The sequence below is a fragment of the Ambystoma mexicanum genome, chromosome 9 (genome assembly GCF_040938575.1).
Source record: "Ambystoma mexicanum isolate Mex_15411 chromosome 9, UKY_AmexF1_1, whole genome shotgun sequence".
Classification (NCBI taxonomy): domain Eukaryota; kingdom Metazoa; phylum Chordata; class Amphibia; order Caudata; family Ambystomatidae; genus Ambystoma; species Ambystoma mexicanum.
In genome coordinates, this window is record NC_090931.1 from 146,403,775 (window position 1) to 146,692,132 (window position 288,358).

The 288,358-nt window shown below is 46.6% G+C and overlaps 1 long non-coding RNA gene across 1 annotated transcript; it reads right to left on the reverse strand.

Moving 5' to 3' along the window:
- Nucleotides 1-17,109: 17,109 nt before the first annotated feature.
- LOC138487769 (uncharacterized) lies at nucleotides 17,110-224,289 on the reverse strand. Its single transcript, XR_011274542.1, has 3 exons — nucleotides 223,886-224,289; nucleotides 174,184-174,242; nucleotides 17,110-17,354 (listed from the first exon to the last, which is right to left on the reverse strand). It is a non-coding gene; the product is annotated as an uncharacterized lncRNA (long non-coding RNA).
- Nucleotides 224,290-288,358: the final 64,069 nt, after the last annotated feature.

Genomic DNA, 288,358 nt, shown 5'->3' on the forward strand with positions numbered 1-288,358 from the left:
GTGAAGAAACTGGTTACGGCACCCTGCCCCGAGGCAGATGGAGAGCTCGGCGTTCACTTACCTAAGACATCTTACTCTTCGAGTCAGACATACAGTGCACAGAGGTCCAGCCCAAAGAGCCAACCGTGTGTTACACATCACCTTTGAAGATACGGCATTCACCCAGTCAAGACCGGCGCCTCTGCGGGAATCAGGTGAGCGGTACAGACACCATCACCACCATAGTGGATCTAATACATGAAGACTTGGTCAGCCTGATCAACATCCGCACCGCCATCCCCCCTCTGCTGAAGGTGGTGTCTGTGCTCCACTTCCTGGCCACAGGCACCTACCAGCACACAGTGGGACAACTGCAGGGCATCTCACAACCATGTTTCTCCGGTGTGCTAAACCAAGTGCTGGATGCACTCCTAAAGCATGCAATGGCCCACATATTCCTACCACGGACAGAACAGAAGGTGAATGACACCAAAAAAGCATTTCATGCACTGGCAGGCATGCCCAATTTCATTGGTGCCCTCAACTGCACCCACGTGGAGTTGGTAGTCCTGCATGCCGTGGAGGTGGTGTACCGCAATTGGAAGCTATACCACTCCATCAATGTGCAGATGGTGTCTGACCCCAGCAAGATGATAACACATTGCTGTGCCAGATACCCAGGATCCACGCATGATGCCATGGTGCTGCGGAACTCCTCGCTACCCCGCTATATGGAATGAGATGCTGCATGACGTGCCTGGTTGCTGGGTGAGTCTGCCTTCTGGGCCATGGGAGTGTATCGTGGGGGGAGGACATGCATATGCAACCTGTCTGCCCACTGGGCCAGAGGAGTGTATTCTGGGGGGGCATGCATATGCAACCTGTCTGCCCACTGAGCCATGGGAGTGTATCGTGGGGGGGGGCATGCATATGCAACCTGTCTGACCACTGGGCCATGGGAGTGTCCTCAATGGTGTATCTGGACTAAGTCCAAGCTGGCAAACAACGTGCCCATAATCATACAAATGAAATGCATGACACAGAAAATGGAGGCTGACATATTTGGCCTGCACACCAATGTGGAAAAGTCAGACTCACAATCAGCGCACACCCCTGAATCTGTCCACTGGACATCACCTGCCCGTACACACAGCACCACAATGCACCATCATGCAGTCACAAAGCTGAATATACATGGCCGCAATGAAGCACCTTGCAGGTCATGCTTCCATGAGTGCGCAGTATGATTTCCCCCTCAGGGAAATCCCCTGTCACTGCCCCTCCCCGACAGTAACACTGCATAACACCATGGCAACATGTGCAGATGAAAACAAATGCGAAAACACATGTGACAAGGATGCCTCAAATTGGAACCATTAAGTATTTAACAACACCTACATGGGTGCGAATGGTGGGGGAATCACCCAGAGCACATGAGTACCAGCATGCAAGTCGATACCCTGCAACATCCTAGGAACACATCCCTACACTGGGGGACCCGACCAACATTCATATTGTGCCATTGTGACTGGTGTGAAGATGTCGAGGGACACGTGCATGGCGTCAACAATTATCCATAAGCATGATAGACTAAACAAGCTGTGTTGCGTTGTGCATTAGAAAAATGCCTCATACATTGCCCAACATGCATTTGATCTCATCCCCTGCCACACATACCTCACATGTGACTACATCATGGACCTTGTCACTCCATCTGGGTGGTTGGTGATTCCAATGTCAAGGCCCCTAAGTCGTGTATGTCACCCAAGACCAGCACCATGGAGTGCCAAGTTGTGTACAGGGCAGATAGTTGCGCAGATGTGAAGTCAATAGCTGCCATTCACGATATACTGCATATGAGCATGAACGATGTACAGGCTAAGCACAAATGGAACAGAAGAAATACCCTTACACATACCTTATTGTGCTCCCATGCAGGTGATGCTGGCTATCCCCTGAAGCTGAGGCTCCTCACCCCTGTCAGGAATTCGCTGAACAGGCACGAAGAAGACTACAATTGTGCCCATACACGCACGCATGTGGTCATAGAGCAGACCTTTGGCCTGCTGAAGGCACGGTTTCGCTGCCTCAGCAGGTCGGGTGGCGCACTCATTTACGCTCCTGAGAAGGTGGGCAAGATCATCATGGTATGTGCCATGCTGCACAACATGTGCATCCGGCGGAACTTTCCTCTGCCACCTGACATGGAGCAGCCACCACCAGGTGAAGAAGAAGATGAGGAAGGAGAATATGTTGCACATCGACCAGGCCGTGATGCACATGAGGGTTGTGCTGTGCGCCAATCATTCATAAACCATAGTTTCTAATGCACTGGGATGCAGAGGGTGACATGGATGTGGGACCCTGGGCACTGTGACAGGGGGAATATGGGCACTATGTTTGGGGATGAATTTGCACTGTACACTGTCATTCAATAAATTGACACATGCTGAAGAAGCAATGTCCAGTCATGTGATTTGTTTAACACAACAGGTGTATTGTGCAGATGGTATTTACAACGTGACTGAACCCTCCACCCCCAAAACACCCCCACATACACCCTCCATCCTCCCCCCTCCCCTCTACCCCCCAAAACCCCCACACACACTCTCCCCTTTGTCCTCCCCCAACACCCCCACACATCAGGTGCACAACAATTGTCAAGATGCACTGCCATTGAACACGTGCAGGGTACCCCTGCTACTGCCGCCCCCTCTTCGGAGGAGTGGGTTGTGTGTCAGTGCACCACATGCTGCACACGGACCTGCGCACAGGGGTGGTCTGTGTGGAGATGGCAGGAGTGGCAGTGAATGAGGGTGATGGCTGTGGCTCAGATACCACTGGACGCCGCTGCTCCATAGTGTTGGCCATTCTTGCAAGGATCTGTGCCACGGTAGCAAAGCCCTCATGGAACCGCTTGGAGTTTCTGTTAACGGCCTTGATGATGGCCACAGTGTTGTCCCTCATGGCACGGCGTGTTGCCTCCCCATCAGCAACATATTGCTTCACGAGTTTGTGCATTTCCTGTTGGTGGCACTCCATCCTTGACAAACGTCCCTCGAGGTCCCGTATTGCGGTTGAGGTGGATGGTTCATTGGCTGGTGTTGATGTGGCCAATACGGGGATGGCCTCTGATGGTGCCCACTCTTCATGAATGCCCTCGCCATCAGGCTCTTGCTGAGACGTGGCCTGTGGGGTGAGCTGTAGGGTGTCCTGCGGGCTGGGCGTTCGTACAACATCCCCCCACAAGATGCTTCCTTCATGGCCATCGTCCTCATCGGCACTATGTGGTGCGCATGCAGCTGCCTCCCCAACAGAACTAGTGGCTGTTGAATGTGAGCTGTCATGCTGCGTCTCCCCAGATGTAGGCTCATCCTGTGAGACATGTGTCTCCAGGTGTGCAGGGGCAGGTGTTTGCTGATCATGTGTTGGAGACTGTGCAGCTGGTTGTGCACTGGTGTGTGCCTTGCATGGCACTTTGATCAACCTTGAGCCCCTGGATGTGGACGGCCTGGTGCCATCGTCCTGACCCCTAGATGTTTTGGCTGGTGTCCTCGGCTATGCACCAGCATCATGCCCATTGCTGTCTTCATCCGTGCCTGTGGGGGACAGAGAGAGGCAGGGCATCAGTGATGGGAGTACTTGCATCATGCATGCATTGGTGTTTGTGCAGCGTGTGCCATGTGGATCGTGGCATGCTTGCTATTGTGGCAGACAGGGTGCGTGAAATATTGGGGGGGGGTAGCATTGGCATCCCTCAGGTGTTGAGATGTTTAGCATGGTGTCTGCTGTGTGGCCTCCAGGTGTGTTGTGGCTTGCGTGCTGTGTGACATGTGCTGTTATTTTGTATATCGGGTGTGTATTAGACATAGGAGCGGCATGCAGCATGCATTTTGATGTGAAAGTGGTGGGGCCAGCATCTAGACAGGGATATGTGAATCTGTGTATGATGGGCCATGTAGTGGCTCTCATCAGATTCACATTTGTTGGACAACATTGTACTTTGGGCATCAGGTATTTGTGGGGACTTGTGTTGTGCGCAAAGGTCACTCACCTTCATCAGCCGATGATGGCACTCCATACTCCGCTCCGCCTACTCCTTCGATGGCCTCCATATCAATGGTCGTGCTGCAGGTCTCTTCCCACCTTGTTAACTTTATGGGAGAGTGTGCACCGCCGCCTGTTGCCAGCCCCTGGCTGCGATTGGCTGACAAAATGTTGCGTACTCGCAGGCGCAGGTCGTCCCACCACTTCTTGCAGTCCTTGACAGTGCGTGCGGTGGTGCCAACCTCTCTCACTTTTCTTGCTACATCTGTTACGCTCACCTGGTATCCACAGGGACGCCACCCAGCCGGGTTACTCGCTGGTATACTTCTCAGCTTTGCCCTGATGTGGTCTGTGGGGAAGTTTTCTGCCTGGAAATACAAGAGGACTGTGTTCAAGACTGACCGACTGGGGTAAGTATCCTTCCTCCACCCCCATATGATTTCAGTCCCTCTGGCCCCCACTCCTCACCTTGTGGTAGAATTAGGCGTGCTCTCCGTCCTGCCTTCTTTGCAGAGGCACGTTGTCTTTCATGGGTGAGTGCGGTCCATTTACTTCACTGACGCCGGCCCGCTTGATATTGTTCAGGTAGGTCTTATTGCTGTTCTTTAGTTTTGTTGATATCCTGCATGCCTTTCTTTGTTTAAAATGTCTATTTTTTTTCCCTTAGGTATGCGGAGCTTCAGTGCGGCGAACTGGCTTGGTTGAGTCCCGCTGGTAAATGATGGAGCATTAAGAGCGCTATGATGCGGTAAGTAAGCGCTATGCGCAGCGCTGCAAAGTCTTGCCTTTGCTAACCTGTGTTTTCCTTCCTTGTTTGTCGCGTTGTTCTTCAGCACGAGTGGAATGTCCGGAGTGGTGCCAGCCGAGAGGCGACCAGCCAGGTAAGCCTTTTGAGCAGTTTGTAATTTGTAAATGTCTCTACAGCTTTCTTTAATGTTGACTCTATCTTCCTCTTTCAGGTCGTTCTGTCCGGGAGGCGTGCAGATTCGAGGAAGCTGTTCTCAGTAGCTGCAAGTGTTTAAAGATGAAGACTCAGGTAAGATGCTGCTGCTAATGATGTTCCTTTTGTCTCCTTGCAGGTTCTGCTTCTCCGAGGTTTGAGGGAATAGCTGGACACGGTGAGCATCACGTTGCAAGCTGCAAAGTAACGCAAAGCGTGCTGTCTTGCTCGGGTGTGGTTTAAATAGCCCCAACAAAATAGTCCAGGTAAAGTAGTCCCTAGGCTACCACACCCAAAACACTAGACCGCATAGCTTGGTTCTTAGGAACCAAGCTATGTGGATGCCTCCATGTTGGCTGACAATACAATAAAGTAGTTCCCAAGCACATTGTTTTTCATGGGGTATGAGCCTGGCGCCATCGGCGCCAGGACTGGCCCCATGAGGACTTTTGAAGAGGATGCCAGGCTCTAGAGGCCCGAGTCCTGACTCCACCTGGCCAATGGGTTTGCCAGAAGGGGTTTTGGGCGAGGGTCGTGACAACATCCTCCCATATCTGTTTTTTTTCATAGCTGTGCTGGATGCCTCAGAGCATAAAAGACTATGTCGGCCTGCTCCACCAGCGTGCCGGCTAACAGATTTAGCTCCTCATCGCTAAATCTCAGTTTACGCAAGTGAACTGCGGCTTTCTGGGTAGCGTTGGACATCTTCTTCCAGGAGTGTTTGGGATTTTGCCTGCACAAGTCCTGTCTGCAGAGGATTTCAATGAATTGTGTTTTTTAAGATGGCCGCCAGTGCATTTCCAGTTCCTGCGCGATGAAGTTATTTCCGGTTCCAGTAATGACGGAGCCGCTAATAACGCTAATGGTATTAGCGGTATCCGTTTTTTAGGGAATGTCGATGGAGGAAGAGGGATCAGCGCATTTCATGATGCTGCTATCAGGGGGTTTGTGGGATGTTACCGGCATGGCGGTACTTCCGTTCCCGGCATGCCGGTACACGCGTGCACGATGACTCGTAATCAGACGCTCTTTACGGCATCAAGGCTACTCGGACACGTTCATACCAGCATGCCGGTAATGACAGATTTTTACCTCCCAACTCGTAATGAGGCCCTATGTCTATAGTTCATCATGCACAATAAATTGCCACAACTATTTTGCCACAATATGTACCTGACCGTACCCCATAGAAGAGACTGGGAGAGAGACACAGAGAGACAAAAGGCTAACCATAATTAGATTTAATGAATGAGATGGAGATATGTAGAGAAAATAAGTGTAATAATAAAAGCTACAAATATGAAGCATCTTGTTTTTAAAACCTGCACAAGGTCTGCATACAAGTCTGCACAGGGACTGTTGCTGGAGGTTTCAGTTCTTGACTGCTGCTGTGCCAGAACTTGAGCATGCAGTCTAACTGCCTCACTTCCAAAAGAACCAAGAGGGATCCATTTTAATGTTATGTAATAAGGAATTCTTCAATCATCTGAGTCTTCAATGCAGCACCCCCACTATGTCAACAACAATTGTTAATATTAGTATTTTCACCCTTGCTGCCACACACGTTGCCACACTATTCCACATGAATATTTCTATTTGGAAATGGACGCCCATCCCCCTCTACCAAGTCCTGCCAAATCCAGCCTCTGAACACCCTCCAACCCCCCCTCTCCTTACCTGAAAAAGGCTCCTCTGCCCGGGCCACCCCTGTCCGCTGGTGTCCAGACATTTGGTCGACCTAAAACTGGTCGAATGACATTTGGTCGACGCAATTTGGTCAAAAACCAAATGGTCGAATTTTTTTTTTAATTATATATTTATTTTTCGGGTTTTCGTTTTTTACAAAAATGGGTTTTTAGAAAAAAAAGGGGGTTGGGGGGCCCCCTCCCAAAAAAAAAGGGGTGAAAATAAAAAAAATAAAAATTCGACCATTTGGTTTTCGACCAAATTGGTTCGACCATTTGTCTGGTCGACCAATTTTTTTCGACCAGATGTCTGGTAACCCTGTCCGCTTGGCATCCTGTTCAAGCCATGGAAATGGAAGAGGGGAGCCCTGCCTTCCATTTCCATGGCAATCCTGACTCTCCCCGGCCGCTGCTGTGAACTAAGCAGCGCAGCCAGGTTTTTTTTCAATTACTATGGGCACCTCAAGGGTTTACCTCAGGGTGCTAAGAGCAATAAAAACATGATCTGCAGGCTTCACTGGCCCAGTACCGTCACTGGGGTTCAGCTTCTTTAAGACCTTTAATTTGTGCCCCATGCCGTTACTGGCCGGTGAAGCCCACAGAACAAGTTATTATTGTTTAATTAAACTCAGTTACTTTGTTCCCATTTGAAGAGTCTTGTGCCCCCCTCCAATACATCTTCCCGTCTGCCTAGTGGGAAGACCACTGTATACATAAAATGTGGTTTCTGAGCTAAATTACCTCTGTACTATAAACATTACAAGACCACAATGCCACTCCCAGAATCCGTGCTAGAGTGGGCAGCCCCATATTTTTACAGCCTTGAAAGTGAACAAGGCAGCACATAGCACAGCTTTAGAACACAAATATCTCAGAGTCATAGCAGACGTGCACAGAGGAGACCCTTACAATAGAAGACATAATCGCACTCTCTGTGCAACCCTAGGCTCTCCCCTACCGCGGTTAGCCATACTTTGTGTTTGTGCCCCTTCTCAAGGCCCCCCTCATCTGCGTTGTCTATTGTACTGTGATCTGTATTCCTTAGGCTCTCTCCCACTCTCTAGGTCACCCCTCAACCGTGGTTACTGTTGTACTGTGATCTGGGTCCCACCAGGCACCCTCCTTCTTTCTATGTCCCCCTTCTTCTTCATTACTGTTGTTCTGTGAACTGTGTCCCATTAGGCTCTCTCCCACTCCCTAGGGTCTCATCCACTGTGGTTACTGTTGTACTGTGAACTGACCGTACTAGGCTCTTTCTCACTTTATAGGACCCCACCCCGGGGGTACTGTTTGTACAGTTCAGTGTACCCCTCTGCCCCTTCTGTGTGTTCCCTACTTTGTGACCCCCACCCTCTGTGCATCCTTTGTTGTGCGGTGCTGGGCTTTGCATCTCTTTTCTCTCTTTCTCTCTCTCCTCCTCCTACTTCCTCCTCGTACCGTCTATGGTGCTTTCTGCCTTCCCTATCTTCTCCAACTGCTACTCTAGCTTCTATCCTATCCCTCTAACTAAGTCAGGAAGCAAGAAGTTCAAGAGGGACATCGTGATCTCCAACCCAGGCCACCCTATCGATGATACCTACATCAGTGTTTCTTCCGGACCGACTCTTACTGACATCCTCTTTGTCCAGACCTATGGACCCCTCATATGGTCTCTGTTCTGTCTTCTTTTTCCTCCTCTCCGATTAATGGTGGCACTCAGTGTGAGGTTCTCTTGGCTCCTTCCACTCCTCCAAGACCATCATTAATGTCTACCTGAATGGAACTTCTTGGTCCAGGGCCCTCAGCCTCATCTACTCTTTTACGATAGACGTCACCCACCTCTTCATTACTTTTCCTGCTATTCCTACCAGCACCTCTCTGGCTCCACCAGCACCTCCTTCTTACGCAGCTTTTCTGGCACTCTCCTCCTCCTCCATGGCTACTTTGCCACCTTCTTCTACCACCTCTGCCTACTGTTGTGCCCCTCTACCACTTCCGCAGGGCATATCGCAAGCCTGTACCCCTCCACGTAAGTCTTCAAATGTGGCAACCTCTTCCACCTTGCTACTCTCAACTCTTGCTCTGCTGTCAAACACTTCAGTGACATCTGCCACCTCCTCACAGAACTTGACCTGGATGTCCCCACTCTCACCGAGACATGGTCCACAGCTAGCTCTGTTCACGAGTGTTGACACTCTCCTCCATGATGACTACAAGATCCTCTCTGAACCCAGAACCAACCATTCCGGAGGTGGAGTTGCTCTGATCTTTCCGGAGTGGGTCACTGCTTCTGTCATTCCTATGCAGGCCTACTCCTCCTTTACATGCCTGGTGTGCAAGCTCTCTGTCTCTCCTGACCTCTCTCTGACTGTGGCCACCATCTACAGGCCACCTGGCCAGGTCGCCCTCTTCCTCTTAGAGTGGGCTCACCTCTCCCCTTCTCTACTTGCCTCTACTTCCAACTTCTCATCCTCGGGGACCTCAACATCGACCTGGTTGCTTCTAATCCCTTTGCAGGGCTCTTCTGCAACCTCTGCGACACTCTCTCTCCTTCTATTTTACCCTCTGTTCTGACACACTCCCCCGGGCATACCTTGGATGTTCTCATCTCCTAAAGCATCCCCCTGTCGAACGGTCTCACCACTTCTCTCTCTTGGACTGACTACTTTCTGCTCTCCTCTCACCTGAAATTCTGTCCTACAGCAAAGCCTACCCCAGCACTGCCACCTACATCTTGGTCATTCAGCCCATGAAGCGTGTGTCAGTGGATGCCTTTGCCTCTACTTTCTCTGCTCCTCCTTCTCCTGCGGCTGACTCACACTCTGACACAGCCCTCTCTTACCTGCATCTTTCTATCTCCAACTCTCTGGATATCCTTGCCCCCGTCATGAGAATCCATCTGAAGCCTACCTCCAAGTGCAACTCTTGGTATAACTTCGACCTCGCCACCCTGAAACGCAAGTGTAGGGTGGCTGAGAGGAATTGCAGTGCATCAGGTGCATCCTCTGACAAACTGGCCTGCCGCCTGCTCCAAAGGCAATACAGACTCTCTGTCCTGTCCAAGGAGAAAGCCCACATCCAAGCCTGTGTCTCTGCAGTCTCTAACAACATGGCCAAACTCTTTAAAATCTGCAAGGAGTGGCAAATCATTCTGCAGTCTCCTCCTTTCCTGTTCCCTCCCAGAATATCTGTACGGCTCTGGCTTCCCACTTCATCACTAAAACTCAGGACATCCTGTCCTCTGTCTCCTCTTCCTCTGCCTCTACCTCTCCCAGTCCCCCGCTGACCACCTCTCCCTCTCTTCCTCCTTTCTCCTCTTTCTCTCCGACTATACCTGACAATGTTTCTAGGTAAGTCTGATCTATGAAAGTGTCATCCAAACAGGTGCTGTCTGCTCCTCCAGAACCATCAAGGACCACATTGACACCCTCGCTCTAGCCCTGGCTGATTTCTGTAATCACCCTTTTGCCACTGAACTTTCCCCTCTCTCCTCAAGCACTCCCTTGTGCACCCACTCCTTAAAAAGCCTTTTGCTGATCCTACTTGTCTGGCAAACTATCACCTGATCTCTATCACTTCTTTCCTGTGCAAACTGCTGGAAAAGCTGGCCATGTCCCAGCATACTCTCCACACTGAATTTGTTGGCTGTCTCCAGAACCATCAGTGTGGCTTCTGTGGGTAGGTGAGAAAGGGGAAAATACCTCTAAGGAGGTGCAGCTGGAAATGGGCCTTTCTAGCAAGGTTTTTTGCCACACAAGAGGGTGAGGGCAGAGGGCTCAGGGAGGCCGGCCAGAGTAAGGACAGAAAAGCAGGATCAGGAGTCCCAATTAGAAGGATCTCAGTCTTACTGGCATTAAGGCAGTGATCATTAGAGGCGCACCATGCCTGAATAGTGGATTGACATCCACATAACACTGTTATAGAAGGTAGTGATAAGGTGGGCCAAAGGAGCCAAGTAGATATTGAAGAGCCAGGGTGAGAGGTTAAAGCCCTGAGAAACAATGCATGTGGAGAGAGAGGTGGTGGAGAGAAAGGATCCAAGTTTGACCTGGGAGGGTCGGTCCAGGAGGAAGGAGGTCAACCACTCCAGGGCCTGATCCGTGATGCCCAGGGTATTGCAGAGACGAGTGATCAGGATGTTGTGGTTGACTGTGTCAAAAGCAGAGGATAGGGTGAGAAGAATGAGGACGGATGAAGAGCTAGAGTCAAGGTTAGAGAGCAGATCTTCACAGGTGTTCAGGAGAGAAGTTTCTGTGCCTCTGGCTGCTCTGAAGTCAGACTGATGGTCGTGGAGACACCCAACAAATTTGGTATGGATGGTTAGTTAGGAGATAGCCAACTTCTCTAGGGGTTTGCCCAGGTTTGCCCAGGAAAGGAGTGATAGAGATCGGGCGATAGTTTGCCGGAATGGAGGGGTCGGCACAAGGTTTTTTTAGCAGGGGGTGCACATGGGAGTAGGAAGGTTGGAGCAAGAGAACCAATGTTGTCCTTAATGGTTCTGGAGAAGTAGGGTTCATCTGTTTGGATGAGACTTTCATAGACCGGACTTGTCTGCATTCATCATCAGGTGTGACAGGAGAGAGGGAGGAGAGAAGGAGAGGAGGGGCCAATGCCAAAGCCTGAGAGAGATAGATGGCGAGAGAGGAGAAGAGGCAGAGGGTATGGACAAGATGTCCTGGGTTTTAGTGGGGAAATGAGAGGCCAGGGCCATGCAGAGGACCTGGGTAGGTGTAGAATAGGAAGATACTGCAGTAGGATTGGCCAGCTCCTTGCAGATTTTGTATGGATCAGCTGTGTTGTTAGAGGCCGCATAGATGCGGGCTTGAATGTGGACACTCTTTTTAAAGAGGATGGAGTCTGTATTGCCTTTGGAATAGGCGGCAGGCAAGTTTGTCAGATGGTGCACCCGAAGCTCCCCATTTCCGTTCAGCTGCTCTGCACTTGCATTTCAGAGCGGCCAGATCAGAGTCGTTCCAAGAGTTGCACTTTTTGCTAGACTTCATGCAGATCCTCATGACAGGGCAAGAATGTCCAGAGTGTTAGAGATAGAAAGGTGAAGTTTGAAAAGGGATGTGTCAGGATGAGAGTCAACCGCAGGAGTAGGTGGTGGAGAGAAAGTGGAGGCAAAGGCAGCCACTGACACTTGCTTCATAGGTCAAATGACAGCAAAGGAAGGTGGCAGTGCTGGGTGGGGCTTTGCCAAGGGGACAGGATGCTTCAAGTGAGAAGAAAGAAGAGAGTGGTCAGTCAAGGAGAGACGAGTAGTGAGAGGATTTGAGAGGGGGATGTCTGAAGAGATGACTGCATCCAAACGGTCCCCGGCAAAGTGGGTCAAACCAGAGGGTAGAATGGAAATTGACAGAGAGTTGCATATGTTGCTGAAGAGCCCAGAGGAGTCTCGAGAGTCCAGGTGGATGTTGAGATCCTCAGGGAGGAGAAGCTGGGAGGTAAAGGAAAGGAGAGAGGAAATGAGGTCAGCCCATTCAGGGAGGAAGAGGGTAAGCTGGCCAGGTGGCCTGTAGAAGGTAACCAAGGTCAGAGAGAACCCAGGAGAGATAAAGAGCCTGCGGACTAGGCATTCAAAGAAGGAGCAGGTTTGAGTGGGGATGATGGAGGAAGGAATCCACTCAGGAAAGATCAGGACCACTGCGCCTATGGGCCTGTTGGGCCTAGACTTGGAGAGGATTTTGTAGCCCTCAGGGAGGAGTGTGTCAAAACATGTGACAGAGCTGGCCTTAAACCATGTCTCGGTATGAGCGAGTACATTGAGGTCCAGGACTTCAAGGAGGTGGCCGATGTCAGAGGAGTGTTTGACAGCAGAGCGTGAGTTGAGAGGAGCAATGTGGAGCAGGTTGACACTTTTGAAAAACTTCTGTGGAGGGGTACGGAGAAGAGAGATACCCATTGGAAGTGGCAGAGGAGCCTGAGAGGTCAAGGGAGGAGGAGGCAGAGGAGCCAAAGAGGCAGTGGATGCCAAGGGAGCCAGAGAGGTGGAGGCCAAAGGTGGCAAGAGAGCCAACAGAGAGATAGTTGGCAAAGGGGCAAGAGAGGTGGTGGAAGGAGATGGCAAGGAAGCCATTGGAGAGGCAAATGCCAAGGGTACCAGAGAGGTGTAGGATGGAAGTGGACGGGGACAGAGAGGTGGTAGATGGCATAGGAGCAGAGTGGTAGAGGAAGAAGGCAGAGGAGGAGCCAGAGAAGTGCTAGCAGGTGAAGGAAGGAAGTTGATGAGGCAAGGGAGGCACCTATCAAATAGTAGGTGGTTGGGCTAAGAACCCTGACCATGATGGTACCATTTAGATCAGAGGTCTTCAATCTGTGGGGCGCGCCCCCCTTGGGGGCCTCGCCACTATGCCAGGAGGGGCGCGTGATGCCTGGTGCAGAAGAAGAGTAACGCTTTTTTTTTCCCCTGCTGCACTGAACTGAGCATGTGCAATGGGGAGCCACTGGCTCCCATGCACATGCTCAGCCAGTGCGATGGGCTGGGGGCGTGGCCATGAAACAGGAAATAAACGCAGCCTGGACGCGCGCTTTCCTGCATTTGGATCGCGCATCCAGGCTGCGTTGTGGTGTCCTGTGTTCCTTGCTCCTGCCGCCCTTGAGAGGTAAGTGACCCCTTTATTTACAACGCGGCTCCCCCGTGGCAATCTGCCATGGGGGAGCCGCGTTATTAATACAGTACTGGTCCCCCCTTCCCCCCTCTCCCCCTGCGTCCCTGGGCTCCAGCAATCTGCCATGGGGGAGCTGTGTTGTAAACAACACCGGCAGAGCAGTTCCGGTCCCCTGCTTGCCTCCTCTCCTCCATGTCCCATGCCCCATGGAGAAGAGGCGAGCAGGGGACTGAAACTGCCCTGCCGGTGTTTTATACAACGCGGCTCCCCATGGCAGATTGCTGGAGCCCAGCAATCTGCCATAGGGGAGCCGCGTTATTAATGCAGCACCGGTCCCACCTGCGCCCCTCTCCCTCTGGAACCCCCCACATTAGGGGGCATGGAGGAGAAGAGGCGAGCGGGGGACCAAAACTGCTCTGCCGGTGCTGTATTAATAACGCAGCTCCCCCATGGCAGATTGCTGGGCTCCAGCAATCTGCCATGGGGGAGCCGCGTTGTAAACAACACCGGCAGAGCAGTTTCGGTTCCCTGCTATATATTTCATTGAAATTTATCATATTGTGATGACCGTTACCCTCTCTGCTCTAATGATCCTTACCTCTTTTGAGAATGTACTTTGAAGAAGTATCCTAGTGTGCAGGGGACGGGAATATCTTTTACTCTTGGAGACCATTTCTTGTGACTTTTTTGTATTTACAATTTTTGTGCCAGGGTTGTTGTCTTCTCCCCTGCACCTTTATACTTCTAAAATGTCTTCACCACCTTAAACAATACTTTCTTTTTTTCTTAACAAGTGGCGTGCAATTTAGACAACTCATTTTTTGCAGCTTCACTCCCCCACCCCATGCCCCATGGAGGAGAAGAGACGAGCTGGGGACTGAAACTGCCCTGCCGGTGTTTTTTTACAATGCGGCTCCCCCATGGCAGATTGCTGGAGCGCCTCTGCCTGTATTAACCTCGCCTCTGCCTGTGTTACGCTTGCCTCTGCAAAATCGGAATGCTTTGTTCACAAATATTTGTCCTCTAATCTGATTTGAATAATTGCAAGCAATGATTTTGAAACAACGTGGTGTTTGGCATTCACTCCTTCGTTAGGGGCACCATTCTACTCCAGCGCACGAAAACCGTTCGCAACCGAGTACAATTTTGGAGTCCATGTTTATAGGGGGGGCCTGGGCCGGAGACATTTTTCTTAGGGGGGCTCGGGTTCAAAAGGTTTGAAGACCACTGATTTAGATAGACATTAATGATGACTCAGGAGGACTGGAAGGAGGCCAAGAGGACCTACCATGGAGTACCTCCATTAATGGGTGAAGAGGAAGAAGGAGAGAGAAGAGCGCCCATATGGAGGGTCCATAGGTCGGGTGAGGAAACGATAAAGAGTCTGTCAGTGAGAGTCTGTCTAGAGGAAGCATTGACATAGGTGTCAGCAATGGGAAGGCCTATATTGGAGACCAGGGTGTCCTTCTTAAGCTTCTTCCTATCAGTCTTAGTGAGAAGACTAGGATAGGAGATCGAAAAACAGTTAGAGAATATGGGGGAAATAGAGAGCACCATTGTGGCTGTGATAAGGGGAGGAGTGAGCAGGCGAGAGAGGGAGAAGCGAAAGGAATGCTGCACAGAGCTACACCTCACAGGGTGCACAGGAAGGGGATATGGAGGGAGAGGGTGTTGGAGACAAAAGGGAAAAGCAACATGCTACAACAGAGTGCAGAGAACAAGTAAACAAGGCAGCAGCAGGCAATGAGAAACAGTGGTGGGAACCAGCTCAGATCACCCTAAGGAGGAAGGAAGGACTGGAGGGCAAGAGTAGTGAAGCACAGAGAAGAGGGGAACCTAAAGAAGAGGAGAAGACCTAGTGGACAAAGCATACCATGTGAAACACTGCCAGGTACAATTGCCTACATAAAAAAATGCCGGGGTAAACGAAAAACAGAGACAGCGGCCAATGCATTCACCTAGAGGGAGAAATGCAGTAATTGCAGGGGAAATGTAGAAACAGTGAAGGGGCAACAATGTTCACCTAGAAGGGAAAATATGCAGAGAAATACAAAGAAACAGTTCAAAGGTGCAGAAAAACAGAGTACGGCTACCCAGGAGAGGGACAACCTAATGGATGCATAGAGACAGTGCAGGGTTAGAAACACATTGAAAAGGAAGTACACGTGAGGTAGGATATTTTAGTAGGACACAGTAATGGCTGCGCCCCCACTCACTCCTTTTTTACCTTGTGGTATCTGCTGGTCAACAGCTGTGCTGTATGCTCGCACTCTTCATTCCAACCGCATCCGACCTCTTTATCGCTAAACACCTGCATCGCTCAATGCTGTGGCCTTGTCCTGCAAGAGCTTTGTTGCAGAGGGTGCGATCCTCAGTTCTTAAAAGATTGGTGCACCTCAAACAATTTTTGCCTAAATGCCAGTAAAATGGAGATCTTTCTCATTGGTACCCCTGCTCCCGTTTTCCCTCTCTCACTCTGGCTGCCCTCCTTGTGTGCCCTACCCTCGCCTTCCTGTGAGACAATAAACCTTGATGTCATCTTTGACTTCACTCTCACCTTCTCTCCTCATATCACAGATCTTGCCACAAAGGCCCACTCCCAGCTACACCCCCTCTGTGGTATTCTACCTTTTCTCACTTTCCCCCAGAAGCTCACTGTCTCCAGAGCCCTGTTTCTCTCTAGGCTGGACTACTGCAAAAGCCTCTTTCTCAATCTGCCTACCTCTATTCTTTGCCCCGTGCAACTAATCCAGAACAGGACTGCAAGGCTTATCCTTGGTCTCCAGACCAGGCACTGAATCTCTCCAGCCCTGAAATCTCTTCACTGGCTCCCGGTAGCTGCAAGGATCAAGTTCAAGACCCTCAGCATCATCCACAAGGCTTTCTGGGGCCGGGACCCGCACTACATCCAACTCTCTCTCTTTCGAAATACATTCCTTCTAGAGACCTTCACTCGGCTACCTCCAACTCTCTGAGGGACAGACTCTTCTCTGGGCAGAGACTGGGTGGGTAGATCTCTCTCCTCTGCAGGTGCCTCCCTCTGGACCAGCCTCCCTGCCCCTCCCTGACTTGAGCCGGACCACTTGAAGTTCCTGAAGCAGCTTGAGACCCTCCTTTTCTCCTCAGCTTCCTTGCTAACGTACCTGTCTGCTGAGCCGCCTGGTTGCTTGGTACCCTCAGAGTCTCACTGGGTACCAGGCTCATCCATGACTGGTCTTCCTTGCACTGCCTCCTGGCCTACTGCGCACTTAGGGGCTGTAACTGTAACCCCAAAAGCCCCCCTGCCTCCTTTCCCAGAGCCGCGCTGCCCTGGCTGCACTTACCCAGAGCCATGCGGCCCTGACAACACTTCCCCCTACCCTTTCCCTTGCACTTTCACCCTTTCCCTTCCCCCTGCACTTCGTGTTGTCACACTTGCGCGATCGGCCTAGTAAGATTGTTTGTCTTCCCTGTCTTTCCTCCCTTGTCTTGTGGCGCCTAGAAACACTTGTGTGCAGGCATGTTATGAATGCCATATCATATCCCCTGCCCTTTACTTATGTGGCTAACAATCAAATGTGAACATCTTTTGTGTTGGTTTATTCTGTGCCTTACCTATTGAAATGTCATCGCAGCCATTAGTACTTGCTGTGTTTTATGCAGATTTGGACAAATTTGGTTGTGTGATTGTAGTGTTGCCATTTTGTTGAGAAACGTGACACTTTGTTGCTGGTTGCCACCATATGTGTGTACGTATGTATGCATGCCTGTCCTCCCTTTTTTCTGCCATACACATTGGCATACTGACTGACATAATTATGTTTCAATACTAATCTTGTGGGTGGACGATTTGGTAATTTAATCATGTTGCCCAAACAAATGTCAAACGTTTCTTTTTGTAGTTCCTTGCTTTATTCTTAGGGATGTTCTTCATTTGAGATGCTCGTAACTCAGCCCTTCCGAACTATACATGTATTAGATGCTCAGGTAAAGTGTCCCAGGGTTCCCCCTGTACTTCACACACGTACATTCCTTAGATATTTAGTTGGCGACCTTCGTGGATAATGAATGCAATACTCCAGTTGATGTGTTGAAATTGAAATCCTTGCAGCTTTTCTTCATCCTTCAATTTATCTACATGATGATGAGTGGGGAGAGTGAAACTCACAATTATTAGTTACTAAAAATCAAAGTTATTTCCTGATTTCCAGTTGTTCAGACAAACATGCTAATAATAAAATCATGTAGAAAAAATAAATTGGTTGACAAACATACTCATTTTATAAAAGTATTTGATCATTGGGGAGCAGAGAATTCCTACATCATATACTTTGGATATAATAGCAATGTAGTAATTAATCATTACTGGAAGCATTGAGCCATTATGGCATAAATATACTAACATCACTTGCCACAACAAGGTGTGTTTACAAACCATCAAATACGTTCAGTTAAAAGAAGTTCATGGTTTCTTAATGGTTTCTTATTTATAAGAAGGTTATAAAGTTAAAAGGTAGGTGGCAGGGTCCACATGAGTGTGCCTTATACATGTTGTGTATTCATTCGTTCGTTCATGTACAGACACCCAGGAATCGCTTCTGGTAACATTATTGTACATCCATTATCACTGACCTTTAAAATACCTATCTTTCAACAATCTTGCTGCCATGGACCTTAAACTCTAGCCTACATGCCTCCTCCCTTTGTCATTCCATGGAGCACAACTTTGAATATAGGGTAAATTCCAAGCAGCAAAAACGTACATTTTTATTTCCAATGCAAAATCAATGACATGACCATATTCCAAAGAACAAAACAAAGTATCTCCTTATTAGATCACAGACGTAGGCTCCAAAAATCAAAATTTTTACTGAGATTTTGTATCATGTAACTGATGCCTCTTCCATTTACTGAAACGAAGGCCGAGTGTTTGATAGATCTATTGCAGTCACTTACTCCACAGACATCTTCTGTCCTGGAGTAATTGGAAATAAGCAGCTAATGATCTGTTCGCAAGACCCATTTAATGAACAGAAGCTTGTATAACAATTTTAAAAATTGCCTAACAAACAAACATAATCTTGTTATGCTTTTTAAGGATGACACATGGTTGATCATAAACTTGCTTTGAAGTCGAATAGGATCAGTTTGCAATTGGTTTGCATATATTGGCACCATTGACATCACATTTTGAAATGTGCAGAGTAAGATAGGATATTCAAATGGTGGCGGTAAATGCTGTGCACATGTTTCTTTCCCCGCTGTAAATAGATGCTCTGACAGTATGCCTACTAACGAAGCCCTCAAGCATCTAATGCCCGCATTCTACAAGGATCTATTAACTAATATATAGCTGGCAAAAAAGCCACAATGCTGAATGAATGTTGGCTAATTCCAGCAGAAGTGTGGTAAGTCAAACAAGAAAGAAGAGAAAACAAATCGATGGGGTTAGGTGTAAGGGATGAAAAAATGGATAGGGTGAAAAGCAGCAACTGGAGCAGGGGGGCATATACCCAGTATGTGGCCAGCAAATGAGAGCGAAGAAATGTGAGGAAAAGATAGAGATAAAGAAGCAGAAGTGTGAAAAAGTGGTGAAGCAAAGGGAATAGAAATGCAAGGAAGCAAAACGGTGGAAAACGGTGTTTAAGGCGAACACCTGAACATACCAAAAATATGCTGAATATTTTGGTAAATGGAACCATAGTGAAATGCAATGTGCATACCTGCATTTTTTTTAAATATTCGTCATAATTTACATATTTGTAATGGTATACATTATTAAGAAGAAAAAAAAACATACATAAATAGGCAATGATACAGAACCAATAAGCTCCCTAAACTAAAAGGTAATTATACACAGACTGTTTGCATTTGCATCATTTTGCCCCTGCATTATTCTTACCCTGGTTCTTGGGAATGTGAAATGTGCATGTTTTTTGCGTTTCATGTGCACCTCTTTCATCACACAGGATTCCAGCCACACTAAACAAGTTCGGTCGATGGTCTTTTTGTGATTGATAACAATTTGCGAGCTGAGCTCTTAGTTGTGAAAAACTTGCATGAAGTACAGACACATGACTCTACACAAGCAAGTCGAGTCTGATTCAGAAACAAGCGTGTATCTTAATCTAGTGAGTGATGTCTCAGGGATTTCACTACAGAATAAGACATCATTACAAGTCAGGCGTTAAGGGTTTAACGGCGCCGTCGGCGCCGTTAACCCTTACCGCCTGATTCACACTTTAACGCCTGCTTTTTGCAGGCGTTAAAGTCCAAGGCGCTAAGCGACCTTGATGCTAATTACGGCACCGTAATTTACGGTGCCGTAATTAGCGCCTTCTCCATCCCCATTATGCCCTATGGGGCAAAAATGGGAATGGGGAAGGGCAAATGGTGAATGGGGAATTACTGCCCCACTCACCTTGGAATGGGGCGGTAATTCCGCCATCCACCATGGCGGAATCCGGCATGGACCATGGTGCTAATAGCACCATGGTCCACCGCCTGCCTTGTAATGAGGGCCCATGTCAGCAATCAGCAAGGGGTGTTAATATGTGATAGGAGTTGTTTCTCAGTACACTGATGGATATTAAGCAGTCATGCAACAACAAACACAGAGTTCCAAATGCAATACTATCAGTGCACACATAGTTTCTGATGCAAGTATGATAATCTCACAATGGTAAAGATTAATTTCGCACCAAACATATACAGAATATAAATGTATTTCCACATGCATGCATATCCAAATGCTGTATGCTTTGACATGTTCATGATAGTCATGACAACGATCCTTGGAGGATATGCCAGATGGCTAGTTTCAGATATGTTCTACTCCCTCCAATTGTTGGCGTAGCGGGTCTTGGACATTTACAGAACTATAGGGACAAACCCAGTTGAATCCTGTTACACAGTGGCACTGAGGATTATTATAATTAGTAATGAAATCTAAGCATGCATATAGTGCCCTCTGTAGGCAACTGGGTGGCTGGGATTGATGGACACATGGAGCACATTGAAAATCTTACTATGCAATAATCAATATCTCAACACTGCACTGGTTTTCAGCATCATTTTTCAAATGTGAATTCTACCTTTTTGGGGAGGGAGAGATTATGTTACTGGTTGGTTGGGTGCCCTTCGATTCACGAGGGCGCGGCATGATGCAGAGATAAAAGGTATTTTGAGATAAAGAGGGGGATTGACAGCGCGACTATTCCGTAATCTGAAATGACATGTTAGGTGCATCCACAGTCCCCATGACGGTCCAGCTGCTGGCTGTGTGTTCAAGCAATTCGGAAGATGTTACACAATATTGTGACGCTTGTGGCAGACAGTCAGGTTCCAAGAACTGGATAATAGGCAATGTTGCGGCTTATTTGATAACTCAAATAAAGGTGTTCTGGGGTTGGTAGGTTGCCTGGCAATGCGTTCTAGTGTTTCAAAGACAAAGCCTTCCCCCATAATATGGGAAAGATCCAGGAATTGTTACTGTGCTTGGCACAAAGGACAAATATGATGCTTTTCATTTTGTCTCAAGATGTCACTTGTGCTAAGTAACATCGAAGTGAGCTCAGTCAAAGCAGATGCGAAGATGATTTTACAGTGTCTACTGAAACTTTCTCACTTGCAGCTGTTATCAAAAATATTTGAACACTGTTAAAATCTCCAATTCTGGCTTCCGATGAACAGGAGAGAACACACTTACCGGCAGCATCAATGCCTAATGTGTCTTCTTGTCATTATGACCATCCAGACTCTATGTGGTAGGGAGGTTGATCCTTATGCTATGTTACGTGAATAGTTTAAGTGGACTATTGCAATAGTTTGGCCTTTGGGGGCTGAGGTTGTGGGGTATCTCATTAGTTTGGATGTGCAGCATTGCTATGTAACAAAGAGGCAATGCTCCAGTACCCTACCACATGGAAAATGAAGCTCGTGCTTTCTCTTTGCTGGCCATCAGTGACTGTGGATTGTGCAGAATTCTCTTAGTTTTACTATGCATCCTGAAAATAAGCAACCACTTCTATATAAAATAATAATGCAAACAAGAAAAACACATATGCTCGCTCAATCCCACTGCTGTTTGTATAATCATAGCTGGCACCTACTTCCCATTTTGCATATATTAGCAGGGTGTGACTGACTCCAGTCAAAGGGGGCAAACTGTATTTATGTTTTCTTTATTTTCATTAGCTGGATAAGCACAGGCATTTCACATGCCCCTGCATGCTGCGTTGGCACACAGAAGTATGGGACATGATTTGCCATTAAAGTCAACCGTCTCTGGCGAGGTGGTGTGGTGCGCCATCCATGATACATGTGCAGTCGGTCCATACATGCACTGTATCCCCTGAGATGAGTTGATTGGCTGTTCTCTGGCCTGGAGGTATTCGATACATAAGGCATTAGGGTACATTAAGCATCTTTTGGGGAGAAGGGAATCTTGGTTACGTGTCTCTATAAAAGCACAAAGTGATTTGGCGGCTTGTGTGAAGAATGTTCCTTATAACAGTGTATCTCCATGATGAGTCCCCCCCCGCCCCTTCTGATGAGTCTGCATGCTCACTGATCATGCTCACTGACTGTCCAAAACTAAAGACATCAAGGCCAGGGTAAATTCATGCCAGTTACTTTGTTGCTCGGTGTTGTTTCAGTTTCATTTTTAGTTTGTTTCTGAAAGATAAGTGCTACCTGGTGAGGAAAAAGTATTAGCATATAGAAATACTCATTAGTGTATGGCTCACCTTCTATGATGTATGCATTTACCATACTGTGACCTTCGAGTCCTAAGATTGTACCTTTAGTGCTGTGATACCTCCGGGTCTGAATGCTACCAACAAAAACAATAAATAAATAAATAAAATAGCATAAGGTAGGACAGGAAGGAAACAAGAATGAAGATCTCAGAGACAATCTCAGGCACATCCAAAGAAGTTCCATTTTGTTTGTCTCAGGAAGATAGCTAAGGGGTAACATGCTCGCCTTGAAAGCAAGATGCCGTGGAGTAACACAGATTCGATCCCGGGTCCGTGCTTAGAAACCTCTGAGTATTAAGAGTGTTATTAATAACCAAATATATATATATTCTGGCTAGTCGATGGCCCCTTAGCTGCACAAATAATTCTGGGCTAGAAATGGTGATTTAGCGCCACACTTTTTGGGCCTGCGACTCTCCAGATAATTTGGACTGTGATTTGCATGATCCCTCACCAGTGACTAAGCTGTCTAGGGCTTAATGGAATTGTCCTCCGAAACATCGGGAGAACCAAAGTTTGCAGACCCCTTAGTTTTGACTCAGAAGTTAAGCTTCAGCTTCACAAATAACTTTGGCTCATCGACGGCACTTTAGGTCCAAAATGTGTTTAGATCCACATGTGGCGCTTTATTGACCTATGTCGTTTATGTACCTGTGGTTCATGGATCGCTCTTTAGAACCACAATTAGCTTTGGCTCATATATGGTGTTTTAGAACCTCAATTTGTTTTTGGCTTATCAATACTGATTGAGCTCCAAAATCAGTTTGGACTCATAGATGGCACTTTAGCACCACAATTCGCTTGGGCTAATAGATAGCATATTTGACACTTTAGGTTCACCGTTAGTTTTGGCTCATCTATGGTGCCCTAGCACCACAATTAATTTTGCCTCATGTGTGGTGCTTCAGTAATTAGTTTTGGCTCATAGATGTCACTTTAGCTCCACAATCAGGATCATGGGGGGCACCATGTTGACATACCTAGTTGTCGCTCACAGTTATCTTTCGTTAATAGATGGTCCTTTGTTTTATGGACTGCAGGGTGCTTTGACGTCACAGTTATTTTCAGTTCATACATGGCATGCCAGAATTCGTTTAGGCTGATTGGTTGTGAGGGAACATAGCTTTGGGTTGCTATTGCACCATCTATAGAATATTTCATGTTAGAACCACCCATTGTAGCTTTATAGGTTTAGGACATAGGAGGCGATTTAGGACCACAGTTTGTTTTGATCCGAGTGGTGCCTTAGCACCAAAGGATGTGAACGATAGTGTTATAGGTAGCATGCAACAGACAATGCACACTGAATATCAATGGTGCAGAGAGTGGCCCGGGAATGTCTGGTGATATTGGACTCCTGTCCCCTGGTACAGATCATTTAGCCATTAAGGCACATTGCTGGTCTCTCTGTGTGGGAAGTTCCCTCAAACCGTTGGCTTTGCCTATGCTTGTACTCAGCATTCGTGTATTTTTGCTTTTGAAAGTAGTCCACTGATCGCATGAACAACTGGGTGATGTGTTTCAGATAAAGTGGATTAGGTACATTTTAACTCTGCGGACTAGGTTAGCAGTCTTTATAGTCAAGCAAAGGAGATTGGATCCTCCTGGCCAAGCTCTCCCTCAATGTCAACCACCAGCCTTGGAAACCTGTACCATTGCAGTCCCAATGAGTCTTTACTTGGCTGATGTATCCTCCACTTACCTTATGAATTGGCCTTAAGTACCAGGGAGTCATCTGCATGAGGACAACTCCATCCACCATAAGTGAGCCACTGTCTTGTGTGTTGAGAAATATATACCGCTGTCCCATTTAGTAAAAGATTGAGTTTATAGCAAATACAAATCAAGGAAGGGCTCAAACTTTCCGCTCCATACATACATTTCCAGGTGAGGAAGAAAACAGGAGCCCTTTATACAAACAGGTTATCAACAATAGTATCAAGATTGTGAGACACTTTTTAGTTGGTCAACCTATCTTCTAAATATTTCACTTTTAATTTAAAATACATATTTCTTACTAGCAATGAAAATGGAAATTTGCAAGAAATGACCCTTGTGGTGATGCAGACATTTGAATCATTGCTTGAAGAAATACATACACAAATCAGTGACCGCATTTTCAATGGATTTAAATATGAACTGCTAAAACATGAAAAATTGATTTCCGGGATGTCAAAATTGAAAACAATAGGCTTAAAGTAAAAAGTAAAGTTTGAAAGATAGCAATTTGGTAATGACACATTGTCGGTCAAGAAAAAGCTAAGAGTAGAGGTGCACACTTTGAAATTCAAAAATAGAGCAATTTCAACAAGTACAATTGTAAATTCAACACAATTCCAGGTGCTCCCTAGTAGATCTGTGCTACCAGACCATAGAAAGTATGCAAAGAAAGGTATCTCGAAACAACAGGGTACAACCAGGGGCACACACAATAACTAACAAGTTATACACTTTAATTCGACAATTATGTCTGTGGTAATATTCAAAGAACCATTTTCCACTTAAATATATCATTTTTGTTCAGACATTACATCACACAAAGTTGGTGCGGATCTGTCTTCAAATCTGCACCAACTTTGTGTGATGTAATGTCTGAACAAAAATGATATATTGAAGTGGAAAATTGTTCTTTGAATATTACCGCAGACATAATTGTCAAATTAAAGTGTATAACTAGTTAGTTATTGTGTGTGCTCCTGGGTGTACGCTGTTGTTTCGAGGTACCTTTCTTTGCATACGTTGTCGGTCAAGATCATTTGGCTGAGCTATAGATATGTTTTGAAAGATGGTAGTTTTGAAAAGAAATGTGGATGTGAAAGTCTATTAAGTGGGGAACCCTACAAATATGTACCTTATAGGACCAGGTAGAGAAATGGACCCAAAGGAAAAGCTTGCAGATGGTTTTGGTAGTAGAAGTTTTAAAAGTTAACATTCAAATGAGAGACTGATAAAGGTAGACCGGGCAAAAGCCAGAATGGCAAAAATCACTAAAGTCCAAAGTCGACACAAAAAGAAATAATTAGAGTTATGGCAAGTTCTCACATTAGAAAAGGGTTCTGTTACATTTGGCTCTTCGGATGTTTTGGACTACAACTTCCTTCAGCCTAGCCAATAGTGAGGCATCCTGGGAGACATTGGGCCTCATTACGAGTGTGGAGGAAGCCATGCCGCTTTTAGCGGTTACCGGGTACCGGCTTCCAGGAATGAGGAATTACCGGGCCATTCCAACCTTGGAGGGCCCGGTAATTCCCTTTCCTGGGACCCGGTACATCCCCCTTCCCATTTCAGCCCCCATAGGGCTTAAAGGGAATGGGGAGGATGCTAACAACGGGCCCGTTAATGACGGGCCCATTGTTAGCATCCTGGTCTGCTAGCGTGTCCCGCTAAGGACGCCTGGTTTTACCAGACGTCCTTAGCGGGACCCACGAGCAGACCGTGTAATGAGGCGGTAGAGGGTAAACGGCACCGGCAGCTCTACCGGCGCTGTTAATCCTCTACCGCCTTTTCTCGTTATGAGACCCATATAGTCCAAAACATCTGGAGAGACACATGGCCTGATTCACAAAAGCATTTTGTCCCATTCAAAAACGTATTGTAAATCAGGCTCACAGGTTGTAGACCCTTGCATTAGAAGGAAATATAACCTTAGGGGAAAGGGCACTAAGGGAGAAAGACGAACCCTCTCTCTCCCATCATTTAAAAAAGAGTCTACCTTTTTAAATCAACCCTTACATTAATGTAATAATACAAATAGAACGTTGTCCCTGGGAAGGTCGACTTTTTGCCGTCTCACGTGAGATCAAATCTCTTTTGGATGACAATCTTGCAACAATGGCACAGAATAATTATTTGCAGAAGGCAATGGTTAGTTTAATGTAGATAGTGACAAGCCACCATCAATTAAGTGCTGAATACTTTGGAGTTACTTTATCCGCTTATTGAGATTATAATCATGTTTATATTTGTTTTTAAGATTCTTCAGTTTCGCAGAACACATAACATATATGTCAGCACACTTGTTCAATGTTTGCAACCTGTCAGTACTGGTGTACCTAAGGATGGATGCAATATTGATTTACCATCAACAAAAATAAATTCATCTGGGTCCTGTTCTGTCCGGCAACTGCTCTGAAGGTCAGCCAGGTTGATTCAAAATAGCCCATAATTTCAGGGGGGAGTGCTGAAGCCCAGTCAGTTCAATGGTGCTAAGCCACTACTTGTGTTTAACGCCTTGATTACTTACTGCTAATTGTCATTACTCCGAGCCCTATTCTTCCTCGTCCTTGTACTTGTGAATGAGGCAGTACTTGTGAATGAGGCAATCTGCCTCATACATAAGTACTGGGGTGAGGTAGAGGTACATGGAGGTAATGCCTGACTTAGCTGCCTGTAATCTTCATTACTCGTAGTCCCACTCTTCCTCATCTCAGTACTTACCTATGAGGCAAGGAGTCTCCTACGTAAACTCTGGGACAAGCAAGAGTGACGTGAAGGTAATTCTGGGCCAAGGAGCTGATTTTGGAGGTTGGAGTATGGCGTGGGAGGCAGAGGGGATTTGTGGGGGGCAGGATTTTGCGATAAATCATAATGGTTGTCTATGTCCAGACCAAGCAGGCATGATATGTGGTATTAGTGGCTAGAGAGGCATTTTGGTGCAGCCAGTCTGGTCATTCCTCAGTTTAGTATGACTGTTTTTTAACTGTGCATTTCTGATAAAGCAGTGCTGCTAAGTGTAATTACCTGGCTAGACTGGCATTTGGGTGCTGCCAATCTAGCCGTTTCTTACTGCAGCATTGTATATTTTTCTGTGTATCTGTGGTAAAATCATATGATATAAGTCATTTCTAGCACGCCTGTACACAAGTGTTTCTAGGCACGACAAGGCAAGGGAGGGAAGACAGAGGGAGGACAAGACAAATTATCTTACTAGGCCTTGTGCCATTCAGATCGTGCAAGTGTGAGAACGAGAAGTGCAAGGGAGAGGGGAGGGGAAAACAGGGCAGTAATACTCTGAGTAAGTTCAGCCAGGGCAGTGCGGCTCTGGGTAGTGCAAGGAGAACAAGGGACTGTAGGGTTACAGTTACAGTCCCTGAGTGCGTGATAGGCCCTGAGTCAGTGCAAGGGTCACTGATCAAGAAAGAGCCTGCACTCAGTGAGACTCTGAGCGTAGCCAAGCAACCAGTCAGTACAGAAGACAGGTAGGTCAACAGGGGAGGGAGATAGAGAAACCAGAGGAGAAGAGGAAAGTTTTGAGCTGCTTCCAGAACTTCAGGTGGTCCGCTCACGTTTGAGAGGGGCAGAGATGCCATTCCAGAGGGAGGCACCTGCAGAGGAGAGAGATCTACCCCCCACTCTCTGCCTGGAGAAGCGTCTAACCCTTAGAGGTAGCTGGGGGAAGGGCTCGAGAAGGAAGGTATTTTGGAAGAGAGCGTTGGATGTTGTGTGGGCCCCGACCCCGGAAAGCCTTGTGGACAATGTAAAGGGTCTTGAACTTGATCCTGTCAGCCGCCGGGAGCCAGTGGAGAGATTTCAGGTCTGGAATAATATGATCCCTGAGCTTGAAGCCAAGGATAAGTCTCACAGTCCTGTTCTGGATTACTTGCAGAGTGTGGAGAGTAGAGGAAGGCAGATTAAGGAAGAGTCTGTTGCAGTAGTCCAGCCTAGAGAGAAACAGGGCTCTGGAGACAGTGAGCTTCTGGGGGAAAGTGAGAAAGGGAAGAGTCACTTTGAGGAGGTGCAGTAGATAGTGGGAATTTTTGGCGACGTCCAAGATGTGAGGAGAGAAAGAGAGTGTAGTCGAAGATGACACCAAGGTTTTTTGCCTCGCAGGAAGGTGAAGGACGAGGGCCCAATGTGGGCGGCCAGGATGAGAGAGCGAAAGCAGGGGCAGGAGAGTCCCAATGAGAAGGATCTCTCTCTTATTGGCATTAAGGCAGAGATCATTGGAGGCCAATCCTGAATCGTGGCTAGACGGTCAGGAATGAGCGAGAGGAGAGGAGCCTGAAGGAAAGATAAGTGTCATCTGCATAACCCTGAAAGTTAGAGAAGGAACCAGTTACTTACCTGTAACTGTTGTTCTCCAGCATGGGTCTGGCATGGATTCACATGCTCATGAATATTCCCCGTCGTCAGGCTGGGAATCCTCGGTAAAGAAAAAAACAGTATCAGTTTCGTTTCTGATCTGTCTTTCGTAGTAGTAACCAATCACTGGTCTCTGTGTCATACTGACCACAGCCAATGACTGCCCTCTACCTAAGCACCGCCTCTGGCAACCATCTTCAGATTTGGAAGCACGTGAAGTGGCAGTATGACCAAATGAAGAGCCGCAGAGGGGTAGGCGGGAGGGTTCGCATGTGAATCCATGCCAGACCCATGCTGGAGAACAACAGTTACAGGTAAGTAACTTGTTCCTTCTCCAGCATGGGGTCTGGCATGGATTCACATGCTCATGAATAAAGAATACATAGCAGTACACACATGCACAACCACGGGAGGTGGCAAAGGCTCAACATTAAGCATCACATCAAACTCAACATTAAGCATCTTACCTCCTCACCAGGCTCACCTTAGGCGAACAGGTTGCGCAGCACTGCTTGGTCGACCCTGGACTCCTCCCTGGAATCCCGATCGACGCAGTAGAATTTCGTGAAGGTGTGCGTCGACCTCCACGTAGCAGCCCTACATATGTCCAGCAGGGGCACACCAGAAAGGAACGCCGTGGTAGCTGCGATCGCTCTGGTGGAATGGGCTCTCGGACGGCCAGGCAGCGGTCGGTTTGCCAACCGATGACAGTACATGATACAGCCGGAGAGCCATCTGGAAATGGAAGCCTTCGAGAGAGCCTTCCCCTGATTGACAGGTCCAAAGTTCACAAAGAGTTGTGACGTCTTCCGAAAACACTTCGTGCGGTCCACGTAGAACTTCAGCGCTCTAGCCACATCCAGCGAGTGCAAAGTCCTCTCAGCCGGCGACGAAGGCGACGGGAAGAACACAGGCAACACCAAGGGTTCGTTGAGATGGAAGTCCGACGGCACCTTGGGCATGAAGGAGGGGTGCGTCCTGAGCACTACCCTCATGTCGTGAAAAGTCAAGTACGGGGCCTTGCAGGAAAGGGCCTGGATCTCTCCCACCCGTCGTGCGGAGGTGATGGCCACAAGAAACGCTGCTTTCCACGACAGGAACTTCAACGGGGCCGAGTGCAGAGGCTCGAACGGAGGTCCCATGAGCTTGGTCAGCACCACGTTGAGCTCCCACGCCGGGGCCGGAGCCTTCACCGGCGGGAACGATCTGAACAGCCCCTTCATGAACTCTTTCACCAGACGATGAGACCACAAGGACGTCCGCCCCGAGGTTCTGGTGTATCGGGAGATCGCAGCAAGATGAATCTTGATGGACGCGTGTGCCAGACCAGCTTTGGCCAGCGTCAGCAGGTACGGCAGTACCTGAGGAGCCGTAATCCGTAGAGGGTTCATCTTCTGTGCGTGGCACCAGACAGAGAACCTCTTCCATTTGTGTCCATAGCATTTAAGAGTCGAGGACGCCCTGGCCTTTGCAAGAACCTCTCTGCAGTCGGCCGGTATGTCGTATCCTCCAAACTCTAGCGCTGCAGGAGCCAGGCCTGCAAGTTCAGCGATTTCGGGTCGTGGTGGAGGATGGCGCCTCCTTCCCTGGAGAGTAGATCCGCGTCCACCGGCAGCTTGATTGGCGGGGACGCTGACAAGTCCAGAAGGTCCGGGAACCATATCTGCCTCGGCCACGCAGGTGCAACGAGGATCATCCTGCACCGTGACCTCTTGAGCTGGTTGACGAGCCGGATTAGCAGTGGCAAAGGAGGGAACGCGTAGAGGAACAGGCCCTCCCAGGGGAACGAGAAAGCATCGCCCATGCTCCTCGCCTGGGGAAACCTGCTGGCGAACCTCCGGCACTTGGAGTTCGTCGCCGTCGCGAACAGGTCGATCTGGGGTGTGCCCCACCGTCGGAAGAGGCGATCCACTAGATCCTGCCGTAGTTCCCACTCGTGGCACGAGCGCAGCTCCCTGCTGAGTGAGTCGGCGATGGTGTTTTTTATCCCTGCCAGATGAAACGGCACCAGAAACATCCTTTGGGCGACGGCCCAATGCCACAGGTCCTGCGCCTCCTTGGACAGTGCTGGGGACCTGGCTCCGCCCTGTTTTCTGATGTAAAACATGGTGGTGGTGTTGTCGGTGAAGATCCTCACCACCTTGCCCTTGAGGGACGGAAGGAAGGACCTGAGGGCCCAGAACACTGCACGGAGCTCCAGGACGTTGCTCTGGAGGGACTTCTCCGTCGGGAGCCAAAGGCCTCTCGCGTGCAGATTTTCGGTGTGCGCTCCCCACCCTTCCAGGGAGCCATCCGTGGTCACTGTCTCCTGGTGGTCTGGGGTCTGGAAGTCCATGCCCGCCGTCAGATGCGCGCGGGTGCCCCACCACCGGACCGCTCGGCGGAAACTCTCGTCGAGTGTGATCCTCTCCTCGAAGCCGCCCGTCGTTTGGATCCAGCGCGCGTCCAGGAACCCCTGCAACGGGCGCATCCAGAGCCTGCACATGGGAATGAGGTAGATGCAAGAAGACATCATTCCGAGGAGGGACTTGATGGACCTCACCTTGGCCGCGTCGGAAGCCAACATCCGCTGTACCTTGCCCAGGATGGACCTGGTCCTTTCCTCCGACGGGGAGGCCAGAAGGGACACTGTGTCGAGCTTCACTCCCAGAAACAGTGCGTTTTGTGCGGGTACCAGGTGGGACTTGGTGTAGTTCACGGAGAATCCCAGGTCCGTGAGAAGTTGGACGGTCCTTGCCGTGTGCTCCACGGCGAGCTCCCTCGTCTTGGCTCGGATGAGCCAGTCGTCCAGGTAGGGGTAGACGTGGATCCCCTCGCGGCGCAGCTGCGCCACCACCGGTGCAAGGCACTTGGTGAATACCCTGGGCGCCGACCGTAGTCCGAAGGGGAGGGCTTTGAACTGGTAGTGACGCCCTTGGACCACAAACCTGAGGAATTTTCGGTGCCCCTTTAGGATGGGAATATGGAAGTAGGCATCCTCCAAATCCAACGACGACAGGAAGTCTCCTTCCTCCAGCTGACCCAGGACGTGCTGGAGGGTGACCATCCGGAACTTCTGCGCCTTGATGAATTTGTTCAGACGTTGCAGGTCTAGGATGGGGCGCCATCCTCCCGTCTTCTTCTTCATGAGGAAGTATCTCGAGTAAACTCCGGAGCCCCGAAGCCTCTTTGGGACGAGTTCGATGGCGCCCTTCCTGAGCATCGCCCTTACCTCCAGGAGAAGCTGAGGGACGTGAAGTTCTTTCCTGGCCACGGGGGGGACGCGCGGGCACCTTCTTTGAAACTCGAGCGCGTGGCCCCGGGCTAAGGCGTCCAGCACCCAACGGTCGGTGGAGATGGACTCCCACACGCTGACGAAGCTCGCCAGCCGGCCTCCCACCGGGGTGCATCGGTGGGGGCCCGACCCCACGGTCGGTTCAATCCTGTTTCGACGAGGCTTTGCCGCCTTGACCTCCTTGGTGACGAGGGCGGGGTCCGCCAAACTTGCCTCGTCCTCTGTAGGCCTCCTGAGACGACGAGCGGGCCGCTTGACGGTAGGTGGAGAAACCGCCGCCGGAACCTTTGGAGGCGCCCTTGCCTCCGCTGCTCTGAAAGGGCGTCCGTCGTTGCTGCAGGACCCCAAGGGCCCGGGCCGTCTCAGTGTCCGCTTTAATGGCCTGAAGGGAATCGTCCACTGTTTTCCCAAACAGGTTGTTCCCATCGAACGGCATGTCCAGGACTCTGGTCTGTACGTCTTGACGGAAGTCCGTAGCCTTGAGCCATCCACGCCGCCTAAGGCACACGCTGTTGCCCAACTGGCGAAACCCAGTGTCGGCGATGTCCGTCGCAATCGTGATGGCGTGGTCCGACGCCACCTCACCTTCCAGTAGGATCTCCAGGGCCTCCGCCCTCTTGTCGTCCGGTAGGAAGTCCAGCAGGGGAGCCAGTTTGTACCATAGCTCCCTGTCGTAGCGGGCCACGATAGCCAAGGCGTTGGCCGCTTTAATCGTCGTCGCTGCAGACAAGATGACCCTGCGTCCCATAGAGTCCAATTTCTTTCCCTCGCCGTCCGGTGGGGAAGTCGATGTGGAGGCCGCACCCCCCCCGCTTTCTTCCTGGCCGCCGCGGAGACGACGGAGTCCGGGGTAGGCTGCGCCCAGAGGCACAGGGGGGCCGCGTCCGGGACCCGGTACTTCTTCTCGTACCGGTCTCTTCTAGCTGGCGTAGTGGAAGGGTTCTTGAGGAGGGCGAGGCCCTCATCCCAATGTCATCCAGTAGAGGCACCGCGAGGACCGTCTTCCTCTTGGCCTCGCGCCGTTGATAAAGGAATCCTTCCTTTTTCTTCTCCTCAGGGCAGAGTTGGAAAAGCTCGGATGCCCTGGCGATCATGGAGTGGAACGAACCAATCTCGTCGGGCGGAGAAGCCCTGGTGGGAGGTGACGACGGTAGATCCTCGTCGTATACCTCGTCGTCCGTACCCGTCGCTGCCGTGTCAGTCCCTGTATCATCCCCTCGGGTGGACAGGGAGGAGGGCTGGACGGTGCGCGACGGCTGAAAAGGAGGTGGAGGGTGAATCCTTCTTTTCTTGGGCGGGGGAACACCAGAAGGTCCCGGCTCAGGATCCCCCGATGGGAGAGGTTCCTCCGTCGCCAACGGCAGTCTCGTCCTTATCTCTGAGCATAAGGACTGTATAGCCAACAAAATGGCAGCCGAGTTGTCTTGCGGCGCTGGCAGAGGGGAATCCGACGGGCGATCAGGGGCCCCGTCGGCACCCTCGACGATGTCATCGTCACCAGCGTCGGGATCCATCCCGACGGGCCGGTCTTCTTCCACGCCAAGGCCGTGGCTTAAGACCTCGAACAGCTCTTCCTCCGAGGTTGAAGCCGAATCTACGACGACGCCCTGCCCCCCCTTTTTCTTCGACGCCGGGGATTTCACGGGGGTCCCATCGATGGGCACAAAAGAGGACTCCCTCCGAGGTGGCAGGGAGACTCTGAGTCCCGGGGTCGCCACCACTGGTGTAGCCTCCACAGGCTGAGCCAGGGCCGCCGCGACAGTATCGATAGAGGGCTTGGCCGGATGGATTAAGGCCTTCACCGCCTTATCCTTGAGGGGGGGACACTGCCTCGCTCCCCCTTCGATGGGGCCTTCGAGCTCGACCGGGGCCTCTCCAGGAGCTTCGCCGGGTGCTCGCCCTTCCTCTTACCTGACCCAGAGCGTTGGCTCGTGGCTGAAGGTGCCGGGGAGGGTGCGCCCTGCCTGGCGCCCGTAGAGCCCGACCGTTCGGCGCTCCCGGTGCCAGCGGACTCGCGGTGCTTGGCCTTGTGTTGGACCCCCGTCGCCGGGGCGTCCTCAAAGGTCTTAGAAGACCGCTCGGATTTCTTCCTCTTCTTCTCGCCTGACGGGCTCTTCCCTTCCAGCCAGTTGGCGAGACGTTGATGGCGGTCCTTCATGGTCCGCTCCGACATATTGCCGCAAAACGCACAGTCCTTCTCCACGTGCGTCTTGTCCTCATGTAAGCAGTAGAGACAAAAGGAGTGTTCGTCCTCCTTAAAGACGTTCTGTAGCTGGCATCCAGGGCAGACCCTGAACAACTTTCCGGGCGTCGAGCTTCCCTACTCCTGGGCCATGTCCGGGCCTGAGAAGCTTCTGGAGTCCTCCAAAAGCGTAGCTCGACGAAATCTTCACCCTTGAGGGGCGCAGACGAATCCGACACAGGTCCCCGTTGATCGGATGGAGAGTCGGTGAGCTTGAGGCTCTTTTGACCGAAAAAACGAAGTTTTTGAGCAAAAAACGTGAAAAAATAGCACTAACGCTCGAGAGCAATAGCACGAGGATCCCAACACATGAACGTGCGGTAAAAATCTGAAGATGGCTGCCAGAGGCGGTGCTTAGATAGAGGGCAGTCATTGGCTGTGGTCAGTATGACGCAGAGACCAGTGATTGGTTACTACTACGAAAGACAGATCAGAAACGAAACTGATACTGGTTTTTTCTTTACCGAGGATTCCCAGCCTGACGACGGGGAATATTCATGAGCATGTGAATCCATGCCAGACCCCATGCTGGAGAAGGTAGAGATCAGGTGGGCCAAAAGGGCCAAGTAGAGGATGAAAAACCAGGGTGAGAGGAGAGAGCCCTGTGGAAAGCCACGGGTATAGAGAGAGGTGGCAGAGAGAAAGGGACCAAGTTGGACCTGGGAGGGCCATCCAAGAGGAAGGAGATCAGCCACTCCAGGGCCTGATCCGTGATGCCCAGGTTCTCACGCAGTCGATTGATCAGGATGGCATGGTTGACTGTGTTAAAAGTAGAGGAGAGATCAAGGAGGATTAGGACAGAAGGAATGCTGGAATCAAGGCTAGAGAGCGGATCTTCAAGGGTGTTCAGGAGAGCAGTTTCCATGCCTCTGGCAGCTCTGAAGCCAGACTGATGGTCATGGAGACAACAGATTCAGTGTGGAGAGTAGGCTGGGAGATGGCCAGCTTTTTCAAGAGTTTGCCCAGGAAAGGTGATGCAGATTGGGCGATAGTTTGCCGAGCAGGTAGGATCGGCACACGGCTTCTTGAGGAAAGGGTGCACAAGGGAGTGCTAAATGGGAAGAGGGTAACATTCATGAAGGGGAAAGAGTGATTACAGAAATCGGCCAAGGCTGGAGTAAGGGTGCCAATATGGTCCTTGATGGTTCTGGAGGATCAGGGGAGCACCTGTTTGGACGAAACATTCATAGATTGGACTTCTCTAGAAACCTTGTCCAGTGTCTTCAGAGAGAAAGAGAAAGGAGGAGGCGAGGTAGAGATGGCCAAAGGGGGGGGGGGGCGAGAGAGGAAGAGGGAGAGGAGACAGAGGACAGGATGGCCTGAGTTTTAGCGCAGAAGTGAGAGGCCAGAGCCATACAGAGGAAAACAGGAGAGGTAGAGACTGCAACAGGATTGACAAGTTCCTTGCAGATTTTAAAGAGTTTTGGCCGTGTTGTTAGAGGCCGAAGAGACCTGGGCTTGAATGTGTGCTCCCTTCTTGATGAGTGTTATTGCTTCGACTGGCATTTTGGTGCAACCAGTCTACGTATGTCTAAATCTGGCCTGGCATGCTTTACTGTAATGTTATTACATGTCTACACTGGTCTACATTGTGCAGCCAGTGGGACATGTTTTCAATGTGGCATGGCATTTTTAATAGCAAAGCATTCATGTTCCTGTGCACTGTTGGTGACTTGCATGTATTGAATTGGTGTTACCCTACAAAACAATTGCAAACACTCTGGCTTTTTAGGCAATTTTTCTCAGAAACTATGCAGTATATTCCATTAAAACACATATTTATATCTTTCTCCTAGTATAATGTGCAGCATACCCCTTGAGCAGCATGTTTGTGCGTATTGCGCAAGCGTGATAATCTAGGCCGGCCAAGAGTGTGGCACGACCTGTGATTTGTTGCCGAGATGGGGGGGGGGGCCTTCAGCATGGCTCACAAGGGGGTCCCCACATTTTGTTTTACACCACTGAACAGATCCGTTATTTAAGCAGTATAGACCGAGGATAGAGGCATTATAGGCTGTTCAGGGCCCCTGGCCCCAAATTAGAGCCTCCCTTTGAGGTGTATACAGTTATTAGCACTGCAGGCAGGCAGGCATGCTAAAAGCTGCGCTTTTTAAAGGAAATTCAGATTTGCATCCAGCCCACTCTCTAAATTCTCTTAAGAAACAGTATAAAAAAATATTGCCTCCATTAATATAGACACAAAGTCCATTTTCTATAACCAGGCTAGCAGCGGTGGGCAACGTGTGAACCGATTGCCAGGTGGTTTGGAGTTGGTGGGTTGGAGTTATGGGGGAGGTGTTTGACTGGGGGTGTGAGAGGAAAGGGGAAGCATCTGGGGGGCTTAGGGGTGGCAAAAGCTAGTAAGGGGGCTGGGGGGTACCCAGCCATTTTACCAAAAATAAATCAGAGTGGTATGTTTTACCGAAAGCAAAAATACCAAAAAAATACTGAAAATGTTAATTAAATATATATATGGTAGTGGGGTTTGGGGTTAAAATGGGTGGGGATGGTGTTGGAGTGGGGTTAAAAGGATAGAAAAACAGGGGGTTGGGGGGACCCCCCAAATTAAAAAAAGGCAATTCGGTATTTTTTGGGTATTTTGACCACTCTGAAATTTACCACTCTGATGGCAGTCTGGAGGAGAGGAGCCGGTGAACTGCATGTAACACAAGCATCACCTGACTAGCCGGCCCCTCTCGACTGGGGACTAGTAGCATTTAAACATACAAGCTGGTATTTAGGATGCCAGTAACCATGGTATCAGCTATAGTAAGGCACATGGTCATGATGTAAGACTGTGTACGTAGGGAATTTATAAAGCACAACCTTGCAAGGTAGCAAAAGGGGTTCTGCACATACAGGGCACATGTGGGGGCTTATAGGTAGGGTAATGGAAGTAGAGGAGGAGGAACGCTCTGGAGTGGACAAAACAGGGCTAAGTGGAGTGATCAGCAACTGGCGAGACGTTTGCTGGAGAGTGGGGTCTTCAGGTCCGTCCAGAGGTATAGGATGCAGGGGGCCTCACCAGGACTATCTGCAGTGATATCTTGTTCCAGACACATGGTGCATAGCAGGAAAAGGCATGTTTCCTGTTATCCCGTCTCGCAGTTCCTTTCTTCCAATCTCGCGATGTTGTGAGCTCTAGTGATGCATTGCCCTCTAAGCACAGTGGAATTCTCAGCCTGTTTGGGAGATTTTACGCTGTCAAAGATGACCATCGAGCCTCAAGTACGACAAATAAGTGCCCAGGTTTGTTTGTTTTTTAGAGTTGATTGCTTGTACGAAGAAGTTAGTTTATTGCTAACGACAGGTCAATCTTTGTGCGTGCAAGTCAGTCCCAGTGGTAAAAGAAATATAACGTTTTTTTATAGTGTTTCATGACAGATTTCTCCCACTTCTAAACACTATAGCCACGAGTGTGATTATTATCCAATAGAATGATATTAGTGCATCCATTTTGGCAGCATCAAAGGTTGAGTGGACACTGAAGGATTTCGAGCTTGGTTGCAAGTTGACACAGATTTTGGAAGCAAGAGCTTAACCCTTGAGCTGTCTATGAAAATGCAAAATAGCATGAGGCAATGTGTGTCATATATTGGTTATGCCTTTGCATAATTCAGTTAGTCTTACCATCACTTTATCCATATTTTAATAACAAAGACAACCTATCATCATATCACATTTTGGCCACCGTCCGCCACGCTCATTAGGTCAACGCTCCTTCTCAAGACCTCTGGATTCTATTCCTTCCCCCCTCATTGCTAACATGTTTGCTATCCTATTCCCATATCTGGCTTCTCTTTTGTAATATGTCACTGTCTTCTGCAACCTTCCCAGCTGACATTACAATTGCTGTTATTATCCCACTCCTGAAAAAAACCGTCTCTAGACACATCTTTAGCTTCAAGATATCAGCCCATCTTTCTTCTTCCTTTTCTCTCTAGAATTCTAGGACGTGTAGAATACACCCAAGTCACCTCTTATCTTGACCTTTATTTCCTTTTCCTTCACACACAATCTGGCTTTTGCCCTCTCCATTCCACCAACACTGCCCTCCTCGGTTTCTAATTCTATTCCGTCCGCACGCCATTCTAAGCTCTCTTCTATTGCTATCAAACTTGACCTGTCTGCTGCTTTTGATACGGTCGACTTGACCCTTTACATTATAATCTTTGGATTTTTTAAGGTACTGCTCTTCACTGGTTTAAATCTTATCTAGCCGACCACTCCTTTACTGCTTCTTGGTTTGGCTTAGTCTTCTACTTTCCCACTGTCTCATGGCCTTCCCCAAGGCTAGCTCCTGGGCCTTGTTCTCTTTTCCATCTACACTTCCCTCTTCTCCTCTTTTGTTTCATCCTTTGGCCTCTGCACATGTCTATGCTGACAGCTCTCAGCTCTGTGTCTCCTTCTCCTCTTTCACTGATACCCTTAACGCAACTGCCTCTGACTGTCTTCTTGCCATCCAATCCTAGATGAATTCCCAATTGCTACATTTTAATGATTAAAATCCTGTTCTTTCTGGCTTCTGCCATCCTACTCCTCTTCCTCCTTCATCCATTCTGCACCCCCTAACTCTCTTCCCTTGTTTACATCTGCCAGGAACATGGGTATCCTTTTTGTTTCCTCGCTCTCCTTTTGACTACACATCTCTAACATTTCCCCGTTTGTGCAGTTGCCAACTCCTCAAGATTCGCCAAGCCCGTCCTTTTCTCATGCTCCATGCCACTAAACTCTTTATCGCTGCTTTCATTTTCTCTCGCCTCGACTATTGCTTTTGCCTTCTTGTTGGTCTTCCTGCTTCTCGTCTGACCCCTGTTCGTTCAGTCTTTAATTCTGCTATTCACACTCCATGCAGAATCTTTCATCGTATGCATTCAATTGTTTTGCTGTTTTCAATTAGGTGAGTGGCCATTGGTAAACCAGGACTCCCACACACCTTCAATGTCAGGGCCAGTCAGAGAACCCTTTTCATACGATTTGTATGAATGCTCCCAATTAGTGGGCATCTCAATTACTGAGATGTTATGAACCCCTTTATTTATCCATTGACTTTTCCTTTACTATGTCTAGGGTGGTGGGCAGCTGGGACAAGGCCTTTTCGTTGGTTGACCTCATTGTGTGTGAGACTATGGGCCTCATTACACGGTAGGCGGTAAGGGATTACCGGCACTGGTAAGGGCACCGGTGCCGGTAATCCCTTACCGCCCTACTACGAGGTCCCTTCCTTAACGCCTGGTTTTACCAGGCGTTAAGGATGGGACCCGCTAAGGGACTTCAGAGCTAATAACGGTACCGCAAATTGCGGTACCGTTATTAGCTCCATCCCCATTGAGCTCTATGGGGGCTCGAATGGGAATGGGGAATAGTTCCCAGAATGGGGATTTACCGGGTCCTCCAAGGTTGGAATGACCCGGTATGTCCCTATTCCAGGAACACGGACCGGGAATGCGGTAGCATGGTTACCTCCTACCGTGTAATGAGGCCCTATCTCTGTGCCTACAGATCCTGTCTATGCCTAATACTTGGCATTGGAAAAAGGCCACACAAGCTGTCTCCCTCTTAATAAAAGCTAGGTCTACATTTCCCCATGTCCTGCACCAACTCCAACCTTTACTATGACAAATTCTTCTTAAAATGAAGTTCTCATCATTTCTTGTTGTGTATCCCTTAATACTGCTCGGAATCCTGCAACATACCTGTGCCTAATTTTCGTTTTTCAGTCTAATTTTGGCATCACTACTCACTCAAAAGAAAAAAATGCCCTAACCCGCTACTGTAATAACTTATTACAGTTGAATTCGATTTTCACAGTTCAACTGCCCGAGCCAGTGTAGATCAGAATTCCAGCTGCCCCTACAGCATTCAATTAAAGCTCTGCCCAGCTTTTGCAATGTCTTTTATTTGAACTGTATGTGGCAACACAGAGGGATTAGTTTAAAGTTATCCTATGCTCATGAGTGCAACTTCTGGAGGTTGTGTCTGTAAAGGTGTCAACTATCTGTATGTTACCAATTATTTAACCCATAACGTGGATTGGAAATACAGTTTACTAAACCTGCTTATAATAGTTGTTTGCAACATATTAAAAACTGTGTTCTGGTATTTTTGCCAACCTCTATATATTCTCGATGTGATCTTATGAACATCTGGAAGCTGCCCTGCAACAGTGTGTGTACAATACCAGGCATTAACAGCGATGTTAAAATTCACAACATAATTGTGCGAAATTGTTTATCTATTTTGTTGTGGAATTTCACATTGACTTATAAAATCTTTTGTAACTTTCTAACGTTAGCTAGTGTATCATTCTCTCTCTCTCTCTCTCTCTCGCTCCGGTGCGGGAACACTACCAACCAGTCAGTGGCCATTAAGGAAAATCATTTCGCCTCATTATACGTTTGCTGGTCCGAGAACTACGGTACCGGTAAGCTTGCCGGTAACGTAGTTCCCGGACCAGCAAACTACGAGTTGTGCTCGCAGGTGCCTTTCTGCCCGCCAGGTCTGACCTGGCGGGCAGAGTGGCACCCGCGAGCACAGCATGTCGGATGCACCGGCACCGTTTATGATGTGCCGGTGCATCCGGCTTCCCCATTCCCATTGAGCCCTGCGGGGCTCAAAGGGAATGGGGAAGAATACATTCCGGCGCCCAGGAATGGGCAATTACCAGGTCCGGCAAGGCCATAATGACTCGTTAATTGCCTATTCCTGGCCACCGGAAAAAAAATAATACCGGCGGCAGCCGTGCCTGGATTACAGGCAAGGCTACCGCCAGACTCCTAATGAGGCCCATTGTCTTCATGCTCAGAGAAGAAACAGTTCATTGATTTTAATCTGAGCACAACCCAAAGAATTTGGAAGACAAAATGGAGGTGTATTCTTGCAAAAGAAACTTCTGGAAAGGGAGATTATTTCAATGTACTTACGTTGTTCTTTTCTAATGATCGCTTCCAGTGTATACTGTAGTCACAATATGACTGTTACACTTGCCTTATTGAGCAGAGCACATTTCCCTAACTTAGGATAAGCACATGCATTATTGTGTATAGGTTACCATTGCAGGGTGTGCAGTCTGGTACACTCCTTATTACGTCTTTTGAAATACTCCCTATGAGAAAGCACAGGGAGATGCGCTGTGGGCTTGCTGCTCGTTTATTTTTTACAACAAGCACTCGAACATTAAAGTGTTTTTAACCGCAAATTATATGTACTCCCTCGGACAACCCCAGAATTTTGATGTAAGGATAAAATGGCTGCAACGTTACGTCTGTCATTACATTGGGGTTTGAAGGCTGGTTTTGGGGGCGTCTCAGAATGTTAGAGGAGAAGAGGGTAGAATTCAGGGTAAGGATGTCTATGCATATAATTCCGCACATGCGCTGTCACCAAAGCACCGACATCCTTAGAGAATGAAGAGGTGCTTTATCCAATAGCATTTTGTTATTGCAAGAGAGCTGTGATGTGACATCCTGCTTGTTATAAGAACATCCCAGGTCTTTGCTGAGTGGAGACAGCACAATGCCCTCAGCACAGCTCGATCAGAAGGCCGGAAGCCATCATCGCCCACTGAAGGAGGGCCAGAGATGGTACTTGCCGCTGCCGGACAGTTTGCACAAGAGAAGCGGGTTCTGCAGTTTAGTGCAGTTGAGGATAAATAGCTGGATTACAAAAAGCCAGAAAGTAAAATCAAGGAAGAAAAACGACTAACATTGGAACCAGAAAAGATCTAGACCAGAGAGACAAAAAGGTGAGAGAGGGAAATTGATGCAAAAATAAAAGAAATGCCGACCAAAGGCAAATCTATAAGACAGATAAAGTACTGAAACAATGCATAGGGCAATTAAAGAGGTAAAGGAATGTGGGCAGAACAGGGAAAAGAATAGGAAAAGATTGAATGGACGAGGAGTTGAAAGTAAAACATTTGCAGAGGGAAAAAGAAAAAGAAATGTATAGTGTCACATATGGAACAGTGTTAGAAACAAAAAAGCATACCAGTAAGAACAAACTGTATAGAACATGGGTCTGCAACCTTTGGCGCTCCAGATGATTCGAACTACAATTCCCATGATATCTGTCTATTAAATATGCTGCTTAGCGATGATGGGAGTTGTAGTGCAAAACATGTGGAGAGCCACAGGTTTGCGGAAATATGGAATCGAAGTTGACAAAAACTATAGAAACTGAAAAACAGCTAGGAATTTTTTTTAAATAAATAAAATAACAACAGAGATTTGATGGTCAAAAAGCCTGCTGCTGCTGTATTGTGAGGAATAAAATACCCACAATATTATGTAAAAAGTTCGGGGTGCTTTGTTCTTTTTTTATCCCCTGTAGTTTATGTTCAGAGTATTGCAATTCACCTGGCAGTTTGATAACCATAGAAATGGCACTCGGCCTGCAAAATTGTGCCTCTATATAGTCACCACTTCCATTTGAGAGTTGCAATATCCTTGTCACGCACTTTTTGGGAACTTTACCCCATATCTTATGGCCCTCAGACATGCTTAGGACAGCTCCTGACTCTCTTTGTTGCCCCAAAGCACTGCTGATGTTCTCCAACCCTTAACCATGGTGATGGGGGACTTGGATATATTGACAAAACGACTTAGAATGAGGAGTAACTTTAAAAATATTCATCTTCAATTAAATGAATATTTTAGTGAGAGTGCATTATCTAAGGTAACATTCTTCAATGGTGACACCAGAAACGTTGCACACGCCACAGAAGGGAGACGGCCTCTGTGAAGTTATCATTTCCAGATGCTTGTGTTGCAATTATTTACAAACAACATAATTGGCGCTACCTGAGAACAATAAGCAGGTTCTGTGTGCATAGTGTTTTTATCTGATTCATAATTTATGTTCCTAATCCTAAAATCCAGGACATTGCAGGATATTCACTCAAAAGCAAGATAGCTGCATTTCGGTTGAAGTTCAGTTTGTTGTGTAATTAAGAATCATCCCCAATTTACCGAAAGATTCCATTAACAAAAATATAAAAAGAAACCAAAAAAAGAGAATTTTTGGGGAAAACACAATTGTATTAATCGTTAATTACGAATTTGTGTACAAAAATAATCGGATTCATTACAAAGATTTGAATATTTTAAAAGAGAGAAATGATTCGCTTTTCACTACTTTGTGTCAGAAATATTTCTGTAATTTCCTTTGTTGCAAAAGAGCTCATGTTTCAGAATTTCCCAAAAGATTGAAATGTACTATTCACATAACATTTTTTAAAGTTTACACTTCGGAATAAAGAAAACAATAGCTATCAACACGCACTGAAATTAATTGCACATTCAGTTCGGGGTAAAACATGATGCCAGTTTCAGGAGAACATCAAACCACAAGGATCAGGGTGGAAACTGAAGCGGATGTATTGAGGTCTATAATGTGCGCCTCTTTTCTTGCTTTGATGAGAGGGCTAGAGAGAGAAGCGGTCCCTGGTGTTTGGAACTTGTTAAAATTAGAGGGTGGAGAATCAGAGTGTGCAACTTCCTCTACTGTGAAATTAGCTTCACTGCGTAAAGTTTACATCAGCGAGGAAGGCATTCAGGGCTGCAAAGGAAAGGCGCATTATGACAATGGCTTCGGCTGGTTGGATCCTTCGCTGGTGCTAATTAGCGCTTATGGCCTGGATTGGGAAATGAAGCGCAGTCTCTTGGGTAAGCTCCCATTGGGCTGCTCTTTTGTGCAGAACTGGAAGAATTTAGCACTGTTTACAATTCATCACTCCTACGCCGCACCCCCATCTCCCATGAACGCCCTGCCATCTTATCCCATTCCCCTTTCAGTTCTTTGGAGCAAACCAGGAATCGGGGGGGGGGGGGCGGGGAGGGTGCGGGCAGAACTCGTTAGGTTAGCCGCAGCTCAGGCCGAGCCAGTGCTCAATTGAAGTGCCATTTTGTCGGCCCGATTCGCCATTGGTAAGGGGTCCAGATTTGGCATCCATAGAGATATCCTGGGCAGTGGCCCTCCAGCTAGCTGCCTAAAATATCACTGTTGAAGAACAGGTCCTGGGAGCAGGCGCAGTGCAGGATTCCTCACACTGCTCGGCCAAACAGAACTTTGCTTGCAAGGAGGCCCTTAAGAGTGTACAGTACCGTTTCAGCCATTTTCTTTTATAGCCCATGGCACCTCTTGCAGCAGTACGTGAATGGGTGCCAAATAGCATAAACTGTGTTGGTGTATTTTGTGGTGGGACTACCGACCGCAAAGAATCCAAACCAGACTCCAAAAACGGTATGTTTGTGGTCTAGGCCTGCCACAGAACAGCTGACCTATCCTAGTAACGTTCCACCAACCTGTGGAACGTCCCATGTCCACCTACCTGAAGGTTGGAATTCCCCGCTTTTGTAAACATGAGGATATTGCTCGTACTGCTAATTTGTTCAATTGGTTCATGCTTTCTCCTACAGGATAGTATTTTAGGGAGGAGATGTGGTCTTGAAAAGGTTTTATCAAATACAGAGTGTGGGTGTTAAGCAGCGTTGGTGAAGGTTGTGGTGGATCGCCTGGCGGGTCTACATTTCTGATTTAAAAGTGGTAACAGTGCCAAGAAAATTGACCATGGATGTCGTGGGTTTTGATACTTTCAATCGTGGGCTATAGAATTAAATCTAGGCATGTCAAAGCCATATGTGAGAAACCCTTGTGAAGTCACTAAGCTGTTAGTGCTGAAAGAGGGGCACTCGCCCCCTTATCCCGGATTCCACCTTCAGCATATCAGTGTCAATTTGCAAGTGAATTCTGGCACTTGTGTCTGGTGAGTGTGCACACACATAACACAAAATGCAACCTTCAGCAGATTGGGTGGTGGTTCACAAAAGTGAGCCTCACTGCTCAAATGCCTCTGCGCTGTCTGATTCCTCATGCTCTGGGGAATTGTGTAATGATGGGGGCCTTATGAGTCGCTGAAGCCTTCACGAAATCATCCCTGGTTCAGGAAGGGATGCACTCTAGGAACAGTGATCCCTGAATCTGCCTGCCCAGGTTCTAGTCTCACCCGTTACATGCCCAGCGCCATGGAAAGCATTCCGTAGACGGTAGACTTTACAAACCACTGCCTGCCTTCCACAGCCTCATCTGGAAATGTTCTTGCAAGCATGGGCATTTCTATTGTCTTTTGTAATATGCTGTGAGGGGTAGTTAAAGGCCATTCACTACAAATGTGCACCAAGCAGCTATGTAGGTGGTGGGTTGTCCCCACTCCTCGACCTTCATGGGTGCTAGTGCCAAATGCTTATGTGGGTGCTGGCCAAATGCCTAGTGCTTTTATGGGTTGGCTCTAGATTTCTGGAACCTGCAAGCCTGCCCCTTCGGGTGCACTGATCCCGCTCTGGGAATCAGCACACTTGCATGTGCGGAATATCACACTTTGCCCCTCACATTCTGTACCCACCTCTCTGTGAATTGGCCAGTTGTGTGAATCTTATCTGTGTCTTAATTCAATGAACTGCGAGAAACTGTGTGTTCTTGGAATGTAGAATAATGTAAGCTTCAAGCACAATAATTAAACTGGACCTTTGCTGAAGGACATCTGGATATTAGGGGCACACACCTATTAAAATGAAGTGTCTGAATAACACAATGTTCTATACAATTTCCACTGACATGCCAAACATTATCATCGTAACAGGCTTTCATGCAGATATATCACTGCATAAATAGCACAACAATTAAAAAAACATTGATCTAAGAAATATATGTGGGTCTCTATAATCTCTACACTACCTTTCCATTTTATTAGAAAATCAAGAAGTACAAGTGTTAGTGGCCTGAAACTTCTTAAGTTTAAGAAACAAATGCTTGACTGTTAGGTAAATTGCAGGTCGTATAGTCTTACAAACAGACAGGAAAATAAATCGTTCACAATTCTGAATTTTGGGAAAAATGTGAGGGCCAAGCAAGTGAATCATAAATACTGTTTATAACATTTTAATTAACAAATTCAACTTTGTACATTTCAATTCGAAATTCTAATTAATAACTTTTATATTTTTTTGAATTATCAATACCACATTGTTCAAATGTTTAAATAGCTTTTGTAATGCTTGTAAAGGTTAGATTTATGTAATGAATACTGTTAAAATAACTTTCATATGTTGATCACGTTTGGAATGCTTGTCAAAAACTCCTGATTTCGTGAAACATTTCTTTTGTTATCAAAAAAGGACTATTTCGTAAGAATAAAATTACATTTTGTAAGGAATACCCATTTTCTCATTTCCCCACTGTCACTAATTGATTCTCATGCTCAGAGTTTTTCATCTGGAAAATAATGCGCACATCTAACATTCTAAAACATTTCTCATGTTATTCATATATTTGTCATTTATTTTTTTGCCTTTGGAATGAGTTGCAATTGATGGGGTTGGGTTATATAAAAACAACTTTATAAAACTATCAAGTTGATTTTTTTGGATGGATCGTGAGTTAATAATTAAGTTTAAAGAAAAGTAATTGTCCACATGAAAAAGTGTTCTTGCATTGTTTTAATTGGTAAACAAATGTCTTCGTGAAAAGTGTTTGTGTCGGTTGTTAATACAAGTTAGACATTTGTGCCAGTAGCCAATTAATATCAATTAAAGCAGAACTGTACTCAAGGTTGCCTACTGAGGACTCTTTCGCCCCAGCACACACTGAGATCATTAATTGGCTGCCAAGAAGCCAAGATGAGTCTCTGAATTGCGTCCGATACAGCTGAGGATCTTGTGATGCTCAGAAACGCTGTGCGTAATTGAACGACAATGGGAAATTTGCACGCAACATTAGAGCAGTTATAAGTCACAACTTTTTCTCATGAGAACGTATTGATGCAATTAATTGATTCATTAGACGGCTTGGATTCCCTTCAGGAAAAAAAAGGCTTAGCAGGCGCTGTAGGATGTTGTGCAGAACGTTCGTAAAGTTGAAGGGTGCGCTATGTGAACCCCCATGTGAACAACACCAGGTTTTCAGGAAGAGTTCAATATGAAAAGCCTGACACTTATTAAACCACATTTTTTATTACATGTACCAAATAGACAAATGAACAAATGAACATCTGAACAGTGTCAAATATAGTGTGTAAAGAAGGAAACATATGTGTTTAGTAAGCAATGAGAAGCAAGTAGGACAATACTAAAACAGTTTGAGCAACCTTTTCAGGCTATCTCCTCCCAAGAACACAAACCTATATGGCAGTAACAACATACAGGTAACACTCGGCCATGCTGGAGGAACACATGTAGATAAGCAACTCAGGAAATGTGGGGAAAAGATGGAGGCTTGGAAGTACCCAACACAGCAGGCACGCGTGCAATCTATGCTTCTGTTTCATGGCAAGCTGACACATCTCTATCACTACATGGACCACATTTCTTATAGCTTTTGGAAGGTGAGCATATTCCATCTTCTCAAGACCATAAAGGGTTCTCATGTTGACTTGCCAGTCTTCTTTCTATGGGATTTCCTGTGGATTTCCCTAGACACTCTTACCTACTGAGATGCCCATAGGGTGAAATCCTTTAAACCCCTCCCAGTTCTGCCCATTGTATGATGTGCGCTTAGGAGGACGAGAGCCCTGTAGGAGTGTAGACCGTTCCCACAGCTAAGTACACCCTAGTGCAGAGGTCTGCAAGATTTGGCTCTCCAGATGTTTTGGACTACAAATCACACCAGTCCTACCCAGCATGGTCAATGAAGAGGGATCATGGGATTCGCAGTCCAGAGCATTTGGCCAGTTGCAGGCCCCTGCCCTAGTGAATACCTGAGCCCAGGATGCATGCACTCGCCTGCAGTCCCAAACATAGGAGAAAGGCTTCCTTGCTGGATCTTTCAAACCCAGCATGAATCGTCTAACTTTAGAAGCAGCCTTGCACATTTTGGGTGTTGACTGTTGCCGTCAACGCTTCTTAACACTTTTGGTGCAATAAACAGACGTTATGGTCCATTTTTTACTAAAATATGTGAGAAGTTATCGCTGCACCTTCATTGCTAGAGATATCATGACTTCGTTCCTCTGACCATTTGGTCTTGATGTCTTCATGGCCCATCAGCCTCGTAATTTGGTCAGTGTTTTTTGCAAGTTAGAGGCTATCATCACTACTCAGATATGAAACCCATCATTGGGGGGCATGGGCGGTCCACACGCAAAATGGATATGTATGAATATAAAATGTTGTAGCGAAGAGTCAAAAAAGAGGCGGGAGTGCACTACAATTTCCCTTCTGTTTCTATTTTGTCTTTGCTTTATGGATTTTGTCAAGGCTGGGCTCACACCAGGACTCAGTTCTGAAGTTGAGTGTCAGATATTAAGACACTGGGGCCACTAAGACATGCACGGTGACTACTTGGAATGCAAACACTGGTAGAGAGGATACATTACAAGGCTGCATAAGACAGCCAGAACTATGTCAACCAGGCGTCAAGATGGGAACCTTAATGCGTGATTGGCTGCCTCGGGTTTGGAGTTTACAGGGCATGCTACAAATGTTCCCCAATGACTGATAGGAAGACAGGGAGTAAGATTGCTTGCAGTGTTAGGTAGAAGGGGTGAATAGTTGAGTTGTGGGAACGTCCGGGGCAAGTTCACCCAAGTGCTCGTCCTGGGGGAAGAGTCGATGTACATTAGTCTCCTGCCTGATTCCTGGTGTAAGGAATGAGAAGTGGGCACACAGAGCTGATCAGCAGAGCGCCCCTAAATACACAGTCGGGTGTCTGTCCCTTCTAAAGATGACTTGCCTCTTCATATCACACACTGATGTATTAAACTCGCAATGTGTGTTTAAAGGTAGTTGCACAGAAGGACAAAGTAAAAATAAATCCACAAAATAAATAAGACTGAAAATAAAGAGGTAACATATATTTTGCTGAAAATAACTAAGCTAAAATTGAAGAAAGCAAAAATAAACAAACGTAATATTGAATAACAAATAAGAAAATAGATAAAATAATTCTGCTTTGGAGCAGTATGGTGCACAGCAAGTGAGGTGGACAGGCAATAGATGTATTCGTTATTAGTGATGTGAAGATTTAACTCCAGACATACAACATTTCAGGGGTGTACAACTGTAGTTCAAAAAAGAGGTGGGGATTTCAGCTGGATACGACATGTAGAAATACAGCAGAAGAGATGTCTAAAACAAAATACGTATACTAGGATGCAAGTTACGCACAATACATAGTTGGTTCCATGTTATTAATGACATGTGTGCATGTTTACTAGTTGGCTTACTGTTAATATTTCAATACAAGTGTCTTATGCTTACCTCTTCTTTTTTCTTCATAAAACCTATACATCCCCATTCAGGCAGCGTGGGAATCAGCTGTTCAACTCTTTTTTAGAACTGACAGTGACATAATTTCATCTACATCACAGTGGCAGTAAAGGTGACGTCACGCCACAAACCCCAAAGACACACGCAGGAGTGACAGCACTTCTCCTTAGAACATGACAACGCGTCATCATTCTTTCTTTACACCATCTTTATTGTGATCATGTGCCTGAAGCATGCATGTAAACAGTTACTGCAAACAAACACAAACTTAAAAAAGCAAACAAAGGGAAAAAGCATACTTATTATTTAAGGAGAAACGGTTTCATCGGTTAAGTTGATGGGGCTGCAAAGCAGTGCACAGTGCTTGGACGCATAAACATTGTCACAGAAGTTGCTACTCCAAGTTACGACGAATGGAAACCTTTAAGTACTTACAACCAGAAGTAAGGACAGATGGTAGACTTGGACTCTGCTGCTGCTGGAAGGAAAGAACCAGAAGACATGCCTCCTGTCTATGCCCCAATACTCTGGAACCTTCTCACCATCAACACCAGACACACCCCCTCACTTCCACATTTCTGGAAAGAGCCCAGGCCCCTCCATCTCTAGGAATGGCTCATCCCTAACACTTAGGTCCCTGCACCCACCACTCCCGACCCAACATGAGAGTGGGTGATCTATTCCCCCTGTTCCTCCTGTAGTTGCTTGTAGATGCCTTGCTGCCAAATTGCCCATGCCCCTCCCCCTGTTGTTTGCTCCCAGCCCCCTTGCATCTTTGCTTTACTCAACTTTCCTCCTTCCCTCTATTATTTGTAAAGTGCTACATTGCTTAAGTGCTTCCAAGGCCAGGTCCATGCTTAATAAATTCCCTAAGAACAATACTAATAATTACAAGGCAATTTTAGAAGTCTGAACCCTGTACATGTGTCTATGTACCTCCCTTAAGGCCTGGCTTAATTAGACAGGACAATTTAAATCTAACAATAACTCTGAAACATGTAAACCTATGATTTGCAAAGGAAAGGCACATGGGTGCAATGTGCTATGCTTATTTCAAGGTTTGAAGTACAGATCCATAGGTGACCAATAATCCAGCACATTTAATCATTTAGTTAAAGGAAGGTTCCACCACGTGCTGGCCCAATCCCTTAATACCCACAACTGCTGATGTGAATAACACTATGTGGTATAACTTACAGTAATATATAGAGGTTGTGCAGAACAGAAGATTTCGAAAGTCCACAGATATTTTCACCAAATGTCAATATCACATTAACTAGGAAGATATAATCAGCTGTGCACAACATATCCTTCCCCAAAAATATAACAATACAAAAGGATTTGCATATTTGAATATCTGATATGATGGGTAGACTATGTTTGCAATGGGTCAGCACATTTAAGCATACAGTTAAAGGTACGCATGACTTTGCATAAGGTCTTGGCTAAACTCCCCGGAGCTATTTGCTCCGATATCAGATAGAAAGGGCAGATGAAAAGCTCTCTTGGACATGATTTCTACATGCCAAACATGATACAGTCAGTGCACACCACAATAGTCATTGGACATGCCATGATTGTATAGAAAGGCAAACGGTGTTGCAATATGAGTGAAATTACAGAAGGAAAGATGAGGATTATTGCAACACAGAGCAAAACTATTGCAATATTCACAGGTCGACATACGTAAGACAGCAAATTTTCCACTTGACATTTGTTCCCTGTAGTGAATGTGGTTTTGGGTTATTTTCTTGAAATATCATTTCCAAAATCACATTTGCTTGAAATCATTTGGAACAAGTAATAGCCGTACACATCAACCATTTGTTTTACTGTACACTTTGGTGAAAGATTTTAACTTGAAAACAGTTGATGCAAAAATGTCCTTATCTTTTACCATCAATTTTGTAGAACTGGATAAAAAAGGTTTTTCAAAAATAGAAAGACTATTCTAAATGTAGTCTTAGAATATGTCGGGTATGGCGCTCATCACAAAATTTGGGAACAATACCAATTTAACACCACGTCGTTCTTCCACAACAACAAAATTTGAACTTTTTTTTAAAAGTTCACATTATCAATCCCTAACAATGTCTCAAACTAATTATTTCACACACTAGTTTAAGTTGTACCCAGACAATCAAAGTTGAAAACAAAGCAGGCTTTATTATAAGGAACACCACTTCTCAGTATTCTCCATTCAAATTATATATAGATCCACGGTGAGCAATCTGTAGAGACGATTAACATGGATACACGTAGGAACAAACAAAGGACGGGATAGATGCATGGAATCATGGATGATGCATGGAATCATGGATGGGTCGATGCATGGAACGTGCATGGAATCATCACTAGATTGATGCATGGAACATGTATGTAATCACAGATGGATCGATGCATGGAATCATGCATGGAATCATGGATGGATGGATCAATGCATGGAATCATGGATGGATCGATGCATGGAACATGCATGGAATTGTGGATGGATCGATGCATGGAACATGTATGTAATCATGGATGGATCGATGCATGGAATCATGGATGGATCGATGCATGGAACATGCATGGAATTGTGGATGGATCGATGCATGGCACATGTATGTAATCATGGCTGGATCGATGCATGGTTGAATGAATTTGTCTATAGTAAAAGACATTTGATTTCCCTGAGAGTGAGTTCTGCACAGTTCCTGGACTGATTTCCAAAGTTTTACAAATGTATTGTTGTAATGTGAAATTTCACATCTCTAAGCATGTCTTCCTAGTTTCTGAAATTAAAGCAAGCCTAAACCTATACATCTGTGCAGTCACAATTTTGATTTTTTTTCTATTTGATATTATTATTATTATTATTATTATTATTATTATTATTATTATTATCAGGATATTTATTGAGTGGGGACCTATCTTTAGGAAGCAATAGCGCTTAAGATCCATAAGAGCACTTTACATAGAACTTGGTATTTGTGCGGCAATAGGCATCTGAGGTTGGAGGTGGAGGGGACAATCGCCAAATAATGTATATATAAATAGGCTCGTAAGAAGTGTGATGACATAAAAATAATGTTTTATAGACTTTTTCTTCTCTTAGATCAACATTATTTTACCAGAAGTAATTTCAACAACGTTTATTCTTTCTGAGCCACAGGACCTAGGCCCATATTCATGGAAATATTTGCATGGAAAATTGGGGATATGCACACCACTCTGCGTGCAAAACCCTGTTCGTTCATTCATGGAATCGACTGTGCAGCACTTTTTCCTAACTTGCATAGACTCCACGCAGGCTTGGCACATTTCTGCGAGCGGACGAGCGCCTTACGCGAGACACCACGCAGAGCTTTTTGGAGGCCTGCGCAGAGGACGGAGTAGGGGGCGGAACCCGGAAAATGAGGAAGAACAAGGGAAAAAGTGGGCGTTACAAGGGACGGGAAGCAGGCAGTCCACAGCACGCCCGCAAAAGCGCTAGACAATGCATATTCATGGGTGTGACAGAGGGAACCTCCCGCCTGCGAAATGCCCATGCAAATCCCTACATATCTCCGCCAGCCGAAGGCAGGAGTAAGTACACTTGCGCATAGCAAGCGCAGCACAGTGGTGGGTTTTCATGTCGAATTTAGGGGTGCATGTATGCAGCCGGGGATCCGATCGGACTTAGGTGCGTGCGTACACAGTGTAGTGTGGAGCAGGAATGGTTTAAGGGGGTTCACACAAAGATTTTCTGAATTTTACCTAAGTTACGATACATTGTACGCATGTTGTCGGGATGCCGGTAACAGTTATGGGGGAACCCGTACAGGGTCCGCAAACATAGCTGAACCGGCTGTTTTTGCTTTGCGTCGGTGCGTGTCAGGGGCGTTCACTCTGCAACTTTTGTATACGGTTACTTTGCCCAGAAAATTCCATGCAGAGTGTGCATTTTTTATTCTGCACATAGGCAGTGTCATTCAAGGCGTTCAGCCCTTGCAGGATTAATGCGCTCTTTTCCATGAATCGGCCCCTATAGTATAACTTACTTTTCAAAACCCTATGAAACTTGTGTGTTTAAATTTTTTTTTATATTTTTAGGAAGTTTTTAGGAAGTCTGTTGGATTGACCTGTCATTTGTCGCTTCTGCATTCACTGCAGTAACTAGACCTTGAAAAACAGTTTTTCTTTGCAGTGCAAATCTGCGTGGAATAGCCACCACTTACGCAGACATGCACGCAAATAATGGTTGCTGGTATAAAGATAAAATTACAAAAAAGAAAAAATCAGGTGAGCGTGTATTTCTTTCTTTAAAAGTTCGAGATTTCAAATGAGGCTGTTGCTCTTGTCATAAGGACACTTCTAAGGAGATGGCATTTCTGGGGAGACTTGCAAATATGAAAAAAACAATCTATCACTCTCTTATACTTTTGTTGCCATGTAAGAATATTTTTAGAATTAGTCTGTTGTCCCTCCCCTTCTGACATCAAGTGGAGGAAAAGCACTGCAGTTACTGCTGCTGAATCATCGCCGACTGTGGAACCTGGAGAGGGCTGCTTTTCAGGCTTGACCAAGCTGGGCCAACCAGTTGATCTTCCTGTGCCTCAATTCCTTATCTGCTAGAATCGGGAGCTCTTAATACCAGATTCAGCCTTTTAGTGAAAGCAAATGCAAAGAGAATCCAGGACTAAAAATGTAAGTTAAGAGAAGAGAGGATGAGGCCCGCCAGGACAACACACTACAGCAGTTCCTTAAATAGCCATGCAGATGCTGCATTTTAGTGCCAGAAGAAAGTATGTCCTTCAGTGGTACCAGGAAAGATTATACGTCACTGACAGCACAGAAACTACCCTTGGTGATAGCACAAGAGCTGTTCAGCAGTCCGCTACCTAAATTACTCTTCAGTGGTAGCATGAGGACTGATCTTTCGGTGGCACTACATGGGTTGCCATTTAAATAGCAGGTGATTGCCTTTGGAGGCAATACAGTAGCTGCCATTCACTGGCAGCACAGAGGGTTTGCTTTAGTGGGAGCACACTAGCTGCCATTAACTGGCAGTATAGATGCTGTGCTTTAGTGGCAGCACAGTTGCTGCCATTGGTTCGCAGCATATATGCTGTGCGCTAGTGGTAGCTCACTTGCTGCCATTTACTGGCAGCAGAGAGGCTGTGATTTAGTGGCAGCACATTTGCTAACATTGGCTTGCAGCATATATGCTGTGCTCTAGTGGTAGCTCACTAGCTGCCATTTACTGGCAGTATAGATGCTGTGCTTTAGTGGCTGCACAGTAGCTGGCATTGGCTCGCAGCACATATGCTGTGCGCTAGTGATAGCTCACTAGATGCCATTTACTGGCAGTTTAGATGCTGTGCTTTAGTGGCAGCACAGTTGCTGGCATTGACTTGCAGCATATATGCTGTGCGCTAGTGGTAGCTCACTTGCTGCCATTTACTGGCAGCAGAGAGGCTGTGCTTTTGTAGCAGCACATTTGCTGCCATTGGCTTGCAGCATATATGCTGTGTGCTAGTGGTAGCTCACTAGCTGCCATTTACTGGCAGTATAGATGCTGTGCTTTAGTGGCAGCACAATTGCTGCCATTGGTTCGCAGCATATATGCTGTGTGCTGGTGGTAGCTAACTCGCTGCTATTTACTGGCAGCAGAGAGACTGTCCTTTAGTGGTAGCACGGGGCTGCCACTGACTGACGGCAAAACTGCCATTGATTGGCAGAACAGATGTGCTTTAGTGGCAGCACAGGGGCAGCCAAACGCTGGCAGCATAGATGCTGCACGTTAGTGACAGTACAGGAAATGCCAGTCAGTGGAAGCAGAAGAGGCTGGCTATTCGCGTCAATAGAAGGGCTATCCTTCAGTTGCAACACAACCGCTGGCATCCAATAGCAACATGGCAACTGAGATGTAATGAAAGCACAAGGACTGCATTTTAGCGGTAGCAAAAGGGTGATCTTTCAAAGGCAGCAGATAGGCAATGCTTAGTAAACAGTGCAGCGTTTCTTTCCAGTAACAGCACAGCGACTAGATTTAAGTAGTACAGCTGCTGTCTTACCTGGCATTGCAGAGTGTTTGTTGCCCTTCACTCGCACTAACATCAAGCACGTTCCCTAAGTATTCTAGTACTATTGTTTAGAATAGTAAATAACACCGGTCCTTGAATATGCTTGGGAAGGCTTTTCCGTTGAGTGACAGCCACAGGCCAGTCCTTTACTACCAGCCATTGGCTGAACTTGTGCATCAACCATGTGGTCGGTTGCCCATCTGGCAGCATAAGACTTCTTTTCAGTGGTAGGATGTGAATGGTAGTCGATGTCCAGAGCACAGAGACCTCATAGGGTATAGGTTCACTATGTAAATATACTAAATGAACGGACCAATCAATCACGTTGATGGCCGCATTAGGACTGGTTATTACTGCTATGGCTCGGGCTACTTGCCAGTGGCAACAAAATGGAAGGTATTCATTTTCAGCACAAAGGCTGCCTTTCATTCACAGCACAGGGCCTGTAATACAGTATCAGCAGAGGGGCTGCTCATCAGGGTAGCACATGAATTGTCTTAAGTGGCAGTGTGGCTGTTTCCCTTCAGTGGCGGCACAGGGGCCACCCTTCTCTGGCAGCACAGGGACTGCTCATCAGGGTAGCACATGAATTGTCTTAAGTGGTGGTGTGGCTGCTTCCTCTCGGTGGCAGCACATGGGCCATAGCTTCTCTGGCAGCATAGGGACCACTCATCAGGGTAGCACACGAATTGTCTTAAGTGGCAGTGTGGCTGCTTCTCTTCAGTGGCAGCACAGGGGCCACCCTTCTCTGGCAGCACAGGGACCGCTCATCAGGGTAGCACACAAATTGTCTTAAGTAGCAGTGTGGCTGTTTCCCTTCAATGGCTGCACAGGGGCCACCCTTCTCTGGCAGCACAGAGACCGCTCATCAGGGTAGCACATGAATTGTCTTAAGTGGCAGTGTGGCTGTTTCCCTTCAATGGCAGCACAGGGGCCACCCTTCTCTGGCAGCACAGAGACTGCTCATCAGGGTAGCACATGAATTGTCTTAAGTGGCAGTGTGGTTGCTTCTCTTCATTGGCAGCACAGGGGCCACCCTTCTCTGGCAGCACAGGGACTTCTCATCAAGGTAGCACATGAATTGTCTTAAGTAGCAGTGTGGCTGTTTCCCTTCAATGGCTGCACAGGGGCCACCCTTCTCTGGCAGCACAGAGACTGCTCATCAGGGTAGCACATTAATTGTCTTAAGTGGCAGTGTGGTTGCTTCTCTTCATTGGCAGCACCGGGGCCACCCTTCTCTGGCAGCACAGGGACTGCTCATCAGGGTAGCACATGAATTGTCTTAAGTGGCTGTGTGGCTGTTTCCCTTCAGTGGCCGCACAGGGGCCACCCTTCTCTGGCAGCACAGGGACTGCTCATCAGGGTCGCACATGAATTGTCTTAAGTGGCAGTGTGGCTGCTTCCCTTCAGTGGCAGCACAGGGGGCACCATTCTCTGGCAGCACAGGGACTGCTCATCAGGGTAGCACACAAATTGTCTTAAGTGGCAGTGTGGCTGCTTCCCTTCAGTGGCAGCACAGGGACCACCCTTCTCTGGCAGCACAGGGACTGCTCATCAGGGTAGCACATGAATTGTCTTAAGTGGCAGTGTGTCCCTTCAGTGGCCGCACACAGGCCACCCTTCTCTGGCAGCACATGGACTGCTCATCAGGGTATCACATGAATTGTCTTAAGTGGCGGTGTGGCTGTTTCCTTTCGGTGGCAGCACAGGGGCCACAGCTTCTCTGGCAGCACAGGGACTGCTCATCGGGGTAGCACATGAATTGCCTTAAGTGGCAGTGTGGCTGCTTCCCTTCAGTGGCAGCACAGGGGGCACCCTTCTCTGGCAGCACAGGGACTGCTCATCAGGGTAGCACATGAATTGTTTAAGTGGCAGTGTGGCTGCTTCCCTTCAGTGGCAGCACAGGGGCCACCCTTCTCTGGCAGCACAGGGACTGCTCATCACGGTAGCACATGAATTGCCTTAAGTGGCAGTGTGCCCTTCAGTGGCTGCACAGGGGCCACCCTTCTCTGGCAGCATAGGGACTGCTCATCAGGGTATCACATGAATTGTTTTAAGTGGCGATGTGGCTGCTTCCTTTTGGTGGCAGCACAGGGGCCACAGCTTCTCTGGCAGCACAGGGACTGCTCATCAGGGTAGCACATGAATTTCCTTAAGTGGCAGTGTGGCTGTATCCCTTCAGTCAGAGATCAGGACATAATGCACTTCACTTTGAATAGATTTTTTGTTTGTGCTATTGGGTGGCACGTAAGCACAACCTACAAGTGCCATTATATCACTGCCTAGCAAAAGCATATCCCATACCTACACATGAGGCAAAATATTAAGCTTTGCCAATGCTTGTTCTGATAGCATCTGCCTCCATCTATGCAGAATGCAAGCTTGCATTCTTTTAAATGTTTGCTGGCTGCTGGTTGGCCGGTGAAGAGTATTTAAGTCACTGTGGATGGTGCACTCAAGCTTCTGTAAGCATGGTTGGACATGACTTATGGACAGAATGGTTTCTCTTAACCCATCCAGGAATCTTATCTACAAGCTCAGACTGGCATTTAGGGCCAATGAGCATTGCCCAAAGTGCAGGCCACACAAGCTAGTATAGGCAAGTTTGTATGATCAATGTGGCACACTTTTTGGCCATAACTGCAAAGTAGGCCCTTTTGCTGTGCAACGGGCAGTTGAGACCAGTGTTAATAAACAAAAGATGTATTAAAATGCAGAATTTGCAACATATTTACCAAAGAAACTCCTCTGTGGGTACTACTCAAACAGGCTGCCCGAAAAGGAATGGATTGTCAATGGCGAATGTGGACCCCTTTTCCATTGCTTCCAGAGACACTTTTACGCCCCAGCTCATTGTTTCTCATCTACCCAACGTCTTACTGTTCCAGACTCCAGGCTGTAGACAGGAGTGCACTGCAGGGTGTTGGCTCTCCCGTGCGGGACACTACATCCGGAACATTCTGCCGCGTGGTCTCAGAGCCACCAGGCACCCCCTTCATTGTGTCCGGGGAAAGCGAAATTTGTGTCTGCCATGACGTGGGTCTCATTCGCAAACAGTACATCAGATCATTTGCAATTGGGCACTCGAAATGTGTGCAATTGCAATTTGCACCCACAAAGATATGCTTTCAAATGGGAGCACACCTCCAATAACACCTACCTTGCCGATGTGAAATGGGCATGTCTGGGCGAGTGGCAATAGCAGGGTAAGGTAATGGAGGGCACATGAGTGCAGCACCAAGATACAAACCACAAACGAGTATGGCAATTGTGCCTGACACAATTTGTCCTAGTTTTAACCCCGTGCATACCAGAATGCAGGAATTCATGTTTTTTTTTCCTTTTTCCTCCAAAGATGGGGTTTGCTTCCTTTTCAGTTTGTCACCACTTTTCATGTTAAAATAGTGCCAGCGGGTTTTTTTCACGTTTTGCCTTACCCTGTTAGGTTAAAGTTCCAGGATCACGCATTGGGTGGTTTGCTCTTGCTTCGTAAATCAGGTCATTTTGCTTGCGCAAAGTGAGATCGGCAGAAACTGCATCTGGTGCACAAGGAATTATGAGATTCTGGGCCTGATTAACGAAAGTGTATAACTATAGTGCAAAAGCAGACCCTCTCGCCATGCATGTGCAATTTGCATGTGCTCACAAGTCTTCATTGATCCTACTGCACTTTGCATGTGCGAATGCATTTCTTTGTGGGTCTGTGTCGCGGTTCTTCCACCACTAAAGAGTTTTTGCATGGCCTAGGAACTTCCCAGGAACCCGTGGTTATTATCCAGTGCCTAGAAGCGAACTACAGAGCTGACATTAAGCTTCAGAAAGGATGACACAATAACATGACAAAGTAATCAAGAGAAAATGTGGTTTACACCAAACACGCCACGATAATGCACATAGGCTGGGGGTTGGTGAAATGGAATAGCAAAATCAGAAGAAACCATGAAACAGATATGAAATATGAAAAAGGGAACGTTCAATGCTTTACATTCCATTTCACAATTCTTTAATTTGAATAAAAAAGAAAAAGACCATTCAAAGTACTTTCGGGTAACTATTATTGCAAAACCTGTACATGTATGTGCACACATGCACACACAATCTCTCTTTCCTGATTTCACGCCCACCTTTACATATGCATACAGCACAGGTGAGCCCAAAACCCATTACAAAAAACAGGGAATTAGAACGGGAAAGGATGGAGAAATGTTGATGCAGTGATAGATGGTACACAAAGGAGCAAGACAACGGAGACTAGTCGCTGTAACAGGGTTAATTGCCACATGGTCTCTTCCGTCACTGCCCTGGAAGTGTTCATCTCACAGTCTGGAACAGGCAACCACTCTTGGGATGCACATGTGTGAGAAGTGATAGCCACTTTCTTTTTAACACGAGTTCCAGGCAATGGACTGAAGAAATGTCATACTGTAGGGAAGGGCTGTGTTGCGTGTAGATGTATTCGTGTAGTAGTAGCCCAGCTGAGAATCCATCAGACGTGCCAAATGAAAGCAACATCTGAATACCGTAATTGTACTTATATTGCTTGAGTGTCGTGGTCCCAAAGCATCGGAAAGCCAGCGTGTCCCCACTAGCCAATGAACAAATAAATAAATAAATACCTGCGTACATTCTGAGCTGGTGCTGGTATGAAAGTGACTAGAGAGATGGAGGGTTGGGGGGTCGGAGAGGTGTGTTGCAGTGTCTCAATTATTGACTTTGGATGCTGGCAACTAAATTATAAGCTACTTGACCACCCCACCCCCGTGATCGTGGGTCAGTCAATCACTGTGCCTCAGCTGCCTTGCCTACATTAATTACCTCAAAGCCCTGTCAATGTGTGGCACATTTCACCCCAAAACCCTATAAAACTGTAAATGTGGCAGCCAGACCCCTGCTTCTCCTTCCTGCCCTCCTGCGTTTGGTACCCGTTCCTGCATGTACTTTTCTACCCTCCTCAGCCCAGGGCTCTGGCGATGCCGGTTGAGACGGGGTGGGGAGTGGGGAGCCAGGAGTCACCGGCTCTGGCCTGATCCACTCCCACTTTTCAAGACAGCCTGTAATTGATGAGCCGGGCCTAAGTCTAGACTGCAAGTGACTGAGCCAGCAGCCAATTATCGTCTTCATTTCACCGAGCTCTGGTGAGGCGCTCTGCGGGGGAGGGGCCGGCAGAGGAGAGACCTGTCGCTGCAGAACCACGAAGCGGCCAATGGGATTGGCACCAGACCATGTCCCGCGCAGCTAGCCAGCCCATTTTTCCCCCCTTTTTTAAGTATCCCTTTTTGTATTTTAGTATACCTTGTGCGGGCACGTACACCCATGAAGGGGTGCGTTTAGGATGGCGAGAGTGTGGGAGATAAGAAGGGGCCGCATGCGGCTATGCGAGGCATCGCGATCTCTCCATAGGGGTCTATGGGGTGATCATGGTGTGGCCAGTGCCGGGTTGCCGTGGCAATCGGGAAGGACTCCAGTGATAGCCAGCGTACCGCTTCCACGGGGCCACTGGGAAGGTCCACTGCCGTGTGAAGCCCACCGCATCAGGCATCGTTCTCATTTAACGACGTTTTAATGTCACCAAATAAATCACCCCTTTCGTATTGGTCGGGGCTGTTACCTTGTCATGCAACATTTCGTTCAATTACTTCCCGCCGCAACTAATTGCGGAATTCATTTGACCACAAATTACATACATAATGATCTCAATTACGTCGAATAATCAACAGATCTGAGTCGGGGGCTGGAGCTAATGCTAACATCGCGGGCAAGATTCATTGCACATTTCAGACGCTGCCGAACAAAGGTTTCACGGTGAGCACCCCCCCTCCCCAGCCCCCAAGAAGGTGTATATTGCAAAGACACACAATAAACACAATCGAAGAATTTGGAGCTATGCAGGCAAAAAAGGCAAAGCAATTGTTAAAAATCAAAAACTGCCCCCGTTTCATTGAATAGTGCCCCTGACACATAAACAGCTACAGTAGATGGGGAGTGCAATGATGCACGCATGCACTGTGCACAGCATAGCATAGGGCGTTATCAGCAGATAAGGACCTACACATCACGTGCATATAACGGTACAGAGATGCTGTAGCTAGGGAGACATGCATGCAGCTTTCTTGAAAGAGGGAGTGGGTGTTTTAGATGTCATAGTGAAAGAAAGAAAGAAAGGAAGGAAGGAAGGAAGGAAGGAAGGAAGGAAGGAAGGAAGGAAGGAAGGAAGGAAGGAAGGAAGGAAGGAAGGAAGGAAGGAAGGAAGGAAGGAAGGAAGGAAGGAAGGAAGGAAGGAAGGAAGGAAGGAAGGAAGGAAGGAAGGAAGGAAGGAAGGAAGGAAGGAAGGAAGGAAGGAAGGAAGGAAGGAAGGAAGGAAGGAAGGAAGGGAGGAAGAAAGGAAGGAAGGAAGGAAGGAAGGGAAGAGAGGGAGGGAGGGGGAGGGATTGAAGGAATAAAGGACGGGAGGGAGGGAAGCAGGAGGAAGGAAGGGGGGAGGGAGGGAGGTAAGGAGGGGGGAGGTAGGGAGGTAAGGACGGAGGGAGGGAGGGAGGACGAAAGAAAGATATACTGGCTATCAGTGTAGTATTCCATCAATGGCATTAGAATCAACTACGGGGCTGAAGAAATCTGGTCCAATAATGTCTTGTCGGTGTTCTGGTCAAATATAGGGAGCGCAAGGGGGCGGGGGGGGGGGGGGGTTATTATCATGTCCCTTGAAACCCTGGATGACATTAAAGGGCCTTAATGCACGGTCACTGCTTGTGTGTCGTCCGAAGGCATCCATAGAGGGTAAAGCCATTCCTGCCCGTGTGTACTAGAGGGGGGAGGGGATGCTGCGGGCGGGCGGGGGGGGGGGCGTGGCAAATACATTTTCCATACATTGAAGAGCTTATGTACTAATGGTGATTTGTGTGGTCGCTTGTATGTCATAAATGCCATTGCCCTTTAATAGAATAGACTATATTTACCCTATATATCAATGTTTTTAAGAATTACTGTTTCTTTTTAAAAATTGAACATTTCACCCACCATACCCTCGTCTGTACCCTTTAACACATCTTCCCTTCTCCTCCTTTTAGAACCCTTTTCCCCTTTTTATAACTTATTCCTTCTTCCATATATATTCCCTTTGTCAACTTTCTTTTTCTCCCTAGCTGGGTCAAATTGCTGGATTCTCAATGGAATTTTCAAATGGGCGACTGCACTTTTTGCGACTACATCTTAGACCCTGCGATGTGAGAACCCGGGAAAGGCTGAAAGAGGCCATGATGTCCCGGCCATCTTGAAGCAGCTCTGAGCTACATTTCAGAGAGCAGGTTTCTGACTCTCCGGTGGAACTGATTCATAATACTACGGGCTTGATTCTCAAAAGAGTTAAGTTTTGCCCAATTCACTAAAAGCATGTGCACATTTAGATGCCATTGTCCCCCCCCAACACCCCCATTGTGTGCCATTTCAGAAAGCAGGGCCTTAAGGTGTTGTTTCTGCGCATATCGAGGGACAAACCAAATCCAGAAATGAGATGCACTTATTTTAAACAGGCGCACAGAGATGTGCAATGTAGAAGAGGGTGATTTCTGACCCTTTCATCTTTTTTAAGTGGAATAACTGTTGTATTAACTGCTGCAGCAGCTGCTGTCCCATTTGCATTTCTAGCCCTCAAACAAGGGTAGAAGTGTTGTTTTGTCTTTTTTAGCATTTAACATGATTTAAGGGCCTATTGCTGTGAAATGTGCTTGTGCTGGGATCCAATCATACATAAGTGTCTAATTTCTTAAAAGCACACTTTAAAAAAAGTGTACCCCATGCTGTTTTTATTCACACAATTTTACTAGAAATGCAACTTGTGCATTTTGTCATTATCACAATGAAATAAAATGATCCAAGTGTGCCATTACCACGGCTGTCCTTGTACAGCAGCCCTGGGTAGTAGGATACATATTTCCAACATATACACAAAATTCTCCATAAAATCTACATCTTTGCAGATGCTGATCAAATTTGTTTTGGAAAGATGATCACCTTAAAAATGTTATATATTACTTTAGGCATTTCCTTCCAGTTCACAGAAATTGTCCAGCGCCATTACCCTTGACATTTTGTTTGTGGTGTTGACAGTTCAGAACCCATGCTCTGTTAGAGTCAGATAAGCTGCACCTGGAGCCCAAACTATTTTTGAAGGCATGCATTCATTCTATAGAGTGGAATGATTGCTCAAGCTTGTCATGCGGGTGTGCTGCAGACTATACCACCATTCACACGAGGTGGGCATAGGAGGGCAATTCTTTTTTTATTGCCAGACCAGCCTAGAAAGTTATATATATTGTACTTTCTGTAGGGAACTGACAATGTACTCTCTCTCTCTCTCTCTCTCTCTCTCTCTCTATATATATATATATATATATATATATATATATATATATATATATATATATATATGTATATATATATAAATATATATTACAGGGTCTAGGGTCTGCAGTAGCGGCCCTGGTCCAGTTGCACAACCCATAGGAAAAGAAGTTTTTGGGCGGCTTATAAGTTTGGGCCTTTTGACGAATCCTCACCAAACTTTGCCAAAAAAGTATATAGCCCACTCCAAATGATTATTTGAAGTTTGGTGTGGTTTCTAAATATATTTATATATACTGTACATATATAAATCTATAACCGTAACAGGGAAAATACATTGTCAGTTCCCTGCAGAAAGTACAATATAACTTTCTGTTATATATAGAGTACATTTTCAATTCCTAGGGGCATTTGAAGAGAGGACTCTGGCATTCCTTTGACTTGGCAGCTTTAACCGACTGCTCAACACACAGAGCATTTCACCTTTACAAGGAGCTGAAGTGTAGAATTAGATAGTGATCAGCATCTCAAAAAGTAGCTTTCCTCGGAAGAAGGGTCACCTATGGAGATGATATTACTGCATCAATGATGGTATACATGCCCCTATGGAGATGATATTACTGCATCAATGATGGTATACATGCCCCTATGGAGATGATATTACTGCATCAATGATGGTATACATGCCCCTATGGAGATGATATTACTGCATCAATTATAGTATACACGCCCCTATGGAGATGATATTACTGCATCAATGATGGTATACATGCCCCTATGGAGATGATATTACTGCATCAATGATGGTATACATGCCCCTATGGAGATGATATTACTGCATCAATTATGGTATAAATGCATATGTGAAACACAACACAACTTCCAGTTTTCTTCCTTGTTGTAATGGAGCACACACATATATTGCAGAGTTGTGTGAGTCCTTGTGCGTCACTCGCAGTATAAATACATTGACACAGCCGCCGATCCAGAGAAAAACTGACATGGCGCGCAAAACCCTTCAACAAATGCTGAATTTGGATCATCTTTCCTCTGTCAATGAGGACTACGTCCTAGACATGCGCGAGCTTGGTGGGTGCTGTACTCAGGCGGCCATTTGCAAAAATTGCACACGGGTGCAATTTTCCGCCAGGTGACCATTCTCTCAACCAGACCTGCAACACCCAACGTGGCCTCTGCTACTCTGGAGAGATGTTGAAGCAACACATTAAGGCCATTCAGTGAAGTTGAGAGCACTGGCTTTAGTGATCTGCAGAAAACCTGCAGTTCACCGGTTTGAACGCCGGCAACGCTGACTCAGCATTGCATCCTTCCAAGGACAATACATTCATGCGATTTGATGGGGTGACAAAAACCACCCTTTATTAAAGTGCTTGGAGACCATTTCTGAAACTTGTGTGTTCTATTTAACCTATTGAGTGGAAAAAGATTTCAATAAAACCCCTTAGGCTACTACTGGGTTGGGTTATAACGCTCCCTATTAATAAAGTTGGAAGATAGAATAAAATTTGAGGAAAGTGATGCATACATGATCAAGGATAATACATTGCAATGTACATGTGGCAAGTAATAGCAGATATAGATAACCGTTCTCCACTGAACAGCCCCTCCCCCACAAATACACAAGTCACATGCTTACGGTAAAAATGTATCTACAAAGCCATTTTAACATCGACCTCCTTTTCCCTAGTTGAAAAGATGCGAGGGCGCCCCTCCCAGATCCCAAGAGCCCAACCCGTGGATTTAAACAGTAAACATCACAAGTTAGGGTCTCAGGGATTGAGAGGGGCGCGCGGACACAGTCTTGATTCGATAAGCGACTGCGTATTGAGGCCCGACATCCAGAGTCCCCGTCCGGGGGGCTGGCGAGCCAGAGGTAGATCGGTGCAAGAAATGTCTACGGAACAGGCCAACATTAAACTGGCAGCACAGACTCTGGGTTCTTCGAAGAGCATGTGTTCGAATCGCATGACGGCAAGCTTGCAGTGTTAATGGTCCTGAAGAAGGGACCTTTGTGGCCTTGAAACTCTTGCCGTACCATCATTGTATTAACTTTGTCGATCCAACAAAAGTCATGTATAAGTACACCATACTGAAGGTAACACTGTTCTCTGGAATCAAAAGTGGTATGTCATAACTACACGCATTACTCTGGTCCAACAAGAGGTTTCCCTATATACAACATACAGAATGCTTACTCAGACTGAAAAGACTGCCGCCAACCTTTCGACAAGCATGCTTCACCAACTGTGTTTTGGCCACATGTTAAGACATATTTAACCCACACGGCTCTGGCTGTGATATCATTGGCTGAAATTGTAGCTTCCGTCAAGTGGATGTGTCTAGTGCACATGGGAGAAAGCATGTTGGTTTCCAAGCGACTGGCCGTACACACCATGCTTGAGCGGCAACAGCGGTAAGGATAATTAAGACAGGGTTCATATCAAGAGACTTCCAAACTCACCATCGAGGTCTTCGGCAATGACGGGACCCAACTGGATAGTGCAGAGTTTGCCCCGCACCACTGAGGGAGGCAGAGCAGGCAAAGGGAAGGCAGGCACTCCACGCCACCAGTGTGCGGCCGGGAAGTGCACTCTGGGGTGGCGCACCTCAGTCCAATTGTGATGTCATCAGCATAGCAAGAGCGCCAATTTAAGGTTCCTTTGCCCCTAACAATGGGATTTGCAATGGTCTAGACGTAGCAATACCCAAAGAATGACCCATAAGCATTTGCCTGAGACATATGGCCCTCTGAAAGACCCTAGTTAACCGGATACATACAAACATACCACTTAAAATCGAATTCACTTATATATTCTCAAATATATATATATGTATATATATGTATATATATATATATATATATATATATATATATATATATATATATATTACGCACAGCCACACACACTTGAAGCAAATGTAATCCCAGTTATCTCAATATAAACATTTAAATAAATATTTAGGTATACCTCTCTACTTAATTAAAACATGAGGTTTGTACTTCATTAAAACATCCCATATATACATATCATATATATATATACACACACTCTGTTTAACACCTTGTCCTCCCTTCCCTTATTCATGGCATGCACACACCTTTCTTCCTTCCTTTCTTTAGTACTCGCTATCCAGCAGCCCAGGCCCTGGGCATCTCCGGTGGGAACTGCACCTGGAAGCCAAGGTCATGTGTCACTGTGGGCACACGGGGTGCCGAGGGAGACCGGCAAAGCGTTCACACCAGACCCAGCTCCAGGCTACTTTTCCTGGGACCGAAATGAAGAAACTGGTTCGTGCCGGCATCTGAGTTTTTACCCCTGAATTTTTTTTTATCGGATATTTTAAACTGTTCAGTTTGCCTCTTTTTGCGCCGGTTTCTTCTTGCCCGTGAGTCAGGTCGCAGTAACACTTCCAGTGGAATAACCAGTCGCACGTTCGACATTGAGTACCGGCAAGACCCCCCTCTCCCCGGAACAAATGCAAAGGATCACACACAAAAGAGGGGGGAAGCCGCCCTCCGCGGGGGCACCCGGGGTAAAAATGAGAATTCTCGTCCATTTCGGTGCAGCATTCAAAGCTCGGGGCGACGGGAGTCTCCTGGAAGGGGGAGGCAGGCGCCAGAGCCGCGGAAAGGAGCACTTTCGGGGTTTTCCCCCTCTGTGCATGAACAAGTCTGGGGGTTTCTCACCTCTGTCGGCGGCGTCTTCTCCCGCAGGGCGCCCCGTCCGCGGACCGCCGTCCAGCACCGCGGAGCAGGCCAGACTCCTCCAATTCTTTTTCTTCCTTTCTCCGGCCTTTGACGCCCATCCTTCTCCACTCTCCCTTTCTCCTTTTCACTCTCCCTTTCCTCTTTCCCCCCCTCTCCTGCTCCTCTTCGCCCCGGCTCCTTCGTCCACTCCCTCTAACGCCCTCCCTGCCTCGTCCTCCCTCTCTCCCAGAAAGAGGGCCCCCGTAGACATAGCAGCGTGAAGCGACTGCCTTTACAAAGCACATTTAATCTCGACTGGCTCCCCTAGGCTTCAGCAAGGCAAAGAAAAAAAAAAAGAGTCTGCTCGCGGGTATTTCCGACACGCGGCAAGAAAGGGGCGCGAATCAGCGCCAGGAGGGCCCCTGCGAGGCCACGGTGCCCCCTTCCTTGCCTTCTCCCCTCCCTCGACCCCTCCCTGTCTCTCTCTCTCTCTCTCTTTTTTCTCTCTCTCTCTCCACTCCTGGAAAGCTCTCAGTGTCTGGTTTCAGAGCCCCCCAGCCTATATACTCTTGTCAGCCATCACAGGGATTCCTAACGTGCCAGCTAAATCCGGAGCAGAATTGAAAAAAATCGACGCCCCCGCTAGTTAAAAAGCAATGCACTCTTTCCCATGGCGCTTTCTGGTTTCTGTCTGGGTGGGTGCCTTCAGCACTGGGGCCTGGCGGCATCAGTGCGCCCTCGCCCCGGCTCTCACCCCTGAGCCTGTCTGCAGAGCTGAGCCCGGGTATCCGGATGCACCAGGCTTTCTGCTGTCCGTGAACTCCCCGGCAAACACATCCGCAAATACACCGCAGAGGTCAAGCGCCGAGCCAGACGGCACCCACCAGTCCGCGCGAGAGGCCCAGACAGCCAGACAGTGAGTCGGATCAGGTATCACATCCTCTGTCAAAGGGAAGGTCGCCGCCGTCCTCCCTGCCCAATAAAGTGGCCCCGCACAGACGCGCAATACAACGAAACGGGTATATCGCTGTCCCAGTGGCTCTGACTCGGAGTGCCAGGAAACCGCAAGCGCCGAGAAGCACCTACGCTTTGGCGTGATGCTATATGCAAATAGCATTTGCAGTCACCTCGTTCATGTTTATAAATGCAGGCGCATCAAGAAGCGTGGTGTGCGAAAATGCGTGTTTCCCTGCAATCGCATAAACATGCTTTAACAAAACTAGTATTATGGGTTTCTTTTAATTTAAAAGTGTGCTACAGTCAAAAAGAAAACTTTCCACGCTATAAAAAAATGCAATCCAAAATAGTGATACATATCTAATACGCCAATCCAATTGTCATAAAAACTCACTGATGAAGAACTCACTGTGAATTAGCAGGTAACTAGGTCGCGCAATGTTGCATTAGTACTTTCAGTTAGTCTGTTCAGAACGTGCAAACCGTTGGAGTTTGAAGGGTTAAGGCAGATGGAAACAGGGGACTGTGGTGGCTCAAACGAACTGGGAGTCTTTCCCCATAAGGCATACAACCTTTCACTTGGATGTGCACATGCTCTCAACGTGCCATGCCCCTTTCGCCTCGAGGCACCCAGGTTCTCCTGTGCTATGCACCATTCACCTCGCGGTGCACAGGATCACACGGTGCTATGAGGCCTTCAATTTAAGGTGGGCCCTATCTCACGGTGCTATGTGCCAATCACATGCAGCTACACAGGATATCATCTTGCTGTGCTGCGCGCCTTTCGCCTCCTGGTCCACAGGTTCTCATTGCGCTATCTGCCTTTCACCTCAAGGTACACAGCATCTCCCTTTTCAATGAGCCTTTCAAAATGTGGGACAGATGATCTCACTGTGATATGTCCAATACCTCAAAATGCACAACATCTCTTTGCGCTATGTCTTTTTACCACAAAGTACATATAATCCCACAGCGCTATGCTGCTTTCAATTGGAGCTACACAGGATCGCACTGCGCTATGTACCTTTCACCTTTACATTCACATAATTTCGCTGCACTATGAGCCTTTCATCTGTAGGTTTACATGACAGTGGCTTTGAGCCTTTCGCCTCGCTATACACATACTCTCACTGTGATATGAGCCTTTCACATGGATCTAATTGTGTTATGTGTCTTTCTCATCAGGACACACAAGTTCTCCCTGTGCCACGAGCCTTTCACCTCTAGTTGCAGAGGATATCTTTGTGCTACAAGCCCGTTATCACATGGTGCACAGGATCTCACTGTGTTGTGAACCTTTCACATGTAGATGCACTGGTTCTCACTGTCCTCTTAGACTTTCACTTGTGGGTTCATAGCATGTTACTCTTTATAACATTTCCCCACAATCCCAATTTGCTATGAGCCTTTCACCTCAAGTTGCACAAGATGCCACTGTGCTGTAAGACTTTTTCATCAAGATACAAAGGTACTCGCTGTGCTGCGTGCCTGCCACCTCAAGGTGCAAAGGGACTCACTGTGGCTATGAACCTTTCACATAATTCACTGGTTCTCCTTCTCCAAGCCTTTCACTTCGGTGTGCACGGGATCTCTTTGTGCCACAAGCCTGTCATCTCAAGGTGCACCAGAGCCCGCTGGGGTATGAGCCTTTTCACCAGGCGATCAACAGCACCCCACTAGGGTAAGGACCTTTCACCTGCAGGAACACAGGCTTCACTTCGGCTATGAGCCGCAGACTTGAAGGTTCCAAGAATCCTTCCATGCTACGAGCCTTTCCCCTGTAGGCGCATGTGATCCCAATCTGCTATGAGACTTTCACACGAAGGCTGACCCTCGATGGGCTCACGTCGAGAGTACACGCAGGCGGACGGAGACCCCCCACTTTTTTACAGAGGCACCCACCCCCACTTTTTCTAGAGGGCACCTTGATATGCTAATTTCTGCTGACACCACATTCAGTTGGTCGCCCCGCTTTTTTTTCTTCGTTTCTGGACCCCCTTCTGTGTAATTATGTCAAATGCCCTTGCTGGTCTGAGCCCAAACGCCCTCCAGTTGCGCTTGCTTAGTTTGGGTACGCGGTGGTATATAGTTCCCTTTTGCAAACATCACCCCAAAAAGTTCGGGCATCCTGGACGAATATTGCAATGGAGGGGTTCTGACAAATGCTCTCGTCAATTCTGCATTGTAAACTTGTCAACCCGCTTGTAAAGTTCGGTGCGCCCCCCTCTTCCCCAAAATAAAGCCAGCATTGCAAGCTGTGGCCTGTGCACTAGTCCCCCCCTCTACCCCCCGCTTCCCGCAGACCTTTTGCTATCTCTTAACTCGTCAGTGAAAGCGCTTCCCCTGCAGCTCGCAGCAGGCAGCACTCACATCAAGGGCGCGCGGCTCTCACCTGACACCGCACGCATGCGTGGCCGCGAGCCGCAGGGTCATCAGCAGCGCGGTGGCACCTGCTCCTGAGGCGCCTCCTTGATATTTCATCCTCTGGGGCAGGGAGGGGTGCTGGCAGTGGTCGAGGTGCACGTAAAGAAGTAGTGGAGCTATGCTCCTTACTGGACTGCCCCTGCTCCACACAAACCCTATTTCCACGTCTCCTCCCACGCACAATGCAAACCCCCAAACAAACACACCTGCTCTTTAAGGGAATATTCAGTGCAGTGCACCGAAAGTACAAGTTTCAACTTCCTCCTACGCTTTAATTGCAAAACGAGACCATTCCAAAATGGTTTCTTTTTCAAATAAAAGTATAGGAACAGTAAAACTTAATTAAAAAAAAGTAGAGGAGCACCGCTCCTAAGCGCTCCTGCCCACTTGGCCACTGGTTCTCGTAGCTCCCGAAAACACAGGTATCGGAACAATTGCCCTTTCTCAAGAGCCCTCCAAGGAGATATCAGGGACATGAGATTCGAGTTGTACACAAAGGAGGAGAAATCCTGCGTGTAAATTATCTATAAAGAACAGCACGAATGTAGCGCCTTGTAGACGTGCTGCCAGTCATTAGGCGCATGGTAAACCACGTGTAGTATGACAATACATGCCAACCTTCTCCATTGCAATAGGCAGATGATACTCCAGTTCTATTATTTACATGGGATTTTGGAACTTGCAGTCTTAGATTTCTCTATTATATAACTCCAGGGCTACAAGTCCCAGAATGCTCGACTGCTATCTTATGAATTGAATGGCACATTTGAGCACATATAGCATAAAATCTACTATTAATAAATGTACTGTCTTTGAATAAAATGCAGGTTTGTATGTGATTTATTCACAAATATTCTACCTAATGGAGATTTGACTGAATCTACTTCACTGAAAAACAAAATTAACTTTTTACCTTTTCTATTTTTTAAGACCCCCCCGCAGCTCCGCTTCACCCCTCCTACCCTAACTTATACCCTTACCCCTCACCCCACCTATTATGCACTATTCATATACCACTTTACCTATCATTTATGGATGAAATAAATTTGGTGAAATCTCCTTAGGTAAAATTATATTTGGTGAAATGTAGGTATACGAAAATGCAGCCACCCCCCTGTAATTCAAAATTGTGACCTTCAGATCACAATATGTTTCACGCAGCAGGCACATTAGTCATCTACGCTACATTACTGCCGTTGTGCTGTGTCAGCTTTGCTTTACTTGTGGGGATTGGTTCCACAGGGCCTTTGAGGAACAGAAGCACAATTTAATGTGTGTCATATTGTGGAAACATCACCATCTAGAGAAGGGCAGCCGACAAGCGGCTCGCCATATGTTTTCGGACTACAAATTCCATGAGCCTTCTCCATTTACTATACTGCCGAGGGCTGACGGGAGTTGTTGACCAAAATAGAGATTTGGAGAGCCACAGTTTGTCCACCACTGATCTAGAGGAGGCAGGATCCACTGGTGGAGTCGGGAGATTGGACACCATTTCCCGGGAGGAAAAAAAGAGTGAGGTGGTTCGATTGGTTAGGAGAGTGCCCAACGATCTTAATTTGGTGGGCACAGATTAGCGAGCACCTGCAGAGAGCATCTACTCCATCCCAGAGTTTGTTAATATATAGAATTGCAAATAGATAAGACAATACGTGTACTGGTTGCATCAGTTGCAAAGTTCCTAGTTAGTGCAGCAATATGGTAATTAGCAACACATATCTGGGACATAACGCGTTGGTAACAGCTGATCAATAAACCCGGCAGCCTTAATTGATAGAATGCAATCTGTGAGGGCAAAAAGCCTGATTTTGTTATTTTTAGTAATAAAAATTATAAACATGATGTAAGTAATTCTGTTTTTGAAAGTGAGATCTGCTAATCAGGCCCCACTTTCATGCCTTTCTGTGACCGTCTCCTAACATGGCCAGCAGTTGTCCAGCAGTGGCTGTATGGCAGGCTCAAAGGTCAGACATACATTTCCTGAACACATCTTCTGGAAAACTAAGTTCCGACAGACAGAGGTGGCTTTTCAAATGTATTAATCTCCTGTTTGATACATTATCATTTTATATCTAAGCAGCCTGGTGGCAGAATACTATCTGAACATAGACCATGCTAGCTTTGACATGGTGGCTAGCTACTGAGATTACACAATTACATTGCCACAAGCATTTGATGTCATTTATTGCCAGCTCAGTAAAGAGTGACCAATTCATGACAGTGCATTGATCTGTCTTGGTTTGGTGTAGCCACAACAACCCTGATAGGTTCAGCCAAGAAATATCACTCTTTGATCCTCTTGAATCAGGTTGACACCTTCCTCTAGTAAACAGGGGCACTCCCTGGGAGGTCAGCAGGGGACCAGTGCTTCATAGACAGTCCTGTCAATGCAATGGCCACCTCACACCAAGGTGCCGATTACTTAATACCTTTTAATGTATGCAGACAAAGGAAGGGGTGGACCTAAAATAGACCAGCTGAGAGCTTTAATCCACAGAGGGGTCTCACCACCTTCCAAAACTTCCTGTTCCCCTCCCCACTTCCTGCAGGCAAGGCACCCTGCTATGATGTCAACAGGCAACAGACACTTGTTGCAGCAGCCTGGATTTGACCCCAAACACCATGCTTGGTCTGGATCAATCCATTGTAACAGACCCTCCCCTCAGTTGATTCATTTGTGCAATACATTTGAAGAAGAATTAACTGGAAACTGATTGGAAGTACATCGTAATCCAAAATCCTCTGCCAGAGAGTTGAAGAAAGAATTTCAAGGAAGAGAACAATTCTTCTCCTTAACAATCTCAAAGGCCTATTTTGGATGACCGGGCCAGCTAGTCAAGGCCGTCTAAAATGGTGACACTGGAACCCAGGACCTGGATCACTCGGGGTGAGTGACTGTGCATATGCGCTCTACAAACCTTCCTGGTTGAGAAGGGCAGAAGAAAGGACTCACCTTGCCCTTCAGATGCTAAACTGGGTCTACCAGAAACCACAGAACCAGAAAGTGATCCTTGGCTCTCCCTGTAACTCCGTATCAGCTTGACGCTGGTTTGGGCACCTTCAACGCAATCCAAGCTGCTGTAAGGGAACTGGCGGAGTCATCACTGTCCTCGGCACGCAAGTGCCTTGCATCTGGAGTTTCTCTAGGCACTGACCCCAAAGCTCTGCCGTCTCCAGATTTGAGACATGCTGAGTCTTCTGGCATCCCCAACTGCACACTGCCTGCCTGGTACCACCTCCTTCAGGCTCTATGCCATTGCTACTCCAATGCCAGAATGCCGAATTGAGCCTGTCAAGCCCGCTTGCTGCCGAAGAAGCTCTGGGACACCCAGTTCGATGCTGAAAAACCGTAATTGCAAAATATGAAATATATTTAAAGGGACCCAGTCCCCCTGCTCTGCCTTAAATGACCCTAATGACTTTTAAGCCCCCTTCTCTACCTTTCATAAGACACATTCAATAATTCTGAAATGTTGCTGCTGAAATCTTTCTCTAAGCACCCCTGTGCACAAACCCAGACTGAACCTTTTTTCCAAATCCTGTTACCCCTCTGTCTTCCCTTACAGGGTTGGGCCAGTAGTGTTTATATTAGTTGTATGCACTTTCCTGTTCGTTTAATTCATTATCCTATTTTTATAGAACCTTGGTTGGACTTCCTTTTATTTTGGCACCACAATACTAGTGTTATTTGCATCATTTCTGTACCAGTTCCCACCCCTCCTTACGAGTGTAGCCTACCCTTGTCCAACGCTAACCAAAGTGGCAAAGGCGGACCTGTCGGGCTGTGCCTGTTTCACTTTTATAATTCTGCTTGCTGCTGGTTTAGTGGTGGTGTGGGGCTGAGTAGGCCATTTAGCTACTAGCTATCCCTTTACTCCTGCTGAGAAGTAGTAATTTCATAACACTTGGGTTTGACTCCTGCACACCCTGCGAAGTGACTGATCGCCCGTATCCTGATTTACATGTGGCATTCTGTGATTGCAGGGGTTCTCGGCTGGGAAAAAAGGGAACTGTCAGGTAGCAGTATCTTACCTGCACCCACCCACTTGCTCAGTTTTTCCTTCCTGGGGCCAGAGTCCATGTGCAGGTTGAGAAATATTAGAATTTGGATGAGGGAGGAGTCAAGACTCACCCTAGCTAAGGAGCTGGCAGGTTGAAGGAAGACTGGGTAGTAAAATGGTAGCATCCACAGGAATGGGACTAGGTGGGAGCAGTGAAACATTCTTTCTAGGCTAGGGGTCTCCAACCTTTGGCTCTCAAGATGTTTTGGACTACAACTCACAGTGGCACTAGCCAACACAGTCTATGGGAGGGATCATAGGAGTCTTAGCCCAAAATAACTGTAAAATCGCAGGTTGCCGACCCCTGATTTAGGCCCACATGCTATCTATCCTCCTCGGAGAGAGGTTTCAACCAACACTAGCACTCAATAAAGTACTAGGAACGAGCTAAGTTGCAAAATGTAGAAAAAAGCCAAAGTGGGCATCTTGAAATTGGCCCAGCACTAGCGTAACCTGCCTAAATCAAATGTTAAGAGAGTTGGGGCCAAATTATGCAGCAACCTTTTTGAAAAGTGGTGAAAACCTTATGGCAGGAGCAATCATATGATGAAATGAAAACATCAGCCATCTTGCAGTGGGCATTAAAGGACATGTCATAGTGGAGGCCATCTTTCTTGAGGGAGAATTTCAAAGCAGAAGTGGCATATAGAAATAACTATGCCTTTTTCGATTTCGAGTGGATGTGCACTGCCAGCAGCAATGCACACGTGGCGTGTCATAACTAACAGTAGCCATAAAATGACCCCAGACAGTACAAACACAAAAGGCCGATGGGTATCCACGTTTGGAGAGTGCAGTGGATCCAATCCCTTCAAATGTCTGTAATTCCCGCTAGACTTGTAACCACCATCACACACTTGAACACCCAGCTATCAAGGTGTGGTGGAGGTGTCTGCTTTGATCATGGATGTCAGATGCAGGAATCAAAGTAATGCCAGGGTAGGCAAGTTCTGGCAAAACCCCATTATTTGCTGCCCGTGATACACCAAGCAAACAAACAGGCCTTATAAGATTCCTAAAAATAGCTCAACAGAACAAATGAGAGCGTATTGGGACTTTGGGTACAGCGCCAAAAAGTAATAACAATTTACATGACACACAGATACTTATTGAATACGTATACGTTTGAAGAAGGATTTTTGTAAGACCTCATAAGATTCTGAAAAGATCATTATAGGAGAATCAACAAGAAATGTTCATATGAGAAAGGCACTTATGCCAAGATGGGCGAAGATGATCTTCGGTCAACAAAGCAAGCACATAGCAATAGGTATGCAAGTTTATGATAGGGGTATCCGTAGAAAAAAAATCGAATGCGAAAATACCTAAGAAGAAATGCCCGCATTTTTTTGGACAAATTTGTTAGGGATTTTTGCACGTTTTTATTAATAAATAGGTGTGAGTTGGGGTTAGGGTATAAGTTAAGGTAGAGGGAAGTGGATGGGTGCGGGGGGTCTCCTGCTGCATTATTAAAAAGCGGGTTAAAAAACCCCAAAGTAATTTTCGTTTTTAGATCCCAAAAATTGTGGTCATTTCTTTCTAATTAGGTATTTTTCTTTTCGGGTATTTCATGGACAACCTATGAAAGGCACACGTAGGATAGATATTACACAAGGTAATTTGTTGCTAGGCTGTGAATGTTGATGTCTTACTGTGAATGTGATCAATACTCCAAGGAAGAAGCAATACCGCAATGCCTCCTCAAAGGGTTTTATGTATCCGTCTCTAAGAAGCCATGCATTCAAGGAAAGAGTGCCTGTGGCTGATATGTTTACCATGATGCTAAAGCGTCATGTCCCAGGGAACGTCCAATCAAGTTACGTCACTACTCAAACATGGACTTGTAGAGTGCAACTTCACCCTGACATCACAATGCAAAAGAATGAGAAGTGGTCCATCTCCCTTTATGGATTAATGCAACTTTAACATTGTTAAATGACACTGCACATTGATGACATAGGTCGGCCAGTGGTGGATCATCACAGGGGACTTGCCGTACATCCCGAACCCCAAAAGAAGGAAGAGACGGAAAACCTGCTGGAGCAAGACATCCCTAAGCCTGCCTAAGGAACTATCGCATGGCTGCCACCCATCATTACAATGCCGAAGAAGGATTAATGGGAAAATCCACTTCTGTGTGGATTGGAGACCATCGAACATGCAAATCTAAAGGGAACCACACCCTGACCCCCACATTAATGAAATGATCAATTGACTCAACCGAGTCAGGGTATTCTCAAAATTATATCAATGAAAAGGGTTACAATCAGTTAACACAGCTCTCGGTGCTCACACATTAGTGCATTCCCAACACACCTGGGAGTTTACAGGTGCAAGCTTCTCATTTCAAGTATTTGATCAGCAGCTAAAAGCATTCAGGAATGCATATGGTAAGGAAATCAGTATGTGCACTTTAGCTTCCATTACAGTGATGCTATCTTAGTTTCCAGGACACACCAGAGGAACACATTGCAGCGCTGAACATAGTGTGCCAACCTTTGCGCGCGGTCCACTCACAATGAAGTCAGACAAGTGTGAATGTCAGGAACCGTGAAGTTACACTACACCGCCACAGCCTTCTGAAACAGGAATGCAACAGAATCCTGAATATGTTCTACCCTTGTGGAAACCCTCCTGCCAGGAGATGTCATGGATCTCGGGTCCTTTCTAGGCAGTGCCAGTTAACATGCCAGGCATATCTGAAACTATGCCACCATTATCGCACTCTTACGGCAACTGATTGAACAGGGGGTGATGTCCAGGCAGTCACTGGCGCCTGCCAAGGCATTTGGTAATATAGAACAGCAGATATGATGATTACAGAATGCCATTGTGACTCTGCACTCTGCATAGAAATAACCTTGGTTGCGGGCCCAGTAGGCCAGGTTGCTTTCTTGACTCAACACAAACCGGGGAGGGCTTCGCCATTGAAGATTATGGCTTATGGTATCTTATTTTATACTGACATTAATTGTATGTGAGCATGCAGCTTGTGCCCCAATAGCCATGTCAGAGTGCATAGACGTATTCATCAATTTAGAAAGATTGCTCTATGATCGCACAGAGCAGCCTTTCTAAATTGTACTGTTATGCCCCTGCCACACACGATTGTGTGCTGGGGCTGACAGGCACATCGGGACCAGGAAGAGCCATTGCGGGAGAACAGGTTTATGTGTGTGTGTTGGTGAGTGTAGGGGTTAGGGGTATGCTTGGGTGGAGAGGGAGGCAGGGGCAGCTGAGGAGGGAGTTTCTGGGGTGAAACCCCCCTGATTATACAGACATCCCGTGAGTGTGTTGGTAGGGGGGGAAATGGGCAGTCATATTTTCACTTTTTGCAGGCCTCTGAAAATCAGCCAGACAAAATCAGTCTTTTTGGTAGGCGACCAACAAAAGGGAAAATATGACATAGAACCAATCTGACATTTAGAGAGATGGACTTCCAGAGAGTTATGCACAACCAGACAAGGAGAGTATGGTAGCTACATGGATATGTGAACCCTCTCCCGTGTTCATATGTGGGAATCCTTCACCATAGGGGTGGACCATCAGGCACTGGTGATGATGCGTTACAAAGCCAAACCCAGGATGTCTCCATACACTCTAAGGTGGGTGCACGGGCTAGAAGAATATAACTTCAAAATCATTCACAAGCCTCGGAAGGAATACTGAAGAGTGGACTTCATATGAATGCACCTAGTGAAGACTTGATGCACTTCTTACTTTTTTGCTGGGTGTAAAAGACTTGAGGCGGTATCTGTACTAGAGCACCCCAGTAAGGCTCTCAATTGGTAAGGGTGGACGAGAAACCAAGGTTTAAACTCTCAGTAGGTGATGAAGGCTGGTTCTTAAGTACAGTGAATCCCCAAGCCCCCACAAAGGAATGTCCACACACTATGTTATGTGATATCTTCCCTCACAAAAAATTAAATCATATACCGAAATATGTTGAAAAGTATCCCAGTATTCAATTTAGAACAGATATAATGAGATTAAGATTTAACTTGGTTCCGGTTAGGGAAGTGGAGTATAAATGGAACTTGATTAAAAGTAATACCTGCAGATATTGTCTAACCCAATAAATTGAGACATTGAGACATATCATGTTGGAGTGTGAGAATCTTAGCACTATCAGGATTGGACATTTTGGCAAATTCTTTAAAGAATATAAGATAATTAATCTAGATATATTGTGGTCAAAGATGTGTCAGCCTGGAACTGAATCCTTGAATATTGCAATAATTTGCTACTTCAGTAAAGTGGGCATATTATAAGTCAAAAAGAAATATTGAAATATAATACCAATATCCTAGTAGTCAAGAAATATCAATGGTATTAGAAGTTTATTTGTGATTTTTATATACTTGAAATTGATGCTATGCTATGTTTTATATGGATGTGAAAAACGTCAATTATACTAGAGTGTATTTTAGATAGACTGGAGCAATGCTTATTTTAAGATGATTACTATTTTAAGTGTTTCAAATAGCCTTTTAAGTGACTGCACTGTATTATTTGGAAACAATATTGTTTTAAAAATAATTTGGAAAGTTGTATGCCAGCTAAATCAAATAAAATAAAAAAAATACAAAAAATATGTGATAAAACAGTCTTTTACTACGATCAAGATAAGGTTTGTGGGGTACATTTACCAGCCCTAACAGAAATTCCCTTCACCAGAAACTGCATTAAACAAGGCCACAACAACAGTTGTGCTTTTTGTTTGCTTGGCACATGTGTGGCAAGATTCAAACACTGCCACCCCAGAGAATAGCTGCATTAGTTTCGCTTCAAATCAAGCACAAGAAAATGACCTGCATTCAAGACGGCATTGCAATTTGTTCCTCCTTTCATTTTAAAGAACACAAAGTTTTGCTCCATTAAACACAGCCCTGCTGTGTATTTCCTCTGATTGCCATGCAGTATCTCTTTGTGTTCATGAACCTACATTCTAATGAAAAAGCCCTCCCGAAGGTGAATCAAAAAGTAACTGTGTGCGGCAGAAACTGTATTTGTAACTTGACATAAAAGAAAAATGAACCCACCGGTAAAACAGTGCTTTTGCAACTCAGGAGAATGCCATTTGAAAGTGAAATGCAATTACAGCATGTGCACACACAGAAATGGTATTGAATATGTGGTGATGGGGGTTTCTGCTATAAAATGTGTATGATCTTTATTCCCAAAAAGTCTTGGTTTCTGTTGAAAGAAAGAAAAAAAATCTTTGAAACCAGCAGAACAAGTTTTTGGCCCAGGCATTTACTTCAAAGGTGCCCTGCCTCCCATGGGAAAATAATTACCTCCACAAGTGAACCAGCCCCCATGGGCATATGAAAGGACCAAAGTGTGGAAGCTTGCAGGCTCTTCAGACTGACTGGCATCCCTACAGAAAGGAGCAAAGCACCAAAGAGGTGTGATTTCCTTTTACACCCATTCCCAGTCCCAACTGCATGGCTTCAAAGGGTGTCATGAAAACCCTTTGTTCAGGCTGACCCAGGGGAAGACAATTTGGTTGTGGGGGTGGCAAGACCGCCCACACAGTGGCTAATCCAGCCCATTGAATTTAAAATAACTATTGTACATTAAGAAATGTGTTTCAGCACCCTTAATAAGCAATAATTCGATATTATGCCAGTATGTCATGTGATTATTAAACAAGCAAAATGAGACCCAGTGCATGTTGCTAGTACCTGGGGAACTGGGAAAATGCATTTCTGGGTGAAGTATAAATGACACAGATATAAAACAGTGAAAATATACAAAATAGTAGTGGGCATATGTGTAGTTAATGATAGAATGTTAAATATGATGCTTCTCCTAAAAATGGCAAAATTGTGCCCAAAAGTGATGCTACCTTGCACAGAGTTGGCGACCGGACTGTCCAGTTCCCTGTGACGTACGGAATCTGCATATCTGCTTTGTATGATGGTGACTAGTACAGATTAGAAGTTTTGCTCCATAACTCATTTTGTAAAGAAATAGGCTTTGTGAGACAAAGGAAGTCATAAATGCACACATAAAATGGTATAATTTCCCCTGAACCAATCAACTCAGAGGCGGGAGGGAACACCAGTAGCCTGGCCTATCCCAGCGGAAGAGTAACTCCAGCGTAATTCCCCCCAGATTATAAAATTCTATGATTTCACTCTGGCCATCTGACCAGGAGACATAGAAACACAAGGGATATTCAAAAACCCAAAAACCAGACCCAGAGGCAGCTGATTCCATCCAGGCAGAACCACCCACCCAAATCCAGGCATACCCAATAATCCAGGGAGAAAGGAGGAAAGACAGCTGATCCCATCTAGGAGAACCCGGTGACCAGATCTTTCCCAGCTGATCCCATCCAGGAGAGCCCAGCTGTCCACAGTGACCAGACCTTGCCTAGCTGTCCCGCATCCCATCCAGGAGAGCCCAGCTGTCCCAGTGACCAGATCTCTTGACCCCGCTATCCCAGTGACAAGATCCTTAGCCCCGCTGTCCAGAGACCTTGCTGGCTGTCCGAATTCCTAAACTCAAGCTTATCTTGTAAGTATCATATCACCCAGTACCCAAAAACTGCATATACCGCTTTTTTACCCTTGCATCCTATTCAAATACCAAATTGCCAGCATCATCTGTTGACCTTTCCTTTGAAGAATCTGTGTTAGTCCATATCTGTTAGCGTATTCCTTTTATAATTATTTCAGTTATCTGTGTAAGTCCTTAGTATCATTTTGAAATACATTAATATATTCCCCTATAAGGAGGTCCACAGTGCAAGCTGGTTAAAATTCAAAATTGACCCCCTTGCGTGCAGTGTCTTTTTTAATAATATAGTCATTAAAATATAGCCTTAATAGAACTAGTCATTGTGCCAACAAAACCGAAATTGCCCATGTATTGTGCTTTTCTCCAAATTCTGATTTGCACTTTTCCCAGAAAAACCCAAACATCATTGCATTAAGAATATTCCCTTTCCCTCAGAATCCTGTCTGATATGTGCCTTCGTTTCTAATCCAAAAACTGATTTCCGATTTTGACAGCTAAGCCCATTTTCTTTGCTGCTTGTCACTTTAAAAGGCCTGTGTGAAAAATTGCAATTGTGCTGTGTGTGTTTTCTTCTGCATTGTTTCCTTCCCAAAATCGATTTCTTACTTGTGTCCACGTTGCTTTGGTGCCCTGTTCAGTAGTCTGTAAGCTTCCTTGTCTCATCAGTGCAGCCACACGCATTCCTGTCATAGCTATCCTAACGCAACTGTAACCGATATACAAGTAATAAGTAAAATCTGAGTATGCCATTTTGCTCCTTTTGAAGGTTTTCATTGACGTTTCTGGCCTCCCATCTTAGGGTGATGGGCTGAATTTTCCCTCTTCTTTCTGACTCCTTGCCACTGCTTTCCATCCACAAAGAATGTAGTCAGCAGGTGTTTGGGGGAAGTGTTGCAGGGGCAGTGCTTATCCTGTGTGCTGGAAGAAACACAATTTTGTTTCTGTTTCCATTAAAGGTTTATGTATCTTATGTTAGGGGTGTGAAGTAACTGTATTGTGGGATTTTTTGCATGTATACTGCCACACAGTGGTGGCTGCTGCCCTCATTTTGATTTGCTTGATTTTCTTCATTGTCAGTGGAAATAGTCCTTTGCTGGAGTGTGCCATGTTCTAAAACCATTACAGGTTCAAGTAAATATACATATCAATAAATAACGCACTTTGTACTTTGACAACACTATCTTAATACTGGCAACAATATATATATATATATATATATACTATGTGGTACCACACTATACCTAGACTCATTAAAAATGCACTCACCGCGGACAGTTTTTAAAAAGCACGAGAATCCTAAGCAAGGTGTAACTTCATAGATCAAGGAAGAAAGGCAGGTTGGTTTGAGAACATAGGCAGTATACTTTCTTTAGACTCAAATAGTAATACTGTGTGAGGATCCCCCCACCTGGGCAACCTGTAATGAAAAAGTTAGGGTGTACATGATCTTGTCTATTACAGCCCAGTCCATAAATATTCAATAATGCTCTGCTTTTCTTCTACAGGTCCCACCACCCTAAAGTACCTGATGTGCCACAGGAGAACAGGATCCGCGACGAATCTGGGACACCTGGATGATTCCTGAGGCTGCAAGATGCTCTTCCTCATCACAGTACCTTTGGGGCCTTGGCAGGAGAAGTGGTGGAGTTTCTCGGCTTTATTCGATGGGACCCCTCAAGGATGGACCCCCCTTGGAAGAAGGAGTCACTGGGACGTCAAGGTCAAGAGAAAAGACGAAACCAAACCGTGTCGGAAAGGCAGCACTTTTGAGCTTTGCTGCGGTCTCTGTTGGTGGGTGTTACTACGTCTGTGGATGTCCCACGAGGTGGAACTTGCAGTGGACTCCCAAAAAGCCTGGCTCAAGGTGATAAGACCCCTGGAGACCTTGTATGCATCTCAGTAACGGCAGGTGCAGTGGAAAAATCAGGTGTTGTGTTTCAGGATATCGCAGTTTACTGACTTTTGGTTCTTCTGTGTGGACTTTCAGGACATGTTCTCTGGATTTTGGTGGTGAGAAACACACCAGTGAACCCTCCTCTATGCACTGCATCCCTGGATCTTCTCTGGTGGTAAAAAGTGGCCACCTGTCTTGTAAGGGATGTCCCTTGAAGGATTATTTAATGATATTGAACATTTGCAGCTCTGGGGTCAAGCAGCACTATGCCAGGTGACATAAAACATGCATCAATCGGCTTCCAGCAGTCACAAACATTCCTCTGGATCCTGGGTAACAGAACTGGACTTCTTCAGATCAAGGTTTCCAGACACTCCTCTACTGGACTCACGAAGACCCCTTCTCCAGATTGCAGGCACACTGTGTTGGCTTCCAGGGTATTTCGTAAGAAGAGCAGCAGGTGAGCGATGGTCCCTCGTAGCTCGGGAAGAGGTCACCTATCGAGGTCCTCTCTTGGATCAGTCCTTGGAAGAACACAGCAGCTTTCGGATTTCGATGAAGAATAGCAGCAGCTGACATCTTCCTCCAGCTGGGATCTAGGGAATAACTCTTATTGCTTCAGCTTTGCATTCAGCTTGTGAAATTAGCTTCTGAACAAATTGGTGAGTGAGGGGGCACTAGTAGTAGACATTCACGCCCCATTTACTCAGGCTCAGCCAGCCACTTATACATGAGTGCATTAATTCAGGCAGGCAACCAATCAGGCTCACAAGCATTCAGGCCATTCACCTAAAACCAGACACCCATTACATAGAATGTGGATTAGAGTAAGCACAGAGCCGTTCAGAACACTACACTGCATTCACTCCAGTCTTAGCCAGGGCTGGCCCAGGCATTGTGTCACACAACCAAAACCAGACACCCACAACACAGAATGTGAGTTGACTTCAGGCTCCATTGATACAGGTCTCCCCCCAAAGGTGTACCCACAACACACATCCCCTGGGAAAGCTCCAACTAGTCTAGCAGGAGGCAGTACCAGAGTCACATATGGCACTTCCACCCAACAGTAAGTCAGGGAGAAAGGACAAGGCCAGGGCTTCCCAGGACCTGGGGAAACAAGGGGTAAAGGTAATAGAAACCAAGAGGCTAAAGTAGCCATCTTGCCTTTATTCAGTAATCCATGGATTCCTATGACAGGACCCGGATGTCCCAAAAATGAAGGACACTCAGAGTCACTATCAAGTTAGCATGTAACTGCCACTAGCACATACCCTGCTCTGTGGGCAACACAGAGGTGCCCAAAAACACATACACGGTGTGTATCCATGGCTGCCATAAGGGTATTCCATGGGTGCTGTTCACCAAAAGGAAAAATGAAGAGCTGCACTGGCAGAGGTCCAGGCTGGACCTCAAAGGCAGAAAACATACAGAGAACACACACAGAGAAGTGGAAGGACAAGGACTAGGAATCTCTGCCCCATCACAAGGCACTTCCAGCATCACAGCCAGCCTAACCTAACATTAAATATGTACATTTAAGTCAATGCAGACCTGGTTTGCACTTTGTTTTCTTAGCAAACTCCAAGGTGGTGGCATGGACTTCACTTAACTATCTTCAAAGCGCACCAAAGCACAGAGAATTCTAAAAGAAATGGTTTTAAATAGTTTAATTTATCTTGGTTTTGAATAATTGCATGATTTCGTTTTTAAGAAAAAGAAATTCATTAATGTTGATTACTTTCTTATTGTCTGATCTTTTATGTTGATATATTTACTTTTATGGATGAAAACCAATCTGAAATAAAGTGTTCACACAACATATGAAGGCTTCCACTACTAGACATGTTGGGGAAAACTTTTACCATCAGAGGGAAACGTCAACTGGGTCACCCAGTATACCACGGCAGGACCCAAGCATGCCTGCACTGTGGTAGCCCCTTTTGGCAAGAGGTTTGATGACTTATTGTAAGGGACCACCCATGACACATAAATGATGCCCAACAATATCCAGGCAGCTTGAGACCACAAGAACCAATATCTTCCAAACCTATCAGTACAGAGCTGTCAGTGATGACAGGGGAAGGAATATTTAGAGCGTGAGAATTGTGAACCTATAGCAACTCAGGAAATACCTGATTGATATTGTCCATGAGAGCCATCATGGGTAAACGGGAGCGCTAGACTGATACAAGAGAACATGTGGTATCAATGGTTTAAAGCACACACACATGCCATCCGGTTCAATGTGACAGCACACTGAAGAAGTTGGCAGTGTTTTGCATGGCTGATTTTTAAGCCACAATGTAAGTGGTAGCCATCAGATTTCTCTGCACCATAAAGTTTGGTCAAATTCCTTTGATGGAAATTATTAAATAATCATTAGGATCATAATGTCGATGCCAGCTTTATCAGTAGCACCTGTGCTGGAAAATATGTTCTCAGCATGGAGGATCTCCAAACAATCAAGATGAAAATTAGGCCTTGTGTCAGCAGAAGTGACTGCCAGGATTTTCGCAATATATTGGTTTCTATCACAAGAAGATCACATGATTGCAACCCGAGGCCAATGACAAGGACAGAAAAGAATTATGCACACATTGGAGAAGGCCAGGACAATGGGTGGGACCTCCCTCAGAGAAGGTCAAGGTCCAGCAGGACTTCAGACATCCCCCACACATCATGAAGTCCTAGCAATACCCAGAGGGTCTGCCCCTACCAAGGTCTATCAGGACCAGATTACCACTGATGATCCCAGAACCATCACTCGACCAAACGGATACCCAGGCCAAAGACAAACATCCCCAACCAACAATGAAGACATACACACAACGACCCTGGGGACCCAAGGCTGTGTCTATTTAAGTTGGTCACTATGGACCTGATTCCCAAAAGATTTGAACTGGAGCAAAGGTGGGAAGCCATGGGGACCTTTGATTTGCTGCTCCTACCTTTTCCCAGAATCAGAGAGGCTAAAACTGGAGCATCTCTGAGATGCCCTCGAAAAATCTTTGAGAATCACATTTGCATACGAGCGTCCCAGAGATGCTCCAGGAATCGCCAGATTGGCTGCTGTTCTATCCTTTGTGAACCAGGTGTAAGGTGGCAGGTGCAAATCTCAGATGCTCACGGGTATCTCCTGTGTGCTCGAGATGGCATCTTTCGGAATCAGACCCAATGAAAGACTAGTTCCCCATTTGGAAATAACAAAGACGAGGGGCATGTAGGTCACACGGGCGATGACATGGCTTTGCATGAGAAAGGAACATATCAAGTTACAGATAATATCATTATCCTGATCTGCACAAAATGTCGCCGCTATTAAGATCCTTAACCTCAAGGGGCCACTGCCAACAGCTGGATCGATGAGCATGCAAGTGATCAGGTAGGGGCACTCATTTGGCCTACTGTGCCGACCTATCGGTTGTCCCTGGAGTCAGATATTAATATATGTTATCTGGGATAGGGGCTACCTTATAAATCTGGGGGACAATAGATGGTGCGTGTCCTACTGAAGCCATGGGACCAACAGCTGGATGTAGGGAACTAGATTGCACGTCATAGAAGTATGGAGGAGCCAAGATGTAGTGTTACCCGCCAGGCAAGCATTAGGCAGCGAGTTAAGTACTCACCTCACACATGGAGCTAGCCTGCACTTTGCACATTGGATTAGTGGTAGAACTGATTTTCGGCCGATAAACTAAGTACCAACAAAGTGGGTAACAACACCTAGCATTACAACACTGAGAAGCAAGAAAAATCCAACATGAAGCACTATAAAAAAAACATGATATTGTTATAACTAATGTTCGAGAGCCTCGGCAGCATCCACTATAGAAGCTGGTACAAAGAAAGCAAAGAAATATAGACAGAGAGCAATTAATTTTTGTGAGTGTATTTATAGGGTTTATTGACATTGCAGTGTTACAGCCAATGCTTTTAAAATATACAGTGCTGTGATGCTTAGCTTGTTCACGTTGACATGTCCCACTAAGTAAGAACAGACCACACAGTAGCCCCTTAATGGGACTCTTCACACAGCTTCTGAAATAATCCATGTTTGAACTCTTTCCTTCTATTTTCCGCAGGGTAACGCCCCGCCATAAACAATGGCAGGGCGGCAGTTCCCAACCCAGGGAGAAAAGTGCAAAGAGATTATGCTTGCGAAAGTGGCTCAGACAAATCACAAAGCAGAAGAGTCACCTGTAGTTTGTCATGAATCCTGGTTTACCCACAACGGATGCACCTTTGATGTTTATCAAGGGAAGCTATTGGGCTGAGCAAGAATATTCTAAAATGGCTTACTCATTGCCTCAGTTAATCCTAGTCAGAGACATTGTCCTTTCACATTCAATGTCGCCCTCCTGCTACTCCAGAACATGGCTTTCATATCCATGGACTGCATCCTCACTCCATCTGTTAGCACCTGCAGCTCTTCCAGAGGGGCCATCTTCCCACATGACCCATGCCCACTAGCTTCTTCAAGGAACAACTCCAATGCATCACTTCTTTTGAACCACTCCTGATCAAACTTGCGTAGTCATCAACTCTTGGCTCAACAAGCCTACATTCAGTGCCAGGAACTTGAAGATGCCTCTGCCATCGCCAACATCCCATATGCATCAAAGATCTGGAAATGTGGGGTGACTTCCCACCAGCAGAGATGCATCCAGACCCTCAGCGAGAAGGCGAGGGTCTACTCTAGTGGAGACACACAGTCCATCCAAGTCGCTGTGATGAATGGCATTTGAAGACTTTCTGACTGCAATGGTTTTAGCAATGCCACCCTGCCGGACCTTTCTCTGCCCATCGATACCCAACCACTGTTGGACTGAACCTCCTCTCTGACAGAACTCAAAACATCTCATTCCCTTTTTTTATGACTATTCTGATGAATCTGGACTGTGGTCTTCCTTTGGGCTCCTCCCACTTCTACTTAATACCTGCCTGCACCACATCATGCCCATTCCTTCACACAGTCCGCTTTAGCCTTTGCCCTCTATGGATACAATGAAGATGCTACTCATGAATGGAGACAAGATTGAATTAATGATCACCAATTGCTCTGTTGCCTTGTGGATTTGCCACCCTTAATCGCCGCACTGACTTGATCCCCTTAGCATCGCCTGTTTGGAAGTCACCTCGATGCCAATCTTTCTTTAACTTCCTACGTGGATAAAGCGGGTGGGCGGTTACCGCTTCTTCGGGCTTCCCACTGAGAAGAGAATCCTGCATTATTGACTTTGCCCCATAAAGTCACCCCGGCCGAGGCACCTATCTCCTCTGGACATTGCTATAGCAACGGGGCTGAACGTGGATTATTCCTGCGCATGCTCAAGCGTATACTCATTTTTGTAGCCCACCTGGCCCTGAGACTCCAAAGATGTCCCCTCATCTCACCTGATTTGGCCACCCTGCACTAGCATCTCACTCACGGGAAGGTCTGGTTTCAGTCTACCGGTGTCGCTGTCCTTCCATCACTGCACTGCTCCACCTGACCAACAAGCACCAAAGGATCACTGTGGTGGTTCAGCTTTGTGTTCTATTAATGATCTAAATTAATAAACAAATGGATAAAGGCAGTAAGCGACTTTTCAGATCCCCGCAGGGCGTGGCATGTGGAGCATCTGGGCACCAGTTGGTCATGACCAGAAAATGCTGAGATTGGAATCAGAAGTGAAAAGGCTGACCGGCGCGAAGACCTGTGATGCAAAGCTAGAAGGTCATCATGTTGAAAATCATAGTTGAGTTGCACCGTCTGAATATGCGGGGCAAGAACATCAGTCGCAAACTAGTCCTCCCTTAGCGGGTCAGACGAGTGCCTTCCAGGACACTCTACTGGGTACCGATTGATGAACAAAGCTGGTGGTACGCAAGTAGAATACCTCTGGACTCATTGCAGAAACTTTGCCCCAGTGCAAGTGCAGGATTCCACAGTGTTAGAACTAGTGCAAACATTGCCCTAGTGAAAGAAAAGCAATCTGTCAATGCAATGGGGCCCCAGCACAATGTTTGTCGTAGTGCCCATCGGACGCAATAATAACCCTAGTGCATACATTGCATTCTTGGAAAAATGCATTGAAAGAGCAAACATTTGCAATAGGTTAATTATTGCCCGTCTGCTAATGCCATGCACAATCGCAGTGACACATGTGCGCAGTGTCTGAAATGAGGCCTCTGCAGTTAAATTCAATCAAGACGACATCTAGGATCCCCAGAAGGGCTACTTGGGCGTAGATATCTCAAAGCAGAAGATCTCCCGATGGCAGGAGAGCAAGTCCTACTCTTCGGGATTGCCCTGGAGGATCAAAAATATGGAGAAGAATTTCAGAATTCCATCATGCAGACTAATGAGTACCCCACGTACGTGGCAACTCTCGACAACCTTTACAAAGCTTGCATCATAAGATAATGGCTTGAGAATGTCGTGCTATATTTGTGAAGGAAGAAACCAGGAAGAAAGAAAGAATCCAGGGTGGTGCCTGTATTAGTCCAAATATGTTTGAACTTTCTCAACTGCCCGTCAGCCGTTTTGGGATCGTCATTGCCCCCAGCCGTGCCCAGATCCCAAACCCTTTGTAGTTTTCTGGGTGGCGGCAATCTCAGGGACCTCTCAAATCAGATGCAGTAGTTCTTTAATTAGGCTGACAATACCTTGCCATCTTTGCCAGTCTTTTGGGTTACTTGTACTATTAATAAATTGTAATAAATACATTTTACTTGGTCTGCTGTTTATGTATGCATACTGGAACCAGTTTACGTAATGGCTCACTTAACTTATCATTAACAGTTCACATTATTCCCGTTTAGCAAATAATATTATGCCCATTTAGAGATGGCAGAGTAAACAGAACACAGTAACTCCACACTCACACTCACATTCACAACCACTCTCACACTTGCTCTCACACTTACTATAACATTCACTCTCACACTCACTGACACTCAGTTGCACACTCCCGTGCACTTTCACGCTCACCTCATGGTATGCACTCGGAGACCTATGGGTGTGTAGCGCTATATAAGAAATGCATTATTATTATTATTATTATATCATAATGGTCAAGGTGAGTTAAACATTTAAAGTTATCTCCCAGTTTGACATTCCCACTAAGCTTGTCATTTTCAGTATGCTTCCCGTTTGACATTACCAGTAGGTTCGACATTCCCCACTAGATCCCAGTTTGACATTACCAGTACACATGCCATTCTCAGTAAGCACCCAGATTGACTTTCAGAGAAAGCTTGACAATCTCAGGGAGCGGCCAGTTTCTCATTCCCCGAGAGCTGCCAGTTTACCATTCCCAGTAAGCTTCCAATTTGACATTCCCCCATTTCACATTTCCCTGTGAGTTTGCCTTTCCGATTTAGCTACAAATTCTACATTCTCAGTTAGTTTGACATTCCCCCTAACCTCTCAATTGGAAATTCCCAGTGCACTCACAGGCAGACATTTGCAGAAAGCGCCATGTTTACATTCCCAGTGAGCTAGACATTCACAATAAGCTTCTAGTTTGACCTTCCAAATGAGTATGGCATTCTGTCACAGATGGCACAGAACTCACGCAGATCAAGGGTTTTTATTTTTGTGTGTGGCCTGGGGTCATTGCTCTCCAATGCCCTTTTCTTGTTATGATCCTCGTCCCTGGCCCATGCATTCATAACTCCCATTAATTGCTACCGAATGTTGACTCCTACTGTCTAGACTCCCTCAGGGACTTACTAGCTCTTCCTACTTTCATCAAAGATTAGCGCTCTAATGGGAGTGGTGATAGTGTCTTGCACTTACGCTGTTGGATTCAGGCTAGTTTAGTCATGGCCACTCTCGCCTCTTCTCTTCAACTCGTCCTCCTGCCCCTCCTCTTACTCCCCCCGCCCAAGTTCATTTCTCCGATGTGTTACTCATCCTATTTCTCCACTTCAACCTTTTGATGTTTCTTCTCCCCCACTACCCTTTTACTATTCACCCTCTCCACTACTACTCTGCTGATCCTGTTTCCTGTCCCGTGCTTAAATCCCCCCCCCCCACTATAAGGATTGGACAACTTTCCCTGGACAATCACTTCCTGTCTTCCCCACCTGGGGTCTGTGTGAGCAATGGAAAGTCTTCAAGAAGGGACTACGCCCCACCCACTTCGTCTGTGTGGGTCTGCTATGCACCAGCAATGGCGGCATAAGCAGTCCAGTGTTCCAGTTCGTGTTCCGACTCCCCATGTGGTGGGGGCACTGATGAGTCTTTCCAGGGACTGTGGTGTTGGTTCCCTTTTTGTTCATTGGTGGTCCAGGGAGCATCTGTGCTCTTGTGCAGGCAAGCAAGCTCGCTTTGACAGCCCTGCCAGACCGCACGTGTGGCCATATAGGTCTGTGGGCTCTTTCTCTCTCCCTCACAAAGTACTGGTGCTTCTGGCGTTCTTCAGGGTTTGAGCTTCGCTTCTGGTTAGCAGTTCTCTATCACTCCTGGGCCCAGGTTGTCCCACTGATGGCGTTGTCATCTTTTCGGTTGGGGTTGTGTCTGTGACTTCAGACGCAGGTTTTCTAAAAAGAATATGAATATACTGACGAGTATTGATTGCACAAGGCAAGGATCTGCAAACAAGCATGCGTGCCCAAAGGGGTGCAAGCGTTGGGGCCCTCTTCTCTGCTGCCACTGTCCACCCCAGGGATAGGACTACTGAATACCTCACTGGGAGGCCTCCTGCTACCGGCTCAGAGGGGTTCCCGCCCAACTTGACAAGGCAAGGGGAGTGTCCTTACAATTCTCAGTATATCCCCAATTTGACATTCGAAGTAATTGTGGCATTCTCAGTAAGATCCCCGTTTGATGTTGCCAATACATTTGCAGCTTGGCTTTCCCATTGAGCTCCCAGTTTGGCATTCACAGTAAGCTTGGAATGTACTTTATGGTCCCAGTTTGACATTCTATGTAAGGTTGACATTCCTAACAAGCTATCAGTTTAACATTCCCTCTAGGATCCCATTTTGCCATTCCCAGTAAGTAAAGCATTCCCAGTTTGCTCCTAGTTCAATATTATTTCCAAGTAAGGTGGGCATTTCCAGTAAACTCCCAATTGGACCTTACCAGAAAGCTAAGGTGGCCATTCCCAGTAAGCGCCAAGTGTGACATTCCCAGTAACCTTGCCATTTCCAGTAAGTTCCTAGTTTGACATTTGCATGAAGCTGATAGTTTAGACAATTTCAGTGCACTGACTGAAAAAATTCATGTTAATCAAAATGTTAATGCCATCTAGATCAAGCTCCCATTACATTAGAGAAATGGACTCTGCATCTGAAAGTAAAAAGACATATCGCATATGTCACAGAAAATTACGGCAGGCCACGTGATGAGGCTTGCAGTTCATCCCACTGAGACAGGCTTTTCCAAATCCGTGGGACACACTGAGTACCTACGACCACATAAGTGGCAAGGGATTTGATTCTGGTGCCCAAAATCAGAAAATATTTTAAAACAAAAGTATTTGTGGCCAGGATTAGTGTGGATTACAGCCAATAAAATTATGAGAGAAGGGAGGAAAAGGTGTTTGGCTATACCGGGAGTTGGAGTGGGCAGAGTTTGGAAGTGGGAAACTTACATTCAAATAAAGGGTTGCTAAGGATGGGTCTGTGCCGTGAGTATTCCACCACACTAAATCTAAATGTATATGAAACCAAAAAACACTTTTTGGAGAGAAAAAAAATACATCTGAACGGAATTTCTTTTTTCAGTAAAACAAAGTAAACTGGTATATTTAGTTATTTTTACTTTCTTCATTTAATATGGCTGTATGGCCTGCACACAAGAAGATCTGATCACCAACCCCGAAAGAGTAAAGACAAAAATGGGGCTTCAAGACTGGATCACAACGTGTGAAAAGGCCATAGCAAACCAATTACTGGTTAACTTACCCCCATCCACAACCAAACTGAAAGTCCCATTGGCGTACTGCTCCAAATTTCCAGACAAATCATTGCAGAAAACGTTCATGAGACTACGCTTGAACTTATTTCCAATGCAAGAAATCCGTGCCATCCGAACACTTACAACTTCAGACAAATGCATACTGTGTAATGATGAGTGTGAACAGGAGACCATAAAACATCGATTCATGAAATGTCAAAAAACAAGCCATCTCTGGATTGTCTACCTAACTCCGCTTTTTGGAGACGCTACAATTAGGGAAGAAGAAACCTGGTGGTGTCGTTTGATAGCAGGGGAGAACAACCAGATACACCATAGCGGCGGTCAAAATCCTGGAAGCAGCAATGAAAATGATTACAGCTCTACCGACGCTCCATCAAAGGGCTGATTTTCATTCGAATGACCAAGAACGCTCATTAATCAATCAGGATCCACTTCCTTGAGCGCGATTTTCGGCTTTCGCCACCCTGCTACAAATTTTTACTAAAACATGCGCCTGTCTTACAAAACTGACTTGACACCTAAAATACTCCGCCCCAAAGACGCCACTAGGTAAAACGAGGCAACTTTACCTCAGCTCCTTTACTGCATTCTCTTCACTACAGTTTCTTTTTTCCCTGCCTTCTTTTCTTCTACTTTTCTTCACTTTCATGCACAGCTACAAAGACTTTGTAAAAAAGAATCTTGTAAAAATCGTATTAGATTATACACAAGAAATAAAAAAAAATAAAATATGGCTGTATTTTTAGTATTTTCATTACTTTCAATTTCAAATTTGCTATATTTTCCATTTTCTATTTTACTGTTTGATCTGAGGTTTGAGTTTTTATTCTCAGGATATTAAAAGATGGAACCAGCGACGCAGACTGCTCACTTGGACCTCAGGCCAGTTACACATCTAAGAATTTTTAAGTAAAAAAATTAGATTAACTAATTGCTCTAATTGCAATTGCCATGTGAAGATTGTGGTCCAGTGGAGTAAGCATGCTTCCAAATATGGACACCACCCCCAGTGAATTTGCTTGGAAGTGGCTCGGACCAGTGGTTGTGTTGGCCCCATAGAATCATGATCTCAGTCTTGCGTCGATTGAGTTGAAGCTAATTCCGATAGCTCTACTCATCTACCAACCCAAAGCACAACTTCATTCTGCTCCATGATGACCACAGACCAGCATCCAATCAGATGTGTGTCTTAGTATCATCACTGTACATGCAGCGATGAAGACGCAATACTAAATCAGAGCAGCCAAGGAGTTCCAAGATGCATATGCAGCCAGGATCAACCACGCAGAGCACCACATGCAGATGGGAGAAAGGAGATGATACGTCCCGACTATTGTCCAAAATATCATTTTTTAAGCATCCCGGTACAGTTCTGTGCTTCCCATAGCTCTGAATACCTTCGAGGAGTGTTTGGTGGTGAACAGTGTTGTTATTGACCGTCAAGTCAAAATCTACAAGGGAACCACTTCATCAAAATCTACACAACAGATCAACACACTCTACCAATTAATCAATGAAAACCAGGCTGAAGAGTATAAGGCAGATACTCAGTAACTCTGAATTGCACAAGGCACTATACATTCAATACACTAAGCAAGAAATATGAAAGGGGATGGTAGGTTGCATGCTCGGTCCATTGAGTGATGGTTTCTTCAAGGACGGAGTAGTTACTAGCATTTGTAATAAAGGGATTATGGCTCCAAAAAGAAGCAATCCATACGTTACTTGTCAAACAAATCACATAGTGAACCACTTAATTTAAGCTTTTTTTTTTAAAAAAAAAAGATTTAGGCTATTGAGGTTTTCATCAATCTTTATTGGGTGATTAGAGCCCATACAAAAGCATATGTAAAACTAAAAATAAAATACAATGTGAAAATATCATTAAACATTATAAAACATCGCTTTAAACTGTAATTTTTAAACACACTGTTAATATAGCCAAACACAATGCAGTGAAGTGGATGTCCAGCATCAGGCTTAGGCAATCAAAAATTCAATGAAATGGTCATCTTACCCACAGTGTCTTGAATGTATTTCCTTGTGAGTCTTATTACATGCTTCTATCATATTCTGTATCAATTACTTCCTTTCAATAATGATATGATGTGAATTAATTCATCGCTATAGTTTGTCATTCATACATTCATATACTTGATGTAATATATTGTATCTGTTTAATTCTGTGGTACAATTAACTTGTATAATTACCAATTTATGTTACTACAAAATTTAAATATTTTTTTTTAACGAAGAAATAAAATCCAAAAACCTGGTCATCGTAGCCACAGGGCAAACTTTTTCCTGCTGGGCTGGTAGTGTGCATGAAATGAAACATGAGAACTGAGTAGCACTGTGCAAAGTACATGTTTGCTCATGGATGGAATGGGAAGCATAGTTGCTGGCACATGTATGGCAATATTTTTCTGCATGAGATTGACTTTCCAAAATGAGTGGTGCAAGTAGTCAAAGGCACAATAACAGAAACATTCATATCATAACATTGTTATATAGCGCACACTGCCAGACCCATCCAATTTCTTCGCACTCTAGGATAGCTGTTGTTATTCCTTAATTTAAAGGCACGTATGTTGTTGATATGAGAAATAGGAAGGGCTCTGTGAGCAAAAGCTGGATTCGAACTCACATCCTAGAGGCTCAGAACACAAATGTCTCGGGCAAGAGCTTACCATGTTGAATTTTATTGAACGGTTGGCGCAATTGATTTAGAAATAAAAACAAAAATACTCTCGCTGTTCAGAGAGTCCAAACTGTTTCTGGACTACTTGCATATACACCACTGGTTTGTGGGCTCTATAACATTTTGTATTAATTCCTTATGCAAGAAAATCATTGGATCATTGCAAACATCCTTTTATACATCTGGCTCCCCAGCTCGCTAAACCTTTGTGTGAATTACTTATGCCAGACCATCATTGGAACATTGCAAAAATCCTTTCATGCCGCAGCTTCCTGGGCCCTGTAAATCTTTATGTAAATAACTTAGGCCAGACAATCATTGGAACATTGCAAGTATTATTTTATACCTCTGGTTCCTGGTATCTATAAAACTTTGCATAAAGTACTTATGCCAGACAATCATTGGATTAATGCAAGTATCCTTTTGTACTACAGGTTCCTGTGCTCCATACACCGTTGTGCTATTTGCTTATGCCATACATTCAGTGGATTTTTGCAAGCATTCTTTTATACCGCTGGTTTCTTGGCTCGCTAACACTTTGTATAAATTACTTATACCAGACAATCATTGGAACATTGCAAACATCCGTTAATACCGCTGGCACCTGGGCTCTGTACATTCTTGTGTAAATGACTTATGCCAGACTATCATTGGAACATTGCAAGCATCATTTTATACCGCTGGTTCCTGGACTTTGGAAATCTTTGTGTAACAAATTTCTTATGCCAGACTATCATGGGAACATGGCAAGCCTTCTTTTACACTGCTCCTTCCTGGCCTCTATAAACTTTTGCGTAAATTACATATGCCAGACAATCATTGGATCATTGCAAACATCCTTTTATAATGCTTGTTCCTCAGCTCACTAAACCTTTGTATACATTAATTATGCCAGACTATCACTGGAACATTGCAAGCATCCTTTTATACCGGTGGTTCCAGGGCTCTGTAAATCTTTGTGTAAATTACTTATGCCAGACTATCATTGGACCATTGCAAGTATTATTTCATACAACTGGCTCCTGGCCTCTATAAACCTTTGTGTAAATTACATATGCCAGAAAATCATCGGATCATTGCAGACATCCTTTTATAACACTTGTTCCTCGGCTAGCTAAACCTTTGTATAAATTACTTATGCCAGACTATCACTGGAACATTGCAAGCATCCTTTTATACCACTGGTTCCTGGGCTCTGTAAATCTTTGGGCCTCATTACAACTCAGGCGTTAAGGGTTAACGCCGTCGTTAACCCTTAACGCCTGATTCCGATTTTAACGGCTGCTTTTAGCAGCCGTTAAAATCCATGGCGCTAAACCGCCTTGGTGCTAATTACGCCACCGTAATTTACGGTGGCGTAATTAGCGCCTTCCCCACTCCCATTATGCCCTATGGGGCAAAAATGGGAATGGGGAAGGGTAAAATGGGAATTGGGGATTTACCGCCCCACTCACTTTGGAATGGGGCGGTAAATCCGCCATCCACCATGGTGTAAACGTAGTTTACACCATGGTGGTAAAGTTGGCGTACTTACCGCCTGGGTCGTAATGACCCCCTTTGTGTAAATAACTTAGGCCAGACAATCATTGGATCATTGCAAGCACCGGTTTATACCGCTGATTACTGGGCTTTATGAACCTTCATGCAAATTACTTATGCCAGACAATCATTGGATCAATTCAAGCATATATTTATACCACTGGTACCTGGGCTCCATACACCGTTGTGCTTTTTGCTTATGCCAGACATTCAGCAGATCATTGCAAGCATTCTTTTATACTGGTTCCTCAGCTCGCTAAACCTTTCTGTAAATTACTTATGCCAGACTATCACTGGAACATTGCAAGCATAATTTTATACCGCTGGTTCCTGGGACCTGTAAACTTTGTGTAAATTACTTATGCCAGACATTCAGTGGATTATTGCAAGCATTTTTTTATATCACTGGTTCCTGGGCTCTCTAAAGCTTTGTGTAAATGACTTGAAGAGGAAGTGCCAAGCACGGCTCACACTCCGACCGCCCATTTTGAAGTACCAGGAACATTCACGCCGAAATGTGTGATGTATGATGAGCAAATAAACCAGCAGAGAGCCACAGTGGAGCTCTGTCCAGTACCTATCAGGATAACAGCACCTATTGAAGTACTGACACCTAAGAAAACCTGGACAGTAAGGTATCCATTGAGAAAACCGTATCGACAAATGAGACAGAATGACGATCGTCAGAATGTAATACCCGAAGAAGCTAAGGAGATGCTGAAGGAAGACGAATGATGACATCATAAGAACTGGGACTGACTCACATATAGAAGATATAACGACCTACGAATGATGACAAAAGAGACGAAGCACGATGGACAAGTGACATCCTAAGTCTAAAGTGAAACAATTGATGTCAAGCTGTCAGAAACGTTTGCCATAAGCACAATGAAGATATTCAGCTAGTTTAAACGTGTACAAATGCAACCACAAGAAGCCCTGAAATTGTGAGACTTGCTTATGCTTAGTAGTAAGATAGATTGCGGCAAGCACCACCTATACATATAGCTACCTCAAGAAAGCACTTTATATAAAGTATACTTCCACTATGCACAAGAGCAGAATCAGCCAAAGGTTGGTTACTAAATGTCTCGAGAAAAGAGTTTTGCAGCAATCAAATCAAGAATTAAAGACGGAGAGAAGCTCAGACGAGGGTAACCATGCCAAGAAGCCAAGGTCGTATCGTCTGAAATAGGCCAACGGTGGATACAATTAAAGAGAAGAAGAACAGAGTATCCTATTCAGAAAGGTCAAGATAAGCAACAGATGGGAGATGACTGGCAAAATTAAATAATACACAAAATTGCATGAAGGAAAGACCAATTTCAAGGTATCGGAATCACGTGACTAGACAAGCAAGAAGGGATGAAACTTGCACACCTACGCATGGGCCTATGCCATTACCAGACGTCTTAACTTCCCCATACCAAGAAGCAGACTTGAGACCAACCACAGAGAAACCACAGAGAAATAATTGACACATGACCACTGAAGTGATGATTGATTGTAACTATAATTGGAGGGAAGCTGGGGTGTAGACAAACTCCCTGCACCTGGCTGGCTATTCTGCATGCTGCTAAGCGCAAGTGGAAAAGTGTGAGTGGGGTTGATGCCAACCCAATCATAGTGGACCATGTAATCTAGGGTCTTATAGTTAGTAGAACCAATGAGACGTTGTACTTTTAGTGACGTTTGCAGTAGCCATTTTTAAGGAAGGGCTTAGTTGCCCCACCTGACATTGTCTATCCAATCCCCTCACCCCGTTACCATATACAGATAGAGTCCTTATATTAAAGTTACCTTCCTAGAACCAATCAAGTTGCATGCTAAATTTTAAGAGTTACACGTCAGTGATGACGAGCTTTTGGTATAAATGTTATGTTTTATCTGAAATGAATTGGAGTTGAAGCGAGAAGGAAGATCGAGCGATTGCTGATATTCATGAACTCCCTGTTTTTTGTACTTATCATTAAATGGACTCCCTTTGCCAAACTATTGAGTTGTCATTATTGATTTGGTGCAAGAGTATTAATCTGCATCCCCATCCATCTCAAGGGTGCTGCTACACATCTTAAGTGCTTTTTGGAAACCCCCAGTCCTATGGGCCGGCTGGGGTCCCTACTGCACAGACTTATGCTAGACAATCACTGGATCACTGCAAGCTTCCTTTTACACCGCTGGTTCCTGGGCCCTATACATCTTTGTGTGAATTACTTATGCCCGACAATGATTGGATTGTTGCAAGCATCATTTTATATTGCTGGTTCCTGGGCTCCATACACCGTTGTGCTATTTGCTTATGCCAGGCATTCATTGGATCATTGCAAGCATCTCCCATTTTTTCATTAAAATGTTCGGTGCTTATTCTGGTACTGGGTAGTCATTTCAGAATACATTTTTGGTGCCATTATAAAGATTAAGCAATAATAACCTTTTCTTCCTCTGTGTTTTCGAGGAGCATTAAACGAAACAAAGGAGCACGTTTACTTGACCATCAGAGTAGTGCCAATTGAAAACGATTTCCTTGGGTAATAATATAATGCAATCACCTAAGATTACAGCCTGACGTTTACTAATTAAGCTTTATGGCCCCCACCTCAGGGCCATACCAGGCGTCAGTGGCCTTCAAGACCGAGTTAGAGGCCTGAGCGCAGCAAAACTCCTAACACCTGGTATTGCCCTTCGGCAGGGGCCATACGGCTTATATTATCACTCTTTAATCTTTAAAATAACAAAGAAACTGATCTTTAACAATAACCTGTTAAATGTGAATTGGACGTAAAATATTTGATCCCTGTAAATGTAGAAATAATATGCATAGGTGTGGTGGAATTTGAAAGGAAATGGCTTTATTTACTTTTGTTTCTGTATGTACGCATTCCCCTATGTTACTCTCTAGAAGCAGATCATAGGAGATCTGCAGCAGAGCGAGTGGGAAAACAGCAACGCGGGCCGGTGTAGCAGGAAGCGTTGCCCACCTTCAGAGTAGTGGGGCGCAGGCATGGTCCTCCATTCCTTGGGTTCTACAAGGTGAGAAATGATCGTGGGGAGGAAGGACCGGTGAGTGGGAACCCTGACTCCATGCTCCGCAGTCATTTAAAGCTGAAACCCTGAGGCCCATCATTTTCTAAGTTGCAGGAGCGTTAAAACAAATGTAAACAAAAGGATGTAAAAGCTGTATGCCAGGTTCTGCACCTGTTTTAACTTGTATTTTGGCCGAGGAAGCAGGGACAGGGAACACCATTTCCATTTCCAGCTCCCCGTTACACTCTGCCCAAAAAATGTACATTAATACCAGAATCCCAGTTCCATGCTGGTGTCAATGCTAGGATTCACCTGTTGGTGCTGCTCCATAAAGCAGACAGATTCCATAGGAATCCATTGGAAAGACATCACATAAGCATGCATTGTGAGAGGCATTCTCAATTCTTGGCACCATGAAGTATGCACATGTTAACCTTAAATAGCGCTCTACTCCGCGCTATAAGCGCATCTCCTAAAACGACCCTCTAAATGATTCAAAACATTTAGAGCATGATTCAAACCACTCCAGTAGATAAGAGCGCCCGTTGTTTTGACCTTATTTCTTCATCTTGACTTAATCTAGTTTGAATTGATTTTGTTTTTAAACCTACTCGATTGTATTCTGGTGTTATTTATTTATTTAGCATTTGTAGCGTGCGTGTCAAGGTATCCGGCCACCGGAGAGCAGGTAATACACATGGTTTGGCATAAATCATATTTATTAATGTATTTTGCAATTTTAAAGCTCACAGGCATCAAGGCGCTGTTACAGAAATTGCTTTTTCAGTTGCATAATTGTTTTTATAACGCGCTTAAATACCCAGAGGTTTCTAAGCCAGACCCAGAGATCGAACCTGTGTTGGTCCGTGTCGTCTTGTTTTCAAGGCAAACACTTTGCCACTGAGCTATCCTCTCATTGTATTAGTTATTCATTCATAATAATAATAATATTGATTCCACTTGAGTCAAACCAATTGGTGCCTATGATTCAAAATTGATTAGACTAATTCGAACATATGAAACATTGTAATGCTCGGTCACACCCCTAACCTCTCTATGGGGGTTGACTGATTAAAACTGGCTTGAAGCATTATTTCAATAATTCGCAGTGTGAATCCTTTAAGGTTTGCCCACAGTTAGACCGCACTAACCTGTTTGTCTATGTGTTAGCTAAAATTGAAGGTAGCCTTCTTAGCTATTTTCCAGGAATCACACAATGCTTGGATACAGATAGCAAATGAAAAGCATTGTTGGTATTTGTGGCAGAATGCCAGTGCTCTGTCCTAGGTGTGGGATATTGTTAAAAGAATTTTAACCCAGTGAGTGCCAAGGATGGAATTATCTGCATCCTTGTTTTGCATCCTCGATAAAGGTCTTATGACATCAGGACTGTGTTTGGGGGCTGACTTGGCGGTTAACAGTCCACCTGCCCAAGCCTACATTAGGCTAGAGTTTAGAGAGGGTCTCAGAAAAGGCTTACTGTAGCTATTAGAACCCGACCGCTATGTGCTAATAATTTTGGGTCCCTTTTTTATGTGAAACGCGTAAAGTACTTTTCACGCATGCTAAATTCTCATTCAAAGCTACAAATGTAAAATGCCCACTGGGAACATGTAAAAGACACATAGTCCATTGTCTATTTCCATTGTGAGTGGTCGGATAGCAGAGCTGGAGAAAAAGGCACCTGTAAGCAGGTAGTTTCGGTAGGGTTTGGTTTGGGTGGGGCAGTATCTTTAGGTGGTGGAAGATCCAGAGGAGGTGGCAAGGCGGGCAGGAGAGCGGCCCGGCTGGCCACAGGGAATGCAGCCAGATATGATGGATATAGCCTGCATTCAAGGCCAACTGGTTATTTGGTTCCACTCTCCAAGTTGCTAGTAATGATGTGAACCGTTACATCGTTATCCCATTAATTTACCATGAGTCTATGATAAAGAGTCCAAACCATTCTCAGTAGGACGATAACACATTTCTTGATGTTTTTTCTTTTCCAACCTCATGATTTGTGATAGGTTATGATAGATGATGATTATGTGGATTGACTACTCTAAGCTTAATATAGTTTGAATAATTTTTTGGGATGTTATGTTCTCCTGCACTTGCGTGATCTGAATGACACTTGGCCTAGTAGGATGGTTGTCTCTGTCTTCCCTCTGTTCGCCCTCCCTTGCCGCGTCGTGCCTTGAAACATTTGTGTATAGGCGCGTTATAAATGCCTTATCATATCATCATATCATGATATATTACTGGGATGTAGACCATGCGCCGCTGCCATTTGCATGGTCTCCAGGCCCTCTGGCAGATCTGAAAGAGAGGGTTGTGGGGGTATGGTTAGTGGGCAAAGAGGCATAATCCAAGATAGATTTGCTGTTGTGTTGAGGCATGCAGTTCGGAAGTTCCCGGGGACTGTATGCAGGGTTTTTTCTGGGTAGTCTGGTCCAAGGAATAGTGACCAGGATGTCCAGAACGGAGCCTTGTATGTCCATGTTGCTAGGAAGCATTGACTTGGTGCGTCGTATTGCAGAGATGTAGAGTTCTTTTAGTTTGTAGTTTGTGGGCAGGGGGTGGGAGTTGCTGATTGTGCATGGTGTAGCTGGTGCGAGTACGTTGCGTCAGAGCAGTGATGATGATGAAGATGATGGCGTTAGAGAGAGGAGGCCAGAGGCAATCCATGTTATCCATCCTGTCTACGGCTGGGAATAACGACCCTCTACATATTACACTAGGATACAAGGGTTGGCAGCTGACTGAGGAACCATCAGCTGTGCGACAGACAAGCTAGAGTGATAGTTAATGCTGTTTGTGAAAGCATTGTCCAATGGACTGTTTGCACCGGCAGGTGATACCTATACTATTAGGATGTGCTCTCCTAGTAGGCTGTTTTAAAGCAAAACATTGATCAGGGGCACATTCGACTAAGTTATAGTGCATATAGGCCCAGCAGACAGACGCATGTTCAGTATAAAAGGCTGCAATGCAGAGGCGTTGCTATGGGCTAGCTAGGGGGGCTCTAGCCCTGGGTTTTTTGTTGGAGCCCCAGATAGAAGCTCAGGGGCTACAGCCAAACGGCTAGCTATCCCCGAGTGCAGGCATTAGCGTAGCCCCAGATCTTTTCCAGATCTAGCAACACCCCTTCTGCGACGCTCCCCCATTCTGCCACATGGCCCCTCCCCCTGTGTGGTATACATTCCTTCTCAATCCCGATATTATATCTGGGATGTGTTGGCAGAAGGAGACGTAATCCGTAAAAAAATGATCTTGTTACGTAGATAGTTGCAATTTACCATCTGGTTTTAGTACATTGTATCAGGCACTGTATAGACAGGCAACGCAAACTAATGAATAGAGGTGTTAGTGAAAGAGGACTTCCTACCAGTTGGGAGGAGGGCCGTCTAATCCAAGGGAATCCTTTCAGACATCACTGGGGCCCAATAGAGAACTCTTCCTGCCCGCTGGCATCAAACCCTACCTCTGCCACTGCTTCATGCATGACGAGACTGAGCAGAGCCAATCTGAAAAGAGACTTCGCCAGTCCCTTAGAGCAGGAGCAAACCCCTATTAGAGAAACTGATGTCATGTAATGTAATGTACAGTACTTGTAAAGTGCAGTCTATGGCCCAAAGGCATCTAGGCGCTAAAGAAGGAACACTCTAGAGTGCTACAGCACCATAGAGAAAAACAGTAAAAAGCTAGAAGAGTTGCAGGCTCTTTAGAAGCATTCCTAGTAAGAAACATGTTCCAGGGTTTTGGGCCATCACGATAATGCTACAGGGCCTTGTACCTTGCACCACTGCCACCTGCTGGGTCTCCTGGCACTCATAAGGTCATCAAAGTATCTCTGTGACACTAACTTTTTAAGCTGTTTGTTTTGATGTTTGACGAGTTTGTGTAAAGCCAGAATGCTTCCTTTTTGCTTATTTTTATTTATTTTAATTTATTGTGCATTTGTTAGGTGCTTATACAGTAATTCAATTCTGTTTCAAAGTGCCCGCAGGGCAACAGGGAGGGGACAAGGGATTGAAAAGCAATGAATACAGTGGAAGGTAAAGACGAACCTACTATGCCTTGTGGGTATTCAGAACGTGCAAGTGCAATGAGAAAAAGGAAAGTGGGGGTCAGGGTAAGTGCTGGAAAGTCTGTGCTTGTGGGTGAGCAGCAGATGAAGTGCATAGTAATGTAAGTGCTATGTGGCCTGGGCCCGCATTGGGTAGAAAGTGTAGGCCTACAGGATTGAGACTGGTGGGTGCTGAGGCAAGTGCTGAGTAGTAGACAGAGGCTGGGGTGATTGGGTATGGGAGACAAGGTCCCTGAGGGATACATAAGGGCTCTCGCCACCAATCAGAGCGACTGTGAGAATAGCAGAGGAGGGACGAAGGGATGGAGGAGGTGAAGAGGAAAGTTTTGAGGAGCTTACGGTATTTGAGGAAGTCCTGCTCAAGATGGAGGGGGAGTGGGAGGTTGTTCCATAAGAGGGAGCAAGCTGAAGAAAGTGATCGGCCACAGGCCCTGTATTTAGCAAAACGCTTTAAACACAGAGAGTTGGTGCCAGAGAACCATAGAGTTCTAGATGGAGAGTATTTAGTAAGAGAAAGTTGCAGATAGTGTGGTTCCAGGCCCCCGGCAGCCTGGTGAATGATGCAGAGGAGTTTGAATTTAATCTGTGGGCAACCAGGAACTAGTGAAGAGTTTTTAGGGCAGGAGAGGTGCGGTCCCTGGGTTTACGGCCAAGGAAAGGTCTTGCTGCCCTATTCTGGATTAGCTGGAGGCGTTGCAAAGTGGAAGAAATTGATTCAGGAGAAGGCTATTGCAGTAGTCAAGCCTACAGAGAACCAGGGCTCGGTTAACATTGAGCTTCTGGGGAAAAGTCAGATAAGAGAGAATTCCTTTGAAAGTTGGACATTTTGGCAATGTCCTGAGTGTGAGGGAGGAAGGAGGGGAGTCTGGCTTCAGAACAAGGAGCAGACGACAGCCAATAGAGGATGGCCAGAGAGAGGGGGAAAAAGAGGGAGCAGGGATCCCAATGGGAATAGTCTCAGTCTTGCTGGCGTTGAGGCAGAGATTGTTGGAAGTACACCAGGGCTGGATTGCAGATAGGTAGTCAGGGATGATGGAAGATGCAAGCGGGTCAGCAGGGAGCTTGAAGAAGAGTTGCGTGTCATCTGCATAGCACTGGAAGTTGGTGGAGAAGGACGTAACGAGGGATTCTAGATGAGCAAGGTAAGTGTCGAAGAGCCCGGGGGAGAGGATTGTGCCATGGGGGATCAAAGGAGAGAAGTTGCTCAGTGAAACATTCACTGAGCCTGGAGACGCCTGTTGTGTAGTAAAGACTACTTCAAATGATGTTTCAAAACTTCAAAATTATAATCTTTGTTTCTGAAAATAAAATGCAGAAATGCTTCAGTTCTATGTATTCAGATAATTTTCTGTTTTATTTGCTCAATTGATTATTTGCAGAAACCCTAGCCGATGCATTTCGGACTCAAAATCCTTCTTCAGGGCGGGCTCTAGAAGAAAATAATAAGTACAATCTTGTAGAGATAGAATCTTATAACAAAGTATTTACAGTGGATAAATCATACATAAAGATACCTTTTTGTCCAGATAAAACATAACTATTCAGAACACAATTTCAAGTGATTGCAAATGTCTTCACTCTATGTTATGTTGTTGCAGTAGACTGCCTAATATTCATCGGTACACATTACCTAGTAGAAGAGAGCATATCATCATCCTATGTGTTAGCTGTAACACTCTTTGTATTTGAGAAAATCAACTGTGACCACTTATACAGGGACGTTACCTCTACGATGATCCAGTCATCATGTACCATTAGTTCTTGGACCATGTTCTTGCTCCATGCATCGATGTGGGCAAGTCCCCGGTACCTATTTGGGGTTCAATGTACAGAGAAAGTGCCTAAGATGACTGGTCAAAATAATGTATGAGGACATACAGATAAAAAGCTACCTGTTGCGGTCCGAGGCAATTGTATGTTGGCTTACCTTAAAACATAGTGCCAGCCTGGTAGATTCAAGGGGATACTGATGATGAAATGCGCAGTGTGGGAGTAGCGAGGGAACCTATCGGGAGAATGGGTAAGCTGGTTAGGATCATGCCAAAGGATGCTGGGTGTTCTGTAAAAGTAATGTATACAGTATCCAAGGGTTTATGGAGTGTGTTAGAATTGCTGTCGCAGTACTGATGTTCCTCGCTGGGGGTCCCAGCGTCTGCGTATGATGGAAAGCTTATGTTACCATGGGAACAGCGATACTGGGCCCACCAGCGAGGTAAATAATGTCTATATCATCACGTGGGAGCGTGATGGCTTTGGCCGTACACAAGGAGTTGGCGCATTACAGTTGTTGCGTCTGTCACCCGACTCGGGATACATGGGTATTGTAGTCTCTAAACTTTCGAGACTGGAATGTGAGTGCTGGCTGACGTTTGTCTACAAATGGAGTATCCAATGCCTTAATGGACCATATTGATCTATTATAGTTATTTGTGCAATAATGTCAGCTACCGATACATTATTAATGTGTAATCACAGTGAGAGTTCTGGTGCTTGGTGCTCATAGGTGTGAAAAAAGGAAACTTGTGTTTACGGAGTATACAACAATAACAAGTGATGTAAAACAATACCCTAATGCATCCTTGATCATTAGCAATAATTATTCAACATTTAGACATAAATGTGAAGTTTTCTATAATTCTACAGTTCCACTCACTGCGTACTGTCTGTAGAATGTAAAGTGCCTGTTCTATCCGCTTCATGAATAAACTTAAATCTTGTGTGATAAATTGGTTCTTAGGATGCAACTGTGCTGTATCCTAATAGTATCCCAAACCTTTTGTTTCCTGACATGTCAATGCACGTCAAGTGATTGAGCAGTTCCGTCACTGATCTGTGGATCATTTTTGGCAATATGTGTGCTTAAGACATACATTATGTATTTCTCACACATGTTAACTCTTTCTTGTGAACTTCCTTAGCCATTAGAAATGCCAGAAAACCCTTACAGTGGTGGCAGTTGCCTCCTTAGGGAAATGGTCACAGGTAACAATCCACATCCAGTTCTTCATTCAGGCCAGATGAAAAGACTGTATCCAGTCTATCGATCCAGAATGCCTCTCCATGCTTACGTCTTTTGGTTAGACTCGTTCTTAGGTCTTTTGTGTCAATCACTTTAAGTATTTGGAATCTAATTTGGGCCAGTTGATGTTTATGCTGATTAAAGTTGTTTGCTAACAGTGACTTTTGGTTCTTAGTTCTGATGTTCGACTTATGTTCATTCAATCGTATACAAGCCTTGCAACTAGTTTGGCCAATGTATTCCAGCCCACAGGGGCATTTGATTGCATACATGACCTTCTGGGTCTCGCAAGTGACATAGTCTCTCAGTTTGACTTTTTCTCCCTTTCTTGAGTGGGTGACAATGTCGCCTTTGATCACATTATTGCAGCTGTTACATGCTAGGCAAGGGAAGATGCCAGGGTGACCAATATTTTGTTTCCTTCATCTGTTGTGTTGCATTTTAACGGGTAAGTCCTTCAGATTATTACTCCTTTTGAATGCAAAGATAGGTTTTGTGATGAAAAGGTTTTGTAGGTTGCTATCACAGTTGAGTAATGGCCAGTGTTTCAATATTGATCTTTTGATTTTGGTAGACTGAATGCTGTACTTGATTACAAATACAAGTGGACTTTCAACATCAGTGTTTTGGGTTCTGGGTGTTAGAAGAGTTTCTCGATCCTTATGATTAACTTTGGTTTTGGCCTCAGTCAGTTCAGTTTCGTGGTATCCTCTTCCTTGGAACTTGTTAATCATTTTTGTTGATTCAGCTTCCCACTCACTTGTGGTGTTGACAATTTGTTTCACCCTTAAAAGTTGGCTGTATGAAAGATTTTTGAGCTTTGATATTGGATGAAAACTCATTCTGTGTAAAAGATTGTTCCTGTCCATAGGTGTATGATAAATGTTGGTGTCAAATCCTGGTGCCTTGGGTGAGATCTGTACGTCTAGGAAGTGTAGACCTGGGTTGCCAATTTCATATGTAAATTGTATCCTGGCATCAATCATTTTCAGATATGCAAGAAAGGTAGCAAGTGTTTCAACAGTGTCATTCCATTTCATAAATATATCATCAATATATCTCCCCCAATGTTATACGTATTTGGGCAAAACCGTGTGGTGTAATATGTGATCTTCCTCAAATTTTAGCATAAAGGTGTTGGCATAGAAAGGGCCATTGTTGCTCCAATTGCTGTTCCACTGGTTTGATATTAACATTTGCCTTCAAATTCAAAATAAGCATTTTGTGAGATGAATTTCAGCAAGATCATGATCCATTCCTTTCTGGATCTACCATCAGCCTCTTTGAGTGGTATCCATTCTGCAGCTTGTTGACCCAAGTAATGTGGTATTGAAGTGTATAGACTGCAGACATCTATAGTTACCATGATGTTGTTGTGGTTTTTTTCGATGCCGTGAAGTCTGTTAAAAAAATCAGTGGTATCTTTGGACTATCACGGAAATGTTTGAATGATCGGTTGCAGAATCTTATCAATGTAGAATCCCATTGGTGCTGCAACAATCGGTCATCCAGGAGGTTTGTGAAAAGCTTTGTGAATGTTGGGTAATAGATAAAAGTGTGGTAATTGGTTTAGGGTAATTGGTTGTCATAAACATCCTTGTTTTCTCAGTTATCCATTCATTGTCTTCTGCCATTGCTAGCAGGGTTTCAATGTTTTTTTTACTCCCTTTTGTCGGATTCTCTGGCAGAATCTTATATATCCTATTTTCACTCAGTTGTCTATTAAATTCTTCTTGGTAATCTGTGGTATTCATAATCAACAAAGCTCCACCTTTATCAGCTGGCTGGATTACAATACTTTCGTCCTCATACAAGTTCCTGATGATGGTCATTTCGCTTTTGTTCAAATTTCTGTATCTTGGAGCCTTTTAAGATATATGTTTCTTATCTTTCAATACAGTCTCATGGAAAACATCAATTATTCCATGTGGAACTAGAGTTACAAAATTACTTTTATGTCATAATTCCAAAAACCCTGTGCCTGCTTGTACTTTTTCAGCGGCAATGTTTGAAAAATAGGATTTAAGTTTCAATTTTCCTATGAACTTGAATATCTCAACTTTAGTGTCAAACTGTTTCGAACCATATGTGGGTACGAAGTTCAAACCTTTTTGCAAGATGCGTGTTTCCTCTGCGTTCAAACTTCTATCTGAGAGGTTAATGACTAAGTTCCCCTGCTCGGATATCGGCTCCGAAAGCTTGATGTTTCTGGTCTTTCTTCTTCCCCTCCTGGTTCTTTTCTTCGGTTGCTTCTTGATCCTAAAAAAGGTTCCTGTCTCTGTGGAGTTATTGACCTTGCGTCTGGTTGTCTGACTTTATTAATATCCTTGGCCTTGCCGCTTTCTATGTTCAGCTGTTGTGAGGGTTTCTCTGTTGATGGTTTCTCTGTCTGTGTGTGTGAGTCAGAACTAGAATGGTCAGTTGAGTTTCTGCATTGTGGTCAGGTGGGGTTGTATTTGTTCATCCAAGTATAGGCCTCATCGTTATGGTAATCATATATGTCGTGTTTGAACTTGCGTACTTTCTTCGTAGCTTTTTAACTTGTTATTGATATCTTCAAGAGTCTTGGTTATTTCCTCTTTACGTGTTTGGGTTAATTCGGTTTTGATGTCTTCAATTTTCATTGTAATCAATTTCAGTTCATTAGACAATTCTTTAATAGTTAAGAGGATCGAATCCACGGAACAAGAATAGTCTCCAATTTCATTAAAAACTCTCTGTTCTCTTTACATATGGTGGGGCGTGGGAGCGTACATAGTCCCCTAGGTATTTGTTGTGCCCGATGATATTTGGTTAGTGTGATGGCATGGGGACACCACAGGTGATGTAGGAGGTAGGTGAAGAGAAGGTGCCCAACATTACATTTGAGACGAACGGCCAGTTAGGAAGGAGGTAAGCCAGTCCAGTGCCCCCTCTGATATACCAAAGGTGTTATGGAGTTGTTTTATGAGTATGGAATGGTTAACCGTATAGAAGGCAGAGGAGAGATCGAGTGGGATGAGGACAGCTGGAGAGTTAGAGTCCAATGATGTGAGCAGTTCTTCACAGGTGTTCAGAAGAGCAGTTGCTCAGAACCTAGATTGATGGTCGTGGAGACCACCAACAAGTTCACTGTGGGAGGTAAGTTGTGGAAAGACCAGCTTCATCAGCAGTTTCCCAAGGAAGGAGTTGATAAAAATTAGAGTCCAGACATGCTTCTTTATAACACTTTCGGAAAGTGTGTGGATACAAAAATTGGAAAGCAATTCTGTCAAAAGAACATTCTCTGCTCATCTGGGTGCGAGCAGGTTCAAGAGAGAAGGGTACCCATAGCAGGTCCACAAGCACATTCTTAGTTTATAAAGAACCATTGATACAGCCAATAGTGTTGGAGTTTGTATAGGCATTTTATAGTTGATATATGGGAATAGTAGTACAACAATGCCTTTAAAACTGCATCAAACCTCTGTCCTTTATTGGTAAAGGCTCCCGCTGCTGTCCTTATGAGTTAGGCAGCTTGAATTTCATTCTGTCTGAATCTTTTTCCCCCTCAAAATACCACTTTGCATGCGCAGGGAACTAAAAGGCATGGAATGTTAGCAATGCACTTCCAGATAATCTCTTTTGTCCTCTACCATGTGCATGATAACAGTCGACGATGACGGATATGCCACTAATCAACAAAAACTGAATAAATGCTAAGCCCACAGTTTCATGCATGCCAACTGTGAGGAATTCGACCATCCGCATGGTGGGCGTGCGCTCACCTGATGTTTTTGAAATTATTAATGAAATTGAATGATAGTAGATCAACATCAGGAAAATGTGTGGGGCTATGCTCACACCACAACAAATGCATAAACCTGTGTACTCTGGGTGGACACAGCCCACAGGCACAGTCCACCATGTCATATTTAGTTGGAATGTGACAGCCAGGAGTGCACTATGTCATCTCCAGGAAGGGGAGGACTAAACACTCCCCCTGCCATGGCCAGCCTGATTAACTAACAAAGGCTCCATGGATCTACTCTGCTCTTTTGTTAGGCCCTGCAGCTGGTGGCAGTGATTAACATACCAATAGAGGGTACTGTAAACACCTGGATGCTGAGGTTATCAAAGGAGACAAAAAAATCCAACAACCTTTCATATATAACTGTGTTAACCTTAATCCAGCTCTGGCCCTCAGTATCAATGACAGTGAGTTGTCATGGCTGGGACTGCTGTTTAAAGTAAGCTACCCCGGTAGAGGGACCCCATTCTTAAGGGAAGATAATGTGGTTTGCAGGAGCCAGAGAGTCTGGGCTCGCAGCAGCTTCAAGGGAGACTTGCTGCTTTAACACATAGAGAGGACCATTAACTAGAGAGACTCTTAAAAAACAACAGACAGGATGATGGGTGGGACTTAGTGTCACAAGAGAGTGAGCCCAGAGCTATTTATGCTGAAAGAAGGATTCCAACATTTTAGTCCTGGGCCACGCCTTGTTCTTGTTTTCACCCCTTTACCTTTCCTGATGCATAGCACTCTTGCAAACACATCACCCATACAGGAGATTGTTGGTAGGGATCTCAGGATTGGTTCATTAAGGTAGGCTTAGCCTAGACCAATCTCTGAGGACCCTCCAGCTGCTCCAGAACCGGTACCCAGCCAGCACACAGCATGCCCTGCTAGGTTCTGCCAGCAAGCTTCCTGGACAGGAAGTGCCAGAACGTCTCTGACCCTACAACCAACTGCAACACACTCTACAGCTGTGGCCCATCCGCCTTAAAGGACGGCTCAAGCCCATTGAAAAAGCTGAGAAAAGTGCCTCATCGAGCATCTATTAACATCTGACTTAAAGGACATTTTCGAGCCTGTCTAGTTCCTCGACAGCAACGCAGACCATTGTTAAGCCGCCCTTGCTTAAAGACATCCGAGACATCTCGACCAGTGCTTCAGAACCCCCGATCAGCACTGAGACAATGATTCCTGACCCTGAACCACTGTTTAGACCAGCCTGAATCCATTCGTCCAGCTTCACTTGCCCAACCGTCTTGCCGCCTGATACCCGTAGCTGACTCCCATCTCGAACTCTGTCAGAGATGTTAGGGAGAGTTCTCAAAATGTGCTAATTTCCCTTACATTTTGAGACCCGCAGCACCTTTGCTGGATTTCTAGGATTTAGTTTTTTTACCTGGGAAGAGTGAGAGCCTTTTTTTCCCACTCTTCCACGTATTTTGTGTGTTTTTTACTTTTGTGTTCTTTGGTTATGGAGTTTTAAAACAACTCCAGTGGCATTATCTTTTTCTGTGTGTCACACAGCACTTTCAGTGCAGTGGCACAGGGGTGTCTTTCAGACTCCCCAAGGTTTAAATACCTTCTCTGGGACTGACTACCGTCTCCCAGAGCATGTAAAGTTAAATTGGCTTTACTAGTCTCTTTAAATTTACTGACCCAGCACACACTATCTTCCTATAGAGTCAAAACACTCATGTAACAGTAAAATCTTACATTTTCCTACTTTAAATGACTGGTGGCAGTGGTTTAGATCAACTACTGTGATTTTTCCCGACCGCAAACAACGGTAGCTAAAAATTGGGTCAGCCATGTTTTTCAATATGGCGCCCAAGACCTATCTGTAAAAACAAACTCCGGTCATCTTTTTTAGCCATTTCTTTTAGGAAAAGTCCTTCTTGTGTTTGTCTCTGCACGCCAAACCAGGTTTGGTCCATTTGTTTGTTGGCCTTTGGCGGCCTTCAGTGCTGAAACCCTCCTCTGGCGCCTGAGTGTCTGGGGTGGACAGGATGTGAGGGAGGTGCCGAAACTCCCTGTTCTTAGTCTCCTAGGAGACCTGAATGCACTCTGGTATGATTGGCTGGCTGGCTGTCCGGCAAGGACAGCCACCCTGATGTGTGAGTGAAAGCCAGGCTAGGATGAATGGGGGAAAACTGTTTAAAAGCAGGTCTCTGATACTTGGAAAGCAGAGTCGACCACTGAAACGAAAGAACCGAAGACGAGCTGAAGGAAGAGGACTGCGGCAACTCCTGGACGACCGGTGAAGCCCTGCTGCAGGTCCGAATTGCCTGAAACTCCAATTGAAAGAGAAGCCCTTCAAGGTTAACTTCCTCCCTTGAGTTTGGTGAGAACAACCAACTCGTAAGCCACCTGGACACCGTCCTTATCTGGTCGAATTTTCATCAGAGTGCTGTTGAAAACCGGATAGCCAGAGGGAAGGAAACCAGCTCATGGACTTTAAGCCACTCACACCTTAAACCGACGTCTTACTACAGCTTCTGGACTCATCCCTAGGCAGTGCAGGAACCTCCCGATGTCCTGCTTCTTGTCCCCACGACTGAAGCCCAGGAACAGCAAGATCTGCTCGAACTGCCAAGAACAACTGCCTCAGCTACAGCTTTCTACATTGACAAGGTACTGTGCAAACGCGATCGGGAACTATTTTCGGCCATCGAGAAAGTGTGTGAATCTTTCCTCAACTTCGAAGGCTTGTCCTTTCCTAAACATTCGTCAAACTTTTCCCCTAGCCAAATTCTTCTAAACTCTGTGGCAAATACTTAACCGTTATCTACCAGAACTGTGCTATCCTATACAAAGACTCTGAACCATTGACTTTGGCCCAGGCCTATGAGAAGAATTGCTGGTCGTATTTAACTGAAAACCTTTGCCCTGCCTATGAATGTATTTGGGCTGTCAATTCTTATAACCTTGTCTTTTTATCCCTTTAATAACTATCTAAAGTGCCATTTTGCTCCCACTTCACCGGAGCTAAACTTGTTCATTTACTTACCGGTTCAGTTTTTGTGGTGTATTAGTGTGTGATATTGAGCTGCATATGCTAGTGTAATGTTTTCTAACTGACTGAATAAATAAATGTATATTCTTTTACCAAGAAACCTTGAGTAAGTGTCTGTTTGAATCACTGTAGGAGTGGGTCCTTTGTGTAACTTGTTCTACTGCTCACTTAAGCTCTTGAGATAAGTCTGGCTGCTCAGCCACTGCTACTACTTTACTGTGCAGTACAGGCTTGTACCAAAGGTGAAATTGTGCTTACACTTGTAGTCCTAATTGCCTGTAGTGTTCCAAAAGGGTACTGCAGGTGATTCTGCCTAACAAGAGGAGCGTGCAAAGCGCCCTGAAACCAACTCAACCCTGTCGAGCACCAAGAACACCTACAGCACTAGGTACATTGTACATCCCAGAAGGCCCCTAGAGACATTTTAAGACCCATTGCTCCCTTCGTGCTGAAGCCAAGAAACTTTAAACTCCTGTTGTTATTAATCATGCTGGCTACCCTCTTGTAAGTATCCAGAGTGCGTCCTTTTCCTTCATTGAAACTGTCATCTGCATTCCTTTGCAAGGTGGGTTGTATTTCGTAGTGTTGCTAGAAATGTCTTTGTGATACAAATAAAGTTGATATTTTTGATACAACCTTGACAGGACAGACCCTTTTATTATTGGGTAAAAATTGTATTTTCGCTGTGTTGCAACTAACCAACGATAAACAACCTTTCAAAGATAAGCCTCCCGGTCCGTCCAGGTTACCAAAATTGGATAAGGAGGTTTATAATTTGCTTGTTATTCCAATCTGTTTGGATCCCTTCTGGTGTATTAAAAGTATGTGTCTGATTGAAGGTTTATAAACTGATATTTACCCCAGTCCAGTCCTGGTTTCAACTTTGCATTCTACGAATTGTAGGCCTGGATGTCCCTATTATAAAACCAGGACTACAAGTCCCGGAAAAGCAAAGTCAAAACCAGTACTGGTCTAGTACGAATTGTAGGCCTGGATGTCCTTATTATGAAACCAGGACTACAAGTCCCGGAAAAACAAAGTCAAAACCAGGACTGGTCTAGTGTCTCCTGAACGGAATGGATAATGTTGGCATGTATGCAGTTTCAGCCAGGGGTGGACTGGGAACCAAAAGAGGCCTTGGAAATTATTTTCAAAGTGGCCCCATATTGCACATTTTCAACAAGCCCAGCCCTTTTCCTGTGAGAACATTTGGAAATAAAAAAAAGATACCACACAAAAGAGGCCCAGGGTGCAGAGGCCTAGAGTTCCCTATAGGCCAGTCCATCCCTGGTTTCAGCTAATTTTCCATATTTTTGTGGAACCCAGAGTACCAATCTCTTGCTTTAACCTGGCTGTCACAATTGTCACAATTGTTACGCTCCTTATTTCTTCTTCCCACTGCGGGTGCACGTGCTGCACGTGAAGCATTTTTAATCCCAGCATCTAGAGTTTGCTTGCTACTGATTCGAAGAGGAGCTGAGCCCTTTCCGTGCTCCTCCGAACGCTCCCAAAACAGGCATGCGCTCACTGGTTCCTTCCCTATCTGGGCTGCTATGGTGCATGTGCCAGAGCGACAGTGGATACGAAAGGCTCCTGCCAGCGGTCAGAAAGAAAAAAAAACGACCACTGAGAGGCCAGGGAAGGGGGAGGCAATTGCAGCCAAAAGAAATAAACAGAAAACTGGATTTTCCCAGTTTATGCTTAAATGTTTCCATCGTTCACATGGAAGCAGAATCCCTTCCGGTATTTTACTGTGAGTTACAGCCGAGGTTTCATGCGAGTCACTCTTGAAAATTGCTGCGTGACAGCGGCCTTTCTGACAGGTGTCAATTTAAGCATGTGCAGCGGGTTTCCTCGTCCCCGGCCACAGGGGGAGAGAAAGCTAACATGGCGACGGGCTCTCCGTTTCTCTCCGCGCAGCGCCTGAGAGCGCGCGCCCTTTCCATGTGCGGCCATATCAGCGCTCAGGATCTACTTTAAACAGATAAGAGTAGAACGCGCTGTCCTTGGCCGAGTGGCGCGATAATGGACCGCATCGTCTCCCCCTCCCCCACTGTGCTGTTCCCCTCCCCCAACAGGTCCACGGCACCGCCTTGGCGTTGAACCCAGCCCTCAAGGGGTGGCAAACAGACGGCAATTTCTTCAAGCTCTAAAGCGCGAAAAGTTCGAGGCTGAAGTTGTTAAAGTGGGATCATGAGGGAAAAATGCAGCAAGACATAAACGTCCAACAGTGTTACTATACTGTGTATGCATTCTCTCAAATGTATTCCTTTGGAAAATAATTATGTTATGCTTTAAAACTTGGTTGCGGCCAACCATCTAGCTAGCAGCTGGGTTTGACTAAAACACACACATTTCTTGCCATTCACATTTTAAATCGTAAGATGTTAAATATTCGAATTCATTAAGAAAATCTTTAACATGGAAACTGCGGTCTGGTTTTCTCGTTACTTTTTCTTCCATTTTCACCACCCCACAAGCTGAAGGAGGCCGCAAAAGCGAGCAGAATTCAGGCCAGACGCCAGCCTGAAGCTTCCCCCCGCCCCCGGGACAGAAATTACTCATGTACAAAAGTACAGAACAACTTCAAAAGAGTGTACCACAGACTGGGAGTGCTTGCTGTGTTTTTCTTCATTCAAATTCCAATGCCTAACATGTTCTGCACGGCTTAGAATGGCAAATGCCACCCGTTCTCGAATACCGGGTGAGACGGTACGAGGCCTGGTTTAATGCAATATATTATTCAATATTTTTATTTATTTTTAATTAACTTTATTTCTCATTATCAACAAGAAGAGAAAAACATATGCAATACAAAGCAAATGCAACTAGGCCATCAACAGACTATAATCCATATCCCAATAAAATAAAATCTGATTGAAAGAAAATAATAATCAGTAACCGACAAATATATATTAATCCCAACACATTTTATAACATAGCCGTAAATGGCGACCTGACATTCACAAACACAATAGACAACACAAGACATGAGAACATAACAAAACAAACACCCTCCGCCCACAACACATCCTCTACTCTTGATGTAAAGCTATTCAATTATACAGTTTTAATCAAAATTCACCCATAAAGTGCAATGAAACTCCCCCATTGTTCATCATAGCATGTTTCTTTGTGCATTTTATTTCATAGTAAAGTCATGAGCACCAACAACACCATAAACTAGGGTGACCAGATAATAATTATTTGGTTGAAAACATTTTTTTATGTAAAAAGATTTCAACTTAAAAAAAAAAATCAATTGAAAACCACAATTTCTGCTGGTATGTCACGGTGGAGCGATTGAGCAGGCTTATGGAAGATTCTAAACATGAACAGTGCTTGTTTAATGAACGTCAACAACGAGGGACGAACAGCCTCTTTCCTTGCGCCACCATAGATAAAAATAATTTTTGTTGAGTAATTTGCCATGGAATATAGTGAGAAAAAATGGCTTCCTCTTGTAAATTACAGTTAGGGATGTACCGAACTTCGGCTTTGAGTAAGTATTCAGGTGAATTTTGGCTGAAAAAAGTTGTATGTCTCTGACGGAATCATTTCTTGCTATTTGGCCCCTGACGTATACTTTGTCCTCTCATATAAATGCTATGTGACAACTTAGAGTGGCAAATATGGAGTGCAAATTGCAAAAAGAAAATTGAATTAAAGATTGCCAAAGGTGCATATTTTGGTTTATTGGACAGAAAAAGCTTGTCTCGGGAGGATAGCTCTGGGGCAACATGCTCGCCTTAGACGTAAGGCCTTCCGTCGACACCGAGCAACACAGGTGCGATCCCCGGGTCCGTGCTTAGAAACCTCTGGGTATTAAGTGCATTACAAATACTCAATTACAATTACAATAAGCATGAGTGAGAGGTGTGCATGGTTTATTCTGATAGGAATTGCCTATGGTGACACTTGAAGAATTTACAACCGGTAGTGGAAGCTTGAAAGGCTGGGGTACTCTGCTACATTTCAGGCAGAGTGGCATTCCCTCACCGTAAGTTTGTGGGCCTCACTCAAATGTAACGATGAAGTCAAAATAAACGTTTGTGTTAATTAAACAATTTTATGGGTGCAACCATCTTCAGGACTTCTGCTATGCGCCTAAATATTTCTAATCAAATAGTCACACAATAACCTTATGAGGACAATGGTTCAATCTCAAGTCTCAATAGTAAATAGAACTAAGTCAAAAATATTCAAAAAAAATCATGCTAAATAATGGAAATAGAAATGTAATACATTCTTCAAAGACTACTTGTCATGAAGTTAATATTCTCTATATAGGTCCCTAAAAGAAAAAATTTACATCACATAAAACACATGAATCTAATGAAACTTCCAAATTGAAGAACTCCCTGCAGCATTGGAATATTTTGATTGATTTTTATAAATGCCTTCTTGGCTTTTTATCCAACATTATATAGTTCCTATCAGGAGCCCTGCTTTTAGATACCTCATGCATTCTATGCGTTTCAGGTGTACAAAACCCTTCATCTGGAATAACAGAAATTGCATTCATATGTTGGTCTGAAAAACGTCCAAAAATGGCAAATATTTGAAAAAGACTGACGAGAACTAGATGAAAAATATTACCACTAGCTTCAATTGGAGATGAAGTTGCTTACCTATTCCAAATAGATGAATGGACTTAAAAGGTGTAAGGTTCTAAAATAAACTTCCCAAAATCAAATAGACGCGCATTGCTGGTGAAGACTGACGTCTCTGTTCAACCTGACATCTCTCCTTAATCTAGAATGTAAAAAGGATAATAGAATAAGCCTTAGAACTCACTACTATAAATGTTCTTGAGATCAAATAGTATAGCTGCTGAATAATCATACCTTCAAGAGGTACCAGAATTGTCGTCCCAATGAAGCTGAATGTTAATATTTCACCTATTGAGCAAAAAGACACAAGAGAAGAAACTATTGTCTAATCAACCTCCAGCAAACCGTTTTGATGCCACATAATAATGGTCAAAATGAAAAGTAAATAATGTAGACCTTCTTACCTTACTAACGTAAAGTCCTCTCGACATTGCACGAGGCAAGGAACTAAAAAGTCAGTCTTGCGCAGGCGTTCTCGCAATATAGAAACAATGTAGTCACAAGTATAAATCTGTCTCCTCTCACTTTATATCGGTATGTCTGTCATGTCTGAACTAGGCCATATTGGATGAGGAAAATATACAGGATACTCTAAGTATCCTATCGACATCGTGTTAATATAGTATCCAACTACGGGTTGTCATCCATTAACCCACAATGTTCTAACGTAGCACAAGCTAAATAGTAAACAAGCTCAATATTATATAAAGATAATTCCATACCCATAAAGGTAAATAAATCCAGTCAACATATTAAAGCAAGTTCTGTTTCGATTTATGAAGGATTTTTATACCTGAAACGCAAAGAAATTACGAGTTACCTCAAAATATAACACTTGCTTTAAACTGTACATTGTTGGATAAAAAGCCAATGAGGCATTTAAAAAAAAATCGACGGTGCTCAGAGTTCTTCATTTTCCACATGGTAAATCCACCGATTATTTGAGGTACAGTGGAGGATCTACCTTCAGCTTTTTTTTTCAAGAGGTGACTCCTCCACTTGACATCCAAACTCGAAATTTGGCAGTGCAGGTAAGTGCAAGTAACAGAATTACCACCAATTTACCACCATTTTTACTGCACTGCCAAAATCGTAATGGGTCCCATTGCATGTGCAGGTGTAGTAGGGTAAATGGTTGGATAGTCGGAGATATAGATAAAATCGTACAGTCTTGCACACTCTAGTAGGGTTGGATGGAGGTTGGGGTAAGTAGATATAATGCATGTGCGAAAATGAGCTAAAAAATATGGCACCGCTGTTTAGCCATTTTGGACAACCACTTCCAAACCGCAATGAAAGTCTACATCTCTGTGGGTTCAGTTAGCAGGCATGAATCCTGACACATTTGCAATATTATATTTTGAACCAGATGAGCTCACTTTGGTGAATAGCTGGTGTATTGTTCAAATCAAGGATGAGCCAAGAAGGGAGTCAGAGTTGTGCAGGGGCAGTGATAAGGGGTGCTGGGAACGATTGCACGGGAGACAGACTGGGTTTTTCCACTATAAACTGGATTTTGCCGCTCTATGCTCCCCATGCTTGCTGTCTGTCCTTTGGCTGGGGACGGTTGGCAACCTGAGGTGGGCTGGGATTTTTTCCCCATAAGCGAAGAGGCATCCTGGTGTTAGGGAGAGAGTTGGAACCCCGGGCGATGAAGTCTTGCTGGGAAGGAAGACGCTCCGCTCCAGACCCCGTTAGCATGTGTGATCTCTCTGCCTTGGGACTGGGTAGTGTAGTAGTGGCCGATATGAAGCTTTCATCTTCAGCAGCACTAACAGTGTTGTCGGTGTTGTTTGTAGCTATTCCTGTGTGTGTGTCCATGTATAACCACTTATATTTACTCCAAGAGTCATTTGTATACTTATATATTGTATAAATAAAAAGGGACTGTAAAGAGCCGATTATATTCTAATTATCGGTCTAAGTGTGTATCACTGACTCCCTGAGTCCAAGAACATTCTGTCCACGTAACAAGGTAAGGGATTCTGGGGCCATTACAGGTGACAGAAAAGCAAGACAGTAGAGTAGATTATGTTGGTCAAATTGAGCTGTTGCATAAGAGTAAGTATGTGCCTTCTTGGAGATTGTAGCATTTGGGTAGATTCAGTGTCATGTCTGACTTTCCTTTCGACGATTATAGTATCTCTGCTATAACCCTGTTGGCCTCTCTCTGAGCGTTCTTTGTTTGGTAATGATGAGCAGAATAGTTGGGAGATGGGAGTCTGCTCAACTCACATGTACCTACCACCTGTGTCCTGCATGAGCAGGGACAGAAACAAATTCTATTTAAGTGCAAGGAAGGCTCAAAACTCACTTTCCACCTAAGATACCTGGCAATGCCCTCGAGATGGCAAAGTCTGGGAATCACAATGACAATAGCAATTTGCCATAGCCTTTTGCTGCACTGCAAGCTAGTACTCTGCATTCATGTAGCCTGCAACTTTGACTTGCACTGGATTTTCAAATGCAACTTCTTTCCATACATTTGGTCTCTGATTGTTTGTTGAACTGTTCTGTTGTGGCTTGCATGCTTTAAACAAAGATACATTCATAACAATAAAGAAGACATGGATGAAACATGGGAACACACATTTAAACTAGTGCTTTGTTATAATTATTTTCTCTTTTAAAAGGTGTGTTCTTCAAGTTTGGAACATGATTAATTAAATAAAACAACTATTCAGCCTTGTTTTAACCTTTGGCCGAATGCTTGACAAACTCTCTGGTATTTGGCCAAATACTAAATATGCTTTTCTGTACACCATTTATTAGAATATTCATATTACTACATGTAAGCAGTTCTTGAAGAAGTAATACAGCAGATCAGGTATTCACTGTTCCAAAGAATCTTTGTACTGTTTGGAAGTTCATGTAAACTCTCAAGTTTTGGCATTCTTCTGAGAAATTCTGATACTGACACACCTAAAGTATTTCCACAAAGCTGAGAAGTACTTATACTCACCCATTAAAGGTAGTGGCTTCCTAATAAGAAGCCCCCCGTTAACCATATTGTCTTCCTGCTGAGAAGTGCTAGCACTCTCCCATTAAAGCTTCTGGCTTCCTGTTGAGAACTCATGCACTAGTACTGGCTTCCTGCTGAGAAGTGCTAGCACTCTCCCATTAAAAGCTCTGGCTTCCTGTTAAGACGAAATGCATTAGTATTGGCTTCCTGGTGATAAGTGCCAGCACTCTCCCATTAAAAGTGCTGGCTTCCTTTTGAGAAGTCATGCATTAGTATTGGCTTTCTGCTGAGAAGTGCTAGCACCCGCCCATTAAAAGTTCTGGCTTCCTGTTGAGAAGTCATGCTGAAGAGGAAGTCGGGATCCTGGGACTCCCCTCCCCCTCCAGCCCAGTAATTGCATGACAAGGCAGAAGGCCAGAAAAGGACGCAACCACCCATTCTATTTCAGACAAATTCCAAATGCACCAATGATCGACAAATACACTGAGAGGTATCTTCTCAGTCAGCCATAGAGACCAGGTGTGGTACAAATCTATCCACGCGTGTGTGGAGAGCCAGAGACCGTGACCAGGGACACCTATATCGTCAGCCTGGACTAAGCACCAAGAAGCCATGGTGTTGACGTCATTAGAGACACCACAACATAGCAGCATTAGACATGAAGAACATGTGCAGTCCACACTGCACCACATAAACGTACACCTGAATACATGAAGAACATGAGTGCACAGTTCTTTAGTTAGAGGACAGATACATATACATAATGTCATGGCTTTTATAATTTCGTCTTTAGCCAATTGCAGTAACACAGAAACCTCAATGTAAAAGAGATCCTGAGGGAGCTTGCTGATGCTTAAAGCCAATAGTTGCGTGGACATACAGGAGAGCACATGGAATGTGATCAAACCACACATTGCTAACCCATAAGAATGTACTATAACAATTTAGAAAACCACATTACAAGGTTTAGGAAAATTACAGCAGGCCTCAAATCCCTGAGCAGCAGACGAACTGAGCCGATTCAGGCTGGTCAGAGAGCAAGACGCGCGAGACAGACCCACAGCCAAGGTCAAGCGATATGAAGACATTCCAATCCCCAGACGACAACGGGACCAGCTGCAGAGAAACAGAATAAATCCTCATAATTCTGAGCTACAGAACTCGATTTTGTGGTCTCTAAACACGTGGTACAGCCGAATGGAACAATGCACAGTCCTCCATGGTGGGAAGAAGAAGCCAGTTCTAGCAACCAGACGCAGATTGCTACAAGTGTTGCTACCGTTAGGAGAATATTGTCATAAGTTAAAGATGGTGTACACAAGTTAAAATACAGACACATAATCGTTCACATTACCTTGAAGAGGAACACTGTGAGCTGAGAACTTGTTCTAGTCCCAGGAATGGGGGTTCAGCTCTAGCCAACCACAGTTTAGTATCTTCGGGTGGGTAGCAACAGACAAGAACCAATGGTAAACCCACTACTCTACAACAATGTAATAGTTAGTGAATTGGGGATTGGACAGGCCAGCCAACTGACATACAAGAGCCAGTAGAATAACACATATAGGTGACCGTATAGGTTATAAGATGGCCAATCACACACACCATTAGGTTTTTGGAGAAAGGCCCAAATAATGACAGAGTAGTGATGTATTTTTACACTAAAACTGGCCTGCAAGCCAGGAGAAGCCGAGAAGTACTGGAATCCACCTGTGTTGTGATATCGATCCCTGTTGGTTTTATTTGTAATAAACTGCAGTTTTAACTTGCAGTTGACTGAGTCCTCTGTGTATACTGGGGAGGGAGTTGGGCTCTCTAAGTCTGCAGACTTCCAGCATCGCTCTGGCATACCTGGGAGTACGTCCCAACAATGCAATAGTATTGGCTTCCTTCTGATAAGTGCTAGCACTCATTAAAAGTTCTGGCTTCCTGTTGAGAAGTCATGCATTAGTATTGGCTTCTGGCTAATAAGTGCCAGCACTCGCCCTTTAAAATTCTGGCTTCCTGTTGAGAAGTCATGCATTATTATTGGCTTCCTGCTGATAAGTGCTAGCACTCTACCATTACATGTTCTGGCTTCCTGCTGCAAACTCATGCTTTAATATTGGTTTCCTGCTGAGAAGTGCTAGCACTTTCCCATTAAAAGTTCCCACTTCCTGTTAAGAAATCATGCATTAGTATTGACTTCCTGCTGAAAAGCGCTATGACTCTCCAATTAAAACTACTGGCTTCCTGGTGAGACGTGTCAATACTCTCCAAATAAAAAATATTGGCTTCCTGCTTCGAAATGCAACTCCCTCACATTAAAAGTATTGTCTGCCTGCTGAGGAGTCTTGCATTAAAATCATTGGTATTCTGCTGAGAAGAGCTGCTACTCTTTCATTAAAATGATTCCCTTACCTCATGAAAAGTTCTGGTACTCTTTATTTAAAAGTGTTGGCTTCTTCCTGAGAGGTTTTGGAGTAGACGTATTGGCTTCCTGTGGAGAAGTGCAGTTACTCTGCGATTAAAAGTATTGGATTCCTCCTGAGAAGTTCCAAATAAAAGTATTGGCTTCCTTTTGCTGGTACTTTCCATTACTGGTGTTTGGTCCCTGCTGAGAATTGATGGTGCACTTGCATTAAAAATGTTGGAATTCTACATGAAAGGTATTGGTTTCCTCGTGAGAGGTGCCTGAACACTCCCATTAAAAGCATTGAATTCCTGCAGAAAATTGCTGGTACTCTGCCTTTCAAATAAAAGAAGTGCATGTACTCAGAAACAGCACGTACACACCCAATTAAAGTAATGGCACAGCCTTCTTGAAAGTTGTAATAAAATTAAATGAGCTGTTTCAAGTGTGCTTCATCCCACTGTGACAACCATTCCATTATATCTAGCCTCTTTTAGCTATGGCTAATTTATGTAGATTTTTGATTATATATATATTTTTTTATAATGTGTAAACATTATATCGAAATTCCTTGGAATGATGGCCGAAAGAAAACTTTTCAGACATTGAACCAATTTACAAATACTGTTTAAAAAGAAAAATACATGTTTTTTGCCATTTCCCAAAGTGCAACCGGGTGGGAGGAGACCCAATTGTCTAAACTTTATGCACCTACGCTGTAAAGGCTTGCTTTCGTGTCTTCCGCCTCCTGCGCCTGGGCTGCTTCTTGACTGGGTGGATCTGAAACCACCCAAAGGCTCAATTTATGTTCTAAATATTCAGGGCCTCATCATGAGTTTGGCGATAATTCGGCCGAATTACTGACCAAAATCGATTACCTTTCCCACCATTTGCTCCAGTGGATTTACTGCAGGATTACAAGTGATTGTAGGGTTCTGTTAATCCCCCCTTTTCGGAGTCCATAGGTGATTTTGGCGGAATATCAAGCAACGGTAATCCCATCAAGGTTGCCGATTTTCGGCGGTAAGATGTTTTACCTCCAGCTTTTTGCTGAAAGTAAATTCTCCACCTTAACACCAACTTGTAGTTTGGCGGTGAGGAAATGCGGCGGTAAATCAGAGGCATAGACAGGGTAGGACCTGAGCGGGCAAGACCCACCCTAAATATGTGAATGGCCACTCGGCAGCGCTATGTGGGCATTTACAGATGTTAACGTCACTGTGGAGGGCCCAACTACCTTAGCTTCAGGCCCCACTTGTTAGACAAGCCTGGCTACGCCTCTGACAGCAATGCAACAGTTATGGAATGACCGCAGTACTGGTAATGAGGCCCACAGACCTTTTTTTAACTAGCTTCACTCCTGGAATTGACATTGGGAAATCTAACCCATGTGCTGCGAGATGTCATGTTATATTATCTGGAGTATGTATAGCACACCTCTGCTAGTTCCACAACCTTGTGGCACTTTGTGATGGGAAAACGCATTTATTTCAAAGAGCAATGGTCCATATTATCTGAAGATGTTACCTTGAATAAAGCCCTTGTTTATAGGGCATTATATGTGCTAACTGCACTTTTATATTCAGGAAAGAGATGTATGGTCTCTTGCTTTAATTAAATGAGCCTATAACGAGGTGGGAGTTCCCGCCTTTGCAAGAAGCATCCCTCGGGCCTATGAAAGAAGCCTTGCTTTGTTCCCTCAGGTCCCATTAGTGAACATGCACTGGCGGAAGCAGGCGGCCCATGGGGACAGTAGACTACACAATGCACAATGCCCTGGGGTAGTCTGTAATTTGCTTATCGACAGTGGTGTACGAGCTGCTCTAATAGAAAACCAAACTGTGCGGCTGAGGGTGCTGTCGGGATGGGTGGGCAAAGAAGGCTACCCCTGTGGTGGGTGCAATCATGGAAGATCCCTAGGCGGGGTGGGGGACAAGGGATGGCCGAGGAACTTTCTCTGGATGTAACCTTCTCAACCCACATTTCAGCAGGCTCTAGTGCAGGGGTCTGTAACCTGCAGCTCTCAAGATGTTTGACTATGACTCCCATAGTCCTTCACATTTGACCACGTTGGCTAGGGCTGATGGAAGTTGTAGTCCGATGCCAAAGGTTACAGAACCCTAACATAGACATGTATGCCTGTATGACAAAATGTACAATGTATTATATGCAATGAATTATGTACAGTAATGCTATTCTCATCTGTAACTAAGCTCCTCACAAGTAACAACGCTGCGATGCCCAAGGGCTGCCTGTGCGCTATACAAACGTAAAATAAATAAATAAATAGTGCCTCAACGTTCAGGCCCTCATAAAAATGTATACTGCTCGATTTATTTACTCATCACAATAGGACCGTTTTGTAAAACACATTTATAATCTGAGTTGAAGTTTGTAAGCATTTTCCATAATCTGAAAATAAACTCTTCTTACATATTTCCTCTGCAAACGGGAAGCTTTATACCACTGTGTCGTAAAACTCGCAACGTCTTAGTAGGTCGGAGCAGGTGCTTCTGCTCTGGCCCACTCTAAGCATCCGGCTGCCTGAGCCAGAATGACACTGACTTAGAATAGGACAGGAATAAAAAAATAAGCGAGGGAAAGAAGAAAAAAGAATTTGTGAGACTAATGGACACAATGCCACCAGCAGGAGCAGGATGCTTCCACAGATCTCCTGGAACCCTCACACCCTCACCATTAGGCACTATGTGTCTCTGTGCCATATGCCTGTGGGCACATCAGGGAGAGGATGAACGGTCTTGCCCATCTGAAAATCTCTGCTTCCATGGATCCTGCCAGACCTTATAGACAGAGGATGATGTCAACCATCGACTTTCCATTGGGCAGAATGACAATACAAGAAGAAAGTATAAATTGCGCATGGCATTGGCTGCATTCTTTCAACTGTTGCAAAAAGGAATTGAGAACATGGTCTTGACCTGTTTTTTCTGTTATGCGAAACTAATAGGACGGCGACCATTGTTAATGACAATTACTGGAGGTGAATAAACCATGATATGTAAATCACAAATTGTCTGTCTCACCTCATCCAATAACAGGCGTTCTCCAATTGAGGCTGACTGACCCCGTGACCTTTCCATTCAGCTAACCAGCCTCTATGATCCCTCATCATGGGTATGCAGTAATAAAATCGCGGCAAAAAAGTCGTCTGCACAAAAAATCAGTGAAAAAATGCTGTGGTTTCACCCGGTAAAGGAGTACCCCATTATACCACTTAAGGGGAGCAGGGGTTGTGGGGGTGTTTCCCCCGGTCCCCTTAAAAGGTATAATGGTTCTGGGGGCTGCAGGGTTGTCCACTGCATACATTACATGGTTTGTGTAAACAGCAATTTTTGCCGCAATTTATTTTAGCACATGTAACCTCATCATGACTATCCTGCCAACTGTAAAACCTTGGAGGGCTCATTGTCTCTGACATTTCCTCCATCCCTCGGGAGAACATGGTATCCAATAGAGCACCCCCAACCTTTCCCTCCAGATGTTTAATCATTCCGACTCTCTACGTGCGTCACATCACCTTTGTCAACGCAATATATAGGACGCTTTGGCAAAACCCCTCAATAACCTCTAAAATGCTCAGATGGATGATTATAAATTCATTATTGGATATGATGCTCTGACCGCATCATCCCGGACTCACAGTTTATGCAATGGCTACCAATGATATGATGTGATAAGTCATTTATAACGTGCCGGTACACAAGTGTTTCTAGGCACGACAAGAGAAGGACGGGTGGACAGAAGGAGGACAAAACACTGATTTTACCAGGCCTTGTGTCATTCGGATCCCGCAAGTGAGGGAGCGGGGGTGAAGTCCCGGGGTCAGGGGGAGAAGTGCAGGTAACTCAATAAGTGCTGCCGGTTGGTGGCTCATAAGTGCATGGAGAACAAGGACTGTAGGGTTGCAGATACAGACCCTTAAGTGCTGGTGGAGCCCGGAGGCAGAGCAAGGGCAACTGGACATGCAGGAGCCTGGGCCCAGGTTTCAGTGGGTGGCCAGGTGACCAGTGTGCGGAGCAGTCAGGGACATCAGCAAGGGAGAGGGAGAGAGAAAGCAGAAGTGAAAAGGAAGGTCTTCAGTTGCTTCTGGAACCAGAGGTGATTCTGCTCAAGTTTGAGAGAGGAAGGTAGGCTGTTTCAGAGGGAGGCCCCAGCCGAGGAAAGAGATCTACCCCCCACTCTCTGCTTGGAGAAGCGACTGACTCTCAGAGAGTTGGTGGTGGATGAACGGAGGGTTCGAGAAGCAAGGGGTTTAGGAAGTGGAAGTCAGAGGTAGCGCAGTTCCAGGCCCCAGAAAGCCTTGTGGATGTTGCAAAGGGCCTTTAACCTGATCCTTGCAGCCACAGTGAGCAAGTGGAGAGATTTCAGAGCTGGAGAGATATGATCCCTGGGCTTGAGGAAGTCCTTTTCTGGATAGGTTCATGAGGTCGCAGAGTAGAGACAGGCAGATTGAGGAATAGGCTGTTGCAATAGTCCAGCCTAGAGAGGACCAGAGCTCTGGAGATAGTGAGCTTCTGGGGGAAGGAGAGAAAAGGAAGAATACCTCTGAGGAGGTGCAGCTGATAGTGAGACTTCTTAGAGATGTCAGAGATGTGAGGAGAGAAGGAGAGTGTGGAGTGGAAGATGACACCCAAATTCTTTGCCTCACAAAAAGGAGCAAGAAGAGTGCCCAGGATGGGCGGCCAGAGAGAGAAAAGGAGGGAGCAGGTTTCCTGATGAGGAGGATCTCAGTCTTACTGGCATTAAGGCAGATCATTGGCGGTGCACCATTCCTGAATTGCGGCCAGACAGTCTGGTATGAGAGAAAGAGCAGAGGTGGCTGAGGGGAGCCTGAAGGAGAGCTGGGTGTCATCCGCATAACACTGAAAGCTAGAGCAGAAAGTAGCGATACGGTGGGTAAGAGGTGCATGGCAGTGGTTGAAAAGCCAGGGAGAGAAATTAGACCTCCGGGGAACACCACAAGTGGGGAGAGAGATAGAGGAGAGGAAAGATCACAGTTGGATGTGGGAGGGTAGGTCAGTGGGAAAGGAGGTCAACCAAGGCAGAGTGGGGTACTTGCTTTAAAAGTCTCTGCTTAGCCTATATGACACACCTAGACCAAATGCTGGAGTACCACTCGACATGCCAACATTGCACCTAAGATCGGCATCACAGAACCTACGAGCTGCTCAAATGGCTAAATTTAAGTGGCACAGGGAGAACATCTTCCACATGCGGCTACAAAAACCACTCACCTCCCATGTCCGACTTACAGGGGACCTCCTTTGATTCTCTAATGACCTAAAAAAATACCTGTTTTGACACCTCCGAGCATGAATCTACCAAACACTGACCGTGACTGCCAGGCACCTCCTAATGGTGAATGAGTGGACGGCCAATGTCGTGTACATCTACCACTGAAAACACATGCTTCACATTTTTGGAAGCTAATACCAATAACTTTGTTCATCCTCCCTAACCAACAACGCCTCTCATTTCCTCCTCTTGGCCCATAATAGTGTAAGGTCACTAAAAGTGTTATGAATGCACTTAAAAAACGACTCCTAGTTCAGCCTATCAAACTGAAAATATTTAATATATTCTTTTTTTTACCATGAAAAAGCATGTATTTTAGGACATATTGTGTAGTAAAATCTGATATAGGTTATATACAAAGTTCAAAGGTCTGCAACATTTGGCTCTCTAGATATTTTGGACTGCAACTCCCATCAGCCCTTGACAGTACAGTCATTGGTGAAGGATCATGGAAGTCGTAGTCCAAAACCTTGGGAGAGCCACATGTTGCAGAACCGTGTTATAGGTTTAGACATAAATATTATCAGCCTATATTCTTTAATCCTATTTTGTGTTGAAGTTGGAATGTTCCCCTCTTAATACTGAGTCTTGCCACGCCACGTTAGTCTGGAATTCTATATTTATGGACCATAGAAGTACATGCACTGCATTATCCGGAATGAAGCTCATCAACGATAGTAGCATAGTAGCATGTGTTTTCCTCCTGCGTAAGATTATTAAGGGACTGTTCTGTTCCTGACTGTATCCTACGGGTTCACTCTGATTGTTGCAGTTGTGACATCCTTCTTCAGTGTCTGGCTCTGTCTACACAGGGCTTCGGGCTGAGCCCATTGGTCCATTTCAACATTCACCGATCCACGAGTCTAGCACCTTCTTCGGACTCTTCTGAAACACTGACATAGCCAAGACCTTGCTTCCAATAAAGAACTCTCTACCTCATCCACAATGCACTGCATGGACCCGCACGGGTTACCGTCTCAAGGTCTTTTGCACTTGCAAAATGACCATCCCCTCAAGTCACCTTCTTTGATGAACCAGTTACTCATGAAACAAGCCAACTAAAAGTGGCTAGTGGGGAGTGTCCACACTCAATCGACGCTGGCATCTGGCACCTTTGGCACTGAGAAGATTCCTTGAGGGTTGGTCCATGATCCCCACAACATGCCAAAGCAAAGATAACTTGTAGGCGGGTTCACAGAAACCAACCCCCCCTTTCTGTAAAGGATCTAGAGCCAGCTGGAACATGGTAGCAGTGTAAAAAAGCAAAGTACATGTAATTTGAAGCACCACACTCAAATGGTGTGGTAGCCTGGCTGATCAATCTTTCTTTCAGCACACGTTCAGCTAATTCATCCGCACCAAGTGATAATGCCGGTGAAAAAATGCAGACAATCCAACAGCATGCCGTATTAAATGCTGCGGATGGCATGACATGCTGATAAAATGCTGGTGCCCGGCATGCCTTGTGGGACCAGGCTGGCCAGAAGATATTCAGCAGTAAGGACAGGTGGGCCTTGCAAAAAATAGTGTACGTTGGGCGGAGTGTGTGTAAGGTGGGATAGCTAGTTGGGGATGATGGTCGGGGAACGGGCGATGTATTTGTGGGTGTCTCGTGGCATACCCTCATGATGGGTAGCAAGGTTGGAGGTCAAATGGATGCATGCCAGTGGCAAAGTGGCTACCCGGCGTTAGTTCTGAAGCAGTGGGGGGAAAGGTCATCAGTTGGATGGATGACAACCTCAGGCACAATACGTTAAGATCATTTGCGCTGGTCCTTATGTGGCGGTTGCAGAATCAAACACGTATTACTCAAGGTCGTAAGTGAATATGACAGAAATGGCACAGAGCAGAAGGCCTGGATAAATACCCAATAGGAAAAGCGAAATGACCTTGCGACAGGCCATTAGCAGAAACCCTGTGCAGAGAAAATGAAGATAAATTCTACTCTGCAAAAGAGCGGGAAAATGTCTGATCTATATCATTCATATCAATTTCCTCACTGGCCTCATGATCTTCAGAGAAAAATGCAAAAATACAGCCCAGAACCTGGTGTCCAAAAGTGCGTCTTTCTTACCATCTTCTGACTGTAAGGAACAGACCAAAGAGGGTGGCATCCGGACATGGGTCTTTAGAAAAATTAGAAGATCTTTTGACAAGCTTCCAAGCATCCCATGCACCAATTTCAGTGTCCGCATGTTGAGCAATTAACAAGGAACAACTTACATGAAGTCCTATTCCAGAAGGGGTCAGAAACACTTTATATTAAGCATCATATAATCTGTGGCTGTGGGATAACCAGTTGCCAGCCTTTGAAGCATTTGAGTCTCGACACAGAGGTGTTGGAAATATAAAGGACACTTCATGATTTGTAAGGAGGGGACATGTTAACTTTAAACTTACTTGGAAAAAGGTAATCTTGCAATTGTTGTCATGTGTACTCTGAAGTGCAAAAAGCAGCCAAAATCAACTTTAGTCATTCATTTGACTTCACATGACACTTCTGCACGGCAGCAAACATTTACAATTGATTCCTATGGAATCTGCCACCTTTTGGCAGGCGTAAAAACCAAGCAGATTCCATAGGAATCCACTGCTTTACCACCAGCATGAAAATCAGATGCATCCTGTAATATATGCAGATCTGTGTAGCCAAGCAGACGGTGGTGTCAGAAGCGGTAATTTCACTCCTTGCGTCCAGGGAAAATGTGGGGAAACGTAAAAAGCATGTAAAAAAGCTGGATGCATACTTTTGAAACCAGTGCTTTTTATGATACACCAGAAGGAAAGTGACCGCCACAGAGTTACTGTGGCCGTCTAGGTAATCCTAGTGCTTTTGGATCTTGGCAAAACATGATGCAGGTCTGCCTCACAAATAGCGTCTATGCACTGTGATGTCTTGGAGATGCCAGTCGCGCCCTTTCGCTGTATTTGAAGATAGGTCATTTATGCGAGGGAACAGGACTGCACATTAACGGGCGGCGCGCTCCAATCAGGTCTCTGTATTGTGCCTGCAGTACTAAAGTCTGAACCCTAGCAGGGTGCTCTCAGCCCTTCAACTCTATGAGGCCGATAATTTGACTGCCAATACATTGGTTGTTAATAACATCTATCTAGAAGCACGGAGGGACCTGGTATTAGAGGGCACACATTATAAGAACACCCCTCTAAGAATTTCTTCCTCATCCTGAGAGAGGGCCAGACCTACAGAGAGGATCCCCAAAGTCTTATGCTCACATTTGTGGCCCCCCTTCACATGGTCACTGGCTCCACAAGTGTAACAAGATCCACTGCACGTTGCCACGTAGGGATGCTTAGAGTAACCGCTATCATGCTTGGGAGGAAGTACTAACTAACATACAAAGCTGAGAGAACGTTTAGCTCAAGGTTTGCCTGAAGGATGGAGGCCGAGCAGTCTCCTGCAGGCTCCAAAACTGTGGAACTACATTCCATTGTCACATCTCCCTGGGCGATTTTGCAGATTGCATCAAGAATACAAGAAGTAGAAATGAGTTACCGGAGCTGTCACCTAACTGGATGCAAAATGCATTGATACAAAGGGAGAAGAAAAATAAATAGACAGGCGTGTGGTTTCTGTGTGGGATTTTCCACGAACACTCCCATTCTGAGAGTCAAGGATGTTCAAAATATTTTCCAATGTTGCGCACCAGCACCTTCTGCCCACTGAATTCCTACCACAAATAGAATTACCAGAGATACGTGGTGATTTGGCACGTGCATGGCATCATCACCTTGCACTAATAAGCAGACACTCTGCAAACCGGCAGTTACACTGACTGCATCCTGCAATCCTGCCTGCCTGCAGAAATCCCACATCCACTCATTCAGAGAAGTGGGCAAAGAAGGAATGCATGAGCAAGCCGCTCCAACCTTTGACCCCACCACAAGCCACCCACACATCCCCTGGCTCACCACTATAACATGGGAACATTGCCAGACAACATTCCACACTGCATCATGGAAGCAGCAGGAGCCAGTTTAATGCACTCGGGCATATATCTATATTATTTGGGTGAAAGTCTGAAGACAGGCCCAGCAGATGCCAGGTTCCAATACATTGATATACATGACAAACACATCCTGGCAAACTACAAGCATTACATGCCCATCATCATGACATGCAGACATGCATCGCCTGCATTGAGAATCACCTGGTACCCACCATCATTGACTTCCTTCCGCTGCTCAAATTCCAAACCATTTCCATGTTTGGCCCCCTGGGTCTTCAGAAATTCCTCTGCTCTGCAGCGTGCAGTCACCTAGACACATGTCTAGCACATAGTAACAAGCACATAGTGGGATGTTCGCGTGAACACCTCTGGCAACCCCAGCTACAGTGCATGGATATGTGCACACAGGAACACCATACCACATCATAATACATACCAGATTGTCTCGGGCGGATAGCTCAGGGGCAATGTGCTCGCCTTGGAAACAAAATGACACGGAGCAGCACAGGTTCGATCCCCGGGTCCGCGCTTAGGAACCTCTGGGTGTTAAGCGCGTTATAAATAACCTATCATATCATATCAAACAATGTATTTATGGTACGTGCGAGCAGAAATTGGGAGGTCGATGATGACACTGTAGCCTGCACTCGTAAAGTAGGAAGGCAACATCCAATAAACTAAAATGGGGGGTGTGGGGGGGTTGACATTGGCAGGTTTGTATGATTGAGGAAAAAATGGAGAGAGCATATGTTAAGACCTGTGCCACTGCAAAAGTTGTATTTAGGTGTAGGATACATGTGACTATAATGATGTACGGCTCTACTTTCTCAGGGTAGTCCAGAAGCCCATATCACCCTGTGCCATAACCCGAATGACTCCAGCCTGGAAAAGAGCTACGATACCACCGAGTCCGATTTTGGGGTACTGAAGTACTGCTCCCTCCACAAAGCCCAGAGCTCCTTGCAGCGGAATCCTGATCAGGTGACCATGTAGCAACATTAAAGTATGCCCCCATGCCGCAGGACTCTGAAGGAGTGAGGACAGTCATTACACTGATGCAAGAGACGGTGTCTATGAGCCCAGAATGTCATTACGAATGCATGACGATGAAGATGGGAAAATGATAGCAGCCTTCTCTTGAATCATTTATTTTTGGCTTGTGACTATATTGATACAAGCAACCTCTTTCCGTGACACACTGAAAAACCATCCGTATCTCCAACAAACCCTTGGACACAGCCCACATCACGCCATGCCCCTCCAAAACCGACAATTCGGAGAACACAAACCCCTTTGTATTCTAACCCTCACTCTGTAACCGAGCCAATACTCAGAACTCAATGGGCCTCATTACGAGTTTGGAGATAGCCATGCCGTTCTTACCAGCATGGCTACCTCCAAACTCGTGTCCGGGTCTTGAAAAATGGGAATTACCGGGCCATTCCGACATTTGCGTGCCTGGTAATTCCCATTTTTCAGGACCCGGACCCGGTACGTCCCCATTCCCATTTCAGCCCCCATAGGTATATAATAACGGTACCGCTGCTACCATTCTGGTCTGCTCGCGGGTGCCGCTCTGGACGTCTGATCTGACCAGGCGTCCAGAGCCGCACCCGCGAGCAAACTCGTAATGTTGCAGCGAGGTAACAACGGCGCCAGTAGCACTACCGGCGCCGTTGTTGCCTTACCGCAACACTCGTAATGAGGCCCAATGACTTTTGTGCCATACGCCTCACTCTGTAACCGCATTACTCAGGACGCAATCCCCTTCTCCCTTTGAATCCCCATCAGCACCGGAAACGCAAGCCCCTTCACACCCTACACCCTACCCCTCTCTCGGTAACCCTATCGATACCAATGATACAATCCCCTTCACATCACACCCCGCCCTCAGTAACCCCATCAATGCCAATGACACAATCCTCTTCACATCCTACCCTCCCTCGGTAACCCCATCAATGCCAATGACACAATCCTCTTCACATCCTACCCTCCCTCGGTAAATCCCATCCAAACCCAGGCCTTCATCCCCTTGACATCCTGCTCTGCCCTCCATAACCCGTGAATCCCCTTCTCATTTTATTCCTCCCCTTTTACCTCCATCAGTACCCGAATCTCAATCCCTTTCACTTGCATCGAATGTCAGTCAATATTAGGAACTCAATTCCCTTCACACCCTACTTTTCCCCCTGTAGCCCCATCAATACCAACAACCCAATCTCCATCACATCACACCCTCCTACTCAGAACTAAGCCCCTCCACATATTGCTTCTCTGACTGGCACCATAAATCCCAACCCACACCTTTACTTCTCATGCGGTTGGGAGGCCAGAGCAGTGGTGTGGGAATTGGAGCGCCTCATATTTCTTGCTAGAAATGGCTGTCGCAACAATTAGGAAGGGCAGGAAGAACGGGCAGCAGAGGGGATGGCACTGTTGCTAGCACAGCGCACAGAAATGAGTGAGATCAACTGCTCCGGTCGCCCAAGAAGGGCAGTCGTGTTAGTTTATGATCATGAATATTTTGAATTTGCACAGACCTGTGCTGGCAGAGGAAGAGGCTGGAACACTGAGGAGTTTGTGTTCTTTCTTTCTTTCTTTCTTTCTTTCTTTCTTTCTTTCTTTCTTTCTTTCTTTCTTTCTTTCTTTCTTTCTTTCTTTCTTTCTTTCTTTCTTTCTTTCTTTCTTTCTTTATTTCTTTCTTTCTTTCTTCCTACACGGCTGCCTCTAACATGTCCTTCCAGAGGGTGTTGGATGCCTGTAGGTTCTGCTGCGTCTGCTCTAACACATGGCTCATCTTGTTCGTTGGTCCATTATAGACCATACCATACTGGAAGCCTGTCTTTCTTTATAGATTGAACTCTGGCCAGGTGCAAGGCTAAGGACTGACTTGCAAATGTTCTAATGGGAATGGACGGTGGAGGGTTTATGGATGTCTGGTCTTTTACTGTTGACTTCTGCTCTTCTATAGGGACCACTATCCCCTTTGTTTTTTCAAGGCTGGTCATCTGTAATGAGAAACACTCCTGCACCATTGACAACATGCACAGTACATCCTGGACCGCAGCCTCTGAGGGTCCACCGTGAAGACAAGGGTGTAAAGCTCTGGGGTGCGGGTGGGGGGGCGAGTGAATGCTAGGTAGTGAGGGCCGGAGGCAGGGTTTTTGGATGCCATTTCCGCCCTGTGAAATGGTGCCCTCTGCTGCTGTTTTCTGTTTAGCACCTGTAAGGGGAGCATAGTGTATTTATCTCCACATATGTGGACAGTGATTGAACTAACCTTAGCTGACATGCATGTGTCATGAATATCTTCATTTGTACTCACCTTTTCCTCCTGCTTCCAGTTCGTCAACTGCCTCAAGGACCGTTGAATCAATAACGGTGACAGTGGGCCTCGTTACGAGTATGGCGCTCTGGAAACAAGGGTGCCGGTAGCAATGTACTGGCACCCTTTTCGGACCACCATACGCCAAGAATGCCGGTAGGGGCACAGATCCCACGGCCGACCAGACCTGTCGGGAAATCAGGCCCTTATCGGCATGCCTCTCACTGAAGCAATGACACCGTTAGCAACGGTGCCGGTGCTTCTACGTCCCCATTCCCATGGATGGGGATTTACCGTTCCGCCGCCACTTGTGATATCTCAGTGCCACCGGGATATCAGGCAGTGGAATCGGTGCTACAGAGTCTGCAGTCCCCAGCCGGTAGCACCAGCACGTTACCGCCAACCTCGTGATGAGACCCACTAGTGTTGTGAATAGGGGCCTGTTAAAAGGGATTCTCTACGGCATTCTTTGACTTTGTTGAAGACACACCTGGTCAGATAATTTAGCCACTTCTTCGGGACACCGAGACGGCTAGCATGGGCAACCACCACATTAATCTTCATGCAGACGGTCTCCTGCATCCACCTCCCATTGTGCAGTGGGGTCTTTGTAATCAAAACGCCAAAGAAGAATGGCTCGTCTCTCTCACTTGATTCCACAATGATGGTCAGTTGTTCATCTGAAAGTTGGTCACCATTGGGCCTCCTTGACTCCTGATTGCGAGGCATTCGGATTAGTATTCCAAACTGTGAATTGCGCAACCTCCTTGCTGCAGGTACACTTATCTGATTTATTAGACTGTGATTAAAGAACACCTTCATGACCCAGGCATCGCACTACAGAGCCTCAAAATTCAATTGAGATAAGAAAAGAAATGAATGTACTAGACAATAAAGCACAGACCCTTCTCTCAAACTAAATAATGATAAAAGGAGCGGTACACGCTTTTGAAATTAATTAACATTTTACTTGCATCATGTGATAACAGCAATATTAGATCAAAAAGTATAAGAACTAACATACACTAGAAAATAAATTGAAGTATAGGCAAAGTCCACCTGGAAACACCTTCATCCTCCTGGCATAACAAACAAAAGCGCACAACCCATATTAATTTAATTTTAATTTATTTAACATTTATAAAGCGCTCACACAGCCCACAGGCATCGAGGCGCTGTTACAGGAATTTTTTTTGTCTTAGTTACGTATTATAACGCGCTTAAACACCCAGAGGTTTCTAAGCGCGGACCCGGGGATCGAACCTGTTGTTGCTTCGTGTCGTCTTGCTTCCAAGACGCGCACGCTGCCGCTGAGCTATCCTCCCGGGGAGGATAACGTCAGACAGGCAGTACCTCAATAGTTAGTAAATTATCTCTTAGTTTCACAGACATATGAACTAGATTATCAAGCCAATAGTCAGAACATGGATTTATCATTATTTTGGCATTGCAAAGCGTGAACTAGGTTAGGGTTAAAAATTACCCCCCAACAAAAGTTCCACTAAAAATATTATTGTCTCAGAACAAGGGTGTTGGTGCTTTCCTCTAAACGAACTTTCATAATCTCTTGCAGCTATCAAAGGTAGACTCTGTGGCCCTGATTGTCACATTTAGACTCTGCAAATAAAATCCACAGGAGTACCTCTGACTTACATTTTCTCCCTTATCTACTGAAGGAGGCACTCTGCCATTGTTTTTGTGGCCGCAGGACTTTCCATCATGGCCGCTACCCGAGTCGAGTGAAACAGCTGATCCTCGCTGCCTTTTGCAGGGCCTTGCCCTAATTGTCTGGCCATTTGTTACTGGGGAAGGAGCCACGGGAGCCAGCAGGCAAACGCTGGCCCTCACAAGGGCCTGCTATTTAAAGGTGGTAGTGCACCTTTGCTCCTCTTTGGCCTCTCCACCTGGCAGCAACATCCTTGTGCCCTACATCTACCGGAGGACACCCTCTGCCATTGTTCTTGTGGCCGTGAGGGACTTCTATCACAGCCGCCACCCAAAGCGATGAACAGCTGCTCCTCACTGCCTTTTGCAGGGCCTTGCCCTGATTGGCTGCCCATTTGTTATTGGGAAAGGAGCCGCAGGCAAACGCAGGCCCCCTCAAAGGGCCTCATCTAAGGGCCAGGTCCCTTCCTGTCTGGCCCTGGTAGGGCCCAGAGAGGCCCCCATTGTTGCCGCCTCGCAAGAATCCCCACCTCCTCTCAGCTTGTAAGTCCTCTACTCGCCTTTTGACATGTGACCCACCCCTTAATGTAGCGTCTACTTCCTTCAGAGGAGCCTTTTGCCTGCACTTTCACCGTTTCTCCATGGAGTGTCCACCAGACCACCTTCTGTCCCTCCTGAGCTACTCATTTAATGCTGTTTACTCAGCTCCCTTGAACTCTACTGCTCCCTGCACCAGGTATCTGGTCCATGCCTCTGGGCCTCTACCTCCATTATTTTCCTGGTATCCAACAAGTCCATGCACAGCTCTCTGTGGCATGTTGAGCGTAAGCTGTTCCCACACCAGCTGCCTAAATTCATGACTCACAGGCAACACTAATTTTTTACAGGCTCCACTTGAGGCTGATGGCCTTACTCATAACTGTACTGGACTTTTTTATTTTATTTTCTCATCTTAGTTTTTCTCCACTTGTCCTCTTAACTCATGGAATGCTTTACTTACACTGTTCACTCAAATTGAGATGTATTTTCACATGTATTTTTGACTCTTGAATCTAGGTGTGCTTTATATGTATTTTTGGCTCTCGAATCTAGATGTGCCTTACATGTATTTTTGACTCTCAAATCTAGGCATCCTTTAACTTCACTGTTGCTTGTCTGCACTTCATTCCTGCTTGGCAGCTTGGTGAATTCTATTGTGCACTGTTTTCTCCTTCCCTCTGCCTATCCTCTTTGCCACCATGGTGCTCTCCTTCTCTCCCATGTACTCTAACTGGTTCTCCATCATCTATCCTCCCTCCCTTTCAAAGTCTGGAAGTAAGACATTTAAGAAGGCACCCCTGTTCTCTAAACCTGGTCTGCCCATTGTCGACACCTAAATGAATGCTTCCTCCAGGCAGACTATCACTGACATTCTCTTTGCGGTTCCTTCATCTGACTTCGGGACGCCCCATATCCACTCCCCTTTTTCTTCCTCTCCCATGAATGGTGGTACCAGATGGGAAGTACTCTTGGCGGGCTTTTCATCCTCCAGGTGCATCATTAATGTCTATTGCAATGGCACTTTTATGGCCCAGGGTTCCTAGTCCAATCTTCTTCTTGACAGACGTCTTCTGTCTCTTTTCAACTCTCCCCCTCTCCTGCTACCTCATATTCTCCCATCTCCCCTTTTCCAACCCCCAGTGGTGGTACCACGCCCCTGTGCCCCCATCGGAAAACATTGAAAGGAGGCAACCAGCTCCTTTTAGCTACCCTCAATTCTTGCTCTGCTGTCCACAACTCCTCTGAGATTTGTCGCCTCCTGGAAGACTTTTATGTTCTTGCACTCACTGAGACGTAGTTGAAGGCCAGCTCTATCACTGCTTTTGACACTCTTCTCCCCGAAGGCTACAAGATCCTATCCAATCCCAGGCCCTCCCGGTATAGTGGCAGATTGGCTCTTATTTTTCCTGAGTGGGTTCCTGTCAGCATCATCCCCACTCATTCCTATTCTTCCTTTGAATGCCTTGTCTGTAGGCTGTCTGTCAGTCCTTCCCTCTCCCTCTGTCTCGCCACCATCTACAGGCCCTGGTTCCACCTCCCTCTTTCTCTCGGAATGGGCAGACCTCGTCTCATCTCTCCTTGCCTCTTCCCGCAAACTTCTCTTCCTTGGGGACTTTAACATCCACCTGGCCTCTACAGATCTGGGCAGTGTACTCTTTCGTGACCTCAGTGACTCTTTCCCTCACTATTCTTCCCTCTTGCCCAACCCACTCTGCTGGGCACACCTTGGATGCTCTCGTCCCAACCGACATCCCTCTCTCCAACCCTCTTACCACCCCTCTCCTGGTCTGACCACTACCTACTCTCCTCCTGCCTTGAACTCCCCAGTCTCCTTCTCTGTCAGTTGACCGATGAAGCGTGTGTCTGTCGCTGAATTTGCCTCTACCTTCATCCCTCCTCCCTCCCCTGCCTTCTACTCTCCTTCTGACTCTGCGCTGGCTAACCTCTATCTCTCCACCTCAAATACCCTGGACATCCTTGCCCCTGTCATGAGGATCCGCATGAACCCTGCCTTCAAATACAACTCTTGGTAGCACTCTGACTTGTCAGCTTTGAAACGCAAGTCCAAAGCTGCTGATCGGAGGTGGCGGGCATTTAGCACATCCTCTGACAAACTGGCCTGCCGCCTTTTCCAAGGCAATATTGTCTCTCCATCTGCTCCAAGAAGAGGGCTCATGTCCAGGCCTGCATCACTGTGGCCACCAATAACACAGCAGAACCTTTTTAAATCTGCAAGGAACTTGCCAATCCTATTGCAGTATCCTCCTCCCTCCCGGGCCTTCTGCTCTGCACTGGACGCCCATTTCACCTCCAAAACTCTGGACATCCTGTCCTCACTGTCATCTGCTCCCCTCCCTATCCCCCTTTCTCTTGCCTCCCTTGGCCCACATTTGCCCCCTATACACTCTGCCTTCTCTGCCATTGCACCAGACAAGGTCTCTAGAGTTGTCCGCTCTATGAAAGTCTCTTCTAAATAGGTGCTCCCCTGCTTTTCCAGAACCATCAAGGACAACATTGCCTCCCTTGCCCCAGCCTTGGCTGACATCTGCAACCATCTATTTGCCACAGGCTCCTTCCCACAACCCCTCAAGCACTCTCTTGTGCATCCTCTCCTAAAAAAGCTGTCTGCTGATCTTTCTTATCCAGCTAACTATTGCCCTATCTCTATCACCCTTTTCTTGGGCAAACTCATGGAGAAGACACGTGGGGAAGCTGGTCATCCCCCAACTGGCCATCCACAACGAAATGGCTGGCTGCATCCTTGACCACCAGTCTGATTTTAGGGCATCAAGACGCACGGAAACCACTCTCCTGAACACCTGTTAAGACCTGCCCTCAAACGCTCCCTCTGTTCTAGTCCTCCTCAATCTTTCTTCTGCCTCTGACACAGTCAACCACTCCATCTTCTTAAATCATCTGCATGATACCCTAGGCATCAAGAACCAGGCACTGGTGTGGCTGACCTTCTTCCTTTCAAGCAGACTATCCCACGTGAAAATGGGTCCTTTTCTCTCCTCCACCTCTCTCTCTACCTGAGGTGTCCCTCAGTGTTCTATCCTATCACCATGGCTCTTCAACATCTACCTAGCCCCTCTGGCCCACTTGATCTACACCTTCTCCCCTGATTTCCAGTGTTATGCAGAGGACACACAACTCTCCCTTAAGCTACCACCCTCTTCCTCCTCTCCTTCCTCTCTCATATCTGACTGCTATTCAAGCATGGTGCTCTGCCAATGATCTCTGGCTTGATACCAGTAAGACAGCAATCCCTCTCATTGGGATGCCTACTCCTTGTTTCCCCACCCCCACTCTCTGGCCACCCTCCTTGGGCCCCTCCCCTCACCCACCCATGAGGCAAGAAACATTGGGATCAACTTTGACTCATCTCTCTCTTTCTATCCTCACATCAGGGACCTTGCCAAGGAGTCCAACTTTCAGCTCAACCACCTCAGAGGCATGCTACCGTTTCTCACCTTCCCCCAGAAGCTCAACATCTCCAGAGCCCTGGTTCCCTTTAGACTGAACGACTGCAACAGCCTCTTCCTCAATCTGCCTCTTTCCTCCCTTCAACTAATGTAGAATAGGACTGCAAGAAGTATCCTTGGCCTCAAGCCCAGGAACCACATCTCTCCAGCTCTAAAAGTTCTCCACTGGCTCCCTGTGACTGCAAGGATCAAATTAAAGACCCTTTGCATCATCTGCAGGGCTGTCTTGGGCTTGGGACCTCTCTACGTCCAGCATTCCCTCTCTAAATACCTCCCATCTAGAGTTCTTCAGTCGTCTGACTCAAACTCTCTGCAGGTCAAACGTTTCTCCAAGCAGAGAATGGGAGGTAGATCCCTTTCTCCAGCAGGGTCCTCCCTGCCCTCCTCAGACCTGAGCCAGATCGTCTTACGTTCCAGAATCTTCTCAAGACTTTCCTTATCTCCTCTTCTTTCCCTCTTCCTCTCCCGTGCTAATCTCCCTCTGCCGCTGTGACTGGGCCCTGGTCCATTCTGAGTCATACAGGGGCCAGACCACCCCCTACCAGTCCTCCCAGCATCCCTTGCCAGTACTTGCCCTCGGGTACTCTTCCCCGGACTAGCCCAACCTCGTCCACTCTGTCCATCGCACTCATACTCCCTTCCCTCTCTCTTCCCCCTGCACTTGCCATCTTGCCCCCCCAGCACGTGCTCACCCCCTCCTTTGGGAACCCACTCCTGCACTTCATCCTCTCCCTCCATCCCCCGCTCTTACCACCTTTGTCTTGCACTTGCACAGTATGATTGTCACAAGACCAATTTAATCGTTATTGTTGGTTTGTAGCTTTTCTTTTCCTATGCCTGCCCCCCCCCTACTCCCCAAATTTGCCTTGTGGCACCTGGAAACACTTGTGTATAGGCGCCATACAAACGTCCAATGAAATAAATAAAATACAAAATTATACTTGACTCCTGAAGCTAAACCCTGGCGATGCCTGGAGCGTCTCTGAGATGCCAGTGAGTGGCATTTTGCATGTGTCCATCACAAACAGCTCCAGGCATCTCCAGATTTGGTCCATGAGAAAAATAATTTAGCATGTGCAAATCAGAGACACATTGGATTTTCTCAAGTGCAAATGTTTTTGAATTAAGCACCCAATGTCTCACTTTGAGTCGCTACCTAATAGCAAAAAAGGTCTTTGGTCTGGTTCAAAAAGATTTGCACTTGAAAAAAACGGAGATGCATGTTAAGCATCTTAGACTTGTACCTGTTGCCGTATCCCAGATTCACAAAGGCTGTAACCGAATGAAGTCTCGAGCTGCCTGGAGCATCCCTGAGATGTCCTGACATGCCCTTGAGGAAATCATTGAGAATCACATTTACACATGAGCATCTCAGAGATGCTCCAGGCATCTTCAGATTTGCTGAAGTGTTAACCTTTGTGAATAAGCTCAAGGGCTTCTCTGATGTGCTACAGTGGAGGCCCAATGTTTGCCAGACGCACTGGCACAAGAGGCATTTCAAGATGTGAACAAGAGTTACAGTAAAACCTTAATATCATAGACCAGGACGGGTCCATTGTACCCTCCATAGACATGATGCACATGACGTCGACAGTAGGAAGAATGAAAATGATGGGACATGTCAATGTTAGAGAGGTACAGAACACTAGTTTGAAAGGTCTGATGGGTGTCCCAGTAAAGTAGCACCAAGAGTGTTGGTGAGCTGAATCTTGAAAAGGGATAGCATTTTCTGGTGGAGGGGAGGTATTTTTGGGTTATTAATCGATGGGGGAGATAATTAGTCAGAGATTGTCTATAGTAGGCAAGAAGGGTCAGGCCTCGAATGGATTTGAATGCTTAACAGAGGCTCTTGTAAATGTAGCATGAAGTAACCTTTATGATGACAATATGGGCCAGGGAAAATTGTGCAACATGCAGGTGGAGAACCTTAAGACATTTCAAATGGCTAAAAGGCATATTGGTGAGGACTACATGCTCTCGCTGCAAGCTCATTTTACCATACAGCTAGCTTTTCTGTGCATGGCAGGGTTTATTTATTTATTGTTGAGCTCTAACGTGCCAAGGTGCTGCTTCAAAGCAGTTTGATTAAACAAAACAGGACAAGGTGTAAAATACAAACGTGTGACAATTATACAAGAAAAATTAGGCTTTGTGTGAGTTTACATGCCAACATTGTCTGCTTAGTTACAGTCAGTATCAGAGATCTGAGCTTACAATTGGGTTACATAGTGAGGTTGATGCTTTGGCTAAGACACCGCTACCTACAGAAAGTCTGGTGCTTACAGGTTGGTTATTCATATTACAACATGCATACAAGAAGTGGGTGTAGGAACAAGTCAGATAACCTTTCCTATGACCAAAGTGGGCAAATTAAAAGTGATCAGGTAATGGCTAAATGTGACTGTATGGCAGAAGTGCTAGTCATAGGTTATTAGTGTGGTAGAGTCAAGTATAGGAGTCATTGTGGGGAGGGGAGGTTATTTGGTTATTGTATGTAGGCATATCTGAGTTAGAGCTTCTGTTCATGGAGCCAGATTTTCACATTCTTTTCAAACTTCTTGAGGCATATTCTGTTTTCAGGATTTTTGGAATGTTGTTCCAGAATTTCAGACCTATTAGTAACCAATCCAGGGGGTAGGAGGGTAGCTGCAGCCCAGCCATTTAGGAGGGTCAGAATGGAGGCTTTAGTAAAGCACCTGCTCCAAGTCTCCTCAGAGCGGGAATATGCAATCTTCCCCCACTGGGACTGAGGCAAGTGCACTTCTGTGCTCCCCCATGTCCCATTGCCCCCACTCCCACGGCCCGCCTTTTCCACTAGTGTTCTCGTTGCATTCTTGTTGTAGCAATGGCCACCATGGAAAGGGAGAAGGGACTACATGTATTTAACTCTCCCTCTTCTATGGTTGTCATCATGGATTGTAGTTTTTTTCAAGTTGAGAAATGCAAACACAGCGTTTCTCAACTTGGAAACAAAAACGATTAGTATCCCAGTACAACATGCCGGTATACTAATAGCAGTACACTCCTTATTGGGGGGGGGGGCATTACCAGGTCAGGTAATGCCCCAGGGCTAACGTTAAAGTCCTCGCTTCACTCGGGCATCTAACTAATGCCCTGGGGCGTTTCCTGACCCGGTAATGCCCCCAACCAGCTTGGGATGTATTTCTTAAATAATGCATTGGGTTGCTATCTGCACCATTTCTGTAGAATGAGGAAGCAATTTCAATTAGGTTGGACTTGAAATGTTTTTCGTCAGTTCACCTCCAGAATCCTTTAATTGCACTGGGGTGCAGAAGCTACTGTTTGAAGCAGACATGGGTCTTTAGCAGTCACAGCAGTTGATAGACGATTGACAATATCTCATGGTTGAGGTTGGGTGCACAGTAGTAGGCAATATATACTTGAGCTGCTACATGAGTTCTCAGATGGCCATATATCTCCACTCTGTATATGTGAATTTCCTGAAAGGTAATGGCAGGTATTGCTAAGAATAAAGTCCTAAAAGCACGGAAGCGTACATTTAAATGATCCTTAGAAGATCAGGACTTCCGATATGAGAGCATTGGCTAATTACGAAACAGCTATGTTTACAACAAGCATCGGATATAGAAGAATGACATTAGTAAAGGCAATATTCCATATTCTACAAGGTATTGATTTGATGCTTTAATGTGCATTTATTTTTTACTTTCTCTTTTCCTCTCTTAATGCTCAAGTTTAAAAAAAAACAATTGTGACGTGACTATCAGGTTTTTGTGCTTCCGATATTACATAGATTTATATAACAATATAACAGATTTGAAAACAAATACACATTTTAGGAAATGATTCTAAATGAAAAATGGCAACTAAGATTTCTGGGGCTGACTTCTGTCTCCTGATCTTTTAGGTATATTGCAGACGCTGAAATGAACCACATGATTTCACATCTTCCATGTCTCATGTAAAGTTCACTCAACGTGTGGCCAACTACCCCCTTGGCGTTAGCCTTTAGATGTAGGAAAGCCACAGGGAAGCATGGAGAAAAACTCACAAATGAACGTGAAGACAACATTGTTTAAACCACAATTTTGCATGAGCATGCTAATAATGTGTGTGTTTAAAAACTGGCTTCTTTATTGCATAGTGAAAGAGTAATTCCTTTTCAGTTTGGTAAAAAGGAAGCAATGTGCACAGATATATAGTTGCTGATCGAGGATCACAGATCAAGCCAGGAAGGGTCTATTGAGTTAGAATTTAAGTCCCCTTTTTCCAGGAGGTGACGTGTTAGCGACTATTTCCTATCCCTTCCGAAGCAGTAGCTACTGAACAACAAATATTACAGACATACATTGACATCATCAAATATGCTTTTCTTTTTACAGAACAAAGCTACATTACATAGTAATACTAAATAGTCAAATTAAAGCTATTATTAGTCTCTTGCCTTCACAAACAATATGCTACACTTAAGACAAGTACATCAGGGCCATGGTCATCATTAGTCTCATAAAATCAAACGTAACACTCAAATCAAAACAACTATTGCTTTCCTGTGATTTATACGCAAGTACTGATAGCTGTACATGGCAACTGGGTGGACTTTTTCCAGTTTTGTGTAAAAAAGTCTGATTACATCTTCATTTTGGAAAATATTTCTAATACCAAGCAGATCTTGACTTAAGCATATAACCATACACCGTTGTTCATCAACTATGACAAATGTCTACAGTTTTTTCATGTTTTTTTAAATTAATTTGTACGCATTTCTTTTTTATGTGTAGGAAAACATATTGAAAAACATGTTAACACAAATGACTATACATGTGAAGTTTCATTAACATACATTAATATATGAATGTATGTGCCAGCAAGAAAAAAAAATACCATTGATTTATATTTACAGTAGAGTTTTGGTGCCAGAAGTCATCAGCCATAATGGATCTGGTCAAAAGGCAATTACTTCTCAACAAGTTCCTTTAGTTGTTTTTCATAGTATCTCAAAGCATAATATATTCTTTGTAAAAGCTTGCTTAATGATACAGACAAGTAATCAAATACACTTCTGTCAAATATATACTTTAAATGTGATGATCCTCTTACATGTTTGGTAAACCTCTTTAAGTATCTTGTGATGTTTTTTGCAAGACCCAAGGAAAGCTAGCAAGCTGTACAGTTTTCTCTGTTAACATTATTTTAAACAATACAACCTGCTACCTCAACCTGGGTTCCTACATTTAAAAAAGCTGGAGAATGTTTATGGTCCTTGTCGACGTAGAGACTTTTTATGGACGGCATTAATTATATCCTGTTTCTTACCATGGCAATTGAGGACATTTTAATAGTGGCAGGGCTGGAAAGAAAATGTGCTTTTCATAAACAGCATGCTGATTTTATTGTAACCACATATGTTTTCCACTCATTTTCCAATTGTATTATTTCAACACTGTACACCTTCAACAAAGCGGAGGAAAGAGGAACTTTACAGAAAATGTAGGATTTTAGAAGAGTCAAAGCATTGAAAGATTGCTTAGAAAAAAAGCAGCATATAGTGGAAAACGAGAGAGCCTTAAAATCTCCCAGCCAACTCTAGGTTATTTTCATCTCCTCTGGGACTCGCTTTAGTTCTCTTCATCTGGCGAAAGGGTGAGTAGGACACCATCTTATAGAGAAGGTGTGAGCACCCCAGTACCCCAGAATTGAAGCAAATGTTCACAAGATGTTCTCAGTTGTGCATCAGGCTATACATATCATGTGCAATATTCAAGTGCAATTCACACATTGAGAAAACCAGTCGATGTGTGAGCTTGAAGAAAAAGTTTATGATGATTTAGCTCTTGTGGATAAATGTTCTATCACTCATTAGGACCCGGCGAGGGATCCAAACGATCTGATTGGCCAAACGATCTGATTGGCCCTTGCCGGGTCCTTACCAGCGAGACAAAGCACTAGTCGCAGCTGCATCCCTCGTGTGTTCCTTTTGCGACTGTCCGACATAGAAAGGGAAAAGGAACTACATGTAGTCCCTTCTCCCTTTCCATGGTGGTCATCTTCTTTGTTTTTTTTTTCTTTTCCTTTTTACATAGCCACCATGGAAAGGGAAAAGGGACTACGTATAGTCTCTAGACCCTGCTCCACGTTGGCCATCTTGTTTTTTTCTTTTTTTTAGTTGCAAAACGCTGCCATTTGACAACTAAAATAAAGACACTATTGTTAATCCGTTCCAACGGGCCGGGGTACTAATATCATTAACCCCTCGCTGGGGGGATTACTGTTTCAGGTAATGGCCCAGGGCCTTCGTTAAGGCCCTTGCTTAGCTTGGGCCAGTAACTATGGGCCCGCGGCATTACCTGTTGCGGTAATGCTCCCCTGGCTCGGGGCTTATTGCTTTATTATCGCTGGTTACATTTCTGTTCTGATTACATAGTATAACATGCACCAATCCAACAGGATTGGTGCATGTTATATGTAGGATATCTATAATTCATGAACTTATAAAAAAAGGCAGGGTAGTTGTGTTTAAGATCAGAATAGAGATGAGTAGACTGGAAGCACCGAGCAGTTGTAGATCCTAAAGGCTTGTTAGCATCTCACATGTACACGACAAGCTGATAATTTGACATCTTCATACCATTTGGGAACATCAATGGGTTTACTCATATTGCATTATATAATGTAATGTTTGTTTTGCCAATGCATGTTGTGTTTTAAATGTAAACTCCACTGCTACTGTTTTTACTTCTACCTAACTGGGGTTCAGACTTAGTCATCGTGAATGTGCCTTTGACATGCCCTCAAAAGAAAAGAAGAAAGAAGAGAGGTAGTCTCTGGTTGTGAGAACCTTTGGTCGGAGACTTACAGATCCTGCTCACCCTGGTGGCAGCTCACTGAATGCCACATGCGGATGTCTTTGAATGAGCACCAGGGCAACCATTCAGGGCATAATATGGTTACCGATGCACCTTTCTTTCTTGTCAGGAAATATTGGCAAAGGTTGCTTGCTTGACCCATCTCAACACGCCTCAAAATGACATTGGGCCTCATTAAAAGTTTGCCGGTCCGGTAACAACAGTGCCAGTAAGTTACCGGCACTGTTGTTGCCGGACCGGCAAACTACGAGGTGTGCGAGCGGGTGCCTTTTCGCCCTCCAGGTCTGACCTGGCAAGTGGAACGGCATCCGCTTGCAGACCATGTCGGCTGCACCGGCACCATTTACGAATGGTGCCGGTGCATCCGACCTCCCCATTCCCAGTGAGTCCAAAGGGACTCAAATGGGAATGGGGAGTAATATTTTCTGGGCGCTCAGGAATGGGCAATTACTGCGTCAGCTGTAATGGCCCGGTAATTGCCCATTCCCAGGCGCTAGAAAAAAAATGACTTCGGCGGGGCCATGCCGTTTTAACCGGCACGGCTATCACCGGACTCGTAATGAGGCCCATTGACTTAAGCAGGCTCTGTAATCCCTGAAAGGCCTTACAATCTCTTCGCTAGCCTTATTACACATTGCAAATAGCAATACCCCATGCAGAATCCTGTAAAAATACCCCATGCAGAATCCTGGAAAACTGCCTCATTGAAAAAATCTTCCTGGTCTCTCGTAAGGGATTTGGATTTCCAAAAATACTATATTTTGGCATCCTACACTTCCATATTTCTGGAAAACCAAATGCATTACTTTCCCATTTCTTCTACATCTATCTCCCCACTCCTTTTAGTGGTTCACTCCACTACTGTATACTATTTTTAAAATATAGCATAGTGTACGTTTTTACCCTTTTCTGCATTACATAGCAAGGTGGTGAGATGGAGAGCATGAGAGATGCCCACAATGGTCCTTATGAAAAATATTTATGCTGCAAGAAAGGAAAGTGCTTGCATTTCTTTGCAATCCAGCAAGACATGTTTTAAAACGTCAGGCTAGTTTATACAAGGTTTATTTATTTATTGGTTATGTATAAGGCGCTTTTACAACTAGACAGTGTTTCAAAGCGCCACAAGGAAAGAAGGGGCGGGTGCAAAGGAACAAATAGACAATGGAAATGACAGGAATAAAAAAGAGAGCAAACAAATAGCAGTTCTACTAGACCTTGAGTCATTCAGAACGTGCAACTGCAGAGAGGGAGGGGGCAGTGGGGTAAGTGCTAAAGCGTCCACCCTGGGGGGTGACGTGCCAGATGTGCCTGCTGGGGGGGGGGGCAACAGGTAAGTGCATGGGCAGAAACATCACGAAGCAGCAGGGAGACCAAACGCACATCGGTAAGTGCATGGCTGAGATGGACCAACCAATAGGCAGGTGGGGGCCCGGATGACATATGTAGGGGGACGGGATGGATGCTGGTGGTGACTCGGTTGTATACAAAAACAGAATGAGGATGTCATTTGAATATAGATAAATTAATGTATTCAAACAATATTTTTCTTTTTTAGAAGCCTCCATAGCTGGCTTATAATTATATTGGCAACACATTATTCATTCAATAAAAACATAGAAAAATATACACAATATGCATACACCATATACATATATCGAGACCAAACCTCTTAAAGTGCAATGTGCAATGGACAGTAATTAATTACTTATATTCACTACAATCTTCTCAAGAGAAGAATGTAGAGAAAGAAAAAAGAAAATGGAAGAGCAAATACCTCTGTCCCACCAAAAGAGGCGTAGGTCAACAGTAAAAATCACCCACAATGAAAACACCTATACTAAGTGTCATACAAAAAACAACCTAAAAGTCTACTGGGTGAGACAGCTGGGAAACGCACTGTCTTCCAGATTCTGATTCTGATGTAGCTCTCCGAAGGGTATAACTGAATTCCCCTTCCTCTTAGTTTCAACACCTCTCCTGCTTAGAAAATGTTTTCTTCAGGACTGGTTGTCCTTGTTGATGGTCATGGCCAATCGTGCATTGAAGTAGTCGGATCCAGAGAAATCACCCAACTGCTCCGGTGTCTCCAACACAGCGAGGACGCGTTTTCAATGATTCAAAGACGTTCCAGATTCATATGGAGTAAGCGGACACTTGACTGCAACATGAAGACCGTACGAAAATCAGCCGTTTCGTAGAAGGAAATTAATTCCCAAATACATGAAAGAAAAAAAGGAAAGCAAAGGAAAAAATGAATGGAAAAAATGCACTTGCAATCTAAGACCAGGACCCTATTGGGCTCTTGAGGGACCAGGCCGTCTATCTCAGAGGTAGTGGGGTTGGTTAGCAAGGGAGATCGAGAGGGAAGGAAGAGGAGAAGAGAAAGGTCTTGAGTTGTTTGCAGAACTTGAGGTGATCCGGTTCAAGACAAAGGGAGACTGTTCCAGAGGAGGGAGCCAGCCGAAGAGAGAGATCTGCCCCCAGTTCTCTTCTTGGAGAAACGTTTCACCTGCAGAGAGGTGGGGCAAGAAGCTCGAAACAGGCCTGGAAGGAGAGTACTTAGTGAGGGAGAGTTGCAGATAGCGCGGTCCCAGGCCCCATAAAGCCTTGTGGATGATGCAGAGGGTCTTGAATGTGATCCTTTCAGCAACTGGGAGCCAGTGAAGAGATTTCAGGGCAGGAGAGATATGGTCTCTGGGCTTGAGGGCAAGGATAAGACTTTCAGCTCTGTTCTGGATTAGATGAAGAGGGCGGAGGGAAGAAAGAGGCAGGTTGAGAAAGAGGCCGTTGCAGTTATCGAACCTGGAGAGGACCAGAGCTCTAGAGGCATTGAGCTCTTGGGGGAAGTTGAGGAAAGGGAGAATACCTCAAAGGAGATGAAGTTGAAAGTGTGCCTTCTTGGCAAGGCCCAAAATGTGAGGAGTGAAGGAGAGAGAGGAGTCCAAGTTTTGACCCCAAGGTTTCTGGATTCAGAGAAAGGAGGAGGGGAAGAGCTGAAATGGGGCAGCTAGAATGCAGGAGGGAAGTGCGAACAGATGTCCAGATAGGAAGAATTTCAGTCTTATTGGCATTAAGACAGAGATCATTAGAGGTGCACCAGGACCGGAGAGCAGACATGCACTCCGGGATGATAGAGGAAGGGGAAGGGAGCTTCATGAGAGTTGTGTACCATCTGCGTGACAATGGAAATGAGGAGAGAAGGCAGAGATTAGGTGGGCAAGAGGCACAAGGTAGATACTGAAAATCCATGGCGAGAGGATAGAACCCTGGGGAATACCACATGTAGAGAGAGTGGTGGTGGAGGGGAAGGAGCCCGCGAAGGGCGGTCAGTGAGAAAGAAGGACAACCATTCCAGTGCCCGGTCAGAAATACCAAAGGTATCATGGAGCCGCTTTGTGAGGATAGAGTGGTTGACTCTGTCAAAGGCGGAGGAGAGGGTATTACCCAAAGTGACCTTTTGCACAATTGACCTAATTATAGTGGCCCTAACTGACCTTCTGCACAATTGACCTTTATATTATTTTAGTTATTTTATATATGTATTGGGTTGGTTTTGTATTATAAATAATATAAGGGAATTGGGTGGGGGGTTGCAGGGGGTTTTGGATTGGGTGAAGTGTTGCAGGGGGTTTCCCCCCGCATATATGTCCTAATTGACCTTCTAAATTAGGTCAATTCTCCCGAGGTCAATTGTGATAAGGTCAATTAGTATACAACCGGAGGAGACATCTAGGAGAATAGGAACAGAGGGGGAGTTAGAGTCAAGATTTGAGAGCAGTTTTTCATGGGTGTTCAGGAGAGCAGTTTCCATGCCCCTGGATGCCTGGAATCCAGATTGATGGTCATGTAGACAACCAACAAGCTCAGTGTGTTGGGTAGGTTTGGGGAAGACCAACTTCTCCAGGAGTTTCCCAAGGAAGGATGTAGTAGTGATAGGGCGATAGTTGGCTGGATACGAGTGGTTGTTCATCTCATGGGTGGAAATAACATTTTGAGTCAAAAAGGTAAGCTTATGACCTCTCATTATGGCAGTGATTAATACATGAAGTATTTTGATGAAATGCTGCATGCAGTAATTCCACTAGCAGGTAATCAGACCGATGGTATAAAAAGGCCGTATTTATAATTTACCATAATCATAAAGAGAGTGCTTACTGTTTATCAACAGTGTATCAGGGGTGTTTACTAGGTCTGGTAAAGATCTGTGGCTACACCAATGTCGGCACTGTCAGGACTCTGGGGTACATGGCCTTTTGGTTGTAGCCCCTGAGCTTTTATCCGGGGCTAAAACCAAAAGACCCAGGGCTATAGCCCCCCCAGGTCCCACCTAGCAATGCCTAACTGATCCCTTTCATTCTGCAGAAGTACTTGGACCCACATACTCTTACTCCATCAGTACCTCAATCAGAGTATTCCTTTGTCCTCAGTGTTATAGCACACAGTCAAATCTAATAGAGCATCATTTCAGGGTAGCTATTGGTAGCAAGTACTACCCCTAGATTTCTACTTGCAACCGGTAAAACTTCCATCCAAGCTCACCCCATCGTGAGTTCCTTTGTTTCATACTCATCCTAGGTTACGTCTTGTGTGCATCATCAATAACTGTTTATTACATCCAGCTGCATTTAGTTGTCAGTAATTCAATGGCCTGTTTTTTTTCAGGTCTGCTAAAATATGTGTGATGGCATCTTCTGTGATGATGCCATTGAGTGCTCAAGCAGGGTGGTGTGGGTTGCACTATCCGTACAAGTTTGGGTTAAAGATCCTCCTGCTGAATTGAGACACGTTATACAATAGGGCCTTATTACAAGGTTGGTGGTAATCCGCCGGTGCCACCTGTGGGTTGATACCAACCCCGTAACACCGTTTCCGGCGTCTGATTTCTCGGTGCCACCAGGACATTACGATCGGGAAGTCAGGCGCTGGAAAATGTTAGTCCCCATTGCCGTGGAGTCCCATAGGACGCTACAGGAATGGCGACTCGGAAGCACCAGCACCGTTGCTAATGGCGCCAGTGCCTCTGTGACAACTCTGCTTTCTGGGGCCGTTGCTCCCGGCAGGTCAGACCTGCCGGGCGCAGAGGACCTGGAAGGCAGAGTTACCGGCACCCGAATTTCCAGACCGGCAGACTTGTAATGAGGCCCTAGGTGTACATAAAAGAAATGTAACCACTTATAATGAGTGATAACACATTTATCTACAAGAGCTAAGACATCATGAACTTTTTTCAAGCCCACAAAGCAGTGATATCTACACACAGGGTACATTAGGAGTTCATTTACTTATAATTCTGCCCAGATTCCACATTAACTGAATAAAACCTGATTCACTAAGATTTGAAATGGAGCAACTGGTGCACTCCATGTCTTGGGAGGATAGCTCAGGGGCAACGTGCTCGCCATGGAAGCAAGACGACACGGAGCAACAGAGGTTCGATCCCCGGGTCCATGCTGAGAAACCTCAGGGTAGTAAGTGTGTTATAAATAACCTATCATACCATATGCCTGTGAGCATCTGGGATCTGCCCCTGCTTCCTTACACGCGATTCAGAAAGCCTAAAAGGGGAGAAATCTGGAGATGGCTGGAGCATCCCTGAGAAGCGCGCAAGCACATCCTGGAGGCTCGCATTATCTATCACACGAGGCTTTCAGAGATGCTCCCGGAGAAGGTAGCACACAGGCATCTCTAATTTGCTCCAGTGCAAAACGCTGAGAAACAAGCCCTGAATTTCTGTGGAATGTGGCGGAGGGATTCAAGCAACAAGTGTTTTGAGAACGTCTGCAGAAAGCTCCCTTTTCGCAGCCCCGCTTGCAAGCGGAAACACATGCTCCAGCCAAAGTTCCTAAAGCATGACTCATGAATGGCCAGGGCACGCCGCATCGCACTGCAGCAGAACCCGATTTTCAAACGCTTTTATTTTTTAGGAAAGGCGCTCAGGATTCCTGATGGAAAATCTTCTTACAACCATCCATGTGTTCCACCTGCTTAACATCTTGAAATTCACATTCATGAAAATTGGCTTCGCTCAGTTTTTAAGTCCACTTAATGGCAGAACACAAGAGACAGCAACGAAGTGAACTGACACACTGCTCTCCCTCTCTATCTTTTTTCTCATCGCCCATATGTCTCTTCCCATTGTTGCTCTCGCACCCTCTATCGATCCTTTCTCTCTCGAGTTACATTCACACACACGCGCCCTCTTTCTGACAGACACACTACGACACGCAGTCACCCACTCTCTCTCTCTGACACTCACACAAACACACACACTCTCTTACCATTTTCTGACACACATATCCATGCACTGTTTCTTACACACACATACACATCTACTCACTCTCACCGTCTCTCTGACACACACACGCTGACCCTCTTTCTGACACACACACACCCACTCACCTTGGCCCTCTCTCTGACACACAAACACACTCACTCGCACTCTCCCTCTGACAGACACACTCACTTCTTTCGCTCCCGCACATTATTTATTCTTTCTCTCAATCTCTCCCTTTCTTCATCTATATCTTTCTACCTTTCCTTTCTCACTCACATTCTTTCTCTGTGTGTAGCAGTGGTCCCCACCCGCACCTGCATGTTTTGGGTGGGCGGAGGCCCCTCAGCATTTTGACTTTCTGTTTAAAGTCAGAGGTGCCCTGGCTCCATCATGCATGCCAGGAAGCAGGAAGTTCTACCTGCTTCCTGTTTCCTGTCTGCATGGATTGTGGGATCCGGAGGCCTAGAAAGGAGCACTTTGTCCCTAGGAGCTGGTTGGACATGGGAAACAAGCAAGTTAAACAGCCTTTTGTAAATCTGAGCACATGTGTGTAGGGGCGCTGCATGCATGTATGCCGCAAGTATTCCTATGAAAGAGAGTTCAGTGTGAATAGTGTGCATTTATGGGTGTGAAGGCGCGCGTGAATGAGACGGAAGTGTGAATGCCCTGTATGCGCGTGTGGAGTATGCGGTGTGCATGTTCTGGGTTCTCATGATAATCATTCATAAAGAAGTTGTATGGGCGAGGGACTGGTGGGCGAAAGGGTATGATAGTGTGAGTGCAAGGCTGGAGCCCAAGCAGGGTCTTGGGCAAATTGACGTTTTCTTACAGTGACATGGCATGCAGTCAGTCAAAAATGTCCCATGTGGAAATGGAATGTCAGTTTGCAAGAGAAGAGTCCCAGTGTACGCTGCTAGCATATTGGAGGCAGCCTGAGTGTGGGGTGATGGAGGGGCAAAAATGAGGGGTGGTGGGAGAGTGACGCTGACATAAGATAACGAGGTGCTGGAGTAGAGTGCAATGTGTGGCATGGGCAGCAGGTGGAAGTGGCAAGGTAGAGTGGATTCCTGGGTCAGGCTGAGAGACGGTGGTCACTGGCATCAGGCACAGGCCCGTTGCATAGTACACAGGCTTCGGTCTGTAGATAAAGCATGTGTTCCATGGAACCTGATTGGTCACAAAGGACTATTTCCTCTATTGAACTGCACGGATTACCTGGCCACCCTCTGATCTCGGGCCCAGGTCCCTCCCCCGCCAGTCACAAACACCTGCGCTGCCTGCCTGGCTATCCCCGTTTCTGTATCCTTACAGTCCCACTACCAGCACTTGACACCTGATTTCTGCACTTACCTTTGCGCTTGACACTTGCTGGCCGATACCTTTACTTATTGTATTATTCTATTCCATGTAATGCACTGTCCCTTCCTCCTCCCCCCTGCACTTTCCACCTTCCCCCTTCCCATGCACTTGCGCGATCTGAATGATACCTGGCCTAGTAGTGTCGTTGTATGTCCTCCCTGTGTTCCCCCTCTCTTGCCGTGTCGTGCCTTGAAACACTTGTGTACAGGCGCGTTATAAATGCCGTATTATATAATATCATATCAAATTGCTAGAAATGGGCCATTTTGATCATTTCTTTTGACACATTGCTTTTTAATTATCTTTTAAATGGGCGCACTAGCACCACTCATTCTCCTTTAGTCCTCATTTTACAGTTTTTTTGTTGGGGCTATTGGTTATCGCTTGCGACACTTATATGCCAGAACTATTGCATTAGAGTACAGCTAGAGAGAAATGGCATATGAGGAGGGACACACAGCTTGTAGGCTTTGCTTGGTTTTTTGCCCAACCACTGACTGCCCATGGCCATGCTAATCCCTAGGAGCATTTCTGTCCAGTTCCTGCCCCTCCATGCCCAAAACACATCTTTGGTCTCGCTTTAATCAAGCCTTTACCATCAACCTTTGCACTGAAAGTTCCTGCCAGTGTTTTTTCACAAGAAGTCTTCTGAGAGTTAATTACTTAATTCAAGCTATAAACCTGCTGCTGGTGTAATAAAAATGTCTTAGCAGGTCTGCCTTCTGCCAATCAATTTATAAGCCATATGCCTGTCCTTCACTGAAGTCCTGTTAAAAACAAGCATTGGCTAAGCCAACAGTTTTGGCTTGTGTACAAGTATTAGGCATTTGCCAGGCACTGCTATTATATGCCCAGGTGCTCGCACCATTTTCCTCCTGATACTATCAATGGCCAGTGAATACCACTATGGCAGTGCCTGGCAAGTGCCTTTCCCATACCTACACAAAGGCCAAACTGTTGGCATTGCCAATGCATGTTTCCTATTTGTTGCTGGCCTTTTGCCCTAACCCTGATTTAATATTTTATTCTAGTTGAACAAATTTAAACAATTGGCTTTCCCACCCTTATTGTGTGCAATTAAAGTTTGGTTCATTTTCCCAGTTTAAATTATTTTACATTTGCAAGTTCTCCCAGATTTCCCACGTTTTTGCCATTTTGGTGGCTTCTTGGCACTTTATTCTGACTTTTCTGAATTATTTATTAATTTACACCGATTTGCTATGATTTAAGGTAGATTCCACATTTCACAATGTCCAAATAATGATGACCATTAGCTAAAATGAATGCTGTTTTTCACAGAAATAGCGTTCATTGCATTGATCTCCTTCTTAATGCTCCCCCCTACAACGCACCCTGTGCCTCCCTTGCCCCTATGATATTATTGCTAGTGCCTCTCTATCCTTCCCAGCCGTCCTCTATGGCCCCTTTTCCCATGTGGGCCTTTTGGGCATAAGTGCTGTCAGCAGCAGCAGCTGCCCCCTCCTTGAAGCCGCCTGCATGGAGCAAAACCAGCCCCCACCTTATAAGGCTCTGGGGCAGTGGTCGAAGTGTATGAAAGGAAGTAGTGGAACTATGCTCCCTGCTGGCCTGCCCCGCTCCCCACAAACCCCATCACCACGCCCCCCCTCGCACACGCAACCCAAACCCCCAAACTAACACACCTGCTGTTTAAGGGAATGCTCAGTGCAGTGCACTGAAGGGCAAGTTTCAACTTCTTCCTACACTTTTATTTTAAAACGAAACCATTCCGGAACGTTTTTTAAAATTAAATAACAGTATAGGAACAGTAAAACGTAAAAGAAAGTAGCAGAGAGCCCCTCCCAACTGCTCCCACCCACTTCGTCCACTGCTCTGGGGGCAAGGGAGCTTGAAATCCCCCTGCAAGAACTTGAATCAAAGAACATACCAAGGCCTTTCAGATGTTCTGCTCGAAATGTTGACATTTTAGAATTCAAAAAGAAGCAGCCGGAGCTTTGCAGTCGTTATTGCTGTACCCTTTATTTGCGGAGACTCTGCTTGTGTGCTCTATATTTTTACATAGAAAGTAGTAGAAAGGAATGCAGTACAGCAAGACCCTAGAGCCGCTGCCATGCTGCTCCCCAGCTGGGGTAAGACCCTAGGGCCCTGCCATGCCGCTGCCATGCTGCTCCCCAGCTGGGAGAAGACCCTAGGGCCGCTGCCATGCTGCTCCCCGGCTGGTGGAAGACCTTAGGGCCCTGCCATCCTGCTCCCCGGCTGGGGGAAGACCCTAGAGGCCCTGCCATGCTGCTCCCCGGCTGGGGGAAGACCCTAGGGGCACTGCCATGCTGTTCCACGGGTGCGGGAAGACCTTAGGGCCCTGCCATCCTGCTCCCCGGCTGGGGGAAGACCCTAGAGACCCTGCCATGCTGCTCCCCGGCTGGGGGAAGACCCTAGGGGCCCTGCCATGCTGTTCCACGGGTGGGGGAAGAGCCTAGGGCCCTGCCATGGTGCTCCTGCTCCCCGGCTGGGGGAAGACTCTAGGGCCTTGCCATGGTGCTCGCGGGCTGCCATGGTGCTCCCCGGCTGGGTAAAGACCCTGGGGGAAGACCCTATGGCCCTGCCATGCTGCTGCCCGGCTGGGCGAAGACCCTAGGGGCTTGCCATGTGCTGCTCCCCAGCTGGGGGAAGACCCTAGGGGCCCTGCCATGCTGCTCCCCGGCTGGGGGAAGACCCTAGGGCCCTGCCATGCTGCTCCCCGGCTGGGGGAAGCCCTAGGGCCTGCCATGTGCTGCTCCCCAGCTGGGGAAAGACCCTAGGGGCCCTGCGATGCTGCTCCCCGGGTGGGGGAAGACCCTAGGGCCCTGCCATGCTGCTCCCCGGCTGGGGGAAGCCCTAGGGCCCTGCCACGTGACTCCCCGGCTGGGGAAAGACCCTAGGGGCCCTGCCATGCTGCACCCCGGCTGGGGGAAGACCCTAGAGGCCCTGCCATGCTGCTCCCCAGCTGGGGGAAGACCCTAGGGCCCTGGCTGGGGGAGGACCCTAGGGCCCTGTCATGCTGCTCCCTGCCATGCTGCTCCCCGGGTGGGTGAAAGTATCCTGTGTGGGAATGTACAGGTTCTTTCACCCTCCCCTCCACCCACTGCGCAAGCTTAACCCCCTGAGCACAATCCCCCCACCCCCCGTGAGTCATCGGGATCAAAGAATGAAAGGGGGTGTGCATCGCAGCCACAGGGATGAGTTTCACTTCCTACCACTGGGACCATTCCAGCCCACTGGTAAGTCAGAGGTTTTGCGAATGAGTAGTGAAACCACAAGTCAATGTTTCCTTTTGGTTGCATTCCTTTCATGGTGTTTGAAGTAGGCTCGCAGCTGTCAGTGACTGCTGAGTCATGGTACCGTGCACCCATCCCAAAAGGGCTGATCTGCTCTCCTGTCCTTCATGTATGGCGTGTGCCCACTCTTTTTCCATCCTGTTGCTTTAGTGCTGCGCTAGTTTAGATTGTTTTCTAGTTTCTGTCCACTGTCCACTTTTGTTTTCGTCTTGCAGTCCTGCATGTCATGCCTAGATCTATGTATATGGAGGAAGGCTTGCACATGGAGCCTGATTTGGGTCTTTCCTGGGTCTTTTTAGGAAATTAGGACACAGGGCATTCTAAAGTACATTTAGAAAAAGATGTCTCCTCAGCCAGTATTAAAAAATATATTGATATAAAATCCGAAGGCTTAAGATGCACTTATTTTTTAAATATCTATGTTTAATGGTTAATAACCTTTAACATTGAAGGATAAGAGAAGAAGAAAAAAAACATATTACAATACATATTACAAGAGGAAACTTGTGGCTGGGACCTTTTAAACAAAAACTGGCAATGCCAACAGCTTTGGCTTTGGTGTAGGCCTGCAAAAGGGCATTTGCCTGGCTCTGTCGTAATTCTACTAACTAGCCATTAATGATAGCAGTCACAAAATGGTGTGAGTACCTGGGCATATAATAGCAGTGCCGGGCAAATGCCTATGCACAAACCAAAACTGTTGGCTTTGCCAATGCTTAATTTTACAGGACTTCGGTGAAGGACATGCACACTGCTTATGAGTCAAGTAGCTGAAGGCAGACCCGCTTAAGACATTTTTATTACACCAGTAGTGTGTTTACAGTTCTAACTAACCGATTAACTCTCAGAGGACTGCTTTGAAATATCATGGTCAGGCAAAGCGTGATGTTACGGTTCGATAAGCTATCTCACTGAGATCCCAGGAGGATGTGTTTTTGGGCGGAGAGGGGCCCGAAATGGGCATCGCTATGGCATTCCACGGGTGAGTAAATAACACATAACACCTATATGCTTTGTGTCCCTCTTCATATGCCATCTCCCCATAGCTGTACTCCAATGCAATAGTTTCAGCTTAGAGGTGGCGCTTTAGTGCCACCTAATAGCCAAACCTAAAAATACAGTACTTCTAGGTAATACTCATAAATGCTTCTGCAGCAGCAAATACCCATCTGCTGTAAGCCTGTGAAAACAATAGCTGAGCAGGATACTGTCTGTCGGATACACTGATGTTGGGCCCTCATTGTCAGCTCGTGCCTTGACTAGGGCAATCACCCAGCCTCATCACTAGAGAGACTTCAAAAAGTCCACAAAGTGGCATGCCAACTTATTCTTGCGCTGAAGGAACATCACCCCACATCCACAACCTCAGGAGCCTACAATGGCCAGCAAGTTCAATGAGGAATCACCTTCAAGATCCTGTGCTTCGCCTCCACATGTGCAAAGGGCACAGTTCCCACAAGCTCTCCTGCTCTTCGACTCCAACCGCCTCTCCTCTCTATGACCAAGAGCTTACATGTCAGAGACTGACGTGTCACTGTGACTTCGCCTCTTCCTCAAATATGGATGTCCTATCTCCAAAGAATTAGAGCAGTCCAAATAAGCAAGCAATTCTGGACTGTCTGCTTGCTCTTCTAACAGCAATCAATCTAACCACACCTCTAGCCTCCATCTCTTGAATTGTAATGTTTTTGAGGGATATGTTACGTTATGCAGTATTTACAGAACACACATTCCCTCCATACTGGTCTTTTGGCAGCAAGTCTTGTCTGGATAATGTCCCCCTGACTGGGGTACACCAGACCGTTACCTATGGGAGAAAAGAGAGAGGGGGCGAAAAGGTGTGAGTCTAAGGGAGCCGGGAGTAGGATGGAAAGAGAGAGTGGGCGGAGATGTGATAGTCGTCGTAGGGCTGCATTTGTAGTCATTGCCACTGGATGCATCTAATAGTGATCTTAAAAGGTCCCTGTGAAGCCGAGCAACATTCCATGAGGGCAGTTTCCCCGTAACATGGTTGTGAGATGGATTGGAGATATCCTCAAGGGTGCCCTTGACGTGTGGAGGTTACATCGCCATATCGTGTTTTTAAATGTCCTTCAGAAGGGTATTCTAGGGGTGCCCAGCTGACTGACGGAGGTGGAAGAGCCACGAGCTGGCCGTGCAACGGTGAAGGCAGGGGTGCACAAAGGGAACAAGGGGAGGGCGAAGGAGGGATCTTCTTGATCTTCCAGGAGCCATCCTGGCTTGCAAGTTACTAAGGCATGGGATTGAATGCTTATTGTTAAAGGATTGAGTTAAGAGTAGTGCAGTAATACTGAGTAGGCTATATGCACCTTGGGATCTGTGATAGGCATGCAAGGAGAATAGACCCTGGACTTCCCACCCGGGCTGAGTTATGGAGTAAAGGAGGAACCTCCTCCACCATATCGTGCAATGGGATATAAAAAGAGTGTGCTCTGATATCCCAGGGAAGGTAGATAGAAGTGGACACTTAATCATCCACCCAAAACCTCAGGGTCCGTCACTGCCACAGTGGCAAAGCACCAAGAATGCAACAGTGGTGCAGCTTCTACACGCCTCCCGTGGGCAGCACGGTGGCCACATGCTAGGCGTAAATCGGTGCTATACTTATACTTGTCAAAGGATGCAGGTTTGGAATGGAACTCAATGTTAAGAGGTTATGAAATGGAACCAAGTTAGCTATCAATCAACATCGTAGGCTGAAGCAGATATGTAATGTACGTATAGTTATGTGTGGATGTGTTAACTAAGCTCTGTAATACTGGTTGGAGGATAAAGGAGCCCACACTTTCAACATTTGCTCTAAAATATTTTATTTAACACCAACTACACGCGGTTGGCAGTGCCAAGAGGCAACATTACGTTTTCAGTGCCTGCTTTACCAATAAACAAATATGGTTGGTTTGGGCCTGCAGTGATTTAGCACGTGCTGACTCGGCATAGAACCGCATAGAATCCTGACAGTGGGCTAGGCATTTCAGTCATATGGGCTTGGAGGGTGGGCAATGCATCACACTTACAATGCACCTTGGGAAAATCACGCTGATCCTCCCGTAGGAGGACAATCAGACACCTCCGACCCTCACTCGTGGTTGGCACCGCATGTCATTCTAATGCACAGGAGGGTGGGCCATGCTGCCACGTGTAGACATGAAATGGGGACCTTGATTTTGCATTAGAATTAACTAGGGATGAAAATCTCTCATTCTGAGAACCTCTCAAAGGGTGAGTATCATGCATTCATCGAGAACTTAGATGGCCTGTGATACGTAGCACTGCTCATTGTACATAGATGGAACCCAGGAAGTAGACGTTGTTGTACAGTTACCCATTTCCCCTCTCGCACACCGCACCTTTGCAACTTAGCGGAAGATACGGTCTCACTCCACACACCCTGCACTCACATATAACACAAACACTATAGCACGTCACTTCTGCCAAAGAATTAAGCTACTTTTTACAACAGAAATTCAAACTGTAGCTTCATACATAACCCTCTATCTCCTTAAACACAATCCCCCACTTTAGTCAATAGTATACCTCTGCTGCACCCATACACACTCCATTTAGACATGGGTGACTAGCAGGGTCTTGGCCACCCTCGCATAACATTAATGGCTGAAATGCACACACACTTAACAGCACCTCCCAAATTCTCCCAAATGTTGGACTCTGGTCCATCTGAGGGCGTTCCACCGAAAGCGCTTTGGGACCGCAATTATGGTGAAAGACGCTATAACATATGACACAATGAATGAATGGATGAATTTCAGATACAGATGCGCATCGCACTTCACCAAGTCTCTCGACTCAAAAATGCATCTATTTGCAAGAATTGAGGGAAGAGTCTTCCTCACTTGTTGATGTTGTCAGCTTCCTTTTCTCTACCTCCTGATCATGCGTCCTTTGATCATTGACGTGGATAATGAAACATGGGTGGCGCGCTGTATGGAAACGCCTCTTGCTAAATTTGAAAACCTACCTGATTTCAATTGTTTCCCACACAGTTTGTTCCTCCATTGTTATTTTTGTCACCGAGCATAGCATCATGAGGCAATATTATGGTACCCTTGCACCATTGCATTAGTGCCAGTGCAGATACAGCGCAAGGGAATTTGCACTGGTGCTGATAGGATTGTGCATGGTTGCCAGAGGAAGGAGTCAATGCATGGGATGCAAAAGGGGAACTTATGAGCACCGTGTGAAGTTCATCAAGACCAAGCGCTGAGCGCAATGAAGCATCCACAAGGATTCACGTGGCGCTATAGCAGGCGTCTGCAACCTGTGGCTCTCCAGATGCCATGGACTACAACTCTCCAACGCTCCTCCGCCTAACATAGCATGGACAATGGTGAGGGCTCATGGGAGATGTAGCCTAAAACATCTGGAGATCCAGAGGTTGCAGACCCCTGCACTGTACAAACATCTCATTAATAAATTAATAAAAGGCTGAATTTGATAGAATTTCCTGACAGTGGAAGATGCTTCCTCTAGGACGCTGTTTATTCCCTCCAAGCATTGGCAAGCATTCGAGATAGGCCTTATTTCCATGCAGTCGAACAATCCCTGTACAGGTTTATTTTGACACACCTTTGCTCCGCTCAAGCGATCAAGCTTGATCCTTTGCCCCCAATCTGAATCCACTAAACAGGTGGCAACCGTGTACACCCACCAAAATCACTGTGTGATAACTGTCCTCCAACCACAGCCAACAGTGTATCCCCCCAAACCTGCACCACGTTCGGTACATCGACCCCGCTACATTACAGAAAGGTAGCAGCCTTCCGTGGCCGCATGCAATCAGAGGACAGAGAATGCAAATCCTGTGAGCCCCCGCCCACTTCAGCACAAGCCAAGCAATGCACACAATGGTGTAGTAACTACAAGCGAAATCACTCAGGACCTCACTTAGGGATGGCGGGATTTTCATCGCGTAACACGGCTGGAGGAAGTAAGCTACCTCAGCTGGTGGTATTTTGGAAAAACCACCCAGTTTAGCATTTACCACTGCCGGAGGTGTCATTTCTGGCAGAATTCCAGAAATACCACCAGAATACCACCTCCTCCATTGGTAACCTCTGGATACATATATTTTTTTAAAACGTGTTCCTCCTTCAACGTGAAGGCGTAAATGGATAGTGTACGTTAGTGGTTTATACCACTGCTGCCCATCTCACTTTTTTGAATGGCCAAAAGTGTCAGTTCTGACACTTTTACACATAACATATGTCAGGTGGTGAGAGGGGCCGTGCACTAGAGATGCCATCCTTCTCACTCCCCTACAATGGACCACTCTGACAACTTCTTTAACCTCTTTTGAAGGCAAGCACCTGCGACTCCCTTCTCTACAGTAGAAGGTTTAAGGCCGCTTGGGATATTTTACCTGCGCCTCTGAAGAAGAGGTAAAACTAGGTGGGCTTTCAGCAGAAACTCCTCCTTGGATGCCGCTAGGGGTTTTCCTATGTATTACTGCCATCAGCATTTGTAAATCAGGTGGTATTTGGCAAATATAGCCAAAGTCACCATCTCCACTGAACTTTGAATGAGGACCTTAATATCCCTGGCACCGGAGCCTCAGATGCAGCACATGGACATTAAGGAGAACGTCCCCATATCCAGTAAACAGAACTCCAGAGGCGTATTTGCTGCCAAGCAAGCCTTGGTCACCTGCATGCTCAGCAGCACTAACACACCCCTGCAGCCTATTCAATAGCATCTCTCATTCTTCCAATGAAGAAGACAAAAAGAGACTTCTAGCTCCAATGCTTTAATCGTCTTTGTTGCATTGAAAGGATGAATTCTTTTGTTTCTGCACTCCGATTTCTGTTTAGCCTGTAAAGTCTAGTTGGGTGGTTGCTCTGAATCTATTTCAGTGTTTTGGTTTCTCCATGTCACATATTGACTTCTCTTTTGATATCTGTGCTAAAGACAGCGGCCTCAAAGTAAACATTACTACATCTAAAACCATGATCTTTCGAGGGAAATCAATTAAAGCAGGTTCCAAATACCTGTGGAAACATGATTCAATTCCTGTTGAATGTGCAAAACAGTATGATTACCTAGGAGTAACCATAGATGAAACTCTAACCTGGAAGCGTCACTGGACTGAGACAAAAGATAAATGCATGAGAATTTTCGATGCAATGAGTGCGTTTATTGGGCGTGAAGGTGGGATAGCAATCCAAACAATTGTGTTGGTATATGCTGCTAAAATAACCCCTGTACTCATGTATGGTGTTGAAGTGTGGGGGCATAACTGAACAACTGAATTCAACCGCTTTAAAGCAACAAGGTTGAGAATACTCACAGAATGCCGAAGAGTTGGAGTTCAATATTAAGAGTATAATGGCAGTATCTATATCCTGATTTACGCTATGGTATGAATAGTTACAACGGAGAGCTTTTGCATTAATAGAAGCATATCAACACTTGGGAATTATCGCTAAAATCAGGAAGAGCCATACGACTTGGTTAATTGATTTCAGGAGTTACAGAGGTGGGAATAATTTGGGTTGGTTCAAAAGATGGCCCCAACAGAAATGGCTGTCCTATAGCTACAAAGCCAACCTAATAAAGTTAGCAACTAATGCGAATAGTGGCCAGTTTACAGCACATATTATGAAGCGTAATTCAATGCCAAGCTATGTGATGGCCTATCCAAGCAGTTGGGTAGTCAGGGATTAATTTTTGATAAAAATTCAATACCTGTTCTGTGCTCGAATCTATAGGAGCACGCATACACATAAATAGAGCGGACCGGCTATGCAGATTTTGTGGTAATAACATAATTGAAACTGTAGAGCACTTGCTAATTGATAGTGAAACCCAGCTTCACCTGAGAACTAAATGCGTGAAGTCATATAATAATAAATGTGACTTTATTAAGACAGCACATTTGTGGCATAAACCTATGGAAGGGAATCATACAAATATTATATATTTTGAGGTGAAATGTTGTATGCAATGTTTAAAGACTTTAAAGAAAATGTCTAGAGATATATTTTAAATAGTTACATTTTTAAATTGTGTTCAGGCATCTGTACTCCTGTAGACCCGACCATGGCCTTCTGATATATACTGAGAGAAGGACCAGGTCTCCACTATATTTGCTGTAGTGCCTGTTTCCTGTTCATTCTCTGTGTATAGTGATTGCTTTTTTCTGTTGTATGTGCCACTCAGTTTCTATTCTCTCTCCCAGACCAAATAAACCTTTGGAATATCTTGCCCTGCCTGATTATCCACCTACTCTCTCCGTATCCCTACTCCGACTGTTACTTTTTCCTCCCCCATTGTCTCTCCAACTCATCACTTTTTCACACCCATTCTTCTTTCCTCCATCTTTCTGTACTTTCTTCTCTCTTCTCCTTTACCATGCACAAGTATCTCCATCCTTCGATAGTTGTTTCCTTTTATCCCTCAACCCTCTTTCCAATCTTTTCACTTTTTGAATCCCTTACTTTCCTTTCTCTGTCCCACCAATCCTTTCTTGCTCTGGCGTTTGATAGAAGGCAACACAATTGGAAGTAGAAACTTTAGACCTTGCCTATGTCATCTTCATATGGGGTAGTCCGTCCAAATAGAAAGGAGCTTATTCGCCAACAAGGTTGTTATGCAAAGCTCTGACTTACCCTTAACTTCTCCTGGAGCGGGCTATTTGATTCACAAAGTAATTACTGTAATTAACGCTGCCTTATTGTGCTCCTGGAGAGGAATGTTCAATCCACAAAGAAGTCTGTGTGAGTAACTCTCACTTACCCTTTACTTACTCCTGGACAGGGCTATTTGATTCTCAAAGGTTTTATTATGAGTAATACTTGACTTACTCCTGAGTAAGATGCTATTATGAGTAAATCATGTATTAGCCAGGAGTAAATCAAGAGTTACACAGAGTACCCCCTTTGTGAATCGAATTGCCCCACACTTCGATAAAGGGCAACACGGTTGAAAGTAGAAATTTCATACCTTGACTCTGTCATCCTCTTCTACGTTAGTCCGTCAAAACACAAAGGAGCTGATTCATGGGGAAAAGTTACCATGAGTACGCTCAGACTTATCGTTAACTTACTCCTGGAGAGGGCTATACAATTCATAAAGAAGCAACTTTGAGAAACTCTTGACTTGATCCCTTTGAGAATAATTTTTTTGAGATTTTGAAGTGGAAGATGACAAAGACAAGTTCTGAAGTGTCTACTTTCAACCGTGCGGACATCTATTGATCAGTGCTGCCATTCCTTTCAAAGGCGGAGTTACTCAGATTCACCCAAAGTCTCCAGCTTCTAAGAGGTCCAAAATGCAGCTGAGCTATTAGTCTGCAGAAAATATCTAGGGTCTCCTTCTCCCTTTCCCTGGGGGAGTTCCATTGTCTCTCAGCCAAGTCTAAGGTCACCATCATGGACTTCAGCATCATTTAGAAATGCATAAATGGGCAATTGCCAAAACACCTCAACAACAAACTAAAACAACACTTGCATGCACGCCATACTTCTCCAGTCAAAATCTACTTCACATCCCCAAATCCACTTCCTTCAAAAGGAAGTTTTCAGTGCAAGAACTCTCTCATTGGATGCCTGGAGAAAAAAAATATTTGTTTCCCCTTTTAGGTCACTTTGTGCCCACTCAAACAGGCAACAAGACCTTCCTTACGGCCCTCGAATTCACACACCTTGATTATCAATTCATTCATTCATAGCAGGCAAATGTGTTTGATAGGGCATGAAAACAGCATTCCACAATGCAACTGAAAAGATGTCTCACACTAACCATCCTAAGTCTTGAGCAGGATGGAGCAAAGAAGGGAGCAGCCGAAGAAACTCACTGGTTCACAATGGTAGGGAGGTATGCACATCATTCATCACCAAGCAAAATGTGCACCCAACTGTGATCCTAAATGATAAACGCTCAGGGCCTCATTATGAGTGTGCATGAATAAATGGCAGGAAAGTGGGGGTAGTCCTGTTACTACCAATTTACCACCACTTTGCTACACTGCTGGATTTAGAGTTTCAAGGAAAAGTGGAATGATCTCCTCCACTTTCGTTCTATGTTCATTCATCCCCAGTTTTTTTTCGCTGCTTTTTTTGGTGAAAATGTTTTGCCAACAAAAAATCATCAAATCCCCCAATACCCCCATCCCCTATTATTTATGTCCTATGCAGCACCCCACCCTACCCCTCATATGCCTTTGCCATATTTTTCATTTGTATTTTTCAGCAAAACATTTTGGGCAAAAAGTGCAGCGGAAAAAAAACGTCCGATCAATAAACGTTGTACCGCCCACTTTACCCGCAAAAACTGGAGGTACTGCTGCAGCCAGAATTACTGTGATAGAAATTCTTGTAAAATTCCCAGAGGCCTGTGTACTCCAAAAATGGGGATTAACAACACCAAACACTAAAAACCCTTTCAAACACATACTTAACATACACATGCTGTAACTTGTAAGTATACATTTTAATATTAGCAATGAAAATACACTTTCAAAGGAAAAGGTAGGCGTATATGTGCTTACAAGTTGCAATGCACCTGCACAAAAAGGATACAAAAGCTCTAACTTTTGAAATCCCTTGCACTCCATGCAGAAAACGATCTTACAACGGTGGTGCAGTTTTCCTATTCTCATTGTACCACTTGACCCTAAATCACTTTGGTGTAACACATCTGTAGTTAAGTAGGACATTTCTATTGCTAATGCTTGTCAGTACAGACGCTAGTTATGATGTGGGGGGGTGCTCCCTAACATTTGTATTGTCCTCATTTGCACTCCCGGGCACACCCCTTAGAGCGCCCTCTTTTTTAAATTTGATTGAAAGTTACGCATGTTAGGCAAACCTTACAAAAAAAGAAATATATGTTATGTAAGACATCTTTTGTACTGTGCTAAATCCCCCCTGTACTGCTCTCCGGGTCTAGAAGTTTATTTATTTATTTATTTATTACATTTATATAGCGCGCAGGTAGCCCAGGGGCATTGTGGCGCTGTTACTTGTAAGGGAACTTAGTTGCAGGTACAGGTACATGTTGTGCCTTGGGTTACAGTGAGGCCGGTCCCTGAGTTAAGCAATAGGGAGAATCTAAGTGGATGCTTTGTTCTCACCCACTGGGGTATGCAAACCGTAGTGTGCAGAGGAAAGGAAATGGAAAGGGGTTAAGTGCTGGGGGAAAGAGGGTGCGATAAAAGGAACCGGGTTCAAACAGAGGTGAGACAAGATAAAGGAAGTAGGTAAATGTCCTTGATAGCATGGGAGCATGTGGGTCCAGTCAATATAGGTCAAAGGTCAGCATTGCAGACATTGGGATGGTAAATTGTAAGGGGTCTGAAGAAGAAGAGAATGGTTATATGAGGGATGGTTTGGAGAGGAACAAAGGTACAACTAAAAGCGGTGCCGGGCTCTGTGATGGACTTAAGACGCGCTCATGCAGACGCTTAAAGCACTTTGGCTTTTACTACCTGGGAGTATGTCTAGTTTACCCCAGAAAATAGTGGCCAATTCAAGAAAGGCAAATGTGGGTGGAGACAAACATGGTAAGTAGAGAGGGGTGGACCTAGTTTTGTTGTCCTTTGGTATTTATTTGTGAAATCTTCTCAGGTTATAGGTCATAATACCGAATCAAAAGGATCGAATAACAAAAGGGTCGAGTCAATTCGACCGAAAAAAAGGATCGACATTTTTTATTTTTTTTATTTTTGGGTCCCCCCCCCCCCAAATCCCCGTTTTTGGTGTAAAAACACCCTTTTAAAGCTAAACTAGGCAAAATACATTTTAAAAATGTTTTCGATCCTTTGGTTTTCGGTCGAATGCACTCTCACCTTTTGCATTTGATACTTTTGTTTTTGAGACTTTAACTGGACACCATCTTCTAATATAGTGAGTGCTACTTTGGCTCCAAGATGGTCAGGCTTTGAGGCCATCCACAATGCCTGGCTTCCATTGTTAGCCTTGGTGCACCCATTGAAACCGTGACCAAGGCAACAGGAGAGCAAATACCCCTGTAGTTATTCTCATGTCTGCAGGCAGCCACACACAGCCAGAGTCTACAGACGTAAACCTGGGAAGAACTATGGGTATTTCTAAATGAGGATATGTTTTGTACTTCTGCTCCTCTTGGCACAATACCCTAGACTGGGGGGCCTGAAAGTTCTTGAGGCCTGCTAGAAGCTTTATGGGATGGTTATAGAGGTTCGGAGGCTGGATTACTCTTGCCCGGCGGCTGGGCTCTTCCAGAAGGTAATCTGCATACCCCAGCATGGTCTGCCCCAATGAACATGGGCTGCAGGCTTGTCCTGTTAGAAGGGGGAAGTAGGGTGTTCTTAGGTGCAGCAGGGGGGTAGAGTCTGTCACCATCTTTCATTTGCAGGTCTACGTTGGACATTTTGGCTCTTTTTATAAACTGAGTTCCTCTTATGTGTGTGCATGTTCCAGAGATTTCCCATGGGGGGATGTGGACCAACTTTGCAGTGGCAGTAAGACCTCTATTAACATTAGAGGTGGAATTCACTGTTGAGGTTGGAATTCAGTTTGGAATATAGTGAGCATTCCTGAGAGAATAAGGTGAGTCACAGCTCAAAAATCATTATGCTCTTTGTTGCCAATAACTGAATACACGGTTGCCTGTAACCTCTCCAAGATGGCTACCACGAAAGCCCATTGATATGATATGGCATTTATAACGCACCTATACACAAGAGTTTCAAGGCGCGACGTGGCAAGGGAGGGGGAACAGAGGGAAGACAGACAGCGATCCTACTAGGCCAGGTGACATTGAGCTTGTGCAAGTGCAAGGGAGGGGGGAAGGGGAAAAGTGTGGGGGGAAAGGGGAGGGGGCAGTGCAGTACACAGGATAACAGTAAAATAAATAAAGGCAATAAATAAAAGTGCAGCCAGCTGGTGGCAAGTGCACGGGTAAGTGCCGACATCAGCTGACAAGTGCTAGAAGGGGCTGTAGGGATACAGAAACAGTCCCCGAGTGCAAGGGTTGCCAGGGGGGCAGTGCATGTGTGCAACTGGCGGGTAGGGGACCTGGGCCCGAGATCAGAGGGTAGCCAATGCAGTATCAGATTCAGCCAGGAGATCAGCAGCGGAGAGGAGGAGAGAAAGCAGACGCAAAGAGGAAGGTCTTGAGGTGCTTCCGGATCCAGAAATGGTTCTCGTCAAGTTTTAGAGAGGCAGGGAGGCTGTTCCAGAGGGAGACCACATGCGAAGATAGAGAACCACCACCAACTTGCTGCTTGGAGAAGCGACTAACCCTGAGGGAGTCGGAGGCGGATGAGCGAAGAGCTCGAGAAGGAAGATATTTAGGAAGAGGGAGTTGGAGGCATTGAGGTGCCAGGCCCTAGAAGGCCTTGTGGACAATGCAGAGGGTTTTGAACGTAATCCTCGCTGCCACTGGGAGGCAGTGCAGAGATTTCAGTCCTGGAGAGATACGATCCCTGGGCTTGAGGCCAAGGACAAGTCTTGCAGTCCTGTTTTGGATGAGTTGCATAGGGCGGAGAGTAGAGACAGGTAGATATAGAAAGAGGCTATTGCAGTAGTGCAGTCTGGATAGAACCAGAGCTCTAGAGACAGTGAGCTTCTGGGGGAAGGAGAGGAAAGGAAGAATACCTCTGAGGAGGTGCAGCTGGCAGTGTGACTTCTTAGAGACGTCAGAGATGTGAGGAGAGAAGCAAAGTGTGGAGTCGAAGATGACCCCAAGGGTTTTAGCCCCACAGGTGGGAGCAGGAAGAGGCCAAGAGAGGCCGGCCAGATGGTGACAGGAAAGGAGGGAGCAGGTGTGCCGATGAGGAGAATCTTGGTCTTACTGGCATTAAGGCAGAGATAATTGGCAGCACACCACTCCTGGATGATGGAAAGACAGTTAGAGATGAGGGAAGGGGAAGAGGTGGCAGAGGGGAGCCTGAAAATGAGTTGAGTGTCATCCGCACAGCACTGAAAGTAGGGACAGAGAGCGGCAATGCGGTGGGAAAGAAGTGCCAGGTATTGGTTGAACAGCCAGGCAGAGAGGTTAGACCCCTGGGGAACACAACAGGTAGAGATGGAAGAGAGGAAGGACCCAAGTTGGACCAGGGAGGGTCGATGAGAGAGTAAGGAGGTCAGCCAAGCCAGGTCCTGATCGGTGATACCCAGGTTATCATGAGACGGTTGAGCAGGGTGGCATGGTTGACTGTGTCAAAGGTAGAAGAGAGATCAAGTAAGGTGAGGAAACAGGGGGTGTTGGAGTGAAGGTTGGAGAGCAGGTCTTCACAGATGTTCAGGAGAGCAGTTTTCGTGCTTCTAGGAGCTCTGAAGCCAGACTGATGGCCATGGAGACAGCCAACAGATTCAGTGTGAAGAATAAGCTGGGAGATGGCCAGATTTTCCAGCAGTTTGCCCAGGAAAAGGGTGATGGAGATTGGACGATAGTTAGCCGGGCAGGAAAGGTCGACAGAGGGTTTTTTAAGAAGAGGGTGCACAAGGGAATGCTTCAGGGGGAGGGGAAGACTCTAGTGGCAAAGGAGTGGTTGCAAAAATCAACCAGAGCAGGAGCCAGGGTGTCAATGTGGTCCTTGATGGTTTTGGAGGAACAGGGGTGAACCTGTTTCGACAAGACTTTTATAGATGGGACTTGTCTAGAAACATCATCTGCGGAGAACAGGGAAAGGCAGAGAAGAAGGGAGAAGTGGCCGAGGAAGGGCCAGAGGAAGAACAGGGATTGGAGGGAGTGGGGAGAAAAAGCGAGAGGACAGGATGAAGTTTTAGAGATGAAATGAGAAGCAAGGGCCGTGCAGAGGGCCTGGGAGGGGACAGGAGAGGTAGAGATTGCAGCAGGATTGGCCAGCTCCTTGTAGATTTTAAAACACATTGATAAACACTTAGATTATTGCTGCTTTTTAAGGACCAGAATGTAAACATGAAATGGTAGGTTTTAGGCCTTCAGCGTGCATTCCCATTAACTGAAGAATTCTGGTGTATTTGAATGGAGGTGGGATTTCCTGTTTAGCCATTATGATGTCATATGAACGTGGAAATCCGGCCAATACAATGACACTATATGTCAAAAACATGCAGTGTGTTGGGCTGGAAGGTGGAAATGGAATGGGTTTAGTGTATATTTGTATCCACATAATTAAGATGCAACACAATCCTTCTTAACATTCCTTATTTCAAAGGCTGGAAATCTGAACGCCAACAGTGGTATATAATTGTGCTGTTGTAGCAATTTCAGCTGCTGACGTTGATTGATTATTTGCCAATTTCGGAGTGCTTGGATTCAATATTGATCATTTTCTGTTACTAATGAGACACGTCACTCACTTGTCTTCGAGCTGGAAGCTAACAGCATTCCCTCAGAAATGTGTGCCTTCTTGATAGTACTGTAAAAAGCAGAAATAAAAAATTGACTCATCAACCATGAAGGCATTTGCAATGTATTCCTATGGTGAATTGTGCATCTCACATTTCAATATCCTGCAATATGAGCAGCCATTTGCCGTGCCTAATCATCTCAACACTATCATACCTGGCTCCACATTACGGAAACCTTGCATAGGTGCAAGTGCAATTTTGCACGGAATTAGCATTAAGACAAAATTCGCTTAGTGCAAAAATCGTATGCTTTCAATGCACCTATGTTGGGTTTGAACTAGTGCCAATACCGTTCTGTATTACCACAGTGCAAACTTAGTCCTGCTGCAAACATGCATTTAAAGAATCTTTTTTTGCACTTGTGCTAATGCCATGCAAAATACCACCTGCGCCAGTGCAAAGTGTGTGGAATCTGGCCCCTGGTGTGCATGCAATGTAGGTGCATATACTCTGAGAGGGACATTGCCGGATGTTTTTTATATCTGGTCTACGTTTCCATCTTTCTTGTGATTTGTGTATATGCAAATATTCCTTCACTAGTGTGCTATAACAGGTGATAACGGACCCGCTGCACAAGTTCCTTGGCCCAGGAACAGCAAGGTTCTATAAAGTGGGTCATGAACTTTCCGATACAGCATTATTGCGAATAGCAGCAATGATAAGCATTAGTTTGCTAGTGGCAAGATTTTTCTTTTAAGCATTCGTTCTAAAGAGGATAAAAAGCCCAAAGAAAGATGGATGCCGCAGAAAATGAAAAATGAGTTAAAAAGGTGACCTTTTCTATTTCCATAGAGGCCAATGTGGAATAAAGGCGATGCGGAGCTCGACAGCACAGGTTTAAAGGTGAGTGCGTGGGAGATGATGTGGCACAAGGTGAAGGCAGAGTGGGTTTGTAGGGGGCCAATGAGTGGTAGGGGGGCACTGTGAGGCAGCTTGAAAGTTTGTGGGGAGCCTGCCACTGTGCTAGTATCAGTTAGGGAGCATAGAATGATGTTTTAACAGTAGGCAAGTCTGTTTTCTATGGTGTCTCTTTGGCTCCTGCAAATACCTGTCAATTCACCCGGTGTGATTCATAAATCAAGGCCCTCACTCTACCAGCATCACTTCTCTGCCTCTCGGGCCTACTGTTGCTGCCTGGGACTACCTGCTTGACATCCACTCCATGTTCTTGCTCCATTTCTCATTCCCTTTGCTACTTTGTTTCCCCTGTCTCTCACTTTCTGATGCTCTGCCTCTCACCCTTAAGTGTTGTGATGCCACATTTTGCAGTCTGCTTCTTGGTCACTCTGCCTTTCCCATCTCTGCATTCTATTGTTGCTTTTTCCTCTCCTATATCTCGCTGTATCGGTTGATATAATGATATAACGCCTCTTCCTCTCTCATGTTATTACTCTGGCTATATTTGTTTTTTCATTTTCTCGGTTGTGGTTGCTACTCCTTTTGATTCTCTTTCTTGCACTGCACGAATCAATGAGGAATAAACAAATTGATCAAAATGATTCAAGCGAAGAATAAAACAAATTGATTTCAATCATTCAAGCAACTGAAATACTCAAAGAAGGTATTTCAGAATACCAATTATATCAAATAAAAGTTGTAAAAAAAGTAAACAGCTTTAAAGTTTCTGCTGGCGCATCTAGTTAAGCAACCACAAGGTAACTATAACATTTTGACCTTTGATGGCATGTTTTTGCTTAGGTTTTCATGCACATGAATTACCCTTCATATAGTGAGTGCTCTGATACAAAATATACAGGTTGAGGTAGCAAAGTACTGTTTACTCCCCCTTCACGCCCTTGGGGTAGAAACTATTATCATCCACCTCTGCTGGCCATGTATGCAGTGTCCCACTGTTAGTGGTTGGTGAAGAAAACTTTGTTTAGATGTCTTAACTATGCATTTTCAGACACACACACAAACCTGCACACACACACACACACACACACGCATCCTCACACCCCCCCCACACACACAAGCCTGCACACACACACCTGCACACACACGCACCCTCACACACACACTCAGACACAATCCTGCCCACACACACCTAAGCATAACTTTCAATGATTCAGCATGAAGGCAGGAGTGCAGCCAAGTGATTTTGCCAATTTCAGAGTTTGTGTTGTGGAGACAACTCACATCAGGTGTACAAATACATGCTGTAACTTAACAGAGAGAGGCCAACGATTTTCCAAGCATTGACGTATTGATACTGGCTAGGAAACGCTGAGATTTTTAGTTGGTTTAATTCACAAAAAATACACTGTACGTATGAATGCATTTACTAGTAACTAGACAATGGAAGCTTTACTCAGGATGCCCGTGCAAATGTTGGTGACAACCCATTCAGTTGGAGCTGGCAAGGCTATTTACAAATATTTGAAATCTGGACATCTATTGTTCTAGATTGTGTGTGTTGCAGTAAGGGTGCAAAAAGCCACAGATTGCATTTAAAATTGCATCGTATGGGGTGGAAGTGTCAACAATCACTGGGAAATTAATTTTCACCGCACAGAAAAAGGGAACTCAAGTTAACTATTTAGCATTCCGTATTCATAATTAATGCACACATATGGTTTCCTACGCCATTCCTAAAGTCCCTTCCTTGGTTAATTCTGCAGTGACTAGCGAAGTACTCTTAACAGGACATAGCCTGTATAGGGCACTCATGTCCAACATGAGCCAGGTGTTCATACATTTGGGAATATGGCTAATGTCTTACAGAAGATGGTAGCAGCCTGTTACCATGCCGGTATGGACCTATCTCCGTCCTCCCGTGCCATGTGTGCCTCGTCTACACTACCCCTCAATAAGCGCGCCAGACAAGCATGACTGCTGTACTATTTTTGCTGCAGATCTTCTAGTCCTGGCACAATGCTGCCTTTGAGGGCTGGTGGACGTGAAGAACCATGGCCCCATAACAGCTCATTCGAGTTGGTGACTGATCACCCCATCAAGTTCTCATAAGAGGTCCTATGTAAACATGGGAGCAAGGTGGTCGTCAGGAAAGCCGAAGCACACTGGGTGCAGGGTGGTGTTCATCAAAGAAAGTCCCTGTTGCAACCTGCTGCTCTGACGTGTTGCTTTCTGCCTGGCATATTGGCCTACCCACTTTCCATGAGCAGCCTCTCCTGACATCTCCTATGCCTCCTCTCATGTCTAATTTACCTTCTATAGGTGGTGAAAAAGTAGCCTCAAAGGCAAGTGGAAATCAACGAGGGTGGCTACAGTGCAGAAGGGTGGCAGAGGAAAACACTGGCAGCGTGTTACGTCTACTTTGCCATGACTTACTGGGCCTCATTACGAGGAGGGCGGTAAGGGGTTAACGGTGCCGGTAAAGGTGCCGGAGCCGTTAACCCCGTACCACCCTATTACGAGGTCCCATAGCGGGACCCGCTCTGGACGTCTGGTTTTACCAGACGTCCTTTACGGGTCCCGCGAGGGGACAAGCATGCTAACAACGGGCCCGTCTTTAACGGGCCTATTGTTAGCATGCTCCCTGTTCCCATTGAGCCCTATGGGGCTCAAATGGGAATGGGGATTAATTTTTACAGGGTCCAAGAAAAGGGCAATTACCGGGTCCGCCTAGGTCAGCATGACCCTGTAACTGCCATCTCATGGACCCGGTAAAAATTCATTTCCAGCGGCACCCGCTACTGCCAGGGTCCTAATGAGGCCTGTGTTCAGTATTCCAAGTTCTTCTCGTTCTGGAATTGATATTGGTGGAATGGGTTAAGTTGGTGGTTGAAGCTACAGCAGAAGCTGCGCTCTGCGGGCTCCATAAAGTAGCTTCTTAATTCTGCGGCTTTGCCTCATCAGAGCGCCTGCTCGCCTTCTGCTACTGCCTTACTAACCCTGCTACCCAAATAGTGCTCGCTCCACTAACGCAAATAGCAGCCCATCAGTACAACCTAGCGTTGGCAAGTCTTTATTGGGGAGACTTTCGGGGGATCTAAGGGAGGCCCATCTCTATTCTTCTGGCTAATGCATTCTCCCTTTTTGGAAATAAATGGGAACTGGGCTCTGTTCAGTGGGGTGAGGGTGAGTGTGGATATATAATTCTACTTTTTTTCTTTATGCAGCCTAGACTACTTCTGCCTGACCATATTATGAGTCACGTCCTAAATTACTTGATATGCTGTTCTGGGTTACAGCGAGTGCAGGAGAGTGTACGGTTGGTACATGCTTCCCACCTGGCAGATTATGGCAACTCTGCACAAAAGAAAAGTCAAATGACTTGTATGCGGGATGGTCGATAGATCCCCATTGCCGTCCCCTCCTTAGTTGAGCTTTAGATCAGGCAGAAGTAGCACATAATGAACAAGTCCCAAAGTGTGTGATTTTTAAGAGTTGGATTGTGGCAGGACAAGCAGGAAGTGGTCTGACCAGAGCTAGCAAAGCTTCTTGGATAGTCTAGTTGTTTTTTTTTCCACCGAAACATAGGATTTATTGAGATGTTATGCAATTTGTCCTTTTAACTTTTTCTTGCCTTCTATCAAAAACCTATATCATATATGAATAATTCATCATGGATTTCTGTACATAGGGCAATAGGGATGAACACAGCCCCGCCTAGCAAGAACCTAGGCTTTTTTTCTTCTAAAATTCTGCAATATTCCTGGTTTTAAGGAGTGGGAACATTATCTCGGGAACCGATAGGCATAACAGCCCCAATAGAGAACTTTTAGCCTCACATCCAAATCCTGAGGCTTTCTGTATGAGTCTAAATGATTATAATTACATTCGAATGTTTGTGTATTTCTTTGTACTTCTTTGTATTTATTTTATATGCTGTATTTGCATTTTATTTCGAATAGGGTGTGATTTTGAACAGAAACAACTTAGAAATTATCAATAACAGAGAGCAGAGGCAGTCCGAGGGTAAGGTGCTTTTACATAAGTGCATTGTTTTATTCAAAAATGAATAGTGGATAATGAAGGGGTAAGTGGTGGAACATAAACAAGGGACAGGAACTGGAGGATGTTACAACATTTTAACTTTGAGACCCGGAGGCCAATAATTACATATTTACAAATAACAGACTAAGAAGTGGACTGACACAGTAGTCTAGTTTGATGAGCACATTACATACGGCATGAGGCGCTATGCACATAGATGATTGCATAACATTGTATAACAAGAGTAGAGATAAGGGTTTTCGCTCTGTGGTGTGGGCTAATTCCTTTAATGGTTAGGAGGTTGATTCTTGCTGTGGTAGAAGTGGCATTGATGAACAGGTAGAATTTCAAGTCGTCCTTAAAGAGAACCCAATGTTGTGAGGTTCCATGTGTTAATATCGCCACAAAAATATCACCATAAAAGAATGGCGCTGTTTTTTTGCAGCGATATTACACACCATGGAACCTGCAGGAGACACCCTTGCAACCCCCACATTTTCTTCAAGGGAGCGGGGGACACCCCTGCAACCCCCGCTCCCATTTAAACCCAATATTAACCCCATCAATAATGTTGCCTATGCCGTTTCCCGATGACTATATATATGGCAACATGTATGGCTGGTGCCTCCCTCTGGAACAGCCTCCCTGCCTCTCTGAAACTTGAGGATAACCATCTCCGGTTCCGGAAGCACCTCAAGACGTTCCTCTTTGCTTCTGCTTTCTCTCCAGCTCTCCCCTGCTGAACTCCGGACTGAAACTGAACTGGTCACCTGGCTACCCTCTGATCTCGTGCCCAGGTCCCCTGCCCCACCAGCTGCACACCTGCACTGCCCCTGGGGCAGCCCCTGCCCTCGGGGGCTGTTTCTGTATCCCTACAGTTCCCTCCAGCTCTTTACACTTGACAGCCTGCACTTACTCCTGCACTGTCACTTGCTGGTTGCACTTTTACCTATTGTTTTATTTATTTTATTTATTCTTCCTGTTGATTCCATGTATTGCTCTGTCCTCTACCCCTTCACCCCCGCACTTACCCTTTCCCCCTCTCCCCTGCACTTGCGCGATCTCGATATCACCTGGCCTAGAAAGATCGCTGTCTTTGTCTCCCCTCTGTTCGCCCTCCCTTGGCCAGCAAGCCTTGAAACACTAGTGTATAGGCGCTTTATAAATGCCATTTGATATCATATCATATCATATCATTACAGATGGTAATAATGTTACGTGATACCTGTTGTGAGCCATGGGAATGGTGGCGAATAGGTGAGGTGAGAAAGAGATGGGGGGAAAGGAGAGTGGGGTTGATGGTACATTACGTTTTTTAAGAGATTAGCACGAGGCAATGTATAGGAGAGCCAGTGGGGGATGGTAATAAGGTAGATGGTTCTGTGTTTGGAGACGACAGGGGTGAAGGAAGGGAAAAAGAATATCTGGGTATCATCAGCAAAGAGGTGATAATTAAAGGCAGAGTTGGAAATGAGTTTGCAGAGTAATGAGGCACATACAGTGAAGAGGAGTGGGTCTAGGACTGATCCTTGGAGGAACACCCATAGGAAGGGGTGTCAGGAAGGAGGTACTGGTGACGAGATGGCGAAGTATTAGACAGAGAGATATGAGGAGACCCAGTCAAGTGTGGTGCCTTTGAAGGCACAAAGGGGAAGAGTTTGAAAGAGGTGGAGATAATCCACAATTTGAAAAGCAGTAGAGCGGTCTAGAATGATGAGAATGGAGAAGGGATGACTGTGCTTTATGAACATTACAGAGGGGATGTGGGGAAGATACTGCTCCTACTACCACCCGTAGTCTCTGGGGAAGGGCGCGGTGCAGAACACAAATGAAAGGTTAAATGGCAGATGTGATGTGCAGATGTTCTCAAACATTGTACTTGCAACGTGGTCCTGATTTCTCTCGCCTCCACGCAAAAATACCAGAAGTCCTCTGTAACTGATTTGACGGGGAAAGGCCTTTGTAAGTACTTCCACGTTCTGCGGGTGGCAGCTCTGGGGGCTCCCTGAGACACGTGAAAAGGTGCACTTATCATCCCTCGGTTTAAAACGAGGTGGAGCAGGACCCACGCTGTTGCCATGAAATGTCTCTTCTGGGCTGCCATTTCTAGGTACATGCAAAGGTCCTGGAGTAGGTGTTGAGAGAGTTCATCCTTTTACACCTGCGAGGTGTTTCCTGCTGCTGCATATTGATAAGAAGTGGCATTAGAGGAAAGAGGGGCAGGCAATGTGTTGGTGAAGTGGGAAATCCATTAGATCTGTGACTGAGCAGGAAAGGGTGCCTTGTGTGTGTTGCTCTGACATGTGTTAGCACATGCCTCCCAATGTAGACCTCTCTCGGCCTATCAGAATGCTTGGAATGTGGGCTGTAACCTTTGGTATAGATGGGATTCCAAGCATTCTGTTTTGAGAAGCAGTATAACATACTTCCCTTTCCCTTCGAGCTGCAGAGCTCCATGTACTAATAGACATGTGGAGCTCAGGCAGCGTCGTGCTTGCTTGGGATATTGTCCTTCAGGATATGCATGTTTTCAAACCAAACATTTCTCTGTATCTATAGCTTTTGTGTTCATTTGCCAGTTGTCTCCTGAAGCTGAATTTTGATTTTGACATATAGATCATCATAATTAGTGTTGATTTTTCACCTGGTCCAATTAAATAAAAAAGGAATACCCTCTCCAGCCGTGATTTATGACTGCAAATTACCCTTACAAGCTCTCGCCTTTACTCAACCAGCACCAAGATGTTCTGGGCTGTTAACTTGGATCACCCTCATTTGCATGTGCAATCGGGTCTTCCGTTTTCTCTTCTGTGGACTTTCGGTTACCGCTTCACTCTTGCCATCATCTGCACCCCTTTGCCATTGCCTTGTTGCCTAGTCGGGTAAATATAAACTGAGTGATGTTGCCAGCGTTCCAGAAATATCTCCGTGATACAGCTGCCTAAGTCCTCACCCGTTGATGTTTTATCTGCGGCGTGGACTATTTTGGGGTCATTTATCCTGGGCTTCTCATTCCTGCTTCATTCAGCATGCACGCCTTCTATTCTGGAACCAAATCGCTTGTATCGACTTTCCCTCCTGTCGTTCCCTTGAAACCCCTTTTATTCATTGACATTTTGCAGTTCTTTTACTTGTGAGCCTGACGTCAAAAAACCAAAGCCGGTAAATTCATATGTTATCATGAGGGAACTACAAAAACAAATGTGGTGTAGGTTATTGGGATCAAAAAGAACTTACTTATTCTTAAACTAACCCACAAGGGAGCTACTTGAGCACACACAATGTCACTAGTAGTAAGCCAGGACCAAGCCAGAGTTTCTTTGTGAATTGAATTGCACCCTCAAGGGTTAAGTCAAGGGTAAAGCAGAATAACTGCTATGTGAATCACCTCAACAGATCTTAAACCTCTGAAGGTTGTGGGCATGAAGTCACTTCAATGTTAGTACCCACAAACCCGTACTAAAAACAATACTGCTCGTTCACAAAAATCCTTACTTTGTTGTAAGATATTCCACATCTGGCTGTATTTTGACTTTGAAAACGGTAACCACAAAACAAACCACGGTTAACTTACTCCTATTGCAAATTTCGGTGTAAGTTACAATTGATTCGCAAAAAAAAGGCCCCATTAAACCCCAAAATGATGACCTTCCATGGAGTTCCCTCTTGTGGAGTAGTTTGCTCCACTTAAGTACTCTGAAGTGTGCCACATCCCTTTGGGGGATTACAAAGGGTGGGGGGGAGTTATAAAGCACAAGGCATATACAAAAACATAAAGAAATGCTACACAGGAACACAATTAAAATATACTAAATTAACACCACATACCTACCTTACTCCACACATGTCACACATTTCCATGCACCTGAATTCACGTTCACACCACACATCCAACACCTGTTACCCATTCAGACACCCCCTTAAAGAACCCAGTAATCAATAAACGTTGCTTTGGAATGGCAACGTAGATGTACTTCATAGGATTTCTTTACTGTACTAAGCACTTTTGGAGTATGTTTCCAAACACTTTCTTAACTATTATAAATGTTTTTCTAAGAACTTGTCCTATTATGTATAGGAAATGTTTTAAAAGATTGTACAGTAATATAATGTATTCTCTCTTCTGAGGATTTTATTATGATGATATGATTTGTGTACGGTTTACTTAGTTTTATCCACTTCACAAATCATTTTTTAAAAGCCACTTTTTCTAGTTTTGTTGGGAGATTTGCATGACTACGTTTTGGAACTGACCATAACTCACTATAAAATAACTTCCTGTTGACTGACCTCTGGAGGAGACTATTTGATTCATAATGAAGTTACCAGGATTAACTCTGATTTACTCCTGACTTGGAAAATGAAGAAGTCAGTAGTAAGTCACAGTTGCTTCGTCTTCCTTTCAATGTATATCAGTCGATTTGTTTTCAAAATCAATGTACCTGCGTGACAGGGCTTTGTAGAGAAGCACCTTACTCCTAAATGGTTTTATAAGAAGTATCTTCAAACCTTTTTGCCTTCCTTGATTGCCAGAGGCACAGCCAGAATTATTTAACAAGTGGGGTCTGAATCTAATGTAGTTGATCCCATGCCCCCTGGCTGTCTTTTGATGTCTGCCCACCTGTACTTCCCTTTCTTTTTGTCCCCCCTCTTCCCTCTCCCTCCTCCGCTCACTGTATCTTACACTTACGCTTTTTCAGATATGTCACCTAACTTGTTTAAGCTGCTTGTTTGTCGCCCCCCCACCGCCCAGTTGTTCTCTCTTACCCAGCCTCTTCCAGCACTATCTGAAATGTCGTCAGGCCTAGTATGACAGTCGCTTTTTTTGTTCTTCTCCTTCTCCCTTACTCCAATCCCCCTATCCTACCTCCTCTTGTAAATTCCGGCACTACCTCAATTGGCGCCAGGCATAGTAATGTAGCCGCTTGTCTGTCTCATTCTCCTACCCACTCCTCCTCCCCTCCCTATCATTGTCAATAGCTCTTACTCTCTCACTTATGTCTCCAGAATTATATGATAGCAGCTCGTCTGCCCCCCTCTCCCCTATTTGTTTTCTCCTCCCTCCCCCCCTCCAGCACTATCTGAAATGTCGCTAGGCCTAGTATGATAGTCGCGTGTTTTGTTTCTCCCCCTCTGCCCCCCTCTTGTTAAATTCCAGCACTACCTCAATTGCCATCCGGCATAGTAATGTAGCCGTTTGTCTGTCTCATTCTCCCTCCCACCCCCCCTCCCCTCCCTATCATTGTTTATAGCACTTGCAATATGTGAATGTCGCCAGGCTGATTATGGTAGTTCATTTTTCACATTCTGAATGTATCAAGGACTTGTAAGAATGTCACTGTATTTTCCGATGTTCCCTCCCTCCCTAGAAGCGCTTTGAAACGCATTGTGTATAGGCGCTATATAAATAAACAATCAATCAATCAATCAAACCAAGGGGAGCCTGTGGGGTAATTTTTCTTGGCTGAATATGTGGGGTGACTGAGCATAGAGAGGGAGCCTGAATCAATAAGGGAGGCTTTTGGGAGTGAGGGTGATAGTGGGGGCAGGTGAGGGAAGTAAGGGGTTCTTCCACAGCAAAAATGTGTTAGATAAAGGGTTAAAATGGTACATTTTACAGCAAACTTTCAGCGAAATATTGCGTGAAAACCACCTTTTTTACAATCAGTTCTGTAGGCTAAGGCATGGAAAAGAAACCCTTAGTTTCCAAATCCCCAAATAGTGCATAGAGACATTTGTATGATGCCTTTGCCTCCTATATGCCAGTATGAAAATCATTTTCATTTGGAGTGTGCCATGTATATCCATGCTGGCTGCACCAATATATGCCAGTATTCCCACATACGAACATAGTCATATTTGCTTTGTCAATAAAGTCAGTAATGATACCATAAGAAAACATGTTCATGGTCTCGCTGCACTATATGCCAGTTTTCCCACATAAATCCATACTCCTGTTGGCTTTGCCCTCAGTTCCAATAGAAAATGCCATGCCACACTAAGAAAATGTGCTCTTGGTGGTGCCTCAAATGTCCCTCCCCATGTAAAAACACTCATTGTGTTGGCTTTGTCCTTAATGTCTGTAAAAAATCCAGTGCTACAGAAATTAAACATAATCTCCTTGCTGGCTGCACAAATGCCTCCCCTGCTCCTCCCATGTAAAAACACTCACCATCTTGACTTTATCCTTAACACCAGTATAAATGCCATGTCACAGTAAGGAAACAGTTGCCTTACTAGTTCACAAATGCCACCCCCACGATGTAAGATGTCTCGTCATGTTGACTTTACCCTTCATTCCAGTTAAAAAAAATGCCATGTCACAGTATGAAAACATCTCCTTGATGGCTGCACAAATGCCTGCCCACATGTAAGAGCAGTCGTCATGTTGGCTTTTATTCCTTAACGCTTGTAGAAAATGAAGTGCCATGGTAGGAAAACATTTCCTTGCTGGCTGCACAAATGCCACCTCACCCCATTTAAGAACAAACATCATGTTGGCTTAGCCCTTCATGCCAGTAGAAAATGCCATGCCACAGTAATAAATGGTCTAGGCTTCCAGCCCCTTTGTGGCTTAAACACCTTATCCCAAGCCCTCCTTCATATAATAACACTCATCAAGTTGGCTTTGCCGAAAACGCCAGTAAACATGCAATGTCACTGTAAGAAAATGTCCATGACTTCCAAACTCCACGCAGGCAGGAATCAGGAAGCAGGGAAAAAATCTGGCATCCTGATGCACAATGGGCATCCAGAGATCTTAGGTGGGAGTTGCTTGATCAGGCCCTACCCTTTCTATGCCCCTGTTGATTGCAAACTTGAAAATCGAAACATTTTTGTATGATTTTCTTAGTGATTTTTGGAAAATCTTCTTTCAATTATATCACCCTACCTCTTCCTTTAGTGTCAGGACCTAGTAAGTCCCCCATATGTTTTCTTAAAGATTCATCCAAAAGTGTTTCTTCTTTTTTGTTCCTTCCTTTTTTCCCCATACCTTCTTCAGGTGTTACAGCAATTAAAGAAGGCAATCCATATGTATTATTTACTTCATCACATCAACATTCCGTAGCGTTCGGCCGGTCGATTTTGGCTGATATTTGAAAACCTAGGGGTGCTCATCCAACTTGCGTTCAAGGACTTCGTCGCTCTGTTAAATTATAACTGTCTGATTACAATTTGCAAAATGATGAGGAGTATACATAAATCCAACACAATACCTGAGTGAACTGAGTGAGTCCTTCATTTTATTACTTCAAATGAATATATAGGGCTTCTGCTTTCCATAAAATTGTACAAAATTGGTTCTGTAAGTGACTGAAGATTCAAGTATGTATTTTTATTTCGGGGTAATATGCTCTTCCTGATCAAGGAACTGTTTTCCCCAAAACGTGCTGCGCTTCATGTTATTTATTGAAATAATGTATACGTATGGGATTTAATAATCATAGTAACTGTTGCATTTGGTCCTCTAAGAGATATTTCGATATAAGGAGATTTGATGTTAGTGTATATTAGCAAATTGGTTCAAATGTTGTGAAAGCGTGTCTGGTTATTCAGTGTATGTGTGTGCCGAGACAAAAGCCTGTCCTAATTAAGACAGCAAACATACTCTATTTCATGTATGTCCCCTCTACCACCGTGGGCATTTATCCTGGGAACCTCTTAATTTGGACATTTCGATTTTAGAGTTGTATTTAAATCATTGTTAAATTGGGTTAGAATTAGCTGAACAGCTTGAGCAATAATTATTTGAGGCTGTGTCAGCCTGTCAGGAGTGCTACGTTGTACATTTCTGTTGGCCTGATTCCAAAACTTCTGCCGCCTCCAGCATATGATAAGCAAACTGCTGACCTCAGCCTGAATCAGCAGGGGCTGCATGCAGGCCCCCCCTTATGTAAAAAGGGCCCGATTCATGGAATATTTGCCCTGCTGAAAAGTGACTTTTCACTGCCGACACAATACCTGATTCCTGGAACCGTGCAAAGTGTATTTTTGCTGTGCAATGTCTGGGCCATGTCAGCGCATAGTCATTTCTGCAGTACAAAGTGACTTTGTCCGGACTTTGCACTGCACCAACACACTTTGCATAGTTCCATGAATCAGGGTTTGTGCCAGCAGTGCAAAGTCACTTTTCAGCGGTGCAAAGTCATTTTGAACCAGGCAAATATTCCATGAATCTGGCCCAAAGTGTCTCACATGCAGTAGGTAGGTGGGCCTAGTTGCAAGCACACCCAGGTAGACATTGCCGTGCCGTCTCAGCATGAACGGAGCCTTAGGCCACTCTCCACACCTGATTGTGTCCGCTGGACATACACAGTAATGTGCCATAAAAAGCCTATCACATGTAATGTACATTTGTTCCCGCTTGCCAGGCCTGTTAAATGGTTGGACATGTAAATAAGAATAGAAACGCTCCTGCTGTGCATTCGTTTTTCAATTCCTTTAGGGGCACCGTCTGGCAGGCATTCAAGGGTATGAGAACACCTCTGTCTGCTTTGTGCAGTTGCCCTGGCTTGGATTTTGCACACACAGATCAGATGGGGTGAAATGGCTTTGCCGGGGGAGTTCACCTCGTTACACCCCCCACGCCCCTTTTGTGAATAAGAGGTCCGCTCAGCGGGGCACTGTTCAGATGAGCTGCATGCCGATCGAATGCACCTTTGCACCTTTTGTATTAGAGTCAAACCTTTATTATGTACATTGGCCCTAACACAAAGTGCATTCTCTCCACTACTTGCGTGTAGGGTTTGCACATGCACACAGGGCAAACGATTGATTTGTTTAATATTTATTTATTGAAATGTCTATTTCGATCAGTAATGATGTACAATAACACATTTATAGATGGCGGAGGCATTCCCCGAAGAGTGCCTCTAAAATAGCACAAAGAAAAGTAATGAGCCAGTTTATGAGGGTGTAAGCAAAGAGGGGGTCAAAAGAAAACAAAGAGAACAATTACATATAAGAAGCAGGTGATTTTCAAAGGTAACATTAACCGTAGGGGCTTCAAACTCAAACTTAAGCGTAGCACACTATTAATATACAAAATTACATTCAATTACATTAAGCCACACTGGAGGGAGTGCCAGGGTCAGGTAGGAAGGCCCAGGTTTTAAATTTCTATGGAAATCACCTACCTTTTGCTGCTTTCAACCACAGCAGATTTCCCATGCCCGCTCCCAAGACTGCCTATGTAACCCTCACCAAGTACACCTGTGGGGAGAAACCTAGCAGGTACTTATATATTCAATGGTCCACATTATAAGTTTGCCGGTCCGGGGAACTACGGTACCGGTAAGCATGCCGGTACCGTAGTTCCCAGACCAGAAAACTACAAGTTCTGCTCGCGGGTGCCATTGCGGCCGCCAGGTGTGACCTGGCGGCTGTAACCGCACCCGTAAGCAGAGCATGTCGGATGCACCGGCACCATTCATAACGGTACCGGTGCATCCGGCTTCCCCATTACCATTGAGCAATATGGGGCTCAAAGGGAATGGGGAAGAATACATTCCCGCGCCCAGGAATGGGCAATTACCGGGTCCGGCAAGGCCCTAATGACCCGGTAATTGCCCATTCCTGTGCATGGAAAAATAAAATACTGGCGCCAGCCTCGTAATGAGGTCCAATGTGTGCAGTTAATTAATTATTTTAGTTGCTTTAAAATTCCCACTTTCCTGATTTTTCCCGAACTTAACTTCACCTCAAATAATTCTGGAGAAACCCCTTCAATGAGCCAGGCACACCACAGGTTGCCTGCATGAGGCCACATACCAGGGCATGGTGCATCGTGTCTAGTGATGCACCAAGCACTAGCCAGCTTCATAGCCCACAACCCACCCTCTTCCGTCACTGCACATCACAACCCGGAGCATTACTGTGCGAGTTGTAGTCTAAAACATCTGGAAAGCTGCAGGTTGCAGACTCTGGCAGTAAGAGAAAAGGGAGACCTCTGTGCTGATAGAATGATAAGCAATATAGATGTGCAATGTTATCTAAATGTTGATGCTATCTAAGCTAACACTATCAAAATATGTACTAGTCCCTGTCATGTTATCACACTCTCTTCCCCCTCATTATTACGTAGTTGCATTTCAACATGTCAATCAAACATTTGTAATGTATTATGTGCACTTTCATTTAATAAACAGTGTAACCCTATGCTGTTCAGGAAATCCAGAGTTATTTTGCAATCATTCCAATCAAAAGTAGACATAGTGGAAAGACTACATTTTGCAGTGTTGCCATGAGAGAGGGCAGTCATTCTTCTATGTCGAATCTCAAGGCCAGCACAACACAAAGAGCTTGATAAACTAACACAATGCACACCTCTTTGTGAGCATGCAGCCCCCCACAGGGCTTGAACAAACAATAATCGGTCTTGGCAGCCATCTTGAATTGTCAAAGTTGTGGGTGCTTCAGAAACCCTGAATACCCTGAATGAGAGTTTCATTAAACTACTGCTGCAATAATCTAGGCTATAAATCTAGCCTCCATAATTAATGTTGTGATGACCAAGAACCGTAATAATCTGGATAACATCTGGGAGATTGCATGGCCAGATATGTGTAATGTAGGGATGCATATCCTTTACCATCAAGTACACAAGCTTGATAACAGCCACAGTCAGCAGTTGCTGAAATTCATTAGTAGATGTTGGCAGATTTTTCATGATTCTGGCATTCTCTATATGGTTAAGAATGGGAAGGGACAAACTCAGTTCTCCAAAATACCCACCTAAATTCTTAACAAATATCCAATTCCATTAGTCATCTAGCACAACAGGGTGTAATTGTGTAAGTCAAATTATAAAATCCACCTAATTTAATATTTTAGTCAAACACTATGTCCAGTCCATACATAATGTAATTATAAGTTAAACATCATATATGTTTGTTAATTAGCCATTAGCTTTCCATAAACTGATGACTTTGTATAGCAAGATAATATGACCTAGTGGTGTTCTTATATCTTTCCGCGCGTAGGCGATGACTATAGGGTAGATCTGCAGGTTCAATGTTTATGGTTCTATTTGTGTACAGTAATGCCAGAGAGAAAGATAATCCAAAATAAAACAAGTGAAGTCATCATATGTTGAGAGCGGAACGTTACGCAGTCCACCAACATACAGCGCATGATTTACAAAAGCATTTTGCAATGGGAAAAACTAATTTTTAAAAACTTCGTAATTCAGGCCCATTTTGTGTTATCATTCAATATTGACTTCTCTCAAAAACAAGAATTTGAGATTTTGCAGTTTTTCTCAATAGAAATTGTAAAAAATGTCTGATTCGAACATGTATGTCAATAGAGAACATCTATGGTTCTGATATACAGGTCTAAACAAGCATGGTCAGTAAAGCATACATGTTGTGCTCTTGCCAGGAGGACACACATCTATAGACATGAGCTTGGGTGACATCTAACCACAAGTTCGGATCTATTGGTTTGTGGCAATAGACTTGCATATGTCATCTTTTTCAGTCTCCTGCAAATTAAATGAGACTTGTGTGAGTAAAATATTTGTGAAAATACATATAATGAATTGACTAATATACTGGACAATGTTCCGTGCTCTGAAAAGCCAAACTGATGGTATCTGCGCCAGCATCAGATTTTGTGGTGCAGAAAGCCTGAAATCTCTACGGATTATCGCTCTGCTTGCTTTTTTAGACAAAAAAACCAAGAGGAACTCATATGGATCCTGCGTAAATGTATCTGCCATGTTTTTACATACAGGCCACTGTTACTGATTGCCACCATGTGTGCATGCATGCACGGCGGTGATCAAAGCCCATTATCCACCTTGTTTTGCGTGCCATTTCCCAGACCAAACAGCAAATTATTTAAATCTGCTATGCCGAATTCACAGGTCAATGAAAATGAGCGTGTTCAAAATAATCATCGCCTTGGCCATTGAAGAGGATGGCCCTGATCCTGCCTAGACATTGTGACCATTCATAGAGCGATAAGACCCTCATTCATGAAGTTAAAGTAAATATGTAGCCAGGTGGAAATAGAGATCCCTTCTAGGGCCAGGCATACACTAGTTGAAGAGATGCACTCATGTGGATATCCATCGATGCATTAGACTAAATTAAGAACGGCATTTCTTTTTCTTGAATGTATTGGTGATACAAATGCACCTTCCAAGGCTCTGATATTCGGTTAACATATTGATAAGAGATGTAAGAAAACGTAATCCTTCATGATGGTGAGTTATATATTTCCAGCGGTTCTCAGGGTTTGAATTTCTCTTGAAGAAGGAGGACAGAGTCTTCCACCTTTTGGCTCTCCGGATGTTTTGGACTAAGACTTATATCATCCCTATCCAGCTAATCTGTGGTGGGTGGTCTTGGAAGGTGTAGTCCAAAACATTTGAAAAGCTGCAGGTTGCAAACCCTCAATGTAGTGGATAACAGCATGAGAGCAAAGATGGAATAATCCATAATATAATAACTGCAAGTAACGGTAATCAAGAGGTTTGAGAAATGTGACCTCTTTTGTGTCTGTCACTTGAACAAGGTCAACATCTGGGACAACTGGCAGTATATATTCTACTCTGGATCACTGCAGTTGTGTATAAGAGCTCATTTTAATACCACGCTGAGGGCTGTGCACCCTACTTAATCCATAATTGCTTTAAACTGTTTGTGCATTTCAATTATACATTTACAAGTAACTCAACTCAACAAGGACATCATTATTAGAACTTCAAGTGTACATGCAAGATTCTTGTGAAAGATCAGAATAGAGTTGTTCCGAAAATTAGAGGGTGAAGAAATGTATTAATAATTTCAAAGCAATTGCTATCACTCTGCTATTTCTGATAAATATCAGGACATCCCAGGGCTAGTAATAAAGTCTGTCTAGTGCAACGAAGAAGAAGAAGCAAAGAACCTGATTTACAAATAATAGAACCAGAGCCAATCAGAGGTGCTGATGGACATCTCTGATTTTCTCCTGGTACATTATACCTGATTAAGACGCCTAAATATGGAGCATCTCTGAGACGCCCTTGAGCAAATCCCTGAGCAAACCATTGGCTCCAGGCATCTCCAGACTTGCACCAATGTTAGCTTTTTTGGATTTGGTATAAGGTAGCAGAAGACAATTAGAAATGCTCAGGGTGTCTCTGATTTGCTCCAGGGCAAACCTTTGAGAATCAGGCCAAAGCAACTAACTAAAGAAGCATGGGTAGAGCGCAATGCAGTTCTTTCAAGCAACAGCATTGCTTCTCCGGGTGGGGTGAGACAGGGCAGGTGGGCAGCAGATGGCATGTGATTTGCGTTAGACATCATTGCTCATTGTGGTTTTGGTTCAAAATGTAAGCAGGATATGGGGCCAATTCTAAAAAGAAAAAGGGAATCTAAAAATTGCAAAGGGAATTTTTGGAAATGTAGTGATCTCCTTACTCTCAAAGGTGACCTACGCATAACCAAGGGGCTGCGTTGCAGCGCAAATTTGGCACTGGCCAGCCTCCTGGAATACATTACAGGCAGGCACCCAAGAGGGTGCAGAGAGCGTAGAATTGTGAAATGTCAATAAAATACATTTCTATCTCTCTTTGAGAGACAGAAATAAAAATATGGCAGCAGCAGTTCATACCTCTCTGTCACACTTATAAATCAAATGTATGACAGCGTCGGGAGGTGAGTTCTTTCAGACATTGACACGAACCCTCAACACCTTCCTCTGGCACTCCGGGGCAGTCCGCCTTAAGTTCAAGACTCTTGCTTCACCGATGGAGTTGGGTGGCTTCGGTGCACCCGACTTTCTCAAGTACTGGCTGGCAGCCCAGCTCCAACACATTGCACATTGGTTCAACATATCTGACCCCCCTCCCCATGTCAGGCTAGAAAGATTATCGTTTGGTGACCGCGATATTAGATCCCTGGTGATCACACCTATCCCAATGGAATCAGGCTCATTAGACCCGGTGAGGTGCACATCTCTGGCTTTATCCAAAACTTGGCAATTATTGGGCACCACCCATCCCTTTCATGGTAATTTCCCGATCTGGAACTTTCTCCCGGGAATCCCACAGGTTCCCCCTTCGGTTGTTCGCACATGGGCTGGGGCAGGATTTGAACTGCTCCGAGACATATTTGTAGATGGTAATTTCATAGAATGGCCTGACCTCCCTCCGCCCCTCAGACAGCGTCCCTCGGTATGGCTTCAATATTCATCCCTCCGTAGAGTCCTCAAACATAAGTACCCTTGCTTCCCAGCATTGCCGCCGGATGAACTTGCGATCACTGAATTGACCTCACCTTGCCCAATGAGGGGAAAAACTTCCAGACTATACACCTTGATACAATCCAGATCGTCCCCTTCGTTTTCTAAACTAAAGCTTGCTTGGGAGTCTGACCTTGGTGTGGAAATGACCGAAGACCGGTGGTCCCATATGTGCTCACGTATTCAGAGGGTCTCCTTCAACTCCCGATTTAAATTAATTCAATTTAAGCTACTCCACAGATACCATTATACCCCAACCAGACTACACCGTATGTCGAATAATTCCTCCCCTAGATGCCCTAGGTGTGGCTTTGATGGAGCCGGCTACTTCCACATGATATGGTCATGCCCCCGCCTTACCCAATTTTGGGACGCTGTTTGCTCCACCATCTCGTCTGTTCTTGACCACCCCATCCCCCCTACCCCAATGAAATGCTTATTCCATGACTTTCCCGACCTCCACCAAGATTCTAGGAGACTGGCTGGCCTCTGTATGCTTCTGGCTGTTCGGGCGATACTACTCTGTTGGCTTCGACCTACCACTCCGACACATGCAAAGTGGCTTAGAGCGGTCACTTGGGCTTCCGACACGGAGGAATCTTGGGCAGTACAACAGCCCGCCTGCTCTAGGCCCAGAGACATCTGGTTGAAGTTCCGATCATTTATGTCCTCACCCGGCGCCGACTCAGGTCCTACATCCCCGGTGCCTTCCTCTTGTGGTCCCCCAGCTCTCCCCTGAATGGCCCTCCATTTGCACTGTTCTGCTGCTCCCCCTTGTTGACGAGGTGGACCCTCGACCTGTTCTAGGAGACTGTGTTGTATTAAGTTGTTTGATTTTACATGCTCTTGATGCTCACCTGTATCTGTCCTACCAAGCTGAATAAAAAATAAAAGTTTAAAAAAAAAAAAATGTATGACAGCGTCAGGAATATAATGCACAATCTCTAAGCCTGTTCCAAACAGGTGAAGAAGGATGTCTTAATTTTCTGCACATTCTCATTATTTTTTTTAACTTTATTTTTCATAGGGCGTTACATTGGAGCAGAACCGCACCATAGACATTGCATAGAACATCAATTACAGTTGTAACATATTTTGCATATTTAACAGTAAACCTAGTGTGTTATGGAGTTATCAGGGGTGTAGAGTCCTCCACTGGTAATAAGTTACATAGCTAGAGCCTTAATAAGGTCCAAATATCCTTGGGCCGACAAGTTGAAGGGACAGTTAATGCAAATTGTTTGTCATTTTCATTTACCATTGACAGGTCCTTAAGGAAGTCAGCTCGACTGGGTCTCCCGTGGACTTCCAGCATTTCAAGGTACACCGTTTTGCAATAACACATGAGATGTTGAACAGTCGCCTGGTGGTCACTGCCACCTTACCGATATTCCCGAATAGGTATTTTAGTGGAGATAGGGATGCTGGGATTGCCTTGATTTCCTCTAGGAGTTCTGCAACCTCTCCCCAGAATTCCATAATCAGAGGGCACGCCCAGCACATGTGGTATGCACCTGCGTTCGTGTGTATCACATTTTAGGCACCTACCCGCACAGCAACCCACCAATTTGGCCAACTTGGCTGGGGTATAGTGAAGTTGATTCACTATCTTAAATTGAATTAGTCTTAGCCCCAAATTCATGGACACAGTTCTGTTGAGATGACAGCATCGGAGCCACAGAGTTTCATTTATGTCAATGCTCAAGTCTCGTTCCCAAACCTCTTTAATGGTGTTGCATGAAGTGGAGTTATGCCTATTTTAAAGCACATCCCGTTTGAGGATTCAGGAAGCACTTCGAAATGCGCAACAACACCCCTGATTTGCGCAAATGTGCAAAGGGGTGAGAAAGGTCACCAGAATGCACACACCCATGATGCACACATAATGATTCACTTTGTGCATTTGAATGAACCTTTTCTAGGCGCAAGAGACGAGATGCACTGCTTTTGAGAATCAAATCCGATGTCTTTTATATCCCACACTGCATTGTTAACTGTCCTCATGAGAATACAAGGTTTGATGGGGGTCTGCAACCCTTAGCTAAACTTGCTAGAGCCCTTTTAAAACGTTATTTAATGACCTTTGACTTTACTCTCATTCTAAATGCCTGGCTGGTTCTTAACTGTAATGGCTTGGCCCGCCAAATAATTGCTTAAGACATATTTTGCAGAGAATCGTCCATTTGGCTGCTCTCTAAATGTCACTTTAGTGATAGATTTCCTGCTTATTGAATACTGAATTGTCTGCCAGCAGAATGCTGACGAATTTTGAAAAGTGTTTTGCTTTATGGTCAGTGCACAGTAAGCAACTCATTTTGCATCGGGCCCTTCAGTGTCACTTGTTTACAACCCAAAACTATGAAGAGCCGACGAGACAGCACACTTCCCCCTTCTGAGCTCCAGACTCTTGGAACAACCGACATCAACAGTTATTTTGGTAAACGAAGCTGTGAAGCTTCATGAAATGTTGCCAAGCATTTATTTGTTGCCGCTTTTGTTGAGTGGTGTGTCTAACATCTAAAGGTGTATGTTGTTAAATAGCTCTGTTTTTATGCGGTTGAATGATTGTGTTCAAATAAATTGGAAAAGAAGTTACTCCTGCCATTCTCTGAACTTTTCGGGAGTACAGCTGCGGAAAACTAAGCTATTCCTGGTAAATTCTTGGTAAATCGAATCGTCTTTGTCCTGGAATACATCAAGAGTAAGCCAGAGTTACTCCTCGTAACTTGGTTTTGGGTATTTATAAGGCGCTCGGGAGGAACTTAACCGTATAGTGGCGCAGTAGGTATCGTAAACAGCAAAAACAGAAACCTGTAGTAATCTGGCTTGCAGATTAGCTCTGAGTGTGAGGTCATCTGCAGTGGAATGTTTGTGTGGAATGTTTGTGTGGAGGTGTTCTGCTGGTGACGGTTGGAGAGGAGAGTGAAGCAGTGAGCTGAGAAGATGGGTGTGGGGGTGATCCCGGTGTTTCCCGTGTCATCTTGTGTCCCCTACCATCCCTGTGTCTTGTGGAGGAGAGGAGTTCAGGACATGGACAATATATAACCTGAGAACTTACTTGATGTACCAGTGGTCATCACTGTTACAAAACCCTGTAAAAAACACAGAGGGCTACATCTAAAAAACATAAGAGTTTCGAATTTTCATTTCTAAGTTTGGATTATGTTATGGATATTTGTTGGTATGAAGATGGCATATATGAGTCATGAATGAGTTATGAATGACAGGAAGTTTTTTGTTGAGCCTTTTTAGCATGTTTACTTTTTTTTTAGCATGTTTTAATTGCATTGGATATGTGAAATAAATATTGTATATTGTTAAGATCTAACAATTCAGTTGGAATCTCGTCACCTTTGTTCTATTGGTCCATTTTCTGTTTTAACTGTGTAAACTCACCTGGAGGACCATAGATATATACCAGGTATCCCTTATCAGAGGTATCGTAAACAGGTAACAAAGAGGCAGTACACATACAAGACCCCTTTTTATAAACAAATGAAACCCCCCCTCCGGAGCACCCTCTCCCCATTATTTAAAAAGGAATCTTTTTAGGGCTTTACAGAATATGCTGTTCCACATCCTTGCGGCCAAGACAGCGAACCTTCTGTCTCCCCTTGAGACACATAACGATGGCGGAACAGTCAGCAGCAGCTGATCTCTTGATCGTAGCAGACTAGTTGGCTGTTAACGACAGATTTTATCTCTCAAATAGTCAGGGGCCAATCTATTTAAACATTTCAAATTCAGGCACACCACCTTACATTTGATCCAGTCCTCCACTGGAAACCAATGCAGTGGTCGGTGAAACGGGGATACATGGGCCGATCTACCTAAACGGCAGACCAGGCTGACGGCCGCATTCTGGGCTTTTTGAAGCCTGTGCAGTTGTTTGGCCAGAAAAAAGGCATGCACCTTGGCTGTAGCCTGACATTCGCCAAGATATTCCTGCCAGATGTAGTCCAAATTTGTAATCCTAGAAGCAAACCTCAGCTCTGCACAAGGATGCAAGGGACAAAGGATTATTTTTTTGGCCATGATTAGATGTTTAGGTGCAAACAGTGCTAGCTCCGTTTTGGACGCATTCAGCTGGAGCTGGTTTCCGGACATCCACTCACTCACTTCTTTCAGGCACTGTTTAACCTTAAGGAACGTTTCTTCAATATTTCCAATTTTGATACAAATCTGGGTGTCATTGGCGTAGGAATGATAATTCACCCCATGACTCCTCAGAATATCCATCGGGGCCGTAAATACAAGTTAAAAAGCAGGGGGGATAATGAGGACCCTTGTGGTACTCCACATCCTATCAAAATATGGTCTGAGATATAACAACCCTTATATATATGGCAACCCTTGCACTCAAGGACTGTTTCTGTATTCCTACAGCCCCCCTTCCTGCATTTGACACCTGATGTCTGCACTTACCCTTGCACTTGCCACCAGCTGGCCGCACTTCTTATTTATTGTCTTTATTTATTTTACTGTTTATTCTATGCACTGCATAGAACCCGCCACACTTTTCCCCTTCACCCCTCCACTGCACTTGCACTATCTCAATGTCACCTGGCCTAGTAAGATCAGTGTCTGTCTTCCCTCTGTTCCCCCTCCCTTGCCTCGTCACGCCTTGAAACACTTGTTTACAGGCACGTTATAAATGGCATATCATATCGCATCATATCCCCCACATTTGACCTGGTCAGCCAAAAAAGATCCAAACCACTTGTTGGCATGTTCGGAGACCTTGCCTACCACTCTCAAGCGGTTGAGCAGGATATGGTGATCAACTGTCTCAAAGACCGCGGATAGGTCCAGTATCACCAACAGTGATAGCTCTCCTTGATCGGCAACCATTAAAAGGTCATCCTGCACAGCCAACAGAGCTGTCTCCGTTCAGGACGTGGGCTGAAAACATGATTGAAAGGAGTCCAGCGATGACTCCCTTTCCACATAGTGCTGCAACGTGCAGGTAACCACCTTCACCAGAATATTTCCCGGCCATGGGAGGCCTGCTTTGTGAATGATCCATATTGTGATTAGGATGTTGAACATCACAGTGGTAGTGCCAATCCTAGATACCAAATAAGACATTCCCAACAGTAATTCCAGATATGATTGGCACCCAAATGAAAACACTACTGATGATGCTACAACTCCCTTTGCAATAAGGTCACATGCCAATAGCAATATAGAGAATGTCATTCACCTTGACACTGTGATGACCACAATGACATGACTGTAGTACCATACCTGTCCCCCACACACATATTCCTGCCTTTGTTAAAGTCAATGGATTTCTGTCCAAACCTTTTTTTATAACAATATTATTTCATGATGGGTTTTATTACTACTGGGGATTAGAGATTGGCAAACCAGCCAATCAGCAGGCTAATCCACAAAGATGTTACTCTGACTCTACTTGACTTTATCTTGGCGAGGGCTGTTTGAGTCACGGTGAAGTTACTTTGGTTAACTCTGGCTTACTCTGATTGAGCCAGTATGGAGTCAGTCTTACTCATGGTAACTTCTTTGTGAATTGAACAGAGTTCTCCAGGTCTAAGCCAGGAGTAAGTGAGAGCTACTCATAGTAACCTGTTTGTGTAGTGAACAGAACCTTCCAGGTTTAAGTCAGTGGTAAGTCATGGTTGCTCGAAGTACCTTCTTTGTGAGTTAGTCCCACTGGAGTCCAATTTTCAGTAAGCACTAATGGTGGTGCTGGGTTAATATTTATCCGTGTTGCCAGCTTTCTCAGCATAGGTTGAGGTGGCTGTCGTCATGGGTGACCGCTGCTGAGCTCTGAACTCTTTTACTGTGGCAAAGTCTGGTGTTAGTGCACATGCCTCATGGATAGATAAGTTCCCTGCAGTAGCCAGCCATACATTGGAAACATGTATGTTATGTGACCAGAAAGAGATGTCTTTGTTGCTAAGCTTCTTCAGTGATGCAGAAAGACTCGCTGAAATAGAAATAAGTTTTACTTCACCGGTGTGAGTAACACTTCTAAAAACTCTGTGAAAGAACCTGGAATTGAGGCTAGAGATCTGTGGTAATGTAGAGGGGTTATGAGGAGAGAATCAAGGGTCCTAAAAGTATCAACGATTAACTCTAACAGGGTAATTCATAGAATTTCGCAGAAAAGTGTCGCAAGCGGCTGGCGCAGAGTGTCCGCGTGCGATTGTCTGCGCCAGGCACGTGCGCTAAAACCGATTTCCGCGCACAGCGTATTCATGGATTTTAGGCTCCCAAACCAGCCGTGGCACAGAGTATCGCAGCGACCCTGCAGCAGCGCCAGTAACGCCCCCAAGAACGCCCTCGCGCAAGGAAAAGCCATCAAAATCACTAAATCATCGCAAAGGGCTGCACTAACCCTGGACCAGTTTACAGGGCTGCCAAACAAGGAACGCAAAGCGGGTAACGTGCATATCAGGGGTACGCGTGAAGTTATACACGCGATTAGCCAGGGTACGTGTATTACAGGGGTGCGCGGGAACTTTTACACGCGATTTCAGCAGGGTACGTGTATTTCAGGGGTGCGCGGGAAGTTCCACACGCGAATAGCCTGGGCGCGTGTATTTCAGGGGTGCGCGGGAAGTTCCACACGCGAATAGCCTGGGCGCGTGTATTTCAGGGGTGCGCGGGAAGTTCCACACGCGAATAGCCTGGGCGCGTGTATTTCAGGGGTGCGCGGGAAGTTCCACACGCGAATAGCCTGGGCGCGTGTATTTCAGGGGTGCGCGGGAAGTTCCACACGCGAATAGCCTGTGCGCGTGTATTTCAGTGGTGCGCGGGAATTATCACACGCGATTTGGCTGGCTACGTGTATTACAGGGGTACACGGGAAGTTTTACACGCGATTCGGCTGGGTACGTGTATTACAGGGGTGCGCGGGAATTCTCACATGCGATTTGGCCAGGTACGTGTATTACAGGGGTGCGCGGGAACTTTTACACGCGATTTCAGCAGGGTACGTGTATTTCAGGGGTGCGCGGGAAGTTCCACACGCGAATAGCCTGGGCGCGTGTATTTCAGGGGTGCGCGGGAAGTCCCACACGCGAATAGCTTGGGCGCGTGTATTTCAGGGGTGCGCGGGAAGTTCCACACGCGAATAGCCTGTGCGCGTGTATTTCAGGGGTGCGCGGGAATTATCACACGCGATTTGGCTGGCTACGTGTATTACAGGGGTACACGGGAAGTTTTACACGCGATTCGGCTGGGTACGTGTATTACAGGGGTGCGCGGGAATTCTCACATGCGATTTGGCCAGGTACGTGTATTACAGGGGTGCGCGGGAACTTTTACACGCGATTTCAGCAGGGTACGTGTATTTCAGGGGTGCGCGGGAAGTTCCACACGCGAATAGCCTGGGCGCGTGTATTTCAGGGGTGCGCGGGAAGTTCCACACGCGAATAGCCTGGGCGCGTGTATTTCAGGGGTGCGCGGGAAGTTCCACACGCGAATAGCCTGGGCGCGTGTATTTCAGGGGTGCGCGGGAAGTTCCACACGCGAATAGCCTGGGCGCGTGTATTTCAGGGGTGCGCGGGAAGTTCCACACGCGAATAGCCTGTGCGCGTGTATTTCAGGGGTGCGCGGGAATTATCACACGCGATTTGGCTGGCTACGTGTATTACAGGGGTACACGGGAAGTTTTACACGCGATTCGGCTGGGTACGTGTATTACAGGGGTGCGCGGGAATTCTCACATGCGATTTGGCCAGGTACGTGTATTACAGGGGTGCGCGGGAACTTTTACACGTGATTTCAGCAGGGTACGTGTATTTCAGGGGTGCGCGGGAAGTTCCACACGCGAATAGCCTGGGCGCGTGTATTTCAGGGGTGCGCGGGAAGTTCCACACGCGAATAGCCTGGGCGCGTGTATTTCAGGGGTGCGCGGGAAGTTCCACACGCGAATAGCCTGGGCGCGTGTATTTCAGGGGTGCGCGGGAAGTTCCACACGCGAATAGCCTGGGCGCGTGTATTTCAGGGGTGCGCGGGAAGTTCCACACGCGAATAGCCTGGGCGCGTGTATTTCAGGGGTGCGCGGGAAGTTCCACACGCGAATAGCCTGGGCGCGTGTATTTCAGGGGTGCGCGGGAAGTTCCACACGCGAATAGCCTGTGCGCGTGTATTTCAGGGGTGTGCGGGAATTATCACACGCGATTTGGCTGGCTACGTGTATTACAGGGGTACACGGGAAGTTTTACACGCGATTCGGCTGGGTACGTGTATTACAGGGGTGCGCGGGAATTCTCACATGCGATTTGACCAGGTACGTGTATTACAGGGGTGCGCGGGAATTATCACACGCGATTTGGCTTGGTACGTGTATTACAGGGGTGCGTAGGAAGTTACACACACGATTAGGCTGGGTGGGTCCTCACAGGTGTTCCCTGTACACCCTCGACGGCCTCTGCAGGCAGCCCACAAAACAGGGGACTACCCTGCACACCTGCTCATGTCCCCCTGCACCCCCACGCACCAGCAGTGCAGGGGCAGCCTCCACCAGGCCCCCACCCATGTCTCCCACCACCCCCACCCCCCAGCAGTGCAGGGGCACCCTCCACCAGGCCCCCACTCATGTCTCCCACCACCCCCACCCCCCAGCATCCAGAGGCACTCTCCACCAGGCCCCCACTCATGTCTCCCACCACCCCCACCCCCCAGCAGTGCAGGGGCACCCTCCACCAGGCCCCCACTCATGTCTCCCACCACCCCCACCCCCCAGCAGTGCAGGGGCAGCCTCCATCAGGCCCCCACTCATGTCTACCACCACCCCCACCCCCCAGCCACCAGGGGCACCCTCCACCAGGCCCCCACCCATGTCTCCCACCACCCCCACCCCCCAGCCACCATGGGCAACCTCCACCAGGCCCCCACCCATGTCTCCCACCACCCCCACCCCCCAGCCACCATGGGCACCCTCCACCAGGCCCCAACCCATGTCTCCCACCACCCCCACCCCCCAGCAGTGCAGGGGCAGCCTCCACCAGGCCCCCACTCATGTCCCCTATCACCCCCACCCCCCCGCCACCAGGGGCAGCCTCCACCAGGCCCCCACCCATGTCTCCCACCACCCCCACCCCCCAGCCACCAGAGGCACCCTCCACCAGGCCCCCACCCATGTCTCCCACCACCCCCACCCCCCAGCCACCAGGGGCACCCTCCACCAGGCCCCCACCCATGTCTCCCACCACCCCCACCCCCCAGCCACCATGGGCACCCTCCACCAGGCCCCCACCAATGTCTCCCACCACCCCCACCCCCCCGCCACCAGGGGCAGCCTCCACCAGGCCCCCACCCATGTCTCCCACCACCCCCACCCCCCAGCCACCAGGGGCACCCTCCACCAGGCCCCCACTCATGTCTCCCAGCGTGCTACGTGCGTGTATTTCAGGGGTGCGCGGGAAGTTCCACACGCGAATAGCCTGGGCGCGTGTATTTCAGGGGTGCGCGGGAAGTTCCACACGCGAATAGCCTGGGCGCGTGTATTTCAGGGGTGCGCGGGAAGTTCCACACGCGAATACCCTGGGCGCGTGTATTTCAGGGGTGCGCGGGAAGTTCCACACGCGAATAGCCTGGGCGCGTGTATTTCAGGGGTGCGCGGGAATTATCACACGCGATTTGGCTGGCTACGTGTATTACAGGGGTACACGGGAAGTTTTACATGCGATTCGGCTGGGTACGTGTATTACAGGGGTGCGTGGGAATTCTCACATGCGATTTGGCCAGGTACGTGTATTACAGGGGTGCGCGGGAATTATCACACGCGATTTGGCTTGGTACGTGTATTACAGGGGTGCGTGGGAAGTTACACACGCGATTAGGCTGGGTGGGTCCTCACAGGTGTTCCCTGTACACCCTCGACGGCCCCTGCAGGCAGCCCACAAAACAGGGGACTACCCTGCACACCTGCTCATGTCCCCCTGCACCCCCACCCCCCAGCAGTGCAGGGGCAGCTTCCACCAGGCCCCCACCCATGTCTCCCACCACCCCCACCCCCCAGCAGTGCAGGGGCACCCTCCACCAGGCCCCCACTCATGTCTCCCACCACCCCCACCCCCCAGCATCCAGGGGCACTCTCCACCAGGCCCCCACTCATGTCTCCCACCACCCCCACCCCCCAGCAGTGCAGGGGCACCCTCCACCAGGCCCCCACTCATGTCTCCCACCACCCCCACCCCCAGCAGTGCAGGGGCAGCCTCCACTAGGCCCCCACTCATGTCTACCACCACCCCCACCCCCCAGCCACCAGGGGCACCCTCCACAAGGCCCCCACCCATGTCTCCCACCACCCCCACCCCCCAGCCACCATGGGCACCCTCCACCAGGCCCCACCCATGTCTCCCACAACCCCCACCCCCCAGCCACCATGGGCACCCTCCACCAGGCCCCCACCCATGTCTGCCACCACCCCCACCCCCCAGCAGTGCAGGGGCAGCCTCCACCAGGCCCCCACTCATGTCCCCTATCACCCCCACCCCCCCGCCACCAGGGGGAGCCTCCACCAGGCCCCCACCCATGTCTCCCACCACCCCCACCCCCCAGCCACCAGGGGCACCCTCCACCAGGCCCCCACCCATGTCTCCCACCACCCCCACCCCCCAGCCACCAGGGGCACCCTCCACCAGGCCCCCACCCATGTCTCCCACCACCCCCACCCCCCAGCCACCATGGGCACCCTCCACCAGGCCCCCACCCATGTCTCCCACCACCCCCACCCCCCCGCCACCAGGGGCAGCCTCCACCAGGCCCCCACCCATGTCTCCCACCACCCCCACCCCCCAGCCACCAGGGGCACCCTCCACCAGGCCCCCACTCATGTCTCCCAGCGTGCTACGTGTATTTCAGGGATGCGCGGGAAGTTCCACACGCGAATAGCCTGGGCGCGTGTATTTCAGGGGTGCGCGGGAAGTTCCACACGCGAATAGCCTGGGCGCGTGTATTTCAGGGGTGCGCGGGAAGTTCCACACGCGAATAGCCTGGGCGCGTGTATTTCAGGGGTGCGCGGGAATTATCACACGCGATTTGGCTGGGTACGTGTATCACAGGGGTACACGGGAAGTTTTACACGTGATTCGGCTGGGTACGTGTATTACAGGGGTGCGCGGGAATTATCACACGCGATTTGGCTTGGTACGTGTATTACAGGGGTGCGCGGGAAGTTCCACACGCGATTAGGCTGGGTGGGTCCTCACAGGTGTTCCCTGTACACCCTCGACGGCCCCTGCAGGCAGCCCACAAAACAGGGGACTACCCTGCACACCTGCTCATGTCCCCCTGCACCCCCACCCCCCAGCAGTGCAGGGGAAGCCTCCACCAGGCCCCCACCCATGTCTCCCACCACCCCCACCCCCCAGCCACCAGGGGCACCCTCCACCAGGCCCCCACTCATGTCTCCCACCACCCCCACCCCCCAGCAGTGCAGGGGCACCCTCCACCAGGCCCCCACTCATGTCTACCACCACCCCCACCCCCCAGCAGTGCAGGGGCAGCAGGCAGTCAGGCAGCAGCAGATGGCAGGTGGGAGCGTGCTCGGGGCTCTGGGGGGCAGTAGTTCGGCCCTCTGGGCAGGAGCGTGGTATTCCGTGTGCTTACGCGTGGCCAGCTTGGTACGGAGTGATTTGGCACGTGAAAATCCTGCACGTCAGCGTGAAAACCGAGGAAAGGCCCTTAGCGCGTAAGCGCGTCAGCACGCATACGCGATTCTATTGGACCAAAGGCCCTCAGCGCGTAAGCGCGTCTGTGACGTGACCCGCACGGGTGTTTCCCACACAGCACGTGATGACAGAGCACACGTGGAAAGACTGCACGTCAGAGTGTAATCGCGTGTGATTGGTGGAAATGGCCCTACACGCAGAAGTGACAAAGCGTGTAATTGGTGGAAATGGCCCTAGCGCATACACGCCGCGTAAGTGACGCTGGACGTGTGGGCCTGTATAAAAGGTACGTGTAGAACACCATTTCCTTGTACGTGCTTTTCGTGGAGAGCGAGTGGGTGAATTCTGTACTTCTTGTCGTTTCACACGCGATTTACTTCACGGCGTTTCAAGTTCGTATTCCCTGTTACCTCTGACAGCTTTTTCTCTTTTTTCTCTTTTACTGGTTTACCTGGGCCTGTTCCCTCAAACAGTGTTCCCTTCTACTGTTGTCCTGTCTCCTCAGACAGCGCACAAATCTTCTTTTGGCGGGGGTGTTGCCAACCAAACGCGCTCCTTTTTCACGCTCTTTTACCTGGCAGACGGTGAGTCACGCACGTATCTAACACCTGTGCTTGCCCCGTGTGTAGCCTACCCCTTCAGAGGTCATTCTAGGCTGCGTGTGACACGCATACGTTCATTCTTGTGTTACTGGGTGCCACAGCGTAGTGCAGGTTTTTCTTTCTGCACACGTGGTCTAGGAGGGGTTGCGTGCACGTCATCTCCCTTTTTTGGGGCTCCTGTGCGTAGCGTGACCCGTCATCTTTCCCCAGGGGTTACAATCAGCCTTGCAAGAGCACTAGGGTACAATTACCATCTGGTACCCAACCCCTTTGACCCCCAATTGCCCAGGACAATATTTTACAGCCACTCCCATACGCACATTAACATCAGTGCCATGGCTGGGAGGCGAGGATTCCGTAAGGGTGGCAAAGGTGGAAGAGCCACAAGTGGTGGCCGTGGTGGATCCGGTAGGGGACGTGGTCGTTACTTGCAGGGTGAGCCTGTCCCCCCATGTGTGGAGGACCAGTCAAGGGCACCCATAATCCCCCCCCCCCTCCTGTTCAGGCTGATGTGGCTGACACCATCCATGCTCAGCCCTTGTTGGACCAGCCCATTGTGGCACCAGACCTGGCTGACTCCATGGCTGACTTCCAGGTCAGCAGGCCTATGACACGTGCGCTGGTGCACGTTGATGTCACCATGCCACGTGCATCTGGGGCAGCAAGGTCATCTGCTGCACCAAGTAGGCAGGGCGGAGAGGCTGCAGGGGCAGCTGCGGCTCCATCCACCCCAGCCCTCACACACCCAGCCCGGACAGTGTCGGTCCTAGTCCATGCTGCTGACATTCCCCCTGACACCATCACACTAGAGCCAATGCCTGCACCAACTCCCATGCTGAGTGTGCAATCCCACACTCCTGATACAGAGTCCACCAGGGCTCCTGCCCCTAGTGTCCAGAGCGGCGCAGGACACTCAGGATCACCACCACCTTCCAAGCGGAAGAGGAAGAGTGCTCGTCCGGCACAGGCTGATTCCCCAGACACGGCTACACAGTCCGGCCCATCCAGGAAGCCCAGCTTCACGGATGACGAACTGAATGCACTTGTCGAGTATGTGTCCGCACATGACAACGAGATGGTCATTGTTGCAGGATCCAAGACCACACCTGCACAACGCCAGGCACACTGGCAGACCGTTGCGGACATCGTAAGTGCCCTTGGAATCGTGAGGCGCACAGCCAATGATTGCTATAAGCGCTGGAATGACCTAAAGCGCAGGGCAAAGAGTAAGCTGGCCTCAAGTCATGCCGCAACTCTAGTGACTGGAGGTGGGTCTCCAGTAGTAGACATGGAACTCACTCCACATGAGTCAGTCGCTGGGACCTACGTCACGGAGGAACAGATCCAAGGCGTGGGAGATCTGGCTGATTACGAGGCATTGTCCGGTGAGTGCACATGCATGTGTGTGTCATCCATGTGCATGGTGTGTGTGAGGGCTTCTGTTTGTGTGACAGGTGAGAGTGTGTGCACCTGAGTCGTATGGGTCAGCCATGTGCTTCATGCAATACATCCTGCGCAGCTGCATTTGGCCATAGCAGTATCCCTTCTGCCAACAGTAGACATCTAGCCCAACTGCACGCCAGTTGCCCCGAAGTGTCACCTTGCCACAACATTGTTGCTTGATTTTTCACTGTTCATTTAGTCAGATTGTTTGCATTCCACCACTATTACTAGGCATGTCGCAGTCCTCTAGTCACATGTCTGACATGGCTATGGTAAAGTGGAGTGACTTTGTTACCTGGATATCATTTGTACAAACATGTCCCTGTGCAATTGCACCATTTCGGACTGGCAGCTCCAGGTGAAGAATCTGACCTGTTTGAATTAGAAAAGCTATTACATGCGGGAACTGGACTGAATGAATAGGTGCTGCCCTCCTCTCCATCTTCACTCAATAGCAATGGTACATGGCATCTGTGTGATGGCATGTGTGTTTCACCTGCCAATCACAGGCCAATGTGTGATGCCACTGCCAGGCAGCATGCAGAAAATGTGTTCATCTTCCATCTTGGTGTCATCAGTGTGTGCCATTTGCCTGCCCTTCATACGCAGTGAGGGTGCATGCATGGGAGGGTTTTAGTCATGTGGGACATGTGTCAAACAAGTACTGGTTCTCTTGCTTCTCAGCCCTCATTGTGTGCCATGGTGCTAATGCCTGTTTCCATTTCTTTGTTTTTATGTCTTTGCAGGGGAAGACGCACCTGATACTGCTGGGGTTGTGGAGATGGTGCAGACCCAGGAGGGGTCCAAGGGCCGACCAACCACCAGTGAGGGACGTGGTGTGGTGGTGGGTGAGAACCCACAAGTGCTGCAGGTCCTGCTCTCAAGGGGTGTCTCTGGCTGCACCTCCCCCGAGCTGTACTCAGGTGTTGATTCGGATGAGACCTACGTGCCGTCGCAGGTGAGTGTTCCAGGGAGGGATTCTGTTCTGTCTCACCCACCTGCACCAGGGTCAGAACCCTCAATGGGGATGTCAGTGTTGGCAGCTACGCCTTTGGTGGTTACGGATGCAGGGTCACACTCCGCGACATCTGATCCTGTTCCTGGGCCAGCAGATCAGAGGGGGAATGCAGTCCTGCAGCCTCAGGCAGTGCCGGCACTGCAAGGCGCAGTTCGCCTTGCCCCAGACAGGTGTGGTGCCCGCCGACGTGGTGGCCGTACGCCACCTGGCAATACCGCATGGGAGCAATCCATTTACGGTATGGCAACCCAACAGGCAGCATCATCCGAGATGATGGCTCAGGCCATGGATAGGGTGGCCACTTCCATTGTCCCCCCTGAAAGGCTGATGGAGCGACTAGAGCAGGCAACCAACTCCATCTGCCAGTCACACAGGGAGGACATGTTGGGGTCCAACAGGGACAGGCGGGCGGCACTGGCGACTCTGCAGGAGGCCATCTCCATTGAGTCCCAGGGCTACAGGGAAGCCCTGAGGCAGGAGCTCCTTCACCTCAGGACGACTCTTGCTGAGCTTGAGGCTTCAACACACCAAAGGACAGAACAGCAGCTGGAGCGTCTCACCCATACGCTCTCAGCTGAGATGCAGACAACGAGGGCGGAGGTCCGGGCATCCCGTGAGTTGTTGCATGGGGACCTCCGCACACTCATCCTCCAGAACCAGACCTACCACACCCGCATGCTTGCAGCCATGGAGGAGCAGACTAGGGCCTTGCGTGGGCTGCCTCCCATAGTGCAACCACCTCCGGATGCAGCTGCACAGGGTGATAATAGCGACAGCAGTGATACTCCCACAATAGGGTAGCCGTGTGGGCCATGAGCCCATGGAGGTGTTTTTTTTTCCCAGGATCCACGCAGGTGGGTTCTGGTGTGCATCCTGTCCTCGGACCTCCTGGGTGGCCTCCCCAACCCCCCCGGGCCCTTCAATGGCCATTTTTGATTTTTTTTTATTTTTATTTTTATTTTTATTTATTTTATTCCCTATTTTTTTGGGACGATTTGTTGGCTTCCGTGGTTCCTGTGGGCATACGCTGCATTGTGGCTGGGCACATGCAGGCTTGTAATGTATTTGGTTCAGATGCTTGGGTTTGAGTCACACACACCCCTCCTGCTTCCCGTTGCCATGGGCTTGCAAAGGGTGTGCCCAAGTGACAGTGAATTACACAGTGACGTTGGACTCCCATGAGCTGTGTGGGCAGTCTGTAGTCAATACTGTGTATACATTCCTAGTGCATATTGCTGTTGTGTTGTACACTGCATGTTGCATTGATGTGTAACTCATCTTCTGTGTCTACCTCCCAATTTGCAGGTCCCTTCCTCATGTCTACACAAGGACCTCTAGTCTGGAGATGTGGTCCATGTTGGCAGCAGTGCACCTACAACTCTACATGGCGCCAACACTGCACAGTTGGTAGTGGTGGGAGTGCAGGCATTTCCAGGTGGTGAGACTACTAATATTTAACATTAGTGATGTCATGTTAATGGTAGTACGTGCTCAAGTTTGTTGTTGGTCCGGCATTACTGTGAGCATTTCAGGTGTTGCAAGTATCTAATAGGGACACTGTACATTGTGACACTAGTGTCATGTTGTGTGGATTACTTTGTTTACCTGCAAATAGCATGACATGGCACGGTGTGTGGTGTGGCGGTGCTGGGGTTGGGTTGGCTGACATGGCACTGTCCTCTTGTTGCATTTTGCAAGTGGGCATTCATTTTAGCTGCTTGAATGTGCAACATCACAAAACTGCATTGGTGGTGTCTGTGTGGGTAGGGATGCACACATTGTGACACTTCCAGGTGAACAATCTCAGGCTGATATGGTTTTCACGGTTCTTTCTCCAGACATTCGGGGTCAGTGTCAGGTTGAGTCATCATTGATTGTCAGATGGAATGTGGCAGGGCAGTGTGCACTCCACAGGGGTGCGATTTCTATGTGAAGTAATTAGCCACTAGCTGTGTACGGGCTGCCTCCCCCCGTGCCCTTTCCCCTCCCATGCGCAGCGGCTGTGCATGTGGTTGGGGATGGGGGGGCACCACCATGTCCACGGCCAGGCCCCGGCGTGTTGCAACGTTGTGCAGGACACATGCTGCCACTATGATCCTGCACACTACTGGGGGAGCGTACAACAGCTGCCCGCCAGAACGGTCAAGGGAGCAAAAGCGTGACTTCAGCACTCCGAATGTGCGCTCCACTATGCCCCGGGTTGTAATGTGGCCTGCGTTATATCTTACCTGGGGTGACGTGGTGGGGTTCCGAATTGGCGTCATCATGTGGGGGCTGAGAGGGTAGGCACTGTCCCCTGTGGAGGTGGTGATTGGTATCATTGGTGGGGTTGTGACCTTGCTCAGTATCTGACATGCATGCATGTGCAGTGGCATTCATACTCACCAAGCAGCCATGTATCGCCATGCCGCCCAGCTTCTAGGTCCCGGCTTAGGGTGGACATTCGGTAAATGAAGCTGTCGTGGGTGGACCCGGGATAGTTGGCATATACTGAGTTGATGATTCCCTTGGCATTACATACTACCTGCACGTTGATGGAATGCCAGTGCTTGCGGTTCCTATAGATGTGCTCAGATGCCCTGGGGGGACGTAGAGCCACATGGGTGCAGTCGATGGCACCTAGCACTTTGGGGAATCGTGCCACAGCGTAGAAATCCAGGGCGGCAGCATGCCTTTCTGCAGGGGTTCTGGGCAGGTATATGTGCCTGCGGACTGATGGGCGTGCAGTGATGATGTTCAAGACCTGGTGTGGGCAGCGTGACTGGGTGGCCTGTGATACACCACCCACAATGGCACTTGTCCGCTGAAATGATCCAGTGGCTAAGAAGTGCAGTACATTGAGGACCTTCTCCAGGGGGCTGAGTGCTTGGGAGCACAGGGTGGGTGATGTGAGGTCATCCTCCCACTCACTCACCAGGTCCAGTATGATGTGTGGTGGAAACCTGTACCTCCCATGCACCTGGTCATCAGGCATCCCGAAAAGGCTGGTTCTGGGTGTGAATATTCTGGCCCTGACTATCCTCCTCCTCCTCCTCCTTTGGTAGGCCACGCCCACTGCTGCTAGGAACGGTATGTTCATCCTGGGTCTGAGCTTGTTATTTTTTTAGCGCGCAAATTAATGCGTTGCGCGTGTTGTAGGCGAGCGTGTGACCCGCGCACCCCTGAAATCCAGTACCCAGTCCAATAGCGTGTGGAAATTCCTGCGCACACCGGGATACAGGTGCGCTGACGTACTTGCGTGTGTAAGTGTCCGCGCACACCTGATATACACGTACATAGGCCAATCGCGTGTACGCGCACTTTTGTCCAATTACACGCGATGACACCCTGACGTGCTGTCCAATTACACGCAATGAGACTCTGCCGTGCTGTCCAATTACACGTGATGACACTCTGACGTGCAGTCTTTCCACGTGTGCTCTGTCATCACGTGCTGTGTGGGAAACACCCGTGCGGGTCACGTCACAGACGCGCTTACGCGCTGAGGGCCTTTGGTCCAATAGATTTGCGTATGCGTGCTGACGCACTTACGCGCTAAGGGCCTTTCCTCTGTTTTCACGCTGACGTGCAGGATTTTCACGTGCCAAATCACTCCGTACCAAGCTGGCCACGCGTAAGCACACGGAAGACCACGCTCCTGCCCAGAAGGCCGGACTACTGCCCCCCAGAGCCCCGAGCACGCTCCCACCTGCCATCTGCTGCTGCCTGACTGCCTGCTGCCCACGTGCACTGCCATTTGCTGCCTGCACATCAGCCAGGGGTGCTGTTGCTGTGACCACCCCTGCTGGAACCGAAGACTCCCGACTGGAATTCCATCGCTCCACAGCCCAGCCCCAGGACCCAGTTGCCCACCCAGTCCTGCCTCTGGGGTTGTCATGTCGGGGCAAACACCATCTGTGACCACTGACAACCCCCGGCCAGAGAGGCAGAGGGGCACCAGCTTCAGTGCCACCGAAGTTGGTGTCCTGATGGAGCAAGTCCTGGGGCAGTATGATGCCCTCTTCGGAAGTTCCCGCGGCGACAAGGAAGGACGGACTCGGATCTGGACTGACATCGTGACTGCCATCAACGCGGAGGGGGTGGCAGTCCGGGACTTACAACATGTCAGGAAGCGCTGGGAGGACTTCAGGTCCAGGACCCTGAACAAGGCCCGGCGCCTCTTGAAGGCAGCGGATGCCAAGGGGCGCCGGGGCCACTTGTCGGAAGAACAGATGGGGGTCCTGGAACGCATATCCCCAGCGCTCCACGTCCAGGTCCTAGAGAAGCAGACCCGTCTGGAGTCGAGCGGTGAGTGTACATGCATCCTGATTGTGAGCAGTGCGTGTGGTGATTATTCGGCATTGTGCCGGTTGCACATCTGTTTGTATGGGGTCGAGTATGGGTGGGGGTGTACAGGGCCGTGGGTCTGACACATGCGAGGGCTGTAATGTGTGAGAAATGGATGGTGCTTGTGTGTGTGGGCTTGCATGGCAAATGCAGTTGTGCGTGCACACATGTTTGGATGAATGTGTATGTAAGTAGACATGTCCGTGATGTCAGGCATGTATGTTGTTTTCGGCTGCATGTATGAGCACTGTGTACATGTGCATGTGTGTGTATTTGTCAAGGGTGCAACAGTGATGCAACATGGATGCATGTGACAGCGGTATGTGGAAGCCTGATTGGCAGATGTGACATGGATGCCCGTCTGAACAGTGCAACACTTGGCAGAGGTGTAGACATGCATGCAAGTGTGGTGCTGTGTGTACATGTGTGGTGCACTTCCTGTGTTGCATGTGATGTCTGGCTCCCCTTTGGCTGCTGATGCTGTTGTATGTGCAGGGATGGTGGTGGCAGTTGCGATATGGCTGTGGTATGGCTCATGTGTGTGAGTTGCAATGACATGTGTGTTGGGGATTGTGATGACATGTCTGAGGTTTGCCAATGCCACTCATGTGCAACTGTCATGCGTGTATGTGTCCATTGTACAGTGCCCTGATGCCTGTGTTTTGTTTCTCCCTGTCTGCAGCGTCAACTGATGAAGAGGGCGGAGAAGGTGCTGTGGAGCACAGCGCCGGGGATCCGACCGCCAGCCGGAGACGCAAGGCCCGGCTCCCCTCCCGTGTTGTCATCTCGTCGGGGAGTGAGGAGTCCGGTGCCGCGTCCCAGGCCGCAGCTGCCGGGAGGAGGTCCAAGAGGCGGAGGTTGCAGTTGGACTTCTCGGCAGCAGAAGGGGCAGCTGGGACCCCACAGGGCCCAACAGGGGGAGATGGCACGGAGTCATCCAGGTTGGTGGGGGGTTTGGTGGAGGAGGGGGCCGTGCAAGCACCAGAGACGGGGTCTGGAGGTGGGATCCCACTGGTGCTAGTGGTGCAGTGCAGGACCAGGGACAGGAGGCAGCACAGGCGGCCGCGGAGGTGCCTGTGTGCAATCCTGTCCCCGATCCTGTCCCTGCATCATCTTGCACCAGCAGGGATGCCTACGTCCAGACCCGTTTTCAGGCAGGGGATGAGCTGACGTCAACTGGCCTTCCTCTGCCTGCGGACGTGGCCATCCAGGTCCGGGTTGAGCCTGTCCTGGCTGGTGTGGCGTTGCGTCAACGGGCCATGCGAGGTGACCTGCAGTCGTTTCATGGAGAGACTGCACGTCATCTCGAATGGCTCGTTGACCACGTCAGCCTGCTGGGACAGGTCACCCAGGCCGGATTCCTCCATCTGATGGGGCTTGCTCCGACCCCCTCCTCAACTGGACCCCCTACGCGCCAGTCGTCCTCTGTGCCATCTTCCCACCCATCAGTCACCTGGGTGCCCTGTGGAGCTGCCTCTGACGGTGCGGCCAGGCTGGTGGAGGAGGCATCCCTGCCACAGTCGGGAGTCGGAGGTCCAGCAGGGGTGGCCACATCAACAACTGCACCCCAGCCGGTGGAGAATGTGCAGGCAGCAGGAGGCAGTGCACGGGCAGAGGCAGAGCAGCAGCAGCAGCAACATGGTGGGAGACATGAAGGCTCGGGGCTTTCGACATCGGAGGGGCAGGCATCGGCCGGAGGGCAGGGGGACCCAGGACAGAGAGTGTCTTCCGTGTGGCAGCGGTTGGGCCACGCCTTAGGTGCGGAGCGGCGGCGGGCGGAAGAGGCGCGGCTCACAATGGTCAGGGCGGAGAACTCCATGCGGAGGGCCCTGAGGCGGGCCGAGTGCCTCGAGGCAATCCGCAGGGGGTTTGAGGAGGACACGGCGTCGTCCCTGCGGACCCTCGGGGCCATGGAACTGGACCGCCTCCGGGACATCGAACAGGTGTTCGATGATGCCCTGGCCCGGGACACCACGGAGTGAGCCGCTGGACTTGCCCGCCGCCTTTGTATATAGTTCTTTAGTTTTAGGTTTCCTTTCTTTCTTATTATGATTTGGAGTCGACGGACACTGCTCCACTTTTTGTATATAGTTGATTTTTAGGTAGGTTTTTTAGTAGGTTTCCTTTGTTCAGTTGGGCTCATAGTTTTTTACATAGTTCTTTATTGCATGGAGATTTTTTAACTTTTGACTTTGGCCAAATATTTTTTGGATTCTGATTTGCAGTTTTGTGTTTTTATACGGACATGCAGCTTTTTTTTCTCATTCACATTGTAGTTTGTTTTCTTTCTTTAGCATTCTTTATTTTTTTCAATACAATTTTGTTTCCATACTTCACTGTGTGGTATCATCTCATTGGTTTCATGCATGTCATGTTGTGTGTTTTCCCATTCAATTGCAACCATTGTGTGTGACGGACATGGGTTCATTAGCTTAATGAGCATTGGGGGTGTAACATGTGATTTCCATTTCCATGTGGGTGAATGGGTTACTTGGTAGGGCTTTTTGGCTGTGGAGGCTGTCCATTACACACATGATTGGGGATTGTGAGGACCTGGTGGGGGATGCCCATGGTTGCTGGGGGGTGGGGGTGGTGGTAGACATGAGTGGGGGCCTGTTGGAGGCTGCCCCTGGTGGCTGAGGGGTGGGGGTGGTGGGAGACATGAGTGGGGGCCTGGTGGAGGCTGCCCATGGTGGCAGGGGGGTGGGGGTGGTGGGAGACATGAGTGGGGGCCTGGTGGAGGGTGCCCCTGCACTGCTGGGGGGTGGGGGTGGTAGTAGACATGAGTGGGGGCCTGGTGGAGGGTGCCCATGGTGGCTGGGGGGTGGGGGTGGCGGTAGACATGAGTGGGGGCCTGGTGGGGGCTGCCCCTGCACTGCTGGGGGGTGGGGGTGGTGGGAGACATGAGTGGGGGCCTGGTGGAGGGTGCCCCTGGTGGCGGGGGGGTGGGGGTGATAGGGGACATGAGTGGGGGCCTGGTGGAGGCTGCCCCTGCACTGCTGGGGGGTGGGGGTGGTGGGAGACATGGGTGGGGGCCTGGTGGAGGGTGCCCCTGGTGGCTGGGGGGTGGGGGTGGTGGGAGACATGGGTGGGGGCCTGGTGGAGGGTGCCCCTGGTGGCGGGGGGTGGGGGTGATAGGGGACATGAGTGGGGGCCTGGTGGAGGCTGCCCCTGCACTGCTGGGGGGTGGGGGTGGTGGGAGACATGGGTGGGGGCCTGGTGGAGGGTGCCCCTGGTGGCTGGGGGGTGGGGATGGTGGGAGACATGAGTGGGGGCCTGGTGGAGGCTGCCCATGGTGGCAGGGGGGTGGGGGTGATGGGAGACATGAGTGGGGGCCTGGTGGAGGGTGACCCTGGATGCTGGGGGGTGGGGGTGATGGTAGACATGAGTGGGGGCCTGGAGGAGGCTGCCCCTGCACTGCTGGGGGGTGGGGGTGGTGGGAGACATGAGTGGGGGCCTGGGGGAGGGTGACCCTGGATGCTGGGGGGTGGGGGTGGTGGGAGACATGAGTGGGGGCCTGGTGGAGGCTGCCCCTGCACTGCTGGGGGGTGGGGGTGGTGGGAGACATGAGTGGGGGCCTGGTGGAGGCTGCCCATGGTGGCAGGGGGTGGGGGTGGTGGGAGACATGAGTGGGGGCCTGGTGGAGGGTGACCCTGGATGCTGGGGGGTGGGGGTGATGGTAGACATGAGTGGGGGCCTGGTGGAGGCTGCCCCTGCACTGCTGGGGGGTGGTGGGAGACATGGGTGGGGGCCTGGTGGAGGGTGCCCATGGTGGCTGGGGGGTGGGGGTGGTGGTAGACATGAGTGGGGGCCTGGTGGGGGCTGCCCCTGCACTGCTGGGGGGTGGGGGTGGTGGGAGACATGAGTGGGGGCCTGGTGGAGGGTACCCCTGGTGGCGGGGGGGTGGGGGTGATAGGGGACATGAGTGGGGGCCTGGTGGAGGCTGCCCCTGCACTGCTGGGGGGTGGGGGTGGTGGGAGACATGGGTGGGGGCCTGGTGGAGGGTGCCCCTGGTGGCTGGGGGGTGGGAGACATGAGTGGGGGCCTGGTGGAGGGTGCCCCTGCACTGCTGGGGGGTGGGGGTGGTGGTAGACATGAGTGGGGGCCTGGTGGAGGCTGCCCCTGCACTGCTGGGGGGTGGGGGTGGTGGGAGACATGAGTGGGGGCCTGGTGGAGGGTGCCCCTGGTGGCTGGGGGGTGGGGGTGGTGGGAGACATGGGTGGGGGCCTGGTGGAGGGTGCCCCTGGTGGCTGGGGGTGGTGGGAGACATGGGTGGGGGCCTGGTGGAGGGTGCCCCTGGTGGCTGGGGGTGGTGGGAGACATGGGTGGGGGCCTGGTGGAGGCTGCCCATGGTGGCAGGGGCGGGGGGGTGATAGGGGACATGAGTGTGGGCCTGGTGGAGACTGCCCCTGCACTGCTGGGGGGTGGGGGTGGTGGGAGACATGGGTGGGGGCCTGGTGGAGGGTGCCCATGGTGGCTGGGGGGTGGTGGGAGACATGGGTGGGGGCCTGGTGGAGGGTGCCCCTGGTGGCGGGGGGTGGGGGTGATAGGGGACATGAGTGGGGGCCTGGTGGAGGCTGCCCCTGCACTGCTGGGGGGTGGGGGTGGTGGGAGACATGGGTGGGGGCCTGGTGGAGGGTGCCCCTGGTGGCTGGGGGTGGTGGGAGACATGAGTGGGGGCCTGGTGGAGGGTGCCCCTGCACTGCTGGGGGGTGGGGGTGGTGGTAGACATGAGTGGGGGCCTGGTGGAGGCTGCCCCTGCACTGCTGGGGGGTGGGGGTGGTGGGAGACATGGGTGGGGGCCTGGTGGAGGCTGCCCCTGGTGGCTGGGGGGTGGGGGTGGTGGGAGACATGAGTGGGGGCCTGGTGGAGGGTGCCCCTGGTGGCGGGGGGGTGGGGGTGGTGGGAGACATGGGTGGGGGCCTGGTGGAGGGTGCCCCTGGTGGCTGGGGGTGGTGGGAGACATGGGTGGGGGCCTGGTGGAGGGTGCCCCTGGTGGCTGGGGGTGGTGGGAGACATGGGTGGGGGCCTGGTGGAGGCTGCCCCTGGTGGCGGGGGGTGGGGGTGATAGGGGACATGAGTGTGGGCCTGGTGGAGGCTGCCCCTGCACTGCTGGGGGGTGGGGGTGGTGGGAGACATGGGTGGGGGCCTGGTGGAGGGTGCCCATGGTGGCTGGGGGGTGGGGGTGGTGGGAGACTTGGGTGGGGGCCTGGTGGAGGGTGCCCCTGGTGGCGGGGGGGTGGGGGTGATAGGGGACATGAGTGGGGGCCTGGTGGAGGCTGCCCCTGCACTGCTGGGGGGTGGGGGTGGTGGGAGACATGGGTGGGGGCCTGGTGGAGGGTGCCCCTGGTGGCTGGGGGGTGGGGGGAGACATGGGTGGGGGCCTGGTGGAGGCTGCCCATGGTGGCAGGGGGGTGGGGGTGGTGGGAGACATGAGTGGGGGCCTGGTGGAGGGTGACCCTGGATGCTGGGGGGTGGGGGTGATGGTAGACATGAGTGGGGGCCTGGTGGAGGCTGCCCCTGCACTGCTGGGGGGTGGGGGTGGTGGGAGACATGGGTGGGGGCCTGGTGGAGGCTGCCCATGGTGGCAGGGGGTGGGGGTGGTGGGAGACATGAGTGGGGGCCTGGTGGAGGGTGACCCTGGATGCTGGGGGGTGGGAGTGGTGGGAGACATGAGTGGGGGCCTGGTGGAGGGTGACCCTGGATGCTGGGGGGTGGGGGTGGTGGGAGACATGAGTGGGGGCCTGGTGGAGGCTGCCCATGGTGGCAGGGGGGTGGGGGTGGTGGTACACATGCATTGTTGATCAGTAGTGCAAGGTGACATGTGGGTTGGCTGGGGGGCATGCCCATGGTGGATGGGCTGCCTGCGGGACATGAGCATGGGTGCAGGGTAGTCCCCCGTGGTGTGGGCTGCCTGCAGGGTCCGTGGAGGTTGTGGAGCGTACACCTGGGAGGGCCCACACGGCCAATTCACGTGTGGTACTCCCCAGAACCCCTGAAATACAAGTACCCTGATGAAATTGCGTGTGGAACTTCCCGCGCACCCCTGAAATACACGTACCCTGCTGAAATCGCGTGTGGAAATTCCCGCGCACCCCTGAAATACACGTACCCTGCTCGCACTGGGCCAATCGCGTGTGGAACTTCCCGCGCACCCCTGAAATACACGTACCCTGCTGAAATCGCGTGTGGAAATTCCCACGCACCCCTGAAATACACGTACCCTGCTCGCACTGGCCCAATCGCGTGTGGAACTTCCCGCGCACCCCTGAAATACACGTACCCTGATGAAATCGCGTGTGGAACTTCCCGCGCACCCCTGAAATACACGTACCCTGATGAAATCGCGTGTGGAACTTCCCGCGCACCCCTGAAATACACGTACCCTGCTGAAATCGCGTGTGGAAATTCCCGCGCACCCCTGAAATACACGTACCCTGCTCGCACTGGGCCAATCGCGTGTGGAACTTCCCGCGCACCCCTGAAATACACGTACCCTGATGAAATCGCGTGTGGAACTTCCCGCGCACCCCTGAAATACACGTACCCTGCTGAAATCGCGTGTGGAAATTCCCGCGCACCCCTGAAATACACGTACCCTGCTCGCACTGGGCCAATCGCGTGTTGGACTTCCCGCGCACCCCTGAAATACACGTACCCTGCTGAAATCGCGTGTGGGACTTCCCGCGCACCCCGGAAATACACGTACCCTGCTGTAATCGCGTGTGGAACTTCCCGCGCACCCCTGAAATACACGTAACCTGCTGAAATCGCGTGTGGAAATTCCCGCGCACCCCTGAAATACACGTACCCTGCTCGCACTGGGCCAATCGCGTGTGGAACTTCCCGCGCACCCCTGAAATACACGTACCCTACTGAAATCGCGTGTGGAACTTCCCGCGCACCCCTGAAATCCACGTACCCGGCCAAATCGCGTGTGAGACTTCCCGCGCACCCCGGTATACACGCACACGTATTTTTTGTCAGCGGGTGTCCGTGTTTGTGGGTACCCCTTTGCACGTCATTTGTCCTGGAGGGCCACAGTATAGGACATTCATCATGGCAGTATATAGGTGCTATTTGTTGGCGCACCTTTTGGCGCACATTTCTTACAGCCACAGAGACGCTACCGCCTGCTTTCTTGTGGCGGTCGTGTTTGTGCCTGTTCGCTGGTTTGAGCGTGCGCTTTTTTGCCCTATTCTATTCCATGAATACGTGTTGTAGGCGAGCGTGTGGGCGTTCCGCGCACTTGTGCCCTGTACTTTCCCCGTGACGCCCACGTTTTGGCAAGTTGTTCCCCATTCCGAGTGTTACGCCCGTGTTCCGCCTACTTTTGTTGCGTGCGCCGCGCTATGTGTGAATTTCGCTGTGGCCTGTGCGATTTTCGCTGTGACCTGGCGCACGCTGTTAGATGGCCTGTGCGCCAACGTGCGCCGCGCACTTTTTTATCGCACATCCGCTGGTTTTCTCGCGCACGGACTTCCATGAATCGACGTGCGCTGCTTTTCGTGCGATTTTCGCACTTGCACTGCGATTTTCGCTATTCCACTGCGATTCGCACGTTTTTGCCCACTTGCGCCGCGCTAATTATTCCATGAATCGGCCTGTAAATGTTATAGGTTTTGAGTTCCGCTTTAAAAATGTACTTGTAATGTTGGGCACCAAAATAATTTTACCTGCGCTGTTTCGGCGATTTTGCCAACCTCCTCTGCAAATGGCAAGAAAGCCATGGCAACTTTGACAAAACACACCATCCTCTTCCTAAAGCAGGCATTATTTCAAATACCTGTGCCGCTTTATGATAAGTCTGCAGTAATGGTACCTCAATTCAAATACAATCAAAACATGTCACATTTACGAATAGTTGTTGCTTATGCATGACAGTTATTTGAAAACCAATCGGATATCAAGTGTGCTTATGGGTATACAGTGTGCAACATTATCCTGACTGGGAAACCACAGGAACAGACAATGCACCTTAAGTAAGCGCAAAGACAAGTTATTCTTGTTTAAGCTTTTTTTTTTCTTTTTTTTTGCGGAAGGCCCAATATTACTGTGCAGAATATATTTCAAATGCACAAAGTCATGGGCTGTAATTCTTCAATTCGTTCAAATCTGTGACACCCAAAAAACGGCGTGAACCATAGAATTTGAAAACCTTACAGCTCCTAGAATTATTTTCCAATATTTTCTGTTTATTTTCATATGGATTTTCTTAAATGGGCAGAGACCTGTTATTGAATGGGAGAAGTCATCTTTTTTATACGTTTTGGGGTGGAGAAAAAGTGTGGGTATAAAGGCTGTCGCCCTGCACCTCAGAGCATTAGATTTCCACAGAAGTTGCCCGACACTCCTTCAGGGCACTCTACTGCTGTTATTTACATGATCGTACGTCTGTCATTGTCTCTGTTCTGTCATTGTCTCTGTTCTGACATAATTAAGCCTGGTTTTCAGAAAAGCTTGTTTATGCCGAAACACGTGTCAACAGTAACGGGCATTTGAATACAACTAGAAAACGGGTCACTAAGACCCATTAAAGACACACTTAATCAAACCAAAGATACCAACTACGTGTATTATTTGGAGTGTCTGGCGCACCATTGGAGCACAAATACGAAGACTTCTCTTTACTCTTAAGGAATGGGTATACTTTTAGGTGGATTGACTAATGCTTTCAAAAGGTCTGTAATGAAAGCACACACGTTCAACAGACCAACATCTTCACATTATGCTAAGGATAATGGAGAGCCAATTAAACAGGAGTACCTGGTCCTTCACAATGATACATTCAAAACACAAACGTTGAATAGTAAGTAGGGTGTTCGGTGTTCTTAAGGTGGCAGTGTTCGCGGGATGTCAGTCACCTGCAACACTTTTTGACTACTCACATTCAATCAGACAATAATTACTGTTCTTGCTTGTATGACATTTGTGTTGTGTGTTACTCCATAAAAGTAACATGTGGCTATGGTCCATGGCCAGCTTTCCTTTGGTTGCCAAATGCTTTGCCATACTTTCCAGCATGACCCGTTCCAATCTGCAGGTGCTTATTCAGTCCTGGTTTTTATCTGCATTCCTGGACTTGTTGGCCGAGCTTTATAAAGGGGGAAAAGTGGAACTACAAGTCCCAGATTGTAAAGAAAAAAAACAGGACTGGATAAGCACCTGCCGATTGGAACGGGTCGTGTGGGCAAGCATTCTTTGCTGGACATAACGGCTTCGTATAATATTTCAAATGAAAGTTATAAAAAATGTTAAAAGCATTTTGCAGATTCTAGAAACGCATGTACAGTGAAAACGTCATGCTATCATTTGAGTTTTACGCTTCCAGGCATGTTTTACCATTAGTAAGTGCATTTACATACACTAGCAGCAGAGGAATACTTCAACCAGGTGTCATAAAACAACAGCGAATAGACCTGGTACTCTAAACAATTATCTATGAATGGGCAAATGCCAGCCACACACACAAATTCATACAAGTTTGTCTTATAAAAACGACGTATTTTCAATGATCTTTCAAAATGAGCAAACATTTTCCAGGCAATGATATTAGGAAAGGATTGAGTTTTAATGGACAGCCAGATACAATACTCGGGTAACCTCCCACGGATCTCCACTTTTTGAGTCTTACAAATTCTGTGAATGTCACAGAGTTGACTTATAGGACACAACTGATTTTATGTACCCAGCCAAAGGCAGGATTTAATTTACCAATAATGGTTCCATGAATTGCTGGGGTTGGCAACTCTGAAGCATGTCAACTTGGCATGTTAGACCTGATTTCACGGCTGGCGTCTGCTCCATTTCCAAAAACCCTACGCTCAAGAGGCCTCGCCCACATGGCAGAGTCTAGAGGATCAGGGATCCGTCCTTATTTATTTTTTTTAAGTTCATGTTCAGCACAAGCGCAATTTGGTAAAATTGCAAATAGATTTTAGGAGACTAGAAAATCATAATGCGGGAAAAGAAAAATATTTTTGATGGGTGACAAATTTGAGATGCAGTTGCTGAACCTTGTGGCGTTTTGGGTATTTTTTAACACACAGAATAGTGATAGTCTATGAAATTGTGAGTTGCACTAGTTTGCGAAACTGTGCATGGCCTATTCTTATTTGCGAGTCAGCAAAAAAAGAGCAACTCATCCTTGCACTGATGCACTAGTTAATCAACCTATGAAACTTTATTAAATCAATTACACATCTAATAATACAATAAATGTAAACAAGCCATTTTTGAAAAGCACAACAACATGAAGCACTTCTAGAACACAAGATGATTCACATCCATTAAAGACACACATTTCATGCTACAGGAGAATCTAGCAGAAACACGAAACCCCATAAATGTGCGTCTCTGCTGCTCCTGCAGAACTACTGTTATTTGCAGCTGCTGCTCAAAAACGCTTCCACATCACAGACAACTCCTGCCCATCCCTTGACAGTAGAAGGAGCATGGCTGCTCTTGTGCTCCATATCCCCCTTGCAAGAACAGTGGTTTTAACCAAGCCCATGTATGCCAACTATCAAAGGGATAGAAGAAGAAGAGGTGGGTGCTTGTGTGGCTGTCCCCACAAGGGTGGCCGTAACACTGGCAATCGGCCTCTGCTTTTCCTGTCCATGTCCCACAGAGACCCAACAATGGAAGTTGGACACGTGTAGATTTTCTGTGAAACTGTCGGGCAGCCACAGACAAAAGTTCTTCCAGGAATTGACGCAATACGGCTACAATAGCGACAGAAAACCTACCAGAAAGCACAGTACAGGCAGCATGCAGATCTTCAACCATTCACCGTAAGCATTGCGGAACGTCCTGTGCTGTCAACCTGCCTGTGCCAATGGACCTCATTGGAAATGGTTAGATAGGAAGAGGAAGTCAAATAGCATTTTGGGGGATCACGAATGCCTTGGATCAATTTGCGCGTTGGTTCCATCCGTTCCAATGCATGTTATTTAGAAATCTGCATATCATTTGGAGCCCTTCCCCCTACACGCAAGTTATATTTCAACTGCAGTTGTCCCTTTTGTGTTCCAGGACATGCATACTGCAGGGGGCTGGTGGACATGCATGATCAGAATAGCTAGTAAAAGAAGACATTCTACGAACAATATAGCAGTAAAAAAATGTATGGTGACTTGCAAATATATATATTTATTTACACACACACTTACACACACACACACACACACACGATTAATGATCACTAGTAAACCTTAATATAAGCAAAATGCATAACACTAAAAGAGCACATTGCACCAGCACATCACCTGCCCATGTAGGAAGAATGCGCCTTTCATCGGGATATCAACAATTGACTCCTTTTCAAGCTGTGCTCCGGTGCCAATACTTTTTAGATCAGCAAAGAGACCTAAAAACTTCAGACCTAAAAACGTCCTGGCTAGGGCACTGGTGAAGCCACTGGCAGAAACTTGAAAAAAGTTGTAAGGACACAATCCCTTAGTCAAGCATTCACTTACCGGGTATGACTCATCATTTCCTAGTCGGCCTTCCCATTTTGCACAAGTACGGTTTGCTGTGTGGCGCTTTGGGTAGCAGCCGCTATCGTTCGTTCAACTAACCAATTAAAATATGTCTGCCTATTATAAAACAAAGGACCGAGCTAAAAAAAAATAAAAAAAAGCAACCAGGAGATCTTTTAAAAAAATAGTCCAGCCGCCTCTAGTCCCCTTTAAACCGCGTCTTGGTGCAAACTCTTGCCTGTGCAACGGCAGAAAGACCGCGAGCATATGTTTGTAAAGGAGCCAAAATCCAGCCTTCGGAAAACTTTCTGGCTCGTGTTCATTTTAAATTTTTTTTTTTAATGGAAAGCTCGAGAAAGGGCTAGAACATGCTTTCAGGGGTAGATCAAGTGGGATCCTTTGGAGGTGCATCTTCTTATATGCGAAACCCCCACAATCTCACCCGCCCTCTTTTCTACCTCCTCCCCCACCAGTCAGCGGCCGCCATCAATGAAACCACACAACTTTAGAAACATGAAATTCAACATACCTCAGTCGTTAATAGGTAACTCCAGAGGTGCATATTGTACTGAAGTCATCTAACAATTGTTTTGGGAAGTTTAATTGGTTTTCCCGCCCTCTCCTACAGGGCCGAAGCCACAGTAGGTTTCTGTCAACACACAAGGGGTGGCAACTAGGCCTTCTGTGGTTACACACAGAATTCTATGCACTGAGATATCTAGGAACAGGCAGTGCACAATTGTGGGAGTCACACGGCATACGGCCGTGCCGCATCACGACCACATTGTCATGCCACAAATGTAAACCACACATTGAGAAAAACAGGGGAACCGACTTGAAAATGAACACATACACATACACATTCAAAATGAAAGCGCGACATGCCGCGAAGGTGCAGGCTCAGAGCACAGGCTTGTTTGCTGGCTTTTCCCCCCTCTTTTCCATCCCGCATTCTGATCACGATCCGCTGCGGCGCCACTGCACCAATCCTCTGCATGGATCTTGGACTTAAACGTGCTGACTGTCAAAGGACGCGGCGTGCGTGCGTGCATCGGCTTTCGAAATGAACAAGTGAAAGTGAAAAGCAACAGTAATCGGACGTAAAAACCAAGCGCCGAGCTCTGCAGAGAACCCGTTCAGCGGAAGCGTTAATCGGGGGGGATCGCATATGAATCTCCGAGCTGTGACAAGGTCTCTGCCGGCATCCCCCCCTCCTCTGCCTGTCTCTCTCTCTCACTCTTACACACACACATTAGAAAACCCCACAATCCCCAGCAGATGTCGGAGGTTTCTGAATTGCTACCAGGTTTAGTATTACGCTGTAGGATCCAACATTTGAAGCCTGGCATGTTTGCAAGCCACCGAGCTGCGTGTGTTCACCCGCCACATGCAGGGGTTTTCTGCATATCAGCATACAACATTATTTTATCCCCCGAGACATTTTAAAGCAGGTTATATGAAATGCCGGCCCTGTCCAGGGAACTCCAGTAGCGTTCTGTCGATGCTTCTGCAACAAACTAGCCACCCAGAAAACCCAGTGGAAAATGTGTGCAAAGAGACGTGCCTATTTTGCATTTGGACTGGCTCAGGAAATTCAACCGGCACGTCGCCCGATGAAAAATGCCTACATATTTTACATGAGTCTATGTCCTCATTTTCTGCAACTTGTTTTAGCGCCGAAATTGAATTGAATAAACTCTCCCCCTTTTTAATAGAGCGTGTTTAATGATTGCGACTTGTGTTATTTATTGTATTTTTTTATGGTTGTATTGCACTCACTGCAACTGACGCATTCACCATTATGCAATGAGCTTAAACTGAAATGAATTGAGTAATGACTCGTTTGGACGCCCACTGAAAGACCTGATTTACAAAATGCAGTTTTGACTTTTCGGCATGTGTTAAATACAGCTGGCATTTCATGTTCACTGAACTGACACGGAGAGGAGAGAAATCAGCCTGGGTTACATCATTCAAAGGATCCCGGAGCGGAAAGCAGCCGGCCGAATGCGCCGGTAGAGGCACAGGCCGCTCATTCTATGCTGGTTTCCAAAGCTACAGAATCATTTGATGGTTCGGTGTCTCCCCCTGGTATTGTAATGTGGCCGTTTAACACCTTTTTGTTACAGTTTAGTTGTAGGTTTGTTACTATCGTCATTGTCTGCCCCAGTACCTGTGTTGAACGGGCCCCAGGCTTCCATGGTTATCGTTGTAGTTCTTCTGTGATGTTAGACCCAGAAAGTAGCTACGTGCTAGGGTTCTACTTGTGTGGCCCTCCTGCTCCAGTACCATCCTTTTTCATGGCTAGTTGATGATAAACACACCAATTTGCTACGAAATGTGTACTTCTGAAATATATTCTTGTATTGTCATTAGGAAGAGATTGTGCACACACCTAGGCATTGAATGCAAACATTTCACACAAAATACATGTTGAAAATCGTCAGCTTCAATTTGAAGTTATTCCCTTTTCCAATGTAGCTATATTTCTGGGTGCGCAATACAGTCAAATAATCCCCAAAAATGATGGGTACAGATAAAACACGCACAACGACACACCCTCTTGCAGCCAACAACCAGATTTCTTCAGACAAATCAGAAAAGCCAATGTAAACTAAAAATGCACACATAAGCATGACCACCATCTGAATAAATCATACATGCAAACAGACAACTCATGCTCAGCTACCTATATGCCTACGACTACGAACTCGACACTCCATGATGTTGGCGCACATGCACATGCACACACACACAATACTTGAAAATGCCACCCACTGATATTCCAACATGGGCATGGGTGTGAATCGCACACGCATAAACACAGGCATACACACAATATGCCGAAAACGCATGGACAGGTGGACATGGCCACAAATACAACTCACGTTGTAACACATACTAAATTAAACAAAAAGAGAGGAACTATTCCCAGAATGCATAGTTCACGTCTTTACACTACTCACTAAAGAGATAACTTCACCACTGGACCTGTGAGGTAGTGCCGTAGACTTAGTTAGGGTTTGCGTTGTGGTCTGAAAGACTTGGTTCTGACTTTGCTTAGAATCTGGATGTAGTTTCTGGGAACTGTTTGTAGTAATCTTTGCAATGCCAATATTTGTAGAGGTTGCTTTTATAGGTAGCAACCCTAACCCCCTAGTAAGAAAGCATTTGTTTTACTAATTGATCACAACATCAGCTGCTAGTAACTATGGCACCATTTATCATTTCTGCATGAAACATCCCAATTAATATATACATCGGACTCTAAATTGTGTCAGACAGTTTTGTAACGGTCCAATGGGAGGAGGGGGGAGATAAAGTGCCTTGAAACCTGCTTGCAAGCCTCCAAGCACATCTTTTGCTCTCACCCAGAGCAAAAACTGCTGATCAGATTTGTGCCAAATAGGCATTAGAAACTAGTGACTGATCTCGTTTGTGATCTTCCTTTTGTCTGGTGGACATATGTCCCTTTTGCCTTTGTGTGTCTGTGCCTGAGCCATGATCATTAGGAAGGGGCACTCAGGTTGGCTTGGCATAAATCATGGGACCCAGCAACACGTTTCAAATTCCCACCATTGTGCTGACCTTGCACTGCGAAAACCTCGAAAATGGGTAAATTGCAATGCCCTGTGGTCGGCTAGGACAGTGAGGGTCACAAGGGAGTTCAATATGACACAAAATGTGTTTTTTCCATGAGGCCCACGGACAGCAGGATGAGTCAGCTGGTCTTATTTTCTTTTTGGTGTTTGGCTATATTGCACTCCTCTATAATGCCATTGACCTCTGTCATGGCCACAAACCATACTTACTGGACACATAATATGATAGGTTATTTATAATGTCCTTAATACCCAGGGTTTCTAAGCACGGACCCAGGGGTCGAACCTGTGTTGCTTCGTGTCCTCTTGCTTCCAAGGCGAGCACGTTGCCGCTGAACTATCCTCCCGAGACCATGTCAACCATGCTTTGCATCTTTTTCCTATGAACCACTTGAGATTTTTGCATAACCCACTGGCGAGGGCTGTGTAACCATCTAAACTAATGGTAGGACTGTGTGTCACGCAAAATGAAAGATCATGGGGTTTCTAGGAGGGGCAGCCGAAGGTCATGCCGCAGACAACGTATCCACTGGGTGAGGGCCACACCCCAGGCACTTTGTCCACTGGATATGGCGGCTGGCAATGCCAAGAAGATTAGAAGGTGCCTGAGTCACGGCTGTAGGTTATGCCACAGGCAAAGTGATCAAGGGTCATGGGCGAAGCAATAACAGTGGGCACATTGGGTGTCTAGATGACGTTTGGGCACGGTGGCTAGAGATAACTGGGCATGCTCAGGCCATCGCCAGGGGCCACATTTGGGATCTAGGAGGAACAGAGTTCACGTCTGAAGGCACTGCCTGCAAGCTGGACCCAGGCACTGCCCCGTGGACACAATGGATGGCGAGGAGTGCTGAAGACCTTGCCCCATGCAAAGTGTCCAGTGTGCATGCTTGGGCTCACGGAGGAGAGTAATGCAAGGCTGAAGGCCAGACCACAAGCACAGCATTCACTGGCATAGCCACAGGTGTTCACTTGAACAAAAGACACATAACATATGACACACAAAAGAGCTCATGTTCAATTAAATCCTAGTTTGGCGGCAGGGACTTGTTAAGTTGACACTGCAACATAGGCGGGTTCCTGCTGCCAAACATTGCACTATGGGTTGCAAATGTAAATGCAAAAGGCGTCATGCAAGCGTGTACGCCACCTTTTGCCCTTCACATAGAGCAATCCAGGCAGCCTTTAATTTTGATTGTGAGCGCTGCTTGCCATGCTCACATGGCAGACGGTGCTCACAATTACAATTAAATGCTCTACCACATTCTTGAATGTCGAGGAGCGTTTATTTTTCATTTGTTAACACTGCTTACAATGCGCACACAGTAAGCAATGGTCACAATGAACAATATACGCTGTCAGACAGCATTTATTTTTAATTGTAAATGCTGCCTGACCTGCAAGCATGACAGGCAGTGTTTACAATGGATCCATATCTAGTCTGCCTGCTTTATGCTGTGCATAAAGCTGGTGGACCCCATAGGGATCTCCAGAATTTGCGCCAGCATGAAAATCCATGCCAGCCAAATGCTTGAGCATTTGTATGGCAGAGAGGAAGAGAGGCGGCGGAAATGCAAGAAAATGAATGAAAACGAGAGGCGTCAACAATGGAAGGGATACAATCCTCACGCAATGCTTTTACGTCTTCCATTGATGTTACGGATCAATTGAAAATGAGCATAAAAATGTTCTCATAAACAGGAATATTTCTATCATCGGTTAAATATCCATGATCTGTCGGGAAAACATATATTTTCTATGGATGTTAAAGTGTTCTATATGTGGCACTCCTTGGCCACGCATGGCAGAGCACATCCATATGCTAAAGTTCCACTAGGTGTAATAGGTTTAATACTCTTATGATATCCATAAGTGAGTCTCACCATGGATTTCCTAGCTGCGTTCCAAGAGAATACAAGTGGTGCCTCGGAAATGACTGGGTAGGCTGCATGCCATGCGTTATGTCTCTTTCCTCGCTGTAGCCCAAATTGTTGTTGACACCAACACAGAGAACACAGACCTTCCGAACTCCACCATAATGCACATCTCTGGGCTTGAGAAACTGGATGATTCCAGCACATTTTGCACCACAGTGTCCCTGCCAAGAGACATTAGTATGTATACAAGCATCGTCCAATTCAAGGCCCATGTTGTACATGTAGCATGGATACCAATGCCCGCAAGGAGCCCCTATGCCCACACAAGTGCAACCCATGAACAACAACAACATTGGACAAATGCTTTCAACGTGTCCACTGTCTTAACACATTCATGGAAAATCCTTTGTGGTGCAACACCAAGGCAAAACATGCATGCACCACTACACCATTCCAACTGTTACACATCGACACAGTCACAGAAAAGAATCTGTGGTATCACACTAAAAAAACAACAATCATGTGTCTGCAAAAATCCCCTCATCCTTGCATTGACGCTCACGGGTCACGTGTCAAACCAACGTTTCATGCACGGGTATAGAGATGCACTGCTGCAGCCACGCCCCTTTAAACATCACTCTGTGCAACACAAACCCATTGGAGCTAAGTCTTCGTTATGCCTCATGCGCAGAGAAACAACAATCAAAATACGGTTCTCTTTACTACCAAAAACACACTGACACACATGCACCCACACACACCAACATAATACAAGATGTATAGCTTTACAATTGACTACACTGTAAAACTTCGATCCACAAGAAGGCTGAGAAATGGACCCTCAAACTTTTTTATGGCGACACTAACGGGAGTGACACAGTGCAGTCCAATGCACTGTGTATTACATAACAGCTAGACAAGGAAAAATGGGACTTACCAACCCCTCCCCCCCACCACGCGCAAACGCACATCGTAAAAGACATACCACACTGTACACATAAGACAATCCTGCAAAGCATATGATAGTCATTAGACAAAAATATGAGAGCCCCACTACTGAGGATAGGCACGGCTTCCAATAGCCTGCTCTGACGCAAGGCACCACTCATGAGGGTCTGCAATCACGGTTTACCCCACCGTGCCTTACCAGTGGAGAGCTATCTATCTGCATGAGAGTCTGGTCTCACCCACCAATTGTTACTTCTGTTCATAGTTGAATTGCCTAGTGTTTTGGCACTGAGATGACCCTGTGGGTGGGACCAGACTCATAGAGATATATCCCCTCTGTGAAAGGTACAATGTTTTAAAACTTAGTTGGAGACCTGTGTTAGTTCTCAGTAGAAGGGCTCCTGCAGTGTTGTCAGATGTAGACACACATAGATGTGGACTCCTTGCTCTCTGTGCCTAGAGAGTCACGGTTTCACCTCACTGATGATGCCCAATGAGACAAAAACACGTGTCTGTGTTTTCTGTGGGTACCCTTGTTCAAAGAAAAGATGACCCTTCTGGGCAGGCCTAGACAGAAATGTAAATGGATATCTTTCTCAAAGGACGAGTATGCTCGTCCTTTTTGCATAGACTTAATTAAAGCTCAGCAGTTAAGGGGTTAAAAGCTAGAGTGAGTTAAAGCATGGTTATAGAACCTCCTGAGTGGGACCCATACCAGAGAAGATGGTATTTGGCGGTGTTCATTCTCAGAAGCAGGACTACCACACCTTTGGCACATCACAATTATGCTGCATTAAAAATTCAAATGTTATGTAAACCATACATACCACCTTTTGAAAGCATGAGTATGTGTCACACTAAATAATACTTCACCCCCAGCACAATTCATACAGCAAATGATACTTCTCAATGCAAGAATTCCTAACCATGTTCAAAGCCTGTGATCCTGCACAAGTGCTGAAGACTCCTGCCCACTCAACATCAATAAAGTCATGATTGAACGACCCAGACTTGCTCCAGTCCCCACGGAACTGCTCCAAAGCACAATGCTTCACCCCACACACCTTCAAAAGATGGAGTTCACACTCATTTTCATATGGAATATGGTCAAAAGAAACAATGACTTGAATGCACAATCTGTACTCCTACTCCGGGGTGTAACTGCAGTGTTTGACACCACCAGCCACAAAATCCTTCTAAAGACCTTTGGGAATTATGGATTACAGTAAATTGTGGTGGGTTGGATTGCTTCATTCTTCACGGTTTGGACCAAGACCCCACACCTGGCCTATTTGGGGTCATGCCCCTACATTATCACCTGCAGAGCATGCTAAAGATCTAGCCTTTTATGTCTGATATTTAACATTTACATGACTGCTCTCCTTGAACTTGTGAACAACTCAGGCCCTATCTGATTCAACTACACAGATCCAACCCAAATCATCTATAAACATAATGACAATTCTATGTCAAGAAGACCTGAATTTGGCATGTGCCTCGCCAATGTCAACACCTGGGCAATGAGAAACGGACTCACATTTAACCCAACCAAAAGATCCTTCTCTTCATTTTATCTACTGTGCTCTGCAACCCAATCTGTAGGCATTTGGAAAGAAAAGGAGGCTGCCTAATCTGCAGAAAGACCCAGATTAGTAGTAGTGGTCAACACACTCATAGCGCCTATGGAAATCCAATATGGCAATATCTGAGGGTGAAGAAATCATGGCCCTTGTTTTGGACAAACGTAATTTTATCATCTCCAATGTCCAAAAACCCTCTAAGAATGAACCCAGAGACGCACTCTGCAACAAAGTACTTGCTTGGCTTCATGCAAGAACAGGGTCAGGGGTAGTGCGCTCTTCTGATTTGAAATTCCTGCACAGTGTGGAATTGGCCAACTGGTGCACCCAAGGGAGTAGAGCCTGCATTTTGGCGGGGTGTGGAGCCTGCACCCTGCCCATGTATTTGAGACGGTGCAAATATTTACCTATGGGTTCCTCTAATCTTGGTCTCACTGTCTGATTCTGATTTGTTTACTTCATAGTAACTGTGGAGTCTCCATTTTGATTTCTTTTATGCTTTTTCTTTTAACTGCCTGATTTGTGTTTTATTCTTGGTTTGTTTGTATGTTATGTCCTTTTATATAAGCTTTTTGAGGCCCCTGGGCATAAGGCGCTCGATAAGAATTCAAAAGAAATAAATAAATAAAACCTGCCAATCCAGACGAACCTTTGAGAGAATGTAAAATCTGTCTTGCAGTTGTATGCTCCATATGTCCCACCCATTTAAAAAAGAGTCAATATCCTTGACAGCCTGGTGATGTCTTGCATCCTGGTTTGCATGTGCCAATGACAATGACATTTACACGACTGTTATGCATTCACATTTCATGCCATTTAATAACAGACAAGACTTCAGAGATCAATACATCAATACATTTCTGTCTGGCTAAATAGTCAAAATTGTTTAGGAATGTTCGTAAGAGCCTCAGTGGATGCTGTTGAGATGTAGTTTGATCTTCTCAATCGTTTCAAGGAGTCCGTTTCTACGAATGTCTGTAAAGTTCCCAAATTGTCATATCTGATGGCACAAGGGATGCAAGGGGCACAGGGAAAAAGGGGGCACAAATGTAGACTCCAATTTTGAATTTGCGAATGTCAGGTGGCTCTGGGAACCACCAGACCGGGCACTTGCAGGGTGGTGAGACTGCAAATGCCTCGCCAGGCCAGAGGTAACTGCTTGTAGGAAAAGGGTCCACAGGACCAGTACAAGTCGAGAAGTGATGCTGTACCTCCTACCAGAACAGCGATGCAAAGTGTGATGCTGTAGTTTTGATTCATTCATGCCTACAGACACTGTGCCATTGCCATTAAAATGAGGAGACACAATTTATAAGTAACTGGATCTTAACAGGATTCTCTAGCTCCTTGAGTCATGTTAAAAAGTTCACATATTTTTCCATACACTCCCACATACTTTGTTTATTTGTGCCACCCCTTCAAGATGTCCCACCAATCCCGCTGCTCTGCAACTCTTCAACCCTTGTTCACATTTATTGTTCATGATAATTAGCCTCCAAGATTGAACTGTAATCTCTGCATGCAGTGGAAATCCTTCTGTTTGTCCCCATTTGATGGTAAACATTCTTCTTCGACTAGAAGGGCAGAAGCTGCTACAGATTTCCCCTGAAACTGCCATCTGACCCTGCACAAGGCTAGGTGCACTAGGTAACGTTGCCTCCGCTACCTCTACCTCATCAGGAATAAATAGTCTAGGGACACCAGAAGCATTGGGGATAAGTGAGCAAATATAACACGACTTTGTCGCTCTCTCACTTCCCACCCTCTTCATATAATGATACCCCAAATTATTCAAAGCCGTGTTTGTCATTTACTGTTTCTAAATTTACATCATCATCATTATTTACAAAATCTATTTCAAGGTCTCGTTGTTCTTTTAATAATTGTTCTGCCTTATCCATTGTACTTGATAATTCAGATCCATTTACATTCCTACTATTGAGAACACATACCAAAGAAATCAAGACAGAAATAGATCTACACATTCTCATAAACATTTTCTAAATGCATTCTTTTGTTTTAAAGTCTGAATAACAATTCTTGATCTCTGTGCAACCATTTCCCCTTTCACTGGTATGAACTGCGTCTCCTAAGGACACACTTATCTTTTTGGGACTACTCTTCCCCAGGTGTCAGTGGATGGACTCCGGTATCCCTTCGCACGTCATGGACTTGAATCCAAGTTTTGTTTCCCTCCACTTTGGCTAGAGTCGGTGTAGCGAAGATCACTCAGTGAGTCCCTTGGAAACGCTGTTCATTCCAGCTGCAAGCAAAGGAATGTACATAGACCGAGTCCCTGGGGAGCAGCAATGGTTGTTGTTAATCTTCGTGTTCATTGCTGTCTTTTCCCGTTGCTTGCTGATGTGATGCTGTAACCCGTGAAGACACAATCTTAGCGCTCTTAGTTAAGGCCCGAAGATATTCCCCAAACTCTTCTCCAAGAATCTCTGCTGACTTATGTGCATCGGAACCTGTGCATGTGGGTGAGAGTGGTTTATAGAATCTATGCCCCATCACCACCTCATGAGGACTGAGGTGGTGATCTTTCCCTGGCTTATTTAGTAAGTAAAATAGGGCCAGCGGAAGACAGTACAACCAACATTTTAGCAATTCACTACTTAATTTAGACAACTGCATTTTAGCAAACCATTAAGCCTTTCAACTAATCCATTAGTTTGTGGGTGATACACCGTGCACAACCTCTGCTTGATCCCCGGAAGGGATGTAATCTCAGCAAATAATGCATTTAAAAAATTGGTCCCATTATCTGATCCCAGAATCACACATATTCCCACTGTGGAAATACCTTCCTCACCAAAAATGTAGCTTCCGATTTTGCATCAGGGTGCACGCAGGGACAAACTAAAGTCATTGGGAAAATGGACATACAATTACAATATAATACCTGAAATTATTACACTTCTGTATCATATCAGAAAAGTCACTGTGGAGTACTCTGAAAGGACCTTACGTCTGGGGAATAGCCCCTCTAACTGCTTTCATGGATTTACCAGGGTTGAATTCTTTACAAACTATACAATTCCCTAGCAGCCTACTTACCTGTTTGTGAATGTTTGGTATAAACCAATCCTGCTGGAGTTCTATTGCTGTTTGTTGTTGGGACATATGTGACTGGAAATGTAGTTGCTCTAGAGCCACAAAAAGCAGTTCTACAGGCATTGTTACCTTACCCATCAACTCCTGTCTCCACAACAAGTCTTAGGGTGACAGCATAGATCTCCTCTTTGCCCAGAGCTCCTTCCCCTCTAGAGTTGCCTTTCCCAGCATTTCTGCTATTTGAAGCAAAGGCATTGCAGTATATGGGACTGGCAATTAAACCACCTCTAAGGGCAATGTTAGTACTTCAATTAGTCGGGATAGCAGAGTGGCATGCTGGAATGGGATCCCGTCAGATCTTTTAAACCCTCTTTTTTCCATCTAGATAACCCAGAATGTACCATGAAGGTGACATATGCAGATCTATAGTAGATAGTGACTGCCTTCCCCTTACTCATCTCTAACGACTCAATGAGTGCCACTAGTTCTGCTGCTTGTGCAGAGTAATGGGAAGGCAGTAGTTTCTCCACTCCAACCTGGTGTTTCCCATCCACAAGACCTACAACAGCCACCCCTGTGTGGCTCTCACCAGTGCCGTGATGAATTGTTGATGACCCATCAACAAAGAGTACCTCGTCTTCTTCGAAGGCATCCTCCTTAACATTGGTCCTGTCTTCTTTGTCTCCTTCATAAGTTGCACAGTCATGGACAATGTCATCAGGTTTCACTGGTTCAGCTAAGAATGTTGCAGGATTGACTAGCTGATACCTTACAAGATGTATTGAAGCATTTGACAAACTAATGGCATACTCTGATACTCTTTGGGTTGTGAAACTTAGACTTTTCCAAGATAGCAAAAACTGCATGCTCCACATACAACATCAATGTGCAGCCCATAGTAATGGTTGAAGACTTTTGTATCGCAAAAGCCGCTGCGGCAAGAGCATGTTCACATGGGAAATGACCTTGCATAACTGAGTCCAAAAGCCCGCTGTAGTAATCCAAGGGCTTGTGACCTAATGATGTTTTTTGAGCAAGGACTGCTGTCATTACCTTTCCACCTATATGTGAAAATTGAAAAAAAACATTTCTGGCAATTCGGGGTTGCCAAAACTGGAGTATCACTGATCACCGTCTTGAGTTCCCGAAAACATGTTCTCATTTTATCTGACCATTTTATCGGACCCTTCTCCTTCTGTGCTTCCTTAAGCGCTTGAAGTAGGGTCCTCGTGTAACTAGAGTAGTAAAAAATCTAGGACATACAATAGTTACAGTGCCCCAGAAACGGCTCCATCTGTTTTAGCGTAACTGGGTGAGGCCTATTCTGGACTGTGGTGGCTCTCTCAGGCATCAACTTTCTCCCGGCATAGGATATTACCTGTCCCAAATATACTACCTCTGTCTGGCAATACTGCAATTTATCTTTGTCCACTCTGCATCCATTCTCTGCGAGCAGGGTGAGGAACTTGATTGAGTCTCCTCAACACTGCCCCTCGGAAGCACTACAGGCCAATAAGTCATCCACGTACTGAATTACGGTACTGGGCACTTGTAAGTTTCCCAAATCCGCTTGACTGACCCTGTTAAAACACTCTGGGATTCACAGTACCCCTTGAGTAATCTTGTGTGCTCAAATCTCTGCCAACGATACATAAACTCTGTGAGGTACTGGGAATCAGGGTGTCAGGGGACTGAAAAAAGCCTTTTTTTAATCAATTACTGTAAAATGGGTTGATCCAGTAGGGGTGTTACAAAGAATGGTGGCAGGATTTGGTACCACCGGAAATTCTGCTGTTCAACAATGTTGTTCAGAGGTAGCAAATCCTAGACCATCCCCCAACTGAACCCCATTGCTTTCTTCACAAGGTAGATGGCCGTATTACATGGGGATACAGATGGTTGTATAATGCCTTGCTTTAACAATGCCATAATGGCCTAAAAAATCCCAGAATCATCCAAAATGTCTAAAAATAAAAGACCATATGGCATATTTGCCCAAGTTTTGGCTATATGAAAAGCTCATATAGCCTAAAAATTCAAACAAATATGCTATATGAAACATTACAGTGAAGAAGGGCAGCCGGGGCTGCAGGGGTGTCCCCTGCACCATTCTTCTCTGTAATGTGAGCAGGAGTAGCAGGGGTATCTCCTGCAACCCCTGACTCAATAAAGTATATAACAAAAATGTATGAAAGAAAGCAGACCCTGCGGTTCCCATACACGCAAGTGAAGGAAACAGGCATAGCACAGGGATGTTGGAGACGGCAGCACACAAGGAGGTGTTCTGCCCACAGGTAAGTAAGGTTATGGGGCAAGGGCAAAGTCTGAAATGTTCAGGGGAGAGGAGACCGAAAGTTATTTTCAGAAAAATAACCTTTGGTCTTTATTCCCTGGAACATTTCAGCCACAGGCTTTCAACCCTAATCCAAAAATCCCTGCATCTGCCTCACTAGACATGGGGTATTTCTTAACTCGTGGCAATATTTTTAATTTACTCTGTACTGCTCCTACATTTTTCAACAACCTCACATTATAAGGATTGCTGGTTCACAAATCGTCTGGCACTTATTCCAAATCCTCCTTCAATGAAGGCGATGTTTTCCTACCGACGAGCATAGTATGTGGTACTTCCCTTTGGTCTATCCTTACCTGGCAAGGCACCCCAATCTCAAAGACCATCTCTCCTGTGTCTTCCTCATCCTCAAAAAATTGCTCATTGGACATGTCTCATTCACCTCCTTGCTCATCAGTGCCTGTAAAAACCACTATGTCCTTCTTGGCAACCACTGCTTCTAACAGAATGGTAACAATATTCCCTGGCACTATCTCCTGCGACTCAGCAGGCTGAAACTAAAATTCATGAGGTATACCGCATGTTCAATGTTTTATTCTCAGAACCCAACTCAACACTATCATCACCCCATACAGAAACCATGCTGAATGCACTGGCACCACCCTGGTAACGCTATCACTGTCATACGTGGGGGAAAGCACTGCTTCTCTCATGGGGTACAATCATTGAGGCGAGCAGCCGTCTTTTGAAAAAGTAATCAACATATTAAGCGTGCTCAGGAGGTGCCTTCCCAAAAGAGTTGCCGAGGGTATTCTTACAGTATACAAGGGAGCAGATAAAATATGCATACCTACCTTGATAGGCAGATCCTTGGTGTAAGGAACCAAAGGACAGCCCCATAAAATCCCTTTGTGTCCATCCTTTTGCTTGAAAGAGGAAAATCACCTTTTTTGATGCATGATTTCGTATACCCTGTATTGATAATAAATGAAAATGTCTGTTCATCCACATTAACTGTTATCTGAGGTTCCTCTTCTGGATCAGTAGCAATTGATAGAACTGGACACATGAGATATCCCAAGGGCTGCCCTATTCCTGGTACATATGAGCACCACGAGGCGAAAAAGGATTTCTCCGAACACACTTGCTCCAGTGTAGTGGGTGATTGTCCCATGGGGTAGAGGGTTTTTATCCCAAGCCTGTACCAGTGCCTGGGCTGACATGGTCGGTGGGGGCGCATAGATCTGTGCCATTCCAGCTTCTGGGTTTTGATCAGCCTGGACGTTCTGCAATGGCATAGAGCTTGGGGTGTATGGCAATGTTTAGGGATTCATTTGTGGTGGACCTGCATTGAAATATTGCATCCGGCTTCAACAGTCCTGTGCAATGTGTCACATTCTCCCACACGCCCAACACTGCACTCCATGCCCTCCATTATCTCCTCCCATCGGCCCATTAAACTGGGGCCCCATCCCTCCAAACCCGCCAAATGACCCACCACCCCATGAAAATCCACGCTTACCCCATGGAAAACCTCTCATTGGTCTTGGTCCAGGTACGTACCCGTCCACCCATCCTTGTCCCATTCCGGTTTCCATTTGTCCCTGCTGCCCTGATTGTCTATGCTGTCCCTCTGTGTTGCTAGTTATCATTGCTCCTTCTAAACAGATCTTTGCCAGCTTTTTCTGAACCAGCTTGGCTTCGGACTATTGTGCCTGCTCCTTGCTTTCCTTCTCCTGCCGCCTTTTACAAAATGCACAATGTGTGCTTGAATTTCCTGCCAACTTTTGGCCTCTATTCCTACCACTTTATCCAGGTCGTGCTGCACTTCTTTGGGGAGCCCTTTTTTAACATGTGGTAGAAGATAGCCACATTTTTCCCATGCTTCTCCAGTCCCTGCCTTCCATAATTCTTGAATGAATTGAACATGGGTGGTAGGATCCTCATCTAGGTTCATTTTATTTGCCAAGATAGAGTTTACATCGGGTCCATCGGGGTACATCATTCTCAGTGCCCTCCAAACCTGTGCCCTAAAAATATTAAAGGCCGCTCGTCATGGGTGTTCATGTTCAATTAAACCCCCAGATATTCCGCTTTTTTCCAGAGCTCATCTGCCCGTTCCCCCATCAAGGTCGTGAAAAGGATTTTCAGGTCCACAATCGCTAACATGATACCAGCAGTTTGTTTTTCCAAAGCATAAATCTACTTTCCTGCCCCTGCAGTGAGCGAAGGAAGCATTTTCATTAGATTATTCCAGTCTATGTGTGACCACAGGACATAATATGCCTTCCCCTGACCCTTCTGGAGTAGTGGGAATTGATCTGCCCCACCTTTAATGGGGCATTCCCTATCTGTCCTCGGCCTCTCCCTACAGCCATGTGAGCCCTACAGTGCATCTGAAGGCTCCATGGTGTGCTTTCCCTGATTACTGCTGTATCGGGAGGCACAACTACTACTTCTTGTCCTCCCTGCTTGTCATCTGTTTCACATTCATCCTCTTCCTCCTATGCCCCTATTACCACATACCCTAATCTTTCTATGGGGGAAGAAGCATATTCATCACTGCTGTAGCATCTCACTTCTCTTTCTCCTTGTTCTGATTCCATACCTGTGACGGGCCGTCCTTCCTCCAAGTCCACATTTACTCCCTTTATAACTGATTTATCTAACCTAACGAGGATACGACTATGCCTCTATCTCCCTTCCTCAACCTACTTCACTTGCCTATTAAATTCTTCCTTTTCTTCACTCCTGCTCTGTTGTAACCGCATTACTTCATTCTCTGATAACCTTGCTGCTTCTTCCTGTTTCCGTTGTTCCTGCCTCCCTACGACCATCACCAATCTATCTTCTATTCTAGTGTCAGGGGTACCTGCTCCCTTCTGAACTCTTCATTGCTCCTTGCTCTTACAGTTCTCTCCTGCTCTTGTACCTTCGTCTCCAATTTCAGTGCTGGTCTAAATGTTGAATAGACTTTTCTCATTCCACCTTCCATTTGAGACCCATCAATAACTTTTACTAAAGAAGGTGTTATCCCCCTACTCCCTTCATCATCCCATCTTTCGAAGATTGCAACTGACGGAGGTGTCACCCCTGTCCATCTTGTTACCACTGCAGGGGTTACCGGAGAGTATGGAGGTTCAAACTCAGGGTTAGTATATCCTTCTGCAGGTGACAAAGGATAGCACCCCTCTGGGGGGCAGTTTGGAATAAACTCCTAAACCCTCCTTTATTGTCCCCTCCTAAACAGTCATAATTTTATGGGTCTTCCTGTCCTTCTCATACAACCTCCATAACTACAAGATATTCAATCTTTTCTCCAATTCTGAACATTTATACTTAGTTCCTAGGAAAGTATGCAAGTGCTACCACATACACTTATCATAAGACCCTTCGGTAGGCCAGGAATAAAGCATTTTGCCTTGGATTTCCCTCAACCATTCTCCATGGTATTTAAAAATCTTCACCCCTATATCCGAAGTGCACCTGACATAAATGATTCAATGGATTCTCCATACTCAACTAACTCAAACACATTTTCAAAAAGCACAATATAAACCCCAAGAACCAAACCCACAGCATAAACAGTCACTACCCACAAAAGATCCCCTTTTCCTTACCCTTTTCTCACTCACTCTCCTTTCGTGCCTTCACCACAACCGTCTCGGTAATGAAACACTCCTCAGGCATGCACTAAAGACAGCATATTTATCAAAACACATGACGGCCAAAATTCCTCTTTGCTTCTCTGAGATTTCTCTTTTACTCGAGCATAAAAAGGAGTGCAATATTTTCCACTACAATACTGCTGTATCTCTCTCTTCGTTACTAGTGCAACACTCTTGACCACACTGCTGTCTTTTCCTGACTACAAGAAGATACTCTTCACTACTTTGACTAACCAAGAAAAAGTAAGCGAGGCGCAGGCCCCGTCTGCACAATCAATACAAAGGGCCTCATTACAACGTTGGTGCTAAGTGCACCAACTTTACCACCATGGTGTAAACTCTGTTTACACCATGGTGGATGGCGGATTTACCGCCCCATTCCAAGGTGAGTGGGGCGGTAAATCCCCATTTCCCATTTTCCCTTCCCCATTCCCATTTTTGCCCCATAGGGCATAATGGGAGTGGGGAAGACGCTAATTACGCCGCCGTAAATTACGGCGGCGTAATTAGCACCATGGCAGGTTAGCGCCATGGATTTTAACGCCTGCTAAAAGCAGGCGTTAAAATCAGAATCAGGCGTTAAGGGTTAACGGTGGTGTTAACCCTTAACGCCTGAGTTGTAATGAGGCCCAAAGTAAAGAGTTACCAAAGGTACAATACAGTAAGGTATCTACAGGTGGCCTTATCATAATATGCCACCTCACTCTAAGGTAAGGGCTCCTGCCAACCAGACAAGCAACCTGAAGGGTATCAAGACTATCCTTACAATGGAAGTGTAGATGCGGGAGACCACACCTCTAAAATAAAGACTTACGACATAGAACAATTAATTCACTCCTCCATAAACACTCACTCTTCCAACCTACTTGACCTCATCTAACCCAGCACACACCTATCTGGGGTGATCAAAAAATAAAAAAGTGTTTCTTCTCTCCTGTTACTCTCTTGCTTTCCCTGCTAAAGAGGCACTCACATGAAAGTGAATCCCGAAGCACTCCAACGTGGTGCTCCTTTGATCTGCCTTGTGCAGCTGGGCCATGGTACCACACCTCTGGGGGTGGCAGAAAGGCCTCTAACCAACATGGTACCTGTAGTACTCCTCCTTGTCGAGCAAAAAGACTGGTCCCAGCAGGGAAGCTCTGCAGCCAAGCTGGGCAGACCGGAGACCCCCAATGTCTCTGAGAGCCTGGGGCCCACCCAGGGACACCAAATGTAGGAGTGGGCCTTTCATCACCATAACCCAATGCAGGCCCACCCTTAAAGAGTAAGTACACACTTTGTCCGTAAAGCAAGTTTATTGCCATAACGGGACAGGTTAAATGATATCAAAGAGTCAAAATAACCTGTCTCCCTGAACCACACAAAGAACACACATATTATACAATTTGCAACAGTTAAAACACTCCCAAAGGATTTGTTACAGAGTCAACCCCTACACATGAATGGTTAAACCTATACAGTGTAACCATATTCCCTTCAGTTCCCACACTTCTTATTGGATACATTCATCTAAGCACCATCCTCTTTAACATATAATTGCATGTTTCATATTTACACTACACCCCTCTCTGGGGCCTATCCATATTTGGTCATAGCCCCATCTCCTAGTTACACAGTTTACACAAGTAACAAACAATTTAAATTAGCACAGGTTCCATCTGGTTGGAAACCGTTACCGGTACTTGTGAGGCACACAATGATTCTATGGAAATTCCATTGATGTGAAGAGGAGGGTAACAAACACTTTTCCTTTTGATCTATTGTTGCTGGTTTTATCGCGTAAATATGGTGGTGACCACATTTCATTCTAAACTATGTGACTTACCATTCCAGCCCACATGGTCCCAACCCACACCTTGACAAATCTATTGAGAATCCATGATATATCAGTGCTCCTTTCCCCGCAAGCAGTCAGCCTCAGGTTTAATTGTCTGGCCCTAAAGTCCAGCCCTACCAGGTGGCCGGAATCTGTCTGTGATTCAATAACAGACTCCCATATACTTACAGAGATTGCATCTTCCCTTCACAATGCACCTAGTCCATAAAAAAGGCTTGCCAAAAACTGACCACCTGCTATTCATCGTAACTGCAGCAGTTTTTCCCCACCTTGTAAAACTAGTTTCTCAGTCACACAGAGTTCAATTCCCCAACCCAGGTTTTCAGCCAGCACAATTCCTAATTTATTAGCAAACTCTGTGACAAAACAGATCTCTATATTCATACTGCCCAAAACCTATTTCCCTAGAGACCCCCATGTATGTGTATCTTTACATGTATGTTCAGGACTAGTGCTTCCTCTCAAAGTGATTTTCCCATTTCAAATGTCCTACCTCGCATGCACATGTAGTGCTCCTCGCTGCCTAATTGTTAAGCATGACGTGGCGTGACACACCTATATTGCATTTATATTGTATCAGCCATTTTGACATCTGTCTGGCTGCGCACATGCAATTCAAAAAATGTATCAACTAAAACACAAACAACACTAAAAATAAAACATATCTCATTCCCATTAGCTACATTGGTTTCATGCTAAATTGCCCCATCATGTCAACATCGCACTCACCCCAGCCACTAATATGGCACATGCAATTCAAATTTCTCTTTACCCATGGGACACTTATCATCTACCCCAACAAAGTTGTACCTTGTCGCTACCAAATAATACACCCTCCTCACTTCTGACAGTGGTTCTCCACATTGTCGATCTCCAGTGTATGGAACAAACATTAGTATATAATTGATTTGGGAAACAGGCTCTTCAAGTAGTAACAATGGTTTTACCACTCTATAGAGAAAGAAGTGGTACGTACTTGTCCCAGTGCTTTAGGCCCATGAGATGCATTCTAAGGGACCAAAGCTCATCAATTCTCCGCAGAATCTTCATCACTGACAGATCCCTCGCTCTGAAACACGTTGGTAGGAAACCACTGTAGTCCAGTTCCTATCTTTATCCTCTCTGCTAGTCAGTCTTTTGTAGTAGGCACCATCTTTCCCATCAATGTTATGGACACCTGCCTTCAGGCTATCAGTAGTGCACTCTGGTGAATCTGTTATTTAGCATATTATCTGATTAGTACCCCACTGTGCAGCCCACTGGGGCCCCAGGGATATCACAATTGATCCTGCAGGCTAGTTCAGCCAATACTTCTTCTGCATTATTATAGAATCTGGGCACATGGCCATGCTAGAGGCATAAACCCAGCTGCTTGATTTCTGCACCCCTGGCATACATCTGGCCTGAGGGCGGGGGGTAGGGGGGTCTAGACACTACAGTCTCAACGGCACTGAATCAACCCTAAGCACATACCTGAACTGAATCAAGCATGGTTTGGAGCTAGACCTAGTTATTCGTAATAGCGATCTCGCTTGGGTTTGTCCAAAGATGATAATTATGGCTTCAGATTTTAGCAGGAGAACTGACAATAAATTAAATACAGATAAAATGGCCTCAATGGCTTGGAATATTGCAGATATTGATATGAAATACAGACTATTTAATACTTCATAATGTCCTAAGGTGGAGATTACTCGAGATTCCTACAAACAGCCCATCGTAACTTTTGAGAAAATTCTTTTTGAAAGTGATTAGATATTAAGGCTGAAATAATGTAATTAAAGTGAAGCTCATTTCTGAGTTTTTAAAATATTCTTACCACTTAATTTTCCTAGGCAGCAAATTCATAAATATAATTCACTGATTTATAGCCTTTAAAGGCAGCATAAAAGGTCTGGTATATCCACAATTTGGTGCGTCGAGCATGCAGTAATGTAGGAATGACTTTCCCCATCTGGCGGCAGGGGCAATATTTTGGAAAATGCAATTCTTTTCTCCCACAGTTAATCTGCTACAAAATATTTGGAGTATTAAGTGTGATGCACCATTCCATGACTCTTCTAAAAGTGGCCATGAACTGAAGGTTGATTTTTAGGCTTTTGGGTAATCCATATTTCAATGCTCATATTCTAATCATTGGGTATCCACCACGGCCGGTTTCGCCATTAGGGTAAGATAAAGTCAATGGGAAGAATTAGGGACCCATTTTATATTTTTTTAAACCAACAACTTCATGCAGGTCTTTTGCCTGCTTTTGGGGTGCAACAAGAAAATGTCAGACTTTCAAGGTAACCTGTTTAGATGATTTCAGATTCTGAGTTTTAGCCAGGTCAACAGCTTGGACCTGCAGAAGCCCTCTGTAGTGGTTGAAACATTAAGGTCCAAATTAATCCGTGGCAAGGGTACGATAAGTGCATATCATCATTTATTTTCTGATAAGGAAAGCTTATCTCCTGATCCTGTATTTTTGATGGATATCTGAGCGCCCAGAGGATGTCAATTGTCTCTCTTATATTCACAGAAGTCTTGAAATACGCATAAGTGTGCCTTCTCTGCAGCTAAAACATTTCAATATTTATCTGAGGATGTGTTTAACTCCGGGCTTGATTGTTCAGTGGTACCCTGAGTTTTGGGCTGTTTACTCTGGATGGTATCAGGTAATAATATCGCCATATATATGGTCGCCGTAAATAATATCGCCGGGAAAATGTAGTGGCAATATTATTTGGGTGACCATATATATGGGGACAGGGGCAAACAAAAAAAAATTGAAAAAGAAAAAAGGAAAAAAACAAGTTTGGGGGTTGCGGGGGTGTCCCCCGCATGTTCCATGCAATAATGTTGCCACAAAAAACGGCAATTTTTCGGCGATATTTTTGCATGGCGAGATTTTTGTGGCGACATTATTACATGGAACCCTCTGGATGTGGCTTAGAGGCTGCTTACTTAATTCACATGCTTGTCCCCTGTATAATATATTCATGCCTTCTGAGAGGGAATGCTCTGCAGGCTGGCAAAAGTAATTCTTATGGAAGTTAGGTTTTTCAGAAGAGTTAATTGTGTGGGATGATGGATAGGGCAAATTTGAAACCAGAATATGTTTTTTTTTTATTTCTGTACTGGTAGCACGGCACCTGATTGCTAGCAACCGGAACTCACTGGGTAGCCCAAATGGCTTTGAGTGACACCCCTCTCTATTAGAGGAGCAGACGACTGACAACTTTGTGTTGCAAAATCATAGGAACGACAATCGTGTAATTTAAATCTGAGGAGTTTCTGATAGATATTTGTCAGCTAATGTTGACGTGTGCTGTATTAGCATAATATCCAGTATTTCATTTTGCACTTGTGTACACGCCTGTCTACACTGGTCAACGAGCAGGTTTTCATTCACACAATAGGACCACTATAAATCCAAAGTCAACAGCTCCCTCTAGCGGAGCATTCTGTGCATTGGGCCAGCCTCTACTGCTCATGACTGCATCGGACAAACACACATCTGGCCTTTTATTTTTGTAAGATTAGGTATTTTTCATAACTGCATTATAATTTCTATCTTCTATCTCCTGTTTTAATGTACTTCTATCTTTTATTATTGAAGTGTGTTACAGTTACACATTCCCTTTGCACTAAATAAAAGAACTAAAAAGACAATTTGGCGCATTCCATTAATATCAAATGACTTCATATAAAATCTAAAAATCTGTATGACTGTGGTCATGGCAATCCAAATAAAAAAATAAAAGTGTTGCATTCTGGTATTAGCACCCGCGGAAAGGGGAGCAACCAATTAGGCTGCTCGGTTCGCAGGCTTAGTCTATTGATCCAAGCTTGCATTCCAAGCAACATGATAGCTGCTTCTCCCAGTCCTGTAATCTTCCTCCCACCCTTCCTTCCCTTAATGTTCAATCCCCCTTCCCTCCTGGGGAAGCAACCTACCTTTTATTCAGTGGCAGATGTGCCATGCCGCCAACGCTGCTGCTCCTGTTCCTGCTGGTTACCATGGAAATGAGCTGAGCCCCTAATCCAGCTTTGTGGCGGCCATCTTGCATAAGTATTTCATACAAAAACATTGCTGTCAGCACCCTGGGTTACTGGATTGGCAACCTGGGGTGCTAACAGCAATAATACCAATATCGGGTATTGTTGCTATAATGCAAGTGGACAGAAAGATTCCTTCTGGAAAATATATCACTGCATATCGACAAAATATCCTCACCATGGACTATCTTGCATTCGGTGGCTTCACTTAGAGTAGGTCTTCAAGCTAAATAGAAAGCATCAAATACATGCTACAGTCGTCAATGAAAGCTGCATCCTTGAAGCAAAACACTTCCTCACTTAGCACAGGTGCTGCTATTCTTGCATGAAGTTGAAGATTTTCAACAAGTCTCTTGACTGTGGCAGAAGTGGAAATCTTGAAGCAGATAATGTACACCTACAGGTCACCTTCAGGAAGGCCAGTAATGTGAGGCAGTCTGACTGAAGTCTTTGGAAGAAAAGTGGTTGGTGGTGAGCTGTTCACTTATTATTTTTGGCTTCTCAGAGAAACAAAATGCATCCATGCTAATGAACTTCAAAAAGGTTTACACTGCATTCTAATGGCTCAAGCTCTAATATGCAAAACATAGAAATAGGGAACTCTTCCTCAGGCTCCCAATGAGTGGATTTCATCATTAACTGGCATTATTACACTAGCAAAGCTGCCTAAGAGATTATAGCTATCACCCCCGCTTTGGGGGTGTCCTGGGCCTGTATCGGCCCACCAGCCCCTGCCTATGCAAGCCTAAGTGAAGCCAGGGACTCAGCTAGTGCTCAGGGCTGTTACGAACCTGGTATGCCCTGCCAAAGCAGAAACTGTAGCTATCCTCACTCAGGGGGTCCATCCAGCATTGCCAAGCCCAACCTCCCGTGAAAACAAAAACAAGATGGCCACCACCATAGAAAATAGGAAAGGGGACAAGTCTCTTTTACATTTCTATGGTGGCCGCTGAGGACATGGCATGGAGTGCAGCAAATGTGGCAGAATGCTCCAGGCCAACAGGTAAGTGGTTGGGGAGGGAGAAAATGGAGAAAGGAGTGAGGGGTGGTTTGAGAACTTGGTGGGAAAGTTGGTGGTTAGGGGCAGGATGCAGGGTCGGACTGATGCCAGCAACACAAATGACATGGTGGCACGTGGGAAAGAGGTTCATGTCGCTAATGGAAAGTCGGCTGGACACAGAATGTTCTCACCTGTGTTACCAGCCACCTGATTGGCTGAGCAGCCTTCAGCTGGTGCAAATAGAGAACCATCCTTACCTTCCATTGAATTCTAGAGCACTGTTTTTTGTGGCTAAATAAATAAAGAGATCTTTGAAAATAAAATAAAACACAAAACATCTGTGTGAGCCCAAATATGTGTCAAACAAAATAAAATCTTATTAATAGGCAACACCATGTGAGATTGGAATCGTGTGCAATTCTTGCTGGCGAAGCATGCTTTGTTATGCACATTTCCGTTTCAAATCTGAAAGTAAATTAATTTGTACACCTTCAAGTCTTTTTAATCACATGTGTAACTGCAAGTCCAGTCTCACTTAAAAATCACTTCCTGCTTCATTTTAATGTCCATCCGAAACATGAAGTAATCTTCATAGATGCACAGTGATTGTTCTCATGTTACATTTTCCCAAACGCACACATATATCCTTCTCATAAAAACAATGTAAAAAAATCTAAAACATAAAAAAGTGGAAAGCAAACATAAAAGTGGTAAGCTTTCCGATATTCCGGAAAAACATTAACAAAAACAGTGATATACAATTCATGCACATACCTAACTGAGATTAAAAATAAAAAAAATAAAAACAACAATCTGATTTTGAACGTCGAAACCATTTCTTTTCCAAAACAAAATATTCTGGATGGAAAAATAATCCAGTAGAAAACGAGAGAGGCCAGCCTTCCTAAATGCCAGATGAAAAACGTCTGCTTGCAAATGTACATACAAGCACTAGTTACAAGAAATATACCTGCTGAAACCTCACTAATCTTCGAACAGTCACAGTGCACTGGAAGGCAACCTCAATTAGTTAAAAACTGCACTTCAGTTTTGCTTCTTCTCTGATCCCCTCTCAGAGAACCAATTAGAACATATCTTGAAAAGAAGAGCGCGTTTCAAATTACATTTTTTTATTTTATCGCAGTACAAACAAAACAAATTTAACATAAAATCTAGCAAATTTACTTAACATGTCAACCATATATGTGCAGCGGTATTAGCGAAAAGTACTAAAAAAGAAAGGGTGAAAGAAAAAAAAATGAAAAAACCCCACACATTTTCAACACTAAAAACGTATTTTAACAATACTCCATCAAATATCCATCCAGCAGTGTACATAAGTAAAAACAGCAATTAAATCAGAATATACAGTTGATATAATGAGGCATCATATAAGCAATACGTGACTCATGCAGCAAATGATTAAAGTGACAATTAACCATAAGTGTCTAAAAACAGACCCCAAAGGTCATTGAATTTTTCAGATTCATCTTAATACTTGAAAATTAGACAAGCGCTTTTCAGAATGTAGTGGCCCTCAGCATCACCCACCACTTATCAATGAAGGGGTCAAGGCAAATCGATTACCCATGATTAATCTGTCAAAGGCCTCCTTGAAGCAGCAGCCAGGGCTGTGGATCTGAAAGCTGTAGACTCGAGTGTGCAGTGAGTCAGACTGCCAACTCCCAGCTGAGTTATCAGACCTCAGCGACTGACTCATCCTCACATTGCTACAACTGTGCAACGTGTCAACGTAGTATGAGACAGCAAAAGAGCACAGGGACATGCGCACATCAAGAATGACAACCTACCGCTTCCGTGTACAGCGCATATCACATAGTCAAAGCGCCCATACCAGGAGTCACTGGTGAAATTGGCAGTCACAAGTTCGAATCCCAACGAGGACAATTTATCGTTTCTTGTTGATAAAACAGGCCACGCTCACTTGGTGAATTGTACAATTCTACTGCATTTCTATCGATTATTATAAGGGAATTTACTGAGCGGAGACCTAGCTCAGGGAGGCAACAGAGTGCTTAACAAGACACTGGGGAAGTACACCTGAGGGAGGGGAGTGGAGATAAAATGGGGCAGGGAGCAAACAACGGCGATGGGGGATTTAGCAAGGAGGTGAAATATGTTGCTGCTGTTAGTATTATATATTCATATAGCATGCCCTGACATTTGTGGAACTGAATACACGTGCAGTGTGTGTTTCCAAAATGTGTGAAACAACTAAATGCATGTTGTATGCATAGGAGACACCGAAACCATATTCCAGCAGGGCTCCGCGGCGGGTCAACAAATGTCTTCTTGCTCTCCAAGGATGAATTGCTGGCAATTGCCTCTGCATGGCAGCCTGCAACGCTGAGACTGTGTGAATCATGTGAATCACTGCTTGCACATCTTTGCCTGCTGTCAATCTTGGGGGGGCAGGCATTGGTCCCCAAGCCTAAGGCCGCACTCTGGGCCTCATCGTTGACTCACTCACTCTTGTCCTTCGTGTCGCATCTATATGCACTTTAGGGAACTGATACTCAGATATTTGCATGCTAGCAAATCAGAGATGCCCAAAGAGCACTTCTGATCTGCTCTGGCTAGCTAATACCATATTTGAGTCGGCTATAACTGGAGCAAATCAGGGGATACCTGGAGTATCTCTGAGACGCTCGTGTGCAAATGTGATTCTCAAAGATTTGCCCGAGGGTATGATATGATATATATGATATGATAAATGATATGATATGATATATATGATATATGATATGATATATGATATGATATTTTATTTGTATCGCGCTCATACACAAGTGTTTCAGAGCGTGACAGGGCAAGGGAGAGGAACAGGGGAGAACACAACAACGATCTTACTAGGCCCATTGACATTGAGAACGTGCAAGTGCATGGCAAGTGTATCTCAGAGCTGCTCCGGTTTTAGGCTTTGTGAATCAGGTGGAAAGTAGCAGGAGCAGATTCGATATGTTCACTGGCATCTCTGACTTGCCTCAGTCCAAATCTTTGAGATTTAGACCCTCAGAGTCTTGCTTCTACCATCTGCTGTTCATGAAAGCAATCCTCCCCATTCATCAGGGTCTCGAAGGATCGCGGTGGTCCTTGCAGTAGCCATGTCTCAGCTTGATAATTACAAATCCATGCAGGGCTCCCTTATGAAACTCTGCATAATCTGCAGAGGGTCCAAGAAAAGGCCACCCCCTCATCTTCACCTTAAAGAAGACTGATCACTTTTCACAGGCACTGAAATTGCTAAACGGGCTTCTGTTTGCGGTCTAGATACCGCAGCCCCGGAATCCAGAGGCACAAAAGGCTGCGCACAAAAGCTCAACGTGCTGTGCGTCAGGCTTCTGGGGTAGCAGTATCTAGACAGTGAGAAGGAGGCAGCCAGAGGCCGCAGCCCACAGTGGGTAAGTGGGAGGGGGTGGGAGCATGAGTAGAGGGCAGCAGGTGCTGCATAGCATAAGGTGTTTGCAAAAGGGATCAAGAGAGGGCCGGTACAAAAGGTCGAACCTGCGAAATGCGCCTTTGGTTCTGGAATCTGCAGTTTCTTCATTTTGTAACCAGCCTTTAGACATAGATTCTGCTTCAGATAAAACACAATATTGATTTTGAGATGCCTGAAGGCCAGCAACTCTTTATCTCATAAACATACTGCCTTTCTTCCAGATAAATTTGCTGATCTTCCTTCAAAACAAGAATTCAAATCCTCTAGGACATCATTCCCCAGCACTGGGCTCTCATTTGTCCACAAATGCCTTCTGGGGCTTATAGTCGTAGGCCAATACAAGTAAATAACGTGAATGTAAGTTAAAGCAAAGCCCAATACTTGAAGAGGAGGCCTCCTATGACATGGACTGGCCTGGTAATCTTATCCATCGCCAATTCCATTGGATTTTTGACTTGATCACGAAAGCTTGAAGCTCAAAGTAGTGCGGAAGACCATCTGGTTTCCCTTCACATGCATTCGAGAATTTAACTCCTCCCCTATTCTACTATCATCTGAACGCCTTGAAACCTCCTGTGGCAGTGAAAACGCTACATGTAAAATAAACACAAACACAATAAATGCCTGCGTGATTGATTACAACACTCACATCACTGGAAAGCGACCACAGAGAAAACTCATAGTAAGGTTATTAATATAGTGACTATGAACAGAAGAAGGCGTACTCACCTGCACACCCTCTAGAAATCTGCAGAAGGCATTATGGCTTATAGAAGAGCAAGAAACTAGAAGGTTGTCTGGCCTTTCTAATGTATGCCCACAAAATGTTCCGCCCCTGGCCAATCCAGCATCTCCGGCTAGGCACAGTTACAAAGAGATTATTGATACCTTAATAGTCCATTAAAAATACATTTGATTGGGGCTTGTCTATTCATAATTTTACATCACAATGGACCGAGACATCACAACCAGTAGATTATGAAAGAATCCTTCATCGGGTCACGATGAGAGTCCCTTTGACCCTCTAATTGAGACATCAGAAGTGGCTGATTATAGGTTACTTTATTTTACCATTTATATGGAGAAATACTGACAAAAACATGTTCCTTTTTGGTTGTATATTTTTGAAACATACAGAAAATAAAAAAGAGTAGCACAAATCAAAGAATTGAGCCATGGTGCAACTAGACATAAATAATAGTAGCCCTCTAGGCAACGTGGACAACTGTCCGTCAATGCTGCTGGTATCTGGACTGGGTGCATCTTCTGCTGGCCATATTTGGTAGCCTTGTAGTCAATATGGACAACTGGCCATGCATGCTGCTGGTACCAGTACTGGGTGCATCTTCTGCTAGACATATTTGGTAGCCTTGTAGGCAACGTGGACAACTGGCCAGGCATGCTGCTGGTACCAGTACTGTGCACATCTTCTTCTGGCAATATTTGGTAGCCTTGTAGTCAATATGGACAACTGGCCATGCATGCTGCTGCTATCTGGACTGGGCGCATCTTCTGCTGGACATATTTAGTAGTCTTGTAGGCAACGTGAAAAACTGTCCGTCAATGCTGCTGGTATCTGGACTGGGCGCATCTTCTTCTGGACATATTTGGTAGCCTTGTAATCAATGTGGACAACTGGCCATGCATGCTGCTGGTACCAGGACTGTGCACATCTTCTTCTGGACATATTTGGTAGCCTTGTAGGCAATGTGGACAAATGGCTGTGCATGCTGCTGGTACCAGGAATGGACGCATTTTCTTCTGGACATATTTGGTAGCCTTGTAGTCAATGTGGACAACTGGCCAGTCATGCTGCTGGTACCAGGACTGGGCGCATCTTCTGCTGGCCATATTTGGCAGCCTTGTAGTCAATATGGACAACTGGCCAGGCATGCTGCTGGTACCAGGACTGGGCGCATCTTCTGCTGGCCATATTTGGCAGCCTTGTAGTCAATATGGACAACTGGCCATGCATGCTGCTGGTACCAGTACTGGGTGCATCTTCTGCTAGACATATTTGGTATCCTTGCAGGCAATGTGGACAACTGGCCAGGCATGCTGCTGGTACCAGGACTGTGCACATCTTCTTCTGGCCATATTTGGTAGCCTTGTAGTCAATATGGACAACTGGCCATGCATGCTGCTGGTACCAGGACTGGGTGCATCTTCTGCTAGACATATTTGGTAGCCTTGTAGGCAACGTGGACAACTGGCCAGGCATGCTGCTGGTACCAGGACTGTGCACATCTTCTTCTGGCCATATTTGGTAGCCTTTTAGTCAATATGGACAACTGGCCATGCATGCTGCTGGTACCAGGACTGGGTGCATCTTCTGCTAGACATATTTGGTAGCCTTGTAGGCAACGTGGACAACTGGCCAGGCATGCTGCTGGTACCAGGACTGTGCACATCTTCTTCTGGCCATATTTGGTAGCCTTGTAGTCATTATGGACAACTGGACAGGCATGCTGCTGGTACCAGGACTGGGCGCATCTTCTGCTGGCCATATTTGGCAGCCTTGTAGTCAATATGGACAACTGGCCATGCATGCTGCTGGTACCAGTACTGGGTGCATCTTCTGCTAGACATATTTGGTAGCCTTGTAGGCAATGTGGACAACTGGCCAGGCATGCTGCTGGTACCAGGACTGTGCACATCTTCTTCTGGCCATATTTGGTAGCCTTGTAGTCAATATGGACAACTGGCCATGCATGCTGCTGGTACCAGGACTGGGTGCATCTTCTGCTAGACATATTTGGTAGCCTTGTAGGCAACGTGGACAACTGGCCAGGCATGCTGCTGGTACCAGGACTGTGCACATCTTCTTCTGGCCATATTTGGTAGCCTTGTAGTCAATATGGACAACTGGCCATGCATGCTGCTGGGACCAGCACTGGGTGCATCTTCTGCTAGACATATTTGGTAGCCTTGTAGGCAACGTGGACAACTGGCCATGCATGCTGCTGGTATCTGGACTGGGCGCATCTTCTGCTGGACATATTTAGTAGTCTTGTAGGCAACGTGAAAAACTGTCCGTCAATGCTGCTGGTATCTGGACTGGGCGCATCTTCTGCTGGGCATAACTGGTAGCCTTGTAGGCAACGTGGACAACTGGCTGTGCATGCTGCTGGTATCTGGACTGGGCGCATCTTCTTCTGGACATATTTGGTAGCCTTGTAGTCAATGTGGACAACTGGCCATGCATGCTGCTGGTACCAGGACTGTGCACATCTTCTTCTGGACATATTTGGTAGCCTTGTAGGCAATGTGGACAAATGGCCGTGCATGCTGCTGGTACCAGGACTGGGCGCATTTTCTTCTGGATATATTTGGTAGCCTTGTAGTCAATGTGGACAACTGGCCAGGCATGCTGCTGGTACCAGGACTGGGCGCATCTTCTTCTGGCCATATTTGGTAGCCTTGTAGTCAATATCGACAACTGGCCATGCATGCTGCTGGTACCAGGACTGGGTGCATCTTCTGCTAGACATATTCGGTAGCCTTGTAGGCAACGTGGACAACTGGCCAGGCATGCTGCTGGTACCAGGACTGTGCACATCTTCTTCTGGCCATATTTGGTAGCCTTGTAGTCAATATGGACAACTGGCCATGCATGCTGCTGGTACCAGGACTGGGTGCATCTTCTGCTAGATATATTTGGTAGCCTTGTAGGCAACGTGGACAACTGGCCAGGCATGCTGCTGGTACCAGGACTGTGCACATCTTCTTCTGGCCATATTTGGTAGCCTTGTAGTCAATATGGACAACTGGCCATGCATGCTGCTGGTATCTATACTGGGCGCATCTTCTGCTAGACATATTTGGTAGTCTTGTAGGCAACGTGAAAATCTGTCCGTCAATGCTGCTGGTATCTGGACTGGGCGCATCTTCTGCTGGGCATAACTGGTAGCCTTGTAGGCAACGTGGAAAACTGGCCGTGCATGCTGCTGGTATCTGGACTGGGTGCATCTTCTTCTGGACATATTTGGTAGCCTTGTAGTCAATATGGACAACTGGCCATGCATGCTGCTGGTACCAGGACTGGGTGCATCTTCTGCTAGACATATTTGGTAGCCTTGTAGTCAAAGTGTAAAACTGGCCATGCATGCTGCTGGTACCGGGACTGAGCACATTTTCTTCTGGACATATTTGGTAGCCTTGTAGGCAACGTGGACAATTGGCCAGGCATGCTGCTGGTACCAGGACTGTGCACATCTTCTTCTGGCCATATTTGGTAGCCTTATAGTCAATATGGACAACTGGCCATGCATGCTGCTGGTACCAGGACTGGGTGCGTCTTCTGCTAGACATATTTGGTAGCCTTGTAGGCAACGTGGACAACTGACCAGGCATGCTGCTGGTACCAGGACTGGGTGCATCTTCTACTAGACATATTTGGTAGCCTTGTAGGCAACGTGGACAACTGGCCAGGCATGCTGCTGGTACCAGGGCTGTGCACATCTTCTTCTGGCCATATTTGGTAGCCTTGTAGTCAATATGGACAACTGGCCATGCATGCTGCTGGTATCTGGACTGGACGCATCTTCTGCTGGACATATTTAGTAGTCTTGTAGGCAACGTGAAAAACTGTCCGTCAATGCTGCTGGTATCTGGACTGGGCGTATCTTCTGCTGGGCATAACTGGTAGCCTTGTAGGCAACGTGGATAACTGGCCGTGCATGCTGCTGGTATCTGGACTGGGAGCATCTTCTGCTGGACATATTTGGTAGTCTTGTAGGCAACGTGGAAAACTGTCCGTCAATGCTGCTCGTATCTGGACTGGGCGCATCTTCTGCTGGGCATAACTGGTAGCCTTGTAGGCAACGTGGACAACTGGCCGTGCATGCTGCTGTTATCTGGACTGGGCGCATCTTCTTCTGGACATATTTGGTAGCCTTGTAGTCAATGTGGACAACTGGCCATGCATGCTGCTGGTACCAGGACTGTGCACATCTTCTTCTGGACATATTTGGTAGCCTTGTAGTCAATGTGGACAACTGGCCAGGCATGCTGCTGGTACCAGGACTGTGCACATCTTCTTCTGGACATATTTGGTAGCCTTGTAGGCAATGTGGACAAATGGCTGTGCATGCTGCTGGTACCAGGACTGGGTGCATTTTCTTCTGGACTTATTTGGTAGCCTTGTAGTTAATATGGACAACTGGCCATGCATGCTGCTGGTACCAGGACTGGGTGCATCTTCTGCTAGACATATTTGGTAGCCTTGTAGGCAACGTGGACAACTGGCCAGGCATGCTGCTGGTACCAGGACTGTGCACATTTTCTTCTGGCCATATTTGGTAGCCTTGTAGTCAATATGGACAACTGGCCATGCATGCTGCTGGTACCAGGACTGGGTGCATCTTCTGCTAGACATATTTTGTAGCCTTGTAGGCAACGTGGACAACTGGCCAGGCATGCTGCTGGTACCAGGACTGTGAACATCTTCTTCTGGCCATATTTGGTAGCCTTGTAGTCAATATGGACAACTGGCCATGCATGCTGCTGGTATCTGGACTGGGCGCATCTTCTGCTGGATATTTGGTAGTCTTGTAGGCAACGTGAAAAACTGTCCGTCAAAGCTGCTGGTATCTGGACTGGGCGCATCTTCAGCTGGGCATAACTGGTAGCCTGGTAGGCAACGTGGACAACTGGCTGTGCATGCTGCTGGTATCTGGACTGGGCGCATCTTCTTCTGGACATATTTGATAGCCTTGTAGCCAATGTGGACAACTGGCCATGCATGCTGCTGGTACCAGGACTGTGCACATCTCTTTCTGGACATATTTGGTAGCCTTGTAGGCAATGTGGACAAATGACCGTGCATGCTGCTGGTACCAGGACTGGGCGCATTTTCTTCTGGACATATTTGGTAGCCTTGTAGTCAATGTGGACAACTGGCCAGGCATGCTGCTGGTACCAGGACTGTGCACATCCTCTTCTGGCCATATTTGGTAGCCTTGTAGTCAATATGGACAACTGCCCATGCATGCTGCTGGTACCAGGACTGGGTGCATCTTCTACTAGACATATTTGGTAGCCTTGTAGGCAACGTGGACAACTGGCCAGGCATGCTGCTGGTACCAGGGCTGTGCACATCTTCTTCTGGCCATATTTGGTAGCCTTGTAGTCAATATGGACATCTGGCCATGCATGCTGCTGGTATCTGGACTGGGCACATCTTCTGCTGGACATATTTGGTAGTCTTGTAGGCAACATGGAAAACTGTCCGTCAATGCTGCTGGTATCTGGACTGGGCGCATCTTCTGCTGGGCATAACTGGTAGCCTTGTAGGCAACGTGGACAACTGGCTGTGCATGCTGCTGGTATCTGGACTGGGCGCATCGTCTGCTGGACATATTTGGTATTCTTGTAAGCAACGTGGAAAACTGTCCGTCAATGCTGCTGGTATCTGGACTGGGCGCATCTTCTGCTGGGCATAACTGGTAGCCTTGTAGGCAACGTGGACAACTGGCCATGCATGCTGCTGGTATCTGGACTGGGCGCATCTTCTTCTGGACATATTTGGTAGCCTTGTAGTCAATGTGGACAACTGTCCATGCATGCTGCTGGTACCAGGACTGTGCACATCTTCTTCTGGACATATTTGGTAGCCTTGTAGGCAATGTGGACAAATGGCCGTGCATGCTGCTGGTACCAGGACTGTGCACATCTTCTTCTGGCCATATTTGGTAGCATTGTAGTCAATATGGACAACTGGCCATGCATGCTGCAGGTACCAGGACTGGGTGCATCTTCTGCTAGACATATTTGGTAGCCTTGTAGTCAATGTGAAAAACTGGCCATGCATGCTGCTAGGACGAGGACTGGGCACATTTCCTTATGGACATATGTGGTAGCCTTGTAGGCAATGTGGACAAATGGCTGTGCATGCTGCTGGTATCTGGACTGGGCAGATCTTCTGCTGGACATATTTGGTAGCCTTGTAGTCATTGTGGACAACTGGCCATGCATGCTGCTGGTAGCAGCACTGGGCGCATCCTCTGCTGGACATACTTGGTAGCCTTGTAGGCAATGTGGACAACTGAACGTGCATTCTGCTGGTAGCGGGACTGGGCTGATCGTCTGCTGGACATATTTGGTAGCCTTGTAGTCAATGTGGACAACTGGCCATGCATGCTGCTGGTACCAAGACTGGGCGCATCTTCTGCTGGACATACTTGGTAGCCTTGTAGGCAATGTGGACAACTGGCCATGCATGCTGTTGGTACCAGGACTGGGTGCATCTTCTGCTAGACATATTTGGTAGCCTTGTAGTCAAGGTGGAAAACTGGCCATGCATGCTGCTGGTACCAGGACTGGGCACATTTTCTTCTGGACATATCTGGTAGCCTTGTAGGCAATGTGTACAAATGGCTGTGCATGCTGCTGGTATCTGGACTGGGCGCATCTTCTGCTGGACATATTTGGTAGCCTTGTAGTCAATGTGGACAACTGGCCATGCATGCTCCTGGTACCAGGACTGGGTGCATCTTCTGCTAGAAATATTTGGTAGCCTTTAGTCAATGTGGAAAACTGGCCATGCATGCTGCTGGTACCAGGACTGGGCACATTTTCTTCTGGACATATTTGGTAGCCTTGTAGGCAATGTGGACAAATGGCTGTGCATGCTGCTGGTACCTGGACTGGGCGCATCTTCTGCTGGACATATTTGGTAGCCTTGTAGTCAATGTGGACAACTGGCCATGCATGCTGCTGGTACCAGGACTGGGTGCATCTTCTGCTAGACATATTTGGTAGCCTTGTAGTCAATGTGGAAAACTGGCCATGCATGCTGCTGGTACCAGGACTGGGCACATCTTCTTCTGGCCATATTTGGTAGCCTTATAGTCAATATGGACAACTGGCCATGCATGCTGCTGGTACCAGGACTGGGTGCGTCTTCTGCTAGACATATTTGGTAGCCTTGTAGGCAACGTGGACAACTGACCAGGCATGCTGCTGGTACCAGGACTGTGCACATCTTCTTCTGGCCATAGTTGGTAGCCTTGTAGTCAATATGGACAACTGGCCATGCATGCTGCTGGTATCTGGACTGGACGCATCTTCTGCTGGACATATTTAGTAGTCTTGTAGGCAACGTGAAAAACTGTCCGTCAATGCTGCTGGTATCTGGACTGGGCGTATCTTCTGCTGGGCATAACTTGTAGCCTTGTAGGCAACGTGGATAACTGGCCGTGCATGCTGCTGGTATCTGGACTGGGAGCATCTTCTGCTGGACATATTTGGTAGTCTTGTAGGCAACGTGGAAAACTGTCCGTCAATGCTGCTCGTATCTGGACTAGGCGCATCTTCTGCTGGGCATAACTGGTAGCCTTGTAGGCAACGTGGACAACTGGCCGTGCATGCTGCTGTTATCTGGACTGGGCGCATCTTCTTCTGGACATATTTGGTAGCCTTGTAGTCAATGTGGACAACTGGCCATGCATGCTGCTGGTACCAGGACTGTGCACATCTTCTTCTGGACATATTTGGTAGCCTTGTAGTCAATGTGGACAACTGGCCAGGCATGCTGCTGGTACCAGGACTGTGCACATCTTCTTCTGGACATATTTGGTAGCCTTGTAGGCAATGTGGACAAATGGCTGTGCATGCTGCTGGTACCAGGACTGGGTGCATTTTCTTCTGGACTTATTTGGTAGCCTTGTAGTTAATATGGACAACTGGCCATGCATGCTGCTGGTACCAGGACTGGGTGCATCTTCTGCTAGACATATTTGGTAGCCTTGTAGGCAACGTGGACAACTGGCCAGGCATGCTGCTGGTACCAGGACTGTGCACATTTTTTTCTGGCCATATTTGGTAGCCTTGTAGTCAATATGGACAACTGGCCATGCATGCTGCTGGTACCAGGACTGGGTGCATCTTCTGCTAGACATATTTTGTAGCCTTGTAGGCAACGTGGACAACTGGCCAGGCATGCTGCTGGTACCAGGACTGTGAACATCTTCTTCTGGCCATATTTGGTAGCCTTGTAGTCAATATGGACAACTGGCCATGCATGCTGCTGGTATCTGGACTGGGCGCATCTTCTGCTGGATATTTGGTAGTCTTGTAGGCAACGTGAAAAACTGTCCGTCAAAGCTGCTGGTATCTGGACTGGGCGCATCTTCAGCTGGGCATAACTGGTAGCCTGGTAGGCAACGTGGACAACTGGCTGTGCATGCTGCTGGTATCTGGACTGGGCGCATCTTCTTCTGGACATATTTGATAGCCTTGTAGCCAATGTGGACAACTGGCCATGCATGCTGCTGGTACCAGGACTGTGCACATCTCTTTCTGGACATATTTGGTAGCCTTGTAGGCAATGTGGACAAATGACCGTGCATGCTGCTGGTACCAGGACTGGGCGCATTTTCTTCTGGACATATTTGGTAGCCTTGTAGTCAATGTGGACAACTGGCCAGGCATGCTGCTGGTACCAGGACTGTGCACATCCTCTTCTGGCCATATTTGGTAGCCTTGTAGTCAATATGGACAACTGCCCATGCATGCTGCTGGTACCAGGACTGGGTGCATCTTCTACTAGACATATTTGGTAGCCTTGTAGGCAACGTGGACAACTGGCCAGGCATGCTGCTGGTACCAGGGCTGTGCACATCTTCTTCTGGCCATATTTGGTAGCCTTGTAGTCAATATGGACATCTGGCCATGCATGCTGCTGGTATCTGGACTGGGCGCATCTTCTGCTGGACATATTTGGTAGTCTTGTAGGCAACGTGGAAAACTGTCCGTCAATGCTGCTGGTATCTGGACTGGGCGCATCTTCTGCTGGGCATAACTGGTAGCCTTGTAGGCAACGTGGACAACTGGCTGTGCATGCTGCTGGTATCTGGACTGGGCACATCGTCTGCTGGACATATTTGGTATTCTTGTAAGCAACGTGGAAAACTGTCCGTCAATGCTGCTGGTATCTGGACTGGGCGCATCTTCTGCTGGGCATAACTGGTAGCCTTGTAGGCAACGTGGACAACTGGCCATGCATGCTGCTGGTATCTGGACTGGGCGCATCTTCTTCTGGACATATTTGGTAGCCTTGTAGTCAATGTGGACAACTGTCCATGCATGCTGCTGGTACCAGGACTGTGCACATCTTCTTCTGGACATATTTGGTAGCCTTGTAGGCAATGTGGACAAATGGCCGTGCATGCTGCTGGTACCAGGACTGTGCACATCTTCTTCTGGCCATATTTGGTAGCCTTGTAGTCAATATGGACAACTGGCCATGCATGCTGCAGGTACCAGGACTGGGTGCATCTTCTGCTAGACATATTTGGTAGCCTTGTAGTCAATGTGAAAAACTGGCCATGCATGCTGCTAGGACGAGGACTGGGCACATTTCCTTATGGACATATGTGGTAGCCTTGTAGGCAATGTGGACAAATGGCTGTGCATGCTGCTGGTATCTGGACTGGGCAGATCTTCTGCTGGACATATTTGGTAGCCTTGTAGTCATTGTGGACAACTGGCCATGCATGCTGCTGGTAGCAGCACTGGGCGCATCCTCTGCTGGACATACTTGGTAGCCTTGTAGGCAATGTGGACAACTGAACGTGCATTCTGCTGGTAGCGGGACTGGGCTGATCGTCTGCTGGACATATTTGGTAGCCTTGTAGTCAATGTGGACAACTGGCCATGCATGCTGCTGGTACCAAGACTGGGCGCATCTTCTGCTGGACATACTTGGTAGCCTTGTAGGCAATGTGGACAACTGGCCATGCATGCTGTTGGTACCAGGACTGGGTGCATCTTCTGCTAGACATATTTGGTAGCCTTGTAGTCAAGGTGGAAAACTGGCCATGCATGCTGCTGGTACCAGGACTGGGCACATTTTCTTCTGGACATATCTGGTAGCCTTGTAGGCAATGTGTACAAATGGCTGTGCATGCTGCTGGTATCTGGACTGGGCGCATCTTCTGATGGACATATGTGGTAGCCTTGTAGTCAATGTGGACAACTGGCCATGCATGCTGCTGGTACCAGGACTGGGTGCATCTTCTGCTAGAAATATTTGGTAGCCTTTAGTCAATGTGGAAAACTGGCCATGCATGCTGCTGGTACCAGGACTGGGCACATTTTCTTCTGGACATATTTGGTAGCCTTGTAGGCAATGTGGACAAATGGCTGTGCATGCTGCTGGTACCTGGACTGGGCGCATCTTCTGCTGGACATATTTGGTAGCCTTGTAGTCAATGTGGACAACTGGCCATGCATGCTGCTGCTACCAGGACTGGGTGCATCTTCTGCTAGACATATTTGGTAGCCTTGTAGTCAATGTGGAAAACTGGCCATGCATGCTGCTGGTACCAGGACTGGGCACATTTTCTTCTGGACATATTTGGTAGCCTTGTAGGCAATGTGGACAAATGGCTGTGCATGCTGCTGGTATCTGGACTGGGCGCATCTTCTGCTGGACATATTTGGTAGCCTTGTAGTCAATGTGGACAACTGGCCATGCATGCTGCTGGTACCAGGACTGGGCGCATCTTCTGCTGGACATACTTGGTAGCCTTATAGGCAATGTGCACAACTGAACGTACTTGCTGCTGGTATCGGGACTGGGCGCATCTTCTGCTGGACATACTTGGTAGCCTTGTAGGCAATGTGGACAACTGGCCATGCATGCTGTTGGTACCAGGACTGGATGCATCTTCTGCTAGACATATTTGGTAGCCTTGTAGTCAATGTGGAAAACTGGCCATGCATGCTGCTGGTACCAGGACTGGGCACATTTTCTTCTGGACATATCTGGTAGCCTTGTAGGCAATGTGTACAAATGGCTGTGCATGCTGCTGGTATCTGGACTGGGCGCATCTTCTGCTGGACATATATGGTAGCCTTGTAGTCAATGTGGACAACTGGCCATGCATGCTGCTGGTACCAGGACTGGGTGCATCTTCTGCTAGAAATACTTGGTAGCCTTGTAGTCAATGTGGAAAACTGTCCATGCATGCTGCTGGTACCAGGACTGGGCACATTTTCTTCTGGACATATTTGGTAACCTTGTAGGCAATGTGGACAAATGGCTGTGCATGCTGCTGGTATCTGGACTGGGCGCATCTTCTGCTGGACATATTTGGTAGCCTTGTAGTCAATGTGGACAACTGGCCATGCATGCTGCTGGTACCAGGACTGGGTGCATCTTCTGCTAGACATATTTGGTAGCCTTGTAGTCAATGTGGAAAACTGGCCATGCATGCTGCTGGTACCAGGACTGGGCACATTTTCTTCTGGACATATTTGGTAGCCTTGTAGGCAATGTGGACAAATGGCTGTGCATGCTGCTGCTATCTGGACTGGGCGCATCGTCTGCTGGACATATTTGGTAGCCTTGTAGTCAATGTGGACAACTGGCCATGCATGCTGCTGGTACCAGGACTGGGTGCATCTTCTGCTGGACATACTTGGTAGCCTTGTAGGCAATGTGCACAACTGAACGTACTTGCTGCTGGTATCGGGACTGGGCGCATTGTCTGCTCGACATATTTGGTAGCCTTGTAGGCAATGTGGACAACTGGCCATGCATGCTGCTGGTACCAGGACTGGGTGCATCTTCTGCTAGACATATTTGGTAGCCTTGTAGTCAATATGGACAACTGGCCATGCATGCTGCTGGTACCAGGACTGGGTGCATCTTCTGCTAGACATATTTGGTAGCCTTGTAGTCAATGTGGAAAACTGGCCATGCATGCTGCTGGTACCAGGACTGGGCACATTTTCTTCTGGACATATCTGGTAGCCTTGTAGGCAATGTGTACAAATGGCTGTGCATGCTGCTGGTTTCTGGACTGGGCGCATCTTCTGCTGGACATATATGGTAGCCTTGTAGTCAATGTGGACAACTGGCCATGCATGCTGCTGGTACCAGGACTGGGTGCATCTTCTGCTAGAAATATTTGGTAGCCTTGTAGTCAATGTGGAAAACTGGCCATGCATGCTGCTGGTACCAGGACTGGGCACATTTTCTTCTGGACATATTTGGTAGTCTTGTAGGCAATGTGGACAAATGGCTGTGCATGCTGCTGGTATCTGGACTGGGCGCATCTTCTGCTGGACATATTTGGTAGCCTTGTAGTCAATGTCGACAACTGGCCATGCATGCTGCTGGTACCAGGACTGGGTGCATCTTCTGCTAGACATATTTGGTAGCCTTGTAGTCAATGTGGAAAACTGGCCATGCATGCTGCTGGTACCAGGACTGGGCACATTTTCTTCTGGACATATTTGGTAGCCTTGTAGGCAATGTGGACAAATGGCTGTGCATGCTGCTGCTATCTGGACTGGGCGCATCGTCTGCTGGACATATTTGGTAGCCTTGTAGTCAATGTGGACAACTGGCCATGCATGCTGCTGGTACCAGGACTGGGCGCATCTTCTGCTAGACATATTTGGTAGCCTTGTAGGCAACGTGGACAACTGGCCAGGCATGCTGCTGGTACCAGGACTGTGCACATCGTCTTCTGGCCATATTTGGTAGCCTTGTAGTCAATATGGACAACTGGCCATGCATGCTGCTGGTATCTGGACTGGGCGTATCTTCTGCTGGACATATTTGGTAGTCTTGTAGGCAACGTGGAAAACTAACCGTCAATGCTGTTTGTATCTGGACTGGGCGCATCTTTTGCTGGTAGCCTTGCAGGCAACGTGGACAACTGGCCGTGCATGCTGCTGGTACCAGGACTGTGCACATCTTCTTCTGGACATATTTGGTAGCCTTGTAGGCAATGTGGAAAACTGGCCATGCATGCTGCTGGTACCAGGACTGGGCACATTTTCTTCTGGACATATTTGGTAGCCTTGTAGGCAATGTGGACAAATGGCTGTGCATGCTGCTGCTATCTGGACTGGGCGCATCGTCTGCTGGACATATTTGGTAGCCTTGTAGTCAATGTGGACAACTGGCCATGCATGCTGCTGGTACCAGGACTGGGCGCATCTTCTGCTGGACATACTTGGTAGCCTTGTAGGCAATGTGGACAACTGGCCATGCATGCTGCTGGTACCAGGACTGGGTGCATCTTCTGCTAGACATATTTGGTAGCCTTGTAGTCAATATGGACAACTGGCCATGCATGCTGCTGGTACCAGGACTGGGTGCATCTTCTGCTAGACATATTTGGTAGCCTTGTAGGCAACGTGGACAACTGGCCAGGCATGCTGCTGGTACCAGGACTGTGCACATCGTCTTCTGGCCATATTTGGTAGCCTTGTAGTCAATATGGACAACTGGCCATGCATGCTGCTGGTATCTGGACTGGGCGTATCTTCTGCTGGACATATTTGGTAGTCTTGTAGGCAACGTGGAAAACTACCCGTCAATGCTGTTTGTATCTGGACTGGGCGCATCTTTTGCTGGTAGCCTTGCAGGCAACGTGGACAACTGGCCGTGCATGCTGCTGGTATCTGGACTGGGCGCATCTTCTGCTGGACATATTTGGTAGTCTTGTAGGCAACGTGGAAAACTGTCCGTCAATGCTGCTGGTATCTGGACTGGGCGCATCTTCTGCTGGGCATAACTGGTAGCCTTGTAGGCAAAGTGGACAACTGGCCGTGCATGCTGCTGGTACCAGGACTGTGCACATCTTCTTCTGGACATATTTGGTAGCCTTGTAGGCAATGTGGACAAATGGCCGTGCATGCTGCTGGTACCAGGACTGGGCGCATTTTCTTCTGGACATATTTGGTAGCCTTGTAGTCAATGTGGACAAATGGCCAGGCATGCTGCTGGTACCAGGACTGGGCGCATTTTCTTCTGGACATATTTGGTAGCCTTGTAGTCAATGTGGACAACTGGCCATGCATGCTGCTGGTACCAGGACTGGGTGCATCTTCTGCTAGAAATACTTGGTAGCCTTGTAGTCAATGTGGAAAACTGTCCATGCATGCTGCTGGTACCAGGACTGGGCACATTTTCTTCTGGACATATTTGGTAACCTTGTAGGCAATGTGGACAAATGGCTGTGCATGCTGCTGGTATCTGGACTGGGCGCATCTTCTGCTGGACATATTTGGTAGCCTTGTAGTCAATGTGGACAACTGGCCATGCATGCTGCTGGTACCAGGACTGGGTGCATCTTCTGCTAGACATATTTGGTAGCCTTGTAGTCAATGTGGAAAACTGGCCATGCATGCTGCTGGTACCAGGACTGGGCACATTTTCTTCTGGACATATTTGGTAGCCTTGTAGGCAATGTGGACAAATGGCTGTGCATGCTGCTGCTATCTGGACTGGGCGCATCGTCTGCTGGACATATTTGGTAGCCTTGTAGTCAATGTGGACAACTGGCCATGCATGCTGCTGGTACCAGGACTGGGTGCATCTTCTGCTAGACATATTTGGTAGCCTTGTAGTCAATGTGGAAAACTGGCCATGCATGCTGCTGGTACCAGGACTGGGCACATTTTCTTCTGGACATATTTGGTAGCCTTGTAGGCAATGTGGACAAATGGCTGTGCATGCTGCTGCTATCTGGACTGGGCGCATCGTCTGCTGGACATACTTGGTAGCCTTGTAGGCAATGTGCACAACTGAACGTACTTGCTGCTGGTATCGGGACTGGGCGCATTGTCTGCTCGACATATTTGGTAGCCTTGTAGGCAATGTGGACAACTGGCCATGCATGCTGCTGGTACCAGGACTGGGTGCATCTTCTGCTAGACATATTTGGTAGCCTTGTAGTCAATATGGACAACTGGCCATGCATGCTGCTGGTACCAGGACTGGGTGCATCTTCTGCTAGACATATTTGGTAGCCTTGTAGTCAATGTGGAAAACTGGCCATGCATGCTGCTGGTACCAGGACTGGGCACATTTTCTTCTGGACATATCTGGTAGCCTTGTAGGCAATGTGTACAAATGGCTGTGCATGCTGCTGGTTTCTGGACTGGGCGCATCTTCTGCTGGACATATATGGTAGCCTTGTAGTCAATGTGGACAACTGGCCATGCATGCTGCTGGTACCAGGACTGGGTGCATCTTCTGCTAGAAATATTTGGTAGCCTTGTAGTCAATGTGGAAAACTGGCCATGCATGCTGCTGGTACCAGGACTGGGCACATTTTCTTCTGGACATATTTGGTAGTCTTGTAGGCAATGTGGACAAATGGCTGTGCATGCTGCTGGTATCTGGACTGGGCGCATCTTCTGCTGGACATATTTGGTAGCCTTGTAGTCAATGTCGACAACTGGCCATGCATGCTGCTGGTACCAGGACTGGGTGCATCTTCTGCTAGACATATTTGGTAGCCTTGTAGTCAATGTGGAAAACTGGCCATGCATGCTGCTGGTACCAGGACTGGGCACATTTTCTTCTGGACATATTTGGTAGCCTTGTAGGCAATGTGGACAAATGGCTGTGCATGCTGCTGCTATCTGGACTGGGCGCATCGTCTGCTGGACATATTTGGTAGCCTTGTAGTCAATGTGGACAACTGGCCATGCATGCTGCTGGTACCAGGACTGGGCGCATCTTCTGCTAGACATATTTGGTAGCCTTGTAGGCAACGTGGACAACTGGCCAGGCATGCTGCTGGTACCAGGACTGTGCACATCGTCTTCTGGCCATATTTGGTAGCCTTGTAGTCAATATGGACAACTGGCCATGCATGCTGCTGGTATCTGGACTGGGCGTATCTTCTGCTGGACATATTTGGTAGTCTTGTAGGCAACGTGGAAAACTAACCGTCAATGCTGTTTGTATCTGGACTGGGCGCATCTTTTGCTGGTAGCCTTGCAGGCAACGTGGACAACTGGCCGTGCATGCTGCTGGTACCAGGACTGTGCACATCTTCTTCTGGACATATTTGGTAGCCTTGTAGGCAATGTGGAAAACTGGCCATGCATGCTGCTGGTACCAGGACTGGGCACATTTTCTTCTGGACATATTTGGTAGCCTTGTAGGCAATGTGGACAAATGGCTGTGCATGCTGCTGCTATCTGGACTGGGCGCATCGTCTGCTGGACATATTTGGTAGCCTTGTAGTCAATGTGGACAACTGGCCATGCATGCTGCTGGTACCAGGACTGGGCGCATCTTCTGCTGGACATACTTGGTAGCCTTGTAGGCAATGTGGACAACTGGCCATGCATGCTGCTGGTACCAGGACTGGGTGCATCTTCTGCTAGACATATTTGGTAGCCTTGTAGTCAATATGGACAACTGGCCATGCATGCTGCTGGTACCAGGACTGGGTGCATCTTCTGCTAGACATATTTGGTAGCCTTGTAGGCAACGTGGACAACTGGCCAGGCATGCTGCTGGTACCAGGACTGTGCACATCGTCTTCTGGCCATATTTGGTAGCCTTGTAGTCAATATGGACAACTGGCCATGCATGCTGCTGGTATCTGGACTGGGCGTATCTTCTGCTGGACATATTTGGTAGTCTTGTAGGCAACGTGGAAAACTACCCGTCAATGCTGTTTGTATCTGGACTGGGCGCATCTTTTGCTGGTAGCCTTGCAGGCAACGTGGACAACTGGCCGTGCATGCTGCTGGTATCTGGACTGGGCGCATCTTCTGCTGGACATATTTGGTAGTCTTGTAGGCAACGTGGAAAACTGTCCGTCAATGCTGCTGGTATCTGGACTGGGCGCATCTTCTGCTGGGCATAACTGGTAGCCTTGTAGGCAAAGTGGACAACTGGCCGTGCATGCTGCTGGTACCAGGACTGTGCACATCTTCTTCTGGACATATTTGGTAGCCTTGTAGGCAATGTGGACAAATGGCCGTGCATGCTGCTGGTACCAGGACTGGGCGCATTTTCTTCTGGACATATTTGGTAGCCTTGTAGTCAATGTGGACAAATGGCCAGGCATGCTGCTGGTACCAGGACTGTGCACATCTTCTTCTGGCCATATTTGGTAGCCTTGTAGTCAATATGGACAACTGTCCATGCATGCTGCTGGTACCAGGACTGGGTGGATCTTCTGCTAGACATATTTGGTAGCCTTGTAGTCAATGTGGAAAACTGGCCATGCATGCTGCTGGGACGAGGACTGGGCACATTTTCTTCTGGACATATTTGGTAGCCTTGCAGGCAATGTGGACAAATGGCTCTGCATGCTGCTGGTATCTGGACTGGGCACATCTTCTGCTGGACATATTTGGTAGCCTTGTAGTCAATGTGGACAACTGGCCATGCATGCTGCTGGTACCAGGACTGGGCGCATCTTCTGCTGGCCATACTTGGTAGCCTTGTAGGCAATGTGGACAACTGAACGTGCATGCTGCTGGTATCGGGACTGTGTTGATAGTCTGCTGGACATATTTGGTAGCCTTGTAGTCAATGTGGACCACTGGCCATGCATGCTGCTGGTACCAGGACTGGGTCCATATTCTGCTGGACATACTTGGTAGCCTAGTAGGCAATGTGGACAACTGGCCATGCATGCTGCTGGTACCAGGACTGGGTGCATCTTCTGATAGACATATTTGGTAGCCTTGTAGTCAATGTGGAAAACTGGCCATGCATGCTGCTGGTACCAGGACTGGGCACATTTTCTTCTGGACATATTTGGTAGCCTTGCAGGCAATGTGGACAAATGGCTCTGCATGCTGCTGGTACCAGGACTGGGCGCATCTTCTGCTGGACATACTTGGTAGCCTTGTAGGCAATGTGGACAACTGAACGTGCATGCTGCTGGTATCGGGACTGGGCTGATCGTCTGCTGGACATATTTGGTAGCCTTGTAGTCAATGTGGACAACTGGCCATGCATGCTGCTGGTACCAGGACTGGGTGCATCTTCTGCTAGACATATTTGGTAGCCTTGTAGTCAATGTGGAAAACTGGCCATGCATGCTGCTGGTACCAGGACTGGGCACATTTTCTTCTGGACATATCTGGTAGCCTTGTAGGCAATGTGGAAAAATGGCTGTGCATGCTGCTGGTATCTGGACTGGGCGCATCGTCTGCTGGACATATTTGGTAGCTTTGTAGTCAATGTGGACAACTGGCCATGCATGCTGCTGGTACCAGGACTGGGTGCATCTTCTGCTAGAAATATTTTGTAGCCTTGTAGTCAATGTGGAAAACTGGCCATGCATGCTGCTGGTACCAAGACTGGGCACATTTTCTTCTGGATATATTTGGTAGCATTGTAGGCAATGTGGACAAATGGCTGTGCATGCTGCTGGTATCTGGACTGGGCGCATCTTCTGCTGGACATATTTGGTAGCCTTGTAGTCAATGTGGACAACTGGCCATGCATGCTGCTGGTACCAGGTCTGGGTGCATCTTCTGCTGGACATATTTGGTAGCCTTGTAGTCAATGTGGACAACTGGCCATGCATGCTGCTGGTACCAGGACTGGGCGCATAGTCTGCTGGACATATTTGGTAGCCTTGTAGGCAATGTGGACAACTGGCCATGCATGCTGCTGGTACCAGGACTGGGTGCATCTTCTGCTAGACATATTTGGTAGCCTTGTAGTAAATGCGGAAAACTGGCCATGCATGCTGCTGGTACCAGGACTCGGCACATTTTCTTCTGGACATATTTGGTAGTCTTGTAGGCAATGTGGACAAATGGCTGTGCATGCTGCTGGTATCTGGACTGGGCGCATCTTCTGCTGGACATATTTGGTAGCCTTGTAGTCAATGTCGACAACTGGCCATGCATGCTGCTGGTACCAGGACTGGGTGCATCTTCTGCTAGACATATTTGGTAGCCTTGTAGTCAATGTGGAAAACTGGCCATGCATGCTGCTGGTACCAGGACTGGGCACATTTTCTTCTGGACATATCTGGTAGCCTTGTAGGCAATGTGTACAAATGGCTGTGCATGCTGCTGGTTTCTGGACTGGGCGCATCTTCTGCTGGACATATATGGTAGCCTTGTAGTCAATGTGGACAACTGGCCATGCATGCTGCTGGTACCAGGACTGGGTGCATCTTCTGCTAGAAATATTTGGTAGCCTTGTAGTCAATGTGGAAAACTGGCCATGCATGCTGCTGGTACCAGGACTGGGCACATTTTCTTCTGGACATATTTGGTAGTCTTGTAGGCAATGTGGACAAATGGCTGTGCATGCTGCTGGTATCTGGACTGGGCGCATCTTCTGCTGGACATATTTGGTAGCCTTGTAGTCAATGTCGACAACTGGCCATGCATGCTGCTGGTACCAGGACTGGGTGCATCTTCTGCTAGACATATTTGGTAGCCTTGTAGTCAATGTGGAAAACTGGCCATGCATGCTGCTGGTACCAGGACTGGGCACATTTTCTTCTGGACATATTTGGTAGCCTTGTAGGCAATGTGGACAAATGGCTGTGCATGCTGCTGCTATCTGGACTGGGCGCATCGTCTGCTGGACATATTTGGTAGCCTTGTAGTCAATATGGACAACTGGCCATGCATGCTGCTGGTACCAGGACTGGGTGCATCTTCTTCTGGACATATTTGGTAGCCTTGTAGGCAATGTGGAAAACTGGCCATGCATGCTGCTGGTACCAGGACTGGGCACATTTTCTTCTGGACATATTTGGTAGCCTTGTAGGCAATGTGGACAAATGGCTGTGCATGCTGCTGCTATCTGGACTGGGCGCATCGTCTGCTGGACATATTTGGTAGCCTTGTAGTCAATGTGGACAACTGGCCATGCATGCTGCTGGTACCAGGACTGGGCGCATCTTCTGCTGGACATACTTGGTAGCCTTGTAGGCAATGTGGACAACTGGCCATGCATGCTGCTGGTACCAGGACTGGGTGCATCTTCTGCTAGACATATTTGGTAGCCTTGTAGTCAATATGGACAACTGGCCATGCATGCTGCTGGTACCAGGACTGGGTGCATCTTCTGCTAGACATATTTGGTAGCCTTGTAGGCAACGTGGACAACTGGCCAGGCATGCTGCTGGTACCAGGACTGTGCACATCGTCTTCTGGCCATATTTGGTAGCCTTGTAGTCAATATGGACAACTGGCCATGCATGCTGCTGGTATCTGGACTGGGCGTATCTTCTGCTGGACATATTTGGTAGTCTTGTAGGCAACGTGGAAAACTACCCGTCAATGCTGTTTGTATCTGGACTGGGCGCATCTTTTGCTGGGAGCCTTGCAGGCAACGTGGACAACTGGCCGTGCATGCTGCTGGTATCTGGACTGGGCGCATCTTCTGCTGGACATATTTGGTAGTCTTGTAGGCAACGTGGAAAACTGTCCGTCAATGCTGCTGGTATCTGGACTGGGCGCATCTTCTGCTGGGCATAACTGGTAGCCTTGTAGGCAAAGTGGACAACTGGCCGTGCATGCTGCTGGTACCAGGACTGTGCACATCTTCTTCTGGACATATTTGGTAGCCTTGTAGGCAATGTGGACAAATGGCCGTGCATGCTGCTGGTACCAGGACTGGGCGCATTTTCTTCTGGACATATTTGGTAGCCTTGTAGTCAATGTGGACAAATGGCCAGGCATGCTGCTGGTACCAGGACTGTGCACATCTTCTTCTGGCCATATTTGGTAGCCTTGTAGTCAATATGGACAACTGTCCATGCATGCTGCTGGTACCAGGACTGGGTGGATCTTCTGCTAGACATATTTGGTAGCCTTGTAGTCAATGTGGAAAACTGGCCATGCATGCTGCTGGGACGAGGACTGGGCACATTTTCTTCTGGACATATTTGGTAGCCTTGCAGGCAATGTGGACAAATGGCTCTGCATGCTGCTGGTATCTGGACTGGGCACATCTTCTGCTGGACATATTTGGTAGCCTTGTAGTCAATGTGGACAACTGGCCATGCATGCTGCTGGTACCAGGACTGGGCGCATCTTCTGCTGGCCATACTTGGTAGCCTTGTAGGCAATGTGGACAACTGAACGTGCATGCTGCTGGTATCGGGACTGTGTTGATAGTCTGCTGGACATATTTGGTAGCCTTGTAGTCAATGTGGACCACTGGCCATGCATGCTGCTGGTACCAGGACTGGGTCCATATTCTGCTGGACATACTTGGTAGCCTAGTAGGCAATGTGGACAACTGGCCATGCATGCTGCTGGTACCAGGACTGGGTGCATCTTCTGATAGACATATTTGGTAGCCTTGTAGTCAATGTGGAAAACTGGCCATGCATGCTGCTGGTACCAGGACTGGGCACATTTTCTTCTGGACATATTTGGTAGCCTTGCAGGCAATGTGGACAAATGGCTCTGCATGCTGCTGGTACCAGGACTGGGCGCATCTTCTGCTGGACATACTTGGTAGCCTTGTAGGCAATGTGGACAACTGAACGTGCATGCTGCTGGTATCGGGACTGGGCTGATCGTCTGCTGGACATATTTGGTAGCCTTGTAGTCAATGTGGACAACTGGCCATGCATGCTGCTGGTACCAGGACTGGGTGCATATTCTGCTGGACATACTTGGTAGCCTTGTAGGCAATGTGGACAACTGGCCATGCATGCTGCTGGTACCAGGACTGGGTGCATCTTCTGCTAGACATATTTGGTAGCCTTGTAGTCAATGTGGAAAACTGGCCATGCATGCTGCTGGTACCAGGACTGGGCACATTTTCTTCTGGACATATCTGGTAGCCTTGTAGGCAATGTGGAAAAATGGCTGTGCATGCTGCTGGTATCTGGACTGGGCGCATCTTCTGCTGGACATATTTGGTAGCCTTGTAGTCAATGTGGACAACTGGCCATGCATGCTGCTGGTACCAGGTCTGGGTGCATCTTCTGCTGGACATATTTGGTAGCCTTGTAGTCAATGTGGACAACTGGCCATGCATGCTGCTGGTACCAGGACTGGGCGCATAGTCTGCTGGACATATTTGGTAGCCTTGTAGGCAATGTGGACAACTGGCCATGCATGCTGCTGGTACCAGGACTGGGTGCATCTTCTGCTAGACATATTTGGTAGCCTTGTAGTAAATGCGGAAAACTGGCCATGCATGCTGCTGGTACCAGGACTCGGCACATTTTCTTCTGGACATATTTGGTAGCCTTGTAGTCAATGTGGACAACTGGCCAGGCATGCTGCTGGTACCAGGACTGTGCACATCTTCTTCTGGCCATATTTGGTAGCCTTGTAGTCAATATGGACAACTGGCCATGCATGCTGCTGGTACCAGGACTGGGTGCATCTTCTGCTAGACATATTTGGTAGCCTTGTAGGCAACGTGGACAACTGGCCAGGCATTCTGCTGGTACCAAGACTGTGCACATCTTCTTCTGGCCATATTTGGTAGCCTTGTAGTCAATATGGACAACTGGCCATGCATGTTGCTGGTATCTGGACTGGGCGCATCTTCTGCTGGACATATTTGGTAGTCTTGTAGGCAACGTGGAAAACTGTCCGTCAATGCTGCTGGTATCTGGACTGGGCGCATCTTCTGCTGGGCATAACTGGTAGCCTTGTAGGCAACGTGGACAACTGGCCGTGCATGCTCCTGGTATCTGGACTGGGAGCATTTTCTGCTGGACATATTTGGTAGTCTTGTAGGCAACGTGGAAAACTGTCCGTCAATGCTGCTCGTATCTGGACTGGGCGCATCTTCTGCTGGGCATAACTGGTAGCCTTGTAGGCAACGTGGACAACTGGCCTTGCATGCTGCTGTTATCTGAACTGGGCGCATCTTCTTCTGGACATATTTGGAAGCCTTGTAGTCAATGTGGACAACTGGCCATGCATGCTGCTGGTACCAGGACTGTGCACATCTTCTTCTGGACATATTTGGTAGCCTTGTAGTCAATGTGGACAACTGGCCAGGCATGCTGCTGGTACCGGGACTGTGCACATCTTCTTCTGGCCATATTTGGTAGCCTTGTAGTCAATATGGACAACTGGCCATGCATGCTGCTGGTACCAGGACTAGGTGCATCTTCTGCTAGACATATTTGGTAGCCTTGTAGTCAATGTGGAAAACTGGCCATGCATGCTGCTGGGACGAGGACTGGCACATTTTCTTCTGGATATATTTGGTAGCCTTGTAGGCAATATGGACAAATGGCTCTGCATGCTGCTGGTATCTGGACTGGGCACATCTTCTGCTGGACATATTTGGTAGCCTTGTAGTCAATGTGGACAACTGGCCATGCATGCTGCTGGTACCAGGACTGGGCGCATCTTCTGCTGGACATACTTGGTAGCCTTGTAGGCAATGTGGACAACTGAATGTGCATGCTGCTGGTATTGGGACTGGGCTGATCGTCTGCTGGACATATTTGGTAGCCTTGTAGGCAATGTGGACAAATGGCTCTGCATGCTGCTGGTATCTGGACTGGGCACATCTTCTGCTGGACATATTGGTAGCCTTGTAGTCAATGTGGACAACTGGCCATGCATGCTTCTGGTACCAGGACTGGGCGCATCTTCTGCTGGACATACTTGGTAGCCTTGTAGGCAATGTGGACAACTGAACGTGCATGCTGCTGGTATCGGGACTGGGCGGATCGTCTGCTGGACATATTTGGTAGCCTTGTAGTCAATGTGGACAACTGGTCATGCATGCTGCTGGTACCAGGACTGGTTGCATCTTCTGCTGGACATACTTGGTAGCCTTGTAGGCAATGTGGACAACTGGCCATGCATGCTGCTGGTACCAGGACTGGGCACATTTTCTTCTGGGCATATCTGGTAGCCTTGTAGGCAATGTGGACAAATGGCTGTGCATGCTGCTGGTATCTGGACTGGGCGCATCTTCTGCTGGACATATTTATTAGCCTTGTAGTCAATGTGGACAACTGACCATGCATGCTGCTGGTACCAGGACTGGGTGCATCTTCTGCTAGAAATATTTGGTAGCCTTGTAGTCAATGTGGAAAACTGGCCATGCATGCTGCTGGTACCAGGACTGGGCACATTTTCTTCTGGACATATTTGGTAGCCTTGTAGGCAATGTGGACAAATGGCTGTGCATGCTGCTGGTATCTGGACTGGGCGCATCTTCTGCTGGACATATCTGGTAGCCTTGTAGGCAATGTGGACAAATGGCTGTGCATAATGCTGGTATCTGGACTGGGCGCATCTTCTGCTGGACATATTTGGTAGCCTTGTAGTCAATGTGGACAACTGGCCATGCATGCTGCTGGTACCAGGACTGGGTGCATCTTCTGCTAGAAATACTTGGTAGCCTTGTAGTGAATGTGGAAAACTGGCCATGCATGCTGCTGGTACCAGGACTGGGCACATTTTCTTCTGGACATATTTGGTAGCCTTGTAGGCAATGTGGACAAATGGCTGTGCATGCTGCTGGTATCTGGACTGGGCGCATCTTCTGCTGGACATATTTGGTAGCCTTGTAGTCAATGTGGACAACTGGCCATGCATGCTGCTGGTACCAGGACTGGGTGCATCTTCTGCTAGACATATTTGGTAGCCTTGTAGTCAATGTGGACAACTGGCCATGCATGCTGCTGGTACCAGGACTGGGCACATTTTCTTCTGGACATATTTGGTAGCCTTGTAGGCAATGTGGACAAATGGCTGTGCATGCTGCTGGTATCTGGACTGGACGCATCTTCTGCTGGACATATTTGGTAGCCTTGTAGTCAATGTGCACAACTGGCCATGCATGCTGCTGGTACCAGGACTGGGCGCATCTTCTGCTGGACATACTTGGTAGCCTTGTAGGCAATGTGCACAACTGAACGTACATGCTGCTGGTATCAGGACTGGGCGCATAGTCTGCTGGACATATTTGGTAGCCTTGTAGGCAATGTGGACAACTGGCCATGCATGCTGCTGGTACCAGGACTGGGTGCATCTTCTGCTAGACATATTTGGTAGCCTTGTAGTCAATGCAGAAAACTGGTCATGCATGTTGCTGGTACCAGGACTCGGCACATTTTCTTCTGGACATATTTGGTAGCCTTGTAGTCAATGTGGACAACTGGCCAGGCATGCTGCTGGTACCAGGACTGTGCACATCTTCTTCTGGCCATATTTGGTATCCTTGTAGTCAATATGGACAACTGGCCATGCATGCTGCTGGTACCAGGACTGGGTGCATCTTCTGCTAGACATATTTGGTAGCCTTGTAGGCAACGTGGACAACTGGCTAGGCATGCTGCTGGTACCAAGACTGTGCACATCTTCTTCTGGCCATATTTGGTAGCCTTGTAGTCAATATGGACAACTGGCCATGCATGTTGCTGGTATCTGGACTGGGCGCATCTTCTGCTGGACATATTTGGTAGTCTTGTAGGCAACGTGGAAAACTGTCCGTCAATGCTGCTGGTATCTGGAATGGGCACATCTTCTGCTGGGGATAACTGGTAGCCTTGTAGGCAACGTGGACAACTGGCCGTGCATGCTGCTGGTATCTGGACTGGGCGCATCTTCTGCTGGACATATTTGGTAGTCTTGTAGGCAACGTGGAAAACTGTCCGTCAATGCTGCTCGTATCTGGACTGGGCGCATCTTCTGCTGGGCATAACTGGTAGCCTTGTAGGCAACGTGGACAACTGGCCGTGCATGCTGCTGGTATCTGGACTGGGCGCATCTTCTTCTGGCCATATTTGGTAGCCTTGTAGTCAATGTGGGCAACTGGCCGTGCATGTTGCTGGTACCAGGACTGTGCACATCTTCCTCTGGACATATTTGGTAGCCTTGTAGGCAATGTGGACAAATGGCCGTGCATGCTGCTGGTACCAGGACTGGGCGCATTTTCTTCTGGACATATTTGGTAGCCTTGTAGTCAATGTGGACAACTGGCCAGGCATGCTGCTGGTACCAGGACTGGGCACATTTTCTTCTGGCCATATTTGGTAGCCTTGTAGTCAATATGGAAAACTGGCCATGCATGCTGCTGGGACGAGGACTGGGCACATTTTCTTCTGGACATATTTGGTAGCCTTGTAGGCAATGTAGACAAATGGCTCTGCATGCTGCTGGTATCTGGACTGGGCACATCTTCTGCTGCACATATTTGGTAGCCTTGTAGACAATGTGGACAACTGGCCATGCATGCTGCTGGTACCAGGACTGGGCGCATCTTCTGCTGGACATACTTGGTAGCCTTGTAGGCAATGTGGACAACTGAACGTGCATGCTGCTGGTATTGGGACTGGGCTGATCATCTGCTGGACATATTTGGTAGCCTTGTAGTCAATGTGGACAACTGGCCATGCATGCTGCTGGTACCAGGACTGGGCGCATCTTCTGCTGGACATACTTGGTAGCCTTGTAGGCAATGTGGACAACTGGCCATGCATGCTGCTGGTACCAGGACTGGGTGCATCTTCTGCTAGACATATTTGGTAGCCTTGTAGTCAATGTGGAAAACTGGCCATGCATGCTGCTGGTACCAGGACTGGGCACATTTTCTTCTGGACATGTCTGGTAGCCTTGTAGGCAATGTGGACAAATGGCTGTGCATGCTGCTGGTATCTGGACTGGGCGCATCTTCTGCTGGACATATTTGGTAGCCTTGTAGTCAATGTGGACAACTGGCCATGCATGCTGCTGGTACCAGGACTGGGTGCATCTTCTGCTAGAAATATTTGGTAGCCTTGTAGTCAATGTGGAAAACTGGCCATGCATGCTGCTGGTACCAGGACTGGGCACATTTTCTTCTGGACATATTTGGTAGCCTTGTAGGCAATGTGGACAAATGGCTGTGCATGCTGCTGGTATCTGGACTGGGCACATCTTCCGCTGGACATATCTGGTAGCCTTGTAGTAAATGTGGACAACTGTCCATGCATGCTGCTGGTACCAGGACTGGATGCATCTTCTGCTAGACATATTTGGTAGCCTTGTAGTCAATGTGGAAACCTAGCCATGCATGTTGCTGGTACCAGGACTGAGCACATTTTCTTCTTGACATATTTGGTAGCCTTGTAGGCAATGTGGACAAATGGCTCTGTATGCTGCTGGTATCTGGACTGGGCGCATCTTCTGCTGGACATATTTGGTAGCCTTGTAGTCAATGTGGACAACTGGTCATGCATGCTGCTGGTACCAGGACTGGGCGCATCTTCTGCTGGACATACTTGGTAGCCTTGTAGGCAATGTGCACAACTGAACGTACATGCTGCTGGTATCGGGACTGGGCGCATAGTCTGCTGGACATATTTGGTAGTCTTGTAGGCAATGTGGACAACTGGCCATGCATGCTTCTGGTACCAGGACTGGGTGCATCTTCTGCTAGACATATTTGGTAGCCTTGTAGTCAATGCGGAAAACTGGCCATGCATGCTGCTGGTACCAGGACTCGGCACATTTTCTTCTGGACATATTTGGTAGCCTTGTAGTCAATGTGGACAACTGGCCAGGCATGCTGCTGGTACCAGGACTGTGCACATCTTCTTCTGGCCATATTTGGTAGCCTTGTAGGCAATGTGGACAACTAGCCATGCATGCTGCTGGTACCAGGACTGGGCGCATCTTCTGCTGGACATACTTGGTAGCCTTGTAGGCAATGTGGACAACTGAACGTGCATGCTGCTGGTATCGGGACTGGGCGCATCATCTGCTGGACATATTTGGTAGCCTTGTAGTCAATGTGGACAACTGGCCATGCATGCTGCTGGTACCAGGACTGGGTGCATCTTCTGCTAGACATATTTGGTAGCCTTGTAGTCAATGTGGAAAACTGGCCATGCATGCTGCTGGTACCAGGACTGGGCACATTTCCTTCTGGACATATTTGGTAGCCTTCTAGGCAATGTGGACAAATGGCTCTGCATGCTGCTGGTATCAGGACTGGGTGCATCTTCTGCTGGACATATTTGGTAGCCTTGTAGTCAATGTGGGCAACTGGCCATGCATGCTGCTGGTACCAGGACTGGGCGCATCTTCTGCTGGACATACTTGGTAGCCTTGTAGGCAATGTGGACAAATGAACGTGCATGCTGCTGGTATCGGGACTGGGCGCATCGTCTGCTGGACATATTTGGTAGCCTTGTCGTCAATGTGGACAACTGGCCATGCATGCTGCTGGGACCAGGACTGGGCGCATCTTCTGCTGGACATATTTGGTAGCCTTGTAGTCAATGTGGACAACTGGCCATGCATGCTGCTGGTACCAGGACTGGGTGCATCTTCTGCTAGACATATTTGGTAGCCTTGTAGTCAATGTGGAAAACTGGCCATGCATGCTGCTGGTACCAGGACTGGGTGCATCTTCTGCTAGACATATTTGATAGCCTTGTAGTCAATGTGGAAAACTGGCCATGCATCCTGCTGGTATCAGGACTGGGCGCATCTTCTGCTGGACATATTTGGTAGCCTTGTAGTCAATGTGGACAACTGGCCATGCATGCTGCTGGTACCAGGACTGGGTGCATCTTCTGCTAGACATATTTGGTAGCCTTGTAGTCACATTTTCTTCTGGACATGTTTGGTAGCCTTCTAGGCAATGTGGACAAATGGCTGTGCATGCTGCTGGTATCTGGACTGGGCGCATCTTCTTCTGGACATATTTGGTAGCCTTGTAGTCATTGTGGACAACTAGCCATGCATGCTGCTGGTACCAGGACTGGGCGCATCTTCTGCTGGACATACTTGGTAGCCTTGTAGGCAATGTGGACAACTGAACGTGCATGCTGCTGGTATCGGGACTGGGCGCATCATCTGCTGGACATATTTGGTAGCCTTGTAGTCAATGTGGACAACTGGCCATGCATGCTGCTGGTACCAGGACTGGGTGCATCTTCTGCTAGACATATTTGGTAGCCTTGTAGTCAATGTGGAAAACTAGCCATGCATTCTGCTGGTACCAGGACTGGGCACATTTTCTTCTGGACATATTCGGTAGCCTTGTAGGCAATGTGGACAAATGGCTGTGCATGCTGCTGGTATCTGGACTGGGGGCATCTTCTGCTGGACATATTTGGTAGCCTTGTAGTCAATGTGGACAACTGGCCATGCATGCTGCTGGTACCAGGACTGGGTGCATCTTCTGCTAGACATATTTGGTAGCCTTGTAGTCAATGTGGAAAACTGGCCATGCATGCTGCTGGTACCAGGACTGGGCACATTTTCTTCTGGACATATTTGGTAGCCTTGTAGGCAATGTGGACAAATGGCTGTGCATGCTGCTGGTATCTGGACTGGGCGCATCTTCTGCTGGACATATTTGCTAGCTTTGTATTCAATGTGGACAACTGGCCATGCATGCTGCTGGTACCAGGACTGGGTGCATCTTCTGCTGGACATACTTGGTAGCCTTGTAGGCAATGTGGACAACTGAACATTCATGCTGCTGGTATCGGGACTGGGCGCATCGTCTGCTGGACATATTTGGTAGCCTTGTAGGCAATGTGGACAAATGGCCATGAATGCTGCTGGTATCATGACTGGGCACTCCTTCTGCTGGACATTTTTGGGCAGGCCATAACGGCTACTGGGCAAGTGGGAACTTGCAATGCATGCAAGTGTACATGTTAAGACTGGCTAATACCCGTTACTGTGTATGTGTTGACAAGACATCTTTCATTATTCAAGGTAGTCCTCATCTCCTTTTACCACCTGTTCAAGACTGATAGTCCTATTACCGGTCATCTGGAAATTGTTTAAGTTGTAATGTGTTCAGAAAAAAATAACTTTTGAAAATAGTAACTGTAGCTTCATTTGTTTAGATTACAAAATACATACATAGCAGAAGAAAGTCCTTCTTAATACTGCAACAGTGTAACCTAGGTTGCCCTCTGAGACTGAAGAAGCAGAATAGTACATCCCAGAAAGGGTTGGGATTCAGGATCAGGGAAATGTGAGGATAGTAGCATTTCATTTTTACTTTGATGTTTTTGAAGAATAATCATGTAGAGGACATTAAGTTGAATTATCAATGAATGAACAACTACATGTGTGCCTGAAACATATTATTATAAAATGATTCTACTACAACATCTGACATTGAAATTTATTTACAGAAATATATAAAGCCAAACTATACCACAACCACTAGAAATGTGTGTCAATCAAGTGCTCATACAAGAGACTGATCAGGCCAGTGACACACATGTAGTGTCGGATTGGTAAATGGTGCCAAAGGGTGACAAGCTTATAGGCAGAATTCTGTTGCACTTGTACTCATTCAAATGAATGCAGTTGGGTGAATACATAATAGCTGTTCTTAGCTCCTGTGGGGTTTAATCAAATGTTCCCCAGCTAACATAAAGGTATCATGGAAAAGACTTGATGTGTGTTGATAAGATGTAATGTATTAAGATATATATTATGCTTCACATGCAAAAATTGCAAAGAAAAGGCCAATTTGTTTCCATGGGCTACATGCAAATTTCATTTAGGCCGACCCATTTGCTTGTTGATGGGCAGACTTCACAAAGGACTCCCACAATGCAGGCCTGTTGGCTTCTGGCCCAGAAAGGGGAATCCTTTGAGGCCGATGCATCCCAACTATTTACAACCGGCAGCCTACCAACTTCAAACAACAGAATGGCAAATGGCCAGAAGAAAGAAGAGAAGATTTGCATACATATAAAGATTTCCCATTTAGTTAAATGGACTATCATAACTGATGCATTTTCTCAGAAACCACAAGTCACACTGTATGTAAATTTTAAGATAATTTCAAGGTGATTTTGTTGAAATAAAATGTTCCCCATGTGACGTAGGGAATTTTAATGGCAAGATAAAAAGTGTTTCTGACTGCTCTAAAAATTATTCCTGAATTGGCAATTTGGCGGAGAATAGAATTAAGTATTTGGAGAGTAAAGTGCATGTTCATAGCTATAATGCTTTTTGTATAAGCAGCGAAAAATGGCCACACACCCGTGAATCAGAATCTATATCCATATGTATTATTTATATTATGGCAGTTACTAGTAAATTACGAAGTTTTGCCATATAGTTACTTTCTGGCTAAAGTTGACATAAGAGACAAAGAGGAATTTTAAATGGGAGTTGCCATTTTTCTGTTCTAGACTCCTGAACCAATCCGTAGACATCGGATGGGCCTAGGGATTGGAGAGAAATGTCAAGGACCTATCAAAATTGCAAGAATTCTTGCAGGACATATTGAAATCTTGATGGTGTCATCACTGGTATATAAAATTGATGCACCATGAGAGAAGGGGAGAGCTGCTAAAAATTACCAACAGGGGAGCTGAAAAAATATCCCCCGGGACATCTGCCAAAAATATCCACAGGAGATCTACAGAAAATTTCACTTGGGGTGAAATATTGCTGGATGACCAGAAAGGCAGAGGCTGTGATTCTTCACTGGAGCCACACAGAGAGAGAGAAGTGCTGTGGGATCCAATTGAATGAAGTGCTGATTGTCCAACAAAAGGTCAGCGGTGGAATCTCATTAACCCATTCCCCTTCATTGGTGGGTTCTTTTCCATTAGTGGGTGGGAGGGATAAACTGTGTAGATCCTTCGCCTATTTGACCGAATATAATTTAATTAATTCTCATTCAGCAAAACACTCCAGGGTAGTTTTTGTTAACATTCAAACTCAACAAAGCTCATTCCCAGTGTGCGCCAAAAACTATAGCCTGTAGTTTAATTGGGTAATCCTATTTGTTCTGTTGACCCCGACTTCTTTATGTAAGAGGGGTGTCCTTGTCCCTAAATTAGAACAATCCCTAAAATGTCTAACTTCCCCACCACAGGCCTATAACTGGATAGCAGGTCTGAAAATCCCAAATTCCTAATCAACCCCATTTCTCTGTCCAACTTCCCCAACACAGACCTTCAAGTGGGGAGATGTGAAAACAAACTTCTAAAACTGTACCCGCTCCCTAGACCTGGCCTTTGAATAGAAGGGTGCTACATGAAATTGATGCTAGGGGTTTTGGGTTTGGGGTAGAAGTGCTTGCAAAAGTGATACCTCATGTATCCAACATTGTGAACCAAATTGCTAGCCTTTTTGAGCGTGCAGGAACATTGAAATTGCAAAGCACTGCATATGTAAATTGATTTTTTTCATTGACCAGAGTTGAGCATTCCTTGAATTGAAATGTGTATAAAGTAAAGTATTGTGATTTGTGTTTTCCCAACACATTTGATTATGTAAAAAGAAGTTTAATTGTGTGCCACAGCGAAGGTGGCGTATGTAGTTTTAGTGTGATCTCCATTACCTGTAATTTAAATAAATATAAATATACTTTCTGTACACGGTCCTGGTTCTTAGATCATTGGTGGCACAGCAGGAGGGGTCCCAGTGGTATGATATGAATCTGAAATAGGGCTGAATAAGGAAACCATTAAACACTTTGTTGTGTGACACCTTGATTGGGGAGGAAAGGGACTCCCTGCGTTGATGGCGGCCTCACAATAAACTGTTACATTGCCAAGTCACTAAAAGTACATATGTTGACAAATATTTCAGCCTTGTACTTTTATTGATTAACTAGTCTTCCCCAGGGCATTTAATGCACGAATTGCTTCTGTTTCAGATCAAATTAGCAATCAGCAGGACACTCCTAGAAAGCAAAGCATTGCAGAAAAATGATTGGTTCGTCAAACCAGAACATACATCTGTGGTAAATATTTTATATTGTTTGTTATCAAGTTATTTATCAGGTGTAGGGATTATCACATGACAAAATGACTGGTAAATGGTTTTGAAACAATATTGCAGGCCTACAGCAGGTCTGGGTGGAGCAGTTATGGTATAGGCTCCAGTTGTTAAAAGGATTTAAAGTGGGACAACATAACCTGGTTTAAATTCGAATGGCACCATGGATAGCACCAGTCTATAAAGCATGGGCTTGTCACCCTCACCAGAAATGATTGCTTACCCCAAAGTGACAGCTAATTTGCAGGTGCACTGTACCTGTGTACTGATAGAGGGCCCAATGCCCACATGTGAGAATGTGCTTTTCCTTACACTCTGTGGTAGAGGGAAGGGTGGAATAGTCACACTCCCACCGTATCTGAGGTTCCTTTCACCACAATCGCAAGAATGATGCAAAAAAGGGGGCATGACATAGGGCCTTTCCGCGTTTCCAACCACCATTTAACGAGGTTCCAGTGTACTGTGAGTGGGCAGGCAGTTGTTACGGTGATCACAAGGCTCAGTAATGTTAGAAAATGACACACAGGGGGGTTTCTAGGTCTGGAAAAGATCGGGGGCTATGCTAATGTCAGGACTCTCGTGCCTTGGGGCTAGCTAGCCTTTTGGTAGTAGCCCCTGTTCTTCTATCCGGGGCTACAGCCAAACTACTCCGGGCTATAGCCCCCTCGTCCCACCTTGCAACGCCTCTGCGACCCATAAACCTATGTTTTATCGGATGAGTGAACATTTTTCAACGTGTTTACTGGTTTGATATCTGCTATTATTGGCTAATTTACGAGCGTCCCAGCTGCAAGTAGCATTTGATATTGCGTGGGCTTGTTTTACTCAAAATAGCTTGACATCAAAAATGCATATTGAGGAATACGTTGGTGATTAATAGAGCACAACATTTATTCAGGGTCTTTTTTGATAAGCCCCAGAGCGATGAAGCAAGGCATAAAGTCAAGGTGCAGACCAGTTGACATCTTGCATTACTGCTTGGTGATTTAATTTCTTTTTTGATGGCTGAGTACGGTAATGGAGCGGAAAAACGGATTCCTCCACGCATTCCTTCTCCGTCTTGAAAGAGCAGCACATGGTTTAATGCGAGCATTGAGCCAGCATTATATTCATGCTGGTGTAACACCCATGGATCCGTTTATAGCAGGTGCATTCCATAGGAATATATTGTAAAAGCCGTCTGCAAAGCAGAATTTCAAGGCAGCATTTACCTTTTTAGTAAAGTGAGCATAACAGCAAGGAGAACAGATGAATTCACGTTTTTTTACTCTTTACATTTACGCTCAGTTTTGCGAACCTTGAAAACTGCATGCAGGGGGCCCAACAGCACGCACGTGCTGGCTGTGCTTGTTGCCTGCATGCAATGTGCACTTATTATGAAATGATCCCCATTGATCATTCCCTATATCTTGAACTATTAATGGAATAGTTATTGGGAACGTCATGTACAGTCAATATTAATTAAGTGAGACTTCCATCTCTCCACACACAGAAAATTACTTTTTATCTTTCCTGTGCACTGTCCCTCCTGCTGTTTTTCAACTTGCTATTTTAGTGTTAAGCTATTTTGTGCTCAGTATTATTCAATATTCTGTTTATCGTAAGCTAATATTATTGCATAGCATGCTGATATATGCCAAGGAATAAGGACTGTGCTTCAAACAAGAGGCTGCTTCTGTGCAGCCTTCATTTTCCTCATAAGAATACCCGTTGGTGAAAGCGGCAGAGTACGTAAAACATAGGTCATATATTAGATTCTCAACAATCGTTTTGTAGGGCCCAGATAATTAAGCCTTATAGATCTTGGAAGGGGTCCTTATAGTGGGATAATGTCCACTTGTCATGGAAAATAATTTGGAGAAAGGAGTTGCATCGAGTGATAACAAGCTCTTAGAGGTCTATCATTTTAGTAGCACTTTGTAGAGAAATTCAGGTAAAAGGGTTGCACACTGGGTAACTTGTTCTTGTACCGAACATATTGTGTCTGGTGTTCCAACATGTCAACTGGTTTAGCATTTGCCGCAGACTGCTAAATGATGACAGCCAATCAAAGCTCCCCTTTCATGTCTATTGAGCAGTAGAGCCAGTACCCCGGATAATCCGGGAATGTCCTGGGGATCACAAGCCATGCATTTATTAATTTAATTTATTTGTACATTTATACAAGTGTGCAAAGCCCATGGGCATCTAGGTGCTGGTTACAATGGCATAGAAACATTGTGGAAATAAATGAGACAAGAGGGAAAGGGTGGGGAGGGAGAATGCTAGTTGAAGAGGTGGGTTTTGAGATTTTTTCTGAAGGAGTTGTATGATAATTTATCTCACAAGTACGGTGGGAGGTCCTTCCAGAGGGCGGAGGCACAGACAGGGAAGCTGGATCCCCAGATCTTTTGCAATTGAATCTGGGTGTCATGAGGAGATGTTTGTAGGCCATTCTTAAAGACCTTTCTGAAGAATGTGTCTTCATTTTTTGAGCAAGGTCTGATGGGGCATAGTTAGAAAGACATCAGTGGGTGAATGACATGATCTTGAACTTGATTCTACCCTTAAATGGGAGCCAGTGGGTAGACCTCATGGCCTCCAAGATGTGGTCATGTTTGGCAATGTCTAGCACCACCTGGAGGGCATTGTTTTGTATTATTTATAACTTGTGCACGTTTCTCTCAAATTGACCACATAGTTGTGAGTTACAGTAGTCCAGTTTAGATCCAGTGAGGGCAACGGCTACTTCGAGCTGATTCTTGGCAGACAGGAAGGGTTTACTGGAGTTAATGAGCTTGGTGCCGTATCCCGTTGACGAGGCAATGTGGTTGACCTGGCGAGTCATGCTTAGTGAGGAGTCAAGATACACAACCATCATTTTGACAGAGTTAGTGACAGAAATGCTTTGTCCGTCAATGATGAACACCTTGTAGGTCTGTTTTTTAATTTTGCCAGGTGGGCAGGAGGGCTGATGAGGAGAAGCTCTGTTTTTCCGTTAAAACAGAGGCTGTGTGTGGCCATCCAGGATTGCATAGCTTCATAGATCGTGTTCACTCTGAGAGTGTCCTGAGAATGGTCGCTAGTGAGGGGATGAGAATTTGTGTATCATCGGCACAGTTAGTATATTAAATGCTGAGAGAGTCAAGATGGTCAAACAGTGTTTTGCAAACACATTGTAGAGTGTAGGGAGACACAGGAGCCTTGGGGTACTCCGCATGATGTCGGCATGGGTCTGGCAACAGCATCACTGGTGAAAACACGAGATTATCTATCAGCCAGGAAAGATGCAACCCATTTGACAGTGTCAGATGAAAAGTGAGCTGAGGATATGAGGTGCTGGCAGAGGATCTGGTGGTCCACGAGGTCGAAGGCCGCTGAGAGGTTGAGCGATAGTAGGAGTGAGAGGTTGATGAGGTTGTTTGTGCCATCTAGCTAATTCTTTGAGTCTAGGGCTATTTTGGTCCCATGTTTCAGGAAGAAACCTGATTACCAAGTACCCAAGATGTGGGTGGACTTGAGGAATTTCTGGATCTGTAGGTACGCAACTCTATCCGTCACGTTCAGGAGGAAGGGGACAGTAGTTATGGGTCTGTAGTTGGTAGGTATTGCCGGGTCAAGAGGGGATTGTATGAGCAGGGGGGGACCCAGGATTCTTTCAGGGTAGAAGGGTCAGTG